Genomic DNA, 248210 nt, shown 5'->3' on the forward strand with positions numbered 1-248210 from the left:
TTCCAAACCTGAGGGTTAACCCACCAGAAAATGAGTATTTTGCAACTTGAAGAAAAGGTGGAGCTAGTGTTCTGGGAAAATGGCCGGATTGATGTATTTTGAGGAAATTCCCTCATAGTGTTAGTCTGTGGTAGTACATGCAAATTATTTGTGACGTCAAATGGATTGAATTAGGGCAATTTGTTGACAAATTCCAAATGCTGTTTTATCAACATTTTCTCATGTTTCTAAAACATATTCTATATAGCCAACTTAAAATTATACGCGTTTGTATTTGTTTACTCGTGCATATCTCATTGGAATAATTGGAAACCTAAAACATTGTAGGTAAACATTGTGAATATGAATAAGATTTAAATGTTGAAAGTATGGTTTACCTACAATGTTTCAGATCAGTGTTAAGGTGAAGATATGTAAAAGCCAGGAACGCACGCTTGTTGCTAGGTACCGACGCGCTTGTTTACATTGAGAAAAAATGGAATTCGAAGTGAAAATTCAAACGCACAAATGGGAGTTTTCGGACATTTTCCTTCGGTCATCTGCACATTAGCAGAAAATTTGAAGTTTTGTTAGTAAACGATTAAAGTTTCGCGTGTGTTTTTTGCAGTGGTGTGTGATTAAAGTGCATTTGAAAAAGTGCACTGAAAATGAGAAGAAGAAAAATAAGTGTTTCGAAAAGAAACCCCAATGGAAGAGAGGTGATAATTTCGCACAAAATAAGAGCTACAGATATAATTCCGTCAAAAATTCGGGTTGATTGTATAGGGAAATGTATTGAAAAACGTATTTTTACATTTGCTCATGTCAGAAACATGGTTAGGCAGGGCAGAGGGGTGTGTGCGGCGTAGGAGCTTGTTGTGGCTCGCTTGTATAATGTCCTTAAACACTTACTTTTCCATACCTAACAAGAAATCGGTAGTGGTCCACAAGTTCAATTCATTCTCTCTTAAGACTTTGTTGTAGAACACCTAATTAAAAAAAATCGTTAGAATCAGTGTAGGAAGTGATAACAAGTAGTTGCAGTTTGAGCAGTTCACCATTCTCAGATTCGTACGAGTCAAAATTACCATCGAGTTGTAGTACACAGCAGGGCAGTGGTCTGGCAAAGGAGCTCGAACGACTACCAGTTGCTTTCCATTTAACATTGGTATTGAGATATTCACTGAAACCGAAGACTGCATATATTAAGAAGACTAATCTCTTTCCTTCGCCCATACAAACGAGAAGCGAGAGAGGTTACAGCGCCTCTATTGGAAGAAGGTAGGAAGCTTAATGTAAACATGTACATTAGGCTGTTCCAAAAAAAATCGATGTTCGAAAAGTCATGGTGCTTAACCCTATATTGAAAGATAAGAACATTTTAAGCACTTTTGTAGAACAAATCAAGTTTCTAAAAAATCATCTATAGGTTCCGCAAATGCGATTTATGAAAAATGAGCAATATTGTCGTATATAAGTGGTTTTCGCAACCCAATTATTTTTAATATATTTTTTCATTTTTCTGTGGACCATTTAAAAAAAAAATTACAAAAAGTCCTTATATTAATTATAGAACCTCTTAATCAAGGCGAAAAAAATATTTTTTTGGTTAATTTTGAAGAAAATCCACACAAAACGAATGTCAATATTTTTTTTTCAATGAACCAAAGGCATGTTTTGGAAAGTACTGTTCATTGCAAAAATTTTCGTGAACAAATGTTGTGAAAATTCGGTCGAGGGGCTGAGATATAGCATTTTTAATAAATGCTTTCAAACCATGAAACTGCTACATTTTTTGAATTGTTCAATATCTCAAACGTAACTTGACCAGTGTAGGTATATTGGGTGTGAAAAAGAATTTTTCTCAATCTTACAAAGCATTTTCATATGTGGCATCTACCATCTTATTCTAAGGTAGTTATTTTGAGAGATTTATGGGATTGTGCATCCACAACTTTTTCGAATAAGAAGTGATAACACCAATGATGCTATAACCTATGTAACATTCACGATTGATTAGATTTATTTATTAATGTGAATGTATGCTAAGTCTTGTAATAAAACAGTCAAAATGAATCCATTTCATATGTTATCGAATAAATATGGCATGATTCAAGTTTTAGAAGTTATTTTGACTCTGCGTATTTTGGGTGATAGAAACGGACTTCTATCAGTGTCATTTTTAGAGCTATCTCGTAGAATTCTCCACATAAAGCTACTGTTCTTTCAGTACGATCATTACTGTCATTTAAGTTTGAACGGGAAAATACAGGAAAACGAAAATAGCAGTTTATTTCCTCACCTATTTTTGCCTAGAAAATTAGCTTATATAGTATTAGTACTACTGATCGAATTTAGTGAAGATTTAGCAAACGCAGTAGAGAAAATTGAATTATCTCGTTGTAAATTTTTGTACCATTTTCAGTTTAACTTTAAGATTTCCGAACAAACTTTGACATGCCTGAAACGATTCATTGTAGTCCATGCTGATTGATCTGTGTTAAAGATAAATCCAGTTATACCGAGATATTGGAATATATTTTGGGCAACTTAATCTGGTAGCGTACAGAGATTCGAGCTGTTTTACTTTGATCAAGAATTTCCCAGTACTTTTCTTTACAATCAATTTTATCATGGATGTCTGATTAAGCTAAATATTTTGAACCCACGATACCAGATTATGTTATCCAAACTTTACTCCAATATTTCGATACAACTTGTCTTTAACACCGATCAATCGGCACGGACTATCAAGAATCGTTTTAAGCATGTCAAAGTTTGCTCGGAAATATTGAGCATGCTCGCAAAATATTTCATTAATTATCAAACTGTACGATTATTAGCTTATTTGAAGAATTCAACAAAGATGGCTCAAAGAATGGTATTGATACAAACGAGTTATTACTAACTATCGCCAAAAACAGAAATAGCCAAAATAAATCTTCTAAAGCTTCAATCAGGCCGTATGTATTCGATAACATATGAAATGGATTCATTTTGACTGTTTTATTACAAGACTTAGCATACATTCACATTAATAAATAAATCTAATCAATCGTGAATGTTACATAGGTTATAGCATTATTGGTGTTATCACTTCTTATTCGAAAAAGTTGTTGATCATGCACAATCCCATAAATCTCTCAATAACTACCTTAGAATAAGATGGTAGATTCCACATATGAAAATGCTTTGTAAGATTGAAATAAATCCTTCCCGATCAGAACGACATAACAGAAAGCTATCAAATTTATATCTCATGTTGATATTTATTACTCACTGTGTTATCTTTGTGATATCCCAATCAGCAGGGCAAGCAAACATATATCAAGTTTATATCTTCTGGTGATATCATTGGACTGCTAATATGATTTAATGTACGCATATAACGATGATGTTATAATAAGTTATACATATGTTCTTCCACAATTATCTTTGAACGCTAACGGTACACTGTAAACCGGGTAAATGACTGGAAGGTGAAGTATATTTTTCAATATTTAGAGCCATAGTACTCAAGGGAGAGCAAGGTGTTGAAGGGAGGAAGTTTAGAAAAGCATGGAAGGATCATATATGCAAGCTTAGAGCTCACCGGCGACTTAACCTTTTGTCTGCTACCGCAGGAGTCAGGGTCTTTTGGTATTAGAAATGCGAATCACCGACTCGGTTCCGACAGCATGAAGTAACAAGTTACTTTACGCTTGTCCGGACATGCCGTAGACTCAGGTGATTCGCATTTCTAATGCCAAAAGACCCTGACTCCTACGGTAACAAAATATAACAAATATAATAACAAAACCTCTTGAAATTTCAAGTAAGCAAACCTCGAAACTTTGGTATTTGTTTCTTTCGGGATCATAAATAACATTTGTCGCATTCTCCGTTAAATAATGTATGTAAATTATCCGCTCAATGTTACCATATCGCATCGACATTATTACTAAAAATCGTGTAAATCATGTTAACGTACAAGAAAAGCACCGAAGCGCACTATTCGGAATCTAAAAATAGCCCCACTTTCCTAATCTGCAAAGATACTATAAAGCTATCCAATCTATCGTAATATAGGCAGCTGTAGTAGTGAGTAAAACTGCATGAAAACAAAGCGTATGGTACAAGGAAAACAAACAGTCCTTAGGCTTTGGCAAAGTTCAATGTGTGCGTTCTGGAAACAAGATGCATCTATAATCGTTTTGCCCTTGACGGATGCGAGGAATACAGTTAACTCTCTCTATGTCGATTTTCTCTATGTCGATATTTTTCTCTATCTCGATTATTTCGTAGGTCCCTTCAGAATGCACGTATAAAAACTCCTCTATGTCGATATTTTCTCTATCTCGATATCTCCCTATCTCGATGTACCTAGCTTTATATTTGCCTGTATTATTCTCTCTCTATGTCGATGTGTTTTTTTTTCTCTCAGGACATCACAAAGCATATACATAATGAAATGAAAATTGGCGATCAGGGCGCTAAGTTCTATATCAATATTCTGCATGTAGGGGCAGTAAAGTCATGATTTGGGGTAAAGTTTCGACGTTTTCTAGAAATTATGTATTTTTGGGTTCAAAATTTTGAGTTTAACGTGCTATAAAAATATTCAAAATGCAGCCATCCGTAGCACGGAAAACATACTTTCGTGGTCAAAACAATTGCCTCAAAGAAAATCATTGTGTTCTATATGTCGATCTCTCCCTATGTCGATGGTCCCTTCAATATCGACATAGAGAGAGTTAACTGTATTATGCTAACATTAAACATCAGTCAACAGCAACGTCGTTGGTTCATGCAGAAAATATCCACATAAAACTCAGAATAACCCAGGTTCAAATCGCTATAATCCACAAATAACCATCAGCGTGTCATATATTCGAAATAACGATCAGCCAGCATGTATGCAATCATTTGACCAAACTATAAAAAGTTTTTGTTACATGAAGCTTTTTGCTGCCAAACGAAAACGCCTTAATGTATGCTATATTTTTCTTCTCTATTCTATTTTTAGACCTGCACGCTAAATTTGTTGATACTATACAATAGGTAATACAAGCTATATTGGCCGTGGGAGAACCTAACAAAATTTGTTATAATTCTGATAGAAGCCTATCACAGGTTGTCATATTTTTGACCCACGAGAAGAATTTCTGTTATGTTTTGTGTTATTTTACCAACTAACGAGACCAGAGTTATTATACAACTTGTTATCATAACAAAGTAACACAGTATGTGATAATTTTATTATTTCTTTCTGATCAGGCTCACAGAGGACCCGATCAGAAGGACATAACTGATTTATAACACCTGGAGTTATTTATTTCAAAAATATTTTGAAACAGAACCTGTTATAAATGCGGCTGGTTAGATGTTAAAATAACAAAAAATAAAACAAAAACCTGGCTAATGATAACAAAATTGTAACAAAATTTGATATGATTTTATCAAAGTTAAAACTAAATGAGATATAATTTTTTTTCAAAAGTATATGCGTCCTCTGTGAGCCTGATCAGAAAGAAATAATAAAATTATCACATACTGTGTTACTTTGTTATGATAACAAGTTGTATAATAACTCTGGTCTCGTTAGTTGGTAAAATAACACAAAACATAACAGAAATTCTTCTCGTGGGTCAAAAATATGACAACCTGTGATAGGCTTCTATCAGAATTATAACAAATTTTGTTAGGTTCTCCCACGGCCAATATAGCTTGTATTACCTATTGTATAGTATCAACAAATTTAGCGTGCAGGTCTAAAAATAGAATAGAGAAGAAAAATATAGCATACATTAAGGCGTTTTCGTTTGGCAGCAAAAAGCTTCATGTAACAAAAACTTTTTATAGTTTGGTCAAATGATTGCATACATGCTGGCTGATCGTTATTTCGAATATATGACACGCTGATGGTTATTTGTGGATTATAGCGATTTGAACCTGGGTTATTCTGAGTTTTATGTGGATATTTTCTGCATGAACCAACGACGTTGCTGTTGACTGATGTTTAATGTTAGCATAATACAGTTAACTCTCTCTATGTCGATATTGAAGGGACCATCGACATAGGGAGAGATCGACATATAGAACACAATGATTTTCTTTGAGGCAATTGTTTTGACCACGAAAGTATGTTTTCCGTGCTACGGATGGCTGCATTTTGAATATTTTTATAGCACGTTAAACTCAAAATTTTGAACCCAAAAATACATAATTTCTAGAAAACGTCGAAACTTTACCCCAAATAATGACTTTACTGCCCCTACATGCAGAATATTGATATAGAACTTAGCGCCCTGATCGCCAATTTTCATTTCATTATGTACATATATGCTTTGTGATGTCCTGAGAGAAAAAAAAACACATCGACATAGAGAGAGAATAATACAGGCAAATATAAAGCTAGGTACATCGAGATAGGGAGATATCGAGATAGAGAAAATATCGACATAGAGGAGTTTTTATACGTGCATTCTGAAGGGACCTACGAAATAATCGAGATAGAGAAAAATATCGACATAGAGAAAATCGACATAGAGAGAGTTAACTGTATTCCTCGCATCCGTCAAGGGCAAAACGATTATAGATGCATCTTGTTTCCAGAACGCACACATTGAACTTTGCCAAAGCCTAAGGACTGTTTGTTTTCCTTGTACCATACGCTTTGTTTTCATGCAGTTTTACTCACTACTACAGCTGCCTATATTACGATAGATTGGATAGCTTTATAGTATCTTTGCAGATTAGGAAAGTGGGGCTATTTTTAGATTCCGAATAGTGCGCTTCGGTGCTTTTCTTGTACGTTAACATGATTTACACGATTTTTAGTAATAATGTCGATGCGATATGGTAACATTGAGCGGATAATTTACATACATTATTTAACGGAGAATGCGACAAATGTTATTTATGATCCCGAAAGAAACAAATACCAAAGTTTCGAGGTTTGCTTACTTGAAATTTCAAGAGGTTTTGTTATTATATTTGTTATATTTTGTTACCGTAGGAGTCAGGGTCTTTTGGCATTAGAAATGCGAATCACCTGAGTCTACTGCATGTCCGGACAAGCGTAAAGTAACTTGTTACTTCATGCTGTCGGAACCGAGTCGGTTCCAACAGCATGAAGTAACAAGTTACTTTACGCTTGTCCGGACATGCCGTAGACTCAGGTGATTCGCATTTCTAATACCAAAAGACCCTGACTTCTACAGTAGCAGACAAAAGGTTAAGTCGCCGGTGAGCTCTAAGCTTGCATATATGATCCTTCCACGCTTTTCTAAACTTCCTCCCTTCAACACCTTGCTTTCCCTTGAGTACTATGGCTCTAAATATTGAAAAATATACTTCACCTTCCAGTCATTTACCCGGTTTACAGTGTACCGTTAGCGTTCAAAGATAATTGTGGAAGAACATATGTATAACTTATTATAACATCATCGTTATATGCGTACATTAAATCATATTAGCAGTCCAATGATATCACCAGAAGATATAAACTTGATATATGTTTGCTTGCCCTGCTGATTGGGATATCACAAAGATAACACAGTGAGTAATAAATATCAACATGAGATATAAATTTGATAGCTTTCTGTTATGTCGTTCTGATCGGGAACAGTCGTGTGGATTTTTGGTGGAACTTAATTTTACATTTATATTCATGCTCCAAATATGTGCATGAAAATAAACTTAAAATTACAAAATATTTTTTTCTGTGTATTTCATTTCGAAAATTTTCTTAAAAAAGTTCGATAAGAGCCACCTGTATCCTTCTAGTTCATTTTGTTCTCGTTCGAGACATCACAATATCGGGCCATAAAATTGCCTGCATATATGCAATTTACGCAACATTTCAAGTGTTATCTCTCATTTAGATTGACATATTTTGTTGATCAAAGTTGCCCAAAAGCAACGAATGAAAATATACAACAAAGTAATTTTATTTTTATAGTAAAACACAATAAAATACCCAATTATTTGAACATTTTCTATCCCTGATTACCAGTACTTGTTTTAAAAACGCAAACAGTTACATCTGCTTGAAGTGAAGATAGTTATTCGAAAAACTTTGGAAATAGTTATCAATGTTCCCCGTTTTACGGTATGCAGAAGCCATAATGTTACTAAATGCTGTTTAAGAACAAGCAGACAAATACATAAATTGTGTGTACTTCGAGCTCTTCTCTATGCAGAAAGTTTTTCCAGCCGTTACGCCGAAGCTTCGCAGACAATTTGTGAAACTGAATTCTGATGAGTCAGATAAGAAATATTCCTCTTAGTTTAGTGGCGGAAATGCACAACACAATACGAATGAGCCTTTTTGAGCAATGCAATTTCGATGCCAGTTACCAGCATGGCCTCATGACACTCCAGTTACTAACCGAAGGCAGTTGCTCGTATGAAATAATAATCGAGACGTTTCATCAGTTGGCTAAAACTTGTATTGCTAAAAGACAACCTCATCAGGCGAAACTAGTGATAGCTCAAGCGATTAGTTGGGCATGGCATATTTTAGGACCAACGAGTGTTCAATACACAGCAGCATTAGAAGATTACGCATATTATCTGCTCATGATGAATGCTTACAAAGACTGCGTTAAGGTACAATCGGAAGTGAAGAATATTTACTATGATCTGTATGGACATCTAGGCATGCAGCCCGAATTGACGCAAGAAAATCTGGCATTCAGGCTTTATCTGGAGGGGTTTGAATATTCCGAATTTAGTCCTATCGATCAGTGCCTGCAGTATGTTTGGGATGTTAGCAGCGTTAGACGGACACAGTTGGAGCGATCCGACGATCGACAAATGGTGGCAGCCAGAAGACTTCAGGTATTGCAGAAGGCTGAGAGTGCTCAGGAAGGAACCGTGGTCGATTATGTCCTGAAAGACGAACTAGAGTACGTGCAACCACGGATAATGATGGATGACATTAAGCGTTTGTTTTTGTTTACTTATTGGAATTGTAATGCAATAGGTAAATCAACACTTGCTATCATTGAGAAGTTATTTTCAATATTGTTTCACTAAATTATATATTGTTATATGGCATTGTTGCAAATTAATAGATCTCATTCATATAGTCAAAATAAACAAATTCAGAAATTTACAAAAATGGATTTGATCATTTTCCAGTGCCGCCTCGATTTTACTCTACCCTGCTTGAAAATTTCCGAAATTGTCTCTTATTGATCATAGGCGGATTCAGTCCGATGCCAGGGGGTGGGGGGTAATATATCTTTTTTCGATTTTCTTTTCATTGTTAGAGGATCATGTACCATTCTCTCGTGCGCACCGATACCGAATAACCCCACAGATGCTGAACGTAAACAGTATTTGTGACGAGATTCAGTATCGGCGCGCTAGTAGAAAGATATCTCACTTCTTATTACATACCAAAAGGTGTTACGAGAATGGGGTAGATATCCATTGAAGGAGTGCTAAGGAGGCACCAGTTAGACACAAAAAAGCCAAACAGTTCACACGACACATGTGAACGTTCAAAGCAACTGACTTGTCCCAAGTGATGTGCCGGGAAGTAAATACAGAAGCTCAGGTTTGCTGACAAGAAAGTGAAAACGAACTCTTGTCGTTTTGCTAGGAATCCAAACGCCTGACATTATGCAATTTGGGTCTAATCGAGTTTCCTGCTTACAAGGGACATTATAATTATGTATAGTTTTGTGGGAAAGCTACAGTATATCTTTGCAAAATACCAAATATTCAGAACGATTCGGTCAAAGACCACGAAATTGATATAGATATCTACTGTTTGAAGGAGTTAATACTCCTTCAAACAGTAGAATAATTGTGGATATAAATATACAACTTTTACTCCCATTGAACGGGGTTTAAACCATTTGGTAATACAAATAACACGGTGCTACAGTGATCTTGTACTTTTCAAGTGACCTCGTATAGGTTATAGATCTTATCAAATGCAGCACATAATAATATATGAACAATGTTGCATATCCTTAAAAATGCGTTTTTGCCAAAAAGCAATTTTTGAAGACGTTGGGCACTAAAACATTTTCCTCGAGTGTGCTATATTATGTTCTATCGTTACAAATACTATGCTGTTTTGGAACAATAATATGAAAACAACCATTATTTTGCGATTTTTTTTACGAATATTATGAAAATTGCTCAGCATTGAATAAGAAGAATTAATAGAGAACATTTAATTCCGCATCTAACGAACTATTTATCTTCAAAGTCTGTTGAAAAATGGAAGAGTTATTATTGTTACAAATTGGAAAGTAGCTCGCACGGATTCTTAAGAGGTCAAGGGCGAATGACCCATCGAAGTGAAAGCCCCAATTAACTACAATACAGTTCTTAAGGGGTTTATGAACAATTGTCGCGCATTTTAGGATTTAAGAATGATATCTTCCGTTTTTTTTTCGAACTTTAACTTCAAAGTTCACACACATGCTTTTGACTGTATACATAATCGAGCAAAAAAATTTAAATATATGATATATGATAAAAAAAATGATGAAGCCATCCCCTTTACATGCGAGCAAGTTTTTAATTTGGTGAAAAATAAAAGCTGCCATTTTTCAACAGATCTTGATGATAACTAGAGTAATTGAATGCGGATCTAAATTCTCTCTGAATTTTTATCAAAACAAAGGCGCTTTTTAATTTTCGAGTCTAGTCTACACATACACAGCCAATACAGGTAGGGATCCTGGAAAATTGTAGACGTTCATCTACAATTTTGCTTGTCAATATTAATGTTTATGGCACATGTTTATGGTATGTGACACAGTCATTAATGCGGCCAGGCCAACTGTGCAGCGTACAAAATGAAGATGATTCAAAATTAAACGGCAATAAAATTATTCATTTAATGAAGAATTTAATCAACGCATTATTTTGAACTTTGAATAAGAAAGAAACGTGGACTACCGTATAGACAATTTCAATTTGATAGGGGTTTGATAAATCGTTGAGAGTGACTTGGCTAAAAGGGTTAATGTCACTCTTGTGGTCCTAAGTTCCTGGGATGGGCCAGAGGTATTTGTTCTGTCCTTGCCAATAACCACTTTTTCTCTAATTTGTGTATTTTTGTTGCACTATTTTTTCGAATACATACAGAATACAAATTCGATCGTCGAGATTTAATAAATTTTGCAGAGAGCTGAAAAATCTGCTGAAAAAATCGACTGTTCGCGACGAAGGCATGGCTTACTCCTATTAAAAGTAATTGAATATTTCTGCAATAAAAGTAGTCTTTTGAAAATCGGTAAAATTAAAAGGTTCACGAAAAAAGGGAAAATTGCCATTCGCTAGGTAGATTTCTCAGGCAGAGCCTTCAATAGGAAGCACCTTAGTGACTCAATCAAACACGGAAAGTCATAAATAGAGGCGACGCGTGCCCGTTTAAATCAGTTGTTGCTCTTATCCCATACGAGCAACATCATTTCCGGACGATACAATAAGCGCAAGCGGTTTTCGGAAACGTTAGCATTTGCACACACTCGCATCTAAGTGACTAAATCATATACGGTTAGTTTATAAAAGGAAACGACACGTGCACGGCGTTGCCAATGTTCCAGATTTTTCCCAACTGAACAGACATTTGTTCAAGCCAGACATTTCGCCAGATTTTTCAAATTTTGCAGATTTGTTTCAGATATTCTGAATTTCACGTCACACTATGGTTACTATGTTCGCAGATTTTTCTGTAATGTCATAGATTTTTTTTACAATTTTGCATCACTAATTCTTTTTCAGAGATGACAGATTTTTGCCATTTTGATGAAAACATCATAGATTGTCCCAGATTTTTGGGAATATTGTGATTTTTCACAGATTTTTTCAAAATTTATCACAGATTTTTTTCATCATCACTGCGAAATAAAAAAAATGTAACGATACGGTAACATATCTAAATGATTTCAAATGCTTCTGAAAAATACTGCAATAATGAAGTATGGGAATTATCAGATATACGAGTAAAACAATTTGGTGTTTCGACAGCAAGGTAATGGATATATTTTTTTGATAGTAGAAAATAACGATTAAAACCTGGAAATCGTTGATTTCGGGAAATATTTCTAAGTGGGCCTGAGGTACTGGGTATTTACGCTTGATTGGCGAAAAATATGGAAACTTTACATAGTCATTCTGAATATACACATTTTTAAAAATTTGTGTCATATTGGCTACTACGGACACAATAGGGTAGGGAAAGAATTCCGCCAAATTGCATAACCTTGGGCGATATTTTGTTATCACTACATTGTGATGTACTGACAGAAAACAAAATTTATTGGTTGAGAAGCGTCTCACTCTGCTCTTATCCTTTGTCCATCTTTAACAACGCTACATGTTCATCTTACCCACCCCAGGTGTCCATCTTTTCCATACAACTTTTGAAATGATGATCTTTCTGTTTGAAATTTTATTAGTGTAAGTTCGTATATTGATGCAACAATCACGGATTACGTGCAATTGGCGAGCAATGTAGCCATGAATGAGTCGAATTTGCTACCTAACCATAAGGCGTCCGTGCTAGGCACCATTCCCCTACCAGTGGCTCTCGTGGTGAATGTTCTGGAAGAAATGATATATGTGCCGGAGCTAGCTGCTGTACAGCGTGAAGTACTATCGAATCTATTCAACATAGGTAAGATTCTCAGATATGACCAACATGCTTGGGAAAAGTTGGTGAAAAATTTCTTGTGACTGGAGAAATCTACCAAAAACTTCGTTTGGGAGTTAGTGGAGAAATTGTGCTTCCGAATCATATCGTCGTCAGCAAGGCTTGGTGATTGTCACTTAATAGGATTCAATAGTAATCTGGAGTTGGGAACGATTCTCGCGGAAACTGGATGGTATGCATAAGCCATAATGTTACTGAATATTGTTAAAGTACAAGTAGAAGGAAGGCAAATACATAAATTGCGCGTAATTCGAGCTCTTTTCGATGCAGAAAGTGTCTACGCCGTTATTTCAAAGCTTCGTAGACAATTTGTGAAATTGATTATCTGATAAGTCAGATAAGAAATATTCTTCTTAGTTTACTGACGGAAATGCATAACACAATATGCATGAGCCTTTTTGAGCAATGCGATTTCGATAGCAGTTACCAGCATTGCCTCACGACACTCCAGTTACTAACCAAAGGCAGTTGCTCGTATGACATGATAATTGAGACGTTTCGTCAGTTGGCTAAAACTTGTATTGCTAAGACAACCTCATCAGGCAAAACTAGTGATAACTCAAGCGGTTAGTTGGGTATGGTATATATTTGAAGCAATGAGTTCTCCATATGCAGCAGCATAAGATTACGCATATTACTTGAAGGAGTATACGATGTTTAAGAGGCACCAGTTAGACACAAAAAAATCCGAACATGTGAACGTTCAAAGCAATTGACTTATTCCGAGTGATGTGCCGGGAAGCAAACACAGAAGCTCAGGTTTGCTGACGAGAAAGGGAAAACGAGCTCTTGTCGCCTGGCATTATGCAATTTTTGGTCCTATTGAGATGCTGACATCCATGGGTTAAGTTTCATGCTTACTAGGAACATCATAATTATGTCCAGTATTGTGGGAAAACTGCAGTATATCTTTGTAAAACACCAAATATCCATAATGATTGGGTGAAAGATCGCGAAATTGATATAGATACCTACTGTTTGATGGAGCATAAAGGGAGCACTTCAATGGAAGAAAATATGTTGACGGTGAAAGCATTCTAGGAACACTGTTGGTTACTTTGATTGCTTTGACCAGATATTGCTTCATTTGAAAAAGTCGTTTTATATAACATGCGTAGTAACAAATGCGGTTGGAAAAACAATAGATTGTTTTCTCTTATTTGAGTACTGCCTAGCTACATGCAAATCGGAGTAATGGGTAACGGTATGTTAGAGCGAGATCAATAGTTCGACTCATACATGCAAATAGACAGTAGAACTTTGTTCTGCTAGAAGATATTAATGCGTATTTTATAACTGCGTTGACATCTGTTTCGAAGTTTGCATTATTTACATAGAATGTGCATTCAAAATTTAAAATAAATCGGTTAATTAGTTTTTGAATGGCAGTTAACACCGCAAATCGTATTTTTCCACAGATGTTCTACAAAAAGCTTCGTCACCGAGTCGTTTGTTGATATTTTTGCTAAAAAAAATAACAGAAAGTTATGGAAATGATACATTATAACGAACAAAAATTTCGATTAATTAACATCACCCGAATTTCTAAACAAATCGCAATTTTTTTTTCACGCTGAAACCCTTACTCCCCACACCCCCTTAAATTACAACTGGTTCGCCGTTTGCTTATGACACAGAGTATTGCAAGTGATTTTTGTTTATACATTTTATGTTATATTCGTGAAAGAATGAGAAATCTTGGGCCACAGTATCAAACCAATTCGAATCGACTGTTTCATACAAGCTTGTATTACAAATATTCTTTCGTTTCGAGATACGCATTGTCACCCCTGGTAAATTTAGATCCGACGGCAATGATTTTTCTCCAATTTGCCATTGAGCGAATAGCGAAACATTGTCATAGAGAGCATATGAGTTTTTTACATGCCCAGTACTTCTTTTGTCTTCAAATATTATTTTGCTAACACTCACGGTTTCAAAAAATCTATTTTTTTCTTTGTTTAATTTCAATCTATATGTATCTGAGAATACGCTACAGAAAGGATTTGGTGAAAATCATATTCCTTGCCATGTTTCTGGGAACCGAAAAGTACCCATCTGCGGTCGTTTTTGAGATACTAAGCACGGTGCACCACGATGGCGTTTGTCTATGAAAAATCATTGTTTAAAGAATTCAGCGGTCCATTCTTGACGGTTTATGAATAGTTCCTGGTTTTGGGGACGAGATTATCGTACGAAAGAAAGAAAGCGTCGGACATGCAGAGAAGCGTATGGGAACGAGATAACGAAAACTTAAGAAAGAAAACAAAGGTATCGGTGAGAAAGGAAAGGAAAAGTTGACGGACAAATCAACCGGCGAGCTAACAAAATTTTATGGGCTGGCGATTCGGAGAAACTCAAATTCTGTAGAACATATGCGAAATGCAATCTGCGCTTCCCTCGAACACTGCTTGTCATCAAACGAAAATCCGCAACACTCAAAATGTTCACCCGGCGAGGACAGTTCGTCGCTGTTGTGCTATCTTATGACAAGCGCCATTTTGCACATTTCGAGAAAAACGATTTTTAAAGTTTGAGTATCTTGAATCTTATAAATGGAATAAACAATTCAAAGAAGACAATTGATGCTTTTATCTATTCTGTATTAATATCTCAAATATTTCGAGGATCGTTTGACTATGTTGTGAGTTTTCACTATAAATGTAAACAAAAGTCGCACTCACACGTGTCATAGGTGTGTATTGATGACAAAATTTGTATGGCGTGTCATATTCGTGCATGGAAAATTTTCCATAGAAAAAAATCATCAATTTTTATTCATATCTTTGGCTTCATTTGGTCTATAAACAAACGGTAAGATGCATTTTGAAGGAATTGAGTCAGGGAATCTAGAAAAAATAGTTATTTTTGGTCACAGTGTTGCCAAATATGCTATATTTCCAGTTTAAAACTAAGATTGCATTTTTCTCACAATTCGAGCATTTTTGTTTTGAAAATGATTATGCCATTGTGTTTCTCAGATAGTTTTACATATAAAAACATCTTATACATCAAGATAATTTGAGCGAATCCCCAAACACAGTCATTTGAAGCAAAAAATTAAAAATTTCTCTGCACTTTTCTCGATATATCTCAGTAACCAAGCCGAATGTCAAAATTCTGTTAACGCCACTTTGTAGAGATTTTTTAGACAAGTAATGTGGCATATCTAACTCAATTTACCCCAAAATGGCGTTTGTCATAAGATAGCACAACAGCGACGAGTTGGTGCAAGTGGCGTCAGGCTGAAGTAAAAGGAACTTATGAAACTTTCGAACATGTTAGGATCTACTTAAGTCTATCATCTAATGATTTATTAGAAAGATGCTTAGGAGCTCACGCCGAAAACATCAATGAGTCTCTGAATAGTAGAATCTGTTCCTCAGCGCCAAAACATGTATTTTCAAAATAAAAATAAAAATAGTTTCTCAATTCATTGAGTAGATGCTTTACAGTTTATTCCCAAAAAAGTGCTCAATTATAGGCCTCGCGGGTGGAAGATCCCCTTAAAGAACATGCACTTCATCCTCTCCAAGCAGATAGAGTTACTAGTCGATCTTCATTTTACGACTCTTCGCTGCGACTACTGCGCTACCCAATAACCACTCCGTAATTTGATTTTAGCTAATGCGATAAGCCAGCGATCTTTTAGAGCCCTCGGGAACGCTCAGGATGCAAAAGGTTTCTTCGGTTTCAAGTTGTTAGTTTTAAAACGGTTTCTGTTAAGCATTGTTGTGCAGTGGCGTATTGATAGGATTGAAAAAAAAAGATTGATGCTGATTAATTAAGTTAAATATTGTACAAAATATTTTTGGAAGAATATTGTCTGATCCCCACATTGAGAACCTATTGTTTTTAGCATCATGACGGCTTTTGGAAAATTGTGGAAAGATAATCTTGTAATTTATCTCTTAGCCGAGATCCCATAATTGTAAAATTACATCAACATAAAATAAAATAATTGCCAGAATTATTCTTTGAAGAGATGTTCCAAAGGATTAGGGACAATTTTTCGAATGGGAAGCCGAGTTAGAATAGGTTGTCTATAAAACATAAACTTGCTCACCAAAAACGTGCATACATTTCAACAATTGCCGAAAATGTATATTTTTGATTGCGTAGAGTTGAGACAAAAACTCCATATGATTAAGGACAAGAATAACAGTCAGGATCGGTTTTAATGAGCATTTGATATTGCAATATCAATTATATGAATAGCCGTTAAGCAAGATTGGTGTTAATAAAAATTTCAATATATTAGCGCATTTACCCAAAGTGCCACGCGATCTTCCCCGATAGAAAGGAACGATCGCGCTTCGTGAAACACCGTGCTTAGCCAATCTATCATAATATCGCAAATTTGCATAACGAAGGGCTGAATGAGAACATAACTTGTTCCAAAAATCAGCCCTGCGTTAAGCAATGTTTTGTGTAGGTTGAGTATACCTAAGCTGACCAACCGTACGGAATTTGGGAGGACAGTACGGATTTTTGTCGTGTGTCCGGAAAAAGTACTTGTACGGATTTGTCCGGAATTTGCACGGAATTTTCAACCTCGGTGGAAGTGGAAGTACTCCCGGGACAACAAAAAATCTTTCACAGATGGAAACAGACTAAATAATGTTGCAAACGAGTTTCCCAGGTTCCAAAAATGTAATTAAAAGCACAAGGAAACCAGTGAACAAGTGTGCTAAAAATCCATTTTTGCGAATTTTCTTATAAACTTTGGGACAAAGTAAACTTTAAGATTTTTTCTAATATTAAAGAAAAAATTTAATTTTTTTAATATTAAAGAAAAAATTGAACTATCCGCCTCGACTATTTGCTTAAGCCGTTTTATTTTGAAATTCAGAGTCTAGCAGCCGCCAAGTCGTTCTATCTAAGTCGCAGTTTACTCGATTAATTTTCGTTTTGAAAAGTATAGTGCTCGATGTACACATTTGATTCAACTCAATTTGCCTCCTATGAAGGTATCCGTATTATACATTTTCTATTTTTAATCTTTTTCGGAACCAAATTATTACCGCTGCAGTTCGACTGTTTTCTGTAGTTCTAAAAAATAATACGATTGAAATCTGCAGTAGAAACTCTTTCAAATTTTCCGTTTACATATATAGATTAATAGGTTTTTCCTTTAATTTGATTTGAAAGGTTGAACCGAAAATTTCAACGTACTCGAAGAACATTAGATACCGAAACTAGGCTGTTATGTACAATAGAATATTTAATTTTACGTTAGATTTTCAGCCAGATTAGCTGATCGGGCAGCTTGCTACACACAAGGCACACGGTGAGCATAAGTGCAAAATGCGTGGACACTTATTTTTATATTCGGTAATCAATTTCTTCTTGTGCAAAGAAGCAGTTTTTTACTATAATATTGTGCGTTTATAAAATTATGGTATAATAGAAATCGTGTTATATATCAGGCTCGTTTGTATCAAAAACCGTTCATATTTACTGCTGTAAGTTGTCGAGAAGAGATTTTTTACTTCTATTTCAGTTATTGGGGTGATTTTATTTTACATGGAAGCCTCTTTGGCCATAACCGGAAACTCCAGTGATATGGGAGAACTTACTCTCTTCTAGTATCTGAACTATACATTGCAAATTAAGTATCAGCTTCAGGGTCCGCACGCGATAACTCAAGAATACACGCAAATATACGAATAACCACACGGTTATAAAATCGAATTTATACACGCGAAGTTTCATACACGCTAGCACGCGCGACAAACACGTTGACATACAATCGCTTGAGCCTTTCGCGATCATCCACGCATACCTACGCTTACGATCTTGCTAAAAGGATAACACTCCGGCAGGGATGCATGAAACACAGCACGAGAACCTAAAACGAGCTGAGAGGCCGCTTTGAACGAACCAAATGCAAAAGCACTGACAACGCTCGTGCTAGGTATCCGTCGTGCTCGAGCTGTAGGATTCGAAGAGCTAGCACAACGGGTTAGGACGATGAGCTAGCTCGGTAAGCTGGCACGATTTTGCTCAATGAATTAGCACGGTAAGCCTACCCGATGAGCTAGAACGGTGCAGTAGAGTAAGCCATTAAGCGAAAAATATACGCTGGTAAATGTGCGACAAGTTTCTGCAAAAAAGGATGCAAGCATTGTTACTCACATTAGCGCGTTGTATTTTTTCTACTTTGCTATATCTCGGAGCATCGGTGCTCGTGCTACTTGCTAGCTCAATGAACTTAGCTCTGATACATTATGAGCCAGTGCACAGGAATAGTACACGATGCAGCACCGTTCTTGTGTATGCCTGCACTCCGGTAAACGTAAACGCGGTCTCAAGAATGAGCCTTCACACGCTCTTGTTCTTGCGATCATGAATTAATTACGTACGGAAGTTCTTCTCATATCCACTAGACAATACGTTCAATGGAGACATGACCGGGAACTCTAGTGATAGAGTTGATAGTGATAGAGATCTTACTCTCTTCTAGCATCTGAACCATACACTGAAAATTAAGTATTAGATTCACGATCCGTGCGATCATCCAAGAACACACGCGAATATGAAATGGATACCCGGTTTTAAAATCGAATTTATGCATGCGAAGTGACACGCCAACACACGCGACATACAAACGCCCACGCAATCGAACACAATAACATACAAACGCCCGAGCCCTTCGCTATGGCACACAAAGACGAACATACAATCGCGATCATCCACCCACAACTACGCCCAAGATTTCGCTAACACAAAAACCCCCCCAATAATTTAGTGACCCCTACAGCACTTCGAATCCCATTAACGCGGTCTCAAGTACACATCAATAAACGCTCATTCCCACGCGATCGTAAAGCCCATACGCCCGCACAACTGTACCGTACACTCGATATCACAATCAGAATCATGGCCTGCTGCAGTTGGATTTAAGCAGTTATGAGTGATTCTGATGGGGAGCCCTTCCGTAAACTCAGCTCTACAGTTCCAGAAGGACAACTCTCGAAAAAGAAAGAAAACAAAATTTAAAATATCTATAAGAATCGCATTCCGTAATAAGATTGTTTTTGTCTGTCAGTTAGTATGAAATTTAGAAACATGTTTAAAGCAGTTATAAAAAAACTAAAAATTGTCGTAAAGTCACCCCCACAGGGGGGCTACTTTACGCCAAAAAGTTTTTTATTCAAAATCATGTTAACTTCTTGATTTATTGTTATAGATTATGATCGTCACTTATGTGTGAATTCAAATGAATGTCGTGCTAGTAAAAATAAAACGGGTATGTTCAAGAACTGCGTACAACGCATCCAATAATCTTGTTTTGGAGAGTCAATAAGTCCTACAATTAAAAACAACAAGCCGAGAAAAAACGCTCTTCATAATATACTTTTTCATTGAGCCTTATGAATTAGACAACCTTGTTTTAGTATTTTTCTAAAAGTAATTTTATTCCGGAGTAGTTGTATTCCGGAGTGCAAAGGTTTTTCCAACAGAAATGTGAATGGTACTGTTATATTTAATGGTCAGGTCAGTTCATCCACCTTTAATGAGATATCCATTTCCAATATATTGATGACCTTTTTGTTTAGTAAGATTTTAACCATAAGTTCATTCGCCTACACTGCAGAACTATTCCCCGCTGCTTATTCTGTCATTCCACGACAAATTGCTTCTATACACATAGTTTAAATACTTCTAGAAACGATGGCATTTATATTTGCCTCCATTGCAACTACACTACTCAACTTGCAAATTATCGATTGATGTTTTTTTTCAAAACAGTCAAACTAGTACGCTAATAAAAATCTGCTTTAAATTAGAATCAAATCCCAAAATAAGAGTAAATTTTAGATCAAATATACAGATTGTGCAATATAGACTTAAGTAAAGCTTGGCGTAAAGTTGCTCCAATTTTAGATAAAATGGACATATGGTCACCAATTACCAAAAAATCAAAAATACGGACAAAAAGTACAAACACAAATAATTGTTACATTCCCAGGTTAATTTCACGTAATCTATATCCTCTTATCTAATACTTTGACTAGTATATCACACTTTCCCAAGAGAATTTAAGTTACAATGCTTTTTGCGTATATTTTAAATTTCAGTTTCAACGCCTACTCCGTTTATTTGCAATCATTTTCTTAAACCTATTTCCGTTTTTTGTATTTGTGTTGAATCAGCGAATAATACTATGTTTTGTTTTAGTCAAAATATAACGTTAAATTTGAACTAGAAGCTCAAGTATCATTCTTTAATTTTGGCGTAAAGTAGCCCCCGTGTTGTAAAGTAACCCATAATGACGGTATTCCAAATTTCCTTCGCTTTATCGCGATATGTGTTTTTGGTTATCATCGGAGTTTTTACTTGGAATAACGTGACAATGTAAAGGGTATTTTTCGGCTTATCAGTCGTGAATTAGACAGCGAAAACAACTATATTGCTTTTACTTTCAACGTTTCGATGGCTTTATTTCACCTTTATCAAGGATTCTAAAAGGAGTTCGTAGTTACTGGAGTGTACATATGAAAATTGTTGATTTTAAAGATAATATTGATTTTAAACTCACAAAATTTTTGTTGTTTTCTTGTTATGTTAAGATTTGATGAAAAAGGGAACCGCCCTAATATTTTGTCAGCGTCAAATAGTGGCTATGGAAGTCGTATGTTGTAGTTGTTACAAATATTTAACAATTATTTAAAAACCTATTGTACAATATTACTCACTGCCGTCATTCGCATATTTTGCACTTCACTGAATCTGATGAAATTTTTCTGGGTTATAATTAACTAACGTTTTTGGGTAAATACTAAAAGCGCTAAGGTTTGTCTGCTAACTCTGCTGTTGAATTTTTGCTATAATTGTGTGTGGTGGTGTTGGTGGTGTCAGTTTTATAGTTGCTGATTTTTAGTGTATGTATAATGCCTGCGTATATAGAGCTAAGCCCTTCGGTGTCTGTGCGTTTGTTGACAGTTTTTTGTTGATTTATTATGTGACAGATTTCCAAGATGGGAAGAGCTGTCGTTCGGTGGTGGTGATCTATCACTTTCACTTTGTTTATATCGAAGTGGTGTTGATTTGATATGCTGTATTCAAGTAGAGCAGTTTTTTGTTTTAACTCGGCTATCTGGATGTCATCTTTAGTGTATCCTGCTTCTACAAGTAAGTTGAGCCTTTTTATGTTAGATCGGTGTGCAGCCAGCCTTGTTTTGAGCTGGTTCGAAGTCATGCCCACATAGGAAGACTCACAGGTTTTACATGGTATGCTGTAAATAACATTGCTCAGATTTTCCTGGGCTATGTTATCCTTGATTTTGCTAAACAGGTTACCGACTGTTTTGTGGTTGCGGAGAGCTAGTGTGACATCTGGATAATCCTTTTTCAGGTCTTTCGCGACAGCGAAGGTATGTTTGGAATGGATCGGTAGGTATGTTTCAGGCTCTCATCGGGGGAAGAATGTTGTACGGTAGGTACTGTGTGTGTTGTTCTGTTGTTGATTAATCTATTTTGTAGCGACCTTGGATAGTCGTTAATCTTTAAATGTTTTTCCATTATGTTGACTTTATCCGGTTTGTGGATAGTCTTTCAACTCTGTTGATGAAGTTTTTAGCAACGTTTATTTTTTGCTGATATGAATGATATGAGTGGACATTTAGAAAATGTCCACTTGCTATTGGTTTGGAATACCATTCGGTACGTAGTTCTTGATTTTCCTTGCGCACTAATAGCATATCGAGGTACGGGAGCTTGCGATTTTTTTTCTAATTCGTAGGTGAACTGTATATGTTTGTCGTAGCTGTTGAAGGTATGATGAACGCGTTTGAGTTGGTTGAGCGGTATGGCCATTATAAAGTCGTCCACATATTTTTGAGTACTGGTGGTTTGAAACAAAGTTTTGAAGTGGTTTCATTTAGAAGTCCTTCTAAGACCAGGTCAGCTAGAACAGGAGATAGGGGATTTCTCATGGCGGTGCCAAATGTTTGCCGATAGTAATTGTTGTCGAACTTAAAGTAGCTGGAATCGATGCAAATTCAACGATTTCCAAGAATAGGTCCAGATTGATGTTGGTGTGTTGTTTAATGTTGTTCCAGTTGTAGATTATGTTGTGTGTCACGACCAATGCTTTTGGTATACACGTGAAAAGCGAAACTACGTCGAACGAAACTAGTACGTAGTCTGGAGGTAGAGTTATTGAGTTGATGTATTCGCAGAAAGTGAAAGAGTCCTTTATGTTGTATGTCGTAGAGATGGAGTTTTGTAGAATTCGTCCAATGAATTTTGAGAGGTGGTATGATGGTGCGGTCATGTTGGGAACGACCGGTCGGAGGGGTAATCCAGGTTTATGTGCTTTGGGCTGCCCATATATTCTTGGGCAAGAAGCTTTGTATGTTGTAAGTTGGCTTGCAGTTCGATAGTTTATGAGCTTTAGTTGTTTGAGTCTTTGAACAAGATTGTTATTCTGTTTTTGAAATTTTGAAGTTGGATCACGGTCTATCTTGAGATATGTTGCAGGGTCGCTGAGTAATTTGAACATCTTAGTTTGGTAGTCTGCGGTGGTCATAACTACTGTTTTGTTTCCTTTGTCTGACTGGAGCACTGTTAAATTTGGATTCTCTTTTAGAAAGGTACGTGTTGTTTAAGTAGCTGAATGGCAAAAACGTTCGAGGGGATTATTGATAGTAGGTTTTTGCAGTAAACGGTGAATGTAATTTTGCATGCTGTTCACGATCATGCATCGGTTGTTGTTCTGAATGTTTTCGTTTTGGTTTAGCTGAAGAACTGCTTCGATATCGGCAATGAGATGGAACATTGGTGTTTCGTTGATATGTTTGTATGGTAAAGCGAAATGCGACAATATTAACTGGATCATAAAATTGTGACTGATTCGCGTTATCTTGCTCTGTGAACAATATCACGAACACGATATGTAATTCTATATTGTATTTTGGCACTCAGCGCAGCTTGCGCATCCTGTCCAGATATCATACTGAACCTTATCAAATGGTAAATCAAAATCGAGATCCTAATTGTTTTCTTATATCTGCTCATACCTATTACTGGTTTGTAGCAGCAGGATGTATATGGCATAACATGAAATAGTGCATGAAACAAAAATGATTCCAGGAACAATACTCCAAATTTTGCGAAATAATTCACGTGAAAAATTTATGACCATGTTACGCGAAATTGAAAATTATTAGGTATATCTTCTAAATATCACAAGTACTTAATATAGATCGTAAATCATGTAAATCACGAGCCAGCTCACGAATCCGTGGATAACATATAATGATTTTGTGAACTTTTTCACAAGCACGAATGGTCTGTCGTTACTATTGTGCTAGGAGTCATGAACCAGTTCAGGAATACATGAATAGCATTTTATGATTTCGTGAGCTATTTCTCGAGCACGAATGGTAAGTCGTGACTATTGTATTAGGAATCATGAACAGTATCACGAATCGATATTGTTTTGACAACAGATTTTATTATTCAAGATGGGTACGTCAGAGTTACACACTTAATTTTTTCTTCCGAATCTCAGCTTTTTTGCACCTTGTGCGGAAATCTCAAAAGCAAACATTATTTTTTGCTGAGATCTCAGTAAAAGTGACGTTTGAGTGCTGAGACTCGGAAAATATTTCAACGAAAATCACCAAACTAATCTCACTTTACCAAGATATCAGTTTCTAAATTTGCTGACTACACAGCTGTTGGGAAATTACCGAGCCGAATTAAGTGTGTAGCTCTCAGAAAAGCTATCTTGCGCAAATATATAGAAAATCGTAATTTTACTATGAAACATATTGCTTAAAAAAGTATCTTTCTAGGTCTGAACTAGTCGAAAAGATGCTCCTGAACAACTAAAACTTAAATATAAAATCAAATTTCCTAAAAAGTATCTTGTACGGCAAGCTGTTTGTTCTTCTGGGTCGAAATCTCAGACGTTCCCAACAACAAGTACCATAAACGATGAAGTGGGAAATTAGTATGATTTCTGAAAAATCAAGCAACTAAAATCTTGTTCCGGCCAGATTTAACCTGCTGCCATTGCGCTAAGGACACGATTGCATGGTACATGAACAGAACCATACTGTTTATGTTCCTAGGGTTTGTAGCCCACTACCTTAATTTATGTTCGATCGAAACATACTGGTCGATTGTGCAGGGAAAGCTTAAGAAGCTTGGTGGGAAAGAATAATAAATCGCAGAATTTCTTTCCAAGTGGCTCAGACTAATGGAAAGCATCAAAGGAAAAGTGCGGTCAATAACTTACTTGAAATACATATGTATACCTACTATATGAAATAATAAATTTTAGTGAAAAGCTTGGAGTTCTTATTTTGTAACTTTGTTGTATATCCGGATTTTTATGCGAACGGCCTTTAGATAAGGAATTTAAACGTCGAGATTAGATAAGACCGTTTTAATTTAACGGAGTGAATTGATCACGAGAATAGAATTGATGCTTCATTTTCTTCTCTCGGCCAGGGCAGAGGAACTCTCGCCAGTAGAGGGCGTGGTCTGCCTATAGCGTTGCTGTAACAGGGTCTTCGCCGTAACAACCACATCTACTGCAATTGCAGGAGTACGCTTTTTGCTGCTTGATAAGCAGCAGCGACAATCAGGTGGATGATGATGAACAACCGAACCTGCGGATAGAAGATGTAGGATAAATTTTGAATTTTTATCATGTCCAACGACAAACCCGATTCTTTAAAGGGTGAGTTCTATGAGCGTCTAAACTAGAACTGAGATTTGTTGATCGTGTCACAAGATCTTGATGAATATCAAAAAGTCATCGTCTACCGAAATCTATCCAGTAATAAGTCAATTTAGTTTTTTTTTTTCATTAGAATTACGTAGCATGAGTAAACACATGTTGTAACAGGTTTTTTTTATCCGTCTTCCATTCTCCAATCCTCACAGAGAAAACTCTGAGCCATTTGTAGACTGGGAGCTCAGAAGCAAGACGCCGGTGGTATTGGTATGAGATATCTTCTGATATGAGTAAAATGACAACAAACAACAACACTTTAGGAGAACTGTGGAATTGAGCGGTGAGAGAGAGAGAGCTGTTAGTTGGCTCAGAGTTAGCCACTACTACATTATCTGGTAGATAAACTAAAAATATCTGGCAAAATCTGTCACTTAACAGCAACCTCAAAGTCATCGAAATTTATCAATCGATTTTTATTAAATTTGGGAAAATATGACCCAAATTTCCAAAATTAGTGTGCAACAACTTTTCTAATTTAAAAATCTGGCAGAATGAAAGGTTTGTCTTTTTGTCTGGAAGCTGTAAAAAAACTCGGGCTGGGCCAGATAAATCTTGCATAATGGCATCCCTGATTAGGCTATGTTTCGCTTTCCGTAGGGGAATGTCGTCAGGGTTGGGTTAATTTTTAACTTTGCTCTGTATATTTTGTTTGTATTCTAATAATCACAATGCTGACGTATTATCTGAAAGTTAAATTGTTACGTTCCTTCGAAAAAGTTGTTACCAAAATGAATTAAACAGAAAAGTAGTCAAGTTTAGGCCACTGCAGTCCAGGTTGGGCCACCTGCGAATATCATCGAAATATGTAGGGTGATGAGCCTATTTTCGCCATGTTTCTGTTATTACCCTACCCGTTTGAAGCCGTTGGTTAGAGCAGCGTCTGCCATTTTTGTTCAACGCATTGAGTCGAATGGTAGCGCAACAATACAGGTACTAGATTCGAGTGTTCGTTGCGCTCAAACACGAGAATTTCGCCATTTTCATGGCATTTGTGCTGTTATTTTGATTTTTAACAACGAACCAAAGCTGTTGATACCAATTTGCACGCATTCCATTGATTGTAGGCCATGTAATTAATTAGTTAGTATGGCGAAAATAGGCACTTTACCCTACTAAATACTAAATATTTTTTAAACCACCAATATGGACTATTTCATTGTTTTTTTTTTATCAATTAAATAGTTTTATTGATAATTTTTTTTTCGGTGGGTCACGTCGTTAAGCTGGTGTTTGCGTGGTTAATTGTCTCACCTTTCGAGATTCGACTTTTGAGAGCGTCTTTGAGGAGCTACGCTCTCGTTGATTGATTTCATTAATAGAACATTATTGTTATTGTTGCGATGAATAATCATAATGCTTTTAGGCAATTGTTATTTTACTTGTTGAAAAAATGAGGTGGCTCAACCTTAACTATACGAGTAGCTCAACTTTGACGACAGGCGTTTTTTTAATCGCTAAACACTAAGGCAAATAGTTCAAGGAATAAAATTTTCTCTTTCGGATCTTGTTAATGGTTAAAACAATAATATATATATACTTACTTTGGCAGTGACATCGTTTTAATACTACGTCGTTTTTCACAGTTATTGAAACACTTTTCGGACTATGATAAACAAACCGAGAACTTAAAGCTTTTTACAGATAATCTCCGTGACCAGCAATGCTCTGAAAAGTATGTCGTTGACAGTAAAAATTCAACGCTGAAACACAGGTGGCAGCACGTACCACACACCAAAAAAAATTTGAATTTTATCGTTGACGTAATTGCAAACATGACACAATTCAACGAACCGTAATTTACGAAATGATGGAACATTACCGTGCTTCGTTTAATTTTACATGAAACATATGCTTTACATGCGCCATGACAGAAAATTACACTTCCTACCATTCAGAACAAACGCTGTATGTGGAGTAAAATTACATGATTTGCGAAATTAAACGTCATGTAAAATTAAAATCAAACTTAAAACTAAGTCATTTTTGATGCTCGTATATGTCAGGGTCAGGAGACGTAAATTTACACTATTTTTTCTAGGTGTGCATATACGAAAAATGGCCGTGACCCAACTTTGACAGTGGCCCAACCCTGACGACATACCCCTATGTTATTCTTTGTAGCGTCAAGTGGCAAGCTCGCCAATTACGAACTGGATACCACCTTTATCACATAATCATACTGTTTGATGTGGACAAATTTACTCCCGGGTATAGATAAGACTAATAAAGAGTTCATTCATATTAGCAGAACCCACGACTTGAGCAAATCATTCAGGACGAGTGTGCTTTTCTTTTAGGGAGATGTCAAAAGAAAATATTATTCATAAAATAAAATACCCCCATTTCTGTGTTTTTCTTATATTTCATTATATTACTTCATATCTTTACTAAGATTAATTGTTAATTTACTTATTTACTTTCTCTTCTTTACTCACATTTGTTATTTTTTGTAGTTTTTCTCAGTTATTATAATTAAGTACACATAAAATTTAAAGGTAATAGATTTAATAGATTTTTAAATCGTTTTCGTATACATACTTTCGTTTTTTCATTTCCTTAGTAATTCGCAAGAGTTTTTCCTCATAGTTTTTCCTCTTTATATCGTATGTGAGTATCAGAAAACAAAGTTTAACCCAATTAAATGCCAACGTGGAACTTATTGTATTAATAGTCAAACTAACAGTGGAAGTTGTTGCTTTACAGTGATTCAAGTGTAACTCGTAACGGAAAAGATTTAAAACGAAATAAACGACGACCAAAGTGTTGATAATTAAATCAAAAACACTAGACTGGCAAGCAGAAAATGACTAAATCATTGACAAATATGAATACATTTCGTTCTGTGCATCATTTGCCGGTCGAAATTCCTTGATTTTCCTGAGTAGCTACATTCCGTGGGTGTTAATTCTGTCACTGCTGGAATTTCGATCCGAGCAAATTGGAACTGAAAACCGGTTCGGAAAACATCGTCATCCTATGTTAGTATCTTAACAATAAAAGCCACTAGATATTACTTTCTTGCTCTTGATTTTGTCCGAAACTGAAATTTTCTATTAAAATGATTGAAAAATAGTTTTTTTATGTTTGTCCATAAGTCATATTTTTGAAATAGTGTATTTTCAAACGGTTTTTTTCATTATTCATAATAGTTTATTATTTTATCGTATACAAATGATTTGTTCGCATAATTTTTCGTTTCATCAACTCGCATTCTCCAGAACTCCAACCGGGAACTAGATCTATTCCCAGGTTGTCGAAGTCGTATCTGGCGGTTCGTGACTCTGTTACTAGGCTTTCGTTCTTCAGCTTTCATATTCTCATACTTTGCTTGCACATATTGTCAATTTTGTTGTTTGTTATCTGCGTATATGTGTTGGTGTGTTTCGACCATGAAACACTTCTTTTGGTTTGTTTTTGTAGCTTAAAACGCACACACACTTATTTCCTTTCTTGGTTGCGTTAGTAAATTACAGGGTTGTTAGATTATTTCTGGTATCTTAAGTACAAATCCTTCCTGACGGGTGGATAGCTAAATTTTAGTATAGCGAATCGTATATCTGGGTTCCAAATTTTCTTTTGAACGGGTTTCAATTTTTTTTAAATCTTGAAAATTGTATACTTTGTGTTTGTGTTGTTATGTGAGTTGAAGAGTATGTTGTTTATTTGCCTACAGCGTTTTACTTGTTTGCTTTTGATGGAAGAAATGAAACTGCTCCAAACGCGTCTACTCTAAAAATAGCTTGGTTTTTGTTTTCTCTCAATTATTGCTAGAAAACCGAGGTGTTTTCCGCGTAACTTTCTGGTTTCACTAACTTGCTTTATGTTAATTTACGTATATTATGTGAGTGCGGTTAGCTCGTCCAAACTCTTGACGAATGGGAGCTTTCCCGCCACACTCATGGCCAACTTGAGTGTGATAGATTTTGTCTGCTTAGATTCATCAGCTGGTAGCTGACTGTTGCGTTGATTAATGGCCTACTGTATTTAGTATCGTTTGATTCCTATCGCCTAATGGTATACACAATAGTTTTTTTGCTTTTTTTAAATTATTTTCTATCGGTTGAATTGAAGTATCTTGTAACTCTGTTCTTATCGCTGTAGGGTGTAGTAGTGGATTTGTGTAGGTCAATTAGGAGAATCTGGTAAACACGCTGGTACTGCAAGCAAAATAAATGTGATGTAGTGTGACGATAAACATGTTGCTTTTAGACCTGCCACAAATCAGAAAACTTGCAAAACAATCTGGATGATTGCGGTTGCGGAAGGGCGGTGAGATTGATGCGACTATTAAGCAGTGATTTGTTTGGGCATTAATATACGCTTTCACTAAATAAACAAATCGCCTCCTTGGCATCTGGGCGGATGTTTACAAAGAGGAAAGAAATGCGCTCGTAACGTAAATAACTAAAATCAGAAGGTAATCTTATTGCAGCGATGATTTACGTAAAATTCTACTAATGTTAGGATCGAATGGGTTAGAGCAACACTTGCTCGATTCAAGGAAAATTGTACACCCAAAACAAAAACCTCTTGCAATAATTGTAAGCGACAATCACTTGCAAATAATGTTCGCATCGCTTGCAATTTTGCAGTTAAAGCCGCTTGCAATGTTTGCAAGCATATAAAACACTTCATCTCTTGCTATATCTACATACGTTTCTTCAACACACTGTCACAGGATTGCCACCACATTCACGTGCCTATGTCGGTTTGTATGGCGACGCACGCCGAGTTCTTATTTACTGTCTGCTTTTTATTCATTTCTCACCAACATCTTTAAACGCAATATTGTGGCTTATTCATTACACACGAGGCAGCATCGAATTCCGGATGTGCTGATTGTACGAGTTTTAACGCTTGACTTTTATGTGTAAGAATAGATCAGTGCCTATAGTTCGTGCTACGATACTCAATGGCATGAGTTCAAATCTGGGTGCGTGCTTTACTTTTTTCATTAATCGTGAATTCATCCAAATGTTTATATATGACCTTTATCCACTTATAATTATCTGATAGCATGGTTGGATGGATAAGGTATTGATTAGTGATCTGTTCGTGCAGGGTTTGTTTTTCAATACCAGCTGTCTTTTTTATCTAACGCATATTGGTCACCAATACACATACATCGCTAATACATAGGCAAAACTCGTTTTTTCTGTTTCTTGCATTACATGCAAGGAAGCTTCTTGCAATTTTTGCACATTACCAGAACGCTTGCAATTTTCGCACGCATTTATTGCAATAATGTAAGCAAATCTTACCGGGTACGTTTTGGGTGTACGTATTTACCAATAGACGATGCAGAGAAAACCAATGTTACATAAACCACATCATTCCGAAGCTACGGTTCAGTTAACGGTTTGTATACTGGAGTCTATTTAGCACTGATTGGCTCTGTTTCTCCTATTTTTTTAAACCACCAAACAAGTGACTGGTGTCTATCACTACTGCTGTAAATGCTAATTCTATTCCTATGCGAGATGTTTGCACTCGTTTGTTTTGTAAATGATGGATTCAACTAAAACTTAATTAGTAACTTTTAAATAATGATTTTTCTTGGAAAAACTATACCGTTCTTCACTGTATCGATAACGAGAAATTAAGCGTTTTGAACTGAAACAAAACTATTCCTCACTACAATCCCGATTTGACGCGCATTTCGTGTCTGTATACCCTGTTTAAACTAAACTCTAAATTACTGCTAAATTTGCTTCCAATTCTCTCATTTCCTACACTTATCTACTACATTCTGCTGAGTGCTTGTGCGCCACTATGACCTACTCTGTCGAGCACTCCTAGGGGTGACCGCTCTCACTTAGTACTCCGCATCTCAAGGACTCAGATCCTGATGACCACCCATTGGATCGTAACCCATGCTACCGTCGTACGCCTGCTGCTGATCGTATCCGCCGGACCCGAGCGAGTAGCCCATTGAGTCCTGGGCAGGTGCGGGGGACATCATCGGAGTGGCCGCTCCGCTCGGTGGGCCACCCATGGAATACGGCGAGGCACCGGCAGCCTTCTTCGCTGCGTACAGGTTCGCTTCCTCCTGGGCTTTACCGATATTCTTCTTGTAGCGGATACGCTTGTTTCCGAACCAATTCGACACTTGAGACACCTGGCGGAGATAGAGAGAGAGAAATATGGTTAGGTTCTACTAAGTATTATGTTCTCAAATACGGTATAAACTTACGGTAATCCCACACTTTCTGGCCAGTTCTTCCTTGGCTTCTTCGGAAGGATAGGGATTGCTGAGGTGGCTGTAGAAGTACTCGTTTAGGATCTCAGAAGCCTGCTTGCTGAAATTACGTCTCTTCCGCCGGGCATCTAGAAAGCGGGACCTGGAAAGCAAAGTGGAATGCAAGGAATGATTTTTTATCTTTCGATTGTAGAGGTTTTAATCCTAGACCCATTCACCAATTCTTCGTCATGAGATTTTGCACGGTAAAACTATTTTTTGGTCCCAGAAATCTATACAAACATGTGTTTCCAAGTTCTCGAATACTGGAATTGTATTTTCTAGCACCACTGCTGTTGGTTGTCCAATTATACAAAATTTTGTTTTAATCTTCTCTTAATGTGTCTAAATCATTTATCTATACTGTTTGGCCACTTCGCAAGAATTTTGGGGGATTAATTGAGGCTTCTTTTGTATACATAATGAGAGAAAATTAAAATTTTTGTATATAATTCGACTGTCAGCAACAGTGATGCTATGAAAAGTGAAATTTTCATCAATCTTCCGGGCATCAATCGGTTTTTGCTTAATAACTTTTTCTACAAGCATCAGTTCGTTTCGCGGTCTTCTAGACTTTGTTCTCTTGACAAATTTCCTTTTAAAATCAGACATCTACTTATTTTTGGGAGGTAACGGGCGACTATTGCAAGAATTATTTTGCAAAAGACGATTTCCCCATACGAAATTCCATGTAAACTGTAAACAGTGGGCGCAAAATTATAGTTTCACCGATAGAGCTAAAAATTTGCAAAGTTGTTCTGGGAGCTAAATGGGACCCAAAAAGTTACTCGGAGCAAAATTTTATTTTTTTCATATAACCATGTCCCACTCTTATGTAGGGTGTAGGAGCCCATTTTCGCCATGTTTCTATTATCACCCTACCCATTTGAAACCGTTGGTCAGAGCAGTGTCTGCCATCTTTGTTCAACGCATTGAGTCAAATGGTAGCGCAACAATAGGAACACTCGATTCGAGTTTTCGTTGCGCTCAAACATGAGAATTTCACTGTTTTCAGCGCATTTGTGTTATTATATTGGTTCTTAACAACGAAGCAAAGCTGTTGATGTCATTTTTTTCGCATTCCATTGATTGTAGGCCGAGAAATTGATGAATTAGTGAGGCACCTGCTTAGTATGGTGAAAATAGACCTTTACCCTATATATGTATATTATCATTACTACTAAACAACGTTGTTAGTTGTTGTTTTAAACCAACATGGTGATCGGCGTTTTTGAGGATCGTATCACCTGAGAATAAAAGCTCCTTGGTCTAACCTTTAAAACCAAAAAGTGTCTGACAAAATATATGGGTGCATTGCTGCTACGCCATGAAAGATTTTTTTACTGCCACTCTGAATTCAAAATATAGCGTGAATTTTCTAAATAGATTTATCAAGTTTTTAAATTACTTTATGAATTAATATATTGCAAGACGCATATGAAATGAAAATAAAATACCACCTAACTTCATATACTAATGCTTGACGATAGCTTGGGAATTCAAAAATTGATCGAGTTCCAAGATTCAGCAGGTATCGTAAGCAAACACATGAAACATGGAAAAAATGCAATCAGAATCATAAAAGTTTTCAAAATTATTTTACCAGAAGATGTTTTACGTTGCAAAATTCTTGGAAAATACTAAACCTCTAAAGCTGACTGTTTCGAAGCTATATGATATTGAGCGTAAAACAGTTTTCGAGCATTTATTTTACTTTTTTCGCTATTAAAGTTTATAATATAAGAACGAGTATACGAAATTGTGTTACGCCATTTAATTCAGCACTCAAATGTACATGATAAATAGTCACTAACTCGATTTTTTTTAAATTTTATTCATTTCCAATCCTGGCTATCAGTGGCTATTCGAATAATTGATATTACAAATAAAATCAAAGACTCATGAAAGCTGATGCTGGCCTACTAGAGTCCAACGGAAAATGCCTTTTTGAATCAGATTCTATGTGGATGTTTCCATGCTGATACTTTATTTAATAATGGCATGATTTGTCAATTATAAGCTCCTCACTAAGAGATCAGTTGAAAAATCCCATTCCAACAATTTACCAAAAGTCCCAACGGTGTATTCAGTTCTCATTGTAATGATCAGATAGTAAACTTCTAAAAAACTTAAATATTAAATATTAAATTTTTTTTAAATTGAACTGGCCATCAGTATTTTTTCAATTCAATTAATTTTGCTTTGGGGGGGGGGGTTAACACCCAACACCCCCCCCCCCCCCCTGGCTACGCCACTGAAAGAAACTGTATTTACAATAAAGGTATTGTAATATTTAATATTTCATCCCAGGAAGTTGCAATGGTATTTTTGTAATGATATTGTGATTGAATCGATCTCTTCCTACCCGTTCATACAATACAAAACTCAAGGCGCAATTTGCACATATCAATGAAAGATTCCTAAGTGCCTGGGTTGTGATCAGATTAGGGAAAGCCATGAGCAGAAACATCACTAAGCCTTGCTGTTTGACACTGATTTTAACAATTTGCTTCTCATTTCGATTTGATGTCATCTGCGCCTTTGAAGGATGGTGGCGAGAAAGTTTCTGGATTTCTGGACGAAATTTAATAAAATAATTATTTTTGTCGAAACCAAATTTAAAATATCTTGAAAACGATCATTCGTTATCGAGCACTCAGTCGAGATAGAAGTCTTTTGTCATCGGTCCGTACACTCTATAACGACAAATAGTGTTAATCCGCGTTCAAGGTTATTGGCACACTCTACGCCTAGTTGAGGTTTCATTATTTTTCCCTTCTTTTGTGTTTCTGAGTACCGTTAGCCGGTCAGTGAAGTGAAGCAGTGTTCTTTTAGTAAGCCGTCTGGATACCGTTACCAACACAAGCTAAGTATTAGTTTTCATTTCCCCTTCTTGGCTGTCTTAATAACGTGCACTGAGCAATAGGCCCGTGCAAAAATGACTTCCCCTGACGGCGGTTCATCTCAAGGTGAGATGGACGTCGAAATAAAATCGGCTCCCCGGCTCAAGGTATATCCGAGCTCGGCCACCGGGCCATTTGTGATCTTCTTCCGGACCAAAGAAAAAAAGTGTCTGAATCTGTTGCAGATTTCTCGAGTTCTGACGGATCGGTATTCGGCCGTGACAGAAATATCGAAAATTCGCCCTGATAAGCTTCGGGTGGTGGTTAACAGTTCTGCTCAGGCAAACGATATTGCTGGCTACGAGCCCTTTACGAAGGAGTACAGGGTTTATATTCCAGCTAGCAGGGTTGAAGTCAGTGGGGTCGTTTCCGATTCGAGTCTGAATTGCGAGGACCTGCTAAAATATGGGACAGGCTGTTTCAAAGACCCCATGCTTAAGCCAGTGAAGATACTGGAATGCAGACGTTTGCATTCAGCATCAGTCGCAGCTGACGGTAAGAAAATATACGTCAACTCAGACTCTTATCGGGTGACCTTCGCCGGCTCTGCCCTGCCCAATTACCTCCTCTTTGACAAGGTTCGTCTACCTGTTCGCCTCTTTGTGCCGCGGGTCATGAACTGTACTAATTGCAAACAATTGGGACACACAGCCTCCCATTGTAGCAATAAAGCCCGCTGTGGGAAATGCGGTGGGATTCATGCGGATGATTCCTGTGGTAGAGATGTCGAAAAGTGTCTCTACTGTGGGGGAAACCCACATGATCTCCCTTCATGTCCCGCGTACAAACAGCGCGAGGAAAATCTTAAGCGTTCCCTTCAGGGACGCTCTAAGCGATCTTTTGCAGAAATGCTTAAGATAGCTACGCCACCTGTCTCTACGAACATCTTTACCAACTTGTCTACTGACGAAGGCGACTGTGATGAACCCCAGGAGGGAACATCTTCTGCTGTGCCTAGAAGTAGTAGAAAAAGGAAGAACATTTCTTCTTCCAAGCTTCGTCGTAAAGGCCAGAAGGTGTCTCTTCATGGTTCCCCTAAAATAACTACTCAAGGAAGTACTGGTGCAAAACCGAAGCAAGTCGCTCCCGGTCTCAGTAACCTGAGCTCAGAAAAGGAGTTCCCAGCACTTCCAGGAACATCAAAAACCCCAAGTGTTCCCATATCTCAGCCAGAGAAAGAAAACAGTGCTGGCTTAATAAATTTCTCTGACATTGTGGACCGTATTCTTACAGCGTTAAACATTTCTGACCCCCTTAAAAGTATCTTGATAAGCTTTCTCCCCGCAGTAAAAACATTTTTGATGCAGTTCACTGCGAAATGGCCCCTTCTTTCAGCGATTGTATCCTTCGATGGCTAATTCATCGAACGAGGTCAAGGATTTAATCATTGTTCTACAGTGGAATTGCAGAAGCATTATCCCGAAAATCGATTCGTTTAAAATCTTACTAAATAATTTGTAATGCGATGCATTTGCCCTATGCGGGACATGGCTCACTTCAGAAATAACCCTACACTTCCACGATTTTAATATTATTCGCTTGGATCGAGAAGACTCTTACGGAGGAGTACTTTTGGGGATCAAAAAGTGCTATTCTTTCAATCGGATCGACCTCCCCTCGACACCAGGCATTGAAGTTGTCGCTTGCCAAACCAGAATAAAAGGCAAAGACCTTTGTATTGCTTCCACCTACATCCCCCCTAGAGCCTCAGTTAGCCACCGACGGCTTTGCGATATTGCGGAACTCCTCCCCGCACCGAGGCTAGTTTTATGTGACTTCAACTCCCACGGCACGGCATGGGGTTGCCTTCATGACGATAATCGATCTACCCTACTCCATGAGCTTTGCGACAACTTCAATATGACTATTTTGAATACGGGTGAAATGACACGGATTCCTGCCCCTCCAGCGCGACCGAGCGCCGTAGATCTGTCCCTCTGCTCGACATCGCTGCGGTTAGATTGCATGTGGAAGGTAGTCTCTGATCCCCACGGCAGCGACCATCTGCCAATCGTAATTACTATTCCTAACGGTTCAGGGCCACCGAATACAATCAATGTTTCGTATGACCTCACACGAAATATTGATTGGAAGAGCTACGCGTCCGCGATATCCGACAAAATCGAGTGCACTCAAGAGCTTCCTCCGGAGGAAGAGTACGGGTTCCTGGCTGGCTTGATTCTCGATACCGCGATTCAAGCTCAGACTAAACGCGTACCAGACGCGAACTCACGCGGGCGTCCTTCCAATCCATGGTGGGACAAAGAGTGCTCAGACGTTTACGCGGAGAAGGCCGCTGCGTATAAGACCTTCCGGGACGACGGGCTGCCAGCTAGCTACCGACAGTACGCGATGGCGGAAACGCGCATGAAGAGTTTGATAAAAGTCAAAAAACGTAGCTACTGGCGCCGGTTCGTCGACGGACTAACGAGAGAAACATCGATGAGCACTCTGTGGAGTACGGCCCGGCGCTTACGAAACCGAAACAGTACTAATGAGAGCGTAGAATATTCAAACCGTTGGATATTCGATTTTGCCAAGAAGGTTTGTCCGGATTCCGCTCCGGCACAGAAGATCTACCGCGCCGCGTCCCCTCACAATAACGCGAACGAAACACCGTTTTCGATGGTGGAGTTCTCACTTGCTCTCTTATCATGTAACAATAAAGCCCCAGGGCCAGACAGAATCAAATTTAACTTGTTAAAGAATCTGCCAGACTCTGCCAAGAGACGCTTGTTGAATTTATTTAATAAGTTTCTTGAGGGTAATATTGTCCCTCATGACTGGAGGCAAGTTAAGGTCATCGCCATTCAAAAACCAGGAAAACCAGCCTCCGACCACAACTCGTATCGACCGATTGCGATGCTGTCCTGTATCCGAAAGTTGTTCGAGAAAATGATCTTGTTTCGCCTCGATGATTGGGTTGAAGCAAATGGCTTACTGTCAGATACACAATTTGGTTTCCGCAAAGGCAAAGGGACGAACGATTGTCTTGCGTTGCTCTCAACAGAAATTCAAATGGCTTATGCTAGCAAAGAGCAGATGGCATCAGTTTTCCTAGATATAAAGGGGGCTTTTGACTCAGTTTCTATCGAAATTCTTTCTGAGAAGCTGCACCAGCATGGTCTTTCACCGACTCTAAACAACTTTTTGCTAAACTTGCTGTCTGAAAAACATATGCATTTTTCGCATGGTGATTTATCGACATCACGAATTAGCTACATGGGTCTTCCCCAGGGCTCATGTCTAAGCCCCCTTCTCTATAACTTTTACGTGAATGACATTGACGAATGTCTTGTAAATTCCTGCACGCTAAGGCAGCTTGCAGATGACGGTGTGGTCTCTATTACAGGTCCCAAAGCCGTCGATCTGCAAGGACCATTGCAAGATACCTTGGACAATTTGTCTGCGTGGGCCCTTCAGCTAGGTATCGAGTTCTCCACGGAGAAAACTGAGCTAGTCGTATTTTCAAGGAAGCGTGAACCAGCGCAACTACAGATTCAATTAATGGGTCAAACTATTGCTCAGGTTTCAACTTTCAAATATCTCGGGGTCTGGTTCGACTCTAAAGGAACCTGGGGATGTCACATTAGGTATCTGAAACAGAAGTGCCAGCAAAGGATCAACTTTCTCCGTACAATAACCGGAACATGGTGGGGTGCCCACCCAGGAGACCTGATCAGGCTGTACCAAACAACAATATTGTCGGTGATGGAGTACGGGAGTTTCTGTTTCCGCTCCGCTGCGAACATACATTTCATCAAACTAGAGCGAATCCAATATTGTTGTTTGCGTATTGCTTTGGGTTGCATGCACTCGACACATACGATGAGTTTAGAAGTGCTGGCGGGCGTCCTTCCGCTGAAAAATCGATTTTGGGAACTCTCATATCGATTGCTCATCCGATGCGATATCTTGAACCCGTTAGTAGTTGCAAATTTCGAAAGGCTTGTCGAGCTCAATTCTCAAACCCGATTTATGTCCTTGTACTTCGATTACATGGCACAAAATATCAATCCTTCTTCATACTATCCCAACCGTGTCAATCTCTTTCATGCTTCTGATTCAACTGTATTCTTCGACACATCCATGAAAGACGAGATTCGTGGAATCCCGGATCACATACGTCCGCAAGTGATCCCAAGCATCTTTCATAGTAAATTTCGAGAAGTCGACTGCAACAAGATGTTTTACACCGACGGGTCAAGCCTCGACGACTCCACTGGCTTCGGTATATTCAATCAAAACCTCACCGCCTCATTCAAACTCAATGATCCTGCTTCAGTTTACGTCGCAGAGCTTGCTGCTATTCAGTATACCCTTGGGATCATTGATACTTTGCCCACCGATCATTACTTTATTGTCTTGGATAGCCTCAGCTCAATCGAGGCTCTCCGTTCAATGAAACCTAGAAAGCACATTCCATATTTTCTGGGGAAAATCTGGGAGCGCCTGCGTGCTTTGTCTGTAAGATCGTACAAGATTACCTTAGTTTGGGTTCCCTCGCATTGCTCCATTCCAGGTAATGAAGAAGCGGACTCTTTAGCTAAGGCGGGCGCTTTACAAGGTGACGTATATGAAAGACCAATTAGCTTCAGCGAATTTTTCAGTATTACTCATCAGAGAACCCTCGAAAGTTGGCAAACTTCATGGAGCAATGGTGAACTGGGAAGGTGGCTACATTCGATAATCCCTAAGGTATCGACGAAACCTTGGTTCAGGGGGATGGATGTGGGTCGGGATTTCATTCGCGTGATGTCTCGGCTCATGTCCAATCACTACACGCTGGACGCACATCTCCGGCGTATTGGGCTCGTGGATAGCGGTATCTGCGCTTGTGGCAACGGTTATCACGAAATCGAACATGTTGTCTGGGCTTGCGCCGAGTACTGTTCTGCCAGATCTCAACTATTCGATTCCCTTCGGGCCCGAGGAAGATCACCCAATGTCCCGGTTCGAGATGTACTAGCAAGCCGCGATATTCTCTACATGTCCCTTATATACACGTTCCTCAAAACCATCAATATCCAAATTTAAATGCCCCTATCTTTTCTCTTATCATTCCCAGAAGTGCCCTCTTCCGCCTACCGTCCCCAACGATGGTTTGATACGACTCCAAGACGAGACAAAACATCTGGCGAATGAACCAACAACACGAGATCTACAGTACAACATCACACGCGCAGCGCGGTGTGTTCCCGATTCGTATCTGAGCCGTACTGCGAAATCGTCTGGAGGAACTCCTACCGGCTCGAGGAAAACCGCCCGGCGTCCTAATACTTGATACATCCGTTCGAATCTGTAATCCTGGCCGTTGATTCCTGATGCCGGAAACTGAAAGTTTATATCCCCCCCCCCTTCAGCCTTGTCCACCCTCTCTCCCATGTCTCTGATACACAGATGTATGACTTCACCCCTTCTCCCCTTGAATATCTTCCCAAAACTTATGTGCCCCCTATCTTCTAGTCCTGATGCTGGAAACTGAAAGTTTACATCCCCCCCCCCTTCAGCCTTGTCCACCCTCCCTCCCATGTCTCTGATACACAGATGTATGACTTCACCCCCTTCTCCCCTGGAATATCGTCCCACAACTTATGTGCCCCCCTATCCTCTAGTTTTAGTTGATCAATAGTTAATCTCGTTAAGAAATGCACAACAGTACCACTACTTTAAAATAGCCCAAATTAATTCCCCCTAATCTTGAACCACTCTCTCTCTAGTTATTTCTAGTTAATAAGCTTGTAAAATGTTCCGCTAAGTAATAATTAATTTCTCCTACAATCTCCCTTCTAAAAATCATAAAGTGAATTACTATAAAAAGAACACACAAAATGACCCGTCCCCCAAATTTTACGAATATTATATTATACCCTCTTTTATATGTATAAGTTAGCTGTAATTTTTTTGTTTAGTTTCATCATATAAATCAAAATAATATTGAAATGTGTAACCCCCTAGTTTTAAGAAATTCAAAATGTAAAACAATGAAAAAATGGCACCTTTAAGCTAACGCATACGTGCCTTATCAAATAAACAAATTGAAAAAAAAATCTTGAAAACGACTACATTTTGAACTTTTTGTTATGGTGAGCCCATTGATTTGAAATAACATTTAAAACTATGTCAAATATTGTTGTTAGGAAAAGGTTCAATTCACCTAACAACGTAAAACACGTGGATCGTGGTGGCGATGGGTAAAGCGAAGTACGGTTACATGATTTGGCGCCGCTTACTCGCAACATTGCTATTATAAAATTCATGACGCATTCGGAATAGGGGAAATCATTACGGATGATACAGGGAGAAACAACACCTTTAGAAAAACCTGTTTTAATCCACCTAGCAATGCAATTGTGCCTTTCTCATTCATCCTAATTATGATTTAATCCCTGGTTACGTTCAATATAACATTGTGGAAATGTCTATTACATTCTTATCACACTTGATAAGCATATTTAAGTGCACGACTGTCACGAACCTGATAAGCAACATGTCGACACTGACATACTTGAAACAAACAAAAATATAATATGTATATAGCTTAATCAGCGTGAGTTCAATGTTGTCTTCATGTTAACTTCATGTCGAAAAAGTGAAGGGATATAATTAGTGGGAGGGGGGAGATGCGTCGGGAATCATCTAACTTATTTTAGTATACGGGGAGGATGAAGGGAATGCAGGAGGTTAGTCTAGGATAGTTAGTCTGAGAGCGGGAGTGGTGAGAGAAGGGGCGGGGGGGGGGGTTGAGAGGTAGAAGTTGGAGGAGTAGATGGAGGGTTCAACACTGAACCTTCCATTTGAGACTAGGTTAGTGAAAATTGGATCAGTCATCACCGAAGCGGCTTTAGATTTCAAAAATGCCTGGAACCAAGGACTACCGGAATTATCGATAGTGGACAATGTATTCCAATAATCTTTGATTCGCCATCAGTGATCTAGGCCTGCGAATCGAAATAATTTGATGTTCATTTCAATAGATTTTAAACCTATGAGGTATTACGATTGTACCATATGATTCATATGAGAAATTACTATGTGACCGCAACAACCAACCTGTAACTCCGGAACCAACGGTCAGGACCGAATAAAATTCAGCAGCAGTCAATGGTATTACTGTATCTTTCTTTTGAAATCAAGTTTGTAAAAATCGGTTAAGAGTTTGTTGGAAAATAGGTGTGACATTAACTCGGGAATTTGGGGGCATCAAGATCCGTCATAGGTGACCAATGTGGTCAAAACTACTTTGATTGGTTATTAGTGATGTAGACCCGCAAATCCAAGTAATGATGAACGTATTTAAATATGGATTACATTATTCGGATATCATAGGGCTACCAGTTTATATGGGAATTTGTCTATGTGACCGCACTCTTCAATCCGTAACTCCGGAACCGAAAGCTCGATCAACTAACAATTCAATAGCGTCTTACGAGAGCGTTATACTGTTCATTTGTAAATAAGTTTGTGTAAATCGGTTCAGCTATTTCTGAGAAAATTGAGTGACATTATTTGACACACACATACATACACACATACGTACACACATACGTATACACAGACATTTTGCGATCTCAACGAACTGAATCGAATGGTATATGACACTCGGCCCTCCGGGGCTCGGTTGGAAAATCGATTTTTGGAGTGATTGCATAGCCTTTCTTTATATGAGAAAGGTAAAAAGCATGTAAATTTTGGTCTCATGTGCCTGAGCGAAACATGTAATTTTCAACCAGATTAAACAGTTAAAGACCAAGAAATGAACTTAAAAAATGCTGTGGTCGTAAATAGCATTTCCATATGCGTCACTCTACGACATAACTTCTCATGCTATATTTTTGGCAAATATGAAAAAAATTACCTCAGAATCATGACAGCTTCGCAAGTTGACTGTTTGAGCTGCATCTGAATGGAGCTGAATTTCCGGTGGATAATTTGTACCATTCGTTCGATCTCCTTCGGTGTGATAGGTCTGCAAAAACACAAAGAAAAAAAAACAAATAGTCGTTAGTTCGCTGGAATATTATTAATTCATGGCTAGTATCATCATCATCATCATTATCATTGACACCCACCTGGTGCGACTTTGCTCGCGTAGTAGGTTCATAACGTGGGTGGTGAATTCGCTGCAAGCCTGCTCGTACTTTTCCAGCTCTTGGTGGTAGATTTGCCGGATCTGCGCCAGCTTGGCTCGGTAGTCCGAGTGTTCGATTGCGTTGTCCTGCCCCCCGGTTAGGTCTGATTGCGAAAGGAAGTCTGCGAATGTTACAGGAGGGGAAATATCGTTAAATAAATAACGTGCTTTTAGTCAACTTACCGTTGGCCGCACCCGAAGCTGCGGCCGCCGCACCTGCACCACCGCCCTTCTCCGGTCCAGCTACACCCTCCGCGATCAGCATGTTATCCAGGCGCATCAGCTGTGGATCTGGGGGTTCCTCTTCCTGGGTGTTTCTCAGCGACAGAACTGCAAAACGAAAAAAAAATAGGAAAAACTGAGTGAAAACGTGCTCGCACTGCTCGTAAACGGATACTGTTATGACTATGTTTGTTTAAATATCATTTTTTCGGTCCATAAACACTTGTTGCGTACACCTCACTATGGTGTCCATCTCTTTTGTCGGCTTCGACCAATTGGCTAGTTGGATTTGGGGTATGGAAAGCCCATTTAAATATCATAACACATAATATTGCTGGGGAATTACCATATCATTTCTAGCGAATAATCGCAGGGAAACAGACCATCGCATTCACGCGACCAGATCTACATCGTGTGAAAAGCGACGAAGACCTGGCTGGCACAGAGAAAGAATGAAGATACTAAACCGCGCCAGAATGTGTGGAAACAGATTTTATAGGTTTTTTACGACTAATAAAGCAAATAGTTATGGCACAATTTCGTGAGTCGAAGGAACAACTTCGGGGCGGTGAGGTAGTCCAGGTATGATGGCACTGGCATGAAGATAGGGATGGACATACGAAGTCGCCCACTAAGAAATAAAAATGAACCGAAGGCGAAGGGTGCGTAGGATGTCGGTTTATCAGCGATTCGTTCATGCGGATCATTTGCGGTTCATCAACTGGTGTGCCACAGTTAAAGGAAGCAAGCCCTCATATGGCAACGGGTGAGAATTGATATTTTCATTTGATGGCTATCAAAGTGGCATATTGTACATGAACTTGTGTGTTTCTTGGTTAGTTTCCGTTCTCGGTTGATATTCACTCTTCTTTTATCTTTATATAATCGACGTAGACTAGAAAAGATACAACCACCTCAATGTGTAATCAGTGCAGCTGGTATGTAGTTCATAGCTAGTTAAATTAATTCCTGCTGCTTTGTATAGATAAAGCTTGCCGTGATTAAACAGCAATATTGTGAAGAACAAACAAGACTCACTCGCGTTTACCGATTATAGAGACGGTTTCCTTTCGAAACCATTATAACTGATAAACGTACCTACTTCCGAAAAGCAAAGCGGCAATTAAATTCAAATAACCGTCTAAAAATTTTACCCCGAACCTCCGCTATCATAGCCACAGCATGAATGCGCGTCCTGTTGGCGTGGAGGGAGTTTGCGTGTTTGCTCCGATACGGTTGGGCGTGTGTTTGTTTTTGTTTGGGACTGGAATCCCACGTGTCACCGGTTCCTCCCTCGAGAGTATTAGGGAAGCGAAGGGCGGCCATAATTGCCTCCACTGAGCATATCTACGACAGTACCGCGAGACAGTTCCACCCGGTCCGGCAATCATCAGTATCGCGAGCCAATAGAGTAGGTAGGTGGTACAGCGGCGGGCTTCTTGCTGTCGTCTTGTTTTATATTTTTACGATTATTTTACGAGCTCTGATACCGCTGTGATTTCGCATGCTACCACATTTTTATTACTCTATTATTTGATTTGATTATTGTTTTGAGTTTTTTTCATATTTCGGCTACTTTTCGACACTTCTTTTTCCCGGGGGCTGGTCGGATTCAGATTTCTTTTTATTATTATTATTACTCTATCAGCGATAAAGTCGATGAGTTTTATTGAACCTTGCCCGCCCTGACTGCACAACTGGTGGCAGATGAATATATGGTACTGGTCCCGGCTAAAGATGTGTTCGTCTGGTCGTGGTGCCTCTTCGGATTGTTGTTGCTTTGTTGTTTTGGGTAGATGCAATAAACATGGAGATAATTTCTTTTAAAGTGATGCCATAATAGGATGCGTAGGCAGCACCTCGTCAATTCGAGCAGAGCGCGACTAAGTGCACTGTTCTGTCTGAGGTGATAATGGGACCTTAATCGACCCGTGTCCATTTGGACAGACGGGGTTCTATAAACATACACAGTGCTAACGGAAATTACGTTTCCGTTGCCTGCAATCGGCACAGTTGAAATTAAAATTCTTTTTCTTTCTTCTTGCGATTAGCGGTATGTGGAATTGAATTTTTTTGTTGTTGAGACAATGTCACTATATGTATGTGCATATGTACTTGTCTGATTAGTTGAAACTGAAGCCCTGGTATCGCTATGGAAAGCATCTATTTTAGTGTTGACTCTGTTGTTTGATTGTTGGGTTTTGCATGATTTATTGGAGTTTTCTCAATGCTTGCATGATTAGTAGCTGGCATTGCTTTGATTTGATTGTAATTACAAACCACATTTTTATGCAACAATAATCCAGATAGATTATGAATCTTTACATGTACAAACAAATACATCAGGGATTTAATTTTGTGAATAGCTATAATGTTCATTTTGAGATGTAAAATAAAGCATTTTTTGTGATTTTTAGAAGTAGAGTAAAATGAGGTCAAATAGGTGTGGGAGTACAATAGATTTAGGGCATCATGCTATTGTATAGGTCGCTCGTGCTACATGAATTAGATACACGGTAGAGAACATCGCTGACGACTGCTACTGTGGATCAGCTATATTGGTTACGGCGTCATTTATGTCTTTCGTGCTTAGTACAATATATTTAATCAATGTAAAAAAATGTCAAGTGAGTTTTTTCTTGCGCGAAAATTAATGCTGAACACGATTGTTGTGCTGGTTTTTCGATATTTTTGTTTTTGAAAAAATACTACATACGCTTGAGGGCATGTTAGGTCAGCCGGGGCACTATAGGTCACTACTATAATGCAAATTTGAATTATTTTGACAGGAAAATTGTGCGTAATTTCGTGCAAAAAAACGCCAAAACGAAGTGAAAAGGACATCAAGAACGCAATAGCATCTGTTCAAGACGACGCCAGTATTCGATCATCCTCTAAACTATTCAACAAACATTTTAAAAACATCGACAAAAGTTCCTTCGCCTTTTTGGATTTAGCTTAAAAAATACTTAATCTAACATAAAATCACTATTACTAAAACGTTGCCAGATGAAAAACCTTTTCTACGAGTGCATTTTTTTTATCAAAATTAGTGCAAAAATACCATCGCACGAGCTCGCCAAAAACTTACCTACTTGACCCTACTATACTCTATGCAATAAAAGTCGTAGTAAAGCTATGCCTCGAAACGTCCATTGAACTGATTTTTTAGGAAGCCCTTATGCTATAAATACTAGTCTGTGCACTTTGCAAATATTTAAAGATAAATTACGGAAATGGCGATGGTTTCAATTGTTTGGTATTAAAAGTTGATGTTATTTTAATCACTGAGAACTGATATATGAGTAATGTTTTCAATGTATGTAAGACATAAAACTGTTGTTTTAAAAGGCCACCAGCAAGTAACAACTTGCCACTAGCCAGCGCTACGATCGCTAAACGCTATACGGGCGTTGTTTGCAAACTTGGATACAATGGTGATTCATGCATGAGAACCTGTATGCGATGGTGATTATCATGTAAAGTTAATTTGTTCTAGCCTGTATGTCTATTATCTGTATTTTAACCTAACAATACGATTTTCATCCAATTTAAAATCTCCTCATAGGCAAACTAGTTACAACTAGTTATGGAGATATTGTGCTCACCGCAAACGCTATAAAGTTAAGAGTGTCATCTCGTGACGACGCACAGTGGCCGGAGGACGGACAAGACATCAAAAAGTTATGTTTTATTCATTGATATTTTATATTTCGCCTAAACTTCTCATGCACTGAATGATAGATATTCAAAATTTTATTATCATTGGATAACAACACGATTTTAACAGCAATTTAAGCGTAGCTATGTCCGCACTTTTTAAATGATTTTAATTTCCAAAACCACAATTTATATGTTCATTTTAAATCCATGTAGCTCTTTTAATTTTGGTCCGATTTTAGCACAACTAGTTTCATTTTGTAAGGAACTTGGTTTGCGATTACAATATAGGGGAAGATGGGGTAAAATGCAACACCGGGGCAAAATGCACCCCTTGTTTACATCGAAAACTGCTGAAAATTTCTAGAAAACAGTAACACCAATCGGAAGTCCGTCATAGTTAACTTACACTGTCAAAGTTTGATAACCGCACATCAATAGCAACTAGAGAAATAAACAAAAAACAATAACGTACTCTTCTCATGTAATTATTGTGGCTCGCGCAACAAGGATTTTCAGCTCTTATAAATGCTCTTTAATTATTATATCAGTGCATTCCAGTTCTATTTATACCGTTGCTCATTATTCTGTTTGCTCTATATAAGAAAAATCTACTAAATAGTTCACTTTTTGCTAAATTTATATCTCTGCTCCATCGGGGGCAAAATGCCCTATTCTTTGATTTTGCTGATTTTTAATCGAAAACAGAAAAATCGTTCTGAAAACATGCTAATTGCATAACCTAAGGCTATTTAATGGCACACTTTTGTGAAATCCTGCCAGAAAACAAAACTACTTGCTTGTTCACCGAGCATTTTGCCCCGTTGTTGCGGTGTATTATGCTCCGTTGTTGTGGTGCATTTTGCCCCAGCACAGGTGCGTTTTGCCCCGCTTATTTTTGAAAAGGTAATTTTCAATAATTTTGAAAAATTGAATATTTTTCATGGTTTTGTATACTTTGCAAGGCGTTATGGTTGTGATTACAGAGGAAAATGTTGGCTAGACCATATCATTAATTAAATTCTCCCAATTGATGTTCTATAGCTGAGTTACGATCATATTTCCTTAGGGGGTGCGTTTTACCCCATCTTCCCCTAGTTTACTTCGAACTTTGACTTTTTCGTTTAATTATGTCTGAGGTGGTCTGATCAAAAATACTTCCTTTACTGATGTATTCTGTACAATCCAGCGGAACAATTCGGAACGGTAAAATATTATATATTGTATGGGAAATTGACACTATTTTACAAATATCATGGTCTCGTGCTGTACTTCGGTGCACCAACGGTTTAAGGAGATAAAAAAAATTGTTACCGATATGGAGGCGCATGGTGTTTTGAACAAGATAATTAGAAAATCTAAAGTAAACCAACATGTTATACAATGGATTTAGTTTTCTTCATTTTGTATTATATTGTTGATCAGCAAAGGAAAATCTATCATAAAAATGGGATCATAGTCATAAGTAAGGTTCGATGACATTGTATAGGAAAACAAATCGATTTTTTATGACGTTTGACATCAAAAATAAATTCAGCTCCTCAAAATAAGCCTAATCAGTAATTTTCAGCCAAATTAGGCAACATTTCAATATCAATTCTTCAAAAGGGTTAATGAGACTTTTGTAAACAAACTTATTTCGCTCATTATTCCGCTATCGAGTTGAATTTCATGAAAGATACACATGAATTAACATCTATACCCTTGGTGGAATAAATTTCCAATATCTTCTGTGTTGAAATTATAACAAATAAAGAGAAATCAGCAAAACAAAACTTTGTTTACAAATCTTATTAGCCCTATTCAAATGTTGATATGGATTTTAGGTTTTGTCCGACTTTTGTTAGAAGATCCGTAGCCTTATCTGTTTTCGATATTTGTACTTTTTTCCACGAATACACAAAAACATGTTCTATTTGATATATTTTGGTTGATTTAAATGATATTCTAGCTATATACTTTAACCTTATTTAGGTATTAACTTTTTGTAATGAATGTTAGCGGGACATATTGACTCGGATTTTGGATTAAGGTTTAAGCGGTCTAAGACATATTTTTCGCCAAATCTATATGTATGAGTTTCAGTTTCTGATTGTGAGTTTCAGTTTCTGGTTAATATGACCGATTTTGACTAGGTTGGCCAGTGAGAATCGATGTCGAATGGGATTTCTTGAACTACATAAATGAATGCAGAACCGGCATCATAAATCACAGACTCATTGACCAAATACTAATAATAATCACAAATAAAATAAACCGACCAATCTTGGATGTTCAGGACTACGACTACGATGCCGATTCCAGCGGTACAATAGTATTTCTCATAACACTGCTTAAGCGACAATGTGGTCAATCAATGAAAAGCATCCCAATTTTTTTTTGAAAATTCTTGAAAGCTGATATAAAATCCCACCTAAAATGATATTGTTACTTTGATTCAAACATTGGATGCTACTTGAAAATATTCCGGAAGATCCAGAGCATCCGTATAACGTATAGTCCTAGAACCCTGATGTTCTTTCGATATTTTTGAATAACACGAGATAACTTCAAAAATATTTGCCAAGGATACTTAAAAACAACTTTCTAAATAAGTCCCAGTCCCAGCTCATGCATTGGTCTGAGTTCCAGAACCAAGCACATGTTCTGTTTAACGGGTGTTCCGGATATTGCGGAAAGTTTCTACAAAACCAAAAGGGTCTTTGTTTCGGTCACACATTTTCCGGAAAACCACATCGTTATCAATAGGGTTCCTATGTGACTGAACAAGTGCGAATTTAGGCGAATGGTATATTCACAAATATTTTCGAAAGAATCAAAGTGCTTTATGAATTGACCCGTTTTACGGATGTTCCGAGTCTTCGAAAGATTTTCACGCCGCATCCTGGGTCAATATTTGAGTCAAAGTATTAATAACATTTTAGATTGGATTTTATATCAGCTTTCCAGAATATTACAAAATTTTGGAATCAATTTCATTGAATGACCACGTTGTCACTTATTCAATATTATAACAAATGCCGGTATTGGAATCGTAACCCTAAACATAGAAGATCAGTCGTACCATGTACAAAATTGATAAATTAGTTAATCATTTTTGTTGCGTTTATGTTTAATTTTAGTATTCTGTCAATAAATCGGTGATTTATGATGCCAGTTCTGCATACATCTATGTAATCCAAACATGACCCCATTGGGCGCCGATTACCACTGGCTAATCTAGTTAAAATCAGAACTGTTTACCAGAAACTGAAAATTGAAACTCTAAAAAACAATTTAAATACAAGTACAAATAGATTTGCCCAAAGAAGGTAAAAAAAAATTAAAATAGAATCTTTTTTAAAATTTCTTAAGAAGTTAAAAAATTTCGGAGGGGGTCCGGACCCTCAGGACCCTCCCCCTGGATCCGCCACTGAAAATCATTTCATCTCGCGCTATACGTACATACGTTTCTTCAACACACTGTCAAAGGATTACCACCACATTCACGTGCCTATGCTGGGTGTTATAGAAACGCACAGCGAGTTTTCTTTTTTCCGTCTACTTTTTATTCATTCCTTACCAACATCATCAAACGCAGTTTTGTGGCTTATTCATTACACATGTGCAATTTGATGCATCAAATTGCGGATATGCTGATTGTACGAGTCTTAACACTCTGTCCGCATGTGCATAGATAGAGCAGTGCCTATAGTCGGTGATACGATGCGCAAGGACTTGACGACGAGACGAGGATCAAATCTGTAGTTGCAGTTTTTACTTTTTTCAATTTTCAATTTCAATTTCAATAGTGAAATCATCCTTATCTGATAGCATGGTTGGGTGGATTAGAGATTGGTTAGTGATCTGCCCGTATGGGACTCGTTTTTCAACGCTAGCTGTCTTTTTTATCAAACGAATATTGGTCACCAATACACATACATCGCTAATACATAGGCAAAATTCTTTTTTTCTGTTTCTTGCATTACATGCAAGGAAGCTTCTTGCAATTTTTGCACATTACCAGAATGCTTGCAATTTTCGCTCGTATTTATTGCATCAATGTAAGCGATCCTTACAGGGTCTGTTTTGGGTGTATGTATCTGAATGTCTGCAAAACTTTGAATTCTCTTGATAATTGGTGCTCTACATTAAAGATGAAAAGTCTAAAACTTCCAAACTTCTAGACGCAAAACTTAAAAAGTTAACGCATTTTGAAAGTTCATTTCTGATCATTTGGACCCCAAATACTACGTAAAACACAGACTTTCACCGAGTTCAAAGTTTACTGAAACGTTGATATTATTAGCAAGCTTGCTCATATAACACTTTCCACATCTCGCCTTTCCGCGAGTACTATAATTTAATCAACGATTCTGTTTATTAAAATTCTAAAGCTTAATTAGGGGCTCGTCATTTGTTCCTAGACTACAGCTACTAGACTATTTCGATTTTGAAGTTACGATGAGTTTTTCATCAAAAATGAAACTTCCAAATTTTTTTACCCTCGATTGAGGAACGTGTGGAGAATGGTTGGCGGGACTAGAATAAGCCGGTCGCGAACAGAGTGTCCTGGATCTACCCTTGCCGTGTTAAGCGAATCTCTGACACAGTGGACGTTTGTTTCTTCACAAATCATGGGATTCAAATGATGGTCATTTGGGCCCTACTACCCATTTCGGGGTTCGCTATAGATGATTATAAGCCAACGTGTTTGGTATCTTATAGTTGCAGGTTGCAGCACAATAAGTGCTGGAGATGAAATGTGGAGTGCTCTAATTGAGTATGGTAAGAATGGCACAAATTTATCTTCAGCATATACGTACAGCAACTATGAATATATTCAGCCTTGCGCAGAAACGAAAATCTTCCAAAACTGTGGCTCTAGATCCGCATTCCATAACGGAATTTTTTACGTTGGAAAGCTGCTTTATTCCGTCTTTGCAGTTTTCTCAACAAAAATGGCATGACGAATTCACGTGAAATGCCTCTTGCATGTATACTGTACTTGTATACTCACAATTCGTATTTTGTTCGGAATATTTTCTGCATATTTTCCGCATAATGCATCATCACTTTCTGATGATTTTGAAAGGGTTGTATCATATCATGTTGCGACAAAATGGGTTTCCACTTATAGTCGGCAATGGAATGCCCACCACGTAAGTAGGGGCAGCTCAGATATCAATTTGAGAGACTTAATTTATGGAATACTTATGCAGAACAACATTTGCACAATTTGGCAGGGAAGAGGTGTTAGATGTAACTTTTTGCACTGGCAGTATTGCGCATGAGTTGGAAAACTGGTTCCTTTGATTTTTTGGGGGAGGGAGGTAAAGGTTTTAGCGTGAAAAAACACGTTTTTTTTGCGAATTTTGTTTAGAACTTTGCGCGAAGCAAATTTATCAAAACTTTTGTACATTATAGTGTATCATTTCATAAATACGCTGTAATTTTTCTTTGCACAAATATTGACAAACGACTCAGTGACGAAACCTTTTGTAGAACTCTGGAACTCTTGTCTCTGGAAAAAACATGATTTTCGGTGCTACCTGCCATTCCAAATCTACTTAACCGATTTCTTTCAAACTTTGCATACACATTCTATGGTAAAAATATCTAACCCCTACGTTGAGCTTTTGGGATAATGTTTCATTTGAGTATACACATAAAAACGTAGAATTTTTTGTGGAAAATAGTCATTTTTATTTAAAATGAGTAAAAAAAAACTCTCTAATTGAAAATTTATCTCAAAAACTCAACGTAGGGGTTAGGTATTTTTTACATAGATTGTGTATGCAAAGTTTGAAAGAAATCGGTAGTTTTGGAATGGCAGGTAACACCGAAAATCATGTTTTTCCAGAGACGTTCTACAAAAAGCTTCGTCACCGAGTCGTTTGTCGATATTTTTGCATAGAATAATTACAGCATATTATTGAAATGATATACTATAATGTACAGAAGCTTTGATCAATTTGCTTTACGCAAAGTTCTAAAAAATTTGAAAAAAAAAGTGTTTTTTTTTCACGTTGAAACCCTTTACACCACCCCCCCCCCCTAAAAAAGCCTCCCTAGATATCGTTACACATCGTAGTTCCAAATATACGAACTTGGACATCTACAAAGAGCGCTAGGCGACTAGGTTTTCGAGTATTAGCAGCATACGAGAGGCTTCCTCAAGTTATACGTGCTCCTAGATGAATCCCTCGGTGAAATGTCAAAATTGCTAGACTGTAGATACTCGTCTGACGAAAAGGAAATGCCCAATTGTCTTTTTGACACACGCTTTCCAGGCTGTATGGAACCATCACAGACGATCGTCGCTGAGTTATTTTAGTTTTGCCAAGTATTAGTTTATGGGTAATATTGTTAAAGTACAAAGTACGATTATAGTGATTGCTGATTGGGATCGAGATTAAACATCTAAGCGCTGGTACTCCGAGCTTCCGATGTAGTCAAAAACCGTCAAGACCATGAAGTTTAGAAAATCAAAACATCGAGGTTCGCGTAAAAAGGATTCCGCTCCAAACCTGTAAGTTACATAAGGGTAAATAGAATACCGTGCCACCGAAATGAGGCCAGCAAGTAAGTAATGCATATTACCACTAGTTTCGTATTGTTCAAGTGTTTCCGGTATGCTCCAGGATGATCTGCTCGAATTTCTTAGTGTCTATTCTGATCTGTTCTATTTAACTTTTTTCGTATATCAGAAGAATTGGAACATAAGATCTGCCTTGCATATTTACAGAATAGTTCGATGCAGTTTCTATTTTCTATATTGTTCTTCTAAAGTTTATGAGCGAATAAAAGCGCTATAACCTAGGCTTATTATCCAGGGCAAGGTGTAAATACCCCAAAGGACCAAAGGAGTGACATTAACCTTCTTAGCCAAGTCACTCCCAACGTTTTATCCTTACCCTCTATAATCTGAAACGGTCGGTACGGTTGTCCTCGTTTCTTCCTCATTCAAGTTTCAAAACGATTCGTTGGTTAATTCCTATGCCGTATAATATTGAAACATCTTCAAACCCAACTCTGCACAGTAGGCCTGGCCGTTTTAATATTTGCCACATATTTTAATATGCTTCAAATATTAATGTTGACAAGAAAAACACTAAAGATTAACTGCAGTGTTTTCCAGGATGCTTTTCAATACTGGCTGTGTAAGAGTTAGAATAGAATAGAATATTGTTAAAGTACAAAGTTCGATCCAAGGCTGCATCTAAACATGCCAACCTTTGGAGTGACTTGCAAACTTGCTTTCGAACAAAATGTTTTCTGCCGGATGTGAGTTCGAAGATGCAAAAGGAATTTATTTTTCCAAGCACCATTGCAGTATTCTAGTCAGGACACTAACTGGACATTGCAAACTCAATTATCACATGGCTTCTATTCAGCGTGCTGAGTATTATTCGTGTGATATTTGTGGATCCGGTTAAGGAACTTTATATCAATTGTGTATCCTGCCATTTATTACCATTTCCCCAATGCTTCCCGCCAGGAAAATGATGAAAAGACAAATAACGGCAAGGCACAAATCCCCGATCAACATGGGAATCGTGCCAATTGGGCTAGTCGCTACTGATCCCTAATTCTAATGAAAATCTGCCATCGCTAATCTCTCCGGGTAGATTCGTCGCCAGAAACTATCTGAGTATCGCGACAAAGCTGAAAGTCTCGGCAGAAATTTCATCGTCGGAAAACTTTCCATTGGAGTTCGGTAGATTCGCCGTCGGGAATAAACTGAGTAACTCACAGCGAGTAAAGTGATTCTAGTCATGAAGTGCTCACTGATGGCTTACAGGGCTGTCTCCATCACACTACAGGCAGTAGCTTTCATAATGTAGGTATGGCAATTTCAGGTCGAGTATTTTTGATAAAAATTACCATTTTCAATATTTTGGCCATTGAGAAATTCGTCGTTTATTCTGCATATTTTCATATGTATCATTTGAACAATATGTTTCAGAATTTTCATCGCAAAATATTGAAAATTGTGCGAGTGATTGTGAAGCTTACTCAAAATCCACCGGATCAGTCATCTTGAAACTTTTCTCATTTCATCTTCATATAATACGCTAGGTATCTACAAGAGCCTTTTAAACTATTGTTATGTCATATACAGGAGCGGATCCAGAAAAAAAAATTCGGAGGGGGTCTGAAACTTCGATTTTGAAATGTTCATTGTACAATACGTAATATGTAATACCCTCATCTAAGTAAAATCAGTTTTGGTGGTCGAATCTAGTTTGGAATGATTTTGAATTTAGAATGAATTTAAAATGAAAACTATTTTAAAATTTCTCAAGAAGTTAAACAATTTCGGGGGGGGGGGGTCCGGACCCCCAAGACCCTTGATCCGCCACTGGTCATATATTATTTTTACAACAAAAAAATTGTCGATATTGGCTCATCAATGTTTTGGCTTCAAAGTACTACGAAAATCGAAAAAAAAGGAAAATCTTCCGCAGTTACATGAAGAATTATAAGCTCAATTTTCACAATAGAAATGTACTATCCCCCCGCTCTTGTGTATAAATCCCTAACATTTCGGATAGAGCATAGGACATTAACATAAACGCAACTGTTGGGAAAAGCATTCAAATATATAGAAGAGAAGAAGCTCAATTTCTATAAAAACTATTTCAATCTATAAACACGATATTCATATTTGTAGTAACGTTGTAGTCGTTACGGAGTATGAAAAAAAAACTCAAAAAAGTCGCATTCTGTTAGCCGCGAACCCCTTAAGTCTACATTATATTATAAACCCCTTCCTGATTGGCACCCGAAGAACATGCGACCGGCCTTTGATGACAGTTCGGTACCCCCTGAATCGCTACACCACATACATACAATGCACCCTAATAATGCAGCGATTCTTACTTCTACTCATCACTGTAATTAAAGCTCAACTGAAAAATCAGAAGCTGTCTACCACATTAATTGTATATTGTTCGCAGCCGCGTTTGTAATCGCGTGGAAAGGGAAAATTGTCCCTTCAAATATTTTTACGGATCGAATAATAGCCGGGAATTTGAAAAAAAAAATTATTTCGCGGTGCTAGTATTTCATTTCGTCGGAGCTGTGAAAACTGTGAACTCTACTTTGGTATATTTTTGCTTTGAATCTAGTTAACGTTAATGTTCACCGAGCATGTAAATAGAACTAAACTATTACTATTTATAATTTTTATCGAAATGTTTAAGCTCCTGACGTGAACAGGATTCAAAGAAGGTAAATTAAGTTAACTTTTTTCTGCTTCCCATACCCGGAGATACAAGTGGGAACAGGTTCTTATTTATGATTTTAAATTCATGATTGTTTTGAGAAAATTTGTTGAAATATTTAAGGAAAAGGTTAATTTCTTTTGACGAACTCTGATAAGTAAAGTGGCTAAATAATTGCCATTGAATTGAGCTCTGCATCTAATTTGCTTAAAAAAATTCTTTTCAATATTTGTTTCTAGTGCGAAACGCTTCGGGTATGAAATTTTTCTTATGATGACAGCAGACCATTTACATATAAATGCTTCAGGATGCGGGTTTTTCTCGCTTGTGCATCATTCACACCTATGAGTAGTTGTTAAAGAGGTTTGAATAAATAATTAGTCATCGATAAAACTATTTTATGACCATGCTATGTTGTTTTATACCAGATTTATTCTGTAGTTTTAAGGTGAACAGAATCGTCTTGAAATCACAATTAATGGCGAATGCAAGCAATCATAATAAATTCAACAGATTCGATGCATGAGTCCATAAAACAAGACTAAATCTCGTAGGCATTCTGAATGATACTTGGATTTGCTATAAAGCCTTTTATATGTTTTACTTCAAAGAAATTTCTGGTTACGTGAATATGAAAGGGAACAACGAAATGACTCACTAGTAATCAATAAACAAAAATCGAAATGTTGGTATTCCATCATCAACGAGTCCTACTGTCATAGAATTTAATCTCCAAAATACGACTGACCATAAGCCGTCAATTCAGGGGTAAGCAATAGTCGACTAATGTTTAAGTCTCAGGCATTCCGCGAGAGATAAAAATAGCTCATTAATTTGTTCGAAGAGGTGTTTGGACGACTATATCTTAATAAGACGTTTAGACAAAGGTTTTCAGCACGTGCACGTTCTCAACACATTGTGTGCTTCAAGCTTAGTTCATATATACTAGTAGAAACGCGCGTTCTTAATTCATTGTGTTTTGACGCTAGTAATGAGTGAAGAGATAAAACCAGCCAAGTATCTATCATATTATCATAAAAACAGTTAACAAATGATGTAGCCTTTTAGAAAACATTTTAGCTTCCCTCCTCCCCTTTGTATCACTTGGTCACAAATTGGAAACAACGCAACTTTTCCTTGACATCGTCCCGTACTTACCCTCTCCCGATCAACCACTGAAAAATTGCATATTTACATTGCACACTTTTTCTTTTCAGGTGGGAGATAGCTATTATGATATTAAATGTACATCGGGTCGCTAACTGCTAGTTAAAGCTCAGATAACAGACGAGACTCCCATTCGAAGTTGTGTAAACAACGGCAATTGCCATTACAAATAAAACGAGTGATCGATACTATATAACAGGAGCGCACCTGTCAAACTGCACCAAAAAATTATTATTCAATATTTTGAGTTGTTGAACAATCGTGCTGTAGCTATTAGCCTCTTTATTGCGCTTTGTTCTTTTGGTTGTTGATAAGCAGAATCAAGCAGGGGCGGATCCAGAAAAAAAATTCGGGAGGGGTACAGTTAGTAATACGCAATAACCTTATTTAATGAATAAAAGCTTGGTTGGTCAATTTTGGTTTGGGATGAATTTGACTTTGAAACTAATATAAACTTGAAACTAATTTAAAATTTCTTAACAAGTAAAAATATTTCGGAGGGGGTTCGGACCCCCAGGACCCTCCCCCTGGATCCGCCACTGGAATCAAGGCAACAATCAACCAATTGGAAAACACCAAAAGTATAAAAAACAGCTTTCAAATTAAACGACTGCATTAGGGGAATTATAAATTTCAATGTGTTACTAAAAACTTGAAAGATATGTTTAAAAAAACTAAAAGTATATTTTTTTAAACTTTCAATCAAATTGTTTGTTGAGTGCTGTGAAAATTATATAATTATAATACTGCAAAAAAACTCAGTCGTCACAATGGAACCCACAAGGGATTTAATTTCTGTTATACATTTTTCCCGAATTCCGAAAACTGTGTGACGATACAATGGGGGTGAAAACAAAACCAATCCAAAAGAACATTAAACCCACAGGGACCTGCCCGGATAAACCAACTCGGGCGCTATCAGCACCGGGCCGGATAGCTAGAAAGAACCAAAATCCCGCCAACAACGCCGTCAGGTCCGGGGGTAAACCCACAGCAGCCAAAATTATGTACGATAGAGCTCTAGCGGGAACTGCCGGTTTGGCGACACAGGCGAAGTGCTTTTTTGCGTTCGCTGCGAATATACCCTCTTATTATTACTTTTCCTTCCAATATCTTATTATCACGATATCAGCAAGGAAAGCGCTTCACATCAACAGACATACCCGAACGAAAAGATTGGGCACAAGGAGGGATGAAATAGAGCAACGTGTCGCATGGTTGCTGATAGCAGCACGGCAGGCTCAGCACGATCCGCTACGCTCCGTTGGCATCCTACCTAGAGTTGTCGGTCGTGGGATGAAATGGGATAGGGTGGACCCTACATTTGATTTATGGCTGCAGTGACGATGTTTTTTACCTTCTTTTAAATTCGGAACGACGCCTTTTAATTGGTTTCTTCTTGATTCCCACATTTGTTCGGGAGATTTTAAGGCAAACAAACAACCGAAAAGCCTCGTGGGAGGATATAAACTTGCTACATCTTGTCATAGTTTATGATTTGATACTGATTTTATTTGTTTCCCTCTTAAACTGCTATAAAACTAAGAATAAAGCTGATGTATTATGTGTTAACGCATTAACTAATGTACAACCATAAACCTATAAGAGGCTATTCATTTATCACCTCAAAATTTTTGAAGATAGTAGTGCTCAAGAAAACCATAATCTAGGAATGGAGATATCTAGATTTAGCATACAGATTTGAGATATCTGTTTGCGAAATTAAATTAGCTGAAACTTTGAACGCAGCTAATGTAATTAACCTTCTCTCGCATATGGTATAAGTGGTGAGAAATACACACACTGAGATTTCGATTACATCATTACTACCATCGCATAAGGCACTGAAGTCATTTTATTTAAATCAAAATTTCCCGTATTTATAAGTGGTTTTACACTAACTGTAAAGTTCTACTTATTTGAATTTTACATGTAGCAAATGTAATTCCCCCAATCGACAATCGACTCCAATCCCGCAATTAACCTCAAATAGGTGATTTCATGTACAAGAGCAACGTGAACAACTTTGTTAAGAATGATGACGGTAAGATCCCGTCCATATGGAGGAAGGTGCCATCGAGGTACGACTAGATGATCTGTTTAAAACTGCACATGATACCGGAGATTCATGTCGCAATTCGAGAAAAGGGTCTATCTGTTGTAACCGCGTTTAATTAGCAAGGGACTGCACGGTGATTTTTTTTCAATATTAAGAGCCATAGTACTCAAGGGAGAGCAAGGAGTTGAAGGAAAAAAAGTTTATAAAAGCGTGAAATAGTGTCGTATTAGCAAGATTTGAGTTTCCCGGCAACTTTAACCTTTTGTCTTCTACCGCAGGAGTCCGGAAAGTTAAGTTAAAAGAGGAAAGCCAAAAGAACAACAAGGGGGCGTAAAACTGAGACCCGGCCAAGGTCACCGGAATCCTACGCTACCGCTCCGACTACAGCCTATAGTAATCAGCCTGCCAAGTGTCATTTGAGCGAACAATCCGCAAAACTTTCAAAAAAAAAACATCAACTGCAGGATGTGGAATGATTTTTTGCAATCAATGGGATGTTTTAGAAAAATTACACGATGTATTTGCAATGCAAATTGTCTTTCTTTTCGGTGACTGTTGCTAAACGCTTCCTGCCGCATACACGTTTTACCATGTTTAGAACTAAAGATGCTCTGATTTTACTTTTGAGCGACCTAAGTGTGACGTGTTTCTATTAGGATCCTGTTCTACGACCTCCCACCAAAATTCCAAAGGATTGATATTTGTACTGCTAGAGGGTGAAATTTCCTTCTCACAAAACTCCGGAATATTTTCCGTAAGCCATTTTTGCGATTTTTAGCATTATGAATAGTCCGTCTTGCTGGAAGCTACAGTGTTGACCAGCAGCTATCTACTTAACCAACGACACAAAAACAACCTGCAGAACCTTCAAGTATATATGGGTTGTTATCATTAGTTCTTAATCAATGAAAGGCGGGGGTATCACTCTGTCGATAGAAACTACGCCTAGAAACATCACAAGAATCGGAAACTTGATTGTATTGACGAAAGAAACCGAATTACGATCTTGTGTAAGTCACCTGCAATGCCGTCGATTCACCTTTTGACGCTGGCTGGTTCAACCGATAAAGAGTGTTTTGCCGTGATTTAGTCTCAACATTAATGCAAGTTTAATGAAGTTTAAGGCTGACAGAGATTCCAAACAAAACAAAGACGGTCAAAAATATTACTGACTGCGTTTTCGTGTCTTGGTGTCTCTAGCGACATTTCAGGAACCGTACTAACACATTAAAATGCGCCTTTACTTGCCTCCTATTTTTGGAATTCTTTTTTTTTTTTTAATTCAACAATAAAACCAATTTTCTTAGCTACCATATATTGCCGTTCATTTGGAGTAACTTTGCTGAAGATACTATTTACCTATACAATATAGTACTCTAAAATCAGTTTTTTGGCGTTCTCTCTATACAAGAAATTTCTTTTGCTAAGTTTATTCCGGAAAATTTTAGACATTCGTGAAAGGCATAACTTTCTTAAACATATCAATATATTTGGATGTCAATTTCAGGTTAAAAACGAAAGATTCAGTAACAAATGCCTATTTCCAAGATGACTTTTTCTAAAATTGTGAAACTTTATAAACCAATAATAGACGCGGTAAAATTATGTATATGTAGGTGAAAAATATCGATCGGCACTTTTTGGGCACTTAGTCTTCTTTGTATTGTAGTATTCCCAATATTGCTCAAAAAATCTTCAAAACTTCCCGATATTAATGCAACAACAGAATCATAACAGATTAAAATTTTCGTTGTAAGCTGCACATAAATTTGAACTCGTTAGTTGTTCAAAAAACAAAGAATTATAACAAGTATCAAGGCCACATACGTCTTTGAAATTTTTCTGTTATGTGTTTCTGATCGAGTCGCCATCCAAATAAATTAGTATGTTTAGTAAAACTATGTCATTTACTAGTGTCTGAAACTTTCTGGAATATACCTGTGTGTTAGAAATTCATTGTATGGATAAAATGTCAAAAAACTGATTCTAAGGTACCCATACCAATATATGGATATAAATAAAGGGGCGATCTTTATTTTCAGCTAAGTTACTCCAAATTAACTGTTCTACGAGGTAGCAGAAGAAAAATATGATTTTATTGTTTAATAAAAGAAGTTTTCTAAAAGTAGGAGTACCCTTTTAAGAAGAATAATGGCTCTAATCGATTTTGATGGGTGATCAAGTTTCAAGAAACTTATCATGAAAACGTTAACGATAGCCAGAAAAAGAAGAAAACTTAAGGTGCTAATCGACATCTAAGCACGAAAACATCATCGCAAGCAGGTAAATTCTTGTGACCATCTTTGTTGTGCTTCATACCACTGTGCGGCGTAGCGTATACCACTTATATCCAAGGTTTATGGTCATCACACGTCGAATTGAGAAGATGGAACATACGATTTCCCGTGCCATTGACCTTATTGATCTTACTGGACCCCTTTTGATCATTTTTCCACTCTTTTATCCGGCTCCGTTCAGTCGTATTGAAACGGCACTTCCGGGTAAGTTTATAACTTTTTCGATTCTTTTTATTATAAAATACTGTTCATTCCGACACATTTACCGGCTGTGCTATCTCTTTAACGTTTGCTTCGGCGCACAATAAAACGATAACGGCTGACCGATTGCTCTCTGGTTTCGACATCTTTACTAGAGATGGTCGGGTTTCAATTTTTTCGAACCCGAACCCGACCCGAACCCGCGAGCTTGAATTTTGAAAAACCCACACCCGACCCGAGCTCAAAATTATAAAATTTGAGAAACCCGAACCCGACCCGAGCCCGTACATTTTAAAATTGAAAAATCCTAACCCGACCCGAACCCGAGAATGAAAATTTTGTAAAACCCGAATCTGATCTGAACCCGAGAAGTTTTAAATTTGAAGACCCGAACCCGACCCGAACCCGAAAATTTAAAATTTAAGGAACCCGAGTCGAACCCTGCTTGTTACTGATCCCGAAGATTTGTAATTTTATACACCCGCGCAAGATCCTAGATTCATCTAAAATGATCAAATCACTCGAATCCGAAGTAGCACCGTCCAGTTATGTTTACCTACGAAGTACTGACGAGTGCAACTCACATTTATATTTACTATTATTGAACATTGAAAACCATTCCTGTAAGAGCAGTTTTGCATCATTTATTGCATGTATTAAATTAATCTATGGTAATTGTCAATTCGTATTCGACAGTTTACACTATGTCACTCGCATTACTGGCTGGTGCGGTCAAACTTGTGTCGAAGCGTGTCGATCAAGATTTTCTGACGCGTTCCTGATGTCACATCATTAGCGTTCGGACGATCGTCTATGATGGGGGTATATAATTTATTTTATACTTCAGATAGTACGGTAGGCACGCCAATATAGATACTTCGACATCTCCAATGGAGCGGATTCGTAGAAGTTTGGATTCTCGGAGCGAATCCAAACTTCTACGAATCCGCTAATGACTTGAACACAACACGCAATATGTTTGCGATCAATTCCATAAGATCGTGGAAATTCATGTATTTTCATGAAGGAATCCGGATCATGCAACGGCCAAGCTCGGGGACATCTTGCAGACAGTGCTCGTTTCATGTACGTACCACTGATTTGATAGGGGCGTTAGTATACCCCATATGAGTGTCATGAACAACGATGGCCCTCATATGGTGATGGTATACAAGAGCCACTATCAAAAAAGTAATACATATAAGAAACAAGCACTTTTTGTCAGATTCTCCCAGGGCTTGGCCGTTGCGTGATCCGGATTCCTTTATGAATATACATGAATTTCTACGATCTTAAGGAATTGATCGCAAAAATATTGCGTGTTCTGTTCAAGTCATTAGCGGATTTGTAGAAGTTGAGTTTGAGCACCAGAAAATATGACAAATTCTAGTGATTCAAAGGTGGTAAAATTTAATACGGTTATAAGTGTCATCCATTCGTATCACAAAGTAAAGTTCATTACCACAAAAAGAGACTGGGTGTTGTATATAGAGGTAAACAGCGTCAAGAAATGGTTGGGTTTGTTTTACTTAAAACCCGGACCCTACCCGAACCCGAAAATTCCAAATTTGAAAAACCCGTACCCGATCCGAACCAGAAAGTTGAAAATTTCAAAAACTCGAACCCGTGAATATCATGTTTGAAACCCCGGAACCCGACCAGAGCCCGAGAAGTTTAAATTAACAGAATCCGAACCCGACCCGAAACCCGTCGGGTTCGGGTCGGGTCCGGGTTTCGGGTCCAAAAACCCAAACCCGATCATCTCTAATCTTTACGTTTACAAACACTGTTACATCTGACACTTGACAGAATGCGTTAGCCAGTGCTGCCGAATACGTCTGAATCAAGCAGAAGAAATTGCTGTTTGGAACACACTGAAAAAATTCGTCATGCGCCTTGTAAAACTAGAACTTATTCAATTGTAACACAATAAATCCATATTAAATTTGCAAAAGGGCGAATAAGATTTGTAAACAAACTTTTATTTTGACGGTTTTTCTTAATTTACTATAATTTCAAGACAGAAAACAATTGAAATTACTTCTACGAAGGGTAAAAATTTACATTAAAGCATATTTTTCATGAAATTCTACTCTGCAGCAGACTAATGAGCGAAACAAGTTTGTTTACAAAAAACACACTGACGAATTAATATTGAAATGTTTTTTTATAAAAAATATTTGATGAAAATATATGATAGATCCGCTCTGTTCATGACAAATAGGCGTCCATTAGAATCGCTTTTCCAAATTTATCATTCAAAACAAAAAGCGTCAACCAATTTAACATATTTTATGTTTGAAAAGTAGAGGAAGTTTCCCCTTCGGTGAACCTGCGAAGACAAGCAATAAAGCACTGCGTTGCTGTCAATTTTTCGCGACAAGGTAGCATTCGATCCCATGTTTTCGCGGTACAACATGAGATGATATTTTCGCACCAAAAATAAAAACATGGAATAACTAGCATTTTCACAAAACATTAATACTTGATCCTTTCCCTGTAGTTAGGATTCGCGAGGTTCGAATCCACGAAATTATCGCACTTTCATACTGCATTGCCGGCAACGTTTCGCAATTTTCTAAAAGATGAAAAATTAGGTCTCTACCTCGTATAGAAGAAATAAATGTGCGATAAACTGCTCGTCGTGAAGTGAGCAATAATTTCAAACTCTGCTGGAAATATACAAAACCTGATATACAACAATGAACGAATGTGACTCGTTCCAGAAAACGTTAAATTAATTCATGCATTTTACCTCTCTTTTTGTTTCCTATTTTTATCACGGATCGTATGGTTTGGCAGGGAATACATAGCTGTGCTAAAATTGCCTCAAAAGCGGATTTAATTTTGTTCTGACAGCTGTCTTCACGTTTCCCAATGATACAAAGTCTGCATACTTCAGCTTGTCTCGAAAAGCCTTAACATATCATAACATCACGGCTGCCACCGCGGAGCATGTCCCATTTTAGTAGGACCATGTTTCGTTATGCGTTCCCACCATAAACTTCTTCGTTCTCCCTATACCTATCACAAAATTCTGAAAATTCTATTTTCGATTCAAATCAGAACTTGAACCATATCGATACCTTTGTGCACCAAGTTTCTTCACAGAGTCAACACCGAATGCAGAATGCAGCCACCCTAGCAATGTTTGTTTGCATTTTCCTTCTGCCGGCGCACATTTGGACTCAAACCGAACACAATCACGCACAGCTCCCATGCTGGAATGGTTGAAGTAGGGATGGAATGAAGGGTAGAAGCTTTGCCGGCCGGATGTGTTTTTCCGAAACGAACCAAACCGAACCATGCCGGGAAACGGGTGGTATTGGGCTGTGGAAAAACGGCACCACTGCCGACTGGAATACGAAAGTGTAGCGCTAGGTCAGCCCCGACAGTGATGATGATGACGACGACGACGACGACGACAACAGGACGGGGGTTGGAAGGAAGGTTGGAGGACGAAACTTATTATGGAACGAGAAATGTTTATTTTCTTTTGTTTTTCCTTGCTCTCGCTTTCGTCTCATTCCTAGTCAGGGAGTGTGGCGTTCCGGGAAAATACGAGATACAGATACGGGCGTTCTTTCTGCCAACCCAAGATCGTCTCAACTGCACACTGCCGATAGAATCGGTTCGAGCTGAAGGGGCGCGTGGTGATAGTTTAGCTCGGAAACACACAGCCGAACTGTTTTAATTTCTTTCTCAGTCGATGAATCTGAACGGAATGCTAACAACGCAAACCGAATTTCGTTGGAAGATTTGCTCCGGGAAAATCAATAAATCGTTTGGATTGTTTCCGTTTTGGCATATTCCCATACAGTATATCTCAAATCTTTCGATTTTTTGAGCGCTGCTCCGATTGGCAACAGCTTCGATGGAGCAAGCTTTCGCAATGCGAGCATCGAAAACTTTTCTAATTAAACTCCACCCCCCGCCACCACCCGGTAGTATTTTAATTTAATTTATGCTCTGTGTTTAAAAACAATTTTCCCGCCCTCGAGTGTCACGCGGCAGATTATGGTACCCCGTGTTGGAAAGTGAAAGTTTATGTAAATAAACCTATTTTTTTCGGAATTGCAACGATTCTCAACACTTCGGCTGCTGTGTAGAACTTCATTGGCATAATCCGGAGTTTTTCATTCACAACTGAAGCCTAGAAAATGATACAACAGAGGAATTTACGGATATTTATTTGCTTGTTTGATGAATGCAGTGATTTCATCTCCGGTCTAAGTATCGACAATACAACCTACTGCAGGGTGGTTCATGGATCATTTGCGTTGAAACTGGTTTGTTTATTAGCTCCCCCTAGCTTCATTCAGTTTAATGTTACAGACGGAACGTATCTTACAACAGCTTCCTAGTTCGTTTGAAATCAACGCGTTTCGACATGGGATGTTTAAAAATCAAATTGGCCTGAAATGCCAGCTTTCATAATTGGTCCACTTCTTGGTGCTCTGTTTTTGACTATCTTTCGGGACTAGACTTTGTACAATTAGCACTCATTTCTTGAAAATATGGTGCCCTCGTCGTTGAACTGTGAACCATCGCAGTACCGTGTAAATTTATTTTATCGACCGACCGCACTGGTCTATAACTATGTCATTGCAGGACTTCTGCCTTCTTCATTCTATCTTATCGAAAATATACCGCCTATGCCATCCCATGTCAGCCTAAAGACCCTCATTACCCCTGCTGATGATTTGCGGTGGTGGAGGACAACTTGAACGGACCGGCACGTCTTCCCAGTTTTCCGATCACCGTTTGCTGCTTTTTAATTGCAAATTACAATATGTCAAGTGACGAAATTACCATACAGATAAATTTCGAATTCAAGAACGTGCAGAGAAAAAAGCCCGCCATAGTCGGTCCTCGCTGAACGGTTACATTAAGGCGTGGAAATAAAAATAACACCACTCTGCCGCCGCTGCTGCTGCTGCCACCTTCAAGAAGGACGGACTTCCCTCGGACGGCTGACGAGCTCCTCCTGCTGAAGCGCAGCCTGAGCTGATGGTCAAACTGACGATGAACTGGCATGGACACCCCGGGCGATGAATGCACTGGGCAGCTTTGCGTTTTTGCGATCACGAAAGCCACGCCATTTAATCAGACGAGTTTCGATATGACCCAGGCTGCGTTTGATATGGCAGAGCACAGCGAAGTACGGGAATCGAATAAACATATTTTACGATTACTGTCTCCAACTGCAAATTTATTCATCTGCTGCGTTTCGAGCAACTTTACGCGATGGGACAAACTGCATCTCGTTATAGACCAGGTGAGGTAAGTAACACAAGTGGGCGAGGATGACATGAAACCGCGATCAAGTTGGGTAGCGGCGGTGCTGGGAGGTGCTCTACCGCACCACTGGACGAGTTATCCGTGGCAGGAGTTGAGTTTATCCGTGGTTGGATCAAAATCATTTTCGAAGGTTCCGTCTTACTCGATGCGTAAAGGCTTAGTCGGGTTTGTATTAGTACAGAATTAACTGTGTTTTAAATAATTGGAAACGGTGATAAATAATCTCTGGACAAATTACAAGTCTGAATTGCTTTGTCCCGGCGCATCGAACAATCTTGAAAATATACTTTAGTGAGCTGCGCGTAAGCCGTTAAACTGATACTATTCGCGCCAAGAGTCCTCGGCTTATAAATGGCGATGTTTTCTAGATCTGCACAACAAACAGCCATGATACTTAATTCCACTCGAAAAAAAAATGATATGAATCAGTTCCTGACTGGAAGATCACAGTAGAATGCTGTTAAAGCTACATTTCACACTATAACTTTGTTATAACCGTACCCCACGTGCTTTTGGCACAATTTGCAATAAAAATTCCATTCTGTTTTAGTATTATTTTCTTTCAACTTGGTTCTTTCGCTAAAACCGGTAAATACAGGTCCACAGAACAGTGACAGACATTCGTATAGTAGCAAACTATTTGTGTGTCACTTTTTAAATATATAATATAATATTTGTTTCCTTTAAGTTTTTTTAACACTCGAATACCAAGGAGTAAAAAGTTTCGCGGACTACCAAGGAGGTCCGAAAAAGTGGGAACGCTTGTTTTGAGCGATCATATCTTAACTTTTTCCTGATCATTTTAAGAGGAGGTTCTCAATTAAATGACCAAAAATTAAGCAAAAATTTAGAATTTTTTGTGAGCATTGGGAAGGAACCATTTTAGGATTCAGAAAGCTTATATTTTCGTCTTTATTTACATTTTTTTCATGACGAAAGAAACAAAATGGCGCCGGTGCACAAAAGTAGTTTTTCTCCAAAGACGTGAGAAACAAAGTGAAAACTCCAAAATGGTTTTTTCTCCAAAGACGTGAGAAAAATTGTTTACGCGAAAACGGTAAAGCGTATAGCAATGATGTCTTCTAAGATGTTCTATGAAGATCCCTCACCATCATTTTTATGATACAGTTATAGTGATTAATCCACCTTGAAGTGAGATATTTGCCACATTGTTAAAATTAATAACTCTAGTTGCAATTATAAATGCTGCATTAACTCTGTAAAACTCAAAAGAGTTCACTTGTCTCTCGTTGTCTCCAGTTATAGATGATTTGAAAAAACTATTGATTTTTAAAAAATGTCCAATATCTTCGAAAATACTCGAGAAATGTAAAATCATGCGTTTATAAAAATTGTGTATTTTGAATTGAAATAACTTCGTAGAATGTATGAAACCCGTAGGAATGATAAATGAAAAAATATTAAAAATAAAAATTATGTTATCCAAATATAACGAACTTTAACTTCTTAAGCATTACAAGAAGAGACTTCATGTTGTTAGAAAAAAATATTCATGAAAACAGTCTTCACAACTCTTCCAAAGACGTTTGCTCATTGTGAAGCACAGCATTATTTACGACTGTCCTTACCGCTGCTGCCGTCATCAATCAGCATACAAACGACGCATGGCTGTCATCATCTAACGAACGTCACAGCAGTGCGCACACTGCAGTGCATTGCGCAAGTAACAATGTTGCCAGAATAGTTTTTTGGTTGTAGGAGTTCCAGTTTTTTGGTTGTTGTACTCCAACGGATTTGCATTTCGTTCGAAAGCAATATTTCGCTCGACTTCGAATATGGTATTCCCTATTTCGATCCTCTTGCCTATTTCGAACGCTTGACTTTCGGGAGCACTGAAATTTTCGAACACGATTAGAACTGAGTGCCGTGTATGCTTATTTCTTTTTACTAACTATAACTGAAACTGGATCTATAGAAAATTGAGTAGTAACTAAACAACAAATTGGAACGATGTAGGGGAAACCGAGGAGATTTGAAACAGAGGAGAGTTGAAACAGTGTCCATTACTAGCGAAACAGCACCGTTAGGGATTCAACAATAATTTATTTATATCGTGGCCACGAATCCTTCAATATATGTCAACTAAGTTAAATAAATGGTTGAGTATTCACGGTAAACACACACCGCATAATGAACCATCACCTTCTGATGATTTCAAAAGGGTTGTATTATACTGTGGCAGAAATGGGTTTCCTCTCATAATCGGTAGTGATGCAAAGGCCCACCACATAATTTGGGGCAGTTCAAAGCGTATCAATTTGAGAGGCACCGAATTAATGGAATATTTAAGTAGTACAAATCTGTACATACTTAATGCAGGAAATCACCCCACATTTGCACGAGCTGGAAGAGGTGTAAGATGTAACTCTCTGCTCTGACGGTATTACGCATGAGTTGGCAAACTGGCTGGTACCAAACGAGCTCGAACCGTCGTTATGTGATCATAAGTACATCGTCTTTGATCATTTAAACGTCTCGCTAGATATCGTCACATATCCTAATCACAAATCTACGAACCTCTACGAAGAGGGCTTGGCGATCAGGTTTCATGGATATCTTCCGACGATTGAATCTCCAAGTAACTTGGATGAGCTCACTTATAGATGCAGCATACCAAGAGGCTTGTCCGCTTCGAGTTATGCGTGCTTCTAGAGGAACACCTTGGTGGAATATCGAACTTGTTCTCGACTCAAAAAGTTATGTAGAAGAGCTTGAAATCGCAGACGCAGGGACGGGTCGGAGGCTGTTAGGTTGGCTCGCAAAGCATACAGAAATGCCCTCCGATCCTCTGAGCGAAGTGGTTGGAAAATCCTCTGCACAAATGTCTCAAGTCTCAACGAGACTAGTAGATTAAATAAGTTACTTTCGAAATCTAAAGACATTCATGTCCGTTCGATTAGAACTGCTAACGGTGAATACTCGTCTGACGAAGATGTAGTACTCAATTGTATTTTTAACACACACTTTACAGGCTGTGCGGAGCCATCACTGACGACTGCCGCTGAGTTCTTTTCAGGTAATTCTGATTCTTGGGCATTTGCTCGTAGAATTGTGACAACAGAATCGATCAAATGGGCGATTGAAAGTTTTGCTGCGTATAAGTCTCCGGGAAATAATGGAATCATGCCAGTTCTACTACAAAAAGGATATGAACACTTCAAGCATATTTTGAAAAAGGTTTTTACTTGTAGTGTTGTAACAGGATACATTTCATTAGCGTGGCGGGAAATAATTGTAATATTAATTCCCAAGGGTGGCCGCGTCACTTATGAGGAGACAAAGAGCTTTAGACCGATCAGTCTGTCCTTTTCCCTTCTCAAATCAGTGGAACGTTTAATCGACATTCGGGACGTTAGCTTGGGCGAGCACCCGCTGCATGCAATGCAACATGCATATCAGCGGGGGAAGTCTACTACCACCCTGTTACACAATGTTGTCTACAACATTGAAAAAGGTTTTTCACAAAAGCAATCAAATTTTAGAAGTTTTTCTCGATATTGAAGGTGCTTTTGACAACGTGTCTTTCGAAAAAAATTTCCTAGCACAATTGCAGTATTCTAGTCAGGGCACTGATTGGACATTGCAAACTCAATTATCACATGGGTACTATTCAGCGCGCTGAGTATTATTCACGGGATCTTTGTGAATCCGATTACGGAACATCATACCATTTGATATGCAACTGCCCTGTATTAATGCAATTGCGTATCCGGATTCTTGGTTCTTCATACATATATGAACCTATGTACAGAAAGCCAAAACTCAATGATATGCTATTGTTTCTAACCCAGTGTGGTAAAGAGCTATAGTTTAAGCCGTATTTGAATAACAATATCTCTTCGGGGGTGCTGTCATTCTGTTATCTCAATATCCCCTTGGAGGTTTTGATATATCCGCTCACTCCGAGAAACTGATGTGAGTTTTCCAATTTTTAAAGATGACCACTTTTCTCGGGCGCTTTCAGAGCCGTTTTTGGTGGTCAATATGTTCAACAAGACTTCGATGGGCCATTAGTAACCTAGAACTGCGAATGCTAAATGTTTGGCTTCCATTTTAGCCAAAAATAAAACTTCTAGCATTTATCGCGGTATCGCTTTGAATAAGAGGCCTCTGTGAGACCACACTCCACAACCCATAACTCCGCAACCGGAAGTCGGATCGAAATAAAATTTTATGAAAAGTCTTTGGGGACGTTCATTTTAGACTAAATTTGATCAAATCGCTCTAGTCATTACCGAGAAATCGATGTAACTGTTATTCTGAAATTGGATACCTCCGCTGGGGCATCCGGAACCGTCGATGTTGGCCAATGTCGCCAAAAAGACTTTGAATGACTGTCAGTGACCTAGAACTACAAATCCAGGCAGTTGTGGTCACATTTTTTGGAAATTTTTTCACCTTTTTACATTCATCGTAGTATACGTTGAAATCGGGATTTGCTGCGTGTTCGTACTTATCATCCTGTAATTCCAGAACCGGAAGTCAGATCAATTAGAAATTCAAAAACAGATGATCGAGATGCTGTACCTTTCATTTGATTCTAAGTTTGTAAAAATCGGCTAAGAAATCGCTGTGAAATAGGTGAAACATTAACTTAGGGACTATGAAAGTTCCCCGCGGGCTTTAAGAACCGTCATAGATGGTCAATGTGGTCAAAGCGACTTCGATGGATTACTAATAATCTAGACAGGCAAATCCAAGTAATTTTGCACACATTTTAATATGTGTTGAATCATTTGTATACTACCGGTCAAAAGTAACTTCACTTGCTTTTTTTAATTTTACATGATTGAGTGGGTTTCTCAGTAGACTTTGTCAAGCACGTGCGTTTTTATTATATCATGTTGCTGCACGCTACTGCTCAGAGTGTAGGAGGGGGTTTGACTCCTTTGGGCGACACGTAGATCACAAACAAACTTGTTATGATAGGTTGTATTCTTTCGATGGATCGAGTACATAATACACGTAACATCTCAGTGCTGCGAGAGCTCACTCCAAAAATTATATTCCAAATTGTTTTAATATTTTTCTTTATTAAATGGCAAGTAGAAAGATTTTTATATTGAAAATCGTAACTGTCGAAGAAAAAAATCTATTCAAATTGACCTAATTCGATGATCATCATATCATTATTGAAAAGCGAAAAAACAACATATTTTATGTATCTATCGTAGAGAAATGAGTTGAAAAATAATTATAAATAATAAAAATAATAAATAACAATAAATGAAGAAAACCATAGCTTTTTGAATATTTCTTTAACATTGTAGAGTGAACTTAAACTTTTGACCGGTAGTGTACACCATGGTACCAATTTATACGGGAATTTGCTGTGTGATCGTATTGTAAGTCCGGAACCGGAAATCCATTTCGTTAATAGTGCAAGTTGGTTGTAGTAATATGAGTCCGCCCTTCAACACATTTGGAACCGTCAACGGACAAATCAGCTTGGTTTTTGGTTCAACAGGTCAACCTTCCGAAAACTTCGGAACTTTGGGCCCCCACGAAAGCAAACCTTTCTAAAACCTCGAAAGCGATTTAATATGATCTAGAATTGAAGAAAGTGTGGTTGAAGGAGTCTAAAACAAACAGCCCTACCACTGCTCAAATGTTTATAAAAAGGAGCAAGGCAATGATGCGGGCGTTCAAAGAGAAGATTCAATTATTTCTATTTATTCTTCGTCGGTCTCCGTGCTAACTAACCGACGCCAGAGAAGTGACTCAACCAACTGGACCCTAGAATCGATCCATCATCACATGAAGCGTGACGAACGGGTTTACTGCCCTTCCGAAGGAGGACCGAATCAGAGATTTTTCACGCCAGAAAATCCCAACAACCTCGGCTGGGTTCAGAAGAGCTGAGCTTTAAAATATTGGAGATCAGGTCATCTAATAAAAAAGTAAGGGTTAGAGTCCGTTAGTAGACAGTGATCGAAATCGTGAGAATTTTTGGTCGTTCTTATCACCACCATAACTGAGACGTATTGTTTCTAATGCCTCATGAAACATCATCAAACTGTACACTATTGAAAATGGATGCTATCATATGAGCCTAATTTGATGTATATCAGATCAAGCGTAAACACAATTTTATTTCATTTATGCAAAACTAAATTTGTTTATCCTTCGATAATTATGCACTGTTTCGCGCTCGATTTTCCTCCGAGCTCAACGCGCGATCGCGGATACCTTTCACCACAAACGGTGAATAGCCAGTAGAGTAAATCCTATCTGGGACCAGCATGATTTATTGGTTCTTGGTACCCTTCTGCAGTCTCGAAGCATGCCGTGGAATTTATCTTGGCTCTCGCCTTGAAATTTATCTTGGTCCTGACCTTGCACAGTGATTCCACCCTAGCAGAAAGGCGACCATAAATTTAGGATAATTTAACCGGCTATGGGCACCCCTGCATAACTGTTGCCCGTGAGCAGCTACAGATGATCTGACTAATGTGGTTTGTGCGCACTATGTTTTACTGCTGACGCCGAAACGAACAGACGCGTGCGAGTAGTAGCTACAATCGATCACATCTTTTCATCTGTAAAAATCAGCTGTGATCTAGTTTTTTATTGTGTTCAAAGTGCGATCAGCGGTAGTGAATTTGTACAAAAAGGGAGGGGAATGCATGTTTTTGCAGGAAATTATTGAAAGGAAATACATTTTCTGATTTTATATCGGTTCAATTACGATGATCGAAAAATCAATTGCTTGTCATTTTTTGACTGTTGTGAATTTCATAGTAGTAAGCACTTATATTCCAATTGTTAACACCTATTTTATTTGCTTTAAACCCTGTGTTGTTAAACTGTTCAATAGCGTTGTTTATGTTAACATAACCTCCCCCTCTCCACCAGAGGCCGAAGGCATAAAACAGAAGAACGGGATTGTGGCAGGTTTCTTTATGTGTATTTTCGGCATGTCAAGTTGAAAAATTGAAGGCTCAACTTGAGTTAGTTTGTCAAAATTGAGCAGTCAGATAAACAGCTACGGCAGCCAATGCGACACAAGCCAAACATTTCGTTGAGCGAGCAGCTTCAGCAACATCAGTGAAGCCGTCGGCTAAACGTGCCAACAAACCAGATGTAAAACCGTCGGCTACCAGCGCCAATGCAAAGAAGGCATTGAAAAATGATGACGGGGATCGCAATGTTTGCCTTTTTATCCTATTTAGTGATATTTTACTCCATGTTTTTACATTTCCAGTGGATTTTTCAGTAAGAATTGACAATTTCATAAAACATTTCTTTATATTTTATTTCTTTTTGATAGAATCAAAGTGCTCTCGCCAGTAGTCAGCTAAAATCTCTAGTTGTCTATAGATGTGAATATCAGCATAAATATTAACATGGTTAATAGTTATGGCTAAAACATAGGTAACTTAGCTACAACCGAACAACTTTGCGAAATATTTTGAAATGTTCGATCATTTGTAACCCATCGAAACAAAGCTCTGTATATTTTCGATCTGAAATAAAAATCGTTAAACGAACAAATCATCGCGCGGAAAATGTTCACAGTTTTAGATTCTACTGCACAAAAACATCATGAATCTAGTCTTTAGGATTAAAGCCATTACGCAACTTAATAAATATCAATTTTTGGCTTCCATGAAACTTCCTTAATAAGAAAAAACATCTAATGTACGGAAAGAAACCGTTTTCGTGAACTGAACGATTTACGAATATCGAGACTAAGTTCCTTAAATTATGGACTTTTGTTATGATTAGTGTTCAAATTTGGGGATGCACTGGTTTGTATAAAATATATCCACTAAAAGAATCTACATTTAAACGATTTTCAGGATTGCAGGAGCTTTGTAGCGATTTTCGTAATTTCTCATCACGTTACCGTGATATTTTATTCTTGAGTTTCCTACCGGATTTTTAGATGCGGCATAGATATATGTTCATGATTTCAGAACCTTAGTCACGATTTTCGTAATTTATAGTCGCAATTTCGTGACATTTTATTCTCGAGTTTTGTACCGTATACATGGTCGGTGTTAAGTCAGACTGAACTATGTCGCAAAAACATCAAAAAATGAGATATTGATAGCACTGGATAAAGAATTTCTTCACCTACATTCGACTTTTACCAGATATGAAATATGTAACAATAAACAAGAATTATGACAAAAATTAATTTCCAGTTATAATGTAAAGCATGCTGCGATTCAAACTTTAAACTCATTTTATTTTATATATTGTCACTTAGTCCGGTCGGACTTAACACCGGCCACATAAATAATATCATATGATTTCATTTCACAAACACGCATATTGAATCATGGTATTAACAATCATGGTCTAGTTCACGATTATTGAAAGGATTCATGAATTATATTCCGAGTTTCGTGAAATAGTTCATGAGAGAAAATGTTTAGATTTCATTAACTAATTCACAACCACGAAAACCAGATCATGCTTAAGATGAAACAAATCATGAATCAGTTCACGCCGTATGATCGGCTCTGAATAAGGTTCCTAAATCTATAAATAAAATAAACTTTTAGTTTTATGAATAATGTTCATATAGTTGTGACCTAGCTCACGTACAGAAAACCGATTTGGTAATGGCGGAAAACCACTACTGTAGTTCACATAACAAAAACAAATATCTCCGCTAATAAAAGCGGTAAATAAGCGTTACTGAAGGGAAATGAATGATTTTGGTTCTTATTTTCATATTGTAAAATGTGATTGTTCCAAAATTCATGGAACTTTCCTTTCACGATTGCTGGAGTGTATGATATACACTTTCAATTATTTTCTGACTATTAGTTCCAGTGTCAAATCTGAGAGTACAACCAGTTTGCTTGCTAACTTCATCGTTATATATCACGGTGTGCATAAAACCGTTATTAACACAAAAAATGACTATCAATTCGGCATACGGCATTCGAAAGATACAGTATCCAAGCATCAGTGAATTTCAAAATGATCCATCGAGAGATTCGAGAGATATGGCAATTTGAAGTTTCATGACACGTTTCATAAGGCTACCAGCAAACACCCACGGCTTTGGTACTATCTTTACAAAAAAAAAATATTTGCCTACTTATTTGGTACTTGGCATTTGAAAGATATAGTATTCAAGTATATTCCCTGCAAGTTTGAAAATATTTCATTGACGGAGTCAAAAGTTATAGCGATTTGAATTTGTATGCGATCATTGATTGGACAAACATGGATTCACGCTTGAAGTCTGGTAGAAAACCAATCAATGATCACATACAAATTCAATTCGCTATAAGTTTTGATTCCATCAATGAAATATTTTCAAACTTGAGGGGAATATACTTGAAGTGATTTGCGCAGAACAGGCTTTGATGAGGGCAAGAGTACTTGCAATTACAGTGACATCAGGTCCGTTTAGTGCAGTTAAGAATCAAAAACTTTCATAAATTTGCGTAAAATTAGTGCAAATCAGCCAACGGATGAAATAAATCAATGCACACAGAATATTTAGAAGTACAAGCATAAATATCACACACATAGAACCGACCTTATTCACTCCTCGAAAAAGACTAGAAAATATAGTCGAATCGTTGAACATTATTTGAACTATATTTTAGTGAGTAAGAAGATTTGGAAGTAATTCGGACGATAATTTTGGGAAAACATTGATTTGGTGGAGACGCAAAACATCCACAGTTGTCATTTAAGTATCTTGTTAAGGGGTAACAACCAGAGTACCTTCCTTATGCTCCCCTACCCATTCTGTATCGTCAATTTGATTCCGCCAATTGCTGTACTTAGCGATATTGTAAGTATGTATTAATTTTATGCTATGGCGAATGACCCACAGAGGTTAAAGCCACAAATAAACAACAACAATTTTATGCTAGGGAAAGTACATGGGAATTTCAGTGACTGAAATCCGCAAAGGTACGCAGGTACTTTGTCGGCTACATACCGTGTGCTTAAAGTTTTTTTATACCCTCATACAAATAAGGTTTCTGTTTTACCTGTACATACACTAACTACCTTGCTTTTCTGTGTATGCATGCAAGCTATAACTCATACAGCTGCATCATAATGAAGTGGCAGCGTATTTGTGATTTGTCCCACTCGAATATGTCCCAAAAATTTATTTTAACAGTTGTAGAAGTGCATTGATTTACCATAAAAAGGGTTTAAGACCGAGAATAGAAAGGACAACTATCCGCGAAAATATCCGCAGGTCTTCTGATGTCAGCACGGATTCCCAGAGTTATTGCTGCCATCAAAAGGAAGATGCGTCCTCTGAGGAAAATGGCAAAGGAACATGGGATCAGCTACTCTACGACACGGAAGATCGTAAAGGAATAGGGCAAATTCGGGGGCACGTAAAAAACACACATGATAATTAAATGCACCCAGTTGCTACGAGTCGAGCAATGTAAGAACATTTTGAACGTCCTCAAGCAAAAACATCCGGTGATCCTGTTCACAGACGTTGATCCCGTGCTCAATTCCAGAACCGATCGTTACATAAACTCGTATCCGGTAAAGATGAATATAAAAATGTGTACTTGACAAAGTTAGTGTTATGGTGTTGAGTTGGTGACTTCGAGTGGTAAAAAATATGGCCCGGTATTTATTTCACAAGGCGAAAAAGTAAATACAGATGTCTATATCGGCATTTCAAATAAGTGTGTCCTTCTCTGGATTAAAGAGCAATACGGACCGAAGCCGATTGTGGTATGTTTATTTCAATAAGAAGAGGCTCCGTACAGCAACCTCAGGGAAAATTTGACCCGTACCTGGGCAGATATGGACCTGTCATGCGTTCCGGAAGCGTGATGAGGCTGTTGTTTTAGCAAATGGGAACTCAGGCGATGTTTAACAAAGTTTTGGACTTTAGTAACTATATCCTTCTTAAATAAATAAAAAAATATCAACATGGATTTTTTTGAATTCTTTTAATTTTTGCATTACTCAATGGTGCAAACATTACCGGATAATCAGCAGTAAAACATAATGAAGCCAGTGTGCAATCTGCAAAAATTATCGTTACAATGCAACACATCACTCTCTAATGCAAACATTATCACGCAGACGGTAAAAGCTAAGGATTAGTTTTGGAGACCTAAAGATTTCTAAAATTTCATTATACAAATAATTCTGAGTGAGGAAATCTGATAATTTTTCAGAATTGCTTAATTCATTGAAATTGTGGAAGACTTTTGGTGCTTTTTAGTAGAATGATCTTAGTCCGAAGAAGCTTTATAAAGAATTAAAAAAAAATTGAGTTCCACTGACACTTTAGTTCACTTGAATTAACGATATAGGGTGATTTCCAGAGAGATACCGCACTCTCTATATCTCGTAATCCTTATTATTGACCCACAAAAATGTTAATAATTATGTGCGTCCAGTTGCATCGCGGAGTACCGAAAATTTGTAGTACCTCATTAAAATTTCGTTTTTTTTTAACTTTTTTGGGTAAATCATGTATCAGTTGAATAGTTGGAAACTTTTTGAAGACATTCGGATCATGAACACGGTCATCTATAGTTTCCGAGGAAAATGTCGTGCAGCATCTCTCGCTAACAATTGGGATAGATGTCGCATCAATATTTCGGGTGAGATGCGTAGCTAACATTTAGTTTTTTTCATATCGGAATGTCATTTAATGAAGATTTGCGTCATGTATAGGTTCTTAATAAGGTATATCCACAAATTAACAGGCTTAACACCGTGGCATATAGTATTATGAGTCTATTTAGCTGTATGTTTGAACGGGCGATATGAATATCAAAGTATTGGTAACTTTGGTTTATTCTTTAAAGGGTGCTGGGTCATTAGGCCGAAAGCCGGTAGGCCGAATGTCGTTCGGCCGAATGCCGTTAGGCTGACTGCCATTAGGCCGAAAGGGTCATTAGGCCGAAGGCCATTTGGCCGAACGGGTTATTAGGCCGAATGGGTCATTAGGCCGAATGGGTCATTAGGCCGAATGGGTCATTAGGCCGAATGGGTCATTAGGCCGAATGGGTCATTAGGCCGAATGGGTCAGTGGGCCGAATGGGTCATTAGGCCGAATGAGTCATTAGGACGAATGAGTCATTAGGCCGAATGGGTCATTAGGCCGAATAAACCAAAGAGAATGATAAATATGTATTGCGGTTGTAACTGAAAACTTTCAATGAAGAGGGACTTTTTACGATTTTTTAAAACTTACAATAATAATGTTTAGAATATTTACAACACCTTTCTCGTTGCTGTAATGGAACAAATAAGTGAAAGCGACGCCTAATGTGGCTACGCCACATCGCTTTATGTCAAGTGCTGTCCGACATCGCTCCGCTCCGTCGGACTTAAACTAAAAAAAAACCCTATGTTTGAGTAATCCGGGCAAACGAGTGGATCACAGGTTTTCTTGCGAGAGGCCGCCGCTTCCGACGGCGGGTCGGCGGCCACCTCGTCCGGCGGATCCTCAGCGGCTTTACGCCGCTTCGGATCCTTGTCCTCGGTTATGCGGCTAGGCCGCATGCGCTAGAGCAGTGTAACAACCGAAAAATAGTTATAGCTAGTGGTTATATTAAGTTAAACTAATTTTTTTATTTTAATTTTCTTTTATTGCCAATGCTTTTTATAAATGAGATTTTATTTTGAAATATCAATCATTGGCAATATACTTTGGGGTTGATTTTCTGATGAACGCTACATTCTGAGAAATTTTTTCCGGATATTGATATTATAATCAGAATGGTTTTGTTTGGTAATTTCTAGGGAAAGCTCTTCGACATTATATTTTCTAGGGAATGTTTAGCTAAAACTTATAGAACCACGTTGGACTCCATCTGATTGCAGTTAACATCGTATATTTTATTTCGGGAATGATCCCTACAAAAGCAATAATATATTCATTAATTGCATAGGTATTAAAATTTTTAACGACTTTACGGAGTTGTTCATTCTTCTGAGCCTATTCATTCCTCTGTGCGGTTCTTCCTCCAACAAGGAACACATTCGCCCACACACTACCAGCTATCTGTCCAAACGAAGTTCGTCAATCGTCTTCCATGTTCTCACATGCGGTGCTCCAACAAGTTTCGACTGATTATGCCACGTTTCGACCTGGTTTGTTGATAATTCAATACATTGGAATATACAGATCAAAAAGACGGAGGGTATATAGGAAGACAGCGCAGCGGGGACTAACTAGCTAACGATCAGAGGTTAATCGAGACTACCAACTCACAAAGAAGTATTCCAAATTCCATGGTACATCGTATACTAGATCTTTTGAAGTAAAGAAGAAAGAACGGTCCCTTCAGTTTTTGCGACCTTGACAAACAAATTTGATGATCGAATTTTCAATCAGGCTCGTAAAGCAGGTAGCAATTGTTTATTGTTCGTTGTTAAGCTCGTTTCTAGGATCGTTGCTATATGCATCTGTTATTTTTTACGAGCAAAAATGCGTAAAGATATTTAAATCATGCAACTCCACCGAGATTGGGAGAAAGTAGCTCGTTAAATGGACTAGGAAAATCGTCAATAGAATGGTGAAGCGTGAGGGAATTAAGTACTCAAAGGGAGGTTCCACTTGTACTCGTAAAGAAATTTTATGACGAGATGTTTTGAGGCGCTTGCTAATATTAAAACTGATAGCGAATATACGTCATTGTGCCAGAGAGACCTTATAACGCACTAGGGGTACGTTGTAAACATCGGAAACAATTTGGGTTGAAACTTTAATTTTTCGGACGTTATGACATACACTCAATTTTTGATCTCATGACATACGGCTTGTGTATCTTAATGTTCCGGATGATACATGCAATGCTAATGAATAACGTATTGGTATCCGCAATCAGCAAATTAAAAAAAAAGTTTCTAAATAAAATACATATAAATAAACCCATCACAACCGATGTTAAGGAATATACAGCACTCTCCAGAGAAAAGCCAAGCACCTTCGATTATCAACGCGTCATCTCAATAAGTCTCTGAAACGATGCTTTTAATCAAATGACATTCAGCGCAATGGTACATACGTCCTAATGAGCCATTTGGACCTACTGCCTCATTCGGCCTAACGACCCATTCGGCCTAATGACCAATTCGACCTAATGACCCATTCGGCCTAATGACCCATTCGGCCTAATGACCCATTCGGCCTAATGACCCATTCGGCCTAATGACCCATTCGGCCTAATGACCCATTCGGCCTAATGACCCATTCGGCCTAATGACCCATTCGGCTTAATGGCCCATTCGGCCGAATGGCGTTCGGCCTAATGACCCATTCGGCTTAATGACATTCGGCTTTATGACCCATTCGGCCTAATGGCGTTCGGCCTTGCAGCATTCGGCCTAACGGCTTTCGGCCTAATGGCCCGACACCCTTTAAAGTTGCACAGGCGCGCGACCGCATTAATTTGTATTGATGTAAATTTTGGGATAAAAACAAAAATTTCAACGAAATAATCCATTGTTTTTTTTTTGAAATAAAGTTTTCAAGAATAAACCTAAGTTATATAAATTCATTGTACGGAGAGCCCGTCAAAAAACTGATTTTATAGAACCCCTACCAACACATAGATGTACATCGCTTGACATATAGATAAAGAGTAATCTTTAAAAAGTTGCTCCAATTAACCATTACGCAAGGTTGCGAAAGAAAGGTATTTTTATATTGTTGGATAAAAAATGTTTCTTGAAATGGGAGTACTCCCTTAAGAAAAGTGAAGGTGTTAGTCGATTTTGCACTTTTTCTCACGCGTGTAGTTTATTATTACTCTAACTACTTGATAAAGAATCAAGCATGTTTAGTATGAAAGAACAAAAAAAGATGGATGGGTATTGTCATAGACATAACCGAAGTGAAGTAGAATACACTAGCCGTTGCTGCAATTTCTTCTGAAAGGTTGTATTAAAACCAGTCATTTCGATATTTTTAATGGGACTATCGAACTATCGGTACACGTACATTGAAATCTAAAATATTCATATGATAATCCTGAAAAGGTCATTTAATGATAGTAAAACAATTCATTTAGTGACAGCAGATTCGATATACCGTACCCGTTATTTTGGTATTTAGATTAGAAATACCGGAATAACTGGCATTAATAAAACTTTCCAGAAGAGAGTAAAAATTGCAGCATTCGCATTAACAGACTTAAGTGTATTTTACTTCACTTCGATTATGTCTCTGGCATTACCCACCCATCCTTTTTTCTTTGCATTGTTTCACCTGCCAACAAAGAAAGGCTTGCTTCGGTACCTTCTTCTCGGTCTTCTTTGGCAGCAAGATGGTCTGGATAACTTCCTACTATCACGTCACGCCGGTGAGCAATTTGACCAGCTCTTCGTCATTTCGAATAGCCTGCTGCAGATGACGGGGAATGATCCTAGCCTACTTATTATCACGGGCAGCCTTTGATGCCAGATCCAATACTTTGGTGGCAAGATATTCCATCACTGCTGCCTGATAGACGGGTGATCCGACACCGACTCACTCGGCGTAGTGACCCTTTCTCAGCAAACGATGGATTCGGCCGACAGGACGTGATGGTGTAGACAGCACGAGTGCAACACACGAATGATGCCGCACTCGCATACGACCCCCGGTTTTGTACTTGGTTCAGTTACCGTTCGAGGCCAAAGAGGCCGGTCATCACAAGAATAGTTTGCTTCGATCGTCAAAGAGGTTCGAGCTTCGAACGAAAACTGGTCTGGTTCGCTTGTAATCGAAGTGTACGAACCAATCATGGCACAGATAATAATTGCTTTTACAAAATTTATTATTTCCGTTATTTTCAGTAATTATGCATTGTACAAAATTAGGGCAGGAAATAAATTGAAGTTTTTACTCTAATCCCGTTTTCAATCTGCAACTAAGTATAAATAATGCCTGTTCTTTAAATTTGTTTAGAAATTTTGGAAAGGTGTTCCAGACCATAAAATACCGGAAGTTTTCGAACGAACATTTATTATAGGTCGTCCATTTTATTTTTTATCAACCTTCAAATATGTCGTAAAGCTTTGAATTGCATAACAATTGATATTATATTCAGCAATGTGTCAAATAGAATAAGTTTAAGGATAATCATCTTAGATCGCCTGACTGCTGCAACAGGATAAGCGGAAATTCTAGGTTTAGTTATAACGATTTATTCGATTATTATTCGAGACATTTACTCGAATAAAAATGTCAAAATCCTTCTAGTACTCAATATTGTCGATCTTCTTGAAATGAAATCATTTTTGCCAGATCGATCTCTTTCATATAAGTAAATCGATGTTATCAAATGTCGATTCTAAAAGATCGGATGAAAAAATATATTCGAAAATTTTGTTCGATGAACGAAAATCGTACGACTAACAAAATATTCGTGTTATATACAAACAAACATTTAGTAAAATAACGAAATATTTCCTTTCAATCACGAAATAGTTTCGCTTTCGCTGATAAATTTCGTAAAATGTACACAGAATAGTTAAAATTATGAAAATTTTCAATCTTCAAATTGTAATGTTTTTCAGTTCGTGAAATGAATGAAATCAACTATTTACAATTCACAAAAATGCTTCGTTGTAGAAAAAGACGAACGAATTCGTGTATTGTATAATAATTTTCATTCTATTTACGAATCTATTTTATCAGTGAAGAAACTAGATAATAGTGTTATCAATAGATTTCTCGCAATCTTCACTCGTTGTACAAGCAAATTACTATCTCCGTTTACAAATTGACTCACAATAGAAACTCAGATAAAATCGATTACACAATGAACCTTATTGTTTCCATTCGCGCATATTGGTGGTAATTTGTTTCGAGTCTATAGAAAACTGTTCCAAAAACGGATTTACAGTTGTTACATGTCTACGAAAAAACGATCACAAAATGTTATCAATTTTTTCTACATATTAATTTTCCGTCGGCCTCTGTCCGCATTGAATGCCGATTACCAACACCCGAGAGGTGACTCCACCAACGGCTTTACTATTTTTCCGAAGGAAAACGTGACCACAGATTTTTCACCTCAAAAAAAAAAACTCAACGACCTTGGCTGGGATTTAATCCAGACCCACCGGGGTGAGAAGTGGTCACCAACCACCGGTGCAGTCTTAAATATTATCAATGATAACAGACAAGCAGTGCAAAAATTACCATCGCGTAATACAAGACGTAAAGACGAATAATACAAGACGTGAATGGATGTAGATCGCACTTAAATCACGCGTGCAATCAATTGAACGGACCTGCATTTATTTCTACTATTTATTTATTGTTAATATAGAAATGACCCACGGACTCTTTCAAGCTCAGGCATCGAGCCGTATCAAGTAAATGAATTGGAAAGCGGTTGTTTGTGCATTCATGAGAACGGTAGGTACACATCGGTAATGCAAATCAAATGTTGTTCAAAACCCATCACGTTATTTCATCCCGTCGAACATGTGCAATGATACCCAGTCAAATGTATCCCTAATTAGCCGGAACAGGTCGAGCACAAGCACACGCAGCAACAACTGTGGCATATCTCAACATGTTTTCCGTCTCAAAATATCGTGAACATGTCGACAGCATCCTCCCGTGCTTACCAGCAAAATGGCTCTAACCCAAACTTCTTCCGTCCGCCCATCGGATCACTGAAATGTTGTTCCTCAATTTCCGAGCCGGATCAGTAACATCCATCGGTGTTGTATCCGGTCTCTCCAAGCCAAGGTATGGAAAAGATTTAGGGAAAACTTGTGAAATATGTATCTGCTTATAAATTGCAACCTCTTGTTTTTCTCGCCTCCCCTAATATGATTAAATTAGCGAACCCCATGCTTTGAATCTTCCTTCGGCCGCCCAACGTTTCGCTTCAGCAATCTATACTAGATGTATTATATATGAAACACAGCGTGTTATCAGGACATAATAGAGCAAAGGGTGGAAACGGATTATCGTTGAGCTTGAGCAATATGAGCAATAGGGAGATGGAAAATTGTGGGCTCCGTGTTGGCGTTCCATTTGCCCCCGTGCTTAGCTCACGCATGGTTTGGGACTGTTTTCGATCTACTCGCTGTCGGATGGCAGAAGTCTGCCAAGCCAAAAAGTCGGAAATGAAATACTGAAACTTTGCTACGTGGTTCAGTCAATTATGCTATGATCCTTGAAAACAGAAATTCATTTATAGCAGCCGGTCTTGTGCGTTCCTTCATGCTATACTACCCACAGACTGGCGGTTGATGGTGAAAACGGATGAAATACGAAATGGAAAATGGCAGTATTTTGAATCCGTACTTTATACATTTCCATAGCATTAGCTTGGTGGATTTCTTGGCATGGTCGTGTGCAAGCGGTGGAGTAGTGACAAGGGTTGTGAGTGAAGAATTTAATGGGGAGGAAAACAATCGATAAATATTCGCTTTGGCATAGCGAGCATTGCCGACGGGTTTGTTCTGTTCTGTCCGTCTCTCGTTTGCTTGTTCGCTCAGTGGAACTGTTGCTAAAATCGTTTTGTTGTTTTGCAGTTCTGGTGATCGTTCTGAGCCCAACAATCCCCAATGTAATGTGTTTGGCAGGAAATGTGTCCTAGTGTTTCGGTGTTCCGTGGCAACAGTTATTGCGAATTGGGAATTAAAATAATTTGTTAAGGTAACTTGCGTCATATTTCCAGTTTTGTATTTACAGGTTTTTGAGGAGGCAGAAAGTGGAACCATATTCATGGCCACCCTTTTTGAATACGTAGGACCATTTAAAGCAAGAGAAAAGGTACGGTTTCGTTAGCTTCTTTTTTGTCGCCGTGGGAAGCTTAGAAATGTGGTTATATTTAAAAACCCCCTGCTGGGTTATAGTGTCTACGGACTGTGTTCATTTCAATCCCAAGAAAAAAGAATTCCGAAGGAAAAAAAATGAAGAAGACCATAATCCTATAACATCTAAGTCAGCATGAAGATCAGAAACTAAACACAAAATGTGTGGAGTAAATTACAATAGCGGCCCGAAAGGGCATAGAGATAGAGAAGGAAAATTTCGGGAGGGATTTCAATATCATCCTAATAACTTTCTCGACTGGCCGGTCGGTCGGTCAGTTTTTTTTCCTTTTCTCTTTGATACTTTGGTGATCCGAGAAGAAAAAAAAACTACTGTTAATGCTGAATGTTTTCAATTTTCCTTTTCAAAAGTATTTATATAAGACACCTACAAAGTGCTTCAACGATTAGAGTGCACATCGTCCGCATGAAATCAATTCAACTAGGCCTTCAAGTTAATTCGATAACCCTTCACGAGCTTCGGTCAAGAGATTAATCACCAAGCTAAAGAGTGAAGCGTATAATTTATTCGATAAATTATTAGTTATCAAGAAAAAAATACAATAGAATCGTTTTTGGTACGGTCTCCACTTCTATCGCCTTCTATTTCTACTTGGCACTACATCCCGCAATTTGGACGTTATATTACTAATCTCTACACACGTCTTGATTTTACCGCCGAATTATGCGCCCATTCGATATGTACCACGCTGAGCGAACAGACATTTTGACGTTTATTTCCGTTACGTTCGTAGTTGGGTGTTTCCTATATATGTACAGCGGTAGCTCGAATAAATGCTACATTATCGCGGGCTTGGTCATTCCATCGATCCTTTATATGTATTCAATTTGTACATTAAAAGGGCAAATGAAGAAAATACTCTTGATCGGACAGGACTCTTAGCAGTCTTGTTACTGTATTGAACGCCAGGTTGAACTACATAATAGTTTTTAAAAGAACATCAACACGCATCGTGCTGAAGCTTTTATGGTTCATATGCAGCGATGTTTCTTGATTCCATGGACATAATGTAATTTGGAACACAATTATTTCTTCCGACCCTCGTCTGCTTAATCTTCCAAATCCCTCTGGCCATCTGCCTGCCGTCTAATCTTTCAATGCGTACAGATGCAGAGCGTGTTAGCTCTACCGTTTATCCTATGACCCATTCCATGAGGGCCGAAACCTACCGGTACATTTTGCGGGCCTTTTCCCGTCGGCAAAATTCGCTCGTTTCCTATAGGGCAAATGGATTATATAGCTGATCTTGCAAATCCATGTTACACAATACCACGTGTGGAATTGACGCGTGGTTCTATTTTGACATCTAGATAAAGTTGGGGTAAGACGGATACAAACCCGCATATAGAACGGAAATACCTATAGAATGCACGAATTAATTCGTCGTTTTCTGCAACGAAATATTTTCGTGCATTGTAAATAGTTGGTTTCGTTCACTTCGCGCCCTAAAAAGATGGCGAATTGATGAACGAAAATTTTCGTAAATTTTAATATTTAGTGTGCTAACTATTTTTCGCGAATGAAAAGAAATGATACGTTATTTTATTAAAAGTTATGTGTATAGCACGAATATTTCGTCTCTCGCACGATTCCATTTTGTTTCGTCAGTCGCACGATTTCATTTCGTACATCGAACAAAATTTTCGCATATTTTTTCATTCGATCTTTTAGGATCGATGTTTGCGTTCGATCTGGCAAAATCGAATTCATTGAAAAGTGATATTGTATAACTATTGTTTATTGTTTATTTGGGAGAAGGGTAAAGTTTACTGGAGCTGAATTTTATATTAACTCCTTCTCCAGCTGGCATAAAACCTCCTCATGTTTTATATAAACAGATAACAGACATCCAAATGATACAATTCGACACTTATAACTACAATGAAAACAAACAGCATAATCTTAGTACGTGATAAAATAAATTTATCCCAAAATCGTGAATAAAGTGCCATGAATTCTGGAACAATAACGTTTTTACATTACGAAAGCAGGGCCATGTACAAAAATCATGTGTTTTATAATTACGTTCAATGGGAACGGGCATAGCGTAGTTGGTAAATCGATTGCCTTGTACGCAGCTCAGCTGGGTTCAATTCCCAACTTCTCACATAGGGTTACGGATTTTTTCAAAAGAAATTTCTTTAATCCGAAAAGAAACGAATTACCCTAACGTTAAAACCTCTAAAATCAAAAAAATATGTCCAAATACCCTTCAGTAACGCCAGCATAATGCTTTTATTAGTGGAAATATTGGTTTTTGTTTTGTGAACTTCTGTCACGGTTTCTGCCCTGTCACTACCAAATCGATTTTCTGTACGTGAGCTAGTTCACAACTTTATAAGCATTAGGGGGAAGTGGGCTAATTCGGACCGCTGGTAAATACAGACCCCCAGCTGTTTCTCAACTATGGTAATATTATGAAAAGCGTATATATCATTTGCAATATTATGAAAAGCGTATATATCATTTGCATTTTCTCAGTTTTCGTATGCGTGCACTAGGCTCAAATGTTGTTTCGGAACGCTTTTTGTGTAAGCCGAAAAACAATATTTTTGTTGGCAACAGCGATTAATCAAATCAAGTGCATTATCGTGATTTTGGATCTGCCGGGTAGTATCTTTTATTTAATATTTTGTTTTGGACGAGACTATTAACTGTTTTCGTTTAATCGGTGTGTGAATAATAGAATATGGGTTGGTCCAATTCGGACCTTTTGCCATATATACGATCTTATACGGGATCGCGAAAAACCGTTAGGGAGAAAACTGTGCGCAATCAGTCGATCTTTCAGGAAAACATAAGTTTTCGCAAATCAGTTCACAGATTTCGACGTTATAGCTCATAACCTATTTTTAGGTAATTTGGCCCAGCTCTTACTGTTTATTGTATATTTACTTCAAAGTTTTATATATGTTACCATGTTTTAATTGCCGCAAGGTTCTACTGTATCGATTTTGTTGGCTATTTTCGGCAAATTTTGAGACTAAGAGAAACGAAAGCAATGAAATTGAAAGACGGATAGGTATTCTAGAGCGAATCAGTTATAAACTTAGAACGGAAAACTAGAACTAGGCAGGCTCATATGGGCATGATCGAAAGGAAAATGTGAAGAATTCTTTGCCTTATGCAGAGTAGGAGTTGGGCGTTGCACCCAAGTCTACCGCATGGTCTATGGTAGAACATAACTCATCATCATGTTTTACCGCCGACGCCGGCAAAAAATTCTTCACAAATCCTCGCCTAGAACGACCATGCGATCATTCTTCTCCCTTTCTGCTAGCATCAAGCCGTGACGTATGCATTCAATCGACACCAAGCTATCGGTGTCGCACCGATCCTATTGTGATTGAACTACTTATTGATTTTTTCGTTCCGCACACACGGATGGCTGATAGCAATTAATGACACAGCTCAGCTAGCAGAAATCGAATTTTTATCTACTTTTTTACCAACTAGTTTATATGTTACCATGTTTTAATTGCCGCAAGGTTCTACTGTATCGATTTTGTTGGCTATTTTCGGCAAATTTTGAGACTAAGAGAAACGAAAGCAATGAAATTGAAAGACGGATAGGTATTCTAGAGCGAATCAGTTATAAACTTAGAACGGAAAACTAGAACTAGGCAGGCTCATATGGGCATGATCGAAAGGAAAATGTGCATAAGGCAAAGAATTCTTCACATTTTCCTTTCGATCATGCCCATATGAGCCTGCCTAGTTCTAGTTTTCCGTTCTAAGTTTATAACTGATTCGCTCTAGAATACCTATCCGTCTTTCAATTTCATTGCTTTCGTTTCTCTTAGTCTCAAAATTTGCCGAAAATAGCCAACAAAATCGATACAGTAGAACCTTGCGGCAATTAAAACATGGTAACATATAAACTAGTTGGTAAAAAAGTAGATAAAAATTCGATTTCTGCTAGCTGAGCTGTGTCATTAATTGCTATCAGCCATCCGTGTGTGCGGAACGAAAAAATCAATAAGTAGTTCAATCACAATAGGATCGGTGCGACACCGATAGCTTGGTGTCGATTGAATGCATACGTCACGGCTTGATGCTAGCAGAAAGGGAGAAGAATGATCGCATGGTCGTTCTAGGCGAGGATTTGTGAAGAATTTTTTGCCGGCGTCGGCGGTAAAACATGATGATGAGTTATGTTCTACCATAGACCATGCGGTAGACTTGGGTGCAACGCCCAACTCCTACTCTGCATAAGGCAAAGAATTCTTCACATTTTCCTTTCGATCATGCCCATATGAGCCTGCCTAGTTCTAGTTTTCCGTTCTAAGTTTATAACTGATTCGCTCTAGAATACCTATCCGTCTTTCAATTTCATTGCTTTCGTTTCTCTTAGTCTCAAAATTTGCCGAAAATAGCCAACAAAATCGATACAGTAGAACCTTGCGGCAATTAAAACATGGTAACATATAAACTAGTTGGTAAAAAAGTAGATAAAAATTCGATTTCTGCTAGCTGAGCTGTGTCATTAATTGCTATCAGCCATCCGTGTGTGCGGAACGAAAAAATCAATAAGTAGTTCAATCACAATAGGATCGGTGCGACACCGATAGCTTGGTGTCGATTGAATGCATACGTCACGGCTTGATGCTAGCAGAAAGGGAGAAGAATGATCGCATGGTCGTTCTAGGCGAGGATTTGTGAAGAATTTTTTTCCGGCGTCGGCGGTAAAACATGATGATGAGTTATGTTCTACCATAGACCATGCGGTAGACTTGGGTGCAACGCCCAACTCCTACTCTGCATAAGGCAAAGAATTCTTCACATTTTCCTTTCGATCATGCCCATATGAGCCTGCCTAGTTCTAGTTTTCCGTTCTAAGTTTATAACTGATTCGCTCTAGAATACCTATCCGTCTTTCAATTTCATTGCTTTCGTTTCTCTTAGTCTCAAAATTTGCCGAAAATAGCCAACAAAATCGATACAAGTTTTATATATCAAAGAGAACATTTCACATTTCGAAATTTAGTGTAGATCAAATAGGATAAATTTAGGTAAACATAGGAATTCATCTTTATTGCAAAAAATCGATAAGAAATGGGCGAATTGGAACAGGGTTGGGGTAATTCGGACCTTTCATGTACTTTTGCGCAGAGCCGTTTATACACAATACGGTACAAGATCGGTTAAAGTAGCCTTAGAAAAAAATATGCGCGATCGATCAGGCTTTCAGGAAAAGATATTAATTTATGAATCGATTGACACGTTCCAGTTCTATAGCTCATAAACCCTTACTAGATCCGAATTGGCCCAGTTCCCCCTATTTATAAAACCAAAGGACTCATGATGTTATTCATGTATTTAGAAAACTTAGTTTACAAAATTGAAACATTCTGGATATTTTCTCGTGAACTATTTTACGAAACTCGGAATTTTATTCATGAATCCATTCAATCCTCGTGAACTAATTCATGATTCCTAATATATTAGTCACGATCCAATAACCGTGCTCGTAAAATAGTTAAAAAATCATGAAATATTATTCATGAGTTCGTGAACTCGTTCATGATTCCTAGTACAATTGTCACGACCATTCTTGCCCATTATAAAATATTATTCATGTATACGTGAACTAATTCATGAATCCTAGTATAATAGCCACGACTTACCATTCATGCTCGTGAAATAGTTCACAACATCATCAAGTATTATGTTTTAGTAAACCGATTCATTATTCCTAATATATTATTCAGGTTTTCATTCTTTCATTCTTGCCCGTGAAATAAATTACAAAATTATAAAATATTATTCATGTATACGTGAACTAGTTCATGAATCCTAGTATAATAGCAACGACTTACCATTCATGCTCGTGAAATAGTTCACAACATCATCAAATATTATTCATGTTTTAGTAAACTGATTCATTATTCCTAATATATTATTCACGTTTCACCATCTGTGTTCGAGAAATAGTTCACCAAATCATAAAATATTCATGTAATCGTGAGCTAGTTCATTATTCCTAGCACAAAAAAGTCACGTTTTGCTGGTCATAAAATTCGTGAACTAGTTAATGATTCCTAGCGCATGATTTACGATCTCTGATATCACATTGCTCCACGTGTCAAATTCGAAAGTATGCTCTAGAATAAAATATCACGATAACGCGAATAGAAATTACGAAAATTGTGACTAAGATCCTGAAATCATGAACATGAATCATTCTACTCATAACTAAAATATGACGATAACGCGAATAGAAATTACGAAATTCCCGACTAAGATCCTGAAATCATGATCATAAACAACGTCAATTTGACAGAAAAATCTGATAGTAAACTCATGAATAAAATGGCAAGGTAACGTGATGAGAAATCAGAAAAATCGCGAATAAGCTCCTGAAATCATGAACATCATGTGACTTGCGGCTGTGTATTCTCAAATTATGAATAACAATCATACCAAAAACTAAACATATCCAACAACAACAGTAACCCAACCAAACATTCGAATGTAACGCCATGTATATATTCGAGGTGAACTAGTTTTCTGTAAACGCAAATAGTTTCATGAATACGAGATTTATTATTCACAATTTCAGGAACTAGATCACGATTTTCGTAAATCGTTCAGTTCACGAAATCGTGATCTTTTCTTTATGAATTTTTGAACGGATTTTTTTCCGTGTAACTAGGAACTAGCACTAGACTACAGCTAACTAGATATTGCACGGTGTATTTATTAGAACAACTTTATGCAAAAAAATTCAGCATCTCTGAAACTTCGGAATATGAAAGAATGGACTTTCCCCTTTCATTTGAAACTAAGATCAAAATGATCCGTCGGGGGGTCCAGAGCAACTTTTTTTTTGAAGATTTTTTCGTAACAATATTGGCTTTACTACTCGAGCTAGTTCATATTTCTGTCCCTAGATGGTGCTTTAGATATTCGAAAAACACTAAATGTGAGAATTTGATAGAACATTTAATTGTCTGGAATGAATCTGGAATTATAATTTTCAGCTAAAAGATGAGACTTGTCAAGCTCTCAAATTCCGCTGAATGCACTGTTCAACTAAACACAGCTATTTGGCAAATGGAAAAAGTACGCGTGAATTGACTTACAAACCACTAGGGTTTCTGTGAAACTAACTTAGACTTAGACTTCGTTAAACTATTAAACAACTTTTCCGGATAATTTCAAATCGGTTTTTAGTTTTTAACAAAGTTGTAGACAATTAAAATATCTATCAGATTCTCACTTTTAGTGTTGTCCGAATGTCTAAAGCACCATCTGGGGACAGAAATATGAACTAGTTCTATTGTAAAATCTATGTTTTCACGAAAAAAAAAACTTCAAAAAAAAAGTTGCTCTAGACCCCCCGACGGATTATTTTGATGTTGGTTTCAAATGAAAGGGGAAAGCCCATTCTTTCATATCCTGAAGTTTCAGAGATGCTGAATTTTTTTGCATAAAATTGTTAAAAAAAGACACCGTGATTGAGCTTTGAAACGATTTTTTGAGAGCATTACCGGACAAATAAAAGTCGAAGACATTGGAACAGCGATTGAAAAGATAACACATACTGACGAAAGGTCCGTTTTAACCATAATTTGTTCTGGGGTTACCGGGATGCGAAAGAACGGATGGGTTCGAAGACTACGACAACGAATGTCGACGTCCAAAAGCTGTAGTAGTTCAGAACAGTCGATTCGAGATTGCAGTAGATCGGCAATGAAAACGGCTTTCGAAACATACCTGCGTACATACAGAAGATCGAGCTCAATAAAAATATTCTTTTTACTTTTTTATTTCGACTATGTTATGACTATGATATTTTAACGACATTCAATTAGTTAGAGATTACTGGGTAAGGAAAGTTATGAAAATTAGAGCCATAGTACTCAAGTGAGAGCAAGGATGTGTCCGATGTGTAAACAGATCGGAAAACTAGAAGTGGCAGGGTCATTAGAACAGGATTAATATCGTGCGGGCTTAATCTTTGTCTTCTGTTAATGAGGGTCGAGCTTAGGCAGAATAACTACGAATCACCCGAGTTCACTAACATGTGTCCTGGTAATGATAGACGTGTCCATCTTTACCGTGACAACCGATTCTACGATATATAGAAAAGTTAACCTTCTTTAGGTGTTAACTTTTTGTAACGAATAAGACACATTCTTTCGTGACTACGACAAAGAAATTCCAAACATCTAGGTGCAAAACTTGAAAAGTTATCGCATTTTGTAAGTTCATTTTGGATCATATTGGCCCCAACACCTAAAGAAGGTTAAATTAAAATCAAGACTGCAAGATAGTGCTGATCTACATGTACCTACCTCTTACCGAACGTCACTCTAAATCAAGGCCATGCAATTTCACGACGGTCTTAGAATTGATACGGTAAAAATTGAATGACTGTCCATTCATTTCTATTTTCTCAACAAAATGTTCCAGTTGACCTTCTCTCACAGAAGCCGTACCAGAGTGCGTATTGAAATGACAGACAGATTTGGGCACCGTTTGTTTTGGATTGGAATGATAAGCGAAATACTATCAACGTATTATAAACAGACAGCATGCAGTGCTTTGTCATGTTTCTTTCCTCCTTTCGTTTTCTTTGTTGTCATTTTATTCGTTTGAAAGCACCTGTTAGTTGATGCTATGCTTGGTGTTGTTTTATTATCATTACACTAACGAATTTAATAACAATATATTCACGCTGTTCACCGTGCGATTGTATTAATGCAGAGCAATTACAGAATGAACGATAGTTTACCTCGTTTAGGTAGTTTAGTCCCGCTTTTCATGACAAGGTAGCATCTGATGTTTTGTTTTCTCAGTTCAAATAAAAAATGTAGACGCAAGAAACTAATCAATAAATGAAAACTGATTCAGAAAATCTAAATACTTCAGGAATGTGGAAAATAATTGACATCCCATAGTATAACGATTTTTCCCTGCATTTTGGTTATCGCGATGTTCGAAACTAAACAGCGAAATTATCGCACTTGCGTACAGCCTTTTCATGATTATATTTGCCGTCGGCCTCTGTTCGCACTGAATGCCTATCGTCGACACCAGAGAGGTTAACTCCATTATCTGGATCATTTAGACGTCGTCTCATCAAAATACGGATCAATGGCTTCACTTCCCTTCCGAAAGAAAAAGTTCCCACCAATTTTTCACCTCAGAAAACTCAATAAGCTGGGATTGGGCCCAACCCCACTGGGGTGGGAAGCGATCACGCCTATCACTCAACTACCGACCCCAGTTTCATACATCATTGCAGTATGGGTGCTAATTTCAAACTCTGTTATCGACTTTAACCTTTTCCCGCTCATTGCAACATTTTGCGCAACTTTTTTTTGAAAGGTGAAAAGTCGAATCTTTGCGTACTACAGAAAAAAGTTGCTTGTCATAAAATTGACCACTAATTTCAAACTCTATTATTGGTTTTAAGCCGCTTATGGTGTCTGTAGAGCACCATAACTTTAAACAGCTTTAACTTTTGTTTTACACAAGGTTTGTTTACAAAAACAAATAAGCGTGATAGCTAAGGCTATCACTTTTCATTTCAGCACTTACGATTGTTAGTATTCTCAGCAGACCTGAAGTTATTGAAAATTGATTGGATTCCGATGAAGCAGTGCTTCCAAGGCAGTTTCAGTAAATGGTGAAAAATGAAGTTCTAATATAACTCTGTTTTCGTGTAATATTATTGAAAACTGACAAAGCCTATTTACATTGCTTTCGATTATCTTTTCCATGCAATTGGTGTATAGTAAATACAAATTTGTGCAACTTGTAGTTCTGCGAAAAATGCACATATCTTGATCAAAACAGGTTTTTTCATGTTTTAAGACCCCAACGTTCTATGGAAAAATAGTTTTGGTACCCTGTATACGGAAAAAAAAGTTTATCAATTGTTCTTGGATAAGTAAAATGATTTCCATCCTATCAAAGTGGATTTTAAATTCTTTATTGCACACGTGAAAACAACTGATGCTCAAAACAAGTATCATCCCGTATTAATCAGATCGGATGGTTTCCGACGTCCTATGGGAAAAAAATCAACTTCAAACCAATGGCTTAATTCGGTCATCCATCTTGTTCTGGAGATGGGTTTTCAAGAGGAATTCCACGAGAAAGCGGTCAACCATAAAATATGACCATCGCCGATATGAACAAAACCTTGCAGTTGTTTTTGTTTTATGAATTTTCCTGATTTGACACAAGAGTAATTTATCAAAAGGGCGGGGAAGTTTGAGCATGCGTTGCTTTCAAAAAAAATGTGTAATGCTTCATCGGAATCAAAAATGGTCGGCCACGATTTTTAAAATATTCGGACGGATCTTCGTGGAATTCCTCTCAAATGTTTTAGCTACCTAGAGCGTCTTTCGATCGAATTTGCATGTGGTGTTCTGTTCACAGTATATTCTTTGACGATCCTTTCAAGATTAAGAACCATCCATAGAGTGATCAAAATGATTTGAAACCTTTTAAAATTAGTATCACTTTACAAGATTTGACAGGCTTAGATGATTGATGATCGAAAAAGTTTCTCTCTTTTATCGCGTTTTCCAAAATTCCAAATTCACTGATTCGACAGCAGTATTCCAAAACCAACAATCTCTGTTATGTTTTATCATTTCCATATTCTTAATGCTCCTCTCTCGGTAGCCGCTTTAAATGTTTTTCCATTTCAGGACTTCTTAACTCAAAAGTGCTCAGAAGCCTCGAAGGGTTTAGAAAGACAGCACTGGCGTAGCGCACGAATAAAACGATTCCTATTATTGACCCCCCGGGGCGGTGACTACAAACGCAGTCTCGATTACGCGAGACAGAGCAGAGCAGACAAAGGAATGCAAACACATAACGAATCATTCTTTTGCTGGAACGAGCGAAAACTTCCATAACCGAAAATCGGATTCGGAATCACTGATGGATAACACTTGTCCCGGGCTCAAGATACAATGCGTATGCATTTGCATTGAATTTCGTGGTAAATTAACTTTTTTAAATGGATTAAATGAAAATTTTTATTTTCTTGTGCCCAAGCACATAACTCATATACGATGATTAACCCATTTTCTTAATTCTCTGCATTAGATTTTCTTTTTCTTGGCACTGAGAAATAAACGTTGCATGACAATTGATAAATACATTCATTGGTAATTCTGAAAAGAGTCAAGCTATTAACATAGATTGCCATTAACATGAACATTGGTTGCCATTCAAAATGCGTTTTACATTATTGGCCACTTCAGATTATACTCTGGAAGAAGAAGTCTTGACGTGTGCTTAAGAAGATGGTCAAGTGTACTCAATACTAGCGAGTTTCCGCGAATAGAAATTATTTAAACGGTGTATTTTTTCACTCAAGCAAACTATCTTCATTATTTTATCACTGTATACCTGGTAGTCAGATGGAATTGTTTAAAGACTATCTGGTGAAAACATCTTTTAGTTTCGGTTCGCAAACGGTAGAATAAAGCGTGGAAAGATCCCACCAAAAGATATAAAAATCCGACCGCATCAAAACGAAACGCAATTGAATCCATTTAAAGGCAGACGTATGGCTTTAAGGTAGAAGGAGGGAACGATGATTTCTGTGTAAAGGAATCCAGAATCGGTTGGGGCGTAACATGACTGGCAACCGTACCATTTCTTGAGGCCACCCTACTATGCGAGATTATCAATTTCCCTCTGTGGCAAATCTACAGGAGAAGAGCTAAAGTCTCAAAACCTAAGCTTCATTTTAATTCAAAATGTCAGATCGTTTGTGTAAGCATTTCAACCGGAAAATCCGATTTCTGTATGTCAATTCGAGGTATATAATTGGATTGAAAAAGAAATAGCCATGGTGTGGTATTAAGAAGAATTGCGCTAGAGAAAAGTTTCATCATATCTTATCAACGAAAAAATACATAAGCGGTAAAGTATTGACTAGAAAAACAAGTTACGTTTTTATGTAGCTCCAAAATCTTTCGATAGGACATTCGGGCAAAATAAAGCAGCGTACGGTATTTTTGTTTTTGACAATGAGGTGCACCGGGGCGGTCGGTGCTATACCCATTCAGGCTTGGGTGTAATCAGTTTATGCCTTCTGTTAGACTACACCGGTAGCGGTGTAGCACCAAGTAAAAAAAGTAAACACTATTAATGACAACAATTGTACTATCTGGTTATCATCTGTATTGATAACTGCATTTGTTATCAATTTTATTGAATTAAAAGCCAACAGAAGAAAATTGATATCGTAGTTTTGTACCTCGAATATTAAAATGATAACAAATTATGATATCATTTCGTCCAAATTGATTACAAAGTCTGCTGCTATACATTTTATTGAATAATTCATCAAGTCACCATTTCATTATAAGTGGCTATTATTGATAAGTGGTGGACAAATGTTTTATCTTTCTTATTTTAGAAATCAAATTTTGTTGTCTTCTTGGCATCCCGTTTTCATAATGACACCTAGGTGATTAGTTTTGTATTATTCATACATTGAAAACCGTTTTATTATGTTGTATGAATATGTTTTAATTAACTGAAGCGTGTTCACACCTGCAAATTGAACAAATAAACTCAAAATAAACATTTAACAGAAGACATGACTCGCAACAAGTCATATAGTTATACAATTTAATATAGATATAGAAAAAATATGAATAATTATGTTTCCCTCGTTTGCTCTCAAACGATCGAGAAAATATCATTGCGAAGTTTACGTTTACCGAAAAAATCACTGGAAAGGTATTGATTTGCTAATGAATATATGTATGGTTGCGATAAATGACTTTTCATCACAACTTTAATTTCTATTATTTATCCGCAATTTTAATTCGTTCATCTTCAGTATAAAGTTTTCGTTGAATGAATAATTTTGTGAACAAAATTATGTCCTTTTGAAATGCATTTATCGAACACATATTTTAGTGTAAGAATCCTGGTACCTCATCAAAACATAAGAATTTTTCAAACGTTCCTTGAGATTCCACGGATGGTGAAGGAATACCCTGCCTTCACACTTACCACCTCTAATTTCTCATCCAGCTTTGTTCGTTATCCGGAGAGAACCACACAAGATCATATGTTAAGCCAAGCCCACTAAAACTGGAGATGAAAGAGTTAGTAGGGATTGAAAAGAGACACCCGTTAAGATCTTTTAATTTAACAGAGCATTCTTCAGCGAAATCGAAAGGTGACATTTCTCCATTCCCACTTGCACACAATAAGTATTGGGACTCGAAGGTTCTACACAATGAGTCGAAGCGTTGGTCGAAAGAGCTCCTCTGCGATTGCGCTGTTTTCGTTGATTCTTAATAAAAAATGCACATTTTAAAGGGATTGAAATCGCGCTTCTCGCAACTGTAACTATTCACATCTGATGTTGTGGGAAGCAACACAATTTTCTATTTATCGAAAGCCCGACAAGAGTGGAGATGATCTTTACGGATCGACGGTTTGATAAAAAAGAATGGCAAGTTACATTCTAGCAATGTCCACGCAATAAAATCCAATTTTGTAATACTACTTAATCAAAATTGAATTATTACACAGTATGACCGCACGAGGATGCTACATCTAGACATTTAAATGATCAAAGACGCCTAACTTATGATCAGATAACGACGGATCGAGCCTGTTGGGTACGAGTCAGTTTGGCAACTCATGCGTAATTTCGTCAGAGCAGAGAGTTACATCTAAACTTCTCTGCAGATCGTACGTATGTTGGAAGATTTCCTACATGGGTGTATATGCAGATTTGTGTTACTTGTGTATTCCATCAATTCGGCACTGCTCAAATTGATATCTGAGCTGCCCCAAATTATGTGGTGCGCATTTGCATAACTGAAACCAATTTCTATCGAAGTATGATACAACACTTTAGAAATCATCAGAAGGTGCTGATTCATAATGCGGCATATTGACTGTGACAGCACAAATATCGCGAGTTGTGGGGTCGGATATAAGACATACGTCATTTTGTCCGGAGAAAGATGAAATTTTTTTATCAACTTCTAGTGGACCACAGCCAGTTTTAGGATTGTTACTCAGCCAAACTACCGATAAATACAATTATTTTTCACGCATTTCCAACAAGGGTACACACGTAAGTCGTAAAGATTGTTTCTATAAGAACTTGCTAGGTGTTTGGTACTTATATTAAAAGAACCTTGGTTCACATTCCTCGTCGGCAAACTGAACCTCTGTGCTAGCTATCGATACATCACTCGGCACTAGTCAGTTGTTTAGCGTTCACGCAAGACGTGTGACTTTTTGGATTTAGTGTCTAATTAGCACCAATTTGGTGCTGGATTGGACTTATGTAACTAGCATTAAGTTGGTGTTAGTTACTGACGAAGAGAATACGAAACACTAAAAAAACTATACAAGAACATTTAGTTATCATGATGGTGTGTTTCTACAAAACGTTTATTTGACATGGCATTTGCAAAAGTTTTTTTATGCCGGGGTTTCTTTTTTACATCATACAGAAACGCCATCTTGCGCAAATATTCAGAAAATTGCAATTTACGATGGAATTTGTTCCACAAAGTTCAAGTACCTTTCTGGTCTTGAATTTTACACTGCAACTGGTTGAAAAATGCTCTTTGGCAACTAGAACGCAAATATAAAACAAAATTTCCTAAACAGAATCTTGTATGGAAAGTTATATATCTTCTATGGCAAGTTATATTATATGTTATTGTGGGTGATATCTGAGACATTCGTGTCAAGAGGCACAAGGAATGGTGGAATTTATAAGCAAAATCTCAAAAAACGATTATTGCCTTTCCTGAAAAATAATGTTACTAAAACGTTTTTCTGTCCACATTCAACGAGCTGTCATTATGCTAAGGACACGATTGCATAGTATTATCATTTTGTTTATGCCCCAAAGAATTGTAATCCGCTTCGCTGCCCTAATCTACGTCCGATCGAAACATACTGATCGATTGTGCAAGGAAATTGCTGGGAAAGCATCATCGATTCCAGAATTTCGTTTCAAGAGACTCAGTGCCTCCAAGAAATTTGGAAATAATACTGTACAAAGACTAATGGAAGACATGATAAGGAAAATCAACAATTTATGGAACCGAATCCGTATAAAGTAATATAAAATTTTCATTTGAAATGTATACAATTTAATGAAGAACTAGGATATACTATTTTGTAGCATTTTTGCATGTTCGGATTGTGATTTGAACGGCCTTTAAACCAATACTTTTGTGTTTTTCTTAGGACTCAGCAAACTGAAATCGCAAGCACACATGTCAAGGATTCGTTTGACTACTCCATTTGTCAATGTCAATGTTTGGATGTATGTGATTTATGGGCTCCCAAACGGCTTAACCGATTGCCGTAAAAATTTACACATACACTGATAGAATATATTCGTAAATTGCTAGGAATTAGATTCGTACAGAAAATTTTCATAAAATATACGAGTTTTTCGTACATAAAATGAATCGGTCGTAGTTCTATTGAAACACTTTTATTTTTCATTACGATTGTTTAGTGAAAACTACGAAACGACTTTCGTTGGCTTATTACGAAATGGCTTCATTAGGCAAACGAATTGTTCGCTGCTATATACGAAAGTCTTTATAATATTTACGAGCACCATTCGTCAAACCGTCAACGTCAAATGAGTTTCAATAGATTATGGAGTCATTGTTGATATTCGTCAGATAATTGTTGATCACCACGACGGTCTTGGTCTGACTCTTTAGTAACCGTATCCGTATCCGCCGGTTTCAGGAAGATTTCCTAAACTTCTTTCGCTTCCATTTGATCCAGAATCCGGAACAGTACGGATTCAGTTGAGCCATCGTGAACGTTGGTTTTGAATGAATAAGGGACCATTCATAAATTACGTAACGCAAAATTTGCAAAAAATGACCCCCCCTCCCCCTATGTAACAAATTGTTACAAATTTTTCCATCCCCCCCTCCCCAGTTACGTAACAAATTCCAAGAAATTTTTTTTTCTTCGATGAAAACATGTTACGTAACGATCTAGTTAACACCCCCTCCCCCCTATGTCACAACTTGTCGTACCCCCCCTAAAAGCGTTACGTAATTTATGAATGGCCCCTAAGTTAGTTTTTCTCTGCGGGAGCAATGTCAAAATAATATGCTATTTAATACGAAAAATTCTCTTAGATGAACAAAAACAATTCGTGCGACCAACGAGATTGTTCGTAATATACACAAATGTTTATTAAAATAAACAAAACATTTCGTTTCTTTCATTCATTCATTCGTGCAATGTACACTAAATTAGTAAAATTTACGATAGCTTTCGTTCATCAAGCGGTCATTTCTTCATACCACAATCTTTCTAGTCCTTAACAATGATGGGCAGGTTGAAATAGAATCGAATTTGCCAGAACGATTAAAAAATCATTGCTGTCAAATATCGATCCTAAAAGATCGAATGCGACCAACGAAATCGTTTGTAGTATACATAAACGTTTATTAAAATAAACGAAACATTTCGTTTCATTCACTAAAAATGTCGTTATCAACGATTACATTCGTGCAATGTAAACTAAATAAGTAAAATTTACGAAAACTTTCGTTCATCAAGCAGCCATTTCTTCGTACCACAGGAAAATCGATTATTATAAATTTAAAAAAAATCGATGTTATCAAACATCGATCCTAAAAGATCGACTGAAAGCAATAAGAGGCTAATAAATACTTCAATCCCTCAAAAGTCATTCAGATATAATGCGCAAAGTTATTACGCGTCTTCATGATTTTTTGCAGAATTTTTAATTTAATTTTTTGAAAAGTTACAAAAGTTTTTCTGTGATCGTTTTTTCTGGTCAAGTCTCCCCATTGCGGGGAGACTTGACCAAGAGAATTTTGAAAAATCATATAAAAAAATAATGACATGAAACATACTGTAATTATTTTTTTCCCTATTGTCGAGATCTTTAGGTAGCAGTAAAAAATATAAAAGAGTTGCATTTGATAAATTTTGCTTTTTTTAATGCATTTCTTTTCAAATATTAACTGTACTGCTTGCATTGCATGTTCACACGTCACGAAATCAGTACTACTATTGCTAACTTTCTTTACAAATATTAAAATATAAAGACTTATGTTTGGGGTGGGATTTTTTTTATGGCGTGATTAACATTAACAGTAGATACCAAAGCATAATAAATATTAAGAATTTTGTATCTTTCTTCAGCTGATCGCCACTTGGTCAAGTCTCCCCATAACATCTTGGTCAAGTCTCCCCAACATTAGTTATTGCGTTCAATGTCATGCAAATTCTAGTAATAACTATTCCAATGTTCCAATTTATGTTAAATCATTTCACTGCTTCACAAGGATTAAGATGGTATATTAGTACATTAATAGTAATTAGTAGTCGAGTAGATATGTCCATACAAAGTTTGATAAAAAATTACATCATTGAATGCAAATTTATTAATCACGTAATATTTTTTGTAAGGAAAGGATTTTTCATTCCAAACTTTTAAAATTACCTTAACGGATCGAAACAAGTATAAAAATATTTTTGAAAAAAAATTTAAGAATCGAATAGAAGGCGCCATAGCCGAAAATAGAATTTTGCGCTTGGTCAAGTCTCCCCATGTTCCCCTACACTAAATGTGTAAAATTTACAAGTGCTTTTGTTCATCAAGCGGCCATTACTTCACACCACAATCCTTCTAGCCCCCAATAGAGGTGAGCAGGTTGAAATAAAATCGATTTTGCCAGATCGATCCTTTTAATTAGTTAACAAAATCAAATGTTGTTAAACATCGATATTAACTTATAGATTGAAAAAATAATATGCTAATGAATACGAAAACTTTCTTAAGATGAACGAAATAAATTAGTGTGAGCAATGAAATCGTTCGTAATATACATAAACGTTCATTAAAATACACGAAACATTTCGTTTCATTCATGAAGAATAATGTCGTTATTAACGATAACATTCGTGCAATGTAAACTAAATAAGTAAAATTTACGAAAACTTTCGTTCATCAAGCCGCCATTTCTTCGTACCACAATAAAATCGATTTGGCCTCATCGATTTTTTTAAATTAAAATATATCGATGTTGTCAAATATCGATCCCAAAATATCGACTGAAAACAGCAAGAGGCTAATAAACACGCAAACTTTTCTAAAAACGAAATAAAATCGTGCTACCAACGAAATCGTTCGTAATAAACACAAACGTTTATTAAAATAAACAAAACATTTCGTTTTATTCATGAAAAATAATGTCGTTACCAACGATAACATTCGTGCAGTGTACATTAAATGTGTAAAATTTACGAAAGCTTTCGTTCAGCAAGCGGCTATTCTTGTTCATGAAATGAACGAAACCTATTATTTACAATGCACGAAAATACTTCATTGCAGAAAATAACGAATGAATTCGTGCATTGCATGATCGATTTCATTATATTTACGAATTTATATTATCAGTGTAGCAGGCATTTGTTATGGATCGTGTTTGTGTGCCATTGGTTGGGAATTATCTGCCCGCCAGATGGCGCTTCGGAACAAATTGTGTTTTCCTGCTATTTCGTTGAAAGTCGCAGTAAAGCACAATGTGTATTAGCTAGTATTTTGACACAGTCGACCAAAAACTGCAGGATAAGCCATTCTCTCTTTCATTACACTGTGCTAACAGAATGTCGAGTCTTGAAAACTTTGAAATATCCCATTGATCTCCAAGTAAATAAATCATTCTAGATACTTGCATCCTTGTTGCAGGAATAGAAATAATGAATAGAAATAATGTTTCTTTGTTTTATTGCCTCTTTTTGTTGTTGTGGAAGGTCCATTGTTTAATGTAACTGGTTCAGGCTGATGTATAAGACCGACTGAGCCAGTGAAACCCAACCGAAAATAGGTTAGGAATTCTAACTTGTTTCCGCCGGAGCTCCGGCTCCAAGTACGCAACAAATTCATAGACAACACAAAGTTTGTCTTAGATAAATCGCTGATACTCGCTGTTCTACATAAGGCTCAAAACTCGGTGGGTAAAAAAATTAGAGAATCATTCCAATTTGTTAACATATTGATATCGAAAGTGTATTACGTATGAATATGTAGTGCAAAAGGAAGAGTAAACACCATTTGTATTAAACCGAGAATGTGAAAGATACCGTCGAATTCGAAGAAAGCCGCTAAATCGCTGTCCATCTTGGAGATATGCAAATCATCTGGAGGCCATCCAAATTCGAGCGATAAGTGACCATGTATGATAAGAAACAACGTTTTTTCGACTGTTATAAGAAGATTATACCGATTTTATCGACAGAAAAATTAACAATACCTAGCGCCAGGCTTAAAGAAGTTACGCGGAACCAAGCCTAAAGAAGTTACGACTAATTTTGAGTCCTAATTCTGAATATTAGTAGTATCACTAATTTCAACTGCTATATCTCTACTGTTTCCCACAGATCCTAAATCCGTTATAATGAATGACCTCAAGTTTGTAGATGTTAAAACCTGTTGCACTTAGAATTTGGACACTATCAATTCTGTGATAGCACCTCTAGTGGTCGTCTTAATACGATCAGTTAACAGATTTGCTAGATGGAAAACTAGAACAGAAAATCGATCCACTCCTACGATGATGGATTAATTTTTTATACACTATAAGGATGCCAGCAAACTAAAGATTGCTATCCCCGATAAATTTGCCCTAACCATCAGTTATCTGGCTAAGAATTTGCAATTGTGAACTCAAAACCATGCTTTTCCAAAAACAAACTATGTGCTCAAAGCTCTATAAGTAATGCTTGGAGCAATGTATACTGGATTTTATTAAGGCTCACAAAGACCCAAAGAAGTTCTCGTTGGATTAATAATAATAAAATAGATTCCACCCTTAAGGATAATAATTCACCGAACTGCTAGCAATTACGTATATTCAACAAGTATTGGGCAATTATCAGCAGAGGTGGGAAAATACCGGTTTAATACCGGTACGGTAAACCAAATTTTCACAAGTGTTTATGTTTCCTTTACATTGTGTGCGGTCTTATCGCTGGTTGTGTTTATACGAGACATCAAAACCAAACCGAGTTTCGTTTACACAGCACCGCGGTTTGGTTTTGATTTTCGTTTACCGGTGCACGAGTATAGGAAGGAAACACAAGAATAACGAAACCAAACTTCGGTTGTGTTGCGGTTGTGTATTCGGGTTGATGTTTATCGGCAGTGCTAGTGCTGCTAGTATTTTTTATTAAGAATTCTAAACAAATTTCTTTATAATATAAGGTATCTTTTCTGTAATTGAAAAAAATGTCTTCAGACATTTTTCTGTTCAAATAAATTATGTTCGTGGTCATGAATGGCGTTCCTTAACTCAATATTGCGACATCTTCATAATGATTTATCATCAGGAAGTTTGCAATATGGGTATGTTTGGTATGGGAAACTGCCCAAAAATCGAAAGTAAAAGGAAATTTAATGGCCTCCGCCATTTTTATACCTATGATAGCAGATCAATTTAAGATGACGGTATATTCAAGATATTCTTCACGCGACATGGACATTTTAAATATAAGAAATATGTCAAAAGATCGCAAATTGACGCCTGCCGTCATTTAAAATCTGAAATGGCGAGCTATATTCAATACTACTGGTATTCAATAACGTTTTAATGGTAAAAAATATCATGAAACAAGGGTATTTTTGATATCGAAAAGTTGTGTAGAGATTACAAATTGTTATTCGTCGTCATTTTGCATCCCAATATGGTGTTATTTTCACGACGATTTAGCATTTAAAAGCATGCATATTTAAATAGGCATATATTTCCAAGGAAACAAAACTTGAATTGCATCGTAAATTAGAAATTCAAAATGGCGGCCTATTTATGATGATTTAACAACTAGCATGGTTATATTGTGGACCAATATCCACATTAATGATTGAAGGTCGTTTTACATGTTTTGTTATAATGAGACAGCCAACTTCGTGATTGGACACAATGTGAACAATTTTTTTTATTCAAATTATTGCGCAACATTTTTTAAAAATTTAATTGTTCTGCAGTAGATTTACATACACACATCGGCTGGTATCGCCGGAAATATTTATTCCTTAAAGAAACTTAGTTTTTAATGGCGGTCTATAAAATGAAAGTGTTTTTGCTATTCGTTAGTTGGTTGCTGTTCTCAATGAATTAAGTTTTTTTGTAATTGAATAATTTAGTGGTAGTTTTCTCTAAACTCGAATGTTCGCGACCAAACCTTCTAGAAGTTTCAAAACGATGTACAGTAACAGCAAAAATAACAGAAATGCGTATTACCAGCACTCAGTAAATAAGAACCTAATCGTGAGTTTCCCCCAACTTGCGTCTGAGTTGCTCACCATATGTAAATAACACACACATACACGCAATTGCCTCTGTGCAAGGATAGATGTATCAATACGATGCGCCGTAGCAGTAATAATAAGGATATATGTATACAAAATGCGAGTGTGTGCTCGAGATTATTCGAGAATCGCCTAACCAGCGCAACCAGACGTGGATAAGATCTCATTGATACGACTATTGGCGATATAAATACAGGCCACTTTGAATGCATTGAGTGTTAATGTGAAGTTTCAAGTGATTCAAGTCATGTTTAATTGATTTAATTAATTTTATTGATTGCATTAATTTAATTGATTTTATTGTTTTTGTTATTTTATTGACATCGCTGATTTCATTGTTTTATTTAATTTCAATTTAAACAATTGTTGAACTTTTAACAACTGCTCAGAACCAGCCATATCGATATTACTCCATTGACTCTCAACAACTAATTGAACTCAATTCAGTTGTCTATTCGGCAGCACTGCAGACAAATTTACTGCTTCTTCATTCAACCGAAGCACCTTGTACAGAAAAAACCAGGCTCGGTTTTCTAAAGCCAAACCGAAACCGCTGCTGAGAATACATCAACACAAGTTCAAATTCGTACACACATGTAAACGGTGCTGAGTGGCTCGGTTTGGTTTTATAAACTGAGAGTCGGTGGAGGTTTTTCTATCGTTTACCGTGTGAACGAAATCTAAACCGAATACGATGTGCATCACTCGTTTACACGTGTTGAGATTTTGAGAACAATACTAGTGTATGTACGTACCGGTTGGTTTTCTTACCCACCTCTGATTATCAGGCGGAAGTTGAAAAAAAAACTCGAAAGATGACTCAAGACGCTGCACAAATAGCTCGACTTTGAAACAAAATGCCGCTGAGATCGACAGGCCAGTGTCGGGTTTTTGAAATGAGTGTGCAGGATTAATATGCTTTTCGCATCTCCCATCTTGCAAAACTTTTTTAAGACAGCAGACTACCATGTCTCCAATTTCATTTTCACACAATGCTTCCGTTGCTCCAACCGATTAAGGTAGCATTACGAACGAAAAATTGATTTTTTTTTCGGCAATCAATGTATCAATTGATGACTGCAATGCTAAATTGTATTTCCATGTTTGAAGCCTTTTAAACTGTGTTTTGCTAACAAAATTGTAATGAATTTAAAGTTTAATAATGACTTTAAATATTCACTTAAATTTATTAAGTTGGAGTGCTCGTTCGTTAAGACGCACGAAGGCGAACTTTTCAACTTCTTGAGGGTGCATAATGTGCATAAAATGATTTTGAATCGTCCCCCGTGGTTTAGTATAAACGAGTTGCACAGACTCGTAAACATAGAAACGTTAGAAATTATGACGAAGAGTATTATATGCTATTTCCGACAAAAACTGTTGCAAACACAAATTGCTACGATTAGCTCTCTTTCTAGTTTATGAGCTAGTTTTTAAGATTCGTTCAGCTCCTTTATGCACATGACAAGTAGACTTAAAACTTCCTACTGCAAAAATCACCAAACTGTGGAAGCATATTATATTTTAATAGTAAGCCCCCAAATCATATAAGCCATAGGGATGAAAAGTCACCACTCGTGACTGAACAAGCAATATACTGAATTAGAAATGTAATGTAGACTAAACAATATAATCAAATACAAAATAAAATAATAAAAACGTGGTGATTGAAAACAATTATTTCTCTTGAAATTAACTTATTCAATAAAATATAGGAATATGTCTAGGTTTGAGACTACAATGAAGGATATTTGAGGTAAAATAAAGGACGCCACCCTAAATCATCGAAATAAAGGACATGTTCTTTAAAATAGTGATGGTTGGTAACCCCATCTAAACAAATCTACACTGCCCATGATCGCATATTTGTCCCGTTTTCTATGGAATTTCCTATCTTTATGGGACTGATTTGCGATCATGGGGCATCCATTTGGGTTATAATTTTAAGCAGCTGTTTGTAGATCAGTAGAGATATAGCAATTCAAATTAGCGTTACGACTAATTTTGATGCTAGGTACTTGGAATGAAAAGGTCGTTAGCGGGAATAATTAAAAATATTCGAACCAAACTCATATCATTAGATCATCAACGAAATTGTGCTACACTGGTTTAAATATTTATTCCATTAAGTGTATTGAGCAGTAAGGAAGTATAAAGTGACCACCTTAAGCCGATACTCCGTTATTGATCGGGACAAACGGAAATTATAAAAGGAATCAACAGATGATTATGTCTCCACACGGTGGAGTCATTTCGCTGCTGAAGATGGTAGGCACATAGTGACGACGAAGACCGACGGGAAATAAATATAAATAAAGCAAGCTACTGCTACTGTCTGGAAATAGCAAACCATCCATCAATGTACATCCCTTAGTCATTCCAAAGTATACAGAATAAAATGGAATGCTAGTTCGACACTTGTTGTTGTTAATGTGATAACAATACCGATGTTCAAACAGGCTTAAAAATGCGGTCGGCCATCAGCAGCCCAATTATAAAATCATTTGGAAAGCTTAATATAAACTGTAAAAGCACACTATCTATTTACGCATTGCTAGAACTTTTTATTGCTCGTTTTAGTCTACCATTGAAAATATAAATTTTTGTTCGCAACGTATTTTGTTACTTGGAAATTCTACGCTTAGGAGAACCAATTTTACCTAAACTTTTCTTCTCAGAGCTTACAGCAAAAAATTCACTTCCGGAAAATATTCACCTAAACTGCCTTGCAAATTAATCATTTTAATGTTCCTATTTTCGAAAATTAGTCATAGTAATCACTTTTCTAATGGCCAATAGAATAATAAAGTTAATTCATTTAGTATGTGCTAAACCCAAGGAAATCTCTAGCCATCATTATTTTCTAAACCTATCGAACCCCTCCGCTGCTGCACTATTTTATAGGAGAAACCATTAGTTTCGTTATCGAATCACCAAGAATCAGAGGGACAGAGAGTGAGAGAAACACCGACAGGTCGAATGTCTCCCTTGCCCTGAGTCTGGTCGGGCTGGCTGATATACATAATTAACTATGCTAATTAGTTTCATGCTGAATTGAATACATCTCGAAAAGAAACTTATTCCGTCTTTTTTTTGTTGGTTCCTTTTGGAGGCATGGAGTCGTTCTCTCATCAAGACATCCGTTGAAAATAAACGCAAAGGCGTCGTCGCTTGAAACAATCCAACGCCTTGCCTCGGATCAGACGAATCGGACGGGCATCGAAAATGCCACTGCCTCATAACACTGTGGCTTCAAGCGAGCGAGACAACGAAAATGAGAATACATTTAATGTGGGGGAGTAGGGTATACCTATCTACAGGCGATTGGGATGATACAGAACGAGGGGGGATCAGACGTAGAAGCGCAAATGGAGCTGCCGGTCGATATGATATATGCATATATGAAAATGAGTATTGTTATGCAAATCTGGATCATGCGTCGCCACCCCATCGATGAGTAGCTGGAGCACACCGTAGCCGATTTTGGGCATTTCCACCCGGGGTAAATGTTTGATTCTTTTTTTTTCGAAAAGCGAATCAATATAATAAATTTTACAACCGGTGGTGCAGGTTCGAAATTTTCAGAATTTAAATCGATTTATTCGTACCTTGACAAAAGCGATGTCCTTGTTGTTTCGATACATAAATAGTTTATTCAGATTATTGCTCTGATAACAGAAATGAAACCAATTCAGTGAGGAAAAAAACTGAAAGCTGGAACCAATTCCGGATGATAATGAGCTATTCTTGTGTCGTAGAACAGCGCCAATAATCAAGATAACCCATTACAGAGGGCTCAAAATCCGACGGCAATGAAAAGGGCAAACGATACCAAAAACAAACCAGAAGATAAGATAGCCCGTACTTTCATGCTACGACACGACTACTCAACATGATTTTTCCACTAACCTGTTTTTTCTTTGATCTCACACAGCACCGCAAACAGAACCGGCTTCATCCTGTGGCAGTTGAGCGTGTGCTTTCTGGCTTGGGCCTCGTCCAGCGATTGGTCCGTGATGTTCATGATTTGCTGCAGAATTTCACCGATGTCCTGCCGGCGGGGATCGTTGTCTACTGATTGGCCGTCGTTAGTCGGCATGCCATAGTTGGGCGGCACCAGGCCGTGCCCCATCATCCGGTTCGGGTCCTCCATTTCGGATGTGCTGCGGGAATGAAACAGGTGAGATTGGATTTAGAATTTGACAGAAAGATTGCGGAATGAATCAGAACTTGCGGAATGAACTTGTTGGGAGGGTCACGACTGGTCGGATCAAGCAGTTGGATTTTACCATCGGTCTGTATCAATTTTAACATTGGGAGCGCTCCTCTCGCCGGTCAGTTTTGTGTACGAGGATCAACATTTCCAGACTGCCGATGCAAGGCTGATGCAGAAATTTATTCAATGATAATTAGGCTGCATGTATTGTTAGTTTTTTTTTTGCACGCAAACGCTGAAATGTGTTTAACATTGTTATTAAATCGTTTAATAATATATTTGCGATATCCAAGTTCAAGTCAGTCTTAGGCAGTTAATTGAACTTAAGCAATGCAACTGTCGTGTTACATTTCGATTTGATTCGGTAGATGGTTAGTTTATAATTTAAAAGAAGGCGCAACGGAAAGAATTGTTTTGAAATGGGAAAGAATTGGTTAAGCTTGTAACTAACAGCTCGCGTCAACTTTAGACTCAGTGCATATATGTAATGGCATTTACGTGAATGCTCGTTAGTGCATATTACCGCGCACATTGGCACCTCTCCATGCAAAGTTGTGACAAAATTATAAAAAATGGTGCGGCTAAAAATTGGTTTTTAACTAATTTTTGATCGTTAAATCAATTTCTGCTATCAATTTTGAAATTCCATAATTACTTTTGTCGGCTATTTTTATGTAAACCCATTTGAAGACTCTCAGTGAGAAAATCGCAAGTCCGAAAACGCTCGATCATCTTTTTTTTAAATGTTAAGTTCATTGAAAGTAGAGAACTATAAATAGCCGGGCCTCTGAGATCCCTAGTCTTTTTGAGGGTTAAAGGGTTAATATACGCTTTAATAATAGTAACCAATCAAATCGGATAGCAGAAATGGTTGACAAAACTAGCACAAATCACAATTTTTTAGTAATATGATGTTGTTTATGCAACCAATTTGTAAGAGGACTTATGAGCAACAGGATGGGACAAAAATTAGATTCCAGCTCCGAGCAGCTTTTTAGTTACCATTTGGGTCCTACAACAACTGTGCAAATTCTTAGCTCGCTCGGTGAAACTATATTTTTGCGCCCACTGTTTATAGTTTACATGGGATTTTGTATGGGAAAATTAACTTTTACAAAATAATTCGTCCAGTAGTCATCCATTAGTTCCTAAAATTAAATCGTTATGTGGCTTTAATAGGAAATTATATAAAGAAACAAAGTCTCGAAAACCACGAAACGATCTGACGCTTGAGAAAAAAGTTATTAAGCAAGTTGGTTGTCCAATTATACGCAATTTTAATTAATTAAAATCCTCTCTTAATGTGTCTAAATCGTTTATCTATACTATTTGGCCACTTCGCAAGGTTTTAAGGGATAAATTGAGGCTTCTTTTGTACATAATAAGAAAAAGTTTTAAAAATTTATATACAATTAGACCGTCAGAAGCAGTGATGCTATGAAAAGTGAAATTTTCATCAATCTTCAGGACATCAATCGGTTTTTGCTTAATATCTTTTTCCACAAGCATCAGATTATTTTTCAGTCTTCTAGACTTTGTTTACTTGACAAATTTCCTATAAAAATCATACATCTACTTATTTTTAGAAGATAACGGGCGACTCTTGGAAGAATTAATTTGCAAAAAACAATTTTCCCATACGAAATCCCATGTAAACTTTAAACCGTGGGCGCAAAAATATAGTTTCATCGATCGAGCAAAAAATTTGCAGAGTTGTTCTGGGAGCTAAATGGGACCCAAAAAGTTACTCGGAGCCAAATTTTATTTTTTTCATATAACCATGTCCCACTCTAATGGGCAACAGAGCGTCTAACGGACCGTCTCTATATGGGTATTTTATTTGTACTGGTCTTCGCAGTATTCGTAGTTCCTTAATTATTACTAATTCTATGTTTAAAAGTAGTCTTAGTTGTGTTAAAATCATACAGGTTAAAATTACGACAGGACACATTGAACGGATTGTTCTGAGAAAAAAGTGTACGATACATAGGAGTCCGAAATCCAAAGACTATATAAACGTCAGCGCAAAAATGCACAAAATGAAGCCTAAATATTTTGAAATTATACTAAGTTTTAAGTCACACTCATGATAAGTAACCTATGGGCCAAATTAAAAAAAAATCAAAGCTCTGTTTTGACGGCTGAAAATTAACTTACTGCGACTATAGACTGTGAATAGAAAAAAAATATTCATTCAAAAATCCATGTAATTCATTCAGTTGAACTTCGTTCAATAATATTAACGTTTCTCTAATTATCTAGGTAAATGTTTTCAAATGTTGGTAAAGCATATAAAATAATAATTATCATCGCTTACATTGTGGCAGGGTCTACTCTGATGCATTTGATTAGTTGTTGCATGTCCGCTTCGTGCAATAATTAATAGGAGACGAATGAAAACCTGGGGGTGGCATTCCGCATCTCGATTCGAGTGACTCGATTCGAAACGTTTTGAAGTCGTTTCGACTAATTTGCGGCATTACGTATCACATTCGACCAAGCGTTCGAGCTTGTTAGATTGTGGTACTAGATTTCGACTGCCTGTTCGAGCGCAAACTGTCAAATAAGAGTATACACTGAGAAAAAATATTTTAAATTCTGCTACGAATAAGTTTCATAAAACCAACTTTGGTAAAATATAGGCATTGATTTAATTTATTTAGTATTTAGTTGCTTGTTATCGTAATATATATATGGATAAGTTTCGCAAATATAACAATTTTTTCTAATCACAATAGGGATGAGGACTTTGAAATAAAATCGATGTTGTCAAACATCGACCCAAAAAGATCCCATGTAATATGGAAATACGATTTTTTTCCTTTTATGTACCAAAAATAAATTTACCCTTTCCAAAAATATTTATACTATATAAAACGATTAATAAAAGAATGAATCATTTCTTTCCATTCACGAAAAATAGTTTAGTCACCGATGATAACTTTTATGCATCGTACGGGCCAATCAACGTCAAATTTACAAACAACATTTTAGTTCATTCCAAATTTTTTGCTTGCATTCTTTAGCTAAAAATATTTGACAGGTATTTTTGCTATGGTTGAATATAATATTTACCTCAAGGTTTGAGCTTTCAACTTTTAAAGTTAGAAAAATTAAACATTTTTCAATCGCTGATAGCTCGGAAAGCATGGAAAAATATTAAATATAAAAAGTTGCATTTTCGCATGAGCTTGCCGGAAAAATTGAGTTTTTTTTAAGTAGGATAAATTTTTCGCGTATTTTTTCTTCAAATAATAAAAATCATGTTAAAAATATTGTGTAAAAATTTTGCAGTGTCAAAATATTTTGCGAGAAATTACAATTATAACATTAAAAAGGGCAATTTTACATTAAACGCCATGTTATGGGCGAGCTTTAATTGAAATATCTCGTAAAGTAATAAGGTTCTCAATATGATTATAAATGTTTTCATAGAATAAAAAACTTATTAGTTCAAGGTTGTTTTTTCAATATTTTTCTAACATTTGCAAAATTAATAACATAAATAACAAAAAAACTATATCAGATTTTTATTGGTGAGCTTATTCGAAAATTCACTTTTTTATTATTAATAAATTTTTCGGTAAAACGAAGAGTTTCCGAGTTATCAGTGGTTGAAAAATGCTCCAATTCATAAAATTCAAAAGCTCATAACTTGAAATTCGTATACAGCCAAAACAAAAAATCGATGTCAATAATTTTGTGTTAAAAATGCAAGAAGAATTTTTAGTGGGAATTAAAATCGTGGTTGTAATTTTAATTTAATTTTAATTGTAAATTTGACGTGGAATAACCCGTACATTAAATATGTAAAACTACTCAACTTTTCGTTCATCAAGATTTTTCAGTTCGTGAATTAGACGAAACGAACTATTTACAATGCACCGAAATGCTACGTTGCAGAAAACGAGTAATGATTTTGTTCATCGTAGGATAATTTTAATTCCACCTAAGATTTTTTTCAGTGTAAACCAACAAAGTGCAGTTTGTTTTGTTTTTTCCCGATGAGCGTTAAATTCACAGAATAAAAATAGTGATAGTGGTAAATAAAATGACCCAAACATGTTCATAATTTGTTGACGTCTCTCACCCTCACCACCTTTTTTCAATGCATGGGCATTATTTTAGTTTGATATAACTGTATTCATGAACTTCTTACCACAAAATTTTAATATATCTCGCTGTTTAAGTTGAAGCACCGAAACATCGAAATGCCTAGCCGGTAGTTTCTCGTATTCGGACCTCAGTCACATGATGGAATGTATTATCTGCAGAATGAGTTATTTTTTGGAAAATAATCATAGCGAGCAAACAGCCCTTTTCAATAAAAATGGCTTAAAAATTTTGCATTAAATTTTTTGTTTTCAGGGTTTTTTCAGGAAACTGATAGCTTCCAAAAGCAACATTTTTTTTAGCAAGTGATGACGCAAAAATTTAAAAACTAGTTCGTTAAAATAACCATTTTTAGTTGAAATAGTCAAGACAAAAATTCATTTTCGTGTTTGTGGGGTTTTCCATGTACTTGTTAATTAATTATTTTGTTATAGCACACAACTAGAGACAGCGAGAACATAATCAAAATGAAGTATTTCCAGAAATTGTAGATGGCATAATTATTAATCGGTTGATGCATTCAAATTTGTTAGTAATTCAATTTGATTCAAAGTTCTTTGCTATAACGTATGCGGAATAAAATTTGGACAACGCTTCCAGCATTAAAACAAAAATGCAACCCTGCGCAAAGCACCATACTAAACGTCATACTCTAGGCACACTCATTTCAAATATCCAGTGTTAATTTCGACCCACTAGGAGATACCATGTGAACAAAATGGCAGTGAACGCCCAATCTGGCACTTAGCTATTATGCCAAAAAAAGTTTTGGCGCATTGGAGGATTATGGTGTATATTTTGTACAAAAGGCTGATATCCCTCCAAATGTACCACAACTGCGTCCAAATGAGGTTTTTCGGGGATAATATGAAGCCGAGAGTAAATGCTCATAATTTTCGACATAAAACTAACAAAAATGATAATCAAAATTAAGAAAGAAATTAAAAATATGCCAACATCAATTTTTTCGACTCCTTTGCAAAAAGTTCTTGCAAACTGTCGTAAAGCTTCTCGTATGAGCTCAAATTTTTTCTACATTAAGTTAAAAAGCTGACAAATATTTTTATATTGAGAGAACATTTAATAAATGGTTTTCTACAAAAAAAATTGTCTTTTGAAATTTGTCCAAATTTTATTCCGCATACGTTATAAGATAATATTCTGTATTTTCATTTAATACAAATGATGATATGATACCTAATTTTGTTTGTGTATAAAACGTACATTATGGTATTGAATTCAAGGCTATATTGTGACATTGAAAACAATTGAGGTATAGTCAGGAACAAATGAATCAATTAGAATATAAAAATGTTTAAATCACCACTTTGAAATCAAAAATGATTGTGATTCTATACATCTATTAAATAGCGATTGTTTTAACACTTTTTTTATTATTACTTGGTGTAGGATAATTTATCATCAATATTTAGTATTACTTTCTCCAAAAAAGTATGTTCCTGATGGTGAAAATAGATATAACATAAAGTAGCTCAAAGTACGTGGGAGCTTTTTACACCTTTTGGTAATTTTATATCCTCTAAGTATTCCGATTGTTAACCAATTTAAAGAATGACATGAAATAAAAACTCAAATCGTAATCTCGAACGACAGTCGACAGCAATCAAACTATCGAGCAAATACGTTCGACTCGAGTCGCTTTCGAGTGCGATTGTTATGGTCCCATAATGCCAACACTTCTCGACAATCTAGTACTTCTTCGTGGGGAGTGGGCGTAGCGTATTGGTAAATCGATTGCCTTGTACGCAGCGCACCTGGGTTCGAGTCCCGACCCCGCACATAGGGTTAGAAATTTTTCCTAAGAGATTTTTCTAACCCGAAGAGGCGAATGACCTTAAGGTTAAAACCTCTATAATTGAAATAAAAAAAAAAAATACTTCTTCGAGCGAACTCGAACGAAAATTTACTTTCGAGCTCGGTTCGAAATACATAATGCGAAACAAGGTCGAGTCGATAGAATTTTGATCGAATCGAGATGCGTAATGCTACCCCTGCATTGAATGAATTAACTGTTGGTTCGTTTAATGTTTTCGATAGCGCCAGTGAATATTGAAAATGAATACGGCGAAATATGATCAATTTTCATTCAATGAATTTGAATATTTGTAACTCTGCCCATGGGTGACTATCTCAAAAATCGTAAGACGTTTAAAGATAAATTACTGATATGACATTGAATGGCTCAATAGGTTTTCTTAAAATAAGTTTGATCATTTTGTGTTTCGATTTCATCTCGTCAGTAACTAGCACCAACTGGGTGTTTAGTTAGACGATGTATCTAAACTAGTACCCAAGTGTGTACCTAACAAGTGCTAACTTGGGTACTAGTATAGATACATCGTCGTACTAGACACCCAGTTGGTGTTAGTTACTGGCGAGATGAATTCGAAACACTAAATAATCAAACTTAATTTAAGTTTTGTGCCCTTAATGCGCAAACAGCTTCTTTTGATTTAGAACAAACGTGGATGATTTCTGTACAAAAAGCTCAGTTCCACAGATATCGCCATTTAAAGTTTGAAGGTATGAACAATTTTTATTAACCCTCCGGCACTCGCGCCGTTGTATTTAGTGCAATACTTTCAGCACCAGCGGCTACTCATTCGGGGAGCCATTCGCACGAGTGCCGCAGGGTTAATTGAATTGAACATAAATGCTCGACATAACTTGCTTCAACAACATGTTAAAAAGTCATTTTTCATCCGATTGTCGTAAAAACTAAAAAAAAATCAAGCCAAGAGAAAAATAAAATACCTGTGTATTTGCAAAAGAATTATAAGACATTGATTTTAGGGGTTTTGCCATTCGTCGTGCCACTGTGCATCGTGACAATTCAACAAAGAACAAATAATTTTCAACAGTCCTTAGGACTAGTTAGTTGGCCATATACGTAGTCTTTGATACAGTTATTTTAATTATTTCTCGGATAATCCTTTGAAACAAGTAAAATAATGTAATCTACTATTGTTCTCATAAATCGATAATCCTCGAAACATGAAATAGAGCACAATTACACTGGGATAAAATGTCACTGCCAATCCTTACTTGAAGTATGTGATGTTTAAAACGCATATAGGGTGAAGTGCCTATTTTCACCATACTAAGGAGGGCGCCTCACTGATTCATTAATTACTCGGCGTACAAACAATGGAATGCGCACAAATTGGCATCAACAGCTTTGCTTCGTTGTTAAGTACCAAGATAATAACATACATGCACTGAAAATAGTGAAATTCTCGTGTTTGAGCGCAACGAAAACACGAATCGAGTGCCCCTATTGTTGCGCTACCATTTGACTCAATGCGTTAAACAAAGATGGCAAACACTGCTCTAACCAACGGCTTCAAATGGGTAGCGTGATAATAGAAACATAGCGATAATGGGATCATCACCCTACTTCCATTTTACACACCCACGTTTTGCTTAGCTCAGAAATCATATATTCGCAGCAAAATGTGCTGTTTTACTAATTCATGAGACGGATCAATAAAACTCTTAATAAGGTAAATAATACTGTGTATTGTACACGAAAACTGTCGTTACACTTCTGGAAATAATAGGTATTGCGCATAAAATTTAAAATATTTAAAACACAGGCCTTAACCATAATAATCTATGACTCAAGTTTCCATGCAAAACGCAGACTGTCACCCAGGTTAGATCATTTTCAATTCGTCAAATAAACAAAACCAGCTAGGATGATGCATCTATTTTCATCCTCAATTGGTCTGCACTAATTTTCGAAAAACTTCTAATTCTAAATTATCAGTATGCTGTTTCTTAAAACTACACATATTTAACAAACACCACGCAATGTTCGACATAAATGAAAACAAGTGTTCTATTATGTGAATCTATTCTCACCGCATAAATTGGTATTTATAATTTCATAGCATCGAAAAAAAGACTTGGTTGGATCACAATAATTTACGATCCGTTGCGGCGTAAAATGTCTGACGATACCGAGCATGAGCGCTATCTGAAGATTACTTTATTACCTATACCTGCATAAAATTGCATTACATTAAATTTTCTAGTTTATGTGTTTTTTGTGTCGTCACTGCTAATTCTTTTCCGTGTACTGGATGTTTTGTATTGATGTGGTAACAACATGGCGATAATTTTCACGACCGTATTTATGACTCACTTGTTATAACACTAGGCTTATCCTAGCGTTCAGCGAGTACCTTAATTGTAAATGTTAATCATGAGTGTATTCTTCTGTTAAAGTAAAAGTATGTCTCAGCTGGGTGTATCCCATTAGGGATAAATACGTTAGGCGTACGTACGTTAGGCATAATGGACATTTGGCATAATATACGTTGGGCATGACGGTCTTTAGGCACAGTTGACGATTGGCATAATGAACGATAGGCATAAATTATCATGTTGAATTATCACTTAAAGCAACTTTTTTTGCGGTGATGGCTTCGGGTGGTAAGAGCATGAATCTTTGAACTGTTTTTGATGTTGAAAAATTATACTCGTAGCTGATCAAACTCCATTAACATCTTATTCTGCTGTATACACTTGAAGAAAAGATAAAAAGCACACCGAATGCTTGGCATGTTGCGTTAACTTCTCGACGTACAAGCGATAAATTTCACATGACTAAAATAGTTTCAACACTCTTGTTTAAAATCAATCCCATTTGTATTAAGGTATAAATAACGCACATTAACTTAGATTAGTTCTTCAATGCATGGTGCAACTACTCAAGTAAAAAATATGTGCCTTGATGAACAGCTCATGAAAGAAAGAATGATACATTTTATTATTCATAAAACGAATATACGAATCTTACACAATTGCGTTTCCTCCTTAGGGTGAAATATAGCATAGGAATATACGAATATTACTGCTTCTATTTTGATTATCTCCCATATCATGATTAGGGGAACATGGGGAAACTTGACCATGTTTTCAGTTAAACCTTCCAAAAATCTCTAAAAAATTTAAATCTTCCAAAACTTATTTAAATATAATGTGAAAAGTATTATGCGTATTCATGATTTTTTTGCAGAATCGTTAATTTACTCTTTTCAAAAGTTATAAAAGTTTTTCTGTGATCGTTTTTTCTGGTCTGGGGATTAACCGTACTGATTACATTGCATGTGCACACGTCACGAAATGAGCCATTTTTTTCAATATTTGGAAAGACGGCTGACGTTTTTCCAGACATTCGTTCACATATCATTTTTATTTGACAGTTCCGATTGCAAAAAAGTAAAAAAAATAAACAATAAAAATGTCGCTTTTGAATCCACAGGTACATAGGGTGATGAGCCCATTATCGCTATGTTTCTATTATCACGCTACCCATTTGAAGCCGTTGGTTAGAGCAGTGTCTGCTATCTTTGTTTAACGCATTGAGTCAAATGGTAGCGCAACAATAGGGGCACTCGATTCGTGTTTTCGTTGCGAAACACGAGAATTTCACTGTTTTCAGCCCATGTATGTAATTATCTGGGTACTTAACAACGAAGCAAAGCTGTTGATGCCAATTTGTACGCATTCCATTGTTTGTACGCCGAGTAATTAATGAATTAGTGAGGCGCCCTCCTTAGTATGAAAATAGGCACTTCACCCCATATCCTGCCAAATTTGATATTTCTCGACAATCTTCTACAGTATCTTATGCTAGAAATAGCCTGCTAAATTTCCATTTCCGATTACTGTAAAACTTCTAGCTCATGAAGCTGTTTAAAATCTGCCCTTATGTAAGTTTCGTCGTTTATTGCTATGTCTTCGATCTGACGCGTCGTGTACAGCTTCCGGGATCGTGTTTCACACTGCAAAGCAAGATGTTCATTAGGCCCGTTCGTTCGCGGGCATGTATGTATAGCATTGCTAGCTTCCGTACTCCAGATGAAACAAAATCTCAAGTACTCGCGCTCTCGCGGGAAACCTATGCTTCTATCTGATACCAATGTAACGCAATTCCAGGAAACTTTTCTCGTAATTTTGAGACGTACATGGAGAAGCACAGGTGAGTTTGTTTATACGAATAGCATGGCCTACTAAGGGCCCATTTCTTCAACCTCGCTTAACGCTTAAGCCAGATTTAAACGTACTGGTGAACCTGTTTTTAAAGCTATAACTAGTTTAAATGTTATAAATAAATTGAAAAATCTACTCTTTTCCAAGTGAATAATTGCAAAATGAGCTTTTTATATCCTATAAATAATTACAGTCATTCGTTAACTTAATTATTATTTTCGTTTCGATTTATCAAACTCAGTTATATCTTTAAAAAAAGTTAAAAAAAATATGAAAGTGACTCAACGTTTTCATAAGCATCTTTGTTTTAATAATAAAATTAGAGAGAATATATGATTTCACATTCAATAACCTATATATCATTCAAATCGATTGACAAATCGCAGTTATTTTTTTTCACGTTAGAAATTAATTTTAACTTTCAAGAGGATAGTCCCATATTTGTTTTCTTTGAGAAAATTGAATTTTGCTCGATTACGTATACATTCAAAATTATGTAAAATTTGATGATAAATTTGGAAAAAAACGGAAAATATAACTCTAGAATCCTACAGTGCTCGACAATGCTGCACTGACCCTTTAAGAGTTCATGAAAGCAAGTTTCTAGTTTGGGAAAAAAATTATTAACTGCCATTTTTCAACCGATTTTGAGGAAAAATGGGATGCAAAATTAAATGTTCTTTGCAATTTTCATGATTTTTATGAAAAAATCGCAAAATGTGGTTTTTAAATTGTTGTCCCTAAACCGCATAGTATTTTTAATTAAAGAACATAATATGACATACCGTTGGGAAGATCATTTCCTCTTCAGAACACTCAAATATTAATAATCGGTTGAAAAATGACCGCGAAGAAAAATTTTCAATACCGAATTTCCCGAAAAATAATTTTTTGCCATAAATCAAAATTTTGAGAGTATATAGCATTTTTCATACATAATATTGTATTGAATTTGATAAGATATACAACCTATACTAGGTCACTTGAAAAGTACAAAATCACTGTAGCACTGTATCTCAGAAATTTAGACTGTTGTTATTTCCGAATTTTGAAAAGGCTCGTTCTCACGAAAAAAATAAATAAAACTATATCTAAACGAAATTAAAATGGAGTCACCATCGATTTTGAGTTATTTTCGGTTTTCATTTTTTTAAGTTACATTATATCGCTATGAGGTATGACTGTAATTTGCAGTACATTAGCCATATGACCTGAGAAAATCATTATATATACGGAAAAAAATCTGTTCATAAATTCATGAACACGTCACGATTTCGTGAACTGAACGATTCACGAAAAACGTGACCAAATTCCTGAAGTCATGAATAATAAACCTCGTATTCATGAAACTATTTGTGATTTCTAAAAACCAGTTCGCCCCGAATACATACATGGCGTTACATTAGCTTTTTTGGTTGGGTTACTGTTATTCTTCTCTGGACATGTTTAGTTTTTGTTGTGATTCTTGTTAAAGATTTGTGAATAAACAATCGACAGTCAAATGTTGTTCATGATTTCAAGAGCTTATTCGCGATTCTTGTGAATTCTCATGACGCTGGCGGAATTAAAATTCATAATTTCAAGATCTTAGTCGTGATGTGCGTAACTTATATTCACATTATCGTGATATTTTAGTCATAAGTGGGGTGATTTATGTTCATGATTTCAGGTTCTTTGTCGCGATTTTAAATATTTTGTCACGAGTTGTGTGATTTGTGTCCATGATTTCAGGATAGAGCAATTCATGTTCGTGATTTCAGGATCTTAGTCACGATTTTAGATATTTTTGTCACTAGTTGTGTGATTTGGGTTCATGATTTCAGGATCTTAGTCATGATTTTCGTAATATCTGTTCACGTTATCATGATATTTTATTTTAGAGCTTACTTTCAAGAGTAATGTAACTAATATTCATGATATCAGCTGTTTTATTATGGTATTCGTAAATTCTCTTCTCCTATTATTTTTTGGTTACTAACGGTTTTTAAATCGGAATATGAACTGGATCTTTAAAATAAGACTCATTCGCGGTATCTGGTTCTGTGAACTATATCATGCCCACTATCTGGGGTTCTCAGTGCAGTTTTTGTTTTCTATCCGGACATCACAATGAACCTTATCAAAGAACAACGATGTTCGAGATCCTAATATATTTTTTTATATCTACTGCTCGTACCTATTACTGGTCGTTAGCAGTTGGGTATTTCATGAAAAAGTGCATGGAACAAAAATGATTCCACGAATAATACTACAAATTTTGTGAGAATTCACGTAAAAATTACTAGATACTAGATAGATCGTAAATCATGTATTAGGAATCATGAACAGTTCACGAATACATGAAAAATATTTTACGATTTCATGACTTTTTTCATGAAAACAAATGATAAGTTGTGACTATTACACTAGGTATCATGAAACAGTTCACGAATAAATGAATAATATTTCATGATTTCGTGGACTGTTTCACGAGCACGGATATTGAATCGTAACTAATATATCAGGAATCATGAACCAGTTCACGAATATATGAATAATATTTCATGATTTCGTGGACTATTTCCCGAGCACGGATATTGAATCGTAACTAATATATTAGGAATTATGAACCAGTTCACGAATTCATGAAAAATATTTCATGATTTCGTGACCTATTTCACGAGCACGAATATTGGATCTTGACTAATATGTTAGGAATCATGAACCAGTTCACGAATACGTGAATAATATTTTATGATTTCGTGAACTATTTCACGAAAACGAATGGCAAGTTGCGACTATTACACTAGGTATCATGAACCGGTTCACGAATACATGAATAATATTTCATGATTTCGTGAACTATTTCACGAGCACGGATATTGGATCGTAACTAATATATTAGGAATCATGAAACAGTTCACGAATACATGAATAATATTTGATGATTTAGTGAACCATTTAGCGAGCACGGATATTGGATTGTGACTAATATATTAGGGATCATGAAGTAGTTCACGAGGATTGAATGGATTCATGAATAAAAGTCCAAATATCGTGAAATAGTTCACGAAAAAGTCTTTGGTTTTATAAATAATGTTCATAAAGTTGTGAACTAGGACGTACTGAGAATCGAATTAAAAATAACTTGGTGAAAACCGTGACTGAAGTTCACAAAACAAAAAGAAATATTTTCACTAATGAAAGCGTTATGCGGGTGTTATTGAAGGGATATTGAACATAATTATAAAAGCCATAATTTTTGTTCATGGTCCGGTTTTCGTAACGTAAAAACGTGATTTTTCAGAATTCATAGCACTTAATTCACCATTTCGGGAACATTTTTTTCCGTGTACGGAACAAGAATTCGACTAAAAACGAATTTCAATCGCAACCGGTAAGGATATCATTCATTTAGTTTCATTTGTGGACATCACAGATGAAACGGTTGATAGCTTATTGGCAACATATCCAATACCATACACTGCTGGCCAATAAAATAGGTGTGTGGTAGATTATTTTGTTTTTCTCTCAATTACGCATACCAAGCTGCAGCAGTCTCAATCACACCTACCGCACACAGAAGCCTTGGGATCTGTCAAGTTACTAGTGGGTTGTTGGCACAGATTATATTTGCAATCTTTGTCAAGATGCAAAACAAGACTACCGCAGGCTTTTTCGTGTGGTCAATATAATAGGTGTGTGAAATATATTAACGTGTTATTACTTTGCATAATTCCATTATACGTTTTATTTGGTGAAGTTTGAATTCTGCGTGTTAATAAATGTATTCAAATGTTGAATAAGTCGAAGATTTGTTATGGAATGGGTCGAGCATCTCACTGTACTCAAGTGGAACGAGTTTTGCTAAGAAATTTTGTTCAAGAAGATAAGACGTATAAATAAATCGCGAATACACTGCGGCGTTCCGAAAACTTCGTTACAAAGGCTTTAAAACCTTTGAAAAAAGGAAACACGCAAAAAACCCAAGAAAACATCTACAGCAGCTGACCATCGTATTGCAATTTTAGCGAAATCTGATCCATTCGCGTCATCCAAAACTAATTCAGCACAAATTGGAAAAGTGGCAGGTCCGAGAACAGTTCGCTGTAGGCCGTAAAATTCCAATCTTCCAGAAAGAATTGCTAAGAAGGTTCCACTATTTCGAAGCCAAAGCCTTTGAAGAAAAATGCAATTTGCTTTTCAACAGCGTTAATGGGCCTGGTTCAGAAGGAATCATAAAATGGCGACATATCCTTCAGAGGGACGAATCAAAGGTAAACCTGTTTTCCTCCGATGCACAACGAAACGTTAAACGTCCAAAGTGCAAACAGTTTGATCTGCGACACACGCAAAATATGGTAAAGCACGGAGGCGAGAACAATGAGGTTTGGAGTTTGCTTCTCGTGGAATTGCGCAGGTCCTATTCTTCGCAACGCCACTATAATGGCAAGATTCGAATGCAAGGCTAAAGGATGGACATCCTAAAGGATGTCATGCAGCCCTATGCCAAAGATAACGTGCCTTTACATGACAGTTTCAGCAAGATATTGACCAAAAACACAAATCGAAGTATGTAAAGGAATGATTTCAGGATAGTAAAGTGTCTATAATTTCGGACCATGCCAATCTCCAGTCATCAATCCCGTAGTAAATTTACGGAATGTACTTAAAAAGAAGTTATTCTATCGAAATTTCACAAATAGGGATCGTTTGTAGGAAGTAGCTTAAAAGGGATGCTACCCTATACCAACGGAAACTTATCAGCGTTTGAATGACACAATGCCAAGACAAATGGATAAAATTTGGTTGAATAAGGGAGTTTACACAGGTTACTGGTTGTTAAAAATGTTGAAGTCTAAAAATCATTGGATTTGAAAAATTTTATTGCAATGGATTACAATACACCTATTTCATTGACCAGGTACTTTTTTGGATTTCATGGAAAAGAAAGAGTTACGATAAAGCATAACATTTAGTTTACAAATAAAAGTGTTCTTTTTCATTATCATGACTGTGCCTAACTATAAAATATTTGAATACAAAAATATTTTTAGAGAAAACTCAAAATTTCATGTATTTTTATCTTACACCTATTTTATTGACCAGCAGTGTACGTATGCATACGCTCCCCAATAAACTGAAACCATTCACGAACTATAACCTAAAACGTAAACCAATTCCATTTCTATATGGATTACGGTGAGGATGTCTAGGCTAACGGACTGTTTTTCCTCCCCTCCTCCCCCCACCATCACCTGAATGCACTACATTGCCGTTGTAGCTGTCACATCGATTTTGAACTAATCACCAAAACAGCCCCCAGTGTTCTGCGGAGCATTTCCAATGAGACAATTCTCCCTGAGACAGCCGCAATGACATGCTTCAACATCTTCTTTCAATGAGCCTATTATAAACATTAAGCAATTTATTTGATTCGTTCAGTCAATACAGCGAGCGTGCTTCACACTCGCATCTATTTACTTTTAAGAGCTAGTTCGTCAATTCTCCAGCTTTTTTTTTTCTCTTTTTCTCTCTATTTGGGTGACTAGGCTAGACTATTTTCAAATAAATGGTAATGTTTTTAACCTACTAATTCTAATTCTGATCAAGAGTGTTATACTCAGGTGGTTATTGGTACTGTCTTATTTGAAAGCCTGTCTATACCTATAATGAATTTCGCATATTCGATGATTTCTACGCATTGATTCGAGGCATTTTGAAGAACGCTGTATATGGGCGCCATACAACGCCGTTCAAAGTTACCGGTTGGACCGCGCTCTGAGAAGCTTTGTACAATTTGCTCTAAGAAAATTGCTGTGGAACCGATTCGTCTACAACCGTCCCGCGACAAAATGCGTCCGGCTGAATATCCCACATTGGTTGGAAAACCTGAACATGTCCCGCGATTTAAATCGATATTTTATTTGAGAAATTGTTATTACAAATGTATTGATTGTTTTTAGTAGGTGAATCTTAAAATTGATACCGATTGGCAGGCAGTTAAAACGTGTTTCGAATATGAACGTCCATTAATTAGCTCCGACGATCTAATCGATTCTAAGCAATGCGTTTATTGCATTTTTTTCATAGTTCAACTCATCTATGTTTGATTTGATTATTTTCTGTTCGATGTTGCAATTGTATTTTCGTGACGTAGTATGCACTGGTATTGCCTTTTCTAGCAGAAGAGCGGCAACTGGGCGTGTTTTATTTTTTATAGAATTTTTCTTTTTTCTAGATAGTGTAATCTACTGCCTCTACTTACTCTACGATAAATGGTGTAAGACTTTTGTAGGAAAAACTTCGTTAATAAAATAAAATTGCAACATGGAACGAAAAATACTCTCAAAACGAAGATAGGTGGGTTGGGCTTTGGAAGTACTCTGAAATTAATAACACTTCAACAAATAAAATGAGAAAAATGTTGAATTCGCGCTATGCTTACCAGGTGCTAACGATGTATCAGTTGTAAACAAACTTGGATCAAAAGTTAGTGTTGATATGTACCAATGTTGAAATTAAAAGCAATGCTTCAGATTTGATTTTATTTCAAGAAACGTGTAGAAAACGTGAAGAATATTTCCAACAAAGAGTAACCGATACAATCATCTAGTCACTTCAGTTTAATGTAAACTTAAAAAAATGTTAATATTGATTACATTGATATTGAATGGGAACCTATATACAAGAATTAAAATTAAATTAGGGCTATTTTATATTGGCCATTGGTAATCTACGAGCAACCGATGTTACCTTAATTCCGAATATGGCCGCTTCGTTCGAGGCTTCCAAAAATGTGGATACCGATAAATGCGTCGTAAGAGTTTCATCTAGTGGGTATATGGTCAAACAAATTTTGATCTATCAATGTGATAGAATGTTGGATTAGATTGGAATGAAGTATGTTAAAATCGGTTCAGTCGTCTCTGAGAAACCGAAGTTCATCCAGCTGATTTTGTAGGGTTATATCAGTTCTTCTTAATCCCACTGGCCGGCAAAAATATTATAAAATGTATTTTCTGCATGTAGTCCAATCACCCCATGCAAACAACTTAATCTCGGGTTGTAGTAGGTGTTAGCTCTACCGATTTTCCAATGACCCATTGCAGAATGACAGAGACTTAGCGATACATTCCGAGGCCATTTTCCCGTCGGTAAGCCCCACTCAGTTATAATACGTGTACCACAATTATACCAGTATTACAATCAAACTTTTGATTCCGAGCCACGAATGCATGTTCAAGGAAGCGACACGTATTTTGTACAACATATAATTTTGTCTACTTAAGTTTAATACATAAAACTTATCTGGTAACGTAAAAGTAAATTATATGAATCTATATCAAAGCAGTTATACATTGATTTTAGTAACATAGTTTGTTTCAACTCTCCTCCTATCGAGGTGAGTTGAAGTATGGGTCAAGATTTGTTGAAATATATAACTATTCCAACGAACATTTAATATTACATACTATAAAAATGCGCAATTTTGAAAATAATGAAATGAAGAGTGCTGCTTATTTGCAATAATGTACGATCGGAAAAAAGTTGTTTACACAATCAAGGTGGTTAATTTTCACTGTTGATGAATTACCATATAAACACAGGTGATATGCGACGCGGAAGGAGACAGCTTACCACGACCAAAAATTATATAGGCTGCTTTTTTAGAAAAGCTTCTTTTATAGACTATATTTATTTCTAAGAAGAAAATTAGATAGATTAAATTATTTTTTAGCATAACCGGCACAATACCTAACTTTAGTAAGTTGAGGCATTTGCGTTTCGTCTCATCAGTATTGGTTGGTGTCAAACCTAATTGTATTAAAAGTATTTTTCTCTACCAATCCTTGCATGTTTCAATATTGTTGATTAACAACAACTACTAAAATTGAAAAACTGTAGAAGAAAAGGTTTGGAGTTCTGATGGCTCTAGCAAAAGGCTGGTTTAAACGGTTCAATAATTTAGCAATGATGTGTGACTATAGAAGTAGACAAAAAAATTAACTCTCTGTCAATACAATGGATGTCACATTTGTTACATGCAAATGATATCAAATAAGAGCAGCTGCAAACGGCGGTCGCTCTCATGGTTACGCGGCAGCCTTATCAACAAAAAGAAAATGAAAATGTAGAACTGAGAAAATTTCGATTTCCAAGGAATCGCCTGCCGAATCCAGTTGCTCTCTTCGTCATATTAGCTTTCATTCTATTCAAAACGTAATCCTACTGTTTTTCTTTTGCGTTAAGGTTGAACAGAGAAAGCGCGAAAATCGAAAACGAAAAAAGCAGTTTTTTTCCACACCGTGTGTCAGATCTTCATAAAAATCAATCAGCAGTACTATAACAATATTCTACATAAGCTGATTGATTTTTATGAAGATCTAACACACGGTGTGGAAAAAAACTGCTTTTTTCGTTTTCGATTTTCGCCCATTCTCTGTCCAACCTTAACTTAAGGGATTACACCTTCATAGAGCACGGAAAAAAATTCTGAATATACTGTGAAAATTTCAAAACGATCAAAAATAATTTGTTCGAGTTACGTTTATGGTCAGTTCAAAAAAGTCGTATCGAGGAAAACACGTTTACCTATGAGGCATTACGGCAAATTTCACTTTTTTTTAAATTCTAAAGTGGTGTAAGGTAAAGAGGGCATAAGAATTTTTTTGGAAGCATAAATTGTTTGTATATTATAAAGCATTAACGTTTCAAGAATACATATTTAAAGCCGTTTGAAGAAATTCGTGCAATGCAATTGACAAAGTTGCAGCAGTTGATACCAAGCTCCGCCTACATTAATTTTAACGCAACCCCATCATTATCTGCAGCGAATGAAAGGGATAAGACGTGGTAAAGTGGGAAGTGGGGTAAAGGGGGAAATGGCACGTCCCGGGCAAACTATCAAAGTACAGTGTTGTCAAGCGCTACTCACATATGTTAGTTACGACCGCAAGCGAATCTTTATGCTATACCGACGCGCGCAGAAATGTTTTTGTGTTTTTTGATGATTGTCAAGGTTTTCGAATGATTTCTTTCTTCGATTTTTTACTGTTTTTCTAAATAAACTAATTGGAAGTAGGACTCAAAGAATTCTTTATTAGTAATGCAAACGATTTTCGTGTCATTTATACATTAAAAAATGACGCTCGCATTTTTGCAAAATGTGGTGTCGGGGTGAAGTGAAAAACTTTCTTTTCGATAAAGTGAGAAATATCAAAATCAAAAATCACTAATAAGGCGTCATTTGGCAACCAACTTCTGTCAATTAGGTAGTTCAAGTAATTTTTGCTCATCATTTATGAAAGAGGGCGCTTTTTTTCCATAATTTGAACATTCCTCAGAAAAATATGTGAAACTTTAGTTTCTTAGAGATGGATTAGTCTCTAATGAAAGGTTTTACACCTCCTGCTTTTAAATTTCATCTCGATCCGGATTCTGATTCCGGACTGATGCGGAGCTCCGCACTTTACACCTACACCCCAAAAAAATCTGAATTTTATCGTTGACGTAATTGCAAACAGGACACAATTCAACAAACCGTAATTTACGAAATGGCGTAACATTACCGTGTTCCGTTTAATTTTACATGGAACATATACTTTACTTGCGCAATGACATAAAATTGCACTTCCTACCATTCTGAACAAACGCTGTATGTGGAGTAAAATTACATGATTTACGAAATTAAACGTCATGTAAAATTAAAGTCAAACGTAAAACTAAGTCATTTTTTATGCTCGTATATGTCAGGGTCAGGAGACGTAAATTTACACTATTTTTTCTAGGTGTGTAGACTTTCAATTTTGGTCGTTTTAAACATGATCAGTTCAGAGTCAGATAACTCTAAATACTTTCTGTGAAAAAAGATTGCGATTGATACACTATAGAATGATTAAGGTTACATACCTTTTTGCGAAAAAAATATCAAGAAAGTTTGTATTTACCTAAAAGCATAAAGCAATGATTTTATTACATCAAACTTATAGTATTTTGGTAGTACATTTTAAAAATTGTATTAAAAATTCTCATCTACAAAACAAAAATGTATGCATAAAAAAGGAATGTAATTTTCGATTTTTTCTCGGATGTCTATAAAAATTTGGAAAAATATTCTCATGGAGTTGTTTTTTTTTTATTTCGATTATAGAGATGTTAACCTCTTCGGGTTAGAACAATCTCTTATGAAAACTTTCTAACCTTATGTGCGGGGTCGGGACTCGAATCCAAGCGCGCTGCGCACTAGGCAATCGATTTACCAACTACGCTACGCCCACCCCCTCAAGGAGTTGTACTTTCAGATAAAATAATTAAACAATTTCGATTTTTGAAAAATAAGAAAAATAAACCCCTTAATCACGAAAAAATAATTAGTCAATGGAGTTTAAAAAAAGATTCCTACTTTACCAAACTTACCCCTACACAAAACTTTATATGCGATTTTCTTGAAACCATGTCTTCGACCACTCGGTACCACGGATATCTGATGAACCGCTCAACTTAACCTCTATATTTTTAAAGAACATTAAAATATCTGTCTTTAATGTATCCTTTTTGTGAAATTCTAAAAGAGTAAAAAGCCTATTTTGACCACATTGGGGAGATGTCGCATTATTTCATTAATTACGCGGCCTACAATCAATGTAATGCGTCTAAATTGATATTAATATCTTTGCTAGGTTCTCAAAAACTATTACATTACATAACAAAAATAACCTGAAAATGTTGAAATACCTCTGTTTGAGAACAATGAATACTCGAGTCGAATTCCCCAATTATCGCATTCCCATTTTGAGCCAATGCGTTGAACATAAAGGGCAGACGCTGCCCTAACTAACGGCTTTAAATGGTTAGGGTGATATTAGAAATAGTGAAAATATGCTCATTATTCTAACCATTATTTGTTGACGCCAAAATTGTACTTTTTGTTCAAATACCCACAATTATGAATATTTGAATTAATATCAAGGCTCAAGGACAAGATAATGGAATATGCTTCAATACCCTAAAAAAATATTTTTATTAAAGGGTGTCGTCAAATCAAATTGCATTACATATAAACGCTGTAGAAAATAAGCCATTAGGTATTTTCTCTTGAAAATTTGGGAAGAATTAGATTAGTGTGTATTGTTTACACCGTATTTTTATCGCTGTCAGTTTTTCGAAAATTGGTAATTGGGCGTCACCCGAAAAATAACGTCGCTAGGGGACCATTCATAAATTACGTAACGCGAAAATGGCCCAAAATTGACTCCCCCTCCCCCTACGTAGCAAATTGTCACAAATTTCTCTATCCCTGCTCCCCTATTACGTAACAAATTATTCGAAAAAAAATTTTTTCGTCAGTAAAAACACATTACGTAACGATCTAGCTTACACCCCCTCCCCCATATGTCACAACATGTCACATCTTCTTGTATCCCCTCCCCCCTAAACGCGTTACGTAATTTATGAATGGTCCCTAGTTGATTTTGCGCAAGCAACTGAAAAATCCTCAACCATCGGAACATCGGAACACAGCTCGGAATAGTGCAGTCAACGGTGATTGGCGTGATTAAACGTTACTACCAAACTCTGATCATGGAACAGAAGGAGAACTGCGGTCAGAATGGATATTTTACTAGTGATCAGGCTCACAAGCATGTAGTGAATTCATTTTAGTGGAATCCCAATGCTTCGGTCAGGGTTGTGGCCTAAAAGTTCAATCTGTCAAAGTCTTTCGTTCAAAGAACCAAGAACCGGGAGGGACTGCATACGTACAAAAAGCAGAAGGCTCCAAATCGTGACGTTTTGCTGTTCGTCACGGTGGGAAAATGACAGGTCCGGAAACTGTACTCCCAGATGTTGATGAAACATCATTGTCTCATCATTGATAATGAGACGGACGTCATGGCGGACTGCCGGTAGCTTCCGGGGCTACTGTTCTATACCACCCAGAACAAGTTTGATATTCCGGAGGAAGTAAGGAAGCAGATACTATCACAGTTTGCCAATCAATACATGAGTTGGCAAGCGATGTGCTCATGATGGCATGACGCCGGCGTCGGCGGTAAAACATGATGATGAGTTATGTTCTACCATAGACCATGCGGTAGACTTGGGTGCAACGCCCAACTCCTACTCTGCAGAAGGCAAAGAATTCTTCACATTTCCTTTCGATCATGCCCATATGAGCCTGCCTAGTTCTAGTTTTCCGTTCTAAGTTTATAACTGATTCGCTCTAGAATACCTATCCGTCTTTCAATTTCATTGCTTTCTCTTAGTCTCAAATTTGCCGAAAATAGCCAACAAAATCGATACATGTAGATGTTGTACAGAGCCTAATGAGTGGAGTTGTGCGTAAGGTGCGAGCGTACAGTTATGGTATTGAAGTTAAATGAAATAAACCTGCAAAAAGCCTATCCATGGGTTATATTTTATTGTCTGAAAGTTTGAAAAGGATCTGTCCACTAGGTCATTTTCTACAGCGTTTTTTCGTGATGCAGTTAGATGTTGGTCACCGTATTGTTCAAGCAACGATAGAACAACCATTGCCCGGTTTAAAATCGAACATAACCATCATTGTTTTTACATTTTCGACCATACAAACAATGGGTTGTTAAAACAGTCACCATATCAAAATATGCTTTTTTCATACAACTTTTGACCTCATACCATTCAAGAACGATACCTAAACTATAAGATGGAGAATAATAAAAATGCCAATGGAAAAAATTCTAGCATCTCACATTTTCAAATCTATTGATTGATAAGTTTTATTTTGGTACACGCAATATTCTGAAAAAAGATTTTTGACACTAGTGGAAAGATTTGTTGACACTAGTGGATATCAGTAGTGTTCCCAATATGGTGAGTATTATATGAATTGTTTGGAAATGGAAAGATTTTTTTAATGATATGTATTTATGCGGGTTGGTACCGCATTTCGTTTACTGTTGGTATTAAGGGGTTACTACCTTTTTGCGAGAAAAAATTGAAGAAACTTTGATGTGTAGTGTAGAGTGGGGAGTTTTCTTTGGCGAGCTCGTGCGATGGTATTTTTGCATTGATTTTGACAAACAAGCAGTCGTTGGAAATTTTATACATCTGGAAAGGTTTTGTCAATAATGGTTTTATGCTTGGCAAAATATTTTTCAAGCTAAATCCAATAAAGCGAAGGTACTTTTTTCGATGTTTTCAAAATCTGAGGGTATAATATGTCACTATATTCGAGGTTAAATTAAACAATGTAAACGCCTAGAAAATCAACGGTTCAACTTTTATTTTAAGAGTATTAATACTGCAGACTATTTAAAAATTAAATTGAAGTCATTCAGGTAAGAAAATGAGAAGTGGCAAATGATGTGAAAAATTATGAAACCACGAAAGGAAATGTTGAAAAATAAACCTGCAAAATGACTTCATCGGTGTCCTCGTCGTCGCCAGTGTTTTTTACTTGAAGTTGTTCATTCCGGCGCACGTGGTTGCTTAGCTGTGAGACGCTCAGTAGTGACCTATAGTGCCCCCAAAGGCTGACCTGCCGTGCCCCCAAGCGTATATTTCATGTTGATGTCCGTATTTTTTAAACAACAAAAATATCGAAAAATCAGCGCAAAACTCGTGTTCAGCATTAATTTTTACGTAAGAAAAACCCACTTGACATTTTTTTACATTAATTAAATGTACAGTACTGAAGACGAAAAATAATGCGTTTTCGCAGGACAATACGCGAAAATATAAACTAGGCCGTAACCAATACAGCTGATCCACGGTAACAGCCGAAATGACTGTCGTCAGCGATGTTCTCTACCGTGTATCTAGTTAACACAAGATAAGCGACCTCTGCAATAACATAGCAAAGATAATGCCCTATACTTATTGTACCCCCATACCCCATTCTACCCTAGCAATGATTTTACTACATCAAATTTATAGTTTTTGATAGCATAGCGTTCAGTAAAGTGACAAGCCTTATCTTATACAAAAGCATTGATAATTGGCAAAGTTATGGCCCTTTCCCCGAAATCCCTTTTTAAAGAGGCTTGCGGTGTCTACGATGGAAGTCCAATAGATTAACTAAAATTCTAATACTAAACATTTCATTGGTATAAGAGTATTCCTCGTACCTTAATGATTAGTTAAATAAATATTTTGTTTTTCTGCATAAGCGAACGTTTCTCCAAAAAATCCATATTTTGAGCTCTAAAAAATTTATTTTTCTAGAAAATAAAAATTTATGCATGAAAACGGAAGGTATGCAGAAAATAATTTACGAAAAATAGAAAAAAAAAATGAAGAAGATCGGTTTAATAGTTTTACGGTAATCGCGGAAAACTAGCAGTTCAAGAAAATAAATAAAACATTTCAAGAAAATCGTTCTTAAAGTTTCAAGTCACCACTAATCTTGGTAGTCGAGGTGCGCTTCATAGCACTGTAATTTTCAATCAATTGTTCGAATCTCTATTAAAATTGATGAAAATATTTTCAAGAAAATACAATTTCAGAAGGAGCAATTCTTTTTTCGATATTTTGAAGTTATTTAAAAAGATAACCCCACAATATCTAACCCTTTAACAATTTTAAGGAGTCGGAGGGGATTTCGTATGCGGTTTTCGCATGCCACTAAAAATTGTTTCTCCTAACTAAAGTATGTTTACAATTTGCAATAAATCTGAATATATTTTACTTTCTTTTTATTAGAGGTGGGTCAGAAAACATGGTAAAACACATGTGCAGGGGCACATTTTACTATTAAGAAAAAAAATGGACTTAATCTATCCTCTGTTCATTTTTTGTGTGTAGATGGCTGGATAGTTTTAAATAAAACATGAAGTTTATATGGGTTTGCAATACTTTTTAGAAAAACTAAGTATGTAAATTCTATGTATCTTCTATTCTCCAAAGCTGAAAAATAGATTTTTCTGGATTATACAAGCAAACACATTTAAGAAACTGGAGGTGAAATTCGACTGTTTTTTTAATGTTTACCCCCTATAGAAAATAGTCAGCCACAGGAAAACCTTCTTCGTGATCTTGTTGGGGAAGATATATTTGACCATGCTGCTCTCACCCTTGGTGGGGTACGTGAACTATCCGGTGTCCTGCCAGTCCATCGGTGAGAAAAGAATGTCGAAGCCACTGTTTTTTTCTCTAGACATGTACTAAAAGCCTGCCCGAAATAGCTGCCTGTATCCAGAAGCACCCTGTGGGAGAAGATGTAGTATTTTAGCAGGACTTGGCATCGGCCTACTACTCTAAAAGGCTGGCAGAAGTGACTGATTACCAGTGTGGGGGTACCGAAGAAGGCAAACATCTTCGAACATTCCCCAGCTGCGGTCAATCGCGAATTATTGGGCCAGCCTCAAACGCAGGCTCTATTCCAACAATTTTGTGTTTTTCCATTTGGTTTTGTTTTGCATCAGCGAAACAACCTCAATTTTAATTTTTGGTCGTCTTGGCTTGATTTTGATAAAAAAAAAATAAACAAAAAAAGTGATTGAGGAATCGCAAACATTCTAGGCGTTCGTTTTGGATCATAAACACACCCAATCATCGTAGTATTTGCAGAGAAATACAGATGTTTTTACTTGAATTCACGTGACCGAAAGCCGAAGGCAGTATTGCTACGGCGGAACATAAACACCAACAAATGAACCAGCTGTGCTTAAAGTCAAGTCATCATTACGCATCAAAACTCTGGTTCGATATCAATGGATGGTAAGGAATATACCTAATCGTGCTTGCTTTCCGTCGGACAGACGGATTATCCAACTAGAGCACACATAATAGTATATTTACCATCAAGTAAAATGAGTCAGATTGGGTGGCTCTGTTGGATTGTGATGAGTTTGTTCTTTGAAAAAATATATATTTTTTTAATTGCTCTGTTCCGATCGATACTCGCCTCTTCATTCTTGATAATGGGGAGGGGGGATTTTTATATGAAAACACTAACCATTGTATTATTTTATAATCACATTAATAGTTTTTCAACCATATAGTTAACTAGTTATGAAAAGGTTTTAAACCTTTACCATGAGCTGTCGGAATAAAGAGTGAGAGAGAGAGAAAATTAATTGAATTCCATCATCAGGTGGTATACTGTACAAGTCAAATAAATAACACCTGGTGGAATGAAAAAGATATCTTTTTTCCTTTTCTATTTATTTTCAAAGTTTCAGAAAAACGCTCCTAAAAAGAAATAACAAAAAAAACAATATTTCTACTTTCATCTAAAATAATTATGTGGTCGGTTTGTTCCGTTATTTTATATAGAATAACTGAAGATTGATGTAATAGGATGGATAAGCGATGTAGGAAGCATGTAAATATTTATCCTAAAATGTACCGTGACAGTAGTTTCAATTTTTTTTCTGGTCTTCAAAAGTGTACCTATGCACTTAAGTACAATGCACTTATGTTGCTATTACCTCAATACCTCAATTAACGATTGATGATATTTAATCCTTAAATCAGCGTTGACTAAGCAATACATACAAGCCTTTCGTGTTAGTATCAGAAACGAGAAAAAACGTTCCATCGCCAGTCTACTTACATCGCATTTCTCCTGACCTGTACTATTTTATCGACTTTCTTTTCAGAACACCGTTTAATCGAAAGGTGGTCGGCTCCATAAGCTCTATTGAAAATATAAATCCTAGGAAAATCATCCAAAGTCACATGTAACACATTATACGTACTAAATGTAACTATCAAGGGGCGGGCAGGGTTTAGAGATTTTTCTAAAGAGATTTCTCCACCCCGAAAAGAGGCGAATGACTCTAAGATTTAAACTTCTATGATCGTAAAAAAAGATGTCAGCCTACAAAAACATTGCAGTCATTTGTCTAACCAATATTAACTGATAACTATGCGAGACGAGAAGCTTCGAACTGTCGGGAAAGGGATCGTTTTGGTATAACCTCCTTATTACGATTTGCTAAACAACTCTCATCAGATAATTGGCCAACCAAAACTACTATACAATTCGGCAAATTTGGTTTCACAGTAATACTGAATTGAGCAGGCATAGTTCTAACCTGACCGCGTTGAATTTTATCCGCTTTTCCTTCCGTGTAGTTTTTTCAAATATTTCACAAAACCACTGCAATGATTCCCTATTCCAAGTCGTACGCAACCGCATTTTGTAGGAACGGCGTTGAATTCCTTCGTTGTCGCTGCGTGATCCCACCAAAAAGTTAAAAAAGCTGAAGAGCCGTGTTTAGTGTGTGCAAATCGTTTAACCAGCACTCTTAACAGTGGACCGAAAGCTTGAAAGCGGAACAAATCAAAAAGCGTGCTCTTGACAAATGGACCAGAAGGTGTTAGTCATCCCAACCATTCAATTCAAAATATAGCTCGCAAGGTTGGAAAATTAAAATCGTATATACGAACCTGAAAAATGTGTCTAATCATGATGATAAGCAAAATTTTTCTTGTAACGTAATGGACGATAAAACATGTGCTCGAAGACTTCTAACAGCTTGCCGGTCTCGCTGCAAAACAAAAGAATGCCGTTACCGCGCATTAGCAGACAAAGAAGCTGTCTGAACTGTTCAAAAAGTAGTTGATGTAGCAGGCCATATGTAGTTCTGATTGAAGTCCGAAATTTTCGTGCTATCGGTACTATTCTAATAATTTTACATAGAAATTAAGCGTCAAGCAAACTTTGTGTAGTTTGCTAGGAATTTATGGTCGAAATAATTGTTTATCTGAGCCCACTAATCGAGGTATTTTTTAAATTAAAAAAAAACGTCTTTTATAAGAGAATTACCCAGAGAACACGATTGGCGTTTGGTACGTATGCCAAGTAATAAAGGATGTTTTTTAAGTCATATTTTTCAATCGCGATTTTTTTTATGACTGAGTTGACATATCAACTCCATTTTTCTTTTAATTTGTCCAGTTTTCCTTACAATTTTATAATGACAAAAATATGTGCTTGAAAAATCTCTTCAAATTTTGGAATGTTCAGTCAAAAATGGCCTTTCGCCAAACAAACTTCTCACAAGTCTCTTCCAAAAAAGTCATCTTTTTAGACTTTTTAGTTCATTTTGTGTATGAGGTATTATATAAACTAATCTGCCTATTTAGTGTGATGAACAACCAGAAAAGATCCTAGAGAACCTATTTCATTTGTAATAAAGTGACGGTGTGGTACAGTTCGTACACGAATGGCATGCCGTGTCCATTTTCTTCAAAAATGATGCTGCAGACAATGTCAGCACCACTTGCGAGCAAGGCATTTCGGTAGGGTTTATTTTATACCGTTTAAAATGTGCCTTATACTACGTTCACACTAGAGAGTTAAAACATGTTATAATAATTAGCAACAAGAAAAATGTTATCAAGATAGCGTTAAAACACGTTTTAACTCGTATTGTGAACATAGTATTAGATAGCATAACAACGCGCGCGAATAATTAGAACATTAGAATCATCATCCGCGGAGAAAGAAGAAAATAGATAATTGTCATTAAAAATAATACCAATATTTATATACGATGAATAATGCGTGTATTACGAAACTTTAATTACAAAGATATATCGACAATTGCCTCGAGACACAAAAAGTTATTGCTTTTCATTAAATTGTATTGTTTTTTGAATGCTGTAATTCGTCGGAATGAAAAAGCAAGAACTAATCAAATCGTTCTATAAATAAATCTTCCATCAATTCTAGGCAGCCGACTGCCTAGAGCAAAAAAAACATGATAACTCTACTGGGAGTTGGCGAAACGTGCAATGCTACCGCCAGGCCCCATTCGTTGATTCTTTGTGCAATTTCGCTTGTTCTGGTCAATTACGGAGTAGCAACTATGACTTGTATGGTCATCATGCTCATGCTCATGCTGTTGTGGCACTAAGTCATACTGCCGTTTTAACCATCAATTTATTGAAGACGATATTCGACAGACAAATCATATCGAAAAACGAGAATGTCAATTGACGACCTCGTTCTTGCGATTTGACGTCCTTGGAAGTTTTTTTTTCCATGCTGGCACGTTGATTTTTTCGTTCACACCGACAAACAGCAAGCAACTGATGAGCTGCAGGCCAACATTGAATTGATTTGATTTGAGAATTCATGAAATTTCTCCAGCTTTTATCGAAAACATCGCCAAAATCATACCTACCGAAAGGGATTTTAAAAACAAAATTACAGCAGAAATTATTGCAAAACATTGAATTGTAGACCATATGCTACCAAATAGCAAGTAAGGCTAACATTTTTTTTTAATTCTGCTATATAAAAAAATTAACCAGATTTACAACATAAAAAACTTTTTACTTTTACTTGTTACTTTAGTTAATTTAAAAATAATTCAACAATCAGTTGTGATTTTTGGCGTGGTTAAATGAAAATTACAATTGAAGTTGTCCTAAATTCCTTAATGAATGACATTCACAAAACAGAGTCAAAAGAAGTCAATTATATGCAGTTCTTCGCATCCGTGCTGAAATTAACTCATCAGCGTATGTTTTACAAGGTGTACAAGAGTTCTCAGCTCAAAAACTGCTTTTGTTTTATTTATTTTGATTACTTGAAACTACTTAATTGAAGTGGCAATTTAACTGAATAGGGTCATTGAGTGAAGGATTAAATTCTTCTTTTATCATATGACCTGTGTTAAGCCAAAGAGGACCAAGCGCCATTTTGAGATTCACGCTATAAACACGCTATCGAATCGAAAATAGCACTAGCAACACTCACATCTATTTATTTTTCGGAACACAAATAGTAGACGAAAGCAACAAAACAACAGCTGCGAAAAATTACGGATGAATACGACATCGTTATTGAGCTATTCAAAAAATCTGACAAAATGTCTGGCTTAACCGAATGTCTGTTCAGCTGCGAAAAATTTGGAAGATCTCAGATGAATTTGGAATATTGGCAACGCTGCTCCAACGTACGTTCTGGAAAGAAGCATGCTAGCAGTTTGTTGCCTAAGACCGCTGAGAAATTCGCGTCATCGAAGGTACGGTGTCGCCATCTACAAAAGTTGTGCCTGTGGGTGATGCAAATGTAAACAAATGATGTTAATTTTTCGTCAGTTTTCAAATGGACCATTTTCAAATTTTCAAGAATATTGAGTTAAGTAAATAAGTGAAAGGGGTTAAATAGACTTCCGTTAAACCTTTCTACTAAGCCACCAAACATTTGTCAAAGCTTTTTCGCAGAAAATATGGAATAAGAATTTCACGTTTTGGCATAGCTTTTCCTCTTGGTTAATTGCAAATTGTGATTTTTAATATACAAATATATTGAAACGTGATTTTAATGGTATGAGCCAAAAGAGCACCAGCCCAATAAAGCATAACGGATATAGTTTGGAAGTTTTTTGCTAGAGAACGTGAAGAGAAGTTCTTATAAACTGGTCGAATTTCACTGAAAGTATAACTATTAAGACACTCGTGGTTTTGAACAGAAGTATTAAAATTCGGAATCGACCGAATTTCGTCCTGTGTGTATTTCTCCGGATGACAAGCGGAAACATCTGCCCAGCAAAAAACTATCTACATAGCGTTCAACTGCTCAAAACCCACCCGTGTTTCTTTCAAGCAAACAATATGCAAGTATATAATCCTAAAATCTTATTCGTCATTACTGTGATATCCTCTTCGTGGTTAAAGACATCCATATACATTGATAGCTCCTGGTGGTATAAATATGACCAACGAAAAATACACATTTCTCCATAACAAACTAATTGTATTGAGAGAAATTTTTACCATAACTTGGATACATATTGCTTTTCAATCTGTAAATAAAATGTTGGGCGAAAAGGTGAATTTTCACTAGTTTTTATCATTTTGAAAACTTATTTGTTTTTTGCTTCACAAAAATGCGTCATGTTGAGGACGCAAAATAAACATGTTCTACGACATTTTTACTCGTTTCTTTACCAAATTAGCTCGTTCAATGATTTTTGTTTTGATTTGTACTAACAATTTCATATATTTATGAAAAAACCGTTGAAAACGGTCCATTTAAAATTATTCATTTTCTATCATCCATTTGTTTACATGAACTTCACGCACACAAGCTGTCAAACTCAGCTTCGTTGTCGCGAATGGCACTGATGAGTACGAGAGAAATTGAGCTGTGTTGAGTGTAAAGTCGATAACTGATAGAAAAAGGTTTGACTTCTCATCTGGCTTATTTCAGAAACTATCACTCAGCAGCTAAAACAAAGTAAACGAATCTACCCGTGCATTGTTGACTTTTCGTTATATTCCGTAAGATAATCTATTCGTCAAATGGAGTATTTATTGAAAATAAATATGATGCTCATCATAGCAGAAGTTCCGGCATTTTGCGGAAAGCGGTATTGATTATGTTCCAAACCATTGCTCAAGCAGAACCATTCGTTTCGCGGAACAACATGAAACACGTCGTCGAATGTAATGTGAAAAGGATGGCACTATTAAAGTAAGGCACCATGTACTAATGTTAACGTTATCAAACAATACATGTCAAAATACGGAGAAGTGGATACCGTTAAAGATGATACACGGAGGAAGTTATTCTCAGGTCTTCGCAACGGCGCGCGTGAATGCGTTCGACAAAACATTTTCCCCTTTTACCTCTCCATCCAATGCAAATCAATCGAAGGAGTAACATATAATCAGTGATTATTGGTCAAGCACACAGGGTAGATCTCTACGGACTAATTCTGTGGTTGACTACTACTCTACAGAAAATTCTTCGCAAAGGCTACTAACAACATTCTCTCTATTACGATCAAGACCGGGACATAGTCGTCTTATGCTAACATACAAACTGTTGCTAAATCGCGGATCGGGCAGTAACAAATACTAACTCAACAAGGACGGCGGATAACGCAACTAAGGCTACATCACCAAGCAGGAGGATCTCAACACGCAGTAGCAAACTGTGTTAGCAAGACCATATAGACAGGCGTTTTTAGTGTTATTTTTACAATTTTTATTTATTGTAACCCGGGATGCGAACGGTACCGGTAAACTACATATTTTCCGATACATTTACATTTGCGCAAGCCGCTACAGAGACGCATCACTACTGCTCCTGCCAGAACGGTAGCCAAACCCAATACACTTCTCCTTACAGCAGCAAAATACATTTATGTTTTGCTGCTGTACACCGACTGCTCGGTAAGAATGTGCCGCAGTACAGTTTACCCTCACGTTTTGTAAACTGTTCTCTGCACATTCAAAGGGAAAGGGCCACACACGAAAGAATTGATGCCGGTCGTGGCGTAAATGAACCGAATTCATTGTCGTTGTTTGTGATTAAAGATATTAAATAGAATAAACATTTTAGATAATGTAAAATAAGGAAAAAGAAGCAGTACCGCTCGCGCCTGTCAGTTGTACTAGGGGCAATATTTGTTGTCACGTTACTGCTTTGCACACAGGCTGCCGTACAGCACTGGGCGTTCTGCAGTAGCGAACAACAGCAGCATCGTATGAGAAATGAGAATGTAGGCAAAAATATTGCAGCCCCTAAAAAGGTAGGCATTTTGTATTCTTGATTGTAACAACACAAAAGACACACGGCTCAGTTGCACTAACGCTTCGAGAAGCGTCAAATACGCTAATAAAAAACTGGTAAACAAGAACACACGAAGAAGGTCGCGTTGATAAGAAGTAATTGATTCTCTCAGGTTAGCTACATTAGTTTAACCGTTATGTATCCGACGCGATACTTTTTAGGTTTCAATTAATGAAATTCCTATGTTTTATCCATAGCTGGACATTAAAACTTTGTGACATGTTAGAACTTCACTAAATCAAGCTTTTCTGTTAATAATATTGTTGATATAGTAAGAGGGGGAGTGAGGAGAGGCTCCTGATTTTTTTTTACTGCGTAACAGGCCGATGTGGGTACCCACAAAACTGAAATGCCAATAACTAAGGTAATTTTCAACCGATTTTGATGCTTTTGAGTGTTTTGGATTCAGGAACTCATCCGCTTTTGGACTTGGTAAAAATGAATCAGGTTACTTCATTCGGTTCCCGGGAATCCGAATTTCCGGAAGCAGGTTCCAGTACTGGGATACTATTTGTAAACTTCAATGGAATACTAGCAATATGGGCATCAAAATTCTTGGGATTGCATCAGTAGGCTGTATCTCGTGGTTTTGGAACCATTTGGTGATTTGACCCCGGAATGGACATTCCGGAGCAGGTTCCCGTGGGGCCGTTAGTGGCCATTCCATTCAAATTCCATTTTTTAAATTACCATAGGGTTCCGTAACAATAAATAACAGATTTCCGAGACAATTCGAAGAGTTTTGATACTCATATTGCTAAGACATTATTTAAATTTACAAATCATGCCCTAGTACTGGAACATTACCCCGAAAAATCCGGATTACCAAGCACCAGATCTATTCATCCGGTTCAGTTTTACAAATCAAAAAGTGGACGAGTTCCTGAATCCAAAAAATCTAAAAGTGTCCAAATAGGATAAAAGAAGCCATAGATATGAGCATTTTGATTTGTGGGTGCCCGGGTACCCACGTTGGCCTGTTAAAGGTGTTTTTTTTTTGTTAGACACATAACAGTTAAAAGCAGGATGACGTTCTCTTTGTAACTAGCATTATTTAAAACAATTATTTTTATTTGGCTATGATTTGTTTATGCTTTTAATTTAATGTCTACTATACACTTCGGGAATTCGCCCGCCGGAATTTGCTCCCCGTATATTTCAAATAGGTGATGGATTCTCATTTTCCGTTGCATAAAAAACTAAACTCCTGAAGTGTAAACCCTTTTCCGGGGAAAAAATCTGTTTCCGAAAGGAAAAATCATTTTTTTATTAGGTTTAAAAACCTGAAACAACTGGTGTTTTTTTTTTGGAAACAGCAAAGTTTTATTTTGGCAGTTTGCACAGATAACAGCGGAAAATTTTTCTTGATTAAAATCCGGTACAAAATTCCGACCCAAACCCCGCGATCAATTTCCCGAGGTGGTCACTGCCCACGATCGCCCATTTCTATGGGATTTCCTATCTTTATGGGACTGATTTGCGACCATGAGTAGTACAGTAGTCTTAAAGGCTACTGTACACCTAGGGAATTTGATCACGGAACTTAAGCCGGATTTAGCTCACGGAAAATTTTCCGTTGCTATCTCTCCAAACTGTTCATATAAAACTTCGGATGCTTCTAGAATATCGCTGTTTCAGAAAGACACAGATTTTCAAACATAATAAAAGCAACAATTTTTACGTCGAAAGATGCCGAATTGTTCCCGGTTTAATATTTGGTTTGGAAAATTTCTAAAATCCGCGACGTTTTCCGCTGTTTGGTTTATACTACGTCCACACAACGAGTTAAAACGTGTTTTAACGCTATCTTGATGACATTTTTCTTGTTGCTGATTATCAAAACATGTTTTAACTCTGTAGTGTGAACATGGTATTACACTTCGGAAATCTTGATTTTTTCGTGAAGACTTTTTTCCGTCATGGAAAATCGAAAATCCAACTCCCATTTATAATGCATGGGGAACAAAATCCCGTGATCAAATTCCCGAAGGTGTACAGTAGCCTAAACCCTCAAAAAGACTAGGGGTATCAGAGGCCCGACTGGCGACAACGCTCTAGTTTAAATGAGATTGTAATTAGAAATTGAAATAATCGTGCGTTTACAGGCTTTCAACTCTCACACTGATAAAGCGAGAAAATAATATGCTTTCAATTTCACTGGATCTTGGGAGCGATGCTTCTTTAAATCGAGATTTTAGCTTAATATTAAGATATCTGACGTTTAAAAACGCACACTAAAATCACGCATTTTTATACTACCGCTCTCCCCTAAAGCTCAGAAGTGGTTTGTTTGCCATTAAATTCGCCGGATAAACAATTTGTTTTCCTCCAATCTCAAACGTCAAAAGCAGTTCAATGCCAACGCAGCTGGATAAGTCTACACATTTCAAAAATTTTAAATAATACTATGCTATATTTCACCCTAAGGATTTAAATAATAACTTGAATATCAACAATTTTGTCTGATCGGAGTAGACCTTGCTTGAAAGCAGCCGTGCGCTTTTCTTGCGAGCGCATTTTTCGTGTTGCACTAGTTTTATTTATATTTTTCAATGTTACATATGTCGGCTATACCATTGAACAGCAATTCGTCCTAAAATCGAGTTTAGTTCAATTCATTATCAACCGTGTAAGTGCTTTCAACAGTCCCATGACGTTTAACACCAACAAAATGTAGTATAAAATCAACTCGGTTCGTGTGCCGACGGCTAACTGCACATCCCGACATGTCGGTGTTCCCAACGGGAGAAGGAACCCAATCACTAACATATTCAACCACTCGTTTGCGTGCAATGAAAGGCTTTAGGGCACGATATAAATTAAACAAAAGCATTGTTTCCAGCTCACTGCTTCACTTCCAATGGACACTGTTAAAACTCACTACGGTCTCCTGTTTAAACTCACCACGGTCTACCTATCAGATAATCTCTCACATGAATTTCACACGAATGTCACTTCAAAAATTAATTGCTTATTTGCTTCATTAGAAATTGTGTTTATCTCTCGTTTATTCAAACACATTCGGACTTATTCTGTATAACGACCCATTGGTTTTATCGAACCAATGTAATTGCCATTCGCAGTAGCGACGGCAAAATCAAACGGGAGTATGAATCGACTGCACCACATTCGTTTGAAAAATCAATCAATTGTATTGCAGATTATTACTGATTGTCGATTATCAAACAATTGCGAAAGGATCATAATCCGTTTGGCCATGTGATTTCATTTAACGTCAGTCAATAGCGAAAGAAGTGAATGATAATATTGTGTGCCGAAAACAAGATACGAGAAAAGCTTTTAATACCCTACATTCCTCATTCACTAACTTTTTGACGACACCTAGTTCACTGCTTATTGGATGAACATCGTAGATTTTGCGACGAGCACGCTTTATGCTTATGGTTAGCGAACACAGTTTGAACAGCTTAGCAATGAAATTCTTAATATTTAACAGAATCAAATATTGATTGTCGACAGAACAATGGAAACTTTGCCTAAGTGATGTTTGATGTTAAAAAACTATATCTTGTTGAGCATACAAAATGAATACATTTACATATTGATGTTTCTCCAGAGATTATCTACATTTTGATTAAATAATTCCTTCGAACATACGAGGGTAGAAACTTTTCTGTTCAATTTGATCGGTGAATGGAACCGATTGTTGGACAGGCACTTCACGGTACGTAGTTTTTTTGTTGTTGTTGTATGATGTGTATTCAATTTCTGTATCTTTTACAATTCTTGTTTATAGGTTTCGGTACACGGGCCTCACACGGTATGTAAGTAAAAAAGCATACACCTTATCTAACAGGTAGACGATGCTCATTATTCGGACTGTTCTGCCTACAATTGCCATCAAACATCAATCAGTTCAGCAAACATAAGTAAGCCCGTTCTTCCGTTCCGAATAAACACTTAATAAAAAAATGGTTTGTGTGGTGCTGACAGATAAATTACATCCATCAATTACGCCAAGCGATTAGCGTTTGCGTCAGCCCATATAACTTACTCGTTGGTCTGTACAATGTTCGAAAACGATGTATGATTACTACTATTCACTAATAGAACATTCCGCCTCATTATAATAATTGTGCAGTCTCCCCCATAGCCATAGGTCCGGTTCCCATAAAGTTTCGCGTTCCTGGACTGATGGTACTTTCAAATCACGTCAATGTACCGTTAATATCGCGTCTAAATTGTTGTTCCTCATCAGCACCGCAGCATAGCAGCAGGTACGCCCTCAATCCTGCGATTCTTCGACGCTGTGCTCTGCACATTACTGCCGTCGGTCTTCTCGTTGCCTTTCTCCCGCTAATTGGATTACAAACCCTAGGACCGGCTTAACCCATTAGGTAAAGCCGTCGCTGGCAATACACACCATTCTACGGGTGGGAGGTACATGGCGTATTTTATTTGTTTGCTTTAAACTTTACTGCATCTTCTCTAGTGCTACCTGGAGAAGCACTCTGTGCGAAAAGTCAACTTACGATGGTTGCTTATCATCGCACCAGCCCAGCCGTGAAACATCAGGTAATCGTCTAAGAAGCCGAGAAGTGATCCCTTCGGCTCGAAGATTTCTCCACGGCGACTACCTGTCTTTCGTTATTTCTTCTCATTCCAGGCTACCCTTTTGCGAAATTTGCTGTGCGTTTGTGTGACAGCATAAACAAATAAAATATGTTGCTTTATTGCATTGGGCTTGCTCTAGCTATAAAGTTGAACAGTTTACGATCACCTTGGTGGTACTCTATGGCACTGGTGAAGCGGTTTGGGTCTGAAATGTACTCTTACGGATCTGTCGAAATGTAATTTATGAATATAAACAAAGAAAGTGCTGCTTCCCGGAGAAGGTCTCGGATGGTGCGCTGCTCGCTGGTTTAAATTATTCATCCATTTTGACTAGTTATTTTTCGTTGCTCCGTCGTCACTTGCTTCATCTTCCTTGAAACAAACTTTTCGAGGGGGAGCGAGATGCGAAGAAGAAAAAGTCAAATATATTTATAGGGGAGTATTGGCGAGTGTGACGAAGTCACCAACACAAGAATACAGCCGCACATTTTATCCGTAGAATACTAATACCAACGAGAAAAGGTGCTTCGTAAACTTCCTCCAGCAGCAGCAGCCGCTGGCAGGTTCTAAACTGGTCGAACGATGTTTCATTCACGGGCTAATGTTAGCTGTTACTTATTTCGAGTTATCGTCATGTTTCCCTTTCCATTAGTAACCAGCGATCCGACGTATTCTGATGTTTTCTCTGTTCCAGCACACCAACATTATTATACGGCAGCTTGAATTTACATACGCTCCGAGAATGCTACAGATTTACCAACGCTAATCCGACCCTATCTTCGCCGAGAGAAGAAATGAAGGAACGAAGATTTTACCTTTTTCACTTTACTCCCAGCGGCTTCAGCAAAAAATACTTCTTTCAACAGTTCATAGACCCTAGTAACACTTCCCTCAAAAAATGACAGAGATCCAAAAATATATTGACACTTTAGCAACACAACACACAATTCGCTGACAAACGACAGAAACAAACACTTCTTCTTATTGATTCCACTTTGATTCACAAGATTTTTCTTCTTACATCCAGAGGAAAAAAGGTGCTCCGCCAAAGTCGTCTCTAAAAATCTTAAAATTTCACGTATACAGCATTGAACTTCGACCTTATCGATACACTTAACTAGTAGTATGCATGTGCGTATACACGAGTCCCGCAATCAAACGCGATAAAAAAGCCACTTTCCGCGGATGATTTGGGCTTTCTGCATCGCCGAAAGGCTCAGGCTGCAGCGGACAGTTCGCCCCCGAGGAGTGCTGACTGAAGTGTTTTAATGGCCGACGCGAAACACACAAAAGATTTTTTTCGACTCCGCACTCTTCTTCACTACGATATTATGCTAAGGTCTTCCCATCAGGAAACGTTCTCGTCCGAGAGAGAGAGCAGCGATACCGGAGAGAGAAACAAGAAAGAGAGCGGTCCCAGAAAGAGCGCTAAATGGCGCAGGGCTGCAACATTGACTGGCGAGTGCGGGTACGAGAGCCATCTAGGACTTCAACATCGAAGCATTGTTTCGAATTGGAAATGATACTTTGTCAAAAATTAATTCAAAACTGACGTTGTGTTTGGACCAATGTGACAGGCTGCCACATAAGAGGATAGTCGCTATAATGCAAAACTGACAGTAGCTTATGAGAAAATTTATTTATATATTGTTGCATTGACATGTAAACCTAGATAAAAGCTCATCAATATTATGGTCATTCGTTGTTCGACTTGCGCTCGGATAAGACGTGTGCTAGTGCTTTTGCAGTTGCCTTCCCCGGCTCAGTTTTTATTGTGTCCAGTGCTCAGTGCAGTGTCAAAGCCAGTTGTGATTGCTAGGCCTTTGTTTCGAAAACAAAGTGTGTCGTGCTGGTATTGTCAGCCAGTCCCAGCAAAGGTCATCGGCATCGAAAAGATAAGTACCTGTTTCCCTTCTACTATTATTTTCTGTTTTGCCCTTGATACATTCCGTTACTGCTCTTTTTATCGTTCTTTGCGCGAAGTGCTGATCTCGCGCTAAAATGTCCCTCGACGGTCAGCCCACCGATGATAATATGGATGATGAAACATCCCCTGATAAGCCTCCTACCAAACCCCCTCGCCTAAAAGCATACCCAGAGAACTCGACTGGGCCATTTGTGGTTTACTTCCGGACCACCAATAAATCATTTGATATTTTGAAAATATCACGTGATCTGACAGAGCATTACTCGGCCGTGACCCAGATTACAAAGGTTCGCGCGAATAAGTTAAAAATTGTTGTTAGCGACCTCGCACAGGCAAACGGGATTGCTTCCTGTACCCGCTTTACGCAGCATTATAGGGTGTATGTACCGTGTGTAGATGTAGAGGTCGACGGGGTCATAACCGAGGCGAGTTTGACATGCGAGGACGTGCTGAAGTATGGGGCTGGCTGTTTTAAAAACCCCCTACTAAAGCCGGTGAAAATATTAGACTGCAAGAAATTGCACACGCTCGCTGGAGATAAAGAATCCTATATACCATCAGCCTCGCTTCGGGTGACTTTCACCGGATCGTCTCTTCCAAATTATGTCCTTCTGGATAGGGTTCGCCTGCCTGTACGCCTGTTTGTACCGCGGGTAATGAACTGCAGCAACTGCAAACAGTTGGGCCACACAGCCACCTTTTGTGGCAATAAAAAACGATGTGGCAAGTGCGGTGGAGAGCATGAGGATGACTCTTGTGACAAAGACACTGAAAAGTGTGTTTACTGCGGGGGCCCTCCGCATGCTCTTAAATCATGCCCTGCGTACAAACAGCGCGGGGATAAAATTAAGCGCTCCCTCAAGGAACGCTCGAAGCGCTCTTATGCAGAAATGTTAAAGGATGCTTCGCCATCTGTCCTTTCCGAAAACTCCTTTGCTCTTTTGGCTCCTGTTGAGCAAGAATCTGATAATCCACAAGAGGGAACATCTTTTGTTAACCCGGGGGAGTCCAGGAAGCGGCGAAATCCTGCCTCCCCTAGACTGCCCCGTAAGGGTCCCAAGGTGTCCTCCTCTGAGAGTGCGCCAACCACATCTAATAAATCCAACGGAAGTGCTGCACTAATGCCGAAGCAATCTGCTCCTGGATTTGGAAATTTTAATTCAAACAAGGAGTACCCACCACTTCCAGGGACACCAGAAACCCCAAGTGTCCCTCTTTTTCAAACAGACACTCAGTCCAGTAATGGACTAATGAAATTTTCTGACATCGTGGACTTAATTTTCACAGCTTTCAATGTTACCGATCCTCTTAAAAGCCTTCTGATACGTTTTCTCCCTATAGTGCAAACATTTTTGAAGCAGTTGACTACTAAATGGCCCCTCCTTGCAGCGATCGTATCCTTCGATGGCTAAGTCATCGAACGAGGTCACTGATACGATCACTGTTCTACAGTGGAACAGCAGAAGTATCCTCCCGAAAATTGATTCCTTTAAATTTTTACTAAATAGTTTAAAATGTGATGTTTTCGCATTATGTGAAACTTGGTTAACTTCCGATATAAATCTCAACTTCCACGACTTTAATATAATTCGTCTGGATCGAGAAAACCCCTATGGAGGAGTACTTTTGGGGATTAAAAAGTGCTATTCTTTCAACCGAATTAACCTCCCTTCGACACCAGGCATTGAAGTTGTCGCTTGTGAAATAAGGATCAAAAGCAAATACCTTAGCATTGCTTCCATCTACATTCCCCCTAGAGCGTCGGTAGGGAACCGAACGCTTTGTAATATCACGGAATTCCTACCGGCACCGCGGCTAGTTCTAGGAGACTTTAACTCGCACGGTACGGTATGGGGTGGTCTTCACGATGATAACAGATCAACATTAATCCAAGATCTTTGCGACAATTTCAACATGACCATCTTAAACACGGGAGAAATGACACGGATTCCTACACCACCAACACGCGCAAGCGCGTTGGATTTATCTCTATGCTCGACTTCGCTACAGTTAGATTGCACGTGGAAGGTGATCCCTGATCCCCACGGTAGCGACCATTTGCCTATCGTAATTTCAATTGCCAACGGTTCAAGACCATCAGAAACAATCAATGTCTCATATGACCTCACACGGAACATTGATTGGAAGAGTTACGCGACCGCGATATCCGCTAAAATCGAATCCATTCAAGAACTTCCTCCGGAGGAAGAGTACAGGTTTTTGGCTGGCTTGATTCTCGACAGTGCGAATCAAGCTCAGACTAAACCAGTACCGGGCGCGAACACCCACGGACGATCTCCCACCCTGTGGTGGGACAAAGAGTGTTCAGAACTGTACGCGGAAAAGTCCACTGCGTATAAAACCTTTCGGGACGACGGGTTACCCGATAGCTATCGACAGTACGCGTCGCTAGAAAAGCGAATGAAGTGTTTGATGAAAGCCAAGAAACGCAGTTATTGGCGCCGGTTCGTCGACGGGTTAACGAGAGAAACAGCGATGAGCACTCTTTGGGGTACGGCTCGACGTATGCGTAACCGAAATAGTATTAACGAGAACGTGGAATATTCAAACCGCTGGATATTCGCCTTCGCCAAGAAGATCTGTCCAGACTCTGTCCCGGTACAGAAAACATACCACGCCGCGTCTCCTCACGATACCGGGAACGAAACACCGTTTTCGATGGTGGAGTTCTCACTTGCCCTCTTATCGTGCAACAATAACGCCCCGGGGTTAGACAGAATCAAATTCAACTTGTTGAAGAATCTGCCTGATTCTGCTAAAAGGCGTTTGCTGAATTTATTTAACAAGTTCCTTGAGGGTAACGTTGTTCCTCACGACTGGAGGCAAGTGAAGGTCATCGCCATCGCAAAACCGGGAAAACCAGCCTCCGACCACAACTCGTACCGACCGATTGCAATGCTTTCCTGTATCCGGAAGTTGTTCGAGAAAATGATCTTGTTTCGCCTCGACAATTGGGTCGAAGCAAATGGCTTACTGTCAGATACACAATTTGGCTTCCGCAAAGGCAAAGGGACGAACGATTGCCTTGCGTTGCTTTCTACAGAAATCCAAATGGCCTATGCTAACAAAGAGCAGATGGCATCAGTCTTCTTGGATATTAAGGGGGCTTTTGACTCAGTTTCTATCAATGTTCTTTCAGAGAAGCTGCATCAGCATGGTCTTTCGCCGATTTTAAATAACTTTTTGCTAAACCTGTTGTCTGAGAAGCATATGCATTTTTCGCATGGCGACTTAACAACATCGCGATTTAGCTACATGGGTCTTCCCCAGGGCTCATGTCTAAGTCCCCTACTCTACAATTTTTACGTGAATGACATTGACGATTGTCTTGCCAATTCATGCACGCTAAGGCAACTTGCAGACGACGGGGTGGTCTCTGTTACAGGGCCCAAAGCTGCCGATTTGCAAGAACCATTACAAGATACTTTGGACAATTTGTCTGCTTGGGCTCTTCAGCTGGGTATCGAGTTCTCCACGGAGAAAACTGAGCTGGTCGTCTTTTCTAGGAAGCGTGAGCCGGCGCAACTCCAGCTTCTACTCATGGGTGTAACGATCAATCAGGTCTTCACATTTAAATATCTCGGGGTCTGGTTCGACTCGAAAGGTACCTGGGGATGTCACATTAGGTATCTGAAACAAAAATGCCAACAAAGGATCAATTTTCTCCGGACAATAACTGGAACATGGTGGGGTGCCCACCCAGGAGACCTAATTAGGTTGTATCAAACAACGATACTGTCGGTAATGGAATACGGATGCTTCTGCTTTCGCTCCGCGGCGAACATACATTTCATCAAACTCGAAAGAATTCAGTATCGTTGTTTGCGTATCGCCTTAGGGTGCATGCAGTCGACCCATACGATGAGTCTCGAAGTGCTGTCGGGCGTTCTCCCGTTGAAAAATCGATTTTGGGAACTCTCATATCGATTGCTCATTCGATGCGATATCTTGAACCCGTTGGTGATTGAAAACTTCGAAAGACTCGTCGAGCTTAATTCTCAAACCCGTTTTATGTCCTTGTACTTCGACTACATGGCACAGAGCATCAATCCTTCTTCGTATAATCCCAACCATGCCCGTTTTCTAGATACTTCTGATTCTACTGTATTCTTCGACACATCCATGAAGGAAGAGATTCGTGGAATACCGGACCATATACTCCCACAAGTGATCCCCAATATATTTTATAATAAATTCCGTGAAGTCGACTGTGACAAAATGTTCTACACTGACGGATCGAATCTCGATGGGTCCACTGGCTTCGGTATCTTCAATAATACTATCACCGCTTCATTCAAGCTCAATGATCCCGCTTCAGTTTACGTCGCAGAATTAGCTGCTATTCAGTACACCCTTGGGATCATCGACACTCTGCCCACAGATCACTACTTCATCATCTCGGACAGCCTCAGCTCTATCGAGGCTCTTCGTGCGATGAAGCCCAAAAAACAATTCCCGTATTTTCTGGGGAAGATACGGGAGTCCTTGTATACGTTATCTGAAAAATCTTACCAGATTACCTTTGTTTGGGTCCCCTCTCATTGCTCTATCCCGGGCAATGAAAAGGCCGACTCATTAGCAAAGGTGGGCGCATTAAATGGTGACATATACGAAAGACCAATCTGCTTCAACGAATTTTTTAGTATTTGTCGTCAGAGGACACTCAACAGTTGGCAAACCTCATGGAGCAATGGTGAACTTGGACGATGGCTACATTCCATTATCCCGAAGGTATCAACGAAGCCTTGGTTCAGGGGGATGGATGTGGGTCGGGATTTTATTCGTGTAATGTCCCGGCTCATGTCTAACCACTACACGTTGCATGCACATTTGCGGCGTATTGGGCTTGCGGAGAGTAGTTTGTGCGCTTGTGACGAGGGTTATCACGACATCGACCACGTTGTCTGGGTTTGTGCCGAGTATTGTGACGCCAGGTCTCTGTTAAAGGATTCCCTTCGGGCCCGAGGTAGACCACCCAATGTCCCAGTCCGGGATATGCTAGCAAATCGCGATCTCCCCTATATGTCCCTTATTTACAATTTCATTAAAACGATAAATATCCCAATTTAGCCCCTCTCTTTTATTTCTTGTTTTTAGAAATTTCCTCTTGCTTGTGGAACCGATCAGCTGCAGAGTGCCACTATGTAACCGCCGTCGCCTTTACCACTACGCCTGCATAGAAGGAAACTGAAGCGAGAGCGACTTGATGTCCGATGACTTTTTAACGATTCCCCGCGGGTCCGAATAATACCATCCGCCAACCCGGTACTCGACGACTTACTAGACTGAGGCGCAAATTTGTTTCGCTGATCTCCCGTTTGCGCGATAGTTGCAAGTTTTGCTCTTCTTTCCCTGTCACCATATACGTCTTCTCTCCCCTGTCCTCGATACACCTGCTGCTACACTGATGTGGAAATAGGCCCCCCTCTGAAATATCTTGACCAAGCATAAGTCTTCGTTAAAAAATCAAATTTGATTTCTGTATTCCTAGTTTTAAGATAGCTGTAATTTTTACTCTTTATTGAAACTCTTGTCCTCCATCTTGTAAATAGAATTGTATCCCTAGTTTTAAGATATCTGTGAAATTTCTCATAAATATTTGTTCCACCTTTTGTTAGTTTTAAGATAACTGTAAAATATTTCGTAAAATACTATTACTCCCCCTCTTGTATATCAAACTGAATCCCTTGTTTTAAAATTTTTCATAAAAAAATCTTTTGGCCCTCTCTTGTATATTGAATCTTATTTCTAGTCTTAAGATAGCTGTAAACTTTTTTTTTTCTTGTATAAAAAAAATATTTCAACATTGTAACCTCCTAGTTTTAAGATATCCAAAATGTAAAAACAAAAGAATTTGGCACCGCCAAGCTAACGCATTTGTGCCTATCAAATAAACGAATTGAATAAAAAAAAAAAAAAAAAATATTATGGTCCGGCAACCTCGAATCATGCTTTCCACCAAATTTTCTGGTGCATTAGGGAAATCTAAAAACTTTTTTTCGAATTCACCATATTAGCTGTTGTAAATAATGTGAACCGCTTCAGTTTTATTTGGATCAAAATATATAAAGCAAATAATCTGTTACCTGTTTTTACATTTCTTACAAAAAATGTATACGATTCGCTCAACCTTTGAAAACTTTTTCCAAGGCCCGGTGGGCCTTATATACCAATCGACACATCTCGACATATTGGGACAATGTCTGTATATAACAAAGCAACTAAGTCGTGCTAAGTGAATATAAATAGAATGCCTATAAACATACCTCCCGAGCAAGTCATAGATTGTCCAAATCCATTAGCGAACGGCGGAGATATTGGGCATGTTCTATTTTTATTTCTAATTTACTAATTTTTAATAGCGAATAATATGAGATCGTTACATAAAGATTAATTCAACAATACAATATGGTAAAGTGCCTATTTCCACCATGCTAAGCAGGGTTCCTCACTAATTCATTAATTCCTCGGCCTACAATCAATGGAATGCGTAAAAATTGACATCAACGGCTTTGATTCGTTGTTAAGAACCAATATAATAACACAAATGCGCTGAAACAGTGAAATTCTCGTGTTTGAGCGCAATGAAAACTCGAATCGAGTGCCCCTATTGTTGTGCTACCATTTGACTCAATGCGGTGAACAAAGATGGCAGACCCTGCTCTAACCAACGGCTTTGAATGGGTAGGGTGATAATAGAAACATGGCGAAAATGGGCTCATCACCCTAACTATTTCTCAAAAATTAATATGTAAGTTCAGTTTAATGCGAACATTTGTCCAGAGTTGATATATTTACCCGTTGGATTAAGCATTGCGTTCAGTAGTGACGTAGATAGAGTGGTATATGAACACACACTCCACCAAGTAATCCACCTATGAGTGAAATATTAGATTTCTCATATAATTCACATTCATTTTGTACTCGTGGCCCCTCCGAGAGCAACTGCGTTTTTAAATCCCAAACTTCTACCGAAAAGTTTCTTTTGCAAGATTTGGGTTCTACTGCTCATGGTGAAAAAGTTACCGGCTGCAGTATTTATAATAGGGATGTAAGGATATCCCATAATATATAAAAATAATGTCACGGCTGTAACTATCATTTACCATTCCTCACACGTCCCCCTCACCCTTTCTCATTCTCTCTCTACTAAGATCTTCTACTAATCTGAAATATTTGTTAATGTCCAAGGTTTTGGAAAACACAACTATTTGTTGTCTACTATTTCCTTATAAATACTATTTGCATTTTGAAGTAGCCGTAGAGCGGAGTCAATCACGGAATCAAATTTAATATTACATCCTACTTGTCAAAAAAAAAATTTGTGGTTCTGAAAAAATTTAAAATGTTTGTATTATGAGAAAACAATAACCAATTTGTGTGCAAACCCTACTTTCCCCTGAAGATAAAGGGATATGCCGTCGAAACGTTGCACTAAGGGGAGGCATGTAACCAAAAGTAGAAAACTACATCAACTTTAATTTAATTCAATTCTATACTGAGCGTTTATATGCACTATGACTAAGAAAATCGTTGGGTATCTCAGAAAAATATTTGACTAAGCAGGATAATATGAATGAAAATTTTGAAAAGAGACGTTCCACGAGTGTTTTGGAAAACTCTTGATATCTCATTTGCATTTTAAATGAAACTTATGTTCAAATACGTCATTTCAAAACTAAGAATACCTGTTTTGTGATGATATCGTTGAAAATGAATTTTCATTTTTTTGGTATAAACTTTTATGAAAAACAACGGATAAAAGTCCAAAAATATCCACAAATTATATCCGGGAAAAAAGTCTCATGAACTCTTGATGGAGGATGCAAGCATAATGTTTCTTCTAACTTATAACAAAGGTTTCAGTTGCCTACATTTGCTCTATGCTGAGAACGCTTCAATTGAAGTTTGAATGACAGTCATAATTAATTGAGAGACGGTGGATAATTCAGTACACGTTTCGTTTGAGTACTCCATGCTCTACAAGTAAATTATGGAGGATTACAGAGTTTATGCATTGAATAGATAGTTTATTTACCTACATTTTGTCATACACAATACTATGTAGCAACAAATGACACTGATTTAAAACTCAAATACACCATTTCCATGATCAATATGAGTGAAAATGAGACTTGTAATTTCAAGAAAGTTCATGTTTCAAAAGCAGTTTTATGTATAGAAACACTTTCAATGACCACTTCCTTTTCCAAGTATTCAATTTCTTATGTTTATAGTGTGGACCATTTGTTTTTCATGGTTTTGGTTTGTATAGGACTAATTAATCCATATCTCCGGATTGAAAATTTCTAACGAAATAATTCGCAAGTAGAGCTTCCATCCCGGGAATCTCGGGATTTTTGGATTTGCCGAGATTCCCGATTCCCGGGAAATTATTTTGTCTCTTTCCCAGGATTCGGGAATCCCGGGAAAAATGATTTTTAATTTATTCCAAAAGGCTAAGGTTCTGCGAAAGAAATTCTGTAGGAAATATCTTTACCGGCAAACACTTGGAGTGAGTAGTGAATGCAGATTGTGCTTTTTCAAACTGATTTGCTGATCAATCATATCTTTAGGCTCGCTGACATGCTTTCGTGATTTTTCTAGGTATAGTCCAAGCCTTACTAAAAACATTGCTAAAGAATGTTGATATTCATGCAAAATAAATTAATTTGCTGGCCGTTGTACCGAAGCATTTCCTTACAGTAGCGTTAGTGATGTGCACGATATCTTTGGAACCTATGACCCTATTGATCAGATTTTGTAACAGTTCTTTTTATAGTTTATTTTATTAGTTAGATCTTGAATGAAAGGCCTTGCAATCATATTAGTAATGGAAATAGCGGTATTTTATTAAAAAATCGATGAGTGTTTGTCTCAAAACCTGGGATGGTTTATAGTGATATCATGCCTAACGCCATCGCTATTTAAAATAAGGAATGTGCAGAAATATTTGGTCGGTTCATCGAATGCATATTTCGTCTAATTTGTTCAACCATAACACAAATTTCTGTAAATTTTTGGATGTATGAAAAGAAATACATAACGGTGTTTCTGTCCAATATCATGCGCATCCATCCAATCCGATCTTTTCATTCAAAATTACTAAGGAAGGTGCTTTGCATTAAATTGATCACATTCCATCGTATCAGAACAACGAATTCCAATTTTGGACAGTAACTGCAGTAGCTGCGTTTAGTATATCGTCCCAATAGTAATCGAAATTACCAAAATTTAGGTTATACATATAACCAAGAAAAATCATCGAAAGAAGTTGCGTTAGCTTATCGACGAGTTATCAAGTTATTGAATAATATGTAGACCACCAAATCTCCATAATCTGACAACTGCTTTTAGGACAGATATATATTCGTTCAAACGGGATTGAAAACTTTTCAATTTATTCTTCTGTTTTCAAGAAAATCATTCACCTTTTTATTTTTCCTCTGTATTCCCGGGATCCCGGGATTTCCCGGGAAATTTATCATTTACTTCCCGAATCCCGGGAAGCTGAAAACCGTCAGGAAATGGAAGCTCTATTCGCAAGCTATAGAGACAACAATATAATCACCAACACAGCCGATACACTTCACACTCCCTTCTATTTACTTCAATGCAAAGGAAGACTGTTACTGAATATTAAAAACTCTACAAAGTGGCGTTTTCATATTTTTTAAATTCTGCTGAGTTAGTGGGATATAGCGAAACACGATTATGACAAGCGCCAATTTCTCGATAGATCGAGTTGTACTATCTAGTGACAACAAAAAACCAGACAATAATCATAGCATCAAGTGCTCATTGAACCCAAAAAGCCAACAGATGTCGCGGATGACATACGTAATTCCTATGTAGATCAACCATAATCATTAGCTTGGTTCTTGGATTGAGAGCAAAACTTTTCCTACCATGGTTTTTTTTCTGGAAATTGTTGGCTTGTATTTTCAAGATTATTGAATAAATTTGCTTTTGAAATTTCCACTAGGTTTGGAAAGTATACCGAAATGTAACGATGGAGGATGCAAGAAGAATGTTTTTTCGTCTAGTCGCCCGTCAACAATAATATTATATTGTCTCTAAAGTGTTAATGGAACCAGCTTTTATTTATTTTTTCCCGAATAAAGGAGGAAAATTTTCTAAAACTTTGTTTTCCAATACCATTATTTTGTAACCTGATATTGCTACTACCGCATGGAAAAGTATAACATTGGGCATAGTGATCTATAACGCATAATTTTACGAATCAGTTGTCATTCTGTTTTATATGAAATCGTCTGTGCACATTTGTGACACGTTAGGGTCCATCCATAAATGACTTAGCATTATATGGGGTAGAGGGGAGTTTGGTATTTTTGTGACGATTTGTGACGACAGGGGGTCATGTCATGCTACGTAGCTTTCTTGGTTAGCACATGATATTTTATTCCTGAAAAAATCATTATCTTTCTTTTTGTATATTTTGTAATAGCAATAAAATACATCAAAACCGCAAAGTAGAATCGTCAAATCCATAGTATATGACTAAGCTAAAATTTAAAAAAATCGATCATTCTGCATTTTCTAAAAGTAGCATATTTTATAAATATGCTCTGAAAATTTCAGGCTAATTGGACCATTGTTTGTGAAGATAAACAACTTTAAACGTAACCGGTTTTTATCTGCAAGCAATTCGCACACAAAACTTTTTTTTGATTTTCTCGAATTATGTTAATATGTTAACATCATTTGAAAATCTATTGAATTACATAAATGCATATAAATGCGGTTGCACGGGAAATATGGTATTCTAATGGAATTCATGCGAACATTGTGTGAAAAGCACATCGTAAGAAATACCACTGACAAAAATTTCCGAAATGAATGACACGTGAATATCACTTCTTTTTACTTATAGATTGAATTGACAGAAGAATCGGTGAAATCAATTGTTTTACATGTAGAAATGCACTACATGTTTCTCATGCGAAAGTCATGTGAAAAGTTCATACTTTACGACCCAATAGCATGGCAATCAACAATCAATGGAAAAATATGTCATATTCGCGTGGAATTTGTTTGAATATAATTTGAAAGACCACATGAAATGCGTGTTAATGTTTTAATTTTAACGTGAAACGAATATGAAAGTGATGTTTAATTTCTTATGGTTTTATCATGAGGATTTTTTTCAGTGCGTATAAACCGTTCAAGCTATCCCCTACAAATTTTGAAGTTTATTGAATTATCTAGCGTTTAACGCATCTTTTTTGCACAATTTGAAAAATAATATTTTTCCAATGCAATTAAAGACGCTTTTTGAGCTAAACTTTTTTTTAATCTTCAATTTCATGGGTCAAGCACAAAATAATTAAATATACTCCAAGACCCTACTTGATTTTTTCATTTCCAATAAACGTACGAGCGCAAAAAAACTGTAGCGAAGGCTACATGAACGTGTACGATGACGTGAGAAAAGGCACACTGTTTGAATGCCAGTACAATTCATTCATCAATCATAAGAAAAAGGATCTGCATCAGCATGATCCAATAGACATGAATTGAATTTGTTTTTTTTTTATTTTGTATACATTGTGTACTATAAAAGACCAACGACTCAATCAAGCTAACTCGTGGAGCCGTGTCAAATAAATCGATTAAAAACCGAACTTATACAAGATTAGCAAACTCCAGATTATCCAGAGTAGGGAAATTTCCAAATGATTCCTTACCTGTAAGCTAATGATTTTGTGATCATAGAAATCCACAGGTTAACGGTTTGAGCAGAACTACGGAATACTACTCAAATTTAGATATGTATAAATGTATATAATTGGCTGAATACCTGCAGCTGCAGTTGAGACACCAGCACTTTTATACGCAAACACTGATTTTAGAACATATAAAGTTAAAAAATCTACGGAAGCCATTATTTAGCTTATTGAATATTGATGTTAAGACAGTACTACTCAAGCTGTACTGAGAGCTGCCGGTACAACTGTTAACGCATTAGTTGCTAGTAAATTTAGAAGTCAACTTCAATTTTCTAAAGCGTTTTCTTATAAATGATCCTAAATCCTAAGTATAAGCAAATCACTTGATTTCTGTATTGAATGGTTCATGTGTCGTTTCGATTTTTTTTATCTTTAAGTCTTTCTACTAACACTGATCACACTGAAAAATCTTTGCTAATTTTAGAACAACTCAGATTTGGGGAGCGGGGGGGGGGGTCATGCAGCTACGTCGTAATCAGGGGTGTTCAGAAGTTTGTGACGAAATGCTACGATGGAAGAGGGGGGTGTTGAAAATCACTCAAAAAATGCTACGACATTAATGGATGTAGCCTTATACATATATTATCATCAATACACACTTATGACACGTAAGCGAGTGACCTCGGTTTACATTTTAAGCAAAAACTGGCAATATAGTCAACCGACAATGGCGGATCCAGGGGGAGGGTCTTGGGATTCCGGACCACCTCCGAAATTTATATATTGGTTGAAGAATTTTAAATTAGTTTCGATTTTATATTATTTTTAAACTCGAAACCATTCCAAACAATTTTTGATGGTCAAATTGTCAAACTGATACTCTTTAAATAAGGTTATTACATATTAATAATTGTACAATGTTCATTTTAAAATCGAAATTTCAGACTCATCCCGAAATTTTTTTCTGAATTCGCCCCTGTCAACCGATTTTCGCATAAATCGCGAGATTACTACAGAAAACAGAAGCATGGATTGCCTTCTCCGAAAAGCTCCTAACATTTGTACATTTTAAGATATTCAATCTCAAACTTTAAAAATCGTTTTTATAGAAAAGTGCTAAATGGCACTGGTCATAAGATATCAAAACAGCGACGAGCTGGGGTCTCTCGAATCCAAATATCGTCTAGTTAATAGCGCCAGCCGCAATAGTAGTAGGCATCTGTAAGTAATCAAACAGGACACTTAATTACTCCAAAACTCGCGTTGGACAGTTTTACGATCACGTTTTGACAAATACCAAGGAATTCCACACATATTTCCCTTGCAATATAATTTGATAAGTCGGAAGGTATTTTAGTGGCATCAACGGAATCGTTTTATCAACTGTTGTTACGGCATTTAATTAGCAAGGGAATGAAAGGTGAAGTATATTTTTCAATATATTAAGAACCATAGTACTCAAGGGAGAGCAGGGAGTTGAATGGAGAAAGTTTAGAAAAGCGTGGAAGGGTCATATGAGCAAGCTTAGAGTTTACCGGCGACTTAACCCTTTGTCTGCTACCGTAGGAGAAAAAAATGAATCGATTTAATTAAGAATAACATCAATTCATCCAATTTATACCAATAGTGACTACTCAAAATGCATTGTACAATTATCAAGCAGAATTGATGCTATAAATATGATTAGATGTTGAAACAGCATGTGCAACAGATAGTGGTTAGGATTTCAAAGCAAATTTACGAATTTATCAAAAACCTACCGGAATGATTGTATTATATTCTTAAGGCTGTGCACTGAAATGCTCCCACCTTGACCACTTAAAATTTTTCGTACATAAAACCAATCTCGAGATAGATCTAATGACTTATCAAAGCTTGTTTTCAGAAAGATAAAAATATATAATTCAGTTATGCATGAAACAAAGGATCTCTTTAGTCATCATGATCGGTTCATATAGCACAACATATGATATCTTAATTTAAGGTAGTAATGAAATTTGCGTCTCATCAGAATCCAATACTAACTTAGTGACATGACTAATTTAGTTTTAGGTTTGCGCTCTTCACGCACACTAAGGAGAAATATAGCGTAGTGCATATTGCGTTGACTTGCTAAGTCAAACCAAGTTTCGATGTCATCAATTTTCACCAGCTTAATCAGAATTCCTTTTCTTGCGGAACATCACATAGGACTAGGGGTTTGCTCAGAAACACAAAAGGTGTTTTCGTTTTTTTTGGAGCTACCATCAATCCTGAGCTAGCTTAGTCCTATGATTAAGGTTGGACAGAGAATGGGCAAAAATCAAACACGAAAAAGCAGTTTTTTCCACACCGTGTGGTAGATCTTCATAAAAATCAATCAGCTCATGTAGAATGTTGTTACAGTACTGCTGATTGATTTTTATGGAGTTCTAGCATACGGTGTGGAAAAAACTACTTTTTTCGTTTTCGATTTTAGCGCTTTCTCTGTTCAACCTTAAGTTAGTGTTGGATTCTGGTGAAACGAAGTCTAAACGAAAATTTTATTTATAGGTTTTGTGCTCTTTACAATGTAGAAAAAATAGTTTTATCTACTTTTTCTCCACTAAGGAGAGGTATAGAATAGTACTTAATTTAAACTTCATTTGTAATTGTGGTAAGGAGATTGACATTCGACGAATCCTGCAGTTGTCACATACACTTTCGAATAAGTTAAAAAATAAGTTTAAATAGAACTCCTGAGATTAGATATAAAAACAATTATTGACTTTTTTCTCGCGATTACAGATAATTAAGATACATGTGGTAAAGTTGCAGAGAGAATGGCTTTCGGATGCATTAGTAGCCAATATTAAGAATTTATCACTAGGAAGAGCAACAACTACTTTTAGTTAGTATTTATCATAATCGACAAGCTAGGCTTCGAAAAACACTGCCCTACCAGCCTACCGGTAACTTCAGATCACTTATGATGCTATCTAGCATTTTAATTAACGGTGCGAAATAATTCATCAGAGGTCGGGAGGATATCTCGGAGGAGCCGGTCAGTATTTCTAACACGAATGTCCAATGCTGAGAACCACCCAGCTTCAGCGCCTTCTCCAGCAGACGTCCGGCACGCTTGGAACCGTAAAGATCACATCGATGCAGCGGTAGCGGTAGCTCCTGTGATGTTCTGACGTCCCCAAATATTGACTTCTTACAAAGGCCTTCCAGAATTTGGAAGCTCAAGAAATTTGCCAGAAAATATCGCACGTAGGGAGTATTATCGGGGAAATGGTACTTCGCTGCCGCATCAAAAAGGTTTTCTCTGTTTGTCTTTGAAGCGGATTGGATTCCTTGTTCGTTTTCTAGTAAATACCAGAAATAATTATTGGCTTCGATCTCAAATTTAATTGATCCATCGAACAGGCTCCACCGGTATGAATCCATAAGGTAGGAAAACGGGAGAGCGGGAATTTTGGTAAGTCCTATTTTCAGAAGCAAACTGTAGTCGAAATGGTTGAGATTGCCATCGCTATCCGGTTTCAAATATGATGAGTTCAGAAGGCCTAACCTGATGGAAACAATAGGTTTATTTTAATGTGGCACCAAAATCGGTGTGTGTTATTGAACTAACCGTATCAAATGGGATGGAGTTAGAGCTGCTATATGGATAGTGTCTCCTATGGTTTCCTGAAACGCTGAATTGGTTCCTTCCTGCAATCAAAAAGAGTTTTACTTTAAAATATTAAAAAAATACAATCGAATACATGTAAAGTCCAATTGACAATTCCCGTGAACAGTGAAAAGACACCCCTATTTAGACTAACGCGTCATATGCACATAAATATCCCAAGTAACAATTGAAGTTTTATAGCATGCTACAAGTGCAATCTAAGTTTTATCAGTGGCTATAAAACTACCATAAAACCCCAATTGTTACTAGGGATGGGTTATTCGCATTTGCCTTAGTCTGGTGATACACGTGTCATAAATGAACCGGCTCTAGCTCGGGGATAGTCGGGAAAATACAAGTTTTACCAAATTTTCAGTCATTTAGTGCCAGGTGTTGTAATTAGGTCTCCCAAGCCAAACGTTCGATTACGCCATGTTTTATAGACAATCAACCTATTCAAACTTAGCTTCCCATTCGAAAAATTGTCCCTAGCCCATATTTTGGAACATCTCTCCAAAAAAGAGCTCAAAATAATTCAGGCAACTATTTTGTTTTATACTAACGTAATTTACAACTACGGGATCTCGGCTAAGAGATACCTTCGGCTTCCCACAGTTTTCCAACAGTCCTCTTGATGCTAAAAACAATAGGTTATCAATGTAGTGTTCAGACAATTTTCTTCCAAAAATTGTTTGTGCAATATTTAATTAAATTAATCAGGATCTATTTTTTTTAATCCAATTAATTTTGGTTAGGGAGGAAGAGTAGGGATACAGGAATTGTCCACGGAGGGGTGTGAGGGGGTTAATTGCGAAGATTTTTTCTCCATGTGGATTTTTGTCCATGAACGGCTCCTTACGAAATTCGGTCTCCTATTTTGAATTGATTCGCATCTCATTTAAACTTTACACCTCAGTACTAGCTCAGCAGGACAATTTGTACACAATAAGAAATCTGCAGTTTATTCTTACTTCTGGTTTCAGATTAGTCGAATTTGGAAGTTTGCTGTGAAATTCCAGCCCGCCGGAAAGTAGAACGGATACCAGTACTGGAATGTTTTGATAAAAAACTAAAAAACACCAAAGCTACATAAAATGTTAAAATATACTTTCATTTGCAAGCTTTTATATGCTGTCTTCTAATCTCACTCAAACCAGAAGCAAAAAAATACTCTGTTGTGACTATCAATAAACCAACCCAAGTAGCATTTCTAGTTTTATAGCACACTACAAGTGCATTAAGTTTTAAGAAGGCCTTCAAGAGTACCATAAAACCACAATTGTTACCAGGGAAGCAATTAACTTTTACTACTTTGTTGCTTATCCACTGCGCAAACAGTACAGTATCGTTCCTCAGGCTGAGCAGTGAAATCGTTAACCAAGAAGTGAAACGTGCCGCTACTACAAGAATTACCATTGGGACCGATTTTAAACAAATTCGTATAAGACCAAATGCTGGTCGATTTTTTAAACAGGCCCCTATATGAGCTGAAAGGTTAGGCTAATTATATTGCTCATGAAAAGCTTTGCATTTTACCGAAAATATTGATAATTATATTTATTCAGCGCCGGTATTTCGGTACTAAGAAAAAGTTTTACTACCGGTACCACAACCCTATGTGTATTGGAAATTAATATGTTTGATTTTAGACCAATTGAGCCCATGCATATGGACTGACCAGTTTTACGGATGTTCTGAATCTTCCGTAAGACCATTATCCATAACCCAGACACGAGTACAAATTCATGCCAATGATCCTTCTATAATCACTTTTCGAAAACAAAGTTTTAGGATTTTTCGGATGGTTCTTATACAACCTCTAGACTCACTATTTGAATCAAAAACTAATACTATTTCAGTTACGTCAATCAATATCATTTTAGGTGTTTAAATATGTTTTCAAGATTGTTACAAAATCTTAAGGGGGTTTGCGCAAAAAAGGAAACAGACTAAGAAACATTTTGCCGCAATTAACACGATTTAACCGTCGAAATCGGGTTTAGTAAACAAATAATAAATACAATTTTCTGCATTCTATATTTTTCATACCTGAAAAATGGTCGGTTGGTTTGATGCTAGCATATAGTATATTATATGCCCCATTTCGTGTAGGATAACATAAAAATCACTCATTGCATTCCCAGCGCAGGCGATCATTCTAAAAAGAATTTGTTAGAAAAACGGATTAATGACTTTCGTTAACAAACAGTATACCGAAAATCTCCAGCGTTGTACATATTTGCCGCAGTCCCATGGCACTTGGTTACATTTTCAGTACGCTTGAAAATGCTTTTTCTCCAAAAGGTTTCTGTCATCATCGGCAAACCCATAGAAGAGTAGAAATCCTCCGCTCTACGGACCATTTTCTCTGCACTACAATTACTTCTTCGAAAGTTGCTTTCAATATCAACTTCATGCGGAAACATGGAAGCTGCATACGTGTCCCAATTCTGACTCCACATATCACCGAGTAGGTGTGCCGGGATCGGACCAGCGGGATGAAAGTTTGTCACTTCCGGATGACGCTTCTTTAGGAAATTTCTCATAACCGCGTGAAGCTTTTGATAAAGAGGTTTCACCTCCAACCAAAGTCGGTTAACTATTCCTCGTAGATTCGGCATCTCAAGCTCTGCTCGCCATGCTTCGCCAATATCCTGGTAACCTGATCTACGTGCTCCAACATTCATAACGTCAATGAGCTGGCGATATGAATCTTTCACTGGTGGTCCAACGGCAAGCCTCCAAGATTGCCAAGCCCAATCAAGAATTTTCTCGTCGCTTGCCATGCAATTTGCCGCTTGTTTAAATTGGTGCATGGTTTCTGTGAATATATAAGTGTGGTAATCAGATCCTCAAAAACGATCATTGTTTGTAAACTACCTCCAGTCATGATTCTTTCCATGTCGGGTTCGCCAAACAGACAAATTTCATTTGTTGTTGGTTCAACGTAATTCCCGCTTTCTAACTCAGGATATTTGAAGAATGTACTTTGCCAAAGTTTTCCATCGTCGTCACATGAGCCTTTGACACATACTTGAGTTCCGGTGTAAATTCCTTGCAGATATCCCAGCAAATTGGTCATACTTCTGTACAAATAATGAGCATTGTAAGCATTGCACAAATAATAGTGGAAAAATCACCTAATTTCGTCATCAGTATGTCTCAATGATCTGCAAAGCAGATGGAGGGTCCGTTCAAAGCTTGCATTGAAGTCTCTGTACCGTTGCCCCCGGTTACACATCATACGCTCCCAGTGGGCTTTACGCACCGTCAATTTGATTATTTTCTCCACGATGGCTGTTTGTGTTGGCAGTGTGCTGCAAGCATTTCATAGCAGAGGGTGGTGAAAATTGTGTATGATTGTATTTACACACTGTCCACTAAATTCCAAATGATGAAGTAATCAATCCTACCTCGATTCCCAAGCCTGCTCAGCAGCTTCATGATTCAGCTGTTTCAATTCTACGTTCATCTGGTTGAACCACTGGTTGGCCAAGTCGGTTTCTAGTTCGGATAAAAGAAATAATATAAATTCATTTCAAATTAAGTATTCTGACAATTCCTAAAACAATTAAGTTTTTGGGACGTAAAATACTTCTACTTCACATTTGTTTGATTGGCTCTAGCAGATGACCCAAGTATTTTTCTTATCTTAAAGATGCGAAGTATACAAAAAAAAGTTTTTTTGCGCTAAAAGGGCAATTTATACTAAATGATCAGAAAAGGTTATGTCTAGGGACTGAAGACAAATATTTAAACAGCTTCGATTCCTTGTAAAGAGAAAGAAAAAAATATGTACTGATGTTGTCAATATCTCCATTTTGTTAGCCTAAAAATACACCAAAGGGCAGATAAAAATAGGTTTTCACTGTTTAGCCACGAAAACACCAACCACCTCTATGCAAAAAATAGTTTGATAAAAATATTGTTTTTCTTTCTGAATATCAAATAAAATGACAAATAATTATTTCCTTTTTCCATGTCCATTTCTTTTAATTTCGATTATAAAGTTTTTAACCCTGGGATGATTCGCCTCTTTTATCGGGTTAGAAAATCTCTAACTCTATGTGCGGGGTTGGGAATCGAACCCAAGTGAGTTGCGAATAAGGTAATCGATTTACCCACTACGCTATGCGCGCTTCCGTCCATGTTCTTCTATTAAACCGATATTTCGTTGACTCGAAAACTATGTTTGAGGCATGTTAGGAATTATAATGAACTTGAATCCAATACACTATAGTGCACTATTATAGTCATTTTCTTATTGAAAGAGCTTGCAAAATTGCAGTTCAATAGCTGATAGCACGGATTACCTAATATTGTACCTCATGCGCAGTGGAGTAACTTATTTTACAAATCATATTCGAAATAACGAATTCTTTTATTACGAACCAAGTTCGCAGAAAAATTTAATCCGCTATAACCAGAGCTGCACGAAGCACAGCACGAGAGCCTAACACGGACTGAGCGGCCGCTTTGAACGAACCAAAAGCAATAAGCACTGACACCGCTCATGCTAGGTATCCTTCGTGCTCGAGCTGTTGGAATCGAAGAAATAGCACAACGGGCTAGCTGGCACGAGCTAGCGCGAGTTAACTCAATGATCTAGCACGGTGAGCTTGCTCGATGAGCTAGAACGGTTCAGTAGAGTAAGCTATGGAACGAAAAATTAGGACAACGCAAAAAATATACGTTGCTGCAAAAAACGATGCAATCATTGTTACTCACACTAATGTGTTGTATTTTTTCTACTTTGCTGTAGCTGAGCAATAGCTCGGCGCAGCGTGCTAGCTATCGCCGTGTTAGCGAGATCTCTCGCTCATCGGTGCTTGTGCTACTTGCTAGATCAATGAACTTATCTCTGACACATTATGACCCAGTGCACAGGAATAGCACACGGTGTAGCATCGTTCTTGTGCATTCATGTCTGTAACCTCAACAATGTGGATATTATGGCAAGCTATTTCAAGATCCGAGATAGTGACTTCCGGTTTAGATTAATTCTGTATACCCTCAACAATATGGGCTTTTTCAGAATGGGAATGACTGAAGCCATTTTGAAAACCAAGAAGATGACTTGCTGTTTAGATAAATGCTCTTCACACTCTAAGTTTGGTCTAAAATTGCAGTTTGCCAACGAACGTAATCAGCTTGACTCCATCTTCGACGCTGATCTGTTTGTCACGGAACTTGGATGTCATGGCAACTACCTTTCCCGGTCAGGTAAAGCTAAGGAGGGTATATGTCCTCCCGAAACTATTCGAGATACTGCGCACCCCGAATTTGGTCTACAATTGCAGTTTGCCAACAAACGTAATCAGCTTGACTCCATCACCGATAGCCATCTGTTTGCCACGGAACTTGGATGTTACGGCAGCGACCTTTCCCGGTCAGGTAAAGCCAAGGAGGGTATATGTCCTCCCGAAGCTATTCAAGATGCTGCGCACCTTGAGTTTGATCCATTATAACAGCCTGTCGACAGACGTAATTAGGTCGATTCCGCCACTGACACCTATCCGTCTACCACAGAACTTGAAGGAAAAGACAGCGACCTTCTCCGGTCAGATAACAAGTCAGACCAACTCGAAGGACATGGAATTCTTGTATCCGTTTACTCAGGAAAATACAATGAATGTATATGTCCTTCCGAAGTGGAACATACAGATGCTGCCCCTTTGAAAATTCACACCGATTACAGGCGCTTACTTCCACCACCACTCGATCTACCACCGTTCAACCGTCAGGAGGCAACTTACAAGGACATCTTAAAGTCTACTATCAGAACGTGAGAGGACTACGTACAAAAATTGATGAGCTGTTCGTCGCTGTTTAAGATGTTCACACCAAAAAATAATGAAATTTAAACGACATGTAAATCAATACGAATGTAAACATACAACGATTGAATCAAAAATTTGATTGAAAATTACGTTGAAATCAATTGGAGCATCAAACAGCATACAATTTTACACTTTCATTCATGTAATACTACATGTCATCCATTTTACAGCAGTGTTCGAGTAAAAATACATTGAAGTGCATTGGTTTTCCGTTTAAAGAAACTGTAATTTTCAATCCACGTGTAAAATTATAATAAAATTAGATGAAGAAAGCACGACAAGTCGTATGTATTTGTGGTTGAACTTAATTTTACATTTATATTCATGCTCCAAATATGTGCATAAAAATAAACTTAAAATAACAAAAAATATTGCGATCGATGCAGATGTTTCCATAGAAAATTTTTTGCGAGTGCTAAAACAGCTTTTCAGTATACTTGAGCCTGCCCCTCATTCCCGACCAAAACCAGCATGGTGTAACAACCAGCTACGTAAACTGAAAAGATTGAGAGCAGCTGCACTTCGGCGACGAAACCCTATTACAAAAACCCTATTTTAATCCACCTAGCGGTGCAATTGTGCCTTTCTCAATCATGAATCACGAGAATGTGTGCGTTGTTTATATTCATTAAAAGCTTTTAAATGCATATATTACATTTTATTATTATACATCACATGACAACTATATACAGGAAAATAAATCATTATTCGAGTTCTAAAATTTTGAAAAAGAAAAAACAGCCACGGTAATATTGAACTGAAAAAAGGTGCAAAATCGGAAAAGTCCCAAAAAGTCGATTTTTATAAAAAAAATTTTTCGAGATAACATAAAATCTCGACGTTTCATGCATTTTAAAGATGTTTGGCATCAAAAATACGAATTCGATTTCTGAAATTTCATGGGGTCCCCCCTTTGAGAAAAAATTTGAGTTCCGGCTTATATGGGAATTTCATATGTGACCGGACGATTTAGTCTATATTTCCGGACCCATATAAGCGATCCGTACGAAATTTTATAAACATCTGTGGGGATATTATAGCTATCATTTGTGACCAAGTTTGTGAAAATCGGCCTAACCATTTCCGGGAAACTGATGCGAGTTCGTAAATTTTGAAAGATGGCCGCTTTTCCCGGGTACTTCCGGAACCGTCAATGGTGGTCAATGTAGTCAACGAAAGTTTGGTTGGCCGTCGGTGACCTAGAACAGCAAATTTAAGTTGTTTGAGAGATATTATAGCGAAATTTTTACCTTTTTTGCTTTCATCGGAGTATCGGTTTGAATCACAATTTGCTATGTGATCGCACGCCACAACCTGTAACTCCGGAACCGGAAGTCGGATCGGGATGAAATTAAATATCCATTTACGGGGACGCAATACCTTTCATTTGAGGCCAAGTTTAGTCGAATCGGTCTAGCCATCTCCGAGAAACCGATGTGACTGTTATTCTGAATTTAGATACTTCCGCCGGGGCTTCCGGAACCGAGGATGGTGGCCAATGTGGCCAAATAGACTTTGAATGGATGTTAGTGACCTAATACTACAAATCGAAGCAGTTGTGGTCATATTTTGGAAAATTTTTCACCTTTATACATTCATTGCAGAATTTATTAAAATCAACATTTTCTGCGTGTTCGTACTTATCACCCTGTAATTCCGGAACCGGAAGTCGGATCCATTAGAAATTCAATAGCAGCCTATGGGAACGTTGCACCTTTCATTTGAGACTAAGTTTGTCAAAATCGGTTCAGCCATCTCTGAGAAAAATGAGTGACATTTTTGGTCACATACACACACACATACACACACACATACATACATACACACATACATACACACACACAGACATTTGCCGAACTCGACGAACTGAATCGAATGGTATATGTCACTCGGCCCTCCGGGCCTCCGTTAAAACAGTCGGTTTTCAGAGCAATTGCAATACCTTTCTATTGAGAAAGGCAAAAAGGTGCGAAATCGGCAGTCCCAAAAAGTCGATTTTTATAAAAAAAAATTTTTTCGAGATAACATAAAATCTCGACGTTTCATGCATTTTAAAGATGTTTGGCATCAAAAATACGAATTCGATTTCTGAAATTTCATGAGGTCCCCCCTTTGAAAAAAAATTTGAGTTCCGGCTTATATGGGAATTTCATATGTGACCGGACGGTTTAGTCTATATTTCCGGAACCATATAAGCGATCCATACGAAATTTTATAGACATCTATGGGGATATTATAGCTATCATTTGGGACTAAGTTTGTGAAAATTGGCCCAACCATTTCCGGGAAACTGATGTGAGTTCGTAAATTTTGAAAGATGGCCGCTTTTCCCGGGCACTTCCGGAACCGTCTATGGTGGTTAATGTAGTCAACGAAAGTTTGGTTGGCCGTCGGTGACCTAGAACAGCAAATTTAAGTTGTTTGAGAGACATTTTAGCGAAATTTTTACCTTTTTTGCTTTCATCGGAGTATCGGTTTGAATCACAATTTGCTATGTGATCGCACGCCACAACCTGTAACTCCGGAACCGGAAGTCGGATCGGGATGAAATTGAATAGCCATTTACGGGGACGCAATACCTTTCATTTGAGGCCAAGTTTAGTCGAATCGGTCTAGCCATCTCCGAGAAACCGATGTGACTGTTATTCTGAATTTAGATACTTCCGCCGGGGCTTCCGGAACCGAGGATGGTGGCCAATGTGGCCAAATAGACTTTGAATGGATGTTAGTGACCTAATACTACAAATCGAAGCAGTTGTGGTCATATTTTGGAAAATTTTTCACCTTTATACATTCATTGCAGAATTTATTAAAATCGACATTTTCTGCGTGTTCGTACTTATCACCCTGTAATTCCGGAACCGGAAGTCGGATCCATTAGAAATTCAATAGCAGCCTATGGGAACGTTGCACCTTTCATTTGAGACTAAGTTTGTCAAAATCGGTTCAGCCATCTCTGAGAAAAATGAGTGACATTTTTGGTCACATACACACACATACACACACATACATACATACACACATACATACACACACACACAGACATTTGTCGAACTCGACGAACTGAATCGAATGGTATATGTCACTCGGCCCTCCGGGCCTCCGTTAAAAAGTCGGTTTTCAGAGCAATTGCAATACCTTTCTATTGAGAAAGGCAAAAAGGTGCGAAATCGGCAAAGTCCCAAAAAGTCGATTTTTATAAAAAAAAATTTTTTCGAGATAACATAAAATCTCGACGTTTCATGCATTTTAAAGATGTTTGGCATCAAAAATACGAATTCGATTTCTGAAATTTCATGGGGTCCCCCCTTTGAGAAAAAATTTGAGTTCCGGCTTATATGGGAATTTCATATGTGACCGGACGATTTAGTCTATATTTCCGGACACATATAAGCGATCCGTACGAAATTTTATAGACATCTGTGGGGATATTATAGCTATCATTTGGGACCAAGTTTGTGAAAATCGGCCTAACCATTTCCGGGAAACTGATGCGAGTTCGTAAATTTTGAAAGATGGCCGCTTTTCCCGGGTACTTCCGGAACCGTCAATGGTGGTCAATGTAGTCAACGAAAGTTTGGTTGGCCGTCGGTGACCTAGAACAGCAAATTTAAGTTGTTTGAGAGACATTATAGCGAAATTTTTACCTTTTTTTTGCTTTCATCGGAGTATCGGTTTGAATCACAATTTGCTATGTGATCGCACGCCACAACCTGTAACTCCGGAACCGGAAGTCGGATCGGGATGAAATTAAATAGCCATTTACGGGGACGCAATACCTTTCATTTGAGGTCAAGTTTAGTCGAATCGGTCTAGCCATCTCCGAGAAACCGATGTGACTGTTATTCTGAATTTAGATACTTCCGCCGGGGCTTCCGGAACCGAGGATGGTGGCCAATGTGGCCAAATAGACTTTGAATGGATGTTAGTGACCTAATACTACAAATCGAAGCAGTTGTGGTCATATTTTGGAAAATTTTTCACCTTTATACATTCATTGCAGAATTTATTAAAATCGACATTTTCTGCGTGTTCGTACTTATCACCCTGTAATTCCGGAACCGGAAGTCGGATCCATTAGAAATTCAATAGCAGCCTATGGGAACGTTGCACCTTTCATTTGAGACTAAGTTTGTCAAAATCGGTTCAGCCATCTCTGAGAAAAATGAGTGACATTTTTGGTCACATACACACACACATACACACACACATACATACATACACACATACATACACACACACAGACATTTGTCGAACTCGACGAACTGAATCGAATGGTATATGTCACTCGGCCCTCCGGGCCTCCGTTAAAAAGTCGGTTTTCAGAGCAATTGCAATACCTTTCTATTGAGAAAGGCAAAAAGGAGTTTACATTAGCCTGTAACAACTACAAAATATATAATCGCTTTCTCTACTCAAGACACGTAGCACAAACCCAACCTAAAACGAAACCCAAAAGAGTATTGGTCTTTTGTAAATGGGAAACGTAAAGAAAATGGGCTTCCTTCCAGTATGTTTCTCGCAAATGAAACTTCTAACACTCCCAGCGGAATTCGTAACTTGTTCCAAAACAATTCTCGAGTGTGTTTAAAAATAAATCGGCTAACTCAACTCAGATAGACTGCGGCCTTCAAAATGTCCCTCACGATGTAATCAATTTTGGAAACATTCAATTTCCATTATACTGAAAAGATGCGCAAACGCATTATGTTTACCTCTACGACTGATCTTCAACCAATCATTGTCGCAATTAGTGTTTCCCGTGTGTTGGAAAATCAGTAATGTTTCCTATTTTTAAAAAAGGTGATGAGCAAAATGTTGCGAACTACCATGGCATCACCTCGCTCTGTGCTGGATCAAAGTCGTTTGAGATCGTAGTAGGAAATATGCTCTTTTGTGAGATTAAAGTATACATATCGAAGGACCAACATGGCTTTTTGCAGACAGATCAACAACCACCAATCTAACCCAATTCACTTCGTACTGCATTAAAAACATCGAAGATGGATCACAAGTAGACACTATATACACAGATAAGCTGGTTTCTATCGTGTAGACCACTCTCTTCTTCTGGCGAAGATCGAGCGGCGAGGCGCTCCATCAAGTTTTACAGGGTGGCTAAAATCATATATCGTTGATCGTTCTCTTTCTGTGAAATTAGGAAGTAACGTTTCATTAACTTGTCGGGTGTACCTCAAGGTAGTAATTTCGGACCGTTGCTTTATTCTTTATTCTTCAATGACGTTTGCTATGTTATATCCCCAGGGTGCAAACTTATATACGCTGATGATCTCAATTTCTTTCTCATTGTGCGGTCAATAGAGGACTGTATCGAAATTCAGCGACATCTAGATGCTTTCAGTAACTGGTGTAATCGCAACTTCAATACTCTGGAGCTACAAGATCGCCGGCCAATCGCTAGAGAGAGAGTGTCAGTTATCAGAGACCTTGGTGTACTTCTGGACTAGAAACTGACATTCAGAAACCATTACTCTCATGTTATAGCACAGGAAAATAGAAACCTTGGATTCATAATAAGAATCGCCAACGAGTTTACTGATCCATATTTTTTGCGAGCACTGTATTATTCACTTGTTTGGTTTGTTCTGGAAGCTTCAGCAGCAATTTAGTGTCCTTATACGAACATTACACAGTGGCTTAAAACAGCGTTTTGAGGTACTTAATTCATTGAAGTCAGAACTGTTCATATTAGCGATTTTACATATTCTACAATGTTTGTGTGTGTAAAAAGTGTCATCTTTTGGCAAAATTGCTGTTTTAAAAAATTGATCATAGTAGGCTATAAAAATTTAACTTTTGAACCGAAAGAGATAGCGCTTGGCCGTCTTCGACAAAGTTGTAGAGAAGAGTATTTTCATAATTTTTGCAGAAGACATATTGTCTCTGTCACTCACAGTTATTGAGTTATAAGATATTTTCTATGATGAAATCCTACAATTCTTATTTTTACTTATAACTTTTTTGTTTCTGATTTTTTGCGTTGACAATGTTCGAAGGTATTTTTTATCATTACAAAACACACAACTTTTTCGAAGAAACAAAATAGCTTTGAATGCTGTGTAAAGACTTATGGCTGATTTTGATTTTATTTTAACCTGTTTTTGAACCCGTGTAGCTTTCCTATCGGCAAAAACTGTAATTATACTATCAATTATTCTAATAGGACTAGGTTTCACCTACAAAACATAATCCATTTGTCCATAATCACCCGTTCAGAAGTTATACCTGTTGAAAGCTGTATGTCTGGACCTCTTGAAGTCGCGTGTATGGCTCACTGAACGAGTAGGCGCTGGTGTTCAAAGACGCTTTCGCTTGTTTTTCTGAGTGGGGCGCACTCTGTGTACTAGCGCGTCTGCTGGAAGCTTAACACCGATATTGAATGATTTTCTAACGGGTAGGCACTGGTGTTCAAAGACCTTCGTTTTGTAGGTGAAACCTAGTCCTATTAGAATAATTGATAGTATAATTACAGTTTATGTTGATAGGAAAGTTACACGGGCTCAAAAACAGGTTAAAATAAAATCAAAATCAGCCATAAGTCTTTACACAGCAATCACGTCTATTTTGATTCTTCAAAAAGTTATGTGTTTTGTAATGATAAAAAATACCTTCGAACATTGTTAACGCGAAAAATCAGAAACAAGAAAGTTATAAGTAAAAATAAGAATTGTAGGACTTCATCATAGAAAATATCTTATAACTCAATAACTGTGAGTGACAGAGACAACATTCTATTTTTACCATTTTTTTTTTGTTAACCATACAGGTCGGACTCGATTATCCGGGGATTCGATTATCCGGGGATTCGATTATCCGGGGATTCGATTATCCGTGATTCGATTATCCGGGAAAAATGATTCGATTATCCGGGTGTTTTGAAAAAAATGAAATTTCAACTATAATGTCTTATTATAGTGCTAATTCGATCATTGCAGTCAATAGAACATTTTTTCGGGCAATTGGGGGGTCTAGGGTTAACCTCCTCTCAAATTTTAACCTACCTCAAAAATAGCTTATATATAGATTATTCCGCGCAAAGTGACCTAAAAACACAAAACTTGGAATCGACCTTCATGGATTGGAACCAGTTTTGAAGAAATTGTTCATTTAGAGCCAATATATAATAACCTAAATTGTTGTTTCGTTTAAACAGCCCTTCAGTCCATGGGAACATTCTTAATCGTTATGTGTCCGACGCGGAACCCGGATACCTTTTTAGATTACAAATAATGAAATTCCGATGTTTTATCCGTAGCTGGAAATTGAAACTTTGTGACATCTTAGAACTTCACTAAGTCAAGCTTTTGGGATAATAATGTTTTTGATATAGTAAGAAGGGAGTGAGGAGGGGCTCCTGAATTTTTTACTACGTCCCAGGCCGACGTGGATACCCGGATACCCTCAAAACTGAAATGCCAATAACTAAGGTAATTTCCAACCGACTTTGATGCTTTTGGGTGTTTTGGATTCAAGAACTCATCTACTTTTAGACTTGGTAAAAATGAATCGGGTTATTTCAACCGGTTCCCGGGAATCCGGATTTCCGGAAGCATGTTCCAGTGTTTGGATACTATTTGTGAATTTCAATGGAATACTAGCAATATTGGTATCAAAATTCTTGGCATAGCATCAATAGGCTGTATTTCGTGGTATTGGAACCATTTGGTGATTTCACCCCGGAACGGACATTCCGGAGCAGGTTCCTGTAGGGCCGTGAATGGCCATTCCATTCCAATTCCATTTTTCAAACTACCATAGGGTCCCGTAACAATAAATAACAGACTTCCGAGACAATTTGAAGAGTTTTGATATTTATTTTGCTAGGGCATTATTTAAATTTACAAATCATACCCTAGTACTGTAATCCGGAAAATCCGGATTACCAAGGACCAGATCCATTCATCCGGTTCAATGTTACAGAATCCAAAAGTTGACGAGTTCCTGAATCTATAACATCTAAATAGGTGTTATAGGTGTTTTTTGTTGGACACATAACGGTTAATTTTAACAAATTGCTTAAAAAATTTTTTTGCTTCGGATTATATCTCTGGTACTGTTTGCACTAGAATCAATCAGCGAGATATATTTGTTTAGGGATTCCAAAAAAATGAAAAGTTTTTAATGCCAATATTGCCAAATATGCAACTTTTAATTTTACACTAAAAGTACATTTTTCTCGTAATACATCGGTTACTGTAGGCCACATAAAACGTCATTATACCTACATTGCTCGTTCGGTTTCTGGCTATCTCTTGGGATAATGATAACATGCTTCTCAGGATTCTGTTTGAACACTTTTCAAGATTCTGATCGAAGTTTTCTTAGCATCCCAATGGAATCTATTTCGGAACTTCGATTCAATATTTATCCATATTTCTACGGTTTTGCCTTTCTCAATAGAAAGGTATTGCAATTGCTCTGAAAACCGACTTTTTAACGGAGGCCCGGAGGGCCGAGTGACATATACCATTCGATTCAGTTCGTCGAGTTCGGCAAATGTCTGTGTGTGTATGTATGTGTGTGTGTATGTGCGTCTGTGTGTGTGTACGCGAACACAATCTCACTCACTTTTCTCAGAGATGGATGAACCGATTTTTACAAACTTAGTCCCAAATGAAAGGTGCAACGTTCCCATAGGCTGCTATTGAATTTCTAATGGATCCGACTTCCGGTTCCGGAATTACAGGGTGATGAGTACGATCACGCAGAAAACGTCGATTTTAAGAAATTCTGCAATGAATGTATAATGGTGAAAAATTTTCCAAAATGTGACCACAACTGCTTCGATTTGTAGTACTAGGTCATTAACAGCCATTCAAAGTCTCTTTGGTCACATTGGCCACCATCATCGGTTCCGGAAGCCCCGGCGGAAGTATCCAAATTCAGACTAACAGTCACATCGGTTTCTCGGAGGTGGCTAGACCGAATCAACCAAACTTAGTCTCAAATGAAAGATGTTGCGTCCCCGTAAATGGCTATTAAATTTTATCCCCAACCGACTTCCGGTTCCGGAGTTACGGGTTGTGGCGTGCGATCACATAGCAAATTGTGATTCAAACCGATACCCCGATGGAAGCAAAAAAGGTAAAAATTTCGCTAAAATGTCTCTCAAATAACTTAACTTTGCAGTTCTAGGTCACCGACGGCCAAACAAACTTTCGTTGACTACATTGACCACCATAGACGGTTCCGGAAGTGCCCGGGAAAAGCGGCCATCTTTCATAACTAGCAAACTCATATCAGTTTCTCGGAAATGGTAGGGCCGATTTTCACAAACTTAGTCCCAAATGATAGCTCTATTATCCCCACAGATGTCTGTAAAATTTCGCACGGATCGCTTGTATGGTTCCGGAAATATAGACTGAACGGTCCGGTCACACATGAAATTCCCATATAAGCCGGAACTCAAAATTTTTTTCAAAGGGGGGACCCCATGAAATTTCAAAAATCGAATTCGTATTTTTGATGCCAAACATCTTTAAAATGCATGAAACGTCGAGATTTTATGTTATCACGAATTTTTTTTTTTTTTGGAAATCGACTTTTTGGGACTTTTGCACCTTTTGCACCTTTTTGCCTTTCTCAATAGAAAGGTATTGCAATTGCTCTGAAAACCGACTTTTTAACGGAGGCCCGGAGGGCCGAGTGACATATACCATTCGATTCAGTTCGTCGAGTTCGGCAAATGTCTGTGTGTGTGTATGTATGTGTGTGTGTGTGTATGTATGTGTGTGTGTATGTGCGTCTGTGTGTGTGTACGCGAACACAATCTCACTCACTTTTCTCAGAGATGGATGAACCGATTTTTACAAACTTAGTCCCAAATGAAAGGTGCAACGTTCCCATAGGCTGCTATTGAATTTCTAATGGATCCGACTTCCGGTTCCGGAATTACAGGGTGATGAGTACGATCACGCAGAAAATGTCGATTTTAAGAAATTCTGCAATGAATGGTGAAAATTTTTCCAAAATGTGACCACAACTGCTTCGATTTGTAGTACTAGGTCATTAACAGCCATTCAAAGTCTCTTTGGTCACATTGGCCACCATCATCGGTTCCGGAAGCCCCGGCGGAAGTATCCAAATTCAGACTAACAGTCACATCGGTTTCTCGGAGGTGGCTAGACCGAATCAACCAAACTTAGTCTCAAATGAAAGATGTTGCGTCCCCGTAAATGGCTATTAAATTTTATCCCCAACCGACTTCCGGTTCCGGAGTTACGGGTTGTGGCGTGCGATCACATTGCAAATTGTGATTCAAACCGATACCCCGATGGAAGCAAAAAAGGTAAAAATTTCGCTAGAATGTCTCTCAAATAACTTAACTTTGCAGTTCTAGGTCACCGACGGCCAAACAAACTTTCGTTGACTACATTGACCACCATAGACGGTTCCGGAAGTGCCCGGGAAAAGCGGCCATCCTTCATAACTAGCAAACTCATATCAGTTTCTCGGAAATGGTTGGGCCGATTTTCACAAACTTAGTCCCAAATGATAGCTATATTATCCCCACAGATGTCTGTAAAATTTCGCACGGACCGCTTGTATGGTTCCGGAAATATAGACTGAACGGTCCGGTCACACATAAAATTCCCATATAAGCCGGAACTCAAAATTTTTTTCAAATTAAATTAAATTTCAGGAATCGAATTCGTATTTTTGATGCCAAACATCTTTAAAATGCATGAAACGTCGAGATTTTATGTTATCTCGAAAAACTTTTTTTATAAAAATCGACTTTTTGGGACTTTGCCGATTTCGCACCTTTTTGCCTTTCTCAATAGAAAGGTATTGCAATTGCTCTGAAAACCGACTTTTTAACGGAGGCCCGGAGGGCCGAGTGACATATACCATTCGATTCAGTTCGTCGAGTTCGGCAAATGTCTGTGTGTGTATGTATGTGTGTGTGTATGTGCGTCTGTGTGTGTGTACGCGAACACAATCTCACTCACTTTTCTCAGAGATGGATGAACCGATTTTTACAAACTTAGTCCCAAATGAAAGGTGCAACGTTCCCATAGGCTGCTATTGAATTTCTAATGGATCCGACTTCCGGTTCCGGAATTACAGGGTGATGAGTACGATCACGCAGAAAACGTCGATTTTAAGAAATTCTGCAATGAATGTATAATGGTGAAAAATTTTCCAAAATGTGACCACAACTGCTTCGATTTGTAGTACTAGGTCATTAACAGCCATTCAAAGTCTCTTTGGTCACATTGGCCACCATCATCGGTTCCGGAAGCCCCGGCGGAAGTATCCAAATTCAGACTAACAGTCACATCGGTTTCTCGGAGGTGGCTAGACCGAATCAACCAAACTTAGTCTCAAATGAAAGATGTTGCGTCCCCGTAAATGGCTATTAAATTTTATCCCCAACCGACTTCCGGTTCCGGAGTTACGGGTTGTGGCGTGCGATCACATAGCAAATTGTGATTCAAACCGATACCCCGATGGAAGCAAAAAAGGTAAAAATTTCGCTAAAATGTCTCTCAAATAACTTAACTTTGCAGTTCTAGGTCACCGACGGCCAAACAAACTTTCGTTGTCTACATTGACCACCATAGACGGTTCCGGAAGTGCCCGGGAAAAGCGGCCATCTTTCATAACTAGCAAACTCATATCAGTTTCTCGGAAATGGTAGGGCCGATTTTCACAAACTTAGTCCCAAATGATAGCTCTATTATCCCCACAGATGTCTGTAAAATTTCGCACGGATCGCTTGTATGGTTCCGGAAATATAGACTGAACGGTCCGGTCACACATGAAATTCCCATATAAGCCGGAACTCAAAATTTTTTTCAAAGGGGGGACCCCATGAAATTTCAAAAATCGAATTCGTATTTTTGATGCCAAACATCTTTAAAATGCATGAAACGTCGAGATTTTATGTTATCACGAATTTTTTTTTTTTTTTGGAAATCGACTTTTTGGGACTTTTGCACCTTTTGCACCTTTTTGCCTTTCTCAATAGAAAGGTATTGCAATTGCTCTGAAAACCGACTTTTTAACGGAGGCCCGGAGGGCCGAGTGACATATACCATTCGATTCAGTTCGTCGAGTTCGGCAAATGTCTGTGTGTGTGTATGTATGTGTGTGTGTGTATGTATGTGTGTGTGTATGTGCGTCTGTGTGTGTGTACGCGAACACAATCTCACTCACTTTTCTCAGAGATGGATGAACCGATTTTTACAAACTTAGTCCCAAATGAAAGGTGCAACGTTCCCATAGGCTGCTATTGAATTTCTAATGGATCCGACTTCCGGTTCCGGAATTACAGGGTGATGAGTACGATCACGCAGAAAATGTCGATTTTAAGAAATTCTGCAATGAATGGTGAAAATTTTTCCAAAATGTGACCACAACTGCTTCGATTTGTAGTACTAGGTCATTAACAGCCATTCAAAGTCTCTTTGGTCACATTGGCCACCATCATCGGTTCCGGAAGCCCCGGCGGAAGTATCCAAATTCAGACTAACAGTCACATCGGTTTCTCGGAGGTGGCTAGACCGAATCAACCAAACTTAGTCTCAAATGAAAGATGTTGCGTCCCCGTAAATGGCTATTAAATTTTATCCCCAACCGACTTCCGGTTCCGGAGTTACGGGTTGTGGCGTGCGATCACATTGCAAATTGTGATTCAAACCGATACCCCGATGGAAGCAAAAAAGGTAAAAATTTCGCTAGAATGTCTCTCAAATAACTTAACTTTGCAGTTCTAGGTCACCGACGGCCAAACAAACTTTCGTTGACTACATTGACCACCATAGACGGTTCCGGAAGTGCCCGGGAAAAGCGGCCATCCTTCATAACTAGCAAACTCATATCAGTTTCTCGGAAATGGTTGGGCCGATTTTCACAAACTTAGTCCCAAATGATAGCTATATTATCCCCACAGATGTCTGTAAAATTTCGCACGGACCGCTTGTATGGTTCCGGAAATATAGACTGAACGGTCCGGTCACACATAAAATTCCCATATAAGCCGGAACTCAAAATTTTTTTCAAATTAAATTAAATTTCAGGAATCGAATTCGTATTTTTGATGCCAAACATCTTTAAAATGCATGAAACGTCGAGATTTTATGTTATCTCGAAAAACTTTTTTTATAAAAATCGACTTTTTGGGACTTTGCCGATTTCGCACCTTTTTGCCTTTCTCAATAGAAAGGTATTGCAATTGCTCTGAAAACCGACTTTTTAACGGAGGCCCGGAGGGCCGAGTGACATATACCATTCGATTCAGTTCGTCGAGTTCGGCAAATGTCTGTGTGTGTATGTGTGTATGTGCGTATGTGTGTGTGTATGTGACCAAAAAATGTCACTCATTTTTCTCAGAGATGGCTGAACCGATTTTGACAAACTTAGTCTCAAATGAAAGGTGCAACGTTCCCATAGGCTGCTATTGAATTTCTAATGGATCCGACTTCCGGTTCCGGAATTACAGGGTGATGAGTACGAACACGCAGAAAATGTCGATTTTAAGAAATTCTGCAATGAATGCATAAAGGTGAAAATTTTTCCAAAATATGACCACAACTGCTTCGATTTGTAGTATTAGGTCACTAACATCTATTCAAAGTCTATTTGGCCACATTGGCCACCATCATCGGTTCCGGAAGCCCCGGCGGAAGTATCTAAATTCAGAATAACAGTCACATCGGTTTCTCGGAGATGGCTAGACAATTCGACTAAACTTGACCTCAAATGAAAGGTATTGCGTCCCCGTAAATGGCTATTTAATTTCATCCCGATCCGACTTCCGGTTCCGGAGTTACAGGTTGTGGCGTGCGATCACATAGCAAATTGTGATTCAAACCGATACTCCGATTTAAGCAAAAAAGGTAAAAGTTTCGCTAAAATGTCTCTCAAACAATTTAAATTTGCTGTTCTAGGTCACCGACGGCCAACCAAACTTTCGTTGACTACATTGACCACCATAGACGGTTCCGGAAGTGCCCGGGAAAAGCGGCCATCTTTCAAAATTTACGAACTCACATCAGTTTCCCGGAAATGGGTGGGCCGATTTTCACAAACTTAGTCCCAAATGATAGCTATAACATCCCCATAGATGTATATAAAACTTCGCACGGATCGCTTATATGGGTCCGGAAATATAGACTAAATCGTCTGGTCACATATGAAATTCCCATATAAGCCGGAACTCAATTTTTTTTTTTCAAAGGGGGGACCTCATGAAATTTCAGAAATCGAATTCGTATTTTTGATGCCAAACATCTTTAAAATGCATGAAACGTCGAGATTTTATGTTATCTCGAAACATTTTTTTTTATAAAAATCAACTTTTTGGGACTTTGCCGATTTTGCTCCTTTTTTTCAGTTTAACATTACCGTGGCTGTTTTATCTTTTACAAAGTTTTAGAACTCGAATAATGATTTATTTTCCTGTATATAGTTGTCATGTGATGTATAATAATAAAATGTAATATATGCATTTAAAAGCTTTTAATGAATATAAACAACGCACACATTCTCGTGATTCATGATTGAGAAAGGCACAATTGCACCGCTAGGTGGATTAAAATAGGTTTTTTCTCTGAATTTTGATGCAGGATTCTAGAAAAAAGCTTCTTAAATGTCTAGTGGAATCTTTCTCAAGATAGAATTCCGCTGACGATTATGCTTTTGCCAGATACTGATAGAATCATGGTCCTATTATCATTGGAATCCGGTGTAATGTTCTGATGAATATCCTGCTTTGAGTTCCAGTGGACTTTGACACAAACAATATTGCTCTTCTCCCCTTATCCCCTTCAATAAGTGATTCCTGCTCAGAATTCCAATAGCATCTTTAACCCGTTCGTGCCCTTCTGGTTGATGAACAACCATGTTTCTATATGACTATAACTTTTGGTTTACATAACGTCAAGTAAGGCTAATAACTGCGATTAAGATCTTTCATTTGAGCACTAAAAGTTATAAATATTAGCATTAGAACAGAATTCATTACAATTAATCTACTTGGGTTCCGCTGAAGCAGTGCTGTTTCTGTTAATGGCGAAAATGAAATTTTGGAATATTTTCTTAGCCTGGGAATATTATTGAAAGCTGCTAAATCTTTCTAATTTAGATTGCCACCTTTTTTATGCAATTGGGCTAGATCGGAAGGTAAATATTGAGCAGCTGCAAAAGAAGCACTTATCTTTCTTAAACCAGGTTTTTCGTGTTTCTTGACGCCAACAGTTTTAAGGAAAAATAGTTTTGGGACCCTATACGCGATAGAAAATAGTTGGTCAAGAAATGGTTAACGAGATTCTGAAAAGAGACCCGGCTGTCACTGGAGGTGATTTCAATTCTTGGGTAGCTCAAGCAAAGATGAATGATAGGCTATATAAAGAAGGCGCCAGCAGTACTTCTCGCTGAGGCGCCCGGGAACCTGTCAAGTATGAGTGGGACAGTTTGCGAAGACTACACGCGTAGTTATTACCTGACAATACAGTATTGGTCAACTAAATAATGCTACGAGGACAAGAACAAGGATCTCTTTGTGGGTGCGCAACACGCCCTCTTCTAATTAGAATGACTAGACATGTTAGCTGTGATATGTGACACTCAACGTAAATTAAACTAGAGCCAGGAAACAGACGACCCCCAGTTTACTTTATTTTTTCTGGTATTCGAGTAATCGAATCAGTTAGCTCGGAAAATCTAAGCCCTGTGTAATCGAGTTTGACTTGTATTGCAAAAGACACACCTTATTAAAAAGTTTATCTTAAAATTCTTATACAAATAGCTATAAACAACTGATACATATCGTTAACTCGTTACCAATATGAATAATAAATGAAAACCAACTGAAAATACAAATCACACCCTGAAAGTCTGAAAAATCGACTAGGGCCAAAATAGGTACATTTACATTTAACATAATAGGAAAATTTGCCCTGGTCATTTTATTTCCAATTTCTCCACGAATGAAGCTTAAATTCATGAAATAACGCAAAAAAAAGTTTGATTCGATTATCCGGGTGATTCGATTATCCGGGGTGAGATTTTTTTCAAATCCCCGGATAATCGAGTCCGACCTGTATTTGTTAACGACCTATTAAGTCAATTTGTCAACAGTTTTTACGGCATTTAATTAGCAAGGGACTGGAAGGTGAAGTATATTTTTCAATATTTAGAGCCATAGTACTCAAGGGAGAGCAAGGTGTTGAAGGGAGAAAGTTGGAAGGATCATATATGCAAGCTTAGAGCTCACCGGCGACTCAACTTTTTGTCTGCTACCGTATGAGTCAGGGTCTTTTGGCATTAGAAATGTGAATCACCTGAGTCTACGACATGTCCGGAAAAGCGTAAAGTAACTTGTTACTTCATGTTGTCGGAACCATAAATTTTGCAGAAGACAACATGTCTTCTGCAAAATTTATGAAAATGCTCCCCCTCTACAACTTTGTCGAAGACGGCCAAGTGCTATCTCTTTCGGTTCAGAAGTTAATTTTTTTATAGCCTACAATAATCATTTTTTCAAAACAACAATGTTGCCAAAAGATGGTGCTTTTTAAACACACAAACATTGTAGAATATGTAAAATCACAAATATGAATGACTTTGAATGTTTGGCTCCAATAAATTAAGTACCTCTAAACGCTGTTTTGAGCCACTGTGCATCAGGGCGAACAGAATTGAAGCAGTGCAAGCAAGGATCCTCCGCTTTGCTGTTGAGCCTTTGCCGTAGCGTAACCCAACAGAGCTACCACACGTCGATCGCTGTTGTCTGTTCGATATGTTACTGTAATGCTGTATACTATGCTTATAATTTTGTTAATTTGTAATGAGAGATCATTGTAATCAGGTGAACAAAACGTACGAAAAGATGATGGGGTTTGACACGCATTCGATGTTTCCTTCTGAAGTGAATCTTGAAATGGGCTTTTCCCATACAAAAACAACCTTGAATTTCGTGTAGACCAACACGGGTTAGATGAAAAATAATAAATAAATAGATAAATAAATAAATAAATAAATAAATAACCTCAATAATATAGGTATTTTCGGAATGGCACAAGTATATAGTGGATATAAAAATAGTAATCATATGGTTGTAAAATATTTTACTCGACCGGAAGTCACTAATACCATGGCCTTCAAAATGACGTCACTTATCGATTTACATCGTTTACTCGTCCAGCCCATTTAACAAATACCTTTATGGTTAGGGTTATACAAAATTTCGTTCAACCGAAAGCTGCCATCTCGGTTTTAAATATGGCACTAAACTGAAATGATAGTGCTCTACTCGTCGAACCCTTTTATACAGATACGCATATTATTAGGGTTATCAATAAAATTTCTCAACCGGAAGTCATCATTTTGGAATTCAAAATGGTTCTAAGCTTTTTCAGCACCTATTGCACCGTTGAGCATTGTTGTCGAGTCAATTACTGAACCGGAAGCCGCTATCTTGAATTTCAAAATGGCGCCAGTCATCCATTTCCATCATCTACTCACCAAACCCAAAATACCCATATTGTTGGAGTTATCGGGAATATCACTCAACTGGAAGTTCCTATCTTGGGATATTAATAAGGAAGTGTGGTGCTTACTTAAAGAAAGATCCCGACTCATTGACAGTCCCATAACTACCACAGATTGGATAGTGGGTAGGTCCCTAATGAGGATTCATTTCAAGCAAGCGATGCGAATAAAAATATCATTTCGTGTTGCAGAAGTTTCGTATTTTCCACTTATGTCTGGTCAGGTTGCTAATTGATTAGAATAAATATATACAGTACTAGGCAACATATTTAGACACTGGATAAACGATTATCAAGAATAAATTATGTCAGAATTAACATGAGCTCCGGACAGCCGACCATCGGAAGTGTTGTTACCAATTTAAATTTAATTAATTTAAGAATTCGTACCTATATTTCTTAGGTATCGAGCTTTGGATTTTCTATAACCTGTGAAGGTAGCACGTAATATGGACAAATGTTTATGATAGCGTCAAGTATTGTAGGAAAGTATTTTTTTAATCTGCATATAGTATTGTTTGTAGGATAGACAAATACGAGTGCGAATAACGAACATCGAAGGGAATTTTAAGGAATTGATAGCCATTGATGCACGGGCTTATTAACAATAACGTAACTTGAAATTTGATTAAAAAATGCAGACGCGGTGTATCTTCAGTACCTATTGACCCGTGATCATAGATACTAGTCTGATTAAAGTCGTATTGGAAATGATCTATTAATTTTTACGGTAGTGTTTTCACGCCTAGATCAATTCGCATCCTCTCATTCTAATACTACCGGCAGAAGGCTGATAGCACCCAGTCATCACCGGTCTGAGGACCTAATGGCATCCATAGATTTAGACTCGCGTGCACAGTGGTCGGAAACGCCAAAAACACACATTCACAAGGTATCTTTGGAGGAATCGTTCGTATGAATATTCCCCACAATCTGATAACAATTGAAATTAGACATGGCTTACTATGATTCAACTAAAAAAAATAACTTTTTATACTGACGAGGTAGAAAGTTGGTGTCTTCGACAAAGTTTTAGAAATGCTCATAATGAATAATTTTGTTGAAAAACATGAGCTTGTAAGACTATATGTTATCGATTTATAAGGCGTTTTCTATGGCAACCCCCTTAAATCTAGTTTTTTTTTAATATAACTTTTATTCACCTAGCGAATCGAATTCGTTAGTTGGACAGAGGCTGTGGCCTAACTTGCGAATCCACGATTATATACAGATTTGTTATCGTGTCAATTTATGAATAATTTGTAAGTTTGAGATTACAGAAACTGAGAGTTCTGGATTCATATGTGTGCTTTGGTATTTCCAATGATATTTTAGAACATTTGACGATTTGGCTTATTTTGTTACAAAATACAAAACATGCTTTGCTGGAAAGTAATTTTTGCATACAGGCCAGTTGATGTCCGTTGTGATTAGGATTATTTCTTGTGGTACTTTTTACTGTCTTTCTCATAGAATCGAAATGTTTTCCACATATTTCCACATCTCCCAGTAATTGACGTTCAAAATGGCGGAATTTTTAAGCAACTTTATTGAATAACACTTAAGTTTTCAAATAAAAATGTTGACGTCTTCGAGAAATATCTGTAGTTTTTTTATTCCAACAATTTCTTAGAACATTTAAAGAATTGAAAAAATCTCAGAAAAAAGTTATAATGAAAAAATGATTTTTGGGTGCCATCTACGAACAACGCGCTTTATCTCAACACCGTTACATTTTGGAGAGTTTGCATGTTTAGCAAGTTTTCTCGTAGTAAAATTTTCTACAACTTTGTCATTGACACCATGACTCTAGCTTGAAAGTAAATTTTCTATCTCACCTTTAGGTGGATTAATCACAGTTCAGTATATATCAAGAGAGAGGGGGTTGACATTCCAAAAAAGTATTCTTAACACACCAAATCACCATGTTATCTCACCGTTTAACGACCAAGAATAACTAAAAATATGATTTTCAGAACTAAGCTAAATCACCATCTTGGTGATTTAGCTTAGTAAACCCTGATTTTCAGAATATGTTCAATTCCAAAAATATGCAGAAACTTTCCCAAAAATCTAAAATAAACTATTTAAATAAATATTGTTGTCTTCCCAAATACTGCAATGAACTATGAGTGCATTGTGTAATGCCATAATAAGGGGAAGCGATGTAGAGAGTTTTTGTATATTCAGCAAATTCCAATATTGTGATACAATAGTTGAACAATATTTCCCTGCAAATTTATATTGAAAAATGTTGAAATTGGACGAGTGACAGTAATTCTTCGAAGGGCACTTGACAATATGGGGTGTATCATATCTCCAAATCCACTGGATTTTTTACAGTTCTACTTCATAGAATTCTACAAGTAGCTTTGCCTTAAATTATTTTTTTTTCTTTTGCAATATTAAGTAGGTCGATTCTTTGTTGCAAAATTGCGTTTTTATTTGCGTAAGTGCTATGAAAGATAGGAAAATCGAACAAAAAGAAAAATGATGGGTCCAATGGAACAACGTAAAACAACTTTTTTTTTTTAAATGTCCCCCGGATATTCAGTGTCACTTACTAAACTTTCAAACTTTTGAAACAAAAATTTAGGAAAATATAGTTCAAATACTGCACTCTCTGTACCGTCAAATTAATCTTTAAAAATTTCCTGTTTTCGAAGAAAATACCTTTAGGCATAAGCGATCCAAAATTGTCCAAAAAACTATTGCTCGAAAATATTTTATGCACTGTTTGGCTTTTTTCCAACTTTTGTATGCAGAGGGATCACCGTACATTGGTATAGAAGAAAACACCAATAGCGTTTCATTTTTGGATTTAGCGTCTATCTGGCACTAAATCATTGCCAGATACTTCTCGACTTACTAAGGGAATTTAAATTCTCCATCGCACCATCCTATGTATCACTCAAAAACAAATATATCTCCGCACTACACAGTGCTTCCAAGGCTGTTTGAAACTGCACTTAAACCATTTGAACACTAGATTATACTAAAACGTTGGATGAAGAAATTACATGCAGTTTTGTGTAAACGAGAAATTTAAATGAAACAATCGTTTTGATCATCTTTAAACAAACATACTGCTGCTTCTAAAACTATAGTATTTTATCGTTTTTAATTACCGTTATTCGTGAATCCTAAGCTAAGCGAACACAGAGCAATACTAGCGAAAACACTGATAGCGAAAATGGCATGCATTTTCAAACCCAACCGTTTACGCGGAGAATCCTTTACCGACTAGAATTGGCAATGGTTTGTCGTTTTACTTATATGTCCCTGTTGTGTTCATCAGCGCTTACAACGAAATCATGCGCAGTGCCTTCTTTCATTTGCCCTAATCTGCCCGGAAGCAGTCCAAAATGTACCGGTTTCCTGGATCAAATTTTAAAGCTGTCTGCTTCAACACCCAACAAATTGTTACATTTCAATTATAGTAAAATAATTGATTATATCCCGTTAAATTACTTCTTGAGGTTTGCTCTACTCTGTTTATCAATCGGTCAGTTAATGAATAATTCAACATAGATAACTGAATTGTGATATGCCACCTATTGTGGATGGACGTATAGATAAAGGAACGGTAGATTACCACGAAATGCAAATAAATCGATTTACATTCTTTTTCATTTAGCGGTAAGAGTGGACAAATCTGTTATCAGTTTACTGAAGGAACCACTTTAATTTGCATAAGCCGCGTAGAAGTAGAAGTGACGTGGATGGAGCTCGAGCAGTTTTTAGACCACGGTGTTCCTAAAACAGTTATTAACAAAAAATGACCATAAATTTGGTATACGGCATTCGAAAAATACAGTATCCAGGCATCTTCTCAGTGAATTTCAAAATGATCCATCGAGAGATTCGAGAGATGTGCTGATTTGAAGTTTTATGATACGTTCCATAAGGCTACCAGCAAACCCCCACGGGTTTGGTCCTATCTTTATAAACAAAAAAATATTTGTCTACGTACAAACAAAATCAATAAAATATTTGTCAATTTACCATTTAATTACATAAATATAATGTACAAAAAGTGTCATTTATATGGTGCACTGAAAAATATGAAAATAGGGTTGTCTACCAAACGTTAAATATTATGTGTAAATTTTAAAAAATGGATAAAAGTTGAAATGTTTACTTCAATGATTTGTTGACCGATTCTAATTATTTTTTCATTATTGAACAGGAAGATGTTTCATCGTTAATTTTCATTAAGAAGAATATAAAATAGAGTTGTCTACATCAATAAATATACAATCTCAACTATATGTGTTGTCATTATTTAGTTAATATTTTTGTATTAAAAATAGCGGCCTATCCATTTTTATATACAAGGTGATTGCAATTGCTGTATGCTACGAATTGTGGATATATGAAATTTTAAAACTAACACAGTCGTGATTCGCTGGTCGCTCAATCTTTTAACAGGGGGCCGCTTTTTAGTTGGACCTCCGCTAGTTGGTCCATTGTTGAACTAAAAACATCTGAATGTCAAATTCTCATGTTAAATTCAATTCGACAATAAAACTGACAATCTAACTATTGAGCTATGAGCAGATATGAGCAGATTAACTTGTACTAATAACATCCCCTTTGACCAGTTTTAACATCTGTTAACCCAACCGGCAAATTACGATTGTACAAAATTTCCAACAAAAACCGTATTATAACAGAAATTGATCTGAATCAGCAAATACCTTATAATTTCTGAATATATGTATTGAATTTATGGTTTTATTTTTCCATGATTTTTAGTTTGCGTTCATTGCATTCAACTAATGTATAGAAATGTCATCGTTTTGAATATAAAGATATTCACTAAATAGTGATAATACATATAGATAATTAAGTTGTCTATTGTTTAAAGTAGGCAACTCTATTTTATAATCTTCCTAATGAAAATTATTGATGAAACGTCTACCTATTCAATAATGAAAAAATAATTAGAATCGGTCAACAAACCATTGAGATACGACATTTTGAAGTAAACATTCCAACTTTTATCCATTTTTTTAAATTTACACATAATATTTAACGTTTGGTAGACAACCCTATTTTCAGATTTTTCAGTGCACCATATAAATGACACTTTTTGTACATTATATTCATGTAATTAAATGGTAAATAGACAAATATTTTTTTGATTTTGTTTGTAAGTAGACAAATATTTTTTTGTTTATAAAGATAGGACCAAACCCGTGGGTGTTTGCTGGTAGCCTTATGGAACGTATCATAAAACTTCAAATCAGCATATCTCTCGAATCTCTCGATGGATCATTTTGAAATTCATTGAGAAAATGCCTGGATACTGTATCTTTCGAATGCCGTATGCCAAATTTATGGTCATAACCCTTGAGATACGGCATTTTGAAGTAAACATTCCAACTTTTATCCATTTTTTAATTTACACATAATATTTAACGTTTGGCAAACAACCCTATTTTCATATTTTTTCAGTGCACCACATAAATAACACCTTTTGTACATTATATTTATATAATTAAATGATAAGGTTTTCCTTTTAAAACCGCGACACGTATAAACGATATGAATAGTCAATGGACAAACATGGATTCACGCTTGAAGTCTGGCAGAAAACCTAGATATGACCGAATACCACATCCAAACCGTTGTAACTTTCGATTCCGTCAATGAAATATTTTCAAACTTGCAGGGGATATACTTGATTACTATATCTTTCGAATGCCAAGTACCAAATAAGTAGACAAATATTTTTTTGTTTATAAAGATAGGACCGAACCCGTGGGTGTTTGCTGGTAGCATTATGAAACGTATCATAAAACTTCAAATCGCCATATCTCTCGAATCTCTCGATGGATCATTTTGAAATTCACTGAGAAGATACTGTATCTTTCGAATGCCGTATGCCAAATTTATGGTCATTTTAGACACACCGTGAGACGTTTTATCCCAAAATGAGCTTTGTGCGCTAGTTGAAGCGTACGTTGTAGGGGAGCCCGGGGCTAGTTGGCGGTTGGGGTAAGTTGGTGGAAGCCTTTTTTCTCCGTTTCTATTAGACTTAAAGCATTGCCTCTCGTTGTGTACCTCACGTAATGTGAAACACATTATCCGATGTGTTTTTGTTGCAAAACATTTTGTTTTGTTGAAATTGTGCGCGATATTGTGTTTTCGAGCATACCAAGTAAATTTTCTAAATTTTAAATACATTGCGGTACTTAGAGTGATTTTCAATCTATTTCCCGAATGATTATATTTTTCGATAGCGCTGAAAAGAGCTTTCAGTATCCGTATAGATATTACATCTATCCACAAACAAAAGTTTATTTTATTTCTGGAATTCATTCCAAAGTAAGAAAATCTTTTTCTTGTGTATCTCGCCAATGTAGGAGACATTTATTCCGGCCAGTTGCACGAAAAATTTCGAAAATTTGCTTTTGAATAGGGAGTAAGCGTCAAAGTCAAAATGCCAGGGTATTGAAATTGAAATAGCAAATGTCGGTTAATGTACAGTTTTCTCGAAAAGACATTCAGCACGTTCCAAAAGGACCCTTGAGATAATTGAATCTCCTTTTCATTGCTTAGTTTTTGGTATATCCTACCATACCGCCAACTTACCCCGGGGCCGGGCTAAGTTGGCGGGTTTTCCGCGTCACATATGTTTGTCTCTAAAAGGGAGAAATTGCATCAAACACTTTTAAAAAAAATCAGAGATGTTGCCAACAGTCTGCCCTTTCAAGCCGCATGTTCTATTTTGCAAGATCTACCTACATCAAAGCGGTAAAAATTGAAGAAAAAAAATATTCTAGGAACAAGTAACCTTTATTCTTAATAACACTAGTCGTTAAGTAGCTAACTCATTTCTTAAAATACGTTAATGTTTTTCACCAACATTTTAATGGATTTTATTAATTCTTGTAGTTCAAGGGTTGATGGAAGGGTTAAGGGAAAGTTAATCCATCTTATGAATTCAGTACCGGCATTGAAGGCCAACTAGTACCTGGCTAATAGTTTTCGGGCAGCACTTTTTGGTTGCCGTGTTCCGAAGCAAAATAACCGAGATTTTTTTGTGAAATTGAAGCAAAATTTTAAATTATTGTTTATTATGTTATTCAATAAATTACTGAGTGTATAGAATCCTAGATTGAAACAGTTTACATGGTTATGATTTTTGAAGAAGAAATCCGATTATCATTGATATGAGCTTTGAAATAAATTTGCAATTAGTGCAATAATTAGTGTCTGACGCGTATTTTATAATTATCAAAAGCATTTGAGAAGTAACAATCATTATCATTCAGTAGTAAATCTCACTGCCCAAATCCAGTTTCCCGGGAAATACCGACGAACCGTTATTCATTATATACAAATTTTAATATTTAATGAAAGAGTTTTCTCTTCAATCTTCTGGTGGGATCTACACTTGGCGGTTTCTTTGTCCCGGATTTCCTCTCAGATTTATTTTGGCAGTCAATTTTTTAACTCGAGAAATGTCAGCCATGTTCTAATTTTTATATAAAAGCACAATAATATCCATAAAAAAACTTATGGCATTCATTCAAAGATTGTGATGAATTTCATAAGGCTGTTTTATAAAAACCATTATTTCTACCATGTTTTCTACTTAGAAATGTTAGCAGTTTTCATAAATGGTCACCTATGGCGTTCATTCGGATTCATTTACAAGAATTTCATCAGACTATCTTACGAAAGTAGTAAGAGACACATTTGGATAGTTTCCCCTCCAAATCGTTAGTCGGACTTATAAAATTCATTTAAAACCCTTATGTCTGAAAGTCATAAGTCTTTTTTATGGAAATTCAATGTAAATTTTGCTCGGTGAACATCGCACGTATCAGTCTATTCAGTTTTGCTGGAAAACCATGTTTTGACATAATCTGTCACAGCTCATTTTTTTCACTGAGTCGTACGCCGCCTTAAATAAATGAACAGATGTGCGTTTGCAAGTTGTACTCCCGAAATTTGTCTAGGATCGTCCGCAGGCTAAACATCTGATCCGTCGTTGATCGGCCCTCACAAAAACCAGCCTGGTATTCGCCGACTAAGGACTCCTCAAGCGGTCTCGGTTTGGTAAATAGGATACGCACCAGTATTTTGTACGCCGTGTTCAGGAGAGATATCCCCCTGTAATTAGCGCACTCCAGTCTGTGTCCTTTCTTGTAGATGGGGCAATTGAGTCCATCCAGCCAACTAGGCAGGCAGTTCTTCGTCCGTCCAAATTCTTAGAATAATGCGATGGATTATTTGGTGCAGCTGCTCACTACCGTGTTTGAGAAGTTCAACCGGGATCTCGTGCTTCCCAGCAGCGTTAGCGGTTTTCAGCTCACTTATAGCGTTGGTGGATCAACAGCTTGTCCGCCATTTTCAATACTTATCATTCAGCAAAACTTCGAAATGCTCCTTCCACCTGGCAGCCACCATTGCACAGTGGAAGAAATCCAACCAAAAAGGCAATTAATTGGAAGCCTCTGAAAAAGTATCACAATATACATACCAAAAGTTGCGGAATTTTTTAGGTAATAAAATGCAATCAAATACCTGTGACCGGAGATATGGGGCTTTGAAGATCCGGAACATTACCGGTTTGCATCAAATCTGAGGCCTTCAGAAGCCGCTGAAAAGGTTCAAAGAATTATGCTCTCAAAGTTGCGGAAAGCGCTAGCGATAAAGATGCAATCAAATTTGTTCACCGCACTCACTTGTGATCGGAGATATGAGGCTTTGAAAATCCGGAACCTTGCAGGTATTCATCAAATCTTATTCCTAATTTAGAAGCCGCTGAAAATGTACCAAGAATTATACCCTCAAAGTTGCGGAAAGCTCTAGCGATCAAGATGCAACCAAATTTGTTAACCGCACGCACTTGTGACCGGAGATATGGGGCTTTGAAGATCCCGAACATTACCGGTATTCATCAATTCTGAGGCCTAATTCAGAAGCCGCTGAAAAAGTTTAAAGAATTATGCCCTTAAAGTTGCGAAAAGCTCTTGAGATCTAGATGCAATCAAATTTGTTCACTATGCGCACCTGTGACCGGAGATATGGGGCTTTGAAGATCCGGAACATTACCGGTATTCATCAATTCTGAGGCCTAATTCAGAAGCCGCTGAAAAAGTTTAAAGAATTATGCCCTTAAAGTTGCGAAAAGCTCTTGAGATCTAGATGCAATCAAATTTGTTCACCGCGCGCACCTGTGACCGGAGACATGGGGCTTTGAAGATCCGGAACATTACCGGTATTCATCAATTCTTAGGCCTAATTCAGAAGCCGCTAAAAAGTTCAAAGAATTACAAATTGAACAAATTTGATTGCTTATTGATCGTTAGAGCTTTCCGCAACTTTAAGGGTATAACTTTTTGAACTTTTTCAGCGGCTTCTGAATTAGGCCTAAGAATTGATGAATACCGGTAATGTTCCGGATCTTCAAAGCCCCATATCTCCGGTCACAAGTGCGTGCGGTTAATAAATTTGATTGTGTCTTGATCGTTAGAGTTTCCGCAGCTGAAAGCTTATAATTCTTTGTACTTTTACTGCGGCTTCTTAATTAGGCCTCAGATTTGATGAAAACCGGTAATGATCCGGATCTTCAAAGCCTCTTATAACCGGTCACAAGTGCGTGCGGTGAATAAGTCTGATTGCATCTTGATCGCTAGAGTTTTTCGTAACTTTGAGGGTATAATTCTATGAACCTTTTCAGCGGCTTCTGCATTAGGTCTCAGATTTGATGAATACCGGTAATGATCCGGATCTTCATAGCCCCATATCTCCGGTCACAAGTGCGAGCGGTTAATAAATTTAATTGTGTCTTGATTGTTAGTTTTCCGCAGTTTTAAGGATATAGTTTTTTGTACTTTTACTGCGGCTTCCTAATTAGACCTGAGATTTGATGAAAACCGGTAATGCTCCGGATTTTCAAAGCCCCATATCTCCGGTTACAGGTACGCGCGGTGAACAAATTTGATTGCATTTGGCCGCTAGAATTTTCCACAACTTTAAGGATATAATTCTCTAAACTTTTTCAGCGGTTTTTGAATTAGTCCTCAGATTTGATGAATACCGGTAATGTTCCGGATTTTCAAAGCCCCATATCTCTTGTCACAAGTGCGTGCGGTGAACAAATTTGATTGCATTTTGATCGCTGGAGTTTTCCACAACTTTAAGGGTATAATTAGTTGTACTTTTACAGTGGCTTCCGAATTAGGCCTCAGATTTGAAGAAAACCGGTAATATTCCGGATCTTTAAAGCCCCATATCTCCGGTCACTGTTGCGTGCGGTCAACATTTGATTGCATTTTATTACCTAAAAAATTCCGCAACTTTTGGTGTGTATATTATGATACTTTTTCAGCGGCTTCCTATTAGTTGCCTTTTTGGTTGGATTTCTTCCACTGTTTTGTCTGTCAGCATTCAGCAAATTTCCCTCTCGGTCATTGCACATAACAGACACTGGCGCTGATTTAAGGCGTTGACAGATGCATAAAATCTCCGCAAATCATTCCGGTCTTTGCTTTCTTGCGCTTCATTAATCACACTTTCTACGTGCTGCCTTTTCGCGGTGGATTCATTTCTCGCTTTTCCGTACCGCTCTCTGTTGAGGCGTGTACAAGCCACTAGGATCCGGTTTCCGGCTGCCTTCTTCTCGTTCGTCTCTCTGGCACTCTGCATCAAACCAACCGCTTCGTTGGCGCCAGAGCTTGAAAATATTGACATCCCTGCGTGAACTTGAAAGAAAACAAATTTCAATTCATGCCCGCCACAGTGAATGATATGTTTGGTTCGTTTCCCTCGTCATTCGTTCTCCCGACATAGCGCATTCATGTTCGGTTTCAGAAGCAAATTGAATTTTGTTTCTATTCTACCTATGAGAGGGAAAATTGAGCAAAAGTGCACCAGATATAGTTTACGCAGTTCACTTATGTTCGAAAATGTAGAAGAAGCCAACTTCTGCCTTCAAACTGTTCACATAAATCAAATGAATGCTTTGGTTGGTGAAGGAATTTATATTTCCGTTGGCACTCATGCATTCTATTCTGCATGAAATTTCAGTCAGTTGGAAAATTAATGAATGACGGCTCTGAATCTGAATGTAGGTTTCGGTAAATACAAGCAGAAATAAGTAACTGATTTTGAAATTTCACGACACTAGTTGGCGCCGCTGAGCTGTACCTATCACTTCTCGCGCCGTTATAGCCACAGCTTCGTCGACAGCCTCCCACATGCTGTTGACATTGCCAGTTAGGTTGGTCTCGTCTATCCGCTCATCCAGCTTCTGGCGATAATCAGTTGCTACAGCTTTAGCCGAAAGACACTGGATATTGAATCGTTCTGTTGTTACGTGGACTCGTGACCAGCCCGGGGACAACTTGACAGATAGTGCTTGTTTCATATATGTACCACTAATTTGATGGTGGCGCTAGTATGCCTTCTCCGTACGAGTACCACGCAATACGAAACGAAATAGTTTCAAGAGAAAAGCGTGTTTCGTTACGTGTGTTATGAACGCCGTCAATGCAGCAAGAACAACATTTAGAAAAAGCGTATTCCAAAATGTGGATGAAGAAAACAATTATTAGAGAATAAATTTATCACTAACTGGAAACTGTCAGCAAGGTACATAAATCTTATTAATAATTTTAATTGGAAGTCGTTGTTTTTTTGTTTTATTGTTGTGTGAAGTGTGTAATCGGTAAATCATTTGTGCTTTTTGCCCGAGAAATATGAATGAAAATCATTTTGGCCAATGAAAGTAAATCACCAAGCCTAACAATTCGAGAACATTTGACATCTTGTTTCAAATTAATTAAGAACGTTAAGAATTCTAGAATTTTGTTTGGGAATATAAACGAAATATGTCGGATTTTCTACATAGTCAGCAAAATTGGTTTTGGATAGAATTTGTGCGCTTTTACCAGAATTCTGGCAGCAAACCGGTAGTGCCCGGTTTTAGAATGCTGCCAGGAATAGGGGCCATGCATAAATAACTCAGCATTTTGGGGGGTAGGGAGGGTGTACCATATTTGTGACGAAGTGTGACGAGGGGGAGGGTAGGGTCAGAAGTTGTGCGACGTAGCATTAAGTTTAAAACCCATTGTTTAGAGAAAACAATTTAATGATCCTCCATTATTCCATTATTATAAATTTAAATTCAAACAAGTTACTTTTGATGCGGTTTTTCACGAGGTAAATTTTACGATTCGCGGAATTACAAGTTTACAAAAATATGAAATGATTTTGAATGCGGATTTAACGTGCTACATTAGTTAGTTAATGTTGCTAACTATTAGACTTAGTTTGGGAGCTAAATTAAATTTTCACTTCGTATTCAACCAAACAAAATTTAGTAATTTAGATGAACGTATGCTTCTTAGAATCATTGGCAGCTGCAGGATTGTGAGCTGAGAGAACTTCTCTTTATGCTCCCCTTATAAAATTCCAATCAAAACAATCAACACTATATTTGTGATGAAATGGGCTTATTTTGCACGCAATTTGCTGTTATAATGAAAATGTTGATAAAAGTCGTCAAACATTTTGAAAGGACATGTATTTAAAATAATTGAAAAACATGTAATTTTTTTTCATCACCCGGGCGCTTTGCATGGGACGAGGGGGAGGGGGGTAGGTAAATGCTACGTTATTTACGAGGGGGAGATTAGAATTTAGTGACCAAATGCTACGAGGGGGAAGGAGGGGTCAAAAATGGCCGAAAAAAGCTACGTCATTTGTGTACGGCCCCATATACAATTATGTTCGACTCTTGCCAGAGTTTTATTCGACTTTTGCAATAATTCTGTCCAAAAGATTTTGCGATGGTTTTGGTACGGATTCCTTCATAATTCATTTCGCATATTACTCAGTTCCAGCCCGACAGAAAACTAATTGAACGGCGTCTATCGGAGGATTTCATGTTGGTTCGATCTCGAAGATTTTCGGAAATTTCAATATAAGTGGAAGTGGCTCGATTTTTAAAGCCATCTTCTTGTATTTCTGAAAATCAATTTATTTTTCTTGGATTTTTTAGATCCAAAATGGAATCTATGTTTCTGTTAAGGTATGGACAGTTTTTAATTTGAACAGCGAAATAAATTTGGTAATAGAAATGCTTAAATTGTTCATTTTTTACAGCTATAGAAAATAATAGATGGGATGCGCCTTTTTTAAATTTTGTTCCATTCGAGCTGCCATGACATCACCAAATAACCACAAAATTTGCTTATGAGTTCAATATATGGGAGCTGTCAAGTTGTCCCCGGGCTGCTCGTGACGCTGGATAATCCTGCAAGAATCTTTGCTACTACGAAATAACAATCCGAGTCGATGTTTGGGACACTGAAGGTCTATTTGGGAACAAGTACTGCCACTTGGGTTAGGGTGACCATACGTCCTGGTTTTCCAGGACATGTCCTGATTTTTAACCCTTAAAGGCGCAAAGCAATTTTTTTTTCAAATTTTCTGAAAATTGTCTCGCAGTTTTAATACGTCACTAGAATAATTTTGAGATGGTTTTCACAATGTTGTTTTAAAACAACATTGCGCATTTAAGGGTTAACTGACAGTCCTGGTGTCCTGGGATGACAAGGAAAACACTTGATTTGTCCTGGTTTTCCTCCTCTGAGCCTAATTTTTTTTAAATGAACCTGCGTTTTATTCACTCTGGTCCAGGTCGCATTTTCGGCAACCACAACTGACGCGTGAACTCACTCTCAAGCAGAGTACGAGAATCAAAGCCACTAGTACACTCGATTTTTTTCCATTGTATCAAAGAGAATAGGGAAAGAGACGAATAGTGTGAAGCCAAAAATACCTTATTGAGCAGACCAATCGTGCAATGTAAATAAACATTACTCATGTCTGAGTTGGAGGAGATAAGTATTGTAAATCTATCAAAAAAGAAATTTGAATTTTCGTCAGAATTTAGTGCAATCGTGATTGTAAGGTGCATTTTAGAGTCTATGTATGAGTAAAAACAAGCTTTAGAATTATTTCATCTCTTCGTTTCGAAATGCACATCGTTTGATAAACAAATCCAACGATCGACAAAAGGTTTGTTTTCAAAATATAATAGGAGTCATTTAAAGTGCTGCCTTTGGAAACGGTTGCCAAATTCTAGTGTTGAAATCATCGTAAAGGGAGTGTTGCCGTTTTGACTGATTTTCACTCTGCGTCTCTTTCACTATTCTCTTTGCATTGTATCATCTGATGTCTCGTTTTTATCTATCAATAGTACCTCGTTATTTCTCTTTTCAAATCATTTTTCTTACAGGGATATTGAAAAGAGAAGCCACTCATAAAGCTTAGATTGCATTTCTAGCAAGCCATAAAACTAAAATTGTTGCGTTAACTCATTAATCCGCTGTAGTCTGCTTGAAAGAAAATCTGGCTGATATGAGTATCTACGGTATCTACTCAAGATTTCGGCACACGGCAATATTTTTAAAATTTCGCGTTCAAAATTCTGCTATAATTCTGTTGACTATGGCTAGCAGATTCGCGTCACTGATTCACCTTTCTTGCTCTTTGTTTGAAATTCTTTATATTTCGTTTTGGATGTTAGATTTCAACGATGGAGGACAGATATTAAGATATAATAATAGAATATAGTAACAAATATGATAAAAAATAATATTTCTAGTTACTAACGTTACGTTTTAATAATAACATTAAAAAACAGAGAAAACTAATCAAAACAGAGAGAACTAATCGAACCGGTTCCATTTCTGGGTCAAACTCTTGGCGATATTGCTGTCGATGAAACGATGATTTCCAGATTATCTTCTAGGCTTAAATCATTTTACAATTCATCGCGTCGGTGATACTGAAAAGACACATCAACGTTTCGTTGATTTTTCTTTGGAACATCCCTTGCCAGTTGGTTTTTCCCATACCGCTGGAAGGAAAGGAAAGACCGAGACATTAATTCCTACCGTGGAATTACTTCATTGAAGGCTGTCTCGAGTTGGTGATTATGGAAGCACTTCAGGATCAATGCAAGCAGTACCGACAAACAACTGCAACCTGGTTTCACGTCTGGATGCAAAATAACGACTAACTTGCCTTGTGTAACATCCTACATAACAAGGAGTAGGGAACACCGCGCTCCAACAGATATTTTAGCTCGATCTATCTGCCACATTTGTATGATATAACAATACTTAAAATGGAGAATTTTTGTATCAATGGTACATTTTGTAGTTGTTTCGATTCTAGCACACAGACCGAGAGGTAATGGTTGTCATTGGAAATTGCCAGACACCCACATTCACTTCTAAGTCAGGAATAGCCCAGGGAAATTGCTTGGAACCGTTGCTGTATCTGCTGTACTTTAATCACATGCATTTAGTACTGAATACTCCTTATCGGTCCATCGCCTACAAGTCCAAAATATATTGCTTCTTCCACTCAATCAAGGATTGTAGATTTCTCCAAAAACAACTTGAAACTTTTGTTAATTATGATATAGCTAGAAACGCATAACAGTAAATCCGAAAATGTGCTCCGTGATCGAATGCTGCGAGACTAGAAAGTGTACGTTTTATAAGGGGGAGGGTGGTGGTAGGTCCCTTTTAGACTGTCCTGGGTTTTTACTAGCCTGATATGGTCACCCTAACTTGGGTGTCTCCAAGTGTGCTTTCGGATATCCTTATCCTTACGTGCAAAATAGGTACTACTGATTGCCATCCCCCTAGCAGCAGCGAAAGTTACAAGCCGCAGGGCATTATCATTGGTAGAAGAATGAAAGCTCTGCGTACCAATAATCGAGTGAAAGAACTGCTCCCTCCCAACTCCCTCCGATAACTATTTTAACATCTTGTCTTGAGCAATCTCCTTTAGGCTTTAAGCTCTCATAGAACGCGTCTTTCATATCATCGGGCTTGTCGTCTCTCCTTTACTATTCTGATGTATATTGTTCTCTCGTATTAAAACACAACAAATTAGCTTTCGAAACATTGCTAGTACAGCTCTTTATTCACAATTTTATTTTATTTTTCTTTCAGGTGTTGCTTTTTCGGTAATCGCCTTTTGCGGTCTCGCACTTTACACAAGTTTTAATGTATTTTCAATCAATTACTGAACTACATACATTCTGCAACTACACGTTGCGCCTATGTGAAATGTCAGTTGACAATACCTGGACACATATTGAGCAACGTATGGTAGACAAATTAAAACTGTCTTAACATTAGTTAACGGTTGTCGATCCATAAAGTACTTACGTGCTGTCTATCTGCCTCCAAAATCAGGGAATAAAACTTCCACTTCAACAAGGCCAGTCTCAAGTTGCATATGTGTTTAGTGTCGGTATGTTTGTGTAACTGTGTGAGGGTTTAAAACCTGAGCCTGCGAGAAGCTGTCCTGTTTCCGTTCCCTAGGTGTGTAATGTACGTGAGCTTCTACTTCTAAAATACCTTATGATCTAGTGGATTCTTTGTTCGACGCCAAACGAAAACAAATTCCTCATCACTTGTTTGGATGGTTTATAGATTTAAGTGTTTCTGTGTGAGTATGGGTGGTGGCAATAGAAGTTAAATAGGTGATTAACAAGGGCGGCGGTGGAACAAAACAAATAATGGACACACCATTGTGGAAAATGTATAGCTTCTGACTAACTCTATCGTTTGAGGTAGAATCTCTTCGCGTTATGCTTCCTTCACTGTAAGATGCGTATTAATCGAATACGCAGTTATTTTCCGTTTATTGGGTATGCTATGAAGAATTCATTGTGTTATGTGGAAAGTGATTGATATTGACCTGATTGGAGTTATTGGAAAGTAAAATTGACGGACCGTAAGATGTATACTTAGCCGTGCGCGTATCTAATCGGAGAGAAAACTTTTGATTTTGTCTACCCGTTTGGTTGTAATCTGCCAATACAGCACAGAACATCATAAAACCTACTAACAGCAAATATAGCAGTCTGTAATTCTCCCACCCGTTCCTGACGAGACGCTTCTTCGTGGCATGATCTATCATTACGGCCCATCAAACTATTGATATTATTATGTGTGTTGAATGTGAGGTAAAATATTGTGTAAGAAAAGGTAAAAAGGTAAGAAAATTGTAAGCAAAGATATATCTGTAGCCCGTAATGAAGTTGCTGCTATTCGCCTGTAAAGGTACTCAGTATTTCAGCTTGTCTTGAATAAAAAACTTCACCATTATCTCAGATGTTGCAATGCAAAGTTAACCGAGAGAAAGATTAAAAATATTTCAGAATTTCGAGAATAACGTTTAGTCTAGTTCAACGTTTTAATCTAGTGCCAAAAAAATGGTGAAAGGTTCACATTTCTCAGTGACCATTAAATAGTATTGATTACTTTTCGCGTACTCAGACTGTGTCCGGAATTATATGGTGTCTTAATGTGTTTTAAATGATTTTGCCTAATGTTTCTCCTCGCAAAAAATGCTACTCTAGCGATACTTTCGCTCTCGATCGTAATCTCTGTCCCGATCTCGTCTATCTCGGTCCCTTGAACGGGATCGCCTTTCGCGATGTTTATCCCTACCACGGTCGTAGTCCCGATCGCGATCTCGCCTGTCTCGTACCGTATCTCTATCACGATCTCTATCCCTTTCTCTCTCGCGCCACCGGTCGTCATCCCAGTCACTTCGCGAAGATCTGGCCGGCTCCCGATCACGATCGCAGTGTCCAGCGAATTTAGATGCACGACTCGACTCTCCACCACGATAATCATCTCGCGTGGTTGCCGTACCGGGTCGTTCGTATGTCCGAGCGCCGGCTTTACTGTAGCGATCGGCCGCTGGCTCGGAAAATGTAACATTGTTTTCCTTAGCGAACTGTTCCAACTTAGACTGAATTTGCTTTTGAATAGGAACGGGAATACGCGGAAAAAGCGTTGAGAACCAGTCTAGTTTGACAAGCCATTGTCGAATCATTTGTCCGATTGTCATAGTCTAGAAACGGAAGTGGATGTTATCGGTCATGCCAGTTTGAATTAAGCGTTACCCATGTAGTACCTACCTGTCCACCTCCAGCTTTTACATCAATTTCTTCATCGTCCAAAAGGTAAGATTCATACCAATCGTACAAATCTGCTGGAGGTTGTGTATATCTTAGGTACATAAAGCCTGGAATGATAAACCGTAGTACAAACATGCAAGTAAAATTCAACCTAGGCCTGAATGTTCCAGTTCCTATGTATCAATTCAGCCGTTAGTTTCAGAAATGATGCTTGACTTACCTAAAGCTCTAATATATGGCGAATCACCGTGAGTGAGTAATCCATTCACCTGTTTGCGCGTCAGCCGCAACGTGTACAATTTATACAGAAGGCAGAACGCGGTAGAAACGATTCCTCCGGCACCAACCCCTCGTACCTGCAAAACATCATATTTTGTAAACTATGTCTGCACTTTGCAAGAGTTACCTACCCCGCCACACATTCCAGTCTGACCAGACGTTTTACGTGAGCCTCTTTCCCACGGTTCTAAATGTTTGACCTGGTAGTAGATTTCGTCCACAACTTCGTGATAAGTCTTCAATTTGAACAAGGACACTGCAAATAGAAACCGACGATGTATTGTAATAAAATTTATAATGTTAAACACATTACGATTGAGTACCTACAACATACCTTTGAAGTAGCTGGAACCCTGGATGTTCGCCAGAATTAGCGGGTTCAAGTTCATTGTACTTTCGTTCCCCCATAGTGGCAGTGCGTTGTTCTGCTTTGCCGATTTCTTCGGTGGGTTCTGTTGTTGATCTGTCGAATATAAGTCATAGAACAAATTAACAATGTAGTTCTAAGCAGCAGTTTCATTGCAAATTAGTTACTCATCGAATTTACGAACTCTATCTGTGGCCCACTTTCTCCTACATAAACTTAACACAAATTCCCTATGATGACTTCCTTGACCTGATTCAAAGTCTGTACTAACAGGTTATCGTGCTCAATAAAATTACAAATGATATCAATTGACACAAACCCCATAATTCCCGACTTTTGCAAGAGTACAAGAAAATTAGGTTTTTACATACCTTCATAATACTCAGATTCCATGGTTCCTAAAAAAATTTAGCGGTGGCTGCTTCCCACTGACGTGACGAAAGGATATATTCAATGGATGCCACGCCGTCTCGGTTGACCGCTAACATTCGTCGCTAAATGAGCACATTTAGAGGTAAACCGTACTGTCGGTAGCCACGTCACCTTTTTCAAATGAATAATCAAGAACGGAACAGATTTTGGATTGAATTTTGAGAAAATAAAAGCCTTTTTACCGCGATGCCAAACAACCAGACACTCTAGAAAAAATGTTCGGTTTTTTTTCTTTTTTTATGACACCTTCTTTGCCATGACACCAAACCTAACGAAAAAAAATGACACATCTTAGAAATATTCGAAAAGCGCCACCTAGTATTTGATGAGGGATGTGGAAAAATCAGAGAGAATGCACTGAAAAGAAATACATGGTAGTTCTAGCTATATAGGTATAGTAGAAAGTGCCAAGAAATAGTAATATTTACAATAAATAATTTAATGTATTGCATTAAAAACATAGGCAAGCAAATACCCGGTCAGCGTGGCAAGCAGAAAGTTAGCAAAAGTTGAGCAAAGCGAAATTGATTCTGGAAGAGTTTCTGCGAGCATTTTGCGCGATTTGTGCGAGAATTCTGGCAACGAATTCGCTCAAATGCAACAACCGTTTCTGACAGAAGCGGTTAAACCAACCGGTGCTGCCCACTTTTATCCACAATCGAGCCAGAAATGTACGTCCAAGATCTCTGCACGCTTCCTGCCACATCTTTGTCAGATGTTTTGCTCGATTCGTGCTAAATTCTACCAGGTAAGAATTGCCAGAATCTTTGCACAGTTTATGTCAGAGTTTAGCCAAGGTTTAGCTCGGTTCCTATCAAAATTTGCCAGAAAACGCGAGCGAAACCGAGTTCGCCCTAGCTCAACTAACCCGACAGGATACGCGCAGAAATCTGACAGGGCTGCCAAACAAAGACTTACAGAAATCTAGCAGAGCGGTCTCTGCCAGAAAATTTGCTCACTGGGATGAAGTAGATGTAGATAGTCGATTTTATGACTTTTGTAAACTGAAAAATTCTCCAACTTATCCATCCACCAAATTGTTTGAAATATGCCTACTTTGGTTCCACCGCTTATAAGCAAAAATTCATGATATTTTTTTTACCAAAACAGAAGAAATGTGAAAAGAAGACTAATCGAGTACGCTACATATGATAAAATCAAAGAGCCCGTGTGCGAACACTGTTTTAAGAAGCTCAACGATAAAATTTTCAATACATTGATTCAATGTTTTCTAAAACAAATGAAAGCAAGTGCTTTGAAAACACGAACTGCATTCACAGGAAAAAGGAATCGCAAAGCGTTTCGTATGAACCTTCCAATATAAGATATCTATATATTTTTTTCACAATAAGCAAACAAGAAAATACAGATTAAAAATCATAAATGTTTTATTTGTGCTTCATAGTACGATTGCAACGAAAAATGGAAAAGTCCAATCCAATTCTATTTTCTCTTTGTTCAGGGCAACTTGCGTTTTCTCTATCGATTCCTTGGTTAGCAGTCGGCTTTTAGAATGCCACTGGCATTGTTTCTAGCTGTGGTACTTGTTACTGAGTTCAAGGCGATTGGTGTGATACTATTTTCTGCATAGGAGATCTGCAATTAATCGGAAAAAAAATCTTTTTGAAACAGTCTCCACATATATAAAATCATTTTGTTCTTACCTGAATCAGAACCAGATATTACTACGAGCTCTTAAAGCAAGCTCAAGCTTAGAATTTAAAAGTTTAATTTAATAATCTGCCGAATTCTTACAATAAATGCAAGAATGCTTATAACATGTTTGTCTGGTAGCTCGTCAAACGAGTGCTCGGACTCCGAAATGACAAACAAGAGCCAGTACTGCTAGACTTACTGTTGTATAAAATATAATGGTAGGCAAATCTTCCACCAGATAGCGTAGTAGTATATCGTGACGAGGTTTCTCAGAGATAATTCGACCAAGTGTTATGTCTGTTTGTCTGTGATATTTTTTATTGGGGTTAATACCCAAGTAACCAATAAGCATTATAACGTAGCCTAATATCTGCTTTAAATCCACATATAAAGCTGTCCTATAAAGCCGTGAAGCCCTAAATACTTATATAATGCTGATATTATGCCAGAAAAGGCGAAATATAGTGCTATTACTGTGCAGAGATTGACAGCTCGTTTCTGCAGTACTAATGCTATTATATAGCAAAAGCGCACAAATGTCAAATTTGAAAGCCTTATATTGGCACTACTAATGCTATTAAAAGCTTCAGTTGGTTGTCATTGTCCGCCATGATTTTAAAACCATTTCTTATGTTTCCTTTCGGTATGATGAGCAAAAAGGAAAATTTTTAAAATAAAATATTCTGTTTAAAACCGTAATTGACTCTGTTCTAATACATTGTAATGAATATCCTTAATGGGTTTTCGTTCTCACATTATATGAATGTTTACGAAAATTACCTTTAGTAAGTCTCGAACTGAGGTACCTTGCCTCGTCCTTCACGGTAAGTGCGCTGCGTTTGCTTCCTGGACTATATTGCATATGTTCAATTGAAATGAAATATGCCGAATATAATCTTCAAGAAGAGTTGCTTAACAAATAAACCCACAGCATTACAATAGCATTATATCAGCTTTTTATTTGCTCTATAATGGCATTAAATGCACGTGTAAAGCTTACATGCTTTAAAGATCCTTGAAGCATGTACGCGTTATATCAGCTTTATATACGCATATAGAGCAAGCTATAATGCTATATGTTGGCTGTGCAGCTATGCATTATTGATGCTAATATAGAGTTTTATTGCGTTGTTAATGCTGTAATAGAGTTTCAAAGCAACATTAGTGCAAATGTATAGCCAATATAGTGCAATGGCTTAATGCTTATGGTTACTTGGGTATGCTGCATTAGTATAACACATATTGTCACGGGTACACATGGCAAAGTAGTGGGATACAATATGATATGCGAGACCCGATGCAACGTTGCTCCATGTTTCTCAATCCGTGAATACATGGAGACAGTAGCACTTTGCTCCCTCTAGTAGTTATAATTTCTTCCAATTAATTTGTAGTTTGTAATTTTGTAGTTTTATTGCTTACGGAAATCTGTTAGTTTACACTGTACATCAGTAGTTTTGGTTAGAGTTAACAATTGGGCCCCTAAGCCATATGCTGTTTTTGGTAAAATTCTCATTTTATTTCATAAACCGAAAGAGCTCATCCTTCTAAATATTACAATATATAGGGTAAGGTGGGGCAAATCCGACCGTTGGGTGAACCCGACCCCCCTCTGTTATCGAAAGTCGGAAGCACTTCGGGAATTGTTGGCATTGTTGTCGTGTAGAGCATCGAAAATATTCATAATGGTGGTATGACGGCATTTTATTAGTCTACATTGAGATGCTCAAACGACAATAAGTGTGTTTTTACAACTTTTGATTTGATTTTTGTGCATCATCGACTACAATAAATTTCTGATTGTCAAAATGATTGTATAGAAAATGTAATTGTATTGGAATTCTTTGATTAAAGTCCTACAAAGTGCATAGATGAATTTAGTCCAACTTTTCTCAAATTTTTTTTAATTGCATCGTAATGAAAAATGACGCGGTGGGGTAAATCCGACCTCTAAATAGTGGGGTAAATCCTAGTGGCAGATGCATTTTTAAAAATTAGCGAAATTAAATGCATTTATTTCCATCAAAATAGAAATTCATAATGCATTTTGCGTTGCGTGCAATGTCTTTTTAGTTGCGTGTAAAACGTCAAAACCCTACGAAAAAACTAGCCCTACATTCCACAAAACGTCGAATAATGTGGATCAGTGTAGGACGTTTTTTGAACAAACTTTTCTGCGAGGGAGTTCAAAGTTGATGCAAAAATGGAAATTAAATGCATTTTTTCTAATTTGATGCAAATTTTTTATACATTCCCAGAGTGATCTGCCCCTAGGGTAAATCAGACTGCTTTTTTTGGTATGAAACTGTTCATTTATCAAATTGAAATAATTTTTTATTGTAATTATTTATTATTTTTTGCACAATGGTTCAAAATTGAGTAGTTTATGTCGTTTCTGCTTACGTTATATGATAGGGTGCGCTTTTCCATATTTTAAACATCTTGCGGCAATATACATGAAACTAGAGCTTCTTTATGACGACACACAGATGTCCGTACCATAAAATATCCTCATCCCAGTAAATTTCATTCGGAATGAGATTTGGAATATGGGCTGATTTATGATGGAATTCCAACCGAAAATATGCGCTTAAATTCTAAAAGAAAACATTCCGATTGCGATGAGCAGGGAATCTGCTGTCAAAACGAGTGAAACAGAGAGTTGTGAGAGAAAGAGTTTCAACTTTTCTTGGTGGAAACCAATGAGTAAAATGTGTGGACGCAAACAGTTTTTTTAGATTTTATATGAAAAGTTTCAAAGTATCTAAGTAAACTTCTACAAACTGTTCCGATATTTTTTCTGCATCAAATATGTATTCATTTTACAACAACAATATTATAGTTTCCTTAAAATCCCAAGTTTTAATATCTTTCCCATTCATTTAAATTCACCATAGCCACCACTGAAGCAGTGCCATCTCTTAAATATTTCCATGAAAGTATTACCTAATTACAAACGAAAGACACAAAAATGTAATAAATATAGTATTCGTCGAGCAATTGCTCCGATAAAAATGGGAATATCTTTACGTGTTACGTGCTCGTGATTTTGACATTCCAAGATTGACATTGAATTCCGTTTCCTTCATGTTACAATTCAATAACATAACATTCATTGATTTATCATTGAAAACCCATAAAATTTGGGTAATATCTGTGCTAAATAAACCAAAAACATAGGTGGTCGGGTTTACCCTACCATTTTTGAAAACAGCAAAAATGACGTTTTCGTAAAACGCTTGCGTCTTGAAATTTTCCCAAGGTACGAATAAAATGCTATGCATAGAAAGTTGCCCAGAAGTCTACCCTTTAGTTTGGTATATAAAACTTGATCCGATGTAAAATAAGCATTTTACATGCAAACCATTTACTAGGTCGGATTTGCCCAACCTTACCCTATGTTCAATGGAAGGTGCGGTCGTGGTAATTCAATTTTGCTAAATAATTTTTATTTGTAACTTGTGTACAAAAAGGGAAAAAAGTTCGATTATGTATCTTCAACATCAGCTGCATCGAAAAAAATAATGCCCATATTATTGGCTCGAATCAAAACTCGTCGAAATGTCAATTGACGATAGGTTCATCCGGAGTGTTCATTTGTGTTTACATTTTGCTAGTGTTGCCAAATTTATTTTGTGTCCACTACCCAATGTGGCTACGCCACATCGCTTTTGCGCGTGCCGACTTCGCTACCGCTCAGTCGGACTTAAACTAGGGATAGCCCCTATGTTTGAATAAACCGGGCAAACGAGTGGATCACAGGTTCGCTTGCTTCCGACGGCGGGTCGGTCATTTTATAAGATGATGAGTAAACATCTTACGGAAATGGTGTAGAACATGCATGCTGTTCCGAAATTTGTTGAGCACCGTAGCCGCCGAAACATAATTTCCCGTTCCTCCTAACTTAAGCTAAACCTTCATGAGATGGTGTAAATTCATGAAACTCTCCAGATCATGCGAGAAAAGAATATATCCGGCTAATAGGAAAGTGTCAGCTTTGTATCATACACAGCCGATCCTTCTCTCTGATAGCCCTCTAAGAACGGTTGGGTTCAAAATCGTCCAATGAAGGACATTCGTTGGACCAATTTGGACAACGTCCAAATAACCGTTCAACAAACGCCCATCGTTGGACCCGTGTTGAACGATTTTGAAACAATTTTTTGGACGTCTCAGTTGGAGTCTTCACTGAATCTCCTACGTAGTCCAAAATATGAAGGAGTTTGACATTGGTACTGATTGGGTCTCGGTTTCGAGTTGGAACTTGATTTATGGAACGATTTTTTTAACCATAATAATACCCCGATAACATTTCGAACTTTTAGTTTTGTTGCAAATCGCCAATGGTGCAAGTTGTCAGAATCAACCAATCAGAAGCTGGAAGATTCTGACGTAAAATTGGAACAGAAACTACCCCTCCTCTATTCCCATGTCTAGTCTTAGTGCGCGTTAGAGTCTGTATATTATGGAGTCCCGTACAGAGAAATGTTGCCTACTTCTTTGTTCCTGGCACTCACAGTTATTGCTGTAACTTTGAGTAACTTCAACCGAGTTACACAATAAATTCATACGGAGCGAATTGAAGACTTACAGTTTCGTGGCTTGCTGCACTTTATGTATGGTTCTCTTCCATGCAATTTATTGTACATTGTTACAAAAAGTATAATAAACTGAATAAAGTGTCTTGTTTAGTCGATTGAAATATTTTGCCATAATATTATTTTTATCTACACTAATGCTTTTCTTGTATGTTCTCCGAAAGAAGAACGTTTGTTTACTTTGCACGATAGGTAGCCATCTGACATATTCGATTAGTAGATTTGGCTTCATTCTAGGCGTACCTTTAAACATATACAGCTTTGGTGCGCGTATATCTGTATTTTGAGTAATTTTCCGGTAGCGTGCACATGTTTTGACATCGCTACGCTCAAGTTTTGCCACCTGGGAATAGAAAGTTTGCAAGACGTCACGTGACAGAGCTGCCAGATTTACAGGATCATAATGAATAAAAAAAAATTAATCGAAAGTATTAGTCTTTAAATAATGTAATAGTGACTTTAAAACCTTATTCGTTGTATTCTAATTAAATATGGCTTATAAAGTGTTATTTGGGTTCTAATCGACAGATTTATTTATATGTAATTTACCAGCTCCTGGATAATTCGACACAGATCTTTCAATAGGGCCAAAGTCGCAATGTACTCAAATGGAGAAAAATCAGTTTCAATATACGGCGATGCTTTTCTAAATGTAGTTTTTATTGTAGGTATAAATTACTTTATGACCATGTTTTTCCGGAAGCATCTTTGGGTAAACCTTATGACAATATAACAAAGAATTTAATTCCTATGTGCTTTTAGTGGGTAGAAACTAAAAAAATGCTTACGCCCAATTTGCATCCCAGTCGTGATTTCGCCCTTCAGCAACCACCATTTGCGGAAGGGCTAAACGGTGTACATAATTTTCAGAAGGGCGCGGTAAAAGGGCTAAACTGACTCTGTCTTGCTGGGTAGGGCTGGGTAAATGGGCGAGCTTGACAGTATACTTTTTTATAGGGCTCAGCAAATGGGCGCATAGAAACCCAATGTAAATGATAGGGCGCGTGCATCTTTTCTTCGAATTTCATGAAAATATCGAAATATTCGAATGTTTATGTGCAACAACTATCGAGTAGACATGATCCTAGTAGATATTGCTTATCATTTATATAATAGAACCGCCGTTTAAAGAATAATTTTGTGAATAATAACCGTACGCCCGGTTCTGTCAAAAAATGTAAGTTTAGCCTTTATATTCCATATGAGAAGAAGGGCCTAAGTCGAAATCTCGAAGAAAATGCATGTTTCGCCGTTTTGTTTTCTTTAATTATAAATCGAACTAAAAACCATTTTAACTAGTTTTCACCTCAATCTTGTAGTATTTTTGTCGCATAATGTCATAATAGCGAAAACGCAGTTTGTTTACATTTGCGATTTAAGCCCTAATGAAAGATCTATGTCGAATTATTTTATTCAACAAATGAATTCGGCATATCATAATTTCTGGCAACACTCAAACCGCGCCGAAGAGGTCGAGGACGAAAACGCGAGGATTCATCGAAAGGTGAAAAAGTGGAAAACGTAGTCTGAAGTGCGAGTACAGAAAAAGTTGTAGTGTTTTTCGTAAAATCAGGATCAGCTAAAACAATAAAATGCTATCCTGTCCGTGTAACTCTCGGGTAGTACGTACCGTGATAGTGCTGCAATGTTTGAGAATATAAGCTGATTAGCAACGGCTAGTTGTATGGTGGGCAATTTAATGGCCGTATTCGATGATAGCAGCAACAGCAGGAGCAGTAATTTTATTTGCAAGGTGAAAAGTAGCAATGGTAATAGCGTTGTCGGTGGCAGTAGCAACATTTTTATCTCAGCACCATCAGCGAAATTGGCTACAATTCCCAGCCTGTTCTTGTACGAGACCGCCGCGGGTCTATCGAATCAAATGTCGGCCGAAACGGACGATACAGATGATGAACAGCAGGTGGCTCTCGATCCGTACTCGCAGCTCGAGGAGGACTTGCGGAACATTAAATCCGTGATTCATGTTACCCGGGAGAATATCGATGCACTCAATGCCAAGTTCGCGGACTTTCAGCAACCCCCGGCCCTCTATCTAGAGGAGTACCAGGAGCTGACCTCGAAATTGCACGACCTCGAAACCAAGGAGCAGGAGCTGGTGGAGCGGAAAAGCCAGATGCAGGCCCAGTGCGAACGAGAATCGACAAGTGAACCTAGTGAACCTCCGGATCCGGAGGAACGGGTTGAGGTCAGTACCCTTTTTGTGTAATGTATGGTCCTTATGAAAGCTAGCTGTTCATTTTTTGTTGCTTTTGCTTTTACGTGTTCAGAGTTGCCAGAACTTATACAAGGTTAGCACTGCGGTGTTTTACGTTATTGATTTTAGTGGCCCTTGTTTTGTACTGGTTTTTACGCGAATAATGTAGAATTATTAATTACATTTAATGAAACGGTAATTTCTTTTGTTACCTTTGTAGGTCGACAGTATGTGTGGCACGCTCAGTCGTACGTCCAAAATGCTGCTAAGGGCGCATCTGCCCAACCAGCAGCGCACTTCTGTCCAGGTAATACCAGGAATGCGCTTGAAAGATGCTCTCGCGAAGGCTCTAAAACGTCGCAATCTGACCTGCGACATATGTGAGGTGACATCGGCCATCAGTGACTACCCGATCCCATGGGACACGGATGTTTGTTCGCTGCACTGCGAGGAAGTATTTGTTCGCATTCTAGATATTGGTTTTCCCACGTATATCTCGCATCAATTTATTCGGAAGACGTTCTTCTCGTTGGCCTTTTGCGAATGCTGTCGTAGATTGCTTTTTACCGGATTTTACTGCAATCAGTGCAACTATCGATTCCATCAGCGCTGTGTGGATAAAGTTCCTCCGATCTGCAGCAAGCGACATATGGACCACATTTACCATCATCTGTTGGCCAACCCGGAAAGTACGGTTGGGATAATAAACCCGGGTACCGGAGGATACGGTACTAGTCTGCGACATCCACGCTCACTCAATCAGCAGGATCGATCCAATTCGGCACCGAATGTGTGTATAAATAACGTGATGAAACCCTTATTCGGAGCCGATAGTCGGGCGCTGATCAACTGTAGACCGTTGCAGGTAATGTGTCAGCTCTAACTATCCTATGTTTTTGTTTTGTTTAACTTTACTTCCTTGTAGGCCCAAGTGAATCAGGAACACTCACATTCCACTCAAGCATCACCAACAAACACGTTGAAGCACAGCAAACGACCGAGAGCGCGATCGGCCGATGAAAGCAATAAGAATCTGCTGTCGCCGCGGGATTCGAAGCAGTCCGAAGAAAATTGGGTGAGTTATCATAGTCCTACAAGCTTTTCGAAGGTCCCCGTCAGACGCTCAACTGCAGTGTCGGGCGTCATGTTCTCTGCCTTTCGTAGTATTTCATTGGCTACGTAGAGGGATCAAATACAGCTGGAGATTTGGGTTGGAATAAAGCACAGTTTGCGAGTGACGCTTGCTAACCTGGACTAACCTGTCAGATAGTAAAAATCTGAGGCGATCTCGATGTGATTGTCTCTGATTGGGGTCGACTAAGAGATTGATAACAATCTATTACCTTTCTTCGTCTTTCTGTGACAAGTGAATTTCGGAGATAGCTTGGGGCCGCTTAGATATCAATGTGAGATGCACTGAAATGATGGAATATGTAAGCTGCACAAATCTGCGTATGTGTATGTAGCGAAGCGTACTGAATTGTAAACCGAACTGCATTGTCTATATGTCGGCTTTTACAATTCAGTACAATTGAAATGTCATTTTGACACACTTTCCACGCTGTATGGAGCCGTCATCGGCGACTGCCCTCAGTTCTTTTCAGTTAGGCTGGTTCAAATGCCCAGCTCATATAATTTTTACAACCGAATTAATCAAATGGACATTTGAAAATTTTCACAGCGGATTAAGCATATTTTGAAAAAAAAGTTCTTGTAGTCTTGCATTTCATTCCATTGGTGTAGCGGAAAATAAATGAAAAAGTTATACCCAAAGGTAGTCGCTTTACATATGATGAGACAAGCAATTTTAGACCCAACCGTCTGACCTTCCTTCTCAGATCAGTGGAACATTTAATCGACCACTACATTTGGGATATTAGCGTGAGTGTTGGGAGGGATTGCACTAATTGGTTTTTCAGCAAAACCTTGGTTATGTTCAATGGTGAATCAGCTAAAAGCTGTAAAATTTTATTAGTTCCAATCTTATTAGTGTGCTTAAAATTATTTAGATTGGCATCCTCAATAATCCCAATAATTCAAAACACGCAGGAGGGATAGAACGACGACCCGTTTGATGCTATACATTAGATAAGATCACAGTTAGATACTTTTGGCGAACAAAGCAAGTCAAATTGCACCTTAATATCAACCGGAATTCTTCTTCTCAACGGGTAGTTACTGATGGTGTAATCTTTGGATTTTGTCATCTGGTAAGGTTATTAGGTGAAGCGTTTAAAAAAATCAATTCCATTTAAAGAGCTACTTACCACTCCACTATTTGCTTCTATGATACTTTTTCCGTCAACCAAACTGTGGAAGTCCTGAAAAGGAAACAAGCCCTTAATCACTCCACGGATTCGGATTTCGCACGAGTAATGAGGTACGTCTGCTCTTTCAGATGTACAGTTTTATTGATGATGATGATGATATGATCTACCACCTGTTGTAGCAAGGCAACATCCAATAGCAATGGATAGTCTTTCTAAAATAAATTGTTCATGCTTCAGATACTCATCATATTCAGTTTGTCACTGTCTTAGACCAAAATGGAAATGGGTGACGTCTAAGCAGATACACTTACGCGCATTCCACGGGCATTATAAAGATTTACCTTCCAATGACAAAATCCTATTTCAACTTATGAAGCAAGCCATGGTCCCTCATCTTTTCCAATGATAATAATGGTGTCGTTTAGTTATATTTATTTAAATATTTAACCTATTGAGTGACTCGATTTTTCTTACCTCTTTACCATACTCACCTGTTCATTATTGTGAACATAACCTGTCATTCATTAATCGGTTCCTTTGTAAGAGTGTCATCGATTTCTATTTCCATGATCAGTATCATATCTAGATTTACAACTAGTTGTAATTTTCCCCAGCTATACACTTCATTCGTATTAATCGCTATTCGGTATTCTGTAGCGTTCCCTTGGCCCAGCACAGTCTCGCGTTTTAGCTCTTTCTTTATGGTCCACTATTTCTCCAAAATCCTGGATCCGCCACCATCAACTATCACCGACTATTTCTGTATCACCGCGCTCGCCAGTCTAAACAATACGCTTCTTTCTCTGTTTTTCCACCCTACATCCTTATTTGTATCAAATTCTACTATGTATTTATCTTAGTTGCAATATTTGTGAACATAAGATCAACTTCATTCTACTTTTCTTACATGTTCCACCTCCCGCCTTTCACCAACCCTCTGCTATCACTGTACTGATCCTTCTTTCACCATACTTAAGCAGTAATAGGCACCATGGTCACGAAATCTGCTCCTGACTCTACTGCCCATAACAGCATAAGAGTCCCATGTTGAAAAACAGCAAGCCGAGAAAAACGCTGTTCAAGATTGTCCCATCCATTGAGCCAAATAGATGGGACAACCATGTTTTGGTATTTTTTTTTAATATTTTCTGAACAAACCCGGTAATCTTATTTATGCAATGTGATTCAGTGGTGATACAGAATACAATCCAACGGATAACTCATTTTCGACAAAACTCCACATGGGACTCTTTTGCGTTTATGGGCAGTGTAGTGGTCGTTGACCATTCCGCATGAAAAATATCGAATCGCTCCTGTATTTTCACTTCACTTCGCCAATGCACAGTTGCATCCACCTTCTTCGCAACTATCTTGTAGCCTAGAGCCTAGAGAAAATGAACGCATCGAGTTCTTCTAGGTGCTGTGTAAATATCCACTTTGTTCCGAAAACTAAACGCAATCAATTTGTCTCTTTTTTTCGGTTTCTCCATATTACACACTTGTTCGCATCAAATTCTGTCACGCATTATATGTGATCACAAGACCACTTTTACTTCCCTTTACTCCTCTTCCAAGTCCTCTCCCGCCCATCACCAGCACATCGCACCCTTTAAATCGTTCCCCCTATCCTATTTAGCAGCAATCGGTTTCGTGGGCGCTCAGTCAACTCCTGCGTTTACCGGGCTTTAATTGAATGCTTCGTCTCTGGCGGAGCGTCAAACCCCGGTTTTGCCTGAAACGATATGTACTTTTCTTTCAAAGCCAAATGACAGTCGTATAACGCTGATCTCTTCGCCTCCGGAATACTTCAAACCACTGTGCAGTTAGTGTTGATAAAAACAAATGCGGCTTTCGCGAACTCCTCACTCAAATGTAACATTCTTTGAAAATCTCACGGGCGACGAAAAAAAAAAATTACGATCTTTTTCGGGTTCTAGAACGGTTTTTGATTTTCGGGAACAGTAGGTGGTTAGCCTAAGTCATTTACCAGCCGTATTCAAGCGATGCCTACTACTAAAAAATACTATGGATAGCCCAATTCTTTTCTTTTAATATTTTTATAGTGAAATAAAATAGAATCATCCTTATTCCTCTGGTAATTTAAGTCAATTTCGTAATATGTTATGTCCCGAAACCAGACATGGTATCTGTTCGGATGGAATAAAAAACATCGGGAGGACTGTATCTCGTGGAATAGAGCTCGGATAAAAACACTGGTCGACTGGAGGATTCAGGCTTGAAAATTCGGAGTCGAATTCCTCAAATCATATGTATTTTGATCACTTTAGTTCTCGCGTCAACCTTGCCTTTTCGGCGTTCTAACAAAGAATGAAAAGTTTCTGTCTCGGTCGCTGATGGTTGTGAGCGTTCACGCCACTTTGCTACAGCGTTGGCTTGCTTAAAACAGCGTTGGCTTGCTTATACACGCTTATTACTTTCCGTACGGTACAGTATCTTCACACTCCTCATCTGTATATCCTGCAAAGGCCTCTTTGTACGTTTGAGTGTACCGTTTTACTGTTGAACTCGATTCATCTGAGTTATAAGAAGAATTCTGTACCGATGATGAAGTACCATTATGTATTTTTTTTTTCAGACGAGCCACGTTCCTTCCGTAAGTCTTTCCAGAATCTCGATCTGCTACTCTAGCTCGAGAACCCATCCGATCTGCAACATATACTTTGTTCTCTTGAAGGTTGTCGAAAGTTTATTGCTTGCAGTAAGATTTTCCATGAGTATTGCCTACGACTCATTGGGGTTAGTCGACTGGGAAGTTCAACTTGTTGACATCCTTCACATTCTGCAAAAATTTTGCACGTTTCCCGATCCATTGACGGCCGTCACGCACGATCTCACAATCGCATTTTCATGACTGATTCGCTCGCGTGTCCTTCGTGAGCCAGCTGTAGGATACGTTGTCGTAGACGCTTGGGAATAACAAGTTTATTTCCCCTGACCATGGTATCTCCTATGAACCCCAGCTCATACCGAAAAGGATCAAACTGTTTTGCTAATGCGTTAGCCCAGCTATTCCACGGAAGAAATTCCTTTACGGCTATTATCCGTCATGTTTGAGGTTATATCGCGCTTTTCGGAAATCTTGCAAATTTGGATTTAGCTTTGAAATTTGCAGTTTGCTGTAAAGCCTTGAGGAACTGCAGGAACCGCACGCGTCGGGGTCACCAAATGTGGGGGACAAATCGATTAAACGAATTAGGGTGTACCCCATATGGCATAAATGACATTTGGCATAACGGGTTTGGCATAAAGACGTTTGGCATAATGGACATTTGGCATAATGCTTATTGAGAGGTAGGGACATTTGGCATAATGGACGTTTGGCATAATGGACATTTGGCATAATACCTATTGGGGGTTAAGGAACATTTGGCATAACGGACGTTTGGCATAATGGACATTTGGCATAATACCTATTGGAGGGTGAAGGGACATTTGGCATAATGGACGTTTGGCATAATGGACATTTGGCATAATACCTATTGGGGGGTAAAGGGACATTTGGCATAATGGACATTTGGCATAAAATGGCATAGTATTTATTGGGGAGTGAATCCAAAATTATCATAATCAACTTTTGTCATATATACGATGTTTTATTTCGTAATTTGGAATCAACTCAAAAAAATATTTTTCATTTTGTATGAATTACGCAATCTATAAGTATTTAGATGGATCATCGCAAAAAACGATTAAATATAGGCACATTTACACACATTATTCTTAATGGGTTAAAAGGGTCCTTTGGATTACGTGGTGTAATTTCAGCAAGTAAGACTTCCGTTTTTTGATAACTTGAATAAAGAGTAACATGTACGGCAGAATACAGATGTATAATTGTGTTATTTGTAAAGAAGGCTGCATCGCTATGCTTTCCATATAATACTTAATTACTATTATGCACAGAATTGTGATGCACCCTACTTTACATTATATATGGAGCATTCCATATAAAATTTACGACCCCAAATTTTGTTTACCATTTGTTTCGATTTGGCTTGGACACGTATTTTTTTCTTTCATTTGACACGTATTTTTTTCTTTCAAATAGTAGTAATTTGCTTTAATTTTTTTAAAATACTTTTATTTAATCTCCAATACTGCAATAACTGAAGAAGATATTAAAAATTGTTGAAAACATGTAATGTGTGCTTTTCTCAGTTTTCGAATGAAGTTTATTAAAAATAATCATGCTGCTTATTTAATGTAAAATATTGAAAAGTTGGATGCCTTTTTTCTCTTAAAATATTTTTCTTAACGCCTTTAACATTTTGGAAAGAACATTTGAGTATTTTCGGCGTTATGAATTTTTCAGTAGAACCCTGCGCGCGCAAAGCATACCACCACACTCTTCGCTAATACGCGGGTTTGGCTGCAAGAGTTTCTACACGTCAGCGCGTGCAAAGCGCATGGAGGAACCTTTCGTGCGCGCAATATGTATACTATTCTGTGCATATTAATAAGTAAATAGTATATGAAAAGTATAGTGATTCGCCCTTCTTTACAAAGAGCGCAATTATACTTCTGTATTTTACTGAAGTACTGTACAATGTACAGTTTACATGTTACTCATTATTCAAGCTATCGAATTACGAAAATTTCACTTGCTAAATTTACATCACGTAATCCAAAGGACCCTTTTAACCTATTAAAAATATGTTCAAATGTGCCTATCTCTAATCATTTTTTCTTTGCGATCCATCTAACTACTTACAGATTGCGTGATTCATATAATATGAAAAATATTTATTTTCTGTAACAAGTAACAAAATAAAACATCATATATATGACGAAAGTTGATTATGATAATTTTGGATTCACTCCCCAATATTATGCCAAATGTCCATTATGCCAAATGTCCCTTTACCCCCAATAAGTATTATGCCAAATGTCCATTATGCCAAACGTCCGTTATGCCAAATGTCCCTTAACCCCCAATAGGTATTATGCCAAATGTCCATTATGCCAAACGTCCATTATGCCAAATGTCGCTACCTCTCAATAAGCATTATGCCAAATGTCCATTATGCCAAACGTCTTTATGCCAAACCCGTTATGCCAAACGTCCATTATGCCATATGGGGTACACCCTTCCGTTGAGAGTGCGTGTGCCACCTCGAGATGGATTTTCCTGCGGTCATGGACGTGAACTGTTTGACGATGCTTCGGTTTACCTGTGCGACGATTGTTCCGAAATCGTCGACTCCTGCGTTAGAAATTGGACCTACGGACGCCTGCAACCTGGCCATTCGTGGCATCGTTTGAGTTCGCACATCTTACATTTCTTTACCACCTTGCGCACGAACAAGCGCAACTGGGATTTGTGCAAAAGCTATCTCACCATTCGCATGTACCATTCTATCAGCAATCGAGTCACTGGATGCTCCTTCGATAAGATAAACTTCGTGTGGAAAGGTACCACGGTCGCGGCAGAGATCCTGCTGTCGAAACGTAAAACCCGTTTCTAGTCCAAATAAGGAGACAACTTGCGAATTTTACCGGTTTTTTCTAGAGGCACTTGAAATTTTGGTTTCGGGCCAATAACATCACACGCTCCGCTTCGTCTGCATATTCCTCACTCTGCATCCAACAAAAGATAGTATCCTCTTCCTTTTCTAATTCCTCTTGAATGAGTGGTCTGCCCAACCGTTCTACAGTTCAAGTCTGACAAACCCCAAAAGTGGCCCGAATTTGATGAAAACTTAACTTTAAGGTAATTTTGTGACACTGAATTCATATTGAATGTTCATTTTTTGTTTTTTTATTGCCTCAAAATTTGTGGCGGGTGGTTCGAAAATTCAGTATTTACGAATATAAAGTGCACTATATCCGAAAATTTATTTTCAAAAAATTAGATGTGGTGATTTTTTTAGTAAAATACACATTTTTTCAATTGCTGATAATGATATGACACATCTATAAATTATATTACGAACCCTGGGTAATCAAAGACTACCATGCGTCTCCTTCAGACATATCATGAAAAATCCCCTTTTTTCATATCTCGAGGTAGAAAGGGGCAAAACAAGATATTCATTTTCGGAAGGTGCACTAATTTTCAACTATTATGAACAACAAGTGATCTTTCCGAACTGTTTAAAAAAAGTACAGTCACTTTGAACGAAACTTTAATTTATTGCATGATTTATTATTTGTTCTTCATGTCTGAGCGAGAAGAAAGGCTTGTATCGACTAAATCGAATGGTGACTATAATTCCAGCGACTAACCTTTCTAATGAAACCAGTTCGACTCTAATCGGAATTTTAACTAAAAAAGATATATTCATTTGAATGAATTTGGTTTGAAAATAGTTTTTCTTCTTTTTATCATCTATTTCACCTTTGAAGTTCGGTAAAAAATCGAACTTTCGTCCTCAGGACTTAATATTTTGAGAAAAGTCTATTCAACTTGTTAAGAAACAGAGAAATATGTTAAATTGTGAAAAATCTAAAATACAATTTTGAGGTTTTGTCCGGCTAGGCGACACTGCGCGTTCCTCTCTTCTTACCGTTCACAATAGGTTTTCCAGGTAGCGATAAACACGTGCCACAGTCCGACACAAACTGAGGGGGAACAACTTGACAGCTCCTATACAAATCGTTGAAACCACTTTTTTTGGGTCTGTGGGTCTAAAATGGCGGATCAATCTTTATTCAAGAGAAATTTCTAAAAAAAGCGTAAACTTGTTCACAGTGAAAATTTTCTTGTTCAGATTTTTTTACTTCCGGTAATTCATGTTTGAAGACTTTTTGGGTTTGGTGTTGTTTTATTATAAAAATAATCCATCTTTATTCCGATGCATTATTTTTAAATGATTCATGATTTTTTGGAATCATCAGCATACAAACAAGCGGCGCTTATGCTAGTTAGTGAGTATCTTCATTTAGTTTTAAGATATTAGGGAGTAATATTTGCATTGCAATGTAAACAACACACACAATGGTACTGGACTGTTTTTTCTCTCTCTCCGATAGAAAATGAGCTGTCATCACTTCTGAATTTTGTGGAAACCTTTGCACCGTAAATGTCGCATGCTGTCAGAAATAAACAATCGAAGTCAATCCCGCCTTTGTTAAATACGAAGTGAAAAATGATAATCGCAAAACTAAATGTATTTAAGATTAACGACAAAATTTCGAGAATTGTCATATGCGAAAGATATTTCAAGGGCGACGGGAGAAGAAAAAGTTCACACTAGAAGCGCACTCAAATCAAATCATGCATTTTACGTTTTACATTCGGCACAATTTGTAATCCTTTTATGAAACTCTAAAATGACGAATTAACTTGTTTGTATTTATATTAAATTATTACGCTGTTTTGAAATGATCATCTTGATTACCGCTTCCGAATGTAAATAAAGAAAACAAGTTCGTAAAAGACGTCACGGAATGATTTTCTCGCATAGAAATTTACAGTATCGCTATTTGTAGACGGCGTTGTATGGTGGCGACATCATTCGAAACACGGTGGTTTCTAGCAAATTAGGCTAAACGTCAAGTTGCAGGAGGGTTGGACACAAGCGAGAACCGATCCCATCTTATTAGCTGCGGTACAACAACCTCCTTGTGTACCATACGCGACCTTAGCTCTTCCTCGTTCGTTTCGCTGGCTGGGTTCTGTCCTGTGGTCCATTGATCTTCGGGCATGTATAACTCGCAAACACTCTGAAACCAACGACAATTAGGAGACGGGCTTATCCCAACTTTTTCGCATCATCAGTGACGTTCTTCTTTGTTGATACCCAACGCCACTGCTCAGGCTTGGACCTCGATAAAATTTCACCCACTCAACAAGCAACGAGCTGCCGATATCTTAGATAGGCAGAATTTACGCAGGCCAGCCATGTCACTGTCGTACCCCGATAATAGCCGCCATCAGCTCCAGCCGTGGGATGGAGTTTGCCTTTAGTGGATTCTCTTTGGATTTTCCACCGATTAACGCTATGAAAATTCCACGCGGAAACAATGCCTGAAAATAGGCGACACACGCGTAGGTTTCTTCACTAACATCTAGGTAGACATGAAGCTGCAATGACAGAATGTCTTTCACCGGATGTTCAGGGAAGTAACACCGAGGACTCTTATCTAGTCCAGATAGCGAAACATTTCCGTGTGCCGCATTCGCGTCTCACACAACTCCGGAATCGATTAAATTTTTTCCAACGATAAAAAGAAGCATAGGAACCTGGTTAGGTGGAAAGGACTCATGACCACTCGTAGCGCTTGGCGTTTAGTTGGATGCTCTGCGTTCGTAGCCAGTGCAGTAGAAAATGTGAACACTTCGTCGATTAGCTTTTAGTTCATCCGGAGAACGTATTTTGTTCAGGTGTTCCTGTCCAGCTGAAGACTCTTTTCGATCGCTGGACGACATCCCCGTCCTGTGAGAACTTGTTTTGAGTTCGAAAACCAGTTACGAAATTTTCCAAGCGAGTGATTGTGCTTGATCTCGAGAGTCAGTTTCACCGTTTCTGCATCATCGTCGGTACTGTCCAGATAGTCATCCACGTAGTGTTTTCGTAATACGACATCGGCTGCTATTGAATACTGCTGAGAATGTTTTTCGACGTTCAAGCGCTTGCGTTGAATCATCGCGCTAGATAATTCGTTGCGCGTGTCGATCCGTGGTGGAAGACCTTCAGATTCGCACAGATAACAGCCCGCTTCTCCCAGAACCCAAAAATACCATCCAGCAACGTCTCGGGAGCTCCGACACGTGTAATAACTTAGTGCTCAGTGGTATACCGTTCATCTTTGCTGTTGGAATTTTCGACGTCTTTGGGATTTAAGACGACACCCAACGGCAAATACCATGTGCGGGGTGGGTTAGCCTTTTAGAGGCCCTTCGTGGTCGCCTTATGAATATACCCTTTCTGCTGGTATTTGTTCAGCTGCCTTCTTACACTGTTGCCGATCGCCGGGTGGTTCTGCATTCGCCGTTTTAGGCATTGTACGCGCTGAACCACCATTGGGTAGGTGTCGGGAAACTCGAAACAGTCGTACTTTTAAAGAAACCCCGTCTCAAAACGTTGACAGATCCACTTGGTTGTCTTCTTAAGGATTTGGTTCGATCATTGTACCTTCGCCGATTCCGGCAGCGCTACTTCCATGACTCCCAGGTTCATGACCGATAAGAACTGGTGTCTCCAGCGTAGCTAGAATATATGGGACACATGCCAGTAGGAAAAGACGACTTCAGTGCGTACCCCTTCAAACATCGTTGCACCTTGCGAAATTTTGCGCACCCGAAAAACCGCACGTCTGAGGAGAATTAGCTAATGAACTGACTGAAAATACATTCCTCCCAGTAAATCTTACACTGTATCTGATCTCTTATCTGTCCTCGGATTTCCTACTCGCGGAACAGTAAACGATTTGCCTGCTGGAAGCTGGTTGAGAGGAGAGGGAAAATTTTGGGTTGCGTTCAACTGGCTGGATGCACTGCCCATGGTCCGCTGGGGCATCAGCAATGCTCGAAAAATGCATGGTATGCATTGCATAACTACAGGACATTTTTTGTGTAGAAAACGTCACGGAAACATTGAATTGTGATACAGTAATACTGACCGATTTTCAATCCTGTGGCATCTGAACACATCTACAAACTTCGCTTATCCAAGGGTAATCAATTTTTTAGAATTTATTGGAGAACAGTTTAGATTTATAAACTCAAAGGTAATTTTCCAACTAATTTTAAGGTTTGTGGATCCGCGTAACTTTTTTCTTTCTGAGGAACAAGTTCTATAAAGGATTTACGGGGAACCATTCTCTCGAATAGAAATGGGTAGGAAAGTTGTTCCGATCGACACAATTGCCATACATATGCAACAGATCATTTTCAACCATCATCCTTTTTCTCATTTCCAGAATATCCAAGCGGAGGAGATCCTGATCGGTCAACGCATCGGATCCGGCTCGTTCGGGACTGTGTACAAGGCCCACTGGCACGGTCCGGTTGCCGTCAAGACGTTGAATGTGAAGACACCCAGCGCGGCGCAGCTGCAGGCATTCAAGAATGAGGTCGCCATGCTGAAGAAAACTCGTCACTGTAATATACTGTTATTCATGGGTTGTGTAAGTAAACCATCGCTTGCGATCGTCACGCAGTGGTGCGAGGGCAGCAGTCTGTACAAGCATATTCACGTTAACGAGACAAAGTTTAAACTGAATACGTTGATCGACATCGCTCGACAGGCGGCACAGGGTATGGACTACTTGCATGCCAAGAACATCATCCATCGGGATCTGAAGTCGAACAATATCTTTTTGCATGACGATTTTTCGGTGAAAATTGGCGATTTCGGTTTGGCCACGGCCAAAGTTCGGTGGTCTGGTTCGCAACAGTCCAATCAACCGACGGGCAGTATTCTATGGATGGCACCGGAGGTAATTCGCATGAAGGATCAAAATCCTTATTCTTTTCAGAGTGATGTTTACGCATTTGGTATCGTCCTATATGAGATGCTGACTGAACAGCTACCCTACAATCACATCAACAACAAGGATCAGATCCTGTTTATGGTCGGTTGTGGCAAACTGCGGCCTGATCTCACCAAGGTACGCTCCGACTGCCCGCAAGCGTTGAAGCGCTGCGTAGAGGATTGTATTAAATTTAGCCGCGAGGAGAGACCGCTTTTCCGACTGCTACTGAACATGCTCGAAAATATGCTCCGGACGTTGCCGAAATTCCATCGTAGCGCAAGTGAGCCCAACTTTACCCAATCACAGCTCCAGAACGACGACTTTCTGTATCTGTGCTCGAGCCCAAAAACACCAGTGAATTTCCACAACTTTCAATTCTATAACGGCACCGGCATCATTTAGCGCATTCGCTGCTGCGCACCGGTGAACTTGCTGGTGATTGTTGCCATCGCTGTACCCTCTAAGGTTCTAGTTATTGACATTTTAATCAAATATTTTACACCGTGGGAATGCATGAAACACTGAAACAGTGGGTTTTGGATCGTAAGCTTTTCGGAGCGCGTGCTCGGGGCGATAGGTTGGCTAACAGTAGACATTTTAAAAAATGATTATCTCAGACTGGTGTAAATAGAGCGGTATCCCCATTTTAGGGAGTCAGGCAGAATACGTTAAAATGACTATGAAGAAGAAGATGAATGGAATATGGGCCTGGACTAGCTTGGGAACGAGAATGGTTAATATGCAGGGTGCAATTCATCATCACTTTTTTACTGTATAATTTAGGTTAAAATTTTATGTTTATATGTTGTTTTAAAAGGTTAGGTTTATGTTTTTTGTAGATATTAGCCATAGTGATCTAGATTATTTTAACAAGAAACCTGTCGACGATTTCATTAGTTTTAGATTATTTTTTTAATTTGCAGCTCATTCTAATGCATTATCTCAGCGTAAAATAATGTGTATAAAGCATTTAGGTTATTGTTTACCAGAATACTTCCAAGTACAGGTTGCGTACGTAAAAAAAATTGACGCTCCTTCGGTTCACTAAATTTATATTAACTTACTAGCTATTCTATTTTGGCACATGATTCGGCTGCTTTTGAGAAGAAAATGGCCGTTGAAAATGTAGCAAATGGTGGAGAACTGGTTGGGGTTGTTCTTTGATGACTATCGTAAGTGGAAGAAAGTAGCAATCAATTGATTTTGACTTCGAATAAAGCAACGTCTAGTGAGCAAAAGGAAAAGCTTTTGCTAAAAACATTATTTGCCTTGTCTAATTCACCCTGAGGTTGAATTCACGCCCGGTTGAAAACCACTGTGGTATCCCGAATCATGACTTGCAGGTTTCTTGATAGTAGGCCGCCATCCTCGAATCTGTTTGTGTACCTGTCACATGTTCTTCTTCTTTGATTGCACATAGCCAGCGAAATCGGGGTCTGTCCCGGTTGGTTAATGACCTTTTCCAGCTTCTCTGCCTTAATTGTGATCTCTCCCGGCACTCGCACTTCTTGCCCATCTCATTGTAGTCTGTGGTCCTTTCTCAGTCCCCCGATGTCAGCACGTTTGTTTCTTGGTACAGCTCGTGGTTCGGGCGTCTGCGCCATTTCCCATTGCGTCGCTGAGTATTACGCGCAGAATGTTTCAATCAAAAACACTGAACTCTTGATAGTGCAACTGCGAGTACGTCGTACGGGTCTGTGAAACCAATAGCACGGATATTTTTGTCCGCATCATTTTTTGCTTTGTAGTGGTGTTTTATGATGTTCCTAGACCTTCATTTAAATGATATAGTGATTTATATCCCTTGAGCTGAGATGTTGTTTTTTCGAAAAATGAAAACCAAGATGAAGTTTTCAGAAATGTTAAAGAACTTGTATTTGCGAACAACTTTACTGAAGACCAAAAATCTTTATTCGTAGTACACTCGAAGTTATTGACCGTTGTTTGTGAATGATCTCTTAAAATCTTTTTTTCGACATAGCCTTTTAAATATCGTCAATAAAGCTTCAGCATGTTCCAGAAATTTGTTCGATATCTTTCCAGAAGAGATCATCGGTTTATCTCTAGCGACTTCAACTATTAATTTTAAGCAAAAGTTTTAACAGTAATAACATCTGAGCGGGCAAAAACGGGCGGCCAGTTGTAATTAAAAATGCTTCATCAACACTATAAAACTTAATAGTTTTCTTGTCTCTTGTTGTCTCAAGTAGAGTTATAGATAAATTGAAAAAAAACTATTGTTTTTCAACAAATGACCGATAACATTGAAAATACTCAAGATGAAAAAATCATGCGTTAATAAAAATGCAATAACTTCGTAGAATGTATGAAATCCATAGGAATGATAATTGAAAGAATATTTAAAAAAATATTTTTGAGGGTCATCCAAAAACAACGAGCTGTGTCTTTTTATGCATAGAAAGAAGAGACTTCCTGTACTCAGCAAAGATATTTGTGAAAGCAATCTCCACAACTTTTCCAAACATGTTAGTTCATCTCATTTACCAAAAAAAAGTAGAAAAATCTCACTTGTAGGAGGATTAATCACGAAAATCGTAGCATCAAATAACAAACCTTGCTATTTTCGATGAGTACTCCGCAAACACTATTGACGTAAATTCAGCCGTTTCCACATTAACAACCAATCACCATTGGAGACACTTTATTTTTCAAAAAATGCCAAATTATTTCGAAAATGTATACTGAGTAAACGATTGTTGTGTTATAGAATGTTGTTCATTTTAATAATTCAAGCCCTTTTACGGAACATATTGAACTTGTCAGAATGACATTTAAAAAGTTAAATATTAATATAATGGCTTTAAAGGGATCATCCACAAATAACTAGCAATAAGATAAAACTTTGTGTCTTCGACAAAGTTATTGGCAAAAGTTTACTCTTCAATTTGGCGAAGACATAATTTAAATGTACGCACTTCTGAGAAAGTTGGTAAACATATCTCACTTTTTTAGAAATTTGAGTGAATCGAATTGATCGAAACATTCGTACATTATACTGCATTATTTCAATAATATTCTGTAATTTTTCTACGCAAAAATATCGACAAAGCTTTTCGTGGAATGTCTCTTAATAAAAACACGATTTGCGGTGTTAAATGTCATTCAAAAACTGTTTAACCGATTTATTTCAAACTTTACATACACATTTTATGTAAAAAAATACTTAACCCCTACGTTGAGTTTTCGGGATAATTTTTCAATTGAGAAGGCTTTCTACTCATAAAATGACGGGTTTTATCGTGAAAAATAGTAATTCCGGCAGTTGGCTTTTGCGTTCTAATTCTAAGTGAATCGAGAAATATATTGTGATGTTTTGGTAAGCTACATTCTAGGGCAGATCACTCTGGAAATATATAACAAATCTGCATCAAATTTAGAAAAAAATGCTTTTAATATCCTATCATTTTTGCATTCCCTAGTAGACAAGTCTATTCAATAACCGTTTTACGCTGCTCCACTTCGATGGATTTAATGGATGTAGATCTAGTTTCATGCAGTGCTTTGACGTTTTACACGCAACGCAAAATACATTCTATATTTCTATTTCGATGGAAACAAATTGCATTTAATTTCGTTGATCTTTAAAAATGCATCACAAGTGATCTGTCCCTAGGCTAACATTACCACATATTTTCATTAATGTTCCTGTAAGATCAATGCGTTAGCTTAAGGGAATTGAAAGTAGTGCTCGAATCGAAAGTAATTTTGTTTTACAATTTTGAAGGCAAGGTAATAAATAGACCTTTTTCGTAATGTTAAGGTTTATTTGAGAGGCTGAGAGTTAGAGTGGGTTAAAATTTTGTTCAGAGCAAAAGTGGGTTAAAATATTCTGTTAGATCAGAAATGGTATAGTCATCACACCTCAGGCAAAAGTTGATCAAATATTAATTCGCGCAAAAATGGTTCGACAAAATTTTCAGGGCAAGACTGGTATAGAATATTAACCCATTTTTGCGCAAGAAAAGAATCAGAATTTTCTTATTCGGACTTGCGGGAAATGAAATTTTATTAAATTTTTCGATGCCTTAGAAATCGTGTAATATAGGATCCGTATAGGTCAATAGGCATCGGAAATTGACGATTGCCGCCATTTTGAAATCCAAGATGGCGACTTCCGGTTCCCACAAAGTAGTGAGAACCACCATCAATATGGGTGTCATTTGAAAGGGGATGGTGAGCAGACATCGAAAATTGACCTTCACCGCCATTTTGAAATCCAAGATGGCGACTTCCGGTTACCACAAAATAGTGAGAACCACCATCAATATGGGTGTCATTTGAAAGAGGATGATCAGCAGACACCAAAAATTGACCATTTCCGCCATTGAAATCCAAGATGGCGACTTCCGGTTACCACAAAATAGTGAGAACCACCATCAATATTGGTGTCATTTGAAAGGGGATGGTGAGCAGACACCGAAAATTGACCACCACCGCCATTTTGAAATCCAAGATGGCGACTTCCGGTTACCACAAAATAGTGAGAACCACCATCAATATGGGTGTCATTTGAAAGGGGATATTTTAAAACCACTAAAATTAATATGGAATGGCATATATAATATTTTTATTGATGCGAGAAACAAATCACAATTTTAATTTAATTTTTCACAATCACAATTTTAATTTCGCGCGGGTCGATCATTCTTATCCAGGGGGTGGCATCCGTATGTTGACAGTATCCAACATATAGTGGGCCCAGTCGCTTCTAGGCTCATACCTCCCATGCTCTTGCGCTTCTAGGCTCATACCTCCCATGCTCTTGCATTGGGTTGTTTTATCTTTATTGTCTTCATGCCTCATCCACGAAGTATGAAGTGTGTGGTGCTGCATCCATGATGACTCCACCACCCTTGACGTGAGAGTGTCTTGGAATGCTCGAGTCGAATAAATGGTAGTTAAACTGAATCGGATAGCGTTTCCGAGTGAACGTAACGATTGAGCATTTACTCGGATGTAAAACCATTCTTTTTAGGTCACACCACGTACTAAAGCTCTCCAGTTCACTCTGAAGAAACTCGGAATCGGTTTTATCCCGTATTTGTCGAAAAAATTTCATATCATGGGCGAAAGAAAGGCGGGGTCCTTGTAATTTAATATTGATGTCATTAGAGGAGGAAAATTAATGGACCGAGATGGCTACCTATTGAGATGCCGGATGTAGTGAAGAATGTTGCAGATAGGCAGTCCTTAATGCTGATTTGGAATTGCCTTCCATCGAGGAACCCACGCAGAAGTTGTCCATAAATACCGAGTTTGTCCAGCTTCGCTATTGCGACATCATGGTTGATTTTGTCGAAGGCCGAACCGATCCATGTGAATAGCATCGGTTCGCAATCCGTCAGTAAATCCATCAAGTACATATGTTGTAAACGAGAGCAGGTTGGTCGTTGTCGATCATTTAGGCATAAAACCGTGTTGTTGCAATGTAATGTTTGCAGTGAAAGAAAATCGGATCTAAAACGGCTACTACTGAACACCCCCTTTCAAACGTTACCCATGTTTATGATGGCTCTCACTATTTTCTGGTAACCGGAAGTGACCATATTGGATTTCAAAATAGCCTAATTGTCGATTTCCGATGTCTACTGACCACCCCTTTCAAATGACACCCATATTGATGGTGGTTCTCACTATTTTGTGGTAACCGGAAATCGCCATCTTGGATTTCAAAATGACGTAATAATCAATTTCCGATATTTACTGACACCCGCTTTCAAATTATACCCATATTGATGATGGTTCTCTCTACTTTGTGGTTACCGGAAGTCGCCATCTTGGATTTCAAAATGGCGTAACAATCGATTTCCGATGTCTACTGACCCTTTTTAAATGACACCCATATTAATGGTGGTTCTCACTATTTTGTGGTAACTGAAAGTCGCCATCTTGGATTTCAAAATTACGTAATAATCAATTTCCGATATCTACTGACACCCCTTTTCAAATGACACCCATATTGATGGTGGTTCTCACTATATTGTGGTAACCGGAAGTCGTCATCTTGGATTTCAAAATGGCGGTGATGGTGAAGTTTTGGTGTTTGCTGACCATCCCCTATAAAATGTCACCCATATTGATGGTGGTTCTCACTATATTATGGTAACCGGGAGTCGCCATCTTGGATTTCAAAATGGCGGTAATGATCAATTTTCGATCTCTTTTAAATGACAAATTTCTGTGTCTCTTTTAAATGACACCCATATTGACGGTGGTTCTCACTATTTTGTGGTAACCGGAAGTCGCCATCTTGGATTTCAAAATGGCGGTAATGGTCAATTTTCGATGTCTGCTCACCATCCCCTTTCAAATGACACCCATATTGATGGTGGTTCTCACTATTTTGTGGTAACCGGAAGTCGCCATCTTGGATTTCAAAATGGCGGTGAAAGTCAATTTTCGATGTCTGCTCACCATCTCCTTTCAAATGACACCCATATTGATGGTGGTTCTCACTATTTTGTGGTAACCGGAAGTCGCCATCTTGGATTTCAAAATGGCGGTGGTGGTCAATTTTCGGTGTCTGCTCACCATCTTCTTTCAAATGACACCCATATTGATGGTGGTTCTCACTATTTTGTGGTAACCGGAAGTCGCCATCTTGGATTTCAAAATGGCGGTGGTGGTCAATTTTCGGTGTCTGCTCACCATCCCCTTCCAAATGACACCCATATTGATGGTGGTTCTCACTATTTTGTGGTAACCGGAAGTCGCCATCTTGGAATTCAAAATAACGTAATTATCGATTTCCCATATCTACTAACCACCTCCTTTCAAATGATACCCATATTGATGATGGTTTTCCTTGATTGGTGATAAATCATTTTTGAAAACATTCTTAGAATAAAAATGGAGGGCAAAAGTGGTATATCTTTTTAACCCACTTTTGCGCTAAGGTTTTTTATCCCATTTCTGCTCTGACTGGTACTTAAACCGGTTTTGCTCTAAATAAAACGTATACCGCTTTTGCTGGCAGCGAATATTTAACCCACTCTTGCTCTCAGCCTCTTATTTATACATTCATTGTGTAAGAAGAAATCTTCAGTCACGCAGAGCCACATATACGAGCGCTCCAAGAATAGACGATCAACCATTTTCAAGTCGAGGAGCGCCACGATGGACATAATAACTCTTGATAAACTCTTATAACAGTAAATTCAATAAGATTCTCAACACTTGTAATTACTGGATGAACCAAAAAAAAAGTTAGAATTTTGGAAAATGCCATCATAAAAATCGAAAACTCCCAAATTTTTACGAAAATTTCGCTTATTTTTCTTAAAAATGATAGGAAGAAATTTTTTTCTCGTTGCCTATTTTTTCAGTTTTTCAATCCATTGAAAAGTTTTTGAGCTATCATGTCTGCCAATTTGAAAAATTCGGTTTCGAGAAAAAGTAACCGATAGATTGAAACGTGCGATTGTGACAGCGAATATGCGCGAGGAACGCATCACTGTTTTAAGGGGTTATATTCAAAGTTGAAACTCAAAAAATCGAAATTTTTTTATTGGATATTCTGAAAGTACATACTTTTGAAAATATCTGTGCGATCGGAGCGCAATATTTTAAATTACAGTCGTTTGCAGCGCGCTGGTTCTTCTATGAATGAAGTTAACCGTTGCGGTGAACGTGATATCTCAAAAACTAGTCATCCGATTTCCAAAAACTTTTTTTTGATTGCTTGAATTTATTTTCTCGTGTACTTGAACGGTTCCTTTTTCATCAAAAAAAAATCGATCATTGCAATTAATTTTTGTTTAAAATTTTGAACACTACAAAACTAAATATTTTGGTCAGCATGTTTTTTATGCAAGAATTTTTTTTTTGAGCCGATCCGTTCAAGTACACCACAATACATTTCTCTTCAATACTCTTTTTAGTTTTTGGATTTCAGTCGAGCGTTTCCCGAATAGAATTTTACAATAGCATTTACCCTACAAACAATCATGATACAATAAATATTATAGTTATTACTGTTTCAACATTATTCAACGTAGAGTTCTTGCCGTAGATTTACAACAAAATTTCATGTAACAATCAATTTTACTGTTCAGTAAAAAACTGATACAGTAAATTTACGTTAAATTTTACTGTTTTCGAGAAAGAAATGTATGAAGGAAAATCGATTTTTTTTAATGTTAAGATACATAACCACCCCCCTTTTTACTGTAAAAGTCAATTTTACATTGAAATTCACTGTAGAAACGTTAAAGTTTATTGTTTTTGTATTGTAGCAAAACACTAGAATTCACTGTAAATTATTGTAAAATTACTGTACTGTCACAGTGAAAATTATGGTTTTGTTATTGTACATTTCTATTCGGGTTCAGCTTGGAGAGCGTTCACCGCAAACCTCTACCAAAAAAACACGCTTCGGGGGATGAGCCATAACTCCGGGAACTTTGAATAATTTTTTTAATTCAACTTGTTTTTTCTATCCTAGATAGTGCTACCAACGAACTGTCTTTCGCCTTTTCGAATAAATATGCATAAAACACTTAAAAAACACAAATTTAGCTCACTTTTTCGCCGCAACTTTGTATATAACCCCTTAAACAAAAGAAGGTCAGCATGGCCACCGAGATTGTTTGTTTGTTTATCGTTACTGGCCGAAAATAGATCATAGCACTTAATGATAGAGAAAACTTTTCTCTTTTGTTTACTACCAACATCTGGGATTGGCGATTACCTGTTTGTACAAAATGTTTACTAAAAGTGAATTATGACAGTTGGCTTATTAGTATCATGTATTATGATTAGTCATATGTTTGTCGAGAATTGATCGAATAAAATTTCGATTTCTTTTATTCACTACATCACACGCCCCCTTAATTGAGCACTGGGTTAGTGTTATGTTAGTAGTCATATGTTGGTCGGGAATTGATCGAATAAAATTTCGATTTCTTTTATTCACTACACCAGACGCCCCCTTAATTGAGTACTGGGTCCTTTATATATTGCAATTTTGTGCGCTACTTGCTGTGACGCGTGGCACGACGAGGAAGTAAGGAAATGCCTACTGCGCCCGTATCAGGAAGGTTACCGCACGAATACCTGTTTTGGGCATTTCGAATCGCGTATGCAAATTTTCACCTATTACCCTACTATAGTTTGAGGGTTGATCCTATGTTTGTCTTCTCTCACATTATCGTATACGTCTATGTCGGCATTGCTATTGTCGCCGTAGCACCTACGGTCGCATGTTTCTTGATCTCAGACGCTTTTTCGCTTGCATCGGCTGTTGGTTTGGTGGGAATCAGAAGCGACTGGCTTAAATGACACGCTCCCCATGTTGATCGGAGATTTGTGCCTTGCTGCCTTGTCATAAAACAGAAGCTTCTGCCCTGGAAGGATGCTGAACGATCTGCAGGTGCTACAATAGCAGAAATAAAACGTCTAACCCTCGGAGGGATTTAAAATTTTTATTTGGACAGTGAGCGGATATATCAACACCCCCGAGCGGATATATCAACACCCCCGAGCGGAGAACGACAACACCCCCAAAGCGATATTGTCATTCAAATACGGCTTAAACTACCCAAGTAACCAATAAGAATTGTAACGTAGCCTAACACCTGCTTTAGATCTACATTTAGGGCAGTCTTGAGGGGGGTGTCTGGTGTAAAGTGCTGTTATTATGGTTTACGATTTTGAAAGCAAGGTAACAAAGGATCTGTTTTATAATGTTAAGATTTATTTATACATTCATTGGGCACCAAAAAAACATTTTCACTCACGCAGAGCTACATATACGAGCGTTCCAAGAGTAGAAAGCTAACCATTTCCACGTCGAGGAGCGGCGCGGCAAACAGGATAGTTCTCGATAAAATGGTCTGATACGGAAAATTCACGAAGTTTTGTAAAGCTTAGACTTGTAGTTAGTCGATGAACCACAAAAAATAGAAAAAAGTTTGAGTTTCGGAAAATGGCTTCATGAAAACCTTCAAAATAATAGGGAGATATTTTTTTCATTCAGTTTTCTGTGGTTCATCGACAGACTGCACATATTGTGCATTATCATAAAAAAATCAAGTCAATTCGTTGATTAGTTTCTGAGTTATCGTGTTCGCTAATTTGAGAAACACGGTTTCGAGAAAAATCCCTATTAAAGGGTGTCCCTCATCAAATTGCATCACGGAAAAAACGCTGTAGAAAATGACCCATTGGGTATTTTCTCTTAAAAATTTGGCTATAAGTAGTTTAGGGTGTATTGTTTACACTGTATATTTATCGCTGTCAGTTCTTCGAAAATTGTCGCCGACAGATTGAAATCTGCGTGTGTTATAGACAGGGCTGTAGAGAGAAATCACGGGCCCGGGGGGTCTAGCGTAAGGGCCCCCTCCATCATTGTAGATTTTTCGAACACAGAAACCGTTAAGCTCGAAATCTATTGGAAACAATAATTATCTGCTATTATGTATGGTGCATAGAAAATTTGTGGAGAACTATGGGAGAATACACTTAGTACTGTTAATTCCAATATTTTTTTCTTTTCAAAGGGTGTTACGGTATTTTTTTTTTCGTTTATTTTCCGTCGATCATTGTCCGCACTGAGTTCCTATCACTGACGCCATAGAGGTGACTCCACAACTAGATATCGGTTCATCAACACATGGACCGGGACCAACGACTCTACTTCTCTTGCAAAAAAGACGTGACACAGAGTTTTCACCTCAGAAAATCTCAACGACCTCAGCTGGGATTGAACCCAGACCCACTGGGCTGAGCGGCGGTTACGCTTACTACTCAAACGCTGGCGTCGTCTATAATCATAATTTAATCAAACAACAATGATAATTTTCTTTATTAAAAGTTGTTTTTTCATAAGTTCAATTAGTATAAAATACAGAAAAATATGCTAAGCTTTCGGTTGAGCGTATTTTAATTACTGCCTTCAAATTTTGTACGGCCACCTCGTCCACTTTGTTCATCACAGCCAGTTTACTTTAACAGTTTTTGGTATTACTTAGGTTCCGCTTGGTGACGAACCAATATTCCTCGATTGTGCCGAGCTCTAGTGTGTTGGGAGGGTTCTTGTCCTTGGGTGCTACCTGAACTTTGTAAGCCTCATACCACTATATGTCCTTTTTCCGCAATGGCAGGATTCAAAATCCGGCCAAAATAGCGTGTAATAATGGTGTTGCTTCAAGAAAGGTAGCAGACGTTTTTTTCATGCACTATTTCACGTAAATTTCCTTGTTGACCGGCTCGGTCGCAATGAAAATCTCGCTTTTCAAATCACAGGTACAGAAAGCCTGCCAAACCAAATATTTCGACAGCTTTATATGCTTGAAAATATCGGCCGCTATTTCTCCCGGAAAGTAGTTCGGATTCTGGCTTCGATTTGTTGAAAATCGTGTAAAGAAATGCGTCATGTTCAAGTGGACCAAATTTTGGTCGTAAAATCTTTTAAATATCTCTACGAAATTTTTAGTGGCTTTGAATGTAGCCGAATTATTAATATTTTCAAATTTATTCAGATGTCGGTATTGTATGGAAACCTAATTCCGACACCTGAATCTTTGTCTGGTTTCACCTAGAATTCGTTAAAAAACAACACATTCGGCCAAGTCGGCGCGTTACAACATTGCCAGCCTCTGAAAATACAACATCTCATTTGTTCGATAGTGTAGCTGACTTTGGTTCCAGGGAATCTGATTCAGGTGATTTTTGCGAGTCATTTCTATGTTTATATTTATATTTATAGGCACAAATCCCCGACTATGTACGGGGAACGTGCCATTTGAGCCAATATATTCTGATTCCTGATTGGTACAATATTATTGAAGAAATCACAATTAAAACCTTGCGCAAATTGCGAAAATAGTAGCAAAATGAGAATGTAATAAATTTAAATAAAAACAAAACAACATTCAACGAAGGTAGAATGTAAAGAGAGAAAAACAAAAAAAGGAACAAACGAGGAAAAACTAATAAATAGATATAATGGAACAAAACAAGAAAGCTAAAAAATGCCATTGAAAATAATGGAATTAAAATGCAAATAGTCCAAAACCTACCAATATCAAAAATATAAAAAAAAATCCAAAATGGATAAACAACAGAAAATTGACAAAAAAGAAGTAATAGAAAACTAAATTTATTAAATAATTGAAACAATCAAAATAAACGAAGGAAATGAAAAAGGAAATTAGACAAACATTGAAGAAATAGAAACATTGCATAATGGCTAAAATAATGAAAAATGGGTAAAAAACAAAATGAAAATAAAACATCATGAACATGGAAAACAGTAAAAATGGCAAAAAGAAGAAAATGTAATACAACAAAAAATATAAAAACAAGATTACAATAAAGTAAACAAATATAGAAATTAACGAAATGGATCCATTGAGTAAAACAACAATAATAATAATAGAAAATGTTTGAAATATAAATATTAGTACCAAATTAAAAAATGGAAAGCATGAAAACAAGAAAATGTTGATAATGTTTCAAAATAGAAGAAATAATAAAGTACAAGAATGGAATAAAAAATAAATAAATACGAAAAATCAAAAAATGGACAATTTATTCTTTTTAAAGAAATAATAACAATAAAAATAAATGGGAACAATTGGACGGGATAGACTGAAGAAAAAATAGAAAACAGGAACAAGTGGAAATAGCCCAAAAACAGACAAAAGTGAAATCATGGACAACATGTAAAATCAAAATGGTTTAAAAGGATAAAAATGAAAATCTTTAGAGAAATGGGGAAAGATTGGAATATTATCATAAAGAAAAATAAGAGAAAATTTAAAAATAATTAGGTTAAATAATAAACAAATCTATATATAGTAAAAGTAGAAAAAAAATAGAATTTGATGAAGTGGGAAACCGAAAACATTCACAAAACGCAAAATAATCAAAATAAAATAAAAGAAAAATATTCAAATGGAAAAAGTTACAAAATAGAAAACATGGAAATCAAAATTCTTTAAATGGGTAAAAAAGAAAAATACTACAGGTAATGGAACATAACAATAAACAAAAATGGGAGAATATTGAAAAGAATCCATGCAAAGGAAAAGCATAAATTTCAAAATTGATAAATGGAAAATAGAAAAATTCAAAACACGGAAAAATTAAAACATTTAAAAAAAACCAAACATTTAAAAAGAAATATTGAAAAAATGTTTGTTAAGCAAATGAGAGAAACCTAAAATGAAAAATATGAAAAATACTAAGCTCAGTTTCTTGGAAAATATGAAAAAAAATACAAAGAAATAACAGAAATAAAAGTTTAGTTAAATGAATCCAATAAATTTAATGTTGATTACATTGAACAAACGGATAATGAAGAAACAATCAAAACGCTAGATAAAATGGAAAAAATGAAAAAAAACCATGAAAAGATGAAATGAATTAAAAACATGGAACAAATACATAAAATGGGACAAATTTAAAAAAAGAAGTAAAATGGAAAAAATAGAAAAAGGAAAAATGTGGGGCAAAATATACAAAAAAAAGTTAAATAGGATTATTTGAAGAAAATAGAAAGAATACAAAATCTGGATGAAATGGAAAAAGAAAAAAAGGAAAAAATATTTTAAATTGAGAAATTTAGTTAAAGATGAAAACACTTTTAGGTTCTCGTATTTAAATAATATTTTCCAAGCGAATACGAAAAATTACTATGGATCGTTTTCTTTGTGGATTTTCATGTTCTTTCTTGATTTGTGGAGTTATTCAGAATTCGTTTCACAAATCCTATTTGACCAATTGATCATGATCACTCTAAAAGAAGTCACATATCGTCCTGAAAAGATCAAAAATCGTAATTGGACTAATGATTCTATTTTAATCGTAAGGCTATAGCTAATTTTTTGAAACCCATCCGCAGATTGCAAAGTCTCGAATTAATTAGTAAAATACGAATCAAAATCAATTTCCCGGAACTTTTAACTTTAACTAACTCAACTTTTCAAATGGTCCTTCAAAATCCATGAAATAATTATAATGAAGTATGGAATAGAAAATTTCAGTCTTTTAATACACAATTTACAAAAAAGATCTTTACTGTGCGTAAAAATCGTTTTTGAGGTCTAAGTTTCAAAGTTTTCTTTTGATTAGTCCTTCATGGCGTATAAACTTTATAATATAATTTACGATTAACTTTATGATAAAAATTGATGGAAATTAAATCATACCAATATTAAAACTCTAATCGAATTTTCAAATAAATTGTTATTGAAATAATAGTTGACAGAATCATTCCTTCGGTTCAAAGTCCGGGCCCCATCCACAACTCCGGGCACGGGGGGAACACACCGCCCCCCTCCCCTCTCGGCGGCCCTGGTTATAGAAAATATGCACGAGGAATGCATGGCTGTTTAAAACAAAAGAAGTGTAGCGTGGCCACCGAGATAGCGGGAGACTAGGTTCAATACAGTCGTGATTCGTTGGTTGGACCACAGGCTTGTCCAACTAACGAATTTGATTCGCTAGTTGAACTGACTGACAAATGTCAAAAACTCTCCAAAGAAGATGTTGGCAGTAAAAATGCATATGTTCACCTCTCTAAATATTGTCAGATTGATTGTCAAAGTAAATTTGACATGAGATTTTGTTGGTTCAGATGCTTTTTAGTTGGACAATAAAGAAGCGGTCCAGTTAAAAAGTGTCCAACCAGCGAATCACGACTGTACTAAAAATTAAGCGGATAAAAAGATTTTTTTGCCCACTACACCAGACGCCTTCCTTAAAGAGCTGTCATCAGGGATTGTAATTCTCTCTCACTCACGCGAGAAGTAGCTTATCCGATGTCCAACTTTTCCGAGATGAGTCGCAAAATTCTCCGTCTCCACAAGTAGCGTGAGAATAATTTTCCGGTCAAAATTTATTTGACTTTTTCCTTCTCACCTGAGAAGGTGATAAAATTTTAATTTCGTGGAAATCAATATAAACTTAAAAAATACACTTAATTACAAAGAAAAGCGGCAAAGAAGTATAATAGACTTGTTTTATCGTGTTTTGGAATAACGACAGCAAAGCAGGGATCGCAAAAAGGATACCGTGATAAACTCATTCATTCATTCTCCGGCTGTTTTATTTATCCGGAGAAATAACACGTTGTATTTATCCGGAGAAGTTGTGTGAGTGCCAATAACTTTTCGTGTGAAAAAGTGAGTTTTTATTGTCGCAGTAGCAAACTATCCGGGCGCCTGGCCGTCATATATTCGGATATAAAGACAGTATTATGCCAGAAAAGGCGAAATATTGTCATTCCATCCAGCCAGACAGCCATTCCTCGCGAGGAGGAATTATCACATTGAAAGTTTTAAAAGGAAAACTACGTGAAAAAGTAGCCGATAGATTGAAACGTGCGTAAACGTGTAAGATCACTGGGAGCGAGTGTAAACTCATCTCAAATAACCATTTGGGGCCACAGTATTGTGTGGCTAGCTGCACGATCTATTGTGTTACTGTTCCAAAGGCCAGTAACTTTAAGATGCAATGGACAAGAAACTTTTTCTTGTTTCAGAAACACATATCGTGGTTTTATGCTAAAGAGTGCAGTAGGTGTTGTCGAGAACGCACCAGTCATGGAATTAGAATATGTGACGATATTCAGCGAGAGGTTTAAATGATCAGAGATGATATACTTATGATAAGATAGCGACGGTTCGAGCTCTCTTGGTACGAGCCAGTTTGCCAACTCATGCGTAATACTGTCAGAGCAGAGAGCTACATCTAGCACCTCTTCTCTGCCAGCTCGTGCAAATGGGCGATCTCCTAACTATGTGCAAATTGGTACAGCTTAAGTATTGAACCATTTCAGTGCCACTCAAATCGATATCTGAGCTGTCCCAAATTATGTGGTGAGCGTGTGTATCACTGCCGATTATGAGGGGAAACCCATCTCTGATACAGCATGATACAACCCTTTTGAAATGATCAGAAGGTGATGGTTTATTATGCGGCAAATATGCCGATCAATAGACGTACAGATATCGCGAGTTGTGAGGTCGGATAAAAGACATGCGTCAATAGCACAATTCGCAAGTATACATGCACGAGGCATTTCACGTGGATTTGTCATGCCAACAATTTTTTTTTTGAAAGCTACGAAGATGGGGTTAAGTATCTTTCCAACATAGAAGTTCCCTTTACGGAAATACGGTTCTTGAACCAAGGCTACAGAAGTTTTTCCTTCAGTTCAGTTTTTCAAGGCGGGATAAATACGTCTATCCTGAAGATTAATTTATGGTACTCTAACCATACTCGATTACAGTACTACACATTTCATCATCAGCACTTGTTGTCCAGCAACTAGAAGATATTAAACATGTTAGCTTATAGTTGCCTATAGCGAACCCTGAAATGGGTATTAGGGACATGACCACCATTTGAATCCCACGATTTGCGTAGAAACAAAAGTTCACTATGTCAGAGATTCGCGTAACAACACAGTAAGGGTAAGACCCACGACACTCCGTGCGCGACTGGCATATTTTAGTTCTGCCAGCCATTCAGTCCTCAGCACGGAGAAACAACTTGACTTGAGGACTCAAGACTGTTCTAAGTTGTCTCTTACGAAATGGGAGTAGGAACACAGTGCATCAATTCTTGGTTGAGAAAATTCAATCCGCCGGATGCAACACGAGCCTCTAGGATAGTTTTGTCCGGAGCAAAATAATGGTTTGTTATCAACCTCCTAGTGGACTCCAGCCAAACACCATAACCGTACTCCAGCCAAATTCCTGATTCCTAGTTTGGCGGGGCGCAGTCGTGATTAAGGGCTAAGTATCCGTTTACGATTCAACATAAGCTATTGTATTTTGGTTGCAGTTGATCAATTATTCTTACAAGTTTTGTCGTTTTTCGTTTTTCATAGGGTTGTGCCGGATACAGAACTTGCACATAGGGTTGTGACCTGGGTACGTTCATCGCGAGGTTTAATTAGGGATTAGTCAGTCGGTTCCAGATCGTGCAATCGTACATCGATTGTGTCGATTGTTCACATATACGGGGATCTTGATTCTAACGTTGCCATACTCAAAGTGTTGCATGTTGTTCTGTACAAAGAAGTTTTCTGCCCCGGATCTACTATTGAAATATTGAGCAAATGTCGAGCGAAAGGTGAAGAAGACAGCTAGACTGGACAGTAGAGTGATAGGAAAAAAATGACCCCTATCGACCCACCCCTGAGTCGATTCCTAGTCCCACCAGGAATACTTTCTCCAAATTTGAAGCAAATCGGACAAGTTTATCTACCGGACCAACGTGCCTGAAGTTTTTATGGGATTTTTCGACAATTTATATGAAGAAAACCCACTAGCTCGCATTTTTGCCTCAAGGTGGCACTGTATGTATCGTATTATCACTGTAAGTGAAAATAAGAAAGATAATTTATCTGTCTACAACTTTGTCGAAGACTGCTAGTCAATCTGGCTTTGGTAAAAGAAGTTATTAAACTTTTAATGAAGTGACTTCCGAGCCAGTTTTACATGGGGCGTAGCAGTGCATGGTTGTGTATCAGTACTCGATTCGCACGAACTTAACATTTTTGTGAAGTAATCGTTACGTTTAGCTCAATGCTATGTTCAGAAAACTATAGCAAATAATACGAGTCATGTTTTGGTTAGAACAATTTAGTTCTACATTTTACCGCATAGAGGGCGCCAATGCTAACTTTTCAACGGAAAGAGATAGAAATTAGGTGTCTTCCACAAAGTTGTAGAACATGTATTTTGCAATACTTCTTCCGAACATCTCGATATTCTATATCTTTTCTATAAAAATTTAGTGTAGGCGCCCTCTATGCGGTCACAGGTGGAACTAAAATTTTCTAACCAAAACATAACTAGTATTTTGTACTATAATTCTTCTGAACATAGTATTCAGCTAAACCTAACGATTATTTCACAACAATGTGTAGTTCGTGGAAATGGAGTACTAATACACAACCATTACCATGCACTGCTAGGCCCCATGCAAAACTGACTCAGACATCACTTCGTTAAAAGTTTAATAACTTCTTTTAACAAAGCCGGATTAACTAGCTGTCTTTGACAAACTTGTAGACCAATAAATTATCTTTTTTATTTTCACTTATAGTGACAGAACGATGCATACAGTGCCACCTAGCGGCGAAAATGCGAGCTAGTGAGTTTTCTCCTTGTAAATTTTCCAAAAATCCCATAGAAACTTCAGGCACTTTGGTCCGGTAGCTAGACATGTCCGATTTGCTTCAAATTTCGTGCAAGTACTCCTGGTCGGACTAGAAATCGACTCAATGGTTGGTCTGATTGAGTTTTCAAAAAATCTTTTTTTTATGGGCAGTCTAAAGGACAGACATTTATACAAACTGGTCGCTGAGAATCATCACGCAGCTAGTACGACAGATGGTAAAGATTTAGAGGGAAGTTCACAATTTTATAAGAAACAGAAACATGTTTGTAATAACTTTGATATATTTTTATATTAAAGTACAATAAAATACCATCCTTTTGACTATTTAACATTGTTTTTGCGTCAAACCATTCCTGAGATACACCTGGGGCCCTTTTCTCACAGTCACGTCACTTAGTGACTAGAAGGAAAATTCCTTTTAGTCACTAGGTGACGTGACTGTGTGAATGGCTCCCCTGATTTTATAATTTAGGATTCTATCTATTCCATACTACTCAGCCCTCTAATTTGCATGTAATTTTCAACGCAGTCCAATTGATAACAGAAATTTTAATGGGATCCGATATACTGACATGACTGGAAAACTGAGATGAGTTCCTGGAATAACTTCTCTCGCCAACAAAATGTTGTAATTCCAAACTCAACAATATCTTATTTTTCCGGTCTGATGCTTATGGTGTTCATGACCTAAAATTCACTTTTGACCTTCAGAATAATTGGAATATTTCAAGAATTACTGTATCATCAGCATAAGCTATTTTAACATAAATTTGCTAATTCGTGCTCATCATCACTGATCTGGAAATGCTATAAAAATGATTAAATAGAATAGG

The 248210-nt window shown here is 37.5% G+C and overlaps 4 protein-coding genes across 8 annotated transcripts; 1 reads left to right on the forward strand and 3 right to left on the reverse strand.

Annotated features, from left to right (window-relative positions):
• Positions 1-31162: 31162 nt before the first annotated feature.
• On the reverse strand, positions 31163-149678 carry LOC131693969 (homeobox protein extradenticle). 3 transcript variants are annotated; one of them, XM_058982281.1, is made up of 7 exons: positions 149160-149678; positions 110828-111081; positions 42871-43005; positions 42617-42797; positions 42403-42513; positions 31597-31744; positions 31163-31521 (listed from the first exon to the last, which is right to left on the reverse strand). In XM_058982281.1, the coding sequence occupies exons 2-7, from the start codon at positions 111069-111071 to the stop codon at positions 31234-31236; spliced, it is 1107 nt and encodes a 368-aa protein (XP_058838264.1). In that variant the 5' UTR covers positions 111072-111081; positions 149160-149678; the 3' UTR covers positions 31163-31233. The 3 variants fall into 3 exon arrangements, with proteins under 3 accessions (XP_058838264.1, XP_058838265.1, XP_058838263.1); XM_058982282.1 differs by having other exon boundaries at positions 42892-43005; positions 149160-149677; XM_058982280.1 differs by having other exon boundaries at positions 42859-43005; positions 149160-149677.
• Positions 149679-164812: 15134 nt separating this feature from the next.
• Positions 164813-192230, reverse strand: LOC131692149 (angiotensin-converting enzyme-like). 2 transcript variants are annotated; one of them, XM_058979027.1, is made up of 8 exons: positions 192107-192230; positions 169033-169123; positions 168760-168936; positions 168500-168702; positions 167834-168440; positions 167669-167777; positions 165581-165660; positions 164813-165517 (listed from the first exon to the last, which is right to left on the reverse strand). In XM_058979027.1, exons 1-8 carry the CDS (start codon positions 192180-192182, stop codon positions 164899-164901), a joined length of 1962 nt encoding a protein of 653 aa, XP_058835010.1. In that variant the 5' UTR covers positions 192183-192230; the 3' UTR covers positions 164813-164898. The 2 variants fall into 2 exon arrangements, with proteins under 2 accessions (XP_058835010.1, XP_058835009.1); XM_058979026.1 differs by having other exon boundaries at positions 168500-168705.
• Positions 192231-204913: 12683 nt separating this feature from the next.
• Positions 204914-208294, reverse strand: LOC131690652 (pre-mRNA-splicing factor 38B). Of its 2 annotated transcripts, none has more exons than XM_058976584.1 (6): positions 207979-208294; positions 207564-207703; positions 207372-207496; positions 207182-207317; positions 206962-207068; positions 204914-206894 (listed from the first exon to the last, which is right to left on the reverse strand). In XM_058976584.1, the coding sequence occupies exons 2-6, from the start codon at positions 207646-207648 to the stop codon at positions 206391-206393; spliced, it is 957 nt and encodes a 318-aa protein (XP_058832567.1). In that variant the 5' UTR covers positions 207649-207703; positions 207979-208294; the 3' UTR covers positions 204914-206390. The 2 variants fall into 2 exon arrangements, with proteins under 2 accessions (XP_058832567.1, XP_058832566.1); XM_058976583.1 differs by having other exon boundaries at positions 207575-207703; positions 207979-208293.
• A 7470-nt stretch (positions 208295-215764) lies between these two features.
• LOC131689689 (raf homolog serine/threonine-protein kinase Raf-like) lies at positions 215765-230478 on the forward strand. The gene is made up of 4 exons (XM_058974944.1): positions 215765-216499; positions 216729-217373; positions 217434-217583; positions 228664-230478. Exons 1-4 carry the CDS (start codon positions 215978-215980, stop codon positions 229618-229620), a joined length of 2274 nt encoding a protein of 757 aa, XP_058830927.1. The 5' UTR covers positions 215765-215977; the 3' UTR covers positions 229621-230478.
• Positions 230479-248210: the final 17732 nt, after the last annotated feature.

The sequence above is a fragment of the Topomyia yanbarensis genome, chromosome 3, assembly GCF_030247195.1.
Source record: "Topomyia yanbarensis strain Yona2022 chromosome 3, ASM3024719v1, whole genome shotgun sequence".
NCBI lineage: Eukaryota > Metazoa > Arthropoda > Insecta > Diptera > Culicidae > Topomyia > Topomyia yanbarensis.

Excerpts from the sequence above, each read along its gene's own strand:
- LOC131693969 (XM_058982280.1), bottom strand. The coding sequence starts at position 111,071 with ATGGAGGACCCGAACCGGATGATGGGGCACGGCCTGGTGCCGCCCAAC. Across the intron at positions 43,006-110,827 it reads TGAGATCAAAGAAAAAACAG|TTCTGTCGCTGAGAAACACC; the intron begins GTTAGTGGAAAA and ends TTCGTTTTGCAG. Across the intron at positions 42,798-42,858 it reads AGCTTCGGGTGCGGCCAACG|ACTTCCTTTCGCAATCAGAC; the intron begins GTAAGTTGACTA and ends TAACATTCGCAG.
- LOC131692149 (XM_058979026.1), bottom strand. The coding sequence starts at position 192,182 with ATGCATGCCATTTTCGCTATCAGTGTTTTCGCTAGTATTGCTCTGTGT. Across the intron at positions 165,661-167,668 it reads ACCAACCGACCATTTTTCAG|GAAGGAACCAATTCAGCGTT; the intron begins GTATGAAAAATA and ends TTTTGATTGCAG. Across the intron at positions 165,518-165,580 it reads ACTCCATCCCATTTGATACG|GTTAGGCCTTCTGAACTCAT; the intron begins GTTAGTTCAATA and ends TGTTTCCATCAG.
- LOC131690652 (XM_058976583.1), bottom strand. The coding sequence starts at position 208,000 with ATGGAATCTGAGTATTATGAAG. Across the intron at positions 207,318-207,371 it reads AGACTGGAATGTGTGGCGGG|GTACGAGGGGTTGGTGCCGG; the intron begins GTAGGTAACTCT and ends GATGTTTTGCAG. Across the intron at positions 207,069-207,181 it reads GCCATATATTAGAGCTTTAG|GCTTTATGTACCTAAGATAT; the intron begins GTAAGTCAAGCA and ends TTATCATTCCAG.
- LOC131689689 (XM_058974944.1), top strand. The coding sequence starts at position 215,978 with ATGGTGGGCAATTTAATGGCCGTATTCGATGATAGCAGCAACAGCAGG. Across the intron at positions 216,500-216,728 it reads ATCCGGAGGAACGGGTTGAG|GTCGACAGTATGTGTGGCAC; the intron begins GTCAGTACCCTT and ends TTACCTTTGTAG. Across the intron at positions 217,374-217,433 it reads TCAACTGTAGACCGTTGCAG|GCCCAAGTGAATCAGGAACA; the intron begins GTAATGTGTCAG and ends ACTTCCTTGTAG.